The sequence below is a fragment of the Bos grunniens genome, chromosome 18 (genome assembly GCF_055505025.1).
Source record: "Bos grunniens cultivar Pamir isolate PY7600 chromosome 18, Bosgru_T2T1.0, whole genome shotgun sequence".
Lineage (NCBI taxonomy): Eukaryota > Metazoa > Chordata > Mammalia > Artiodactyla > Bovidae > Bos > Bos grunniens.
The window spans coordinates 44,990,755-45,279,112 of record NC_141182.1 but is presented as its reverse complement, the minus strand read 5'-3'; the positions used below and the strand labels follow the sequence as shown (position 1 = coordinate 45,279,112).

General features: G+C 42.7%; 4 protein-coding genes, 1 long non-coding RNA gene, 1 other non-coding gene and 2 pseudogenes across 19 annotated transcripts in view; 2 read left to right on the top strand and 6 right to left on the bottom strand.

Annotated features, from left to right (window-relative positions):
- The window catches only part of LOC147353618 (secretoglobin family 2B member 2-like), a 6,077-nt gene extending 4,351 nt beyond the window's left edge, over positions 1–1,726 (bottom strand). Inside the window, exon 1 of the mRNA XM_086349635.1 lies at positions 1–1,726. This exon is cut by the window's left edge and continues 2,260 nt beyond it. The gene's annotated coding sequence lies outside the window, so the exon portion shown is untranslated.
- Positions 1,727–59,589: 57,863 nt separating this feature from the next.
- Positions 59,590–114,791, bottom strand: LOC147353616 (uncharacterized). 7 transcript variants are annotated; one of them, XR_015145770.1, is made up of 6 exons: positions 114,080–114,791; positions 113,300–113,503; positions 100,273–100,401; positions 90,211–90,384; positions 61,478–61,702; positions 59,590–61,400 (listed from the first exon to the last, which is right to left on the bottom strand). It is a non-coding gene; the product is annotated as an uncharacterized LOC147353616 (long non-coding RNA). The 7 variants fall into 7 exon arrangements; XR_015145769.1 differs by lacking the exons at positions 59,590–61,400; positions 61,478–61,702 and adding an exon at positions 83,451–87,831 and having other exon boundaries at positions 114,080–114,762; XR_015145771.1 differs by lacking the exons at positions 59,590–61,400; positions 61,478–61,702; positions 100,273–100,401 and adding an exon at positions 83,449–87,831 and having other exon boundaries at positions 114,080–114,755.
- Positions 67,208–69,424, bottom strand: LOC147353617 (major allergen I polypeptide chain 2-like). Its single transcript, XM_086351793.1, has 3 exons — positions 69,361–69,424; positions 68,658–68,839; positions 67,208–67,443 (listed from the first exon to the last, which is right to left on the bottom strand). The coding sequence occupies exons 1-3, from the start codon at positions 69,422–69,424 to the stop codon at positions 67,375–67,377; spliced, it is 315 nt and encodes a 104-aa protein (XP_086207919.1). The 3' UTR covers positions 67,208–67,374.
- A 28,150-nt stretch (positions 114,792–142,941) lies between the features above and the next one.
- On the top strand, positions 142,942–143,047 carry LOC147353615 (U6 spliceosomal RNA). The gene has a single exon (XR_015146752.1). It is a non-coding gene; the product is annotated as a U6 spliceosomal RNA (small nuclear RNA).
- Positions 143,048–161,388: 18,341 nt separating this feature from the next.
- On the bottom strand, positions 161,389–163,021 carry LOC147353614 (tumor susceptibility gene 101 protein pseudogene; annotated as a pseudogene). The gene has a single exon (XR_015145764.1). The product of XR_015145764.1 is annotated as a tumor susceptibility gene 101 protein pseudogene (transcript).
- Positions 163,022–168,563: 5,542 nt separating this feature from the next.
- On the bottom strand, positions 168,564–249,064 carry WTIP (WT1 interacting protein). Of its 6 annotated transcripts, XM_086351789.1 has the most exons (13): positions 247,378–248,216; positions 242,254–242,326; positions 241,421–241,522; positions 229,087–229,154; positions 228,867–228,929; positions 228,569–228,699; positions 227,736–227,787; positions 226,981–227,049; positions 184,033–223,551; positions 181,531–181,607; positions 178,722–178,896; positions 170,001–170,182; positions 168,564–168,801 (listed from the first exon to the last, which is right to left on the bottom strand). In XM_086351789.1, the coding sequence occupies exons 1-3, from the start codon at positions 248,042–248,044 to the stop codon at positions 241,444–241,446; spliced, it is 819 nt and encodes a 272-aa protein (XP_086207915.1). In that variant the 5' UTR covers positions 248,045–248,216; the 3' UTR covers positions 168,564–168,801; positions 170,001–170,182; positions 178,722–178,896; positions 181,531–181,607; positions 184,033–223,551; positions 226,981–227,049; positions 227,736–227,787; positions 228,569–228,699; positions 228,867–228,929; positions 229,087–229,154; positions 241,421–241,443. The 6 variants fall into 6 exon arrangements, with proteins under 6 accessions (XP_086207915.1, XP_086207912.1, XP_086207913.1 ...); XM_086351786.1 differs by lacking the exon at positions 242,254–242,326 and having other exon boundaries at positions 247,378–248,241; XM_086351787.1 differs by lacking the exons at positions 178,722–178,896; positions 242,254–242,326 and having other exon boundaries at positions 247,378–248,241.
- Positions 249,065–250,246: 1,182 nt separating this feature from the next.
- LOC147353612 (large ribosomal subunit protein eL30 pseudogene) lies at positions 250,247–250,714 on the top strand (annotated as a pseudogene).
- Positions 250,715–256,953: 6,239 nt separating this feature from the next.
- On the bottom strand, positions 256,954–287,588 carry UBA2 (ubiquitin like modifier activating enzyme 2). Of its 2 annotated transcripts, XR_015145759.1 has the most exons (18): positions 287,385–287,588; positions 285,441–285,524; positions 284,368–284,438; positions 283,062–283,126; positions 281,701–281,801; positions 278,762–278,883; positions 274,755–274,822; positions 274,166–274,287; positions 271,419–271,518; positions 270,344–270,510; positions 268,324–268,417; positions 268,106–268,218; positions 265,612–265,767; positions 263,936–264,032; positions 261,124–261,229; positions 259,503–259,639; positions 258,181–258,242; positions 256,954–257,816 (listed from the first exon to the last, which is right to left on the bottom strand). XR_015145759.1 is itself a non-coding variant. In XM_086351783.1 (17 exons), the coding sequence occupies exons 1-17, from the start codon at positions 287,520–287,522 to the stop codon at positions 257,635–257,637; spliced, it is 1,923 nt and encodes a 640-aa protein (XP_086207909.1). In that variant the 5' UTR covers positions 287,523–287,588; the 3' UTR covers positions 256,954–257,634. The 2 variants fall into 2 exon arrangements, 1 of the variants encoding a protein (XP_086207909.1); XM_086351783.1 differs by lacking the exon at positions 258,181–258,242.
- Positions 287,589–288,358: the final 770 nt, after the last annotated feature.

Here is a 288,358-nt window from a genome sequence, read left to right as displayed (position 1 = left end):
CTGCAATCACCATCTGTAGTGATTTTGGAGCCCCCAAAAATAAAGTCTGACACTGTTTCCACTGTTTCCCCATCTATTTCCCATGAAGTGATGGGACCAGTTTTCTGAATGTTGAGCTTTAAGCCAACTTTTTCACTCTCCACTTTCACTTTTATCAAGAGGCTTTTTAGTTCCTCTTCACTTTCTGCCATAAGGGTGGTGTCATCTGCATATCTGACATTACTGATATTTCTCCTAGCAATCTTTATTCCAGCTTGTGCTTCTTCCAGCCCAGTCTTTCTCATGATATACTCTGCATATAAGTTAAATAAGCAGGGTGACAATATACAGCCTTGACATACTCCTTTTCCTATTTGGAACCAGTCTGTTGTTCCATGTCCAGTTCTAACTGTTGCTTCCTGACCTGCATACAAATTTCTCAAGGGCAGGTCAGGTGGTCTTGTATTCCCATCTCTTTCAGAATTTTTCCACAGTTTATTGTGATCCACACAGTCAAAGGCTTTGGCATAGTCAATAAAGCAGAAACAGATGTTTTTCTGAAAAACTAGGCTAAAATAATGTGGGTGAAGAGACTATCATTCCTTACTGAAACATCCCTAATAATACAGACAGATTATCCCCTCAAGGATGGAGAACATACTGCCCTGCACTCCCTGAGCATGGGCTTGACATAGTAACTCATTTCCAAATAAAAGAAGAGGGAAGGAGAAGGGGAAAACAGTGAAGTTCTAACAAACACAGTGTTAATCAATAGTCAAAGCTGACACACTCAGTGGTAAGACACACCGCTGTCACGTGTACCCTGATGTAAGGAGACAGGAAGGGTGTTTCACCTCTGTGGTGTCTTCCTCAAAACCCAAAGTCTAAACCCCACTTTCTGCAATGCTCAGTTGCTTCAGTAGTGTCCCACTCTTTGTGACCCCATGGACTGTAGCCCATGAGGCTCCTGTGTCCATGGGTTTCTCCAGGCAAGAGAGAGCTGCTATTTCTTCCTCCACTCTACATTTGTCTGCTATACAACAGCAGACAAATTCAGCTTTGAGGTCCTTCTACCATCCCTAGCCAGTCCTCCTGGGACGGCCAAGGCCATGACAGACCCATAAGAGACCCTTAAAGCTTAGGCAGTCCAGGGCCCTTTAAGGAGGAGGTGAACACTCTCCCTCATGCTTTCCTTAAGCCTTGTGCAACAATGTATCTCACCCAAGAACTGGCCGTTCTTTAGGTCCAGAACCTATGAACAGGGAAATGTTCTTGGTTATGTTAATGATTATAAAGTCAATGTTAATTATTATAATTGTAACAAATCTTGTCTGGGAACCTGTTACTCAAGACTTGTACCCCTGATTACACAGCAACAGTATATCTCACCCAGAGAAGTTGTAGGGAACCATTCTCCCTCCCAGGACCCATGCTCTCTGGCCAATCTTGTGCTGAAGTTACCTCAGGATGTATTCCTTCAGAAAGGGTCTGGTGAAACTCTTACCACCTCGAGGTATTCTATTTATCTGTTCTCAGCAGCCAGTTGAGAAGTATGTAATGCCATGCTTAAACTAGTGAGTATGGGTACTCTTTCTACCCCCTTCTTATATCCACGTCAGAAGCTTTCTCTGTCCTGTCACTTTAAATAAAAATTTTTGCCGCACAAAGCTTTGAGTGACTGGGACTGTGTCTTTGGTCCTGGAGTCAAATCTTCTCCTTTGGAGACCAAGAACACATCACCGAATCCATACATGTAAGCTATTACCAGGAGAGAATGAGTGACTCAACAGAGCAGAGAACACTGGAGACATATGACAATTAATGCAGTGTGTGTAGGTTGTGGATTGAATTCTGAAACCCAAGACACATTAATGGACAACTTGGTGAAATCCCCATAATATGTGAGGTTAAGTTAGAAGTAATGCTCCGAAGTTGCTCGTCAGTTTTGACAAATATTTTCAATTCTTCTATAAATCAAAAATTATTCCAAATCAAAATTTTATTGAAAAACAACTTGACACAAGGAGTTCAACGTGGTACTCTATGACCACTTACAGGAATAGAATTGAGTGGGACATTGTGAAAGGTTCAAGAGTCAGGAGAAATGTGTATGTTTACAGCTGAGCCATTGTGTATGGCAGAAGCCAACATAATATTGTAAAGTAATTATGCTTCAATTAAAAATACATTTAAAAAAACAACTTGCATTAGGAAAGGGTTATATGTGCTGTATTCCATTGACTCTGACCACATCTTTGCCCTGAATTTGTCAAATGTCCCCACAATTCAGGGACGTCTCAGACAATCCTGTGGCACCCTCGGAAGGGAACTGGGCTAGATCCAGAGCAGCCACCTGTGTTACTCAGCACTCCAGCCCCTGGCTCTTCTCCTCACAGAGCTGCAGAGGGCATTGGGGGCAGTGTCTTCTGAAGGACAGTAGTCATGGGATGCATGGCAGGTGTCCCACCACATGAAAGTTCCGCCCCAAAAGAAAAGAGTCAGCATGTGCAGCCTGGGCCTTGGGGTGTTCACCTTCCTGCCCAGGAACCTCTTAGACACATCTACAGCCACCTGATCCCTTCTGGGGGTGAACTTCAGGGCACTGGCGCCCAGGCAGTAGGAGCCCTGGCAAGGAGGGGCTTCACGGTGGTCAGCTGATACTACAGCTCAGTACTTGGTGCATCTTTGCCAAGAGCAGTTACCGGATGTGAATCCTATTTGGCATAGGGTTCTGACTGTGCTCATACCTTGCATCCCAACTTCAGTTCAGGTCTTCAGTAAACCTGAAGTTCACTCAGAGAAAGAACAGCCAGGTTCCTCCAGCCAAAAGCTACTTGATTCTGGCTAACCAAACATTTTAAAACTTTATCTTATTTATTTAATTCTAGGCAATATTCATAAGCATATCTATAGCAAGTAGAACTAAAAATACTCTCATTTATCAACTACAGAGAAATGGAATCCTCCTGCAATTATTCTAACAAACATCGCACAACATCTACCCAATGTTGGACCCTCTCCTGGTCCTCAGGATGCAACAGCACAGCTCTCACTCTCTTGCTGCTCTTCATCACGTAAGAGGAAGTGAAAGACAGTGATCCCAAGGGAAAAAGCACTCTGGGGGAAGATGAAGCAGGGGGAGAAGACAGACAACCATGGGTGGGGGTGAGGGGGAGGATGGAGGCAGTAACCTTTGATATGAGGACTCAAGATATGAGGAAATTTTATGCCCTGCAATACTTGAAGACTCCTGATGATGAGGGAATGAATCAAGCAACCACTGGAGGAAGAGCCTCCCAGTTAAGGAGGGATCACACTAAGAGGCCCTGCAGCATGAGCACACCTGCTCTGGTCAAGAAGCAGACAGGAGGTATTCAGGGAGGAGAGAAAGATTGAGATAAGTTCACAGAGGCAGCAGCAGTGCAGAGCTGGTTGTGCAACTGCCCAGAGATAATGGCCTGGAAGGGGCCTGGCTTTTCATCAACTGGGAGCTCTATAGAGGAGATGGGGGAGAACAGTACAGAGACACTCAAGGGTAGAAAGGCTGTAGAAAATGGATGGACCTACAGACTGTCATAGTGAGTGAATTAAATCAGACAGAGAAGCAAAAATGTCTTATGACATCTAATATGTGGAATCAAAAAAAAGTGATACAAATGAACATATTTCCAAAACAGAAGACTGATGGACTTAGAGAATGATCATATTATTGCCACTGGGGAGGATGTCAGAGAGTTTGGGATGCTCATGTACATACTGCTATATTTAAAATGAATAAGGATCACACACGATGATCAACTCAAGTATATACAAGGGAGGCAGGGATATGTCTATACATGCAAATCAATCAATGTGATACATTATATTAACAAATTAAAAGATAAAAATCAAATGATGGCATCTGGTCCCATCACTTCATGGCCAATAAATGGGGAAACAATGGAAACCATGACAGACTTTATTTTGGGGGGCTCCAAAATCACTGCAGATGATGACAGCAGCCATGAAATTAAAAGACGCTTTTCTTTGGAAGAAAAGCTATGACCAACGTAGATAGCATATTAAAAAGTAGAGACATTACTTTGCTGACAAATGTCCATCTAGTCAAAGCTATGGCTTTTCCAGTAGTCATGCATGGATGTGAGAGTTGGACTATAAAGAAGGCTAAGCACCATAGAGTTGATGCTTTTGAACTGTGGTGTTGGAGAAGACTTGAGAGTCCCTTGGACTTCAAGGAGATCCAACCAGTCCATCCTAAAGGAAAATCAGTCCTGAATATTCACTAGATGGACTGATGCTAAAGTTGAAGCTCCAATACTTTGGTCACCTGATAAGAAGAACTGACTCACTGGAAAAGACCCTGATGCTGGTGAGAGAGTCATTTTCTAGGCAGGTTGATAAGAAGTCCAGGGGTTCCCAAGGAGAGGGGGGTCTGGAACTCTCAAGGAGGAAGAAAGGACAAACTTTTTTTTCCCTCTACACTCCTTAGGATTATATAACAGTAATGTATCCTGCTTGAGGACAGTCTCTGAAAAAAACCTTCTGGCTAATCCTGTTATCTTAAATGTAAATTATGGAAGTAGTCTAGTGATGTCTTTACAACCTCCAGACATTCTTTTGATTCACTGTAATAACTAATTGGAGAGTATATAACTCCATTGCTAACACTAGCAAGAGGGTACTCTTTCTGCCCCCTTCTGATGTCTATGTCAGAAGCTTTCTCTATCCCTTTTATACTTTAATAAAACTCTATTGCACAAAAGCTCTGAGTGATCAAGCCTTGTCTCTGGCCCTGGATTAAATTCTTCTCCTTCAGAGACCAAGAATCCCGGTGTCTTTTCATGGTTAAGCAACAACCTTTCACTGGGAAAGATTGAAGGCAAGAGGAGAACAGGACAACAGAGGGTGAGATAGTTGCAAGGCATCACCGACTCAATGGATATGAGTTTGAGCAAGCTCTGGGAGTTTGTAATGGACAGGGAAGCCAGGCATGCTGCAGTCCATGGGGTTGCAAAGAGCCGGACATGACTGAGCGACTGAACTGACTGACTGATAGATGTAGTAAAACTGTTCAACAAAATTCAGCACCCATTTATGATAGAAACGCTCCAGAAAATCAGCATACTATAATAAACAACAGGAGACATTGTTCTCAATGGTGAAAAACAGAAAACATTTCTTCTAAGATCAGAAACAAGACAAAAGTGCCCACTTTGACTGCTATTGTTCAACATAGTTTTGGATATTCTAGCCACAGCAATCTGAGAGGAAGCAAAAATAAAGGAATCCAAACTGGAAACAAGAAGGAAAACTTTCACTGTTTTGCAGATGACATGATACCATGCATAGAATATTCTGGAGATACCATCAAAATTTACTAGAGGTAATCAGTGAATTTAGTAAAGTTGAACAAAACAATCAATATGCAGGAATCCCTCAACTTCTGGTACACTAACAATCAATACTCAGAAAGATAAAGAATCAATTCCATTCACCATTGGTATAAAAAGAATAAAATACCCAGCAATAAACCTACCTAAGGAGACAAACAAGCTAAATAGAGAAAACTATAAGAAACTGATGAAAGAATCAAAGATGACATAAACAGATGAAGAGCTATAACATATTCTTGGAAGGGTAGAATCAGTATTGTGAAAATAGTAAACTATTTAAAGCAATCTACAAATTCAGTGCAATCCCTATCAAATTACCAATGGCATTTTTCACAGAACTAGAACAAAAAAATTCACAAATCATATGGAAACACAAAAGAATTATCATAGGCAAAGCAATCTTGAGAAAGAAGAATGGAGCTGGAGGAATCAACCGTCCCCATTTCAGACTATAGTGCAAAGCTACAGTCATCAAGACAGTATGGTACTAGCAGAAAACAGAAGTATAGACCAATGAAACAAGATAGAAAGCTGAGACATAAACCCACACACCTATGGGCAGCTTATCTTTGACAAAGGAGGCAAGACGGTACAATGGAAAAAACTCTCTTCAATAAGTGATGTTAGGGAAACTGGACAACTACATGTACTATAGAAGCATGAAATCAGAACACTTCTTAACACCATACACAAAGATAAAGTCAAAATGGATTAAAGACCTAAATGTAAGGCCAGAAATTATAAAACTCTTAGAGGAAAACACAGGCAGAAAGCTCTTTGACATAAATCATGGAAAGATCCTCAGTGACTCACCTCCTGCTGCTGCTGCTGCTGCTAAGTTGCTTCAGTCGTGTCCGACTCAGAATGAGGCAGGAGTAAGTAGGTGTATCAGGCAGAGAGACGAGCAAGGCTAACAGCTGGGGGTGACAATCTGCCAGGTGTATGGTGGCATGTAGCTAATTCGGGATTTCTGGAGGTGAAGTTAGAAATGGAGCTGGGCGGGTGATGAGACACACAGGCTGGACCAAGTTTTGTTAGGACTCTGGTAAGAAGCCGGCCCATGCCCGGGCAGTGCCGGCTGTCTCCACAAGATGGAGCTGGTGGTTCTTCTTTTTTTTTTTACCTTGCATGCTGCTAAATCACTTCAGTCTTGTCCGACTCTTTGCGACCCCATAGACGGCAGCCCACCAGACTCCCCCGTCCCTGGGATTCTCCAGGCAAGAACACTGGAGTGGGTTGCCATTTCCTTCTCCAATGCATGAAAGTGGAAAGTGAAAGTGAAGTCGCCCAGTCGTGTCTGACTCTTAGCGACCCCATGGACTGCAGCCTACCAGGCTCCTCCGTCCATGGGATTTTCCAGGCAAGAGTACTGGAGTGGGGTGCCATTGCCTTCTCCACATCTCCTACAGTAATTGAAATAAAAATAAACGAAAGGGACCTAGTTAAACTTAAAAGCTTTCGCACAGCAAAGAAAACCATAAGCAAGATGAAAAGACAACCCTTGGAATGGGAAAAACTAGTTGCAAATGAAGCAACCGACAAAGGATTAATCTTCAGAATATACAAGTAGCTCATGTACTCAACATCAGAAAAACAAACAACATAATAAAACATGGGCAGAGGGTCTAAAGAGACATTTCTTCAAAGAAAACATCACAAGGGATAACCAACACATGAAAAAATGCTCATTGCTTATTATTAGAGAATTGCAAAACAAAACTAAAATGAGGTATAATCTCACACCAGTCAAATGGACATCATCACAAATTCTACAAACAATAAATGCTGGAGAGTAAATAGAGAAAGGGGAACCCTCTTGCACTGTGGGTGGGAATGTAAATTGATACAGGCACTATGGAGAACAGAATGGAGATGCCTGAAAAAAAAAACAGGAATAAACTACAATACGACCCAAAAATCCTACTGTCAGGCACACACACTGAGGAAATCATAACTGAAAATGACACATGTACACCAATGCTCATTGCAGCACTATTTATAATACCTAGAACATGGAAGTCACCTAGATGTCCATCAACAAATGACTGGTTAAAGAAGTTGTTTATCTATATATAATGTAATAGTACTCAGCCATAGAAAGGAATTCATTTGAGTCAGTTCTAATGAGGTAGATAATCCTTGTTGTTGTTCTTCAGTCACTCGGTCATGTCTGACTCTTTGCGATCCCATGGACTGTATATGCCAGGCCTCCCGTCCTTCAATATCTCTAGGAGTTTGCTCAAACTCATGTCCATTGAATCGATGATGCCATCCAACCATCTCATCTTCTGTCATCTCCTTCTCCTTGGGCCCTCAATCTTTCTGAGCATCAGGCTCTTTTCCAATGAGTTGGCTCTTCATCAGGTGGCCAAAGTATTGGAGCTTCAGCTTCAAAATCAGTGCTTCCAATGAATATTCAGGGTTGATTTTCTTTAGGATGGACTGGTTTGATCTCCTTGCTGTCCAAGGGAGTCTCAAGAGTCTTCTCCAGCACCACAGTTTGAAACCATCAGTTCTTTGAGGATCAGCCTTCTTTTTGGACCAACTCTCAACTCTATACATGACTACTGGAAGAACCATAGCTTTCACAAGACAGACCTTTGTCAGAAAAGTGATGTCTCTGCTTTTTAAGATGCTGATCTAGTTTCATCAAAGCTTTTCTTCCAAGTAGCAAGCATCTTTTCTTCCAGTCACTGTCAACAGTGATATTGGAGCCCAGAAAATAAAATCTGTCATTGTTTCCATTGTTTCCCTGTCTATTTGCCATGAAGTGATGAGGCCAGATGTCATGATCTTAGTTTTTTGAATGCTAAGTTTTAAGCTAGCTTTTTCACTCTCTTCTTTTACTTCCATCAAGAGGCTCTTTAGTTCCTCTTTACTATCTGCCATAAGGGTGGTGTCATCTGCATATCTGAGGTTATTGCTATTTCACCCAGCAATCTTGATTCCAGCTTTTGATTAATTCAGCCTGGCTTCATACGATGTACTCGCATATAAGTTAAATAAGCTGAGTAACAATATGCAGCCTTGATGTATTCCTTTCCCAATTTTGAACCAGTCTCTTGTTGCATGCCTGGTTCTAACTGTTACTTCTTGACCTGCATACAGGTTTCTCAAGAAGCAGGTAAGGTGGTCTGGTATTCCCATCTCTTTAAGAATTTTCCACACTTTGTTGTGATCCACACAGTAAAAGGCTTCAGCATAGTCAATGAAGCAGATGTTTTTCTGGAGCTCTCTTGTTTTCCTATGATCCAGCAGATGTGGACAATTTGGTTTCTGGTTCCTCTGCCTTTTCTATATCCACAGTGTACATCTATCTGAAGTTCTCAGTTTACGTACTGTTGAAGCCTAGCTTGAAGGGTTTTCAGCATTACCTTACTAGCATGTGAAATGAGTACAAATTAACAGTAGTTTGAACACTCTTTGGCACTGCCCTTCTTTGGGATTGGAATGAAAACCAACCTCTTCCAGTCCTGCAGCCACTGCTCAATTTTCCAAATTTGCTGATGAATTCAGTGCAGCACTTTAATAGCATCATCTTTTAGGATATTAAATAGCTCAGCTAGAATTCCATCACTTCCACTAGCTTTGTTCATAGGAATGCTTCCTAAGGCCCACTTGACCTCACACTCCAGGATGTCTGGCTCTAGGTGACTGATCACACCACATCTAGGTAGTTATCTGGGTCATTAAGACCTTTTTTGTGGCTATCTGGGTCATTAAGACCTTTTCTGTACAGTTGTTGTCTGTATTTTGCTACCTCTTCTTAATATCTTCTGCTTCTGTTATGTCCATACCATTTCTGTCCTTCACTGTGCCCATCTTTGCATGAAATGTTTCCTTGGTATCTCTAATTTTCTTGAAGAGATCGCTAGTGTTTCCCAATCTATTGTTTTCCTCTGTTTCTTTGCTGTGTTCACTTAAGTCTTTCTTATCTCTCCTTGATATTCTTTGGAACTCTGCATTCAAATGGTTATATCTTTCCTTTTCACCTTCGCCTTTTGCTTCTATACATTTTCTGGCTATTTGTAAGGGCTCCTCAGACAATCATTTTGTCTGTTTGCATTTCTTTTTCTTAGGGACAGTTTTGATCACCACCTCTTGTACAGTGTTACCAACCTCTGTTCATAGTTCCTCATGCACTCATGGTATTCGATCAAGGGAAGAAGAGTTTTCATTCTTTCATAAATGGTTTGGGTTAATTTTAGGTACATGCAGATAAAAACAAAGTGTGAGCAAAGCTAGTATAACAATGTATAAAAATAGGTATTTTGTTTGAAAAAGTCAGCTTACTCTAGGAATACAAGAATGCAAACATAGTTTAGCATTACAAAAATATCTAATTCAATGCATAAATATAACCCAGTAGGACTCTAAGGCCTCTTCCCAGAACAGACCACTACTCACCATGCCTTCCACATAAAAGACTATAAAGGAAGAGGTAAACTGCATATAAAATATCAAAACATGGAAAAGAAATGGAAAACAACCAACATCCATTAAGCCTCTTATTACAATAGTAATAGAAGAAAACTTCATCAATTTAATAAAATGTATCAAAGATAACAAACAAGACCTAATCTAACATCACATTTAATGAAGGACAATGAAAAAATGTCTATTTTTTTCTATTTCTAGTCAACACTGGACTGAGAGCTCTCATAACTGCAATAAGGCAAGAAAAGATGAAAACAAAGTACACTTAGAAGGGAAGAAATCAAACTCTTCTCATTCACAGAAAACACTAAATACACAGACTAAATTATAATATACAGAGAACATTCTAAAGAATCTACAAAAACATCATTATGCATAAAAGTGAGTTGAACATATTTGCAAATTACAACTCAATATATAAAAATCAAGTGTATTTGACATACATGCAAAAACAACCAGAAATTGAAGTAAAATATCATCCCTAAGACCACCAAAAACATAAAAATAATGTGGTATGGAATTAATATATATAAGATATGCATAATGGAAACTGCTACTGCTGCTGCCTCTGCTAAGTCGATTCAGTCATGTCCGACTCTGTGCAACCGCTGTCCCTGGGACTCTCCAAGCAAGAACACTGGAGTGGGTTGCCATTTCCTTCTCCAATGCGTGACAGTGAAAAGTGAAAGTGAAGTCGCTTAGTCGTGTCCGACTAGTAGCGACCCCATGGACTGCAGCCTATCAGGCTCCTCCGCCCATGAGATTTTCTAGGCAAGAGTACTGGAGTGGCTTGCCATTGCCTTCTCCGATAATGGAAACTACAAAACATTATTTCTGAGGGAAATAAAAGGTCATAAAGAAATGGAGACATATACCATGCTTCTATATTGAAAGACTTGGCACTGTTAAAATTTCAACTATATTGATCTTTAGTTTCAAAGCAATCCTGATTCATATGCCAGCAGGAAGTTTGTAGAAATTGACAAACTGATTCTAAAATGTATATAGAGAGTAATGTCAGCAAGATGGTTTAGTAGGAGATCCCACTCTCTGTTCCCACAATGAAAACAATTGGACAGACAGATGTGGGTGAAACAGCTCTGACAGAGTCCACTTAAGAAGTTGCAGCAACACAGCAGTGCTGCAAGTACTGCAAGTAAGATGAGGCAAAGCTGTGCAGGAAACCAACAGCCAGCATAACCACTGCATGTGCCCACAGCTCCCCCAACAGAAGGTCCCACAGGTTTTAAGGTCTCAGATTCCTGGTGCTGAGTCCCTCTACCCTCCCTAACAGGAACCATGAGAACTAGTGCCTCCCTGGAACTCAGCACAGCCATCATGGATGCAGCAAAGCCAGTCCTGGTCCTGAAGCCAGGCATGTACCTGCCACCAGCTCTGACTCAGCAACTGAACTTGTGTGCTGTGATCAGTCCAAGATCCTAACACAGGCCCTGCTCTTGCCACGATGCATACACCACTGCCCTGTGCATTCACCTACAGTCCCACAGCTGAGCCTGTGTACATTCCTGGCACTAACAATCACCACTACCTGCCCTGTTTTCCTACTGCTGAACCCAGAGACACTGATGACAACCATTACAGCTATGCTTCCTACTAACAATGAAAACTCCATAAGGAAATTAATAAAAGATAAAATGCTTAGAATACAATGAATTACACAAGTGAAAGACTACTACACTGAAAACTAGAAAACACTGATGAAAAACATTAAAGAAGACACAAATAAGAAGACCAATACCCCACATTCATGAACTGGAAGCCTAATTGTGATGATAGCCATACAATCCCAAATGATATAAACAGTCAATGAAGTCCCTAATCTAAATCACAAGGCATTTTTTTTACAGAACTAGAAAAATGATCCTAAAAATCATATGCAGCCACAAAGGATTCTGAATATCCAAAACAATCTGGAGAATGAGAAACAAAGCTATAGGCACTGCACCACTTCATTTCAAAACATATTACAAAGCTGCAGTAATTGAAACAGTATGATACTTACATGTAGACGTATAGTCCACTGGAACAGATTAGAGAGCCCAGAAAACACACACACACACATACAGTCAAGTGATCTGTCAGAAGAGTACCAGACATACACAGTGGGGAAAGACAGTTTCTTCCATAAATGGTGTTGGGAACCACTGGATAGATAGATGAAAAATAATGAAACGTGACTTTCGTCTTATACTACAAACACAAAGCCACTCAAAGCAGATTAAAGACTGAAACATAACACCTAAAATTAAAATTACCAGAGGGAAACATAGGGGGAAAACATTATGACATGGGTTTTGGCAATGATTTCTTGGATATTCTACCCAAAGAACAGGCAACAAAAGCAAAAGTAGACAAGTGGGATTACATAAAACTAAAAGACTTCTGCATAGCAAAGGAAATCATCAACAGAATAAAGGGCCATATATTGAATGAAAAAATACTTTTGAACCACATATCTGATCAGAAGTTAATATGTAAAATATGCAAGTAATTCCTACACCCCCATGTTAAAAAAGGAAATATCTCAATTAAAAATATGCTAAGGATCTAAAGAAACAATTCTCCAAAGAAGATATAAAAATAAGCCAACAGGGATATAAAAGGTGCTTAATATCAATAACTGTAATGGAAATACAAAGGAAAACCACAGTTAGATATCACCTCAGAATTGTTATCAAGTTATTTTTTAAAAAAGACTAGTACTGGCATTTCTATTGAGAAACAAAGAATGTATGCTGGTGCAGCCATTATGGATAACAATATGAAGGGTCCTCAAAAATTGAAAAATGCAATGCCCATCTGATCTAGCAACCGACTTTTGAGTATTTACGTAGAAGAATGAAAATCAGGATCTCATCGTAGCATTATTCACAGGAGCAAAGACATGGGGGCAAGCTAAATATCCAGCAACAGATAAATGGATAAACAAATTGTGTTTTATACACACACACACACACACACACACATATGTATACACACGCACATATATACACAGGTTTCCCTGGGGTCTCAGGCCGAAGAATCTGCCAGCAATGCAGGAGACCTGGGTACAATCCCTGGGTGAGGAAGTTCCCCTGGAGAAGGGAATGGCAACCCACTCCAGTATTCTTGCCTGGAGAAGTACATGGAGAGATGAGCCTGGTGGGCTATAGTCCATGGGGTCACAAAGAGTCAAACACAACTAAGCGACTAACACACTCACATGAATGCACACACACACACACATGCACACACACACACATACATATAGACATATTACACAGGGTAATATTATTCAGTCTTTAAAAAGAAGAAAATCTTACTATATGCAACAACATGGATGAATCTTTAAGGACATTATTATAAGTAAAATTCACCGGTCACAGAAAGACAAATTCTGCATGATCTCACTTATATGAAGTAGTATCTAAAGTAGGTAAATCCAGGGATTCACTGGCAGTCCAATGATTAGGACTACGTGTTCCCATTGCTGAGGGCCTGGGTTCAATCCCTGGTGAAGAACTAAGATCCCACAAGCTGCAAGGCATGCTAAAAGGTTGTTTAAAAATATAAAGCATTTTCATTAAAAAAGAAAGAATATTTAAACCCATAGAAACAGAAAGTACACGTGTTCCCCATCCTGAACCCCCTTCCCACCTCCCTCCCCATACCATCCCTCTGGGTCGTCCCAGTGCACCAGCCCCAAGCTTCCTGTATCCTGCATCAAACCTGGACTGGAGATTCGTTTCTTACATGTTGATGTATGGCAAAACCAGTACAATATTGTAAAGTAAAATAATAATAAGAAAGAAAGAAATAGAAAGTAGAACGCTGGTTACCAAGAACTGAAGCTAGTCAGAAAGTGGGAATTTCTGTTGACAGGTTTATTCAATGTGAAAATTGAAAATTCTAAAGCACTAATGTATAATACACTTCTGACAGCTAACAATAGCTTAAAAGTCTTGAGAATGTAGATTTCCTGAGAGAAATGTTAGGGCAGTAGGGACTCCGACACAACAGGTATAAACTAGGATTGTCCCATTTACTGGAAAATAAATAAGCTCCATTTTCCTTCCTTCTTTGGGAATGGTGTTTGTAATTCTTCTACCTGGTATACTAATGTGTCTGAGTTTTCTATAAGTGTGGTTTCCTAGTTAGGTTCACTAAGTTAATAACAATACATGAACCAACTATGCCAACTTGGTATATATCACTTTGTGACCATCTGTGACTGCTGTGTGGATCACAACAAACTGTTGTTCCCATCTCTTTCAGAAGTCTCCACAGTTTACTGTGATCCATACAGTCAAAGGGTTAGGCATAGTCAATACAGCAGAAATAGACGTTTTTCTGGAACTCTCTTGCTTTTTCCATGATCCAGCGGATGTTGGCAATTTGATCTCTGGTTCCTCTGCCTTTTCTAAAACCAGCTTGAACATTTGGAAGTTCACAGTTCACATATTGCTGAAGCCTGGCTTGGAGAATTTTGAGCATTTCTTTACTAGCGTGTGAAATGAGTGCAATTGTGCAGTAGTTTGAGCGTTCTTTGGCATTGCCTTTCTTTGGGATTGGAATGAAAACTGACCTTTTCCAGTCCTGTGGCCACTGATGAGTTTTCCAAATGTGCTGGCATATTGAATGCAGCACTTTCACAGCATCATCTTTCAGGATTTGAAATAGTTCAACTGGAATTCCATCACCTCCACTAGCTTTGTTCGCAGTGATGCTTCCTAAGGCCCACTTGACATCAAATTGCAAGATGTCTGGCTCTAAGTAAGTGATCACACCATCATAATTATCTGGGCCGTGAAGATCTTTTTTGTGCAGTTCTTCCATGTATTCTTGCCACCTCATCTTAATATCTTCTGCTTCTGTTAAGTCCATACCATTTCTGTCCTTTATGGAGCCCATCTTTGCATGAAATATTCTCTTGGTATGTCTAATTTTCTTGAAGAGGTCTCTAGTCTTTCCCATTCTGTTGTTTTCCTCTATTTCTTTGCATGGATCACTGAGGAAGGCTTTCTTATCTCTCCTTTCTATTCTTTGGAACTCTGCATTCAATGGGTATATCTTTCCTTTTCTCCATTGCTTTTCACTTCTCTTCTTTTCACAGCTATTTGTAAGGCCTCCTCAGACAGCCATTTTGCTTTTTTGAATTACTTTCTCTTGGGGATGGTTGATCCCTGTCTCCTGTACAATGCCACGAACCTCTGTCCATACTTCATCAGGCACTCTGTCTATGAAATCTAGTTCCTTAAATCTATTTCTAACTTCCACTCTATAATCATAAGGGACTTGATTTAGGTCATACCTGATAGGTCTGGAAAAGGTCAGTTTTCATTCCAATCCCAAAGAAAGGCAATGCCAAAGAATGCTCAAACTACCGCACTCAAACTATTGCACTCATGTCACACGCTAGTAAAGTAATGCTCAAAATTCTCCAAGCCAGTCTTCAGCATTACATGAACCGTGAACTTCCAGATGTTCAAGCTGGTTTTAGAAAAGGCAGAGGAACCAGAGATCAAATTGCCAATATCTGCTGGATAATCGAAAAAGCAAGAGAGTTCCAGAAAAACATCTATTTCTTCTTTATTGACTATGCCAAAGCCTTTGACTCTGTGGATCACAATAAACTGTGGAAAATTCCGAAAGAGATGGGAATACCAGACCACCTGACCTGCCTCTTGAGAAATCTGTATGCAGGTCAGGAAGCAACAGTTAGAACTGGACATGGAACAACAGACTGGTTCCAAACAGGAAAAGGAGTACGTCAAGGCTGTATATTGTCACCCTGCTTATTTAACTTCTATGCAGAGAACATCATGAGAAACGCTGGGCTGGAGGAAGCACAAGCTGGAATCAAGATTGCAGGGAGAAATATTAATAACCTCAGATATGCAGATGACACCATCCTTATGGCAGAAAGTGAAGAAGAACTAAAGAGCCTCTTGATGAAAGTGAAAGAGGAGAGTGAAAAAATTGGCTTAAAGCTCAACATTCAGAAAACGAAGATCATGGCATCTGGTCCCATCACTTCATGGGAAATAGATGGGGAAACAGTGGAAACAATGTCAGACTTTATTTTTCTGGGCTCCAATATCACTGCAGATGGTGATTGCAGCCATGAAATTAAAAGATGCTTATTCCTTGGAAGGAAAGTTATGACCAACCTAGATAGCATATTCAAAAGCAGAGACATTATTTTGCCAACAAAGGTCCGTCTAGTCAAGGCTATGGTTTTTCCAGTGGTCATGTATGGGTGTGAGAGTTGGACTGTGAAGAAAGCTGAGTGCTGAAGAATTGATGGTTTTGGACTGTGGTGTTGGCGAAGACTCTTGAGATTCCCTTGGACTGCAAGGAGATTCAACCAATCCATTCTAAAGGAGATCAGTCCTGGGTGTTCATTGGAATGACTGATGCTAAAGCTGAAACTCCCATACTTTGGCCACCTCGTGCAAAGAGCTGACTCATTGGAAAAGACTCTGATGCTGGTAGGAATTGGGAGCAGGAGGAGAAGGGGATGACAGAGGATGAGATGGCTGGATGGCATCACCGACTCAATGGATGTGAGTTTGAGTGAGTTCTGGGAGTTGGTGATGGACAGGGAGGCCTGGCGTGCTGCAATTCATGGGGTCACAAAGAGTCGGACACGACTGAGCAACTGAACTGAACTGAACTGAAAAGTCTAGTGGTTTTCCCCACTTTCTTCAATTTCAGTCTGAATTTGGCAATAAGGAGTTCATGATCTGGGCCACAGTCAGCTCCCAGTCTTCTTTCTTTTCAAATATAAATTTATTTATTTTAATTGGAGGATAATTACTTTACAATGTTGTATTGGTTTTGCCATACATCAACATGAATCCACCACAGGTGTACACGTGTTCCTCATCCTGAACCCCCCTCCCACCTCCTTCCCCATACCATCCCTCTGGGTCATCCCAGTTCACCAGCCCCGAGCATCCTGTATCATGCATCAAGCCTGGACTGGCGATTCATTTCACATTTAATATTATACATGTTTCAATGCCATTCTCCCAAATCATTCCACCATCACCATCTCCCACAGAGTCCAAAAGACTGTTCTATACATCTGTGTCTCTTTTGCTGTCTCGCATATAGGGTTATCATTATCATCTTTCTAAATTCCATATATATGCATTAGTACACTGTATTGGTGTTTTTCTTTCTGGCTTACTTCACTCTGTATAATAGGCACCAGTTTCATCCACCTCGTTAGAACTGATTTAAATGTATTCTTTTTAATGGCTAATACTCCATTGTGTATATGTACCACAGCTTTCTTATCCATTTGTCTCCTGATGGACATCTGGGTTGCTTCCATGTCCTGGCTATTATAAACAGTGCTGCGATGAACACTGGGGTATACGTGTCTCTTTCAACTCTGGTTTTCTCAGTATGTATGCCCAGCAGTGGGATTGCTGGGTCGTATGACAGTTGTATTTCCGGTTTTTTAAGGAAACTCCACACTGTTCTCCATAATGGCTGTACTAGTTTGCATTCCCACCAACAGTGTAAGAGGGTTCCCTTTTCTCCACACCCTCTCCAGCATTTATTGCTTGTAGACTTTTGGATAGCAGCCATTCTGACTGGCGTGAAATGGTACCTCATTGTGCTTTTGATTTGCATTTCTCTGATAAAGAGTGATGTTGAGCATCTTTTCATATGTTTGTTAGCCATCTGTATGTCTTCTTTGGAGAAATGTCTGTTTAGTTCTTTGGCACATTTTTTGATTGGGTCATTTATTTTTCTGGAATTGAGCTGTAGGAATTGCTTGTATATTTTTGAGATTAATTCTTTGTCAGTTGCTTCATTTGCTATTATTTTCTCCCATTCTGAAGGCTGTCTTTTCACCTTGCTAATAGTTTCCTTTGTTGTGCAGAACCTTTCCATTTTCATTAGGTCCCATTTATTTTTGCTTTTATTTCCAATATTCTGGGGGGTGGGTCATAAAGGATCCTGCTGTGATTTATGTTGGAGAGTGTTTTGCCTATGTTCACCTCTAGGAGTTTTATAGTTTCTGGTCTTATATTTAGATCTTTAATCCATTTTGAGTTTATTTTTGTGTATGGTATTAGAAAGTGTTCTAGTTTCATTCTTTTACAAGTGGTTGACCAGTTTTCCCAGCACCACTTGTTAAAGAGATTATCTTTTCTCCATTGTGTATTCTTGGCTCTTTTGTCAAAGATAAGGTGTCCATAGGTGCATGGATTTATCTCTGGGCTTTCTATTTCATTCCATTGATCTATATTTCTGTCTTTGTGCCAGTACCAGTGATACTGTCTTGATGACTGTGGCTTTGTAGTAGAGCCTGAAGTCAGGCAGGTTGGTTCTTCCAGTTCCATTCTTCTTTCTCAAGATTGCTTTGGCTATTCGAGGTTTTTTGTATTTCCATACAAATTGTGTCTTGTTTTTGCTGACTGTATAGAGCTTCTCCATCTTTGGCTGCAAAGAATATAATCAATCTGATTTCGATGTTGACCATCTGGTGATGTCTATTTGTAGAGTCTTCTCTTGTGTTGTTTGAACAGGGTGTTTTCTATGAGCAGTGTGTTCTGTTGGCAAACTCTATTAGCCTTTGCCTGTACTCCAAGGCCAAATTTGCCTGTTTCTCCAGGTGTCCCTTGACTTCCTACTTTTGCATTCCAGTCCCCTATAATGAAAAGGACATCTTTTGGGGGGTGTTAGTTCTAGAAAGTCTATAGGTCTTCATAGAACTGTTCAACTTCAGCTTCTTCAGCATTACTGGTCAGGGCATAGACTTGGATTAAGTGATATTGAATAGTTTGCCTTGGAATCTAATAGACATCATTCTGTCATTTTTGAGATTGCATCCAAGTACTGCATTTCAGACTCTCTTGTTGACTATGATGGCTACTTCACTTCTTCTAAGGGATTCTTGCCCACAGTAGTATATATAATGGTCATCTGACTTAAATTCGCACAGGCGTGGCTGCTGCGTGGCACAGGAGTGGCAGCTGCATGGTGCAGGAGCAGCCCAGAGGAGCTACCCCACATCCAAGGTAAGGAGCAGTGGCTGTGCTTTTCTGGAGCAGCTGTGAAGATACACCACACATCGAAAGTAAAAGAAACCCAAGTAAGATGTTGGGAGCTAAAAGAGGGCATCAGAGGGCAGACCGACTGAAACCACAATCACAGACAACTAGCCAGTCTGATCACATGGACCACAGCCTTGTCTAACTCAATGAAACTAAGCCATGCTGCCCAAGACAGATGGGTCGTGGTGGACAGGTCTGAAAGAATGTGTTCCGCTGGAGAAGGGAATGACAAACCACTTCAGTATTCTTGCTTTGAGACCCCCATGCACAGTATGAAAAGGAAAAATGATAGGACACTGAAAGATGAACTCCCCAGGTTGGTAGGTGCCCAATATGCTACTGGAGATCAGTAGAGAAATAACTCCAGGAAGAATGAAGGGATGGATTCAAAGCAAAAACAATACCCAGTTTTGGATGATACTGGTGATGGAAGTAAGGTCTAATGCTGTAAAAAGCAATATTGCATAGGAACCTGGAATGTTAGGTCCATGAAACAAGGCAAATTGGAAATGGTCAAACAGGAGATGGCAAGAGTGAATGTTGACATTCTAGGAAACAACGAACTAAAATGGACTGAAAACTCATCAAAATGTATACTAAAAATGAGTTCATTTATTATACACGAATTCTTTCTGAATAAATTGTTTCAAAAAGACTCTATAGTCCCATTACCAAAAATAATCAAAACCCACAAAACAAAGAAAAAGTAACTGTTAACATCCAAAAAAATGTAAAGGAGGGCAAATGAAAATAAAAAGAAGAGCTATGTTAACGGTGCTTAAAATACCTTGTCAAATTTTATTTTAAAATATTATGTAATCGTGTCAACACACTACTATGTCTCTCTTTAATAACTGGAAGTGTCCTAGTAGGGGATGGGCCTTAAAGCTTCACTTCTGTGGTCAAAATGCATCGTTTGGAGGCTAAAGGTAGAATGGGAAATATTTTGGATCAAAAAATGGAGTAAGATGAGAATGCATATAAAAGTTAAAAGAGATGGTTGAAGAGAAATATGAAGTAAGCTGAGGTTGGGTGTCATAAATGTATAGAAGAGCCATTCAACCCAGTTATCTTACTTTCCCTAACAATGCTCCCAGCCCAACCAAAACAGTAGGACTCGTCATGAAATGAGGATGATTTAGCAAGTGTTGTGAGTGTACAAGTAACTCATGAGCATATATCTTCCAAGAGGATACAGGCTGGTTAGGGAGGTGGAATGATGTCAGTAAAGATAGGATCATGTGTAAACAGTATGGGTTCCAGGGAGAGCTGACATTCACCTGACTCCTTCCAGTGGATTTTTTCTGGTTTGCAAAATGGTGAATCTTGTACATTTTCCCCTAATAATTGCTGTTTTAAGTGTTCTAAGACTTTCTCCACCACTGTGGTCTCAGGTATCCTAGTTCCGTGCCTTCTGTGCCTGCCAAACCAATTGTTGACTCCTCAGCTACTTATATATATATATATATATATTTATTTATTTATTTTCGGCTGTGCTGGGTCTTAATTGCTGCATGGGCTTTTCTCTAGTTACTGCAAGTGGCAGGCTTCTCATTGCAGTAGCTTTTCTTCTTCAGAGCATGGGCTCTAGGGTATGTGGGCTTAGCACTTGGGCTCCCAAGCTCTAGAGCACAGGCTTAATAGCTGTGGCCTGTGGGTTAGTTGCTCTGCAGCATATGAGATCTTGCTGGAGCAGGGATCGAAACTGCAACTTCTGCATCGACAAGCAGATTATTTACCATTGAGCCACCAGGGAACCCCTCAGTTAAACTTTTAACAAGTGGAACATAAGAATCTTTCAAGGACTCTGCAATAGGCTTACATGTAGTTTTAATTTATCACTGCTTAATCTGCTAACTCCCTGAAGACCGCCTCTCCTATAAAGAAGATGTGGTACAAGGACTTTCTGGTCATCTAGTGAGTGGCTAAGAATCTGCTGTCCAATGCAGGGCACTAGGGTTTGATCCTTGATGGAGGAACTAAGATCCCACCTTCCATGAAGCAACTAAGCCAACATGCCACAATGAAGAGCCCTCATGTCACAGGAAAGATTTTGCATACCCAACAAAAATCCTGCATGCTGCAAGTAAGAACTGGCACAGCCAAATGAATAAATATTTCTTTCAAAATGAAAAAGATATGCTACATATACACTGAAACATAAAAGGAAAGATATACCCATATGAATGTGGAGTTCCAAAGAACAGCAAGGAGAAATAAGAAAGCCTTCCTAAGTGAACAAGGCAAAGAGACAGAGGAAAGCAACTGAATGGGAAAGACTAGAGATCTCTTCAAGAAAATTAGAGACACCAAGGGAATGTTTCCTGCAAACATGGGTACAATAAAATACTTCCACATGCACTAGATGGACTTAAAAAAGGCAGAGGACCCAGAGATCAAATTGCCAACATCCGGTGGATCACAGAAAAAGGAAGAGAATTCCAGAAAAACATCCATACATGATTACTGTCATAAGAAGGAACTAAACTGTGCCATTGGCAGAGACATGCATGGATCTAGAGACTGTCATACAGAGTGAAGTAAGGCAGAAAGAGAAAGACAAATATCATATATTAATGCATATATATGGAATCAAGAAAGATGGCACCTAAGAACCTGACTTCAGGGCAGCAATGGAGAGGGAAGTGTCTTGTAGACAAGTGTCTTGTCTCTTGGGGAAGGAGAGGTTGGGACAAATTGAGAGTCTAGCACTAAATCATATACATTATCATATGTAAAATTAGACATCCCGTGGAAATTTGCTATACAATGCAGAGCTCACATCTGGTGCTGTGCGACAATGTAGAAGAGTGGGATGGGGTGGGAAGTGGGAGGGAGGATCAAGGGGAAGGGGACATATGTATTCCTATGGCTGATTCATGTTGATATATTGCAGAAACTATTGTTAAGAAATTATCCTCCAAATAAAAGTAAAGTTTTTAAAGAGGCAGAAGAGAAAAACAAATACCATATAGTAACATATATATGTGGAATCTAGAAAAATGATATAGATGAACTTATTTGCAAAGCAAAATAGAGACTTAGAGAACAAATATGGACACCAAGGGGGGAAGGGCAACTCGGATGAATTGGGAGACTCGGACGGACATATACGCACTACTGATCAGTTCAGTTCAGTTACTCAGTTGTGTGAGACTCTTTGTGATCCCATGGACTGCAGCACACCAGGCCTCCCTGTCCATCACCAACTCCCAGAGTTCACCCAGACTCACCTCCATGGAGTCAATGATGCCATCCAGCCATCTCATCCTCTGTCATCCCCTTCTCCTCCTGCCTTCAATCTTTGCCAGCATCAGGGTCTTTTCAAATGAGTCAGCTCTTCGCATCAGGTGGCCAAAGTATTGGAGTTTCAGCTCCAACATCGGTTATTCCAATGAATATTCACAACTGATTTCCTTTAGGATGGACTGGTTGGATCTCCTTGCAGTCCAAGGGACTCTCAAGAGTCTTCTCCAACACCACAGTTCAAAAGCATCAATTCTTCTGCGCTCAGCTTTCTTCGCAGTCCAACTCTCACATCCATACATGACCACTGGAAAAACCGTAGCCTTGACTAGATGGATCTTTGTTGGCAAAGTAATGTCTCTGCTTTTTAATATGCTATCTAGGTTGGTCATAACTTTTCTTCCAAGGAGTAAGCATCTTTTAATTTCATGGCTGCAATCACCATTTACAGCGATTTTGGAGTCCAATACAATAAAGTCTGCCATTGTTTTCACTGTTTCTCTATCTATTTGCCATGAAGTGATGGGACCGGAGCCATGATCTTTGTTTTTTGAATGTTGAACTTTAAGCCAACTTTTTCACTCTCCTCTTTCACTTTCATCAAGAGGCTCTTTAGTTCTTCTTCACTTTCTGCCATAAGGATGGTGTCATCTGCATATCTGAGGTTATTGATATTTCTCCCAGCAATCTCGATTCCAGCTTGTGCTTCTTCCAGTCCAGCGTTTCTCATGATGTACTCTGCATATAAGGTAAATAAGCAGGGTGACAATATACAGCCTTGATGTACTCTTTTTCCTGTTTGGAACCAGTCTGTTGTTCCATGTCCAATTCTAACTGTTGCTTCCTCACCTGCATATAGGTTTCTCAAGAGGCAGGTCAGGTGGTCTGGTATTCCCATCTCTTTCAGAATTTTCCACAGTTTATTGTGATCCACACAGTCAAAGCAGAAATAGGTGTTTTTCTAGAACTCTCTTGCTTTTTCAATGATCCAGCAGATGTTGGCAATTTGATCTCTGGTTCCTCTGCCTTTTCTAAAACCAGCTGGAAGTTCATGGTTCATGTAATGCTGAAGCCTGGCTTGGAGAATTTTGAGCATTACTTTACTAGCATGTGAGATGAGTGCAATTGTGTGGTAGTTTCAGCATTCTTTGGCATTGCCTTTCTTTGGGATTGGAATGAAAACTGACCTTTGCCAGTCCTGCGGCCACTGCTGAGCTTTCCAAATTTGCTGGCATATTGAGTGCAGCACTTTCACAGCATCATCTTTCAGGATTTGAAATAGCTCAACTGGAATTCCATCACCTCCACTAGCTTTGTTTGTAGTGATGCTTTCTAAGGCCCACTTGACTTCACATTCCAGGATGTCTGGCTCTAGGTCAGTGATCACACCATTGTGATTATCTGGGTCGTGAAGCTCTTTTTTGTACAGTTCTTCTGTGTATTCTTGCCACATCTTCTTAATATCTTCTGCTTCTGTTAGGTCCATACCATTTCTGTCCTTTATCAAGCCCATCTTTGCGTGAAATGTTCCCTTGGTACCTTTAATTTTCTTGAAGAGATCTCTAGTCTTTCCCATTCTGTTGTTTTCCTCTATGTCTTTGCATTGATCGCTGAGGAAGGCTTTCTTATTTCTTTTGCTCTTCTTTGGAACTCATTCAGATGCTTATTATATCTTTCCTTTTCTCCTTTGCTTTTTGCTTCTCTTCTTTTCACAGCTATTTATAAGGCCTCCCCAGACAGACATTTTTCTTTTTTGCATTTCTTTTCCATGGGGATGGTCTTGATCCCTGTCTCCTGTACAATGTCACGAACCTCAGTCCATAGCTCATCAGTCACTCTATCTATCAGATCTAGTCCCTTAAATCTATTTCTCACTTCCACTGTATAATCATAAGGGATTTGATTTAATCCCTTTAAACATTAATGATTAATCAAATCATTAATGTTTACTTATTTATTATTTGGCTGTGCCACATCTTAATTGGAGTATGTGGGATCTTCCATCTTCACTGCATGTGTGGGATCTAGTTCCCTGATCAGAGATCCATCCTGGGTCCCTGCATTGGGAGCATGGAGTCCCGGTCACTGGGCCACCAGGGAAGCTCTTGATTGCAGTCGTTTAGTTCCAAATCTCTTACTGATCATAATACATTTGAGACTTGTTCACGTTGTTCCATGTGTCAACAGGTTCTATTTTTTAAAATATACATAGATATTCATCGCAGCTTTATTTATAACATTCCAAATTGAAAAGTAACTCTTATAGCCCTACTCGGAGAAGGCAACGGCAACCCACTACAGTACTCTTGCCTGGAAAATCCCATGGATGCGGGGCCTGGTGGGCTGCAGTCCATGGGGTCGCTAGGAGTCGGACACGACTGAGCAACTTCACTTTCACTTTTCACTTTCATGCAATGGAGAAGGAAATGGCAACCCACTCCAGTGTTCTTGCCTGGAGAATCCCAGGGACGGGGGAGCCTGGTGGGCTGCCATCTTTGGGGTCGCACAGAGTCAGACATGACTGAAGTGACTTAGCAGCATAGCCCTACTGTTTGGGTGGATAAACAAATTAAGCTATACCAATACAATGGAACATTGCTCATAGATAAGACAAATAAATTACTGATACATGCAATAATAAGGCATTTACATTGGTTTTTTGTTTCTTCCTTTAAATTGTTGCATAAATTCAATTGTAGGAATGTGGCGTGCTTTGTTTACCTATTCACCAGCTGAAGGACACTTAGGGAGTTTTCTAGTTTTGATAAATTTATCTGAAAAAAGGGGCCATAAGCATCATGGGCAGGTTTTAAAAGAAAACTAATTTTCATTTCTTTTGATTGTAAACCTAGGAAGGAGATTTCTGGATCATAAGATAACAGTTAAGATCAATTTCATAAGAATAAAATGTCTTTCAAAAAATGCTCTTGGTATTTTCATTGAGACTACATTAAGCAAATGGCTATTTGTAAGGCGAAATGACATTCTTATTCCACTGAAAATTCCCCTTGAAGTGTCCACTGATTTATTTAAATTTTGTGGATATTTACCCCCCAAGAAAATCTTAGAGCTTTCTTTAAAAAGTATACATTAGTTAAATGAATGCTTACTGAGGGTCAATTCTGGGCTTGCAATGTTTTAGTAATGGACTTGGAGATTTAAATATGAAACTTATAAAGTGAAGATGAAGTGGGATGATATCACTGAGAAAGTGAACATACATGAGAAACAGAAGAGATGAAAGAGAATGACCCTTGATATAGGATACAGCCTTGAGAACCTGAGAAGGATCTTCCAGTAAAACAGGAGAAAAATGAGAAACTGTGATGTCATGAAAGTCAAACTGAAAGAAAAACTGAAGGGTGGAGGAGAAATAAGCTGTGACAAATGAATAATTAAACATTAGAATTATGGCAATTAAATCATTACTCCACATAAATCCACAGGAAACAGCTCTGCAGATCCATTGTTTTAATGTTTGCTCATTTTCCTCAACAGTATTTTTAAAAAATCCATTCCCTCTTCAAGATTCAATAAACTGTTCTTATTGTATCTTAAACTATCTTTGACTCTATAAACGGGTTTTCTTTTCTCTCATAATGACCATCTATTTAATCCTTGACTACAACTGGATTATTTATGGAGACTAATACTTCTGTTGTAATACCTGGTAAGAACAATCCTCCTTACAGTTCCTATTGATCTCAATTTTTTTGGTTGACTTCAAGAATTCAGTTTTCTGGGTCAACATTAAGTTACCTTCATTAGAACAAGGATTAATTTAGACATATTTGGGAATAGCTTAAATTCTAGGATATCAATTCATCTCATAGAAAAATACAATTTAGTCCTTAATCTGTTCAATTTTTATTTTGTACTTTTCAACAACATTTTAGACATCTTTATTATGACTGGAAGACTTAACACTAAGTCTGGCAGAGCATCCAGCCCTTGGTATATGTTTTTGTTTTGTTTTATTTTAATTGGAGGCTAATTACTTTACAATATTGTGGTGGTTTTTGCCATATATTCACATGAATCAGCCATGGGTGTACATGTGTTCCCCATCCTGACACTCCCTCCCACCTCCCTTCCCATCCCCTCCCTCAGGGGCATTGCAGTGCACCAGACCTGAGTACCCTGCCTCATGCATCGAACCTGGACTGGAGATCTATTTCACATATGCCAATATACATGTTTCAATGCTATTCTCTCAAATCATCCCACCCTTGCCTTCTCCCACAAAGTCCAACACTCTGTTCTTTACATCTGTGTCTCTTTTGCTGTCTCCCATACAGGGTCATTGGTACCATCTTTCTAAATTCCATATATATGCATTAGTATACTGTATTGGTGTTTTTCTTTCTGACTTACTTCACTCTGTATAATAGACTCCAGTTTCATCCACCTCATTAGAGCTGATTCAAATGCATTCTTTTTAATAGCTCAGTAATACTCCATTGTGTATATGTACACAGCTTTCTTATCCATTCCTCTGCCGATGGACATCTAGGTTGCTTCCACGTCCTGGCTATTGTAAACAGTGCTGCTATGACACTGGGGTACACGCGTTTCTTTCAATTCTGGTTTCCTCGGTGTGTATGCCCAGCACTGGGATTGCTGGGTCATATGGCAGTTCTATGTCCAACTTTTTAAGGAATCTACACATTGTTCTCCATAGTGGCAGTACTAGTTTGCATTCCCACCAACAGTGTAAGAGGGTTCCTTTTTCTCCGCACACTCTCCAGCATTCAAGTTGTAGAAAGAGCGAAAGTGAATTTAAAGGCCTAAACTCAGGTAGCAGGTCAAAGAAGAGCCAGGACTCAAGGCCCTCACCGCTTACCCCAAATCCAAACTTCAGCTCCCAGAATGTGACCTGATTTCACCTGCTCGGCCAGAAGGTAGAGACATTTTACCAGTAGTGCCACTCTTTTTGTGGGTCATGCTAAGAGTAATCTGACAAAGGCCTAGATGCTAGGATAAAAGCTAGTCCTTTCTTTGTACCTTCACAAATGTCCTACTGGTAATGCAGCTGCCTATTTCATGCTCTTAGAACTAGGCTGGGGCATTCGGGACACTCAGTCATGTGGTACATCCTGTAATTCACACTTCACAGCATGAGATGTTTCCACAGAAACAACGTTCCCGCTGGGGTAGCTTCTTCCATCCACTCCCTTCCTCCTGGTCCAAGACTTCCTGGGGGTCCTGGTCCCCATGGCAGAACCCAGGAACAACAGTGTCCCTGAAAACAAAAGGTCTGGCTCCTCAAAAGTCACCCACCTAACTGCCGGGGTCCAGCCCCAGAGGATCCAGGGAATTCGAAGCGGGAACGGCATCGGCAATCAGGATACCATAGAATTAAAGATATAAAGAGTGGTTAAATAAGGATAGCTCAGTAGGAAAATTCAGTGGAGAAAAGAGGCTGAATAACTTGGTTTACGTGGAAAGCCAATAAAATTCCAGACAAGGAATCTGTGTCACCTACGTAGGCCAGAGACGTCCTCCTGTTCTCCCAAAGGACAGGAGACACTAAGGCCTCCCCGGTCAGATCATAGAAGCCCAGGCATAATTAGAAGGCTTGACGAGCCTCCACATTCCAGATGGGAATTCAGCCAGAAGGTGAGAGAAAGAACCACATGGGGAGACAAGTCTTTCCAGGAACTGATCCCATTCTTTATTTTCCAGGGTCTGCTTTCATACACAGAGATGTAATACAAAAGTTACATGGGGTCAGCAGTCCTGACTTTTATCAAAATCAGGTGCTTCATACAAATGTATACAAAGGTCTTAGGCGTGTTACATCATCTTCTGGCCAGGGGGCCTGCTAACAATTTATGACCCTCTCCTTGTGACAGTGGTCAGTCAACCAGAACACTTATTTCTCTAGGAGTGATTATTCTTAAAACAGACACCACCTTCCGAAGACACCAGAATGGTTACATTCTTATAGGGTGAGGGTGCAGTGGGTTTTAATTAAGGAAAGAATTTGCTTAGCCTAAGGTCTAACGTGATTAATATCAAAGGTTAATACTTATTTCTTCTATATATTCATTAATGTGTATAGGGGGCAAGGGATATGGAGATGTAGCAAACATTGGCTCAACAAATGAAAAACCCTTCACCAATAAAATTTTTAATCAGCCCACTATACTACACTAATAATTTCCTAACTTCTCAAAAGAATCTGTTTTTAGAAGGTTTAAAGCATCTCGTGCCTCTCACAGTTGGGAGGCTGTGAACAATCACATGTGGCCGGACAAGCCTGTCAGGCAGGCTAGAGAACCTTCAGAGGAGTTTGTAGGTTGAAACACTCCTGTCACGCCCAGGAATCATTATTAACTGGAGCTCTAAGTTAACTCCTTCTCCGAAAGAGGTGGTGGGGGACAGCCCCCCATAAAGTCAGAGGCATAGGTGAGAGCACAAAGTAGTAAAGTAGGCAGACTCTGGTTTTGGGGGTAGATGCTCGAGAATTTCCAGGGGAACTCCTGAGGCTCGATCCCGCCTTTGCGTATGTCAAGCCTCCTTCCTCATGACCTTTGCCATAGGCGGAGTTCCTCACGCTGGCTCCCAGCACCTAACAATTAGAAAATGGTGAATGCCACTGGGAGGAAGAGGGGACCTGTTACAAGCTTGCTCAGGGCATCTCCTGAGTCACTCATCAATAACTGAAAGGACACTTAAAGGGCTGGAGGCTCCGCCACCATGCTAAAGACCAGAGTGAGGTATGCTATCTGTGGCCACAAACAACAGCTTTATCCTTCCAGGCCTGTGATGGCAAGGGTTACCTATATCTTCTTTTGCTTAATCTTCATACACAGCCCCTATTTATCAGATGACAGAATGACTTGAGAAAGTTACAATAAACCTGCCCATGGTTCCATAGTTTGTCAGGACAGGACCTAAGTTTACCTCGTTCTGTCTGATCCCAGTCCCCATATCCCCACAGTAACCACATGGGTCACTCTCACCATCACCCAAGACCTCCTGCTTCACGTCCTCCCCACAGCAGACACTGGGCACACTGAGCAAAGCTGCAGTGATTTTATTAGAGTAAGCCTGACAGAGACCACATGGGTGGGACAGGTGTCAGGATTCCAGCTTCAGTTGAGAAGAACAGGGCAGCACATGGAGTGCAGACCAGGCATCACTGGCAAAGATTATTGCACCAAAGAGACCTCATTGAGAATTATTCCAAAAACACTGCTCAGCACCAAGGATACCTGATAGCCATTGCAATCGTTGTCAGAGATGATGGAACCCTGGCAGGGAGTAGGAGGAGGAGGGACAACAACTGAGCCCACAGCAGGGCTATCTTGTCTCCTGAGAATCACCTCACCCTCCGGGATTCAGACCCCTCCCCAGAAGAACCTCTTCTCACAGACCCACCATTGAAAGGGGGCTGCCATCAGGCACCAAGGGGAGGATGGCTCCCTAACAGCACAGGCAGAGGTGTCAGGAGGGAGACTAGCCACCAGCAACACCGGGAGGGAGAGGAGAAGACAAGGGTCAACAGGGCACAGCCAAGACTAGTCCTGAAGGCGGAGCAAGGTGCTGGAGCCTGGGTTTGGGTCACACCTCCTGCATCTGAGCCTCTTCTGTCAGGTGTGCTTGGTGGACTAATGTACATGCAGGAGTCATAAACAAACCCAATGCTCTGCTTGCTCCTATTAGTGCATGAAACTCTGCTCACAGAAAACCTCTGAGCCTCTTCTGTCAGGTGTGCTTGGTGGACTAATGTACATGCAGGAGTCATAAACAAACCCAATGCTCTGCTTGCTCCTATTAGTGCATGAAACTCTGCTCACAGAAAACCTCTGAGCCTCTTCTGTCAGGTGTGCTTGGTGGACTAATGTACATGCAGGAGTCATAAACAAACCCAATGCTCTGCTTGCTCCTATTAGTGCATGAAACTCTGCTCACAGAAAACCTCTCCTTTTGAACAATCAACAACTTGAGGAAAATGTGTTGATACAGACTCTCCAAAATCTCCACTATTGTTTGACAGGAACTATAAAGGAAAGATGGCTCTTCGGGAGATACACTGCTAGCCCAGGTGAGCAGTCACAAGTACCCAGAAGCCTCCTCAGGAGCCTCAGGCACCAAAACACCACAGTGGAAATTCAGGCTTGTAAACACAGAGACCATGTCAGTGGAAATGGGACTCTGAGCCAGAGCAATGGTCCACAGAGTGGGAACAAGAGGAGGTGATGAAACCTTACAAAGCCAGGGAGTCCCATGCTGGAAAGAGACTCGAAAGCCAGGGGCTCCTTTTCAATATTCCTAAAGTAGAACTGACGCAACTCCTACATATGTGTGAGCTGAAAGCTTCCTTTCCTGCCAAGCATTAAAATTCTACTGCTCCAATGCTAGTTCCACTGAGGAAAAAAACAATCACCTGTCCCACCACACTTGACCTCGCAACCCTATTTTGTGTGTGAGTTGATTCGCATGCTGTGGGCATATTTGGCAACAACACAGGCTGGATGTGTACATGGACTGCACTCGCATATTACAGGTGCTGCAGGGTGGAGCAAAGGTTTATGTGCTTCTTTGCTTATAGCTCTTGTCTGTCACATATCCCATGACTGCATGATCTATTCCCATGTGGCATACCACACTATGCATGTGAATGGACAAGGCAGAGTCAGGGTCAGGAGAGAAAATTACCACAATTTGTGCGATATGCAGCTTGGCATTAAATCTCATTGAAGCAATCTTGGATTTTTTCCAAAGCCTGCCTTCATCAGTAGCATCAACCAAATCCAATGTTGAGTTCAACAATGTTTCATTTCCAACTAACACCAGAAAGCAGAGCATAAAAGGCAGGGCAGGCTTCTACTGAAGGAAAGACAAAAAACATCTTGTCAAAAGAATAACCAGAGTAGGAGGTTCCTGTTTGCACCAATTGATAGAAACTAACATATTCAAAGCTTCCAGACTCACCTCCCACAGAGACCCTGCCTCTCCCAGGACTGCTAACATCCCAGACTTAAAATCTCCTCAGCAGAGGTAGCAACAAGCGGGGCGAGGCCTGGAGACCCCTCTGGCCTTGACCACCATCCCCGGGCATATCAGCCTTCTTCCTCCCTCCCAATGAGCACCAATACCCCCAACAAAATATTCCCCAGGGTTTGCACAGCTAATGATCCTTCCAGCTCTACACCACTCTCTCCATTAAAGACTGAAAGCCCCAGGGAATTTGTGAAGGACTCCTGGACACTGATCTGCCACCCGCCCTCGGATCTGCCCCTAGAAGTAGCTAGGACAGGACTGTGGAGGATGCAGTGAGATGGCATGGGGCAAGGATCAGGAGGACCATCTGGACCCTCCATGCTACCCTCAATTGTCTTGAAGGTCAGCTCTCTGGTCATCAGCAGGGCCAGCACAAGCAGTGCTCCCTTCATCATGGCGGTAGCTGGCCTGCGCTGCTCAGGGCAGAGTTTCTGCTGCTTTATAGACCACTAGCTCCCCAAGCAGAGCCCACATCCCCCCCAGGAGGACCACAGGCCTGTGGCCAGTAACCTGGAACAGGTGGCTCCCTTGGACCTTAGGGTGTTTACTTGGAAGCCCATCCTGCTCTGAGAACAGTGCTCAGGGAGAACTTGTGATAGCATCTTTGCCAAAGTTCAAGTGGAGCTGACATTTCTAAGTGACTCCATTTGGAGCCAAGTGCTCTGTTGTCCCAGCCCCAACCATCACCTGTTTTCCTGGTCATCCTTCCCCCTATCCTGGCTCTGATGGAACAATCTCCCAAACAAAGCAGATGGAATCACAGGAGGGCCAAAGACAGGTGTACACCATTCTCAGGTAGAAAAAAGGTCATCCAGAATCCTCCCTTTTATCCAAAGCTCAAGTCCTGGGGATAAGAATGGGGAGTTGAGTCCATACTGATACAAACAAATGATTAAGTAAATAAATGAGGACTTCCCTGGTGGTCCAGTAGTTAAGAATCTGCCCTCCAATGCAGCAGTAATTGGTTCAAACCCTGGTCAGGGAACTAAGCCCCCACGTGCGCTGGGGCAACTAAAAACCTTCCTGCTGCAACTAGAGAGAACGTGCTCTGCAAAGAGAAGGCCCATACACCACACAAAGACCCAGCCCATTTAAACAAAACTAAACTAAAATAATGTGGGTGAAGAGACTATAGTTCCTTACTGGAACATCCCTAATAACAGAGCTAGATTATGCCCTCAAGAATGGAGAACATACTGCCCTGCACTCCCTGAGCATGGGCTTGACTTAGTAACTCATCTCCAAAGAAAAGAGGAGGGGAGGAGAAGGGGGAAATAGTGCACGTCTAACAAACACAGTGTTAATCAATAGTCAAAGCTGACACACTCAGTGGTAAGACACACCGCTGTCACGTGTACCCTGATGTAAGGAGACAGGAAGGGTGTTTCACCTCTGTGGTGTCTTCCTCAAAACCCAAAGTCTAAACCCCACTTTCTGCAATGCTCAGTTGCTTCAGTCGTGTCCCACTCTTTGTGACCCCATGGACTGTAGCCCATGAGGCTCCTGTGTCCATGGGTTTCTCTAGGCAAGAGAGAGCTGCTATTTCTTCCTCCACTCTACATTTGTCTGCTATACAACAGCAGACAAATTCAGCTTTGAGGTCCTTCTACCATCCCTAGCCAGATCTCTTGGGACGGCCAAGGCCATGACAGACCCACAAGAGACCCTTAAAGCTTAGGCAGTCCAGGGCCCTAAGCAGTCCAGGGCCCTTTAAGGAGGAGGTGAACACTCTCCCTCATGCTTTCCTTAAGCCTTGTGCAACAATGTATCTCACCCAAGAACTGGCCGTTCTTTATGTCCAGAACCTGTGAACAGGGAAATGTTCTTCTGACCCTCTACCTTGAAGATTATAATTGTAACAAAGCTTGCCAGGGAACCTGTTACTCAAGATGTACCCCTGATTACACAGCAACTGTATATCTCACCCAGAGAAGTTGTAGGGAACCATTCTCCCTCGCAGGACCCGTGCTCTCTGGCCAATCTTGTGCTGAAGTTATCTCAGGATGTATGCCTTCAGAAAGGGTCTGGTGGAACTCTTACACCCTTCAGGTATTCTATTTATCTGTTCTCACCAGCCAGTTGAGAAATATATAATGCCATGCTTAAAATAGTGAAGGTGGGTACTCTTTCTACCCCCTTCTTATGTCCATGTCAGAAGCATTCTCTGTCCTGTCATTTTAAATAAAAATCTTTGCTGCACAAAGCTTTGAGTGACTGAAACTGTGTCTTTGGTCCTGGAGTCAACTCTTCTTCGGAGACCACGAACTCAGCACCAAACACCATATGTGTAGGCTATTACAAGGAGAGAATGAGGGACTCCACAGAGCAGAGGACACTGGAGACACACGACAATTAATTCAGTGTATGTAGGTTGTGGGTTGAATTCTGAAATCCAAAAAGCATCTAATGGACAACCTGGTGAAATAAAAATAATATGTGAGGTTAAGTTAGAAATAATGCTCCAAAGTTGCTTATCAGTTTTGACAAATATTTTCAACTCTTCCATTAATCTAAAATTATTCCAAAGTAAAATTTTATTGAAAAACAACTTGACACAAGTTCAAAGTGGTACTCTATGACAACTTACAGGAGTGTAATTGGGTGGGACATGGGGGGGGGTTCAAGAGGCAAGAGACATATGTATGCTTACAGCTGAATCATCTTGTATGGCAAAAGCCAACATAATATTGTAAAGTAACTATCCTCCAATTAAAAATACATTTTAAAAAACAACTGGCATTAGGAAAGGGCTACACATGCTGTATTCCATTGACTCTGACCATGTCTTCACCCTGAAGTCACCAAATGTCCCCACAATCCGGGGACGTCTCAGAGGATCCTGTGGCACCCTTGGAAGGACACTGGGCTGGATCCCTAGCAGCTACCTATAACTCAGCACTCCAAGCCCTGACTCATCTCCTCACAGGCTGCAGAGGGCATTGGGGGCAGTGTCTTCTGAAGGACAGGAGGCATGGGATACATGGACAGGGGTCCCACCACACAGAAGTCCTGCCGCCGAAGACAAAGAGCCAGCATGTGCAGCCTGGGCCTTGGGGTGTTCACCTTCCTGACCAGGAACCTTTGAGACACATCTGCAGCTACCTGAGCCCCTCATGGGGTGACCTTCAGGGCAGTGGCACCCAGGCAACAGGAGCCATGGCGAGGAAGGGCTCCATGGAGGTCAGCTGACACTGCAGCTCAGTACTCGGTGCCTCTTTGCCAAGAGCAGTTACTGGATGTGAATCCTATTTGGTATAGGGTTCTGACTGTGGTCACACCTTGTGTCTCAACTTCATATCAGGTCTCCAGTAAACCTGAAGGTAACTCAGAGAAAGAACAGCCAGGTGCCTCCAGCCAAAAGCTACTTGATTCTGATCAAATATTTTAAATGTTTACCTTATTTATTTAATCCCAGGCAATATTCATAAGCACATCTATAGTAAATAGAACTAAAAATATTATTGTTTATTGACTCCATGGAAATGGAATATTCCTGCCATTATTCTAACAAACACTGTGCAACATCTACCGAATGCTGGGCCCTCTCCAATCCTGGGGATGCTGCAGCACACAGCACAGCTCTCGCTCTCCTGCAGCTCTTCATCACCTAAGAGGGAGTGAAAGACAGTGACCCCATTGGAAGAGGCACTCTGGGTGAAAATGAAGCAGGGGAAGAAGACAGAGGGCCTTGGGGGGAAGATGGAGGCAGAATGCTTTGATAGGAGTTCTCAAGTATCTGGGGAAATCTTCCCTGTGATACTCAAAGACACCTGAGGATGAGGGAATGAATCATGCAGCCACTGGAGGAAGAACCTTCCAGGCTGGGAGGGGTCCATGTGCAGAGTCCCTGCTGCAGGAGCACACTTGGTCAAGTCAAGAAGCAGACAGGAGGCACTGAGGGAGGAGAGAAAGGCAGGGATAAGTTCACAGAGGCAGCAGCAGTGCAGGCGTGATTGTGCAACTGGCCCAGAGATTGTGGCCTAGAAGGGGCTTGGCTTTTCCTCAAGTGGAGAAGGAAAGGAAATAGTGGAAACAATACAGAGACACTCAAGAGTAGAAAGAGGCTGCAGAAAATGGATGGACCTAGAGACTGTCATACTGAGTGATATAACTTAGAGTAACAAAAACATAACATGTCTTACATGAGGAATCTGAAAAGACATGATACAAATGACCTTATTTGCAAAACAGAAACTCACAGATTTAGAGAACAAACTATTGTTGCTGGGGATAAGGATAGGGGGAAAGGATATTAGAAGTTTTGAATGAACAGGTGCACCCTACTATATTTAGAACAGATAACCAAAAAGGTCCAGCTGCATAAGCGCAGGGAACTCTACTCAATAATATGTGGAAGCCTGAATAAAATTCTTCAGCCAGTTAGGACTGCACACTACAACAGTGATAGTAACAACTAGCAGAATAATTTCAATAGCCAAAAAAAATTTATGCATAATCTTATTTTTCATAAAAGAATAAGAAGTTCAAACAGGTATTATTCAAGAATAGCCATTTCTTTTGCATGTGAGTCACCAAAAATGAACGGTCTTAAAACTTGCTAGAAATTCTTGGAGGCTTTTGAAATAATAATTCAACCTACCTAAGAACTGTAAAAATATACCTTCATTTTGTTTCTCTTTCATGGCTTATTTTGGATTGATATTCTCAGCTGTCAGTAAAGTGTCTTTTACTTCAGCACTGTTATTTTATTTCTTCATGTACATGAGTGCTTGTAAAGTCCACACTTGAAGGTATTGTACTCCTTCCCAAGATAAACTGCTATAAATCTGTAGATTCTTTAAGGTTCACATTTACCTCAGGAAACTCACTCTAGTATGGTGGGTTTTTTGTTTGTTTGTTTGTTTTGCATTCAATTCCCAATTGGTAAATATTTCCTTACACTGATAAGCTAGTACCTAATTCACAGTTTGCTAAATGAGCTATAGATAAGGTAGCTAAATTTTGGAAAGAAAGGCAGAAAGCAGACAGGCCCGGTAAGCTCTGAATTAGTAATGAGGTCACTATTCCTCAGAGAACAATAAGAGAATCTCAAGAGGGAGGGAAGTATTTTGGCTCAAGTTAGAAAGGGTGGGGCCATGTACATATCATGTTTCACAGGGACAGTGTCTGTTTTACAAGCAATTTCAGCAGAATGTTACTCTGTTTTCCACCACACTCCGTCTACCTCAGAGTCTGCCAACATTTTTGTAAAATTTTTGCTGAGGAATTTAGTCACGAAATACAGCTACTACTTTCCATTGCAAGCATTGCCAAGGGAAGAGAAGTTCATATTTCGATATGATTGGTACTTAGCATAACTGAAAGTTAATAGTGTTTATCAAATATCAAAATATGCAGTAAAGAAACTGAAAACATTCAAAATTCATTAAGCCTTTCAGTACAGTAGCAATAGAAGAAAATTTCCTCAAACTACTAAAAGACACCAAAAATAACAAGGCAGACTTTAGCTAACATTGCATTTAAAGAAGAGACTGAGTTTTTCCCCCTATGATTAAGGATAAGGCAAAGAGGCCTATGCTTTCTATTTCTATTGGACTGGAAGCTCTCAAAACTACAATAAGTCAAGAAAAAATAAACACAAAGTATAGTTGGAAGAGAAGAATTCAAATTCTCTTCTTTCAGAGAAAACATTAAATATACAGAGTAAAATATAATATACAGAGAAAATCCTATGAATCTACAAAAACACGATTATGCATATAAGTCAGTTGAATATATTTCCAAAATAAAAGTCAATGTATAAAAATCAAGATTATTTGACATACTGGAAACAAACAATTGGAAACTGAAGTACAATATCATGCATAATGGAGTTTCCCTGGTGGCTCAGATGGTAAAGAATCTGCCTGCAATGTAGGAGACCCAGGTTCAATCCCTGGGTTGGGAAGATCCCCTGGAGAAGGGAATGGTTACCCACTCCACTATTCTTGCATAGAGAAGTCTATGGAGACAGGATTCTGGTGGAGTACAGCCCATGGGGTCGCAAAGAGTTGGACACAACTGAGTGACTAACACTTTCATTCATCATCCAGAACAGCACCAAAAACATGTTGTGGTACAGAATTAATAAAATACATGCAAGATCTGTATGATGAAAACTACAAAACATTAATTTCTGAGAGAAATAAAATTCATAAATAAATGGAGACATACACCATGATTCTATATTGAAAGATGTAATATTGCTAAGATTTCAATTCTATTGATCTTCAGTTTCAATGAAATCCTGATTCATATGCCAGTGGGAAGTTTGTAGAAAGTGACAAACTGATTCTAAAATGTATAAAGAGTAATGTCAGCAAGATGGTTTAGTAGGAGATCCCACTCTCTACCCTCATAATGAAAACAACAGTTGGACAGACAGATGTGAATGAAATAGCTCTGACAGAGTTCAGGGGTCCACTTAAGAATCTGCAGCAACAAAGTAGTGCAAAGTAAGATGAGGGAAAGCTGTGCAGGAAACCAACAGCCAGCACAACCACTGCATGTGCCCACAACTCTCAGCACAGAAGGTCCCACAGGTTTTTATGTCTCAGACTCCCGATGCTGAGTCCCTCCACCCTCCCTAAACAGGAGCCATTACAGTTAGTGCCTCCTTGAAACTCAGCACAGCCATCATGGATGCTGCAAAGTTAGTCCCGGTCCTGAAGTCAGGCATGTACATGGCACCAGCTCTGACCTCAGCAACTGAACTTGCACCTGAGATCAGACCCAGATCCTCCACGGGGCCCACCCTCACCACAATGCATACATCACTGCCCCTATGCATTCACCTACAGCCCCATAGCTGAGCATATGCACACTCCTGGCACTAGCAATCACCAGTGCCTGCCCTAGTCCCTTATTGCTGTACCCAGAGGACCACAACAGTTATGTTTCCATACACTAACAATGAAAACTTCAAAGGGAAATTAAGAAAAGATAAAACACTTAAGAATAGACTGAATCACAGAGGGGAAAGACTTATACACGGAAAACTACAAAACATTAATGGAAAACATTAAAGAAGACATGATAGGTAGAACAATACCCAACATTCATGGATTGAAAGATTAATATTGTTAAGATATTCATACCATGGAAAATGATATAAACAGTCAATGCAGTCCCTATCTAAATTCCAAGGCATTTTTTGGTGTTCTAGAAAAATGATCCTAAAAATCATATGCAACCATCGAGGACTCTGGATAGCCTAAACTTGAGGGGAAAAAAAACAAAGCTGGAGGCAGCACACCTCTTCATCTCAAAACATATTACAAAGTTGCAGTAATTAAAACAGTATGATACCAACATTTGGACATATAGACCAGTGGATCAGAATAAACAGCCAAGGAAACACACACACACACACACACACACACACACACACACACACACACATAGAGTCAACTGATCTTGGACAGGGTGCCAGGAATACACAATGGGGGAAGATGGTATCTTCAATACATGGTGCTGAGAACCACTGGATATATAAGTGAAAAAGAATAAAATTTGACTCATTGGAAAAGACTCTGATGCTGGGAGGGACTGGGGGCAGGAAGAGAAGGGGACGACAGAGGATGAGATGGCTGGATGGCATCACTGACTCGATGGACGTGAGTCTGGGTGAACTCCGGGAGTTGGTGATGGACACGGAGGCCTGGCGTGCTGCGATTCATGGGGTCGCAAAGAGTTGGACACGACTGAGCGACTGAACTGAACTGAACACACAAAAAACAATTCAAAATAAATTACAGACTGAAATATATGCCTGAAACTTTATTACTAGAGGGAAACATGAGGGGAAAACTGTATGACATGGGTTTTGGCAATAATTTCTTGAATATTACACCCAAAGCAAGGCAACAAAAGCAAAAGTAGACAAGTGAAAATGATGTAAAGAAAAAGCTTCTACATAGCAAAGGAAATCATCAACACTGTGAAAAGGCCACATACATAAAGGGAAAATATTTTCAAACCACATATTTGAAAAGAAGTTAATATTCAAAATACAGAAGGAATTCCTACATCTCCATATAAAAACACAAATATCCCAATTAAAACTGAGCATTGAATCTGAACAGATAATCTCCAGAGAAAATACACTAATGGTGAAGAGGGAAAGTGAAAGTTGCTCAGTCATCCAACTTTTGGGACCCCATGAACTGGTGTAGCTTGCCAGGCTCCTCTGTCCATGAAATTCTCTAAGCAAGAATACTGGTGTGGGTTGATATTCTCTTCTCCAGGGGATCTTCCCAACCCAGGGATTGAAGCCAGGCCTCCTGCATTGTAGGCAGATTCTTTACAGTCTGAGCCAACAAGGAAATCCAAGAGGTATTTGGATTTCCAAAAGGTGCTCAATATAAATAATTATGAGGAAAATACAAAGAAAAACCACACTGAGATATTACCTCCTACTTATTGTGAAGGCCATTTAAAAAAAAGACAAGTACTGGCATGGACTTTGAGAAATTGAGAATGTATTCTGTCACAGTTAGTATGGATCACAGTACTGAGGGTCCACAAAAATTGAAAAATAAAATTTTCATATGATCCACCATCTCACTTCTGAGTATTTATCTATTTAAAAGAATTAAGAGGAAAATAATAGAATTGGAAAGACTAGAGATCTCTTCATGAATATTGAATATACCAAGGGAACATTTAATGAAAGATGGGCATAATAAAGGACAAAAATGGCAAGGACCTTACAGAAGCAGAAGATATTAAGAAGAGGTGGCAAGAATACACAGAAGAGTTATACATAAAAGGTCTTAATGACCCAGACAACCATGATGGTGCAGTCACTCACCTAGAGTCAGACATCCTAGAGTTTGAAGTCAAGAAGGCCTTAGGATGTATTACCTACAAACAAAGCTAGTGGAGGTGATGGAATTCCAGCTGAGCTATTCAGATCCTAAAAGATGATGGTGTTAAAGTGCTGTGTTCAATATGTCAGCAAATTTGGAAAACTCAGCAGTGGCCACAGGACTGGAAAAGGTCAGTTTTTATTCCAATCCCAGAGAAGGGCAATGCCAAAGAATATTCAAACTACCATACAATTGGGCTCATTTCACATTCTAGCAAGGTAATGTTCAAATCCTTCATGTACGGCTTCAGCAGTACATGAACCTAGGACTTCAAGATGTTCTGGATTTAGAGGCAGATGAACCAGAGATCAAATTGCCACTATCCACTGGATCATAGAAAAAGCAAGGAAATTCCAGAAAAACATCAACTTCTGCTGCATTGACTAAAGCCTTTGACTGTGTGGATCACAATAAAGTGTGGAAAATCCTTAAAGAGATGGGAAATCAAGATCACCTTACCTGCCTCCTGAGAAACCTGCATGCAGATCAAGAAGCAACAGTTAGAATCAGACATGAAACAACAGACTGGTTTAAAATTGGGAGAGGAGTACATCACGTCTGTATATTGTCACCCTGCTTATTTAACTTATATTCAGAGTACATCATGTGAAATTCTGGGTTGGATGAATCACAAGCTGGAATCAATATTGCCAAGAGAAATACCAACAACCTCAGATATGCAGATGATACCACTCTAGTGGCAGAAAGCAAAGAGGAACTAAACAGCCTCTTGGTGAGGATGAAAGAGGAAAGTGAAAAGGCTGGCTTAAAACTCAACATTCTAAAAACTAAGATCATGGCATCTGGTCGGACATGACTAAGCAACTGAAAAAATGAACGAAAAGAATTAAAATCAAGATCTCAAAAGATATAGCACTATGCAGTTCATTGTAGCATTATTCACAATAGCCAAGACATGGGGGTAAGCCAAATATCCATCAACAGATATAAAAAGAAAATGTGATATAGACACATATACACACACATATACAGTGCAGTGTTATTCAGTCTTTAAAAAGAAGTAAATCTTACTATATACAACATAGATGAACTTTAAAGACACTGAAAGTGAAAGTGTTAGTCGCTCAGTTATGTCCAACTCTTTGCGACCCCATGAACTGTAGGCTGCCAGTCTCCTCTGTCCATGGGATTCTCCAGGCAAGAATACTGGAGTGGGTTTCCATTCCCTTCTCCAGGGCATTGAACCCAGGTCTCCGGCATTGAACCCAGGTCTCCTGCATTGTAGGCAGTTTCTTTACCATCTGAGCCACCAGGGAAGCCCCAAGGACATTATTGCAAAACAAATAAGCCAGTCACAGAAAGACAAATTCTGCACAATCCCACTTACATGAGATAGTATCTTGAGTAGATATACCAGGAAATTCCCTGGCAGTTCAGAGGTCAGGACTCAATCTCTCATTGCCGAGGGCCTGGGTTCAATCCCTGGTCAAGATCTCACAGGTTGCATGGCATGGCAAAAAAATAAAATTTTCAAGAAAACACATTTTTTACTTTAAAAAAAAATATACATATATATATATAAAGTTTGAAATCCACAGAAACAGAGAGAAGAATGGTGGTTACCAAGGACTGAGAGTAGTTGGGAAATGAAAATTTTGTTGACAGGTTATGCAATGTGGAAAATATAAAGCTGCTAGAGAACTACTGTACAATTCTTAACTACTTCTAGTTAACAATACTTAGATTTATTAAGAATATAGATTCCCTGGGGGAAATGTTTGGGCAGCTGGGACTGTGACACAACAGGTATAAACTGGGACTGTCTCTCTTAGAGGAAAATTAAAAGTTTCATTTTCTTTGCCCCTTTGGGGATGGTGTTTGTAATTCTGCCACTCAGTAAACTAGTGTGTCTGAGTTTTCTAAAGATGTGGTTTCCTAGTTTTGATTTCACTTAGCTAATAACAAAACATGAGCCCAGGATGCTGGAGTGATAGCTGTGGCTGTGTGTTCACTGGTCCATTTCTTTTGCCACTGAAAGAAATGTAATTCTGGCTGATTGATGAGGCTGTCTTGGTTATTTAGTTAAAAAAACAGAGTTGAGAAAGCCAGGGAACAAGTGAACTAGCACATGCCATGTGGTCAGTAAATATTTCAATAAAGAAGTCATTGATTAGAGGTGTTCTGGAAGGCCAACAATTTCCTCAGGTCTTTTTTCCTGATAACAACAGTGACCTCAGAGGAACTTCCATGGCTGTGTGTTTAAGATTCGTATTAACATATATATACTTATTATAAATCTAAATAAAGAATCAAAAAGAAAAAATATAGATTTCATGTGTTTTCCATTACCATAAAAATAATAATATAATTCTGAAAAAATATGTAGAAATTTCTACCAACATGTAACAAATTTTGGTATATCCATATGATGCAATACTATTTAGCAAAAGAACTGAACTACTGCTGCCCACAACAACATAACTCAACAAAAAACTAGGTATAAATGAGTGTATCTTGCATGATTTCATTTATTTGGGTAAAATGATGGAAATGTTTAATATCTTGATTATATGTGTTTATCAGTGTAAAATATTTCAAAACTCATCAATGTGCATACTAAAATTGAGTGAAAATTTTGTACATGCACTCTTTTGAGATAAATAGTTTTGAAGAGACTCAATACTCCTATTACCAAAAAGAAAAAGAAAAACAAATACACACAGGAAAACCCCACAAAACAAAAGAAAGTAACTCAAACATTCCAATAATGTAAACGAGGGCAAATCAGAATAGAAAGAATACATATTTTAACTGTGCTTAAAGTATTTGTCAAATTTTACTTTAAAAACAGATGACCATGTCAATATACACTATGTTCCTTTCTAGTAACTGCAGTTTAGTTCAGTTCAGTTCAGTTGCTCAGTCACGTCCAACTCTTTGTGACCCCATGGACTGCAGTACGTCAGGCTCCCTGTCCATCACCAACTCTCGGAGTTTACTCAAACTCATGTTCATTGAGTCAATGATGCCATCCAACCATCTCATCCTCATTTGTCCCCATCTCCTCCCACCTTCAATCTTTCACAGCATTAGGGTCTTTTCAAATGAGTCAGTTCTTCGCATCAGGTGGCCAAAGTATTGGAGTTTCAGCTTCAGCATCAGTATTTCCAATGAATATTCAGGACTGATTTACTTTAGGATTGACTGGTTGGATCTCCTTGCAGTCCATGGGACTCTCAAGAGTCTTCTCCAAAACCACAGTTCAAAAACATCAATTCTTCTGCACTCAGCTTTCTTTATAGTCCAACTCTCACATCCATACATGACTACTAGAAAAACCATAGCTTTGACTAGATGGACCATTGTGGGCAAAGTAACATCTCTGATTTTTAATATGCTGTCTAGGTTGGTCATAACTTTTCTTCCAAGGAGTAAGTGTCTTTTAATTTCATGGCTGCAGTCACCATCTGCAGTGATTTTGGAGCCCAAAAAAGTAAAGTCTGCCACTGTTTCCATTGTTTCCCCATCTATTTGCCATGAAGTGATGGGACCAGATGTCATGATCTTAGTTTCCTGAATGTTGAGTTAAGCCAACTTTTTCACTCTCCTCTTTCACTTTCATCAACAGGCTCTTTAGTTCTTTGCTTTCTGCCATAATCGTGGTGTCATCTGCATATCTGAGGTCCTTAATATTTCTCCTGACAATCTTGATTCCAGCTTATGCTTCCTCCAGCCCAGCATTTCTCATGATGTACTCTGCATATAAGTTAAATAAGCAAGGTGACAATAGACAGCCTTGACGTACTCCTTTTCCTATTTGGAACCAGTCTGTTGTTCCATGTCCAGTTCTAACTGTTGCTTCCTGACCTGCATACAGGTTTCTCAAGAGACAGGTCAGGTGCTCTGGTATTCCCATTTCTTTTGGAATTTCCCACAGTTTACTGTGATCCACACAGTCAAAGGCTTTGGCATAGTCAATAAAGTAGAAATAGATGATTTTCTGGAACTCTCTTGCTTTTTCGATGATACAACGGATGTTGGCAAATTGGTCTCTGGTTCCTCTGCCTTTTCTAAAACCAGCTTGAACAACTGGAAGTTCATGGTTCACGTATTGGTGAAGCCTGGCTTGGAGAATTTTTAGCATTACTTTACTAGCATCTGAGATGGGTGCAATTGTGTGGTAGTTTGAGCATTCTTTGGCATTGCCTTTCTTTGGGATTGGAATGAAAACTGACCTTTTCCAGTCCTGTGGCCACTGCTGAGTTTTCCGAATTTGCTGGCGTATTGAGTGCAGCACTTTCACAGCATCATCTTTAAGGAAAAACCAGACAAAGATGCCACAAAAAAAGAAAACTACAGGCCAATATCACTGATGAACATAGATGCAAAAATCCTTAACAAAATTCTAGCAAACAGAATCCAACAACGTATTAAAAATATCATACATCATGACCAAGTGGGCTTTATCCCAGGGATGCAAGGATTCTTCAATATTCACAAAGCAATCAATGTGATACAACACATTAAGAAATTGAAAGATAAAAAACTATATCATTATCTCAATAGATGCAGAGAAAGACTTTGACAAAATTCAACTTCCATTTATGATTAAAAAAAAAAAACCCTCCAGAAAGCAGGAATAGAAGGAATATACCTCAACATAATAAAAGCCATATATGATAAACCCACAGCAAACATTACCCTCAACCATGAAAAATTGAAAGTATTTCCCCTAAAGTTGGAACAAGACAAGGGTGCCCACTCTCAACACTACTATCCAACATAGTTTTGGAAGTTTTAGCCACAGCAATCAGAGCAAAAAAAGAACTAAAAGGAATCCAGATTGGAAAAGAAGAAGTAAAACTCTCACTGTTTGCAAATGACATGATCTTCTACATTGAAAACCCTAAAGACTCCATCAGAAAATTACTAGAGCTAATCAACAAATACAGTACAGTTGCAGGATATAAAATTCACACCCAGAAATCCCTTACATTCCTATACACTAACAATGAGGAAACAGAAAGAGAAATTAAGGAAAGAATTCCATTCACCATTGCATAGAAAATAAAATACTCAAAACCAATACAATATTGTAAAGTTTTAAAATAAAATAAAATTTTAAAAAAAGAAAGGAAAATAAAATACTCAGGAATAAATCTACCTAAAGAAACAAAAGACCTATATATAGAAAACTATAAAACACTGATGATAGAAATCAAAGAGAACACAAAATAGATAGAGAAATATACCATGTTCATGGATTTGAAGAATCAATATAGTGAAAATGAGTATACTACCCAAAGCAATCTACAGATTCAATACAATCCCTATCAAGCTACCAACAGTATTTTTCAGAGAACTAGAACAAATAATTTCACAATATGTATGGAAATACAAAAGATCTACAATAGCCAAAGCAATCTTGAGAAACTATGGACACCTTATCTTTGACAAAGGAGGCAAGACTATACAAAGGATTAAAGACAATCTCTTCAACAAGTGGTGCTGGGAAAACTGGTCAACCACTTATAAAATAATGAAACTAGAACACTTTTTAACACCATACACAAATATAAACTCGAAATGGATTAAAGATCTAAACGTAAGACCAGAAACTATAAAACTCCTAGAGGAGAACATAGGCAAAACACTCTCTGACATACATCACAGCAGGATCCTCTATGACCCACCTCCCAGAATATTGGAAATAAAAGCAAAAATAAACAAATGGGACCTAATTAAACTTACAAGCTTCTGCACAACAAAGGAAACTATAAGCAAGGTGAAAAGACAGCCTTCAGAAGGGGAGAAAATAATAGTAAATGAAGCAACTGACAAACAATTAATCTCAAAAATATACAAGCAACTTCTACAGCTCAATTCCAGAAAAGTAAATGACCCAATCAAAAAATGGGCCAAAGAACTAAATAGACGTGTCTCCAAAGACAACATACACACGGCTGACAAACACATGAAAAGATGCTCAACATCACTCATTATCAGAGAAATGCAAATCAAAACCACTATGAGGTACCATTTCACGCCAGTCAGAATGGCTGCGATCCAAAAGTCTACAAGCAATAAATCTTGAAAGGATGTGGAGAAAAGGGAACCCTCTTACACTGTTGGTGGGAATGCAAACTAGTACAGCCACTATGGAGAACAGTGTGGAGATTCCTTAAAAAACTGGAAATAGAACTGCCTTATGACCCAGCAATCCCACTGCTGGGCATGCACACTGACGAAACCAGAATTGAAAGAGACAGGTGTACCCCAATGTTCATTGCAGCACTGTTTATAATAGCCAGGACATGGAAGCAACCTAGATGTCCATCAGCAGATGAATGGATAAGAAAGCTGTGGTACATATACACAATGGAGTATTACTCAGCCATTAAAAAGAATACATTTGAATCAGTTCTAATGAGGTGGATGAAACTGGAGCCTATTATACTGAGTGAAGTAAGCCAGAAAGAAAAACACCAATACAGTATACTAACACATATATATGGAAATTAGAACGATGGTAACAATAACCCTGTGTACGAGACAGCAAAAGAGACACTGATGTATAGAACAGTCTTTTGGACTCTGTGGGAGAGGGAGAGGGTGGGATGATTTGGGAGAATGGCATTGAAACATGTATAATATCATATATGAAATGAGTCGCCAGTCCAGGTTTGATGCACGATACTGGATGCTTGGGGCTGGTGCACTGGGATGACCCAGAGGGATGGTACGGGGAGGAGGGAGGGAGGAGGGTTCAGGATGGGGAATACATGTTTACCTGTGGTGGATGCATGTTGATATATGGCAAAACGAATACAAGATTGTAAAGTTAAAAAATAAAATAAAATATTTAAAAAAAAAATGGAACTGGAGGAATCAACCTGCCTGACTTCAGACTATACTACAAAGCTACAGTCATCAAGACAGTATGCTACTGGCCCAAAGACAGAAATATAGATCAATGGAAAAAAACAGAAAGCCCAGAGATAAATCCCCGCACCTATGGACACCTTATCTTTGACAAGAAAGGCCAGAATATACAATGGAGAAAAGACAATCTCTTTAACAAGTGGTGCTGGGAAAACTGGTCAACCACTTGTAAAAGAATGAAACTAGAACACTTTCTAACACCATACACAAAAATAAACTCAAAATGGATTAAAGATCTAAATATAAGACCAAAAACTATAAAACTCCTAGAGGAGAACATAGGCAAAACACTCCCCGACATACATCACAGCAGGATCCTCTAAGACCCACCTCCTAGAATAATGAAATAAAAGCAAAAATAATGAGACCTGAGGAGGAGCTAAGATGGCGGAGGAGTAGAAAGGGGAGAACACTTTCTCCCCCACAAATTCACCAAAAGAACATTTAAATGCCGAGTAAATTCCACAAAACAACTTCTGAAAGCCAGCAGAGGACATCAGGCACCCAGAAAAGCAACCCAAGTCTTCGAAAGGAGATTTTTAATTTTAGCTTTTTAGTATTTATTATCAATTTTGTACCTATAGTTTTGTTTTTGTTTTTATATAATTTCTGTGACCCTTTTTTATTTTTTCTTTTTCTCTGTTTCTTTCTCTTCTTCTTTTAAATAACATTGTATATCTGAAATTCCAAACTCTATTCTAGATTTTTAATTTATACTTTTTGGTATTTGTTATCAATTTTGTACCTGTATTTTTTTTTTTTTATAATTTATGCGACCTTGTTTGTTCTTCTTTGTTTTTTTTTCTCTCTCTTTCTTTTTCTTCTTCTTTTTTTAACATTGTATTTTTGAAATTCCAAACTCTACTCTAGATTTTTAACTTTTGCTTTTTGGTATTAGTTATCAATTTTGTACCTATATTTTCTTTATAATTTTCGCGACCTTGTTTGTTTTTGTTTATTCGTTTTTTCTCTCTTTCTTTTCCTTCTTCTTTTCTTTAACATCGTATTTTTGAAATTCCAAACTCTACTCTAGATTTTTAATTTTTGCTTTTATGTATTTGTTACCAATTTTGTACCTTTAAGAACCCAATCTTCAGTACCCATTTTTCACTAGGGAGCGAGATTACTGGCTTAACTGCTCTCTCTCCCTTTGGACTCTCCTTTTTCTCCACTAGGTCGCCTGTGTCTCCTCCCTAACCCCTCTCTACTCTACCCAACTCTGTGAATTTCTGTGTGTTCCAGAGAGTGGAGAACACTTAGGGAACTGATTACTGGCTGGATCTGTCTCCCTCCTTTTCATTCCCCTATTTATCCTCCTGGCCACCTATGCCACCTTCTTCCTTCTTCTCTTCTCTGTGTAACTCTGTGAACAACTCTGGGCGGTCCAGTTGTGGAGTGCACATAAGGAAGAGATTACTGAATAGCCCACTCTCTCCTCTATTGACTCACCTCATCTCATTCGGGTCACCTCTAACTCCCTCCTCACTCTTCTCTTCTCCATATAACGCTGTAAACCTCTCTGGGCGAAACAAGTTTCAGGGCAAGACATACCAAGCAAATTCTCCAGCAGCAAGGAACACAGCCCTGAGCTCCAAGATACAGGCAGCCCAAAGTCACCCCAAAACCATAGACATCCCATAACTCATTACTGGACATTTCATTGCACTCCAGAGAGAAGAAGTACAGCTCCACTCACCAGAACACCAACACAAGCTTCCCTAACCAAGAAACCTTGACAAGCCACCTGTACAAACCCACACAGAGCGAGCAAACGCCACAATAAAGAGAACTCCACAAACTGCCAGAATACAGAAAGGACACCCCAAACTCAGCAATTTAAACAAGATGAAGAGACAGAGGAATACCCAGCAGATAAAGGAACAGGATAAAAGCCCACCAAACCAAACAAAAGAGGAAGAGATAGGGAATCTACCTGTTAAAGAATTCCAAATAATGATAGTGAAGTTGATCCAAAATCTTGAAATCAAAATGGAATCAGAGATAAATAGCTTGGAGACTAAGATTGAGAAGATGCAAGAAAAGTTTAACAAGGATTTAGAAGAAATAAAAGACAGTCAATATAAAATGAATAGTGCAATAAATGAAATTAAAAACACTCTGGAGGCAACAAATAGCAGAATAACAGAGGCAGAAGATAGGATTAGTGAATTAGAAGATAGAATGGTAGAAATAAATGAATCAGAGAGGATAAAAGAAAAACGAATTAAAAGAAATGAGGACAATCTCAGAGACCTCCAGGACAATATTAAACGCTACAACATTCGAATCATAGGGGTCCCAGAAGAAGAAGACAAAAAGAAAGACCATGAGAAAATACTTGAGGAGATAATAGTTGAAAACTTCCCTAAAATGGGGAAGGAAATAATCACCCAAGTCCAAGAAACCCAGAGAGTCCCAAACAGGATAAACCCAAGGCAAAACACCCCAAGACACATATTAATCAAATTAACAAAGATCAAACACAAAGAACAAATATTAAAAGCCACAAGGGAAAAACAACAAATAACACACAAGGGAATTCCCATTAGGATAACAGCTGATCTTTCAACAGAAACTCTTCAGGCCAGGAAGAAAATAACCTACAGCCCAGATTATTGTACCCAGCAAGGATCTCATTCAAATATGAAGGAGAAATCAAAAGCTTCTCAGACAAGCAAAAGCTGAGAGAATTCAGCACCACCAAACCAGCTCTCCAACAAATACTAAAGGATATTCTCTAGACAGGAAACACAAAAACGGTGTATAAACTCGAACCCAAAACAATAAAGTAAATGGCAATGGGATCATAGTTATCAGTAATTACCTTAAATGTAAATGGGTTGAATGCCCCAACCAAAAGACAAAGACTGGCTGAATGGATACAAAAACAAGACCCCTACGTATGTTGTCTACAAGAGACCCACCTCAAAACAGGGGACACATACAGACTGAAAGTGAAGGGCTGGAAAAAGATTTTCCATGCAAATAGGGACCAAAAGAAAGCAGGAGTAGCAATACTTATATCAGATAAAATAGATTTTAAAATAAAAGCTGTGAAAAGAGACAAAGATGGTCACTACCTAATGATCAAAGGATCAATCCAAGAAGAAGATATAACAATTATAAATATATATGCACCCAACACGGGAGCACCGCAATATGTAAGACAAATCCTAACAAGTATGAAAGGAGAAATTAACAATAACACAATAATAGTGGGAGACTTTAATACCCCACTCACACCTATGGATAGATCAACTAAACAGAAAATTAACAAGGAAACACAAACGTTAAATGATACAATAGACCAGTTAGACCTAATTGATATCTATAGGACATTTCATCCCCAAACAATGAATTACACCTTTTTCTCAAGCGCACATGGAACCTTCTCCAGGATAGATCACATCCTGGGCCATAAATCTAGCCTTGGTAAATTCAAAAAAATAAAAATCATCCCAAGCATCTTTTCTGACCACAATGCAGTAAGATTAGATCTCAATTACAGGAGAAAAACTATTAAAAATTCCAACATATGGAGGCTGAACAACACCCTGCTGAATAACCAACAAGTCACTGAAGAAATCAAAAAAGAAATCAAAATTTGCATAGAAACTAATGAAAATGGAAACACAACAACTCAAAACCTGCGGGACACTTTAAAAGCAGTCCTAAGGGGAAAGTTCATAGCAATACAGGCATACCTAAAGAAACAAGAAAAAAGTCAAATAAATAACCTAACTCTACACCTAAAGCAACTAGAAAAGGAAGAAATGAAGAACCCCAGGCTTAGTAGAAGGAAAGAAATCTTAAAAATTAGGGCAGAAATAAATGCAAAAGAAACAAAAGAGACCATAGCAAAAATCAACAAAGCCAAAAGCTGGTTCTTTGAAAGCATAAATAAAATTGACAAACCATTAGCTAGACTCATCAAGAAACAAAGGGAGAAAAATCAAATCAATAAAATTAGAAATGAAAATGGAGAGATCACAACAGACAACACAGAAATACAAAGGATAATAAGAGACTACTATCAACAATTATATGCCAATAAAATGGACAACGTGGAAGAAATGGACAAATTCTTAGAAAAGTACAACTTTCCAAAACTCGACCAGGAAGAAATAGAAAATCTTAACAGACCCATCACAAGCACGGAAATTGAAACTGTAATCAAAAATCTTCCAGCAAACAAAAGCCCAGGTCCAGAAGGCTTCACAGCTGAATTCTACCAAAAATCTAGAGAAGAGCTAACACCTATCCTGCTCAAACTCTTCCAGAAAATTGCAGAGGAAGGTAAACTTCCAAACTCAGTCTATGAGGCCACCATCACCCTAATACCAAAACCTGACAAAGATCCCACAAAAAAAGAAAACTACAGGCCAATATCACTGATGAACATAGATGCAAAAATCCTTAACAAAATTCTAGCAATCAGAATCCAACAACACATTAAAAAGATCATACACCATGACCAAGTGGGCTTTATCCCAGGGATGCAAGGATTCTTCAATATCCGCAAATCAATCAATGTCATACACCACATTAACAAATTGAAAAACAAAAACCATATGATTATCTCAATAGATGCAGAGAAAGCCTTTGACAAAATTCAACATCCATTTATGATAAGAACTCTCCAGAAAGCAGGAATGGAAGGAACATACCTCAACATAATAAAAGCTATATATGACAAACCCACAGCAAACATTATCCTCAATGGTGAAAAATTGAAAGCATTTCCTCTAAAGTCAGGAACAAGACAAGGGTGCCCACTTTCACCATTACTATTCAACATAGTTTTGGAAGTTTTGGCCACAGCAATCAGAGCAGAAAAAGAAATAAAAGGAATCCAAATTGGAAAAGAAGAAGTAAAACTCTCACTGTTTGCAGATGTCATGATCCTTTACATAGAAAACCCTAAAGACTCCACCAGAAAATTACTAGAACTAATCAATGATTATAGTAAAGTTGCAGGATATAAAATCAACACACAGAAATCCCTTGCATTCCTATACACTAATAATGAGAAAACTGAAAGAGAAATTAAGGAAACAATTCCATTCACCATTGCAACGGAAAGAATAAAATACTTAGGAATATATCTACCTAAAGAAACTAAAGACCTATATTCAGAAAACTATAAAACACTGGTGAAAGAAATCAAAGAGGACACTAATAGATGGAGAAATATACCATGTTCATGGATTGGAAGAATCAATATAGTGAAAATGAGTATACTACCCAAAGCAATTTATAGATTCAATGCAATCCCTATCAAGCTACCAACGGTATTCTTCACAGAGCTAGAACAAATAATTTCACAATTTGTATGGAAATACAAAAAACCTCGAATAGCCAAAGCTATCTTGAGAAAGAAGAATGGAACTGGAGGAATCAACCTACCTGACTTCAGGCTCTACTACAAAGCCACAGTTATCAAGACAGTATGGTACTGGCACAAAGACAGAAATATTGATCAATGGAACAAAATAGAAAGCCCAGAGATAAATCCACTCACATATGGACACCTTATCTTTGACAAAGGAGGCAAGAATATATAATGGATTAAAGACAATCTCTTTAACAAGTGGTGCTGGGAAAACTGGTCAACCACTTGTAAAAGAATGAAACTAGAACACTTTCTAACACCTTTCACAAAAATAAACTCAAAATGGATTAAAGATCTAAACGTAAGACCAGAAACTATAAAACTCCTAGAGGAGAACATAGGCAAAACACTCTCTGACATACATCACAGCAGGATCCTCTATGACCCACCTCCCAGAATATTGGAAATAAAAGCAAAAATAAACAAATGGGACCTAATTAAACTTAAAAGCTTCTGCACAACAAAGGAAACTATTAGCAAGGTGAAAAGGCAGCCTTCAGAATGGGAGAAAATAATAGCAAATGAAGCAAAGGACAAACAAGTAATCTCAAAAATATACAAGCAACTCCTACAGCTCAACTCCAGAAAAATAAACGACCCAATCAAAAAATGGGCCAAAGAACTAAATAGACATTTCTCCAAAGAAGACATACAGATGGCTAACAAACACATGAAAAGATGTTCAACATCACTCATTATCAGAGAAATGCAAATCAAAACCACTATGAGGTATCATTTCACACCAGTCAGAATGGCTGTGATCCAAAAGTCTACAAGCAATAAATGCTGGAGAGGGTGTGGAGAAAAGGGAACTCTCTTACACTGTTGGTGGGAATGCAAACTAGTACAGCCACTATGGAGAACAGTGTGGAGATTCCTTAAAAAACTGGAAATAGAACTGCCTTATGATCCAGCAATCCCACTGCTGGGCATACACACTGACGAAACCAGAAGGGAAAGAGACACTTGTACCCCAATGTTCATCGCAGCACTGTTTACAGTAGCCAGGACATGGAAGCAACCTAGATGTCCATCAGCAGATGAATGGATAAGAAAGCTGTGGTACATATACACAATGGAGTATTACTCAGCCATTAAAAAGAATACATTTGAATCAGTTCTAATGAGATGGATGAAACTGGAACCTATTATACAGAGTGAAGTAAGCCAGAAAGAAAAACACCAACACAGTATACTAACGCATATATATGGAATTTAGAAAGATGGTAACAATAACCGTGTGTAGGAGACAGCAAAAGAGACACCGATGTATAGATCAGTCTTATGGACTCTGTGGGAGAGGGAGAGGGTGGGGAGATTTGGGAGAATAGCATTGAAACATGTATAATATCATGTATGAAATGAGTCGCCAGTCCAGGTTCAATGCACGGTACTGGATGCTTGGGGCTGGTGCACTGGGACGACCCAGAAGGAGGGTAGGGGAGGGAGGAGGGAGGAGGGTTCAGGATGGGGAACGCGGGTATACCTGTGGCGGATTCATTTCGATATTTGGCAAAACTAATACAATATTGTAAAGTTTAAAAATAAAATAAAATTTAAAACCTGTTTTAGAAAAAAAAAATAATGAGACCTAATTAAACATAAAATCTTTTGCACATCAAAGGAAACTATAAGCAAGGTGAAATGACAGCCTTCAGAATGGGAGAAAATAATAGCAAATGAAACAATTGACAAAGAATTAGTCTCAAAAATATACAAGCAGCTCCTGCAGCTCAATTCCACAAAAATAAATGACCCAATTAAAGAAAAACAAATGGGCCAAAGAACTAAACAGACATTTCTCCAAAGATGACATACACACGGCTGACAAACACATGAAAAGATGCTCAACATCACTCATTATCAGAGAAATGCAAATCAAAACCACTATCAGGTACCATCTCACGCCAGTCAGAATGGCTGCGACCAAAAGTCTACAAGCAATAAATCTGGAGAGGGTGTGGAGAAAAGGGAACCCTCTTACACTGTTGGTGGGAATGCAAACTAGTACAGCCACTATGGAGAACAGTGTGGAGATTCCTTAAAAAACTGGAAATAGAACTGCCTTATGACCCAGCAATCCCACTGCTGGGCATGCACACCGAGGAAACCAAAACTGAAAGAGACAGGTGTACCCCATTGTTCATTGCAGCACTGTTTATAATAGCCAGGACATGGAAGCAACCTAGATGTCCATCAGCAGATGAATGGATAAGAAAGCTGTGGTACATATACACGATAGAATATTACTCAGCCATTAAAAAGAAAGAATTTGAATCAGTTCTAAAGAGATGGATGAATCCGGAGCCTATTATACAGAGTGAAGTAAGTCAGAAAGAAAAACACCAATACAGTATATTAATGCATATATATGGAATTTAGAAAGATGGTAATGATGACACTGTATGCGAGACAGCAAAAGAGACAGATGTATAGAACAGTCTTTTGGACTCTGTGGGAGAAGGCAAGGTGGGATGATGTGAGAGAATATCATTGAAACATGTATATTAGCATATGCGAAATAGCTCACCAGTCCAGGTTCGATGCATGAGACAGGGCCCTCAGGGCTGGTGCACTGGGATGATCCTGAGGGATTGGATGGGGAGGGAGGTGGGAGAGGGGTTTAGGATGGGGGACACATGTACACCTATGGCTGATTCATGTCCATGTATGGCAAAAAAAACCCATTACAAATTGTAAAATAATTAGCCTCCAATTAAAATAATTAATTAAAAAAAATCAAACTAGAAAAAAAAATGTTAATTTTTTTACCATTGAAATAAAGATCAAATCTGACCCAGCAGTTGTTAAAAAAAAAAAAAGAAGAAGAAGAAGATGTGGTACATATAAACAACAGAAAAGGAACAAACTGTGCCACTTGTGAGAGACTGCCTAGGGACAGTCATAAGGAGTGAAGGAAGGCAGAAAGAGAAAAACAAATATCATATAGTAACACATAAATGTGGAACCAAGAAAGATGGTTTGGTATAGATGATCTTCTTTGCAAATCAGAAACAGAGACACAGACATAGAAAATAAAGATATATATAAGAAGGAGAGGGTAGGATGAAGGAAATTTAGATTCATATATATACACTATTGACAATGTATAAAAATAGATAACTAATGAGAACCTACTATATAGCACAGGGAACTCTACTCAGTGCTCTTTGGTGACCTAAATGGGAAGAAAATCCAAAATAAAATGGGTACCTGATTCACTTTGCTGTACAGCAGAAACATAACACTGTATGCTGCTGCTGCTGCTGCTGCTGCTGCTGCTGCTAAGTCGCTTCAGTCGTGTCCAACTCTGTGCGACCCCATAGATGGCAGCCCACCAGGCTCCCCCGTCCCTGGGATTCTCCAGGCAAGAACACTGGAGTGGGTTGCCATTTCCTTCTCCAATGCATGAAAGTGAAAAGTGAAAGTGAAGTTGCTCAGTCGTGTCCGACTCTTAGCGACCCCATGGACTGCAGCCTACCAGGCTCCTCCGTCCATGGGATTTTCCAGGCAAGAGTACTGGAGTGGGGTGCCATTGCCTTCTCCGTAACACTGTATCCCAACTATAATCCAATAAAGTAAAAAAAAAAAAAGAAGAAGAACACCCTCTCCTGGCACTGCTAAGGAGTTCTCTTGGTGCCCAGGAGGCTGGTTAATATCTCATCCAGGAAACCCCACTTGGCTTTGGCGGTACACCCAATCTAGGTATTGCCAGAGGATTGCCCTTTTACCTTCCAAGGAGCTCTGTAAGAGTCCTTTGCTTTGGCCCATGTCCCTTAGGTCCCTTCAGCCAGAGCCATCCTTAAAACAAGTAGGGCAGAAAGCAACACAAGCAGCAGCGCTGGCCACCCAGTGTACTGAGGCCAGCATCCCCGCTGACCTACTCCACGCCCTCAGCTGGGGGCTCACACACTGCAGCTTCTGCTCCCTGGGAGTCCTCCTGCCAGTCAGCTCTAGGCAGGAGACAGGACTCCCACCAGTAATTTCAGTATCTACATACTGAGAGTCTTTTCACTGTGTCCCATGTTATCTCTTACACACTCTTCCATATTTTATTACACTTTATGTCTCTGTTTTATCAAGTTATTGTTCTTTGAGCTAAATTAAAACTTACTAATTTTATCAACAGCTGTAATTTCTGCTTTTGAATGTATTATTTGAATACTTTAGTCCAAGAAAATCCATTGTGAATGTATTAAATCTCTCTATATAAGGGATGTGTGTGTGCTCAGTTGTGTCTGACTCTTTGCGACCTTATGGACTTGTAGCCCACCAGGCTCCTCTGTCCATGGGATTCTCCAGGTAGGATAGTGATAGAGAAATAGAAAGATCTCCTCAGACTGACAATCATCCATGTTCTCCCTTCCCTGGTACAGTTTGAGATTTCCACCTTGCACCACATCAATCCGTCCTGCAGGCCTTCCTCTCGTATTTCCTATAGTGTAGGTATGATGGTGATGAATCCTTTAAGCTTCTGCATATGTGAAAAAGTGTTTCTTTTTCCTTTATTTTTAAAAAATAGTTTCATCAGGTGGAGAATTAGAGATTCACAGTATTTTTTTCTTTTAATACTTTCAATACTTGGTAAACTGCATTGTTTTCTAAGAGAAGTACGCTGCTGTTCTCTCTGTTCCTGTTTCTCTGGCTGCTTTGAAGATTTCCATTTTATCACCACACTTAAGAAATCTGATTACAATGAGCTAACTGAATTTTTTTTTTTTCATTTTTCTTATGCTTAAAGTTAACTAAGTAGTATAGATCTATCGGAGAAGGCAATGGCACCCCACTCCAGTACTCTTGCCTAGAAAATCCCATGGACGGAGGAGCCTGGAAGCCTGCAGTCCATGGGGTCGCTGAGGGTCAGACATGACGACTTCACTTTCACTTTTCACTTTCATACATTGGAGAAGGAAATGGCAACCCATTCCAGTGTTCTTGCCTGGAGAATCCCAGGGACGGGGGAGCCCGGTAGGCTGCCGTCTATGGGCTCGCACAGAGTCGGACACGACTGAAGTGACTTAGCATGGATCTATAGGTTTATATTTTTCATCAAATATGGGAAGATTTTGGCCCCTACTCCCTAAGAGATTCCAATTAATCATGTATTACCCCTCCCCCAGGTTGTCTCACAGCTCACTGATCCTCTTATCATTACTCAATTTTTTCTGGTTTTTATTTTGGATAGTTTCTGTCATTGTCTATTTCAAACTTACTAATATTTTCTTCTATGGTGCCTAACCCATTGTTAATTCCATCTAGTGGAGTATATTTTTTAACCTATTCAAGTCTTTTTAAAAATATATCTATGTTTCAAGTTTACATGTCCAAGTGGTCCTCTCATTTCTTAAACATCTGGAATACAATTTTAATAACTTTTAATATTTTGTCTATCAACTGTATCATGTTTGTGTTTTCTGGGTTTGTTTATATTGAGTTCTTCAATTATTTATATTGATTCTATTCTTCAATTCTCCAATTGTTTGTATTGATGTCTTTGTTCCTTGAGTCATTTATATTGATTATTTCTGATCACAGTTCATATTTTTCTGCTGCTTTGCATGCTGCTAGCTAGTTTTTTGATGCCATATATTCTAAAATTTAACATTTAGGTACTAGGTACCTCTGTAATACTATAGATATTCCTGAGCTTTTATCTTTTACTTTGAAATAGGCTGATCCATTTGAAGCTTCTTTTAAGCCTTGTTTAGCTGGTACATAAGAATCCACATGAAAAGGCAAATTTTATACCACTGCTAAGATCCAAGCTGAAACTCCAGTACTTTGGCCACCTCATGCGAAGAGTTGATTCATTAGAAAAGACCCTGATGCTGGGAGGGATTGGGGGCAGGAGGAGAAGGGGACGACAGAGGATGAGATGGCTGGATGGCATCACTGACTCGATGGACGTGAGTCTCAGTGAATTCCGGGAGTTGTGATGGACAGGGAGGCCTGGCGTGCTGCAATTCATGGGGTCCCAAAGAGTTGGACACGACTGAGCGACTGATCTGATCTGAAGATCCCTTCCTTAATCAAATACTTGATTCCCCATGAATAACCTAGATATTCCTCTAAGACTGTTAGAAATACAAACTATTTTCAGACCTGTACAAATTCTCAGTATTGTTTCCTCTGCTCCTTTCAGATTATTCCCTCACTTTGGGCAGTTTTCTCATATACACACAGTGAGCAATATGCAGTGAAGTCTTTAGGACTTCTTGCAGAATCCTGGAATTGTTTTTCTGTGGAACTCTCTCCACTTCAGTATTCTGCTCTGCAAATGTGACCACACTGGCCACCGTGGACTGAAGTTCAATTTCTGAATATCATTCTTTCCTATATTTTGTCCAGTTTTAGTTGTTCCAGGTGGAAGTATAAATCCATTTCCTGCCCAGAACCACTAATATTTTTATTTTGTTTTGTCTGAATGCCTTAGCATATTCCATTGACTACAAATTTGGAAGGGCATTGTTTTATTATAAATTCTCCATTGGAGTAGGCAAAGAACATTGTGGAACCCGAATTAAAAGAGTATGTATGGGGCTAGGTGGAGAGGGGATGGAGAAGAGACAGATAGACTAGATAGATAGATAGGTGAGATACTTTCTCAATGGAGAATATTTCTTTAGTGATTAAAATTTCTTTGCCATATAGATTAGGTCTGAGAGTGTTAGAAAATCAATAAGCCATCCCTCTGGGTCGTCTCAGTGCACCAGCAGGAGGGAGGAGGGTTCAGGATGGGGAACATGTGTATACCTGTGGCGGATTCATGTTGATATATGGCAAAACAATACAATATTGTAAAGTTAAAGAATAAAATAAAATATAGATGCATAAAACTAAAAAAAAAATAATAATAAAATTTAAAAAATAGAAAATCAATAAGCCAGAAAGCTTGGTAAACATACAGCATATTAAGAGAGAAATCAGGGAAAGGAGATCAACAATGCAGAGGGCAGGTGGAGTGGTACACGTTATAATTTAAACAGGATGACCAAAGACATCAATGAAATAACATTTGAGTGATGTCCTGAAAAAGGTGTATGTGGTGCATTTTGCCATGCAGTAACATTTTAATTTTTATGCATTCAAAATTATCAATCGGGTTTCATTTCATCTTTAGAAAGGTCTTCTCTACTCTGTTAAAAAAAAGAAAAAAAAAAGCGTTCCATAACATTTTCTAAGAATTTGATGACATTTTCTATCCCAGTCTTTGAAAGTGTAAACCTTTAACTTATCTGAAATTAATTTTGGAGAAAGCTATGGAGACACAGATGCAACAGTTTTATTTCCCCAAATATTCAATTAGTTTATTCAGCACCAAAATTTCATGTATGAAACAATGCAAATTTCCTGCTTTGCAAGTTATCTTTTTCATAAAATCCATGATGACTAGGATCTATCTCTGGTTTTCCTTTAATAGCTCATTTATCTCCCCATGATATGAGTGTGCATGTTTAGGCATCTCCTCAGCTTACTACTAATTACTTAACATTTTTTTCACACGTATGTTTCCTGATTTTTCCAAATATAATACAGTAAATGGAATATAAATAAACCATATGATTGTAATCTTTAATGTTCATTTTAATTTTTATTTATTATTTGACTGAGCTGAGTATTAGTTGGGGCACAGAGGATCTTCGATTTTCGCTGCCACATGCGGGATTCAGTTCCCTGATCAGGGATCCAACCTCGGCCCCTGCATTGGGAGCTCAGGGTCCCAGCCACTGGACCACCAGGGAAGCGTAATCTTTAAGTTCCAAATCTGTAACTTATCAGAATACATTTGAGATTCCTCCAGGTTGTTGCATGTGGCAACAGGTTCTTTTTGAAATACACAGAGAGAGAGAGAGAGAGATACTCATGTGTGTGCTGTGCCTAGTCGCTCAGTCATGTCCGACTCTGTGTGACCCTGTGGACTACTGCCCACCAGGCTCCTCTGTCCACGGGATTCTCCAGGCAAGAATACTGGAGTGGGTTGCCATGCCCTCCTCCAGGGGATCTTCCCAACCCAGGGATCAACTTAGGTCTCCCACACTGCAGGCAGAATCTTTTCTGTCTGAGTTACCAGGTCATAGCAGGTTTATTTGTAACACCTCAAACTTGAAAAGCAACCGCAGTAGCCCTAACTCTGTGGGTAGATAAACAAATTAACATATATCAATTCAGTGAAGTATTACTTATCAATAAAGAAAATAAACTATTGATACATGCAACAATATGGCATTTGCAAGGGGTTTTTTCCTGCTTCTTCCTTTTAATTGCTGAGTAGATTCAATTGTAGGAACGTGGCATGCTTTGTTTATCTATTCACTAGTTGAAGGACACTTGGTAGTTTTCCAGATTTGATAAAGTGAATAAAGTTGCAATAAATAGCAGTGGGCAAGTTTTTATGTGAACATAAATTTTCATTCCTTTCAAGTGTAAACTTAGGAAGGAGATTTTTGGATCATATGATAATGGTTAAGATCCCTTTTATAAGAATAAAATACCTTTCAAAAAATGCTCTTGTTATTTTCATTGTTCAATTCAGTTCAGTTCAGTCACTCAGTCGTGACCAACTCTTTGCCACCCCATGAACCGCAGCACGCCAGGCCTCCCTGTCCATCACCAACTCCCGGAGTCCACCCAAACCCATGTCCATTGAGTCGGTGATGCCATCCAACCATCTCATCCTGTCGTCCCCTTCTCCTGCCTTCAACCTTTCCCAGCATCAGGGTCTTTTCCAGTGAGTCAGCTCTCTGCATCAGGTGGCCAAAGTATTGGAGTTTCAGCTTCAGCATCAGTCCTTCTAATGAACACCCAGGACTGATCTCCTTTAGGATGCACTGGTTGGATCTCCTTTCAGTCTAAGGGACTCTCAAGAGTCTTCTCCAACACCACAGTTCAAAAGCATCAATTCTTCTGCACTCAGCTTTCTTTATAGTCCAACTCTCACATCCATACATGACCACTGGAAAAACCATAGCCTTGACTAGACGGACCTTTGTTGGCAAAGTAATGTCTCTGCTTTTTAACATGCTGTCTAGGTTGGTCATAGTTTTCATTCCAAGGAGTAAGTGTCTTTTAGTTTCATGGCTGCAATCAGCACCTGCAGTGATTTTGGAGCAGAAATAAAGTCAGAAAAATAAAGTCAGCACTGTTTCCACTGTTTCCCCACCTACTTACCATGAAGTGATGGGACTAGATGCCATGATCTTAGTTTTCTGAATGTTGAGCTTTAACCAACTTTTTCATTCTCCTCTTTCACTTTCATCGAGAGGTGCTTTAGTTCTTCTTCACTTTCTGCCATAAGGGTGGTGTCATCTGCATATCTGAGATTATTGATCTTTCTCCCGGCAATCTTGATTCCAGCTTGTGCTTCCTCCAGCCCAGCGTTTCTCATGATGTACTCTGCATATGAGTTAAATAAGCAATATACAGTTAAATAAGACAATATACAGCCTTGACATACTCCTTTTCCTATTTGGAATCAGTATGTTGTTCCATGTCCAGTTCTAACAGTTGCTTCCTGACCTGCATACAGGTTTCTCAAGAGGCAGGTCAGGTGGTCTGGTATTCCCATCTCTTTCAGAATTTTCCACCGTTTATTGTGATCCACACAGTCAAAGGCTTTGGCATAGTCAGAGTGCTTGATGAACTATGGACAGAGGTTCATGACATTGTACAGGAGACAGGAATCAAGACCATCCACAAGAAAAAGAAATGCAAAAAAGCAAAATGATTGTCTGAGGAGGCCTTACAAATAGCTTTGAAAAGAAGGGAAGCAAAAAGGAAAGTATACCCATTTGAATGCCGAGTTCCAAAGAATAGCAAGGAGAGATATGAAAGACTTCCTCAGCAATCAATGCAAAGAAATAGAGGAAAACAATAGAATGGGAAAGACTAGAGATCTCGTCAAGAAAACTTTCACTGAGATTACATTAAACTAACTGCTAATTTTAAGGGGAAATGATATTTTTATTCCATTGAAAATTTCCCTTGAAGAGCCTATTGATTTATTTAAATTTTGTGGGTATTTGTCCCTCAAGAAAACTTTAGAGCTTTTTTAAAAAAAGGATTCATTAATTTAACAAATGTTTTGTGGCGGTCAATTCTGTGCTTTGTAATGTTTTAGTAATGGGCTTGAAGATTTAAATTTGAAACTTATAAAGTGAAGATGAAGCTACATGTTATCACTGAGAAAGTGAGTATATATAAGAAAGAGAAGAGATACAAAGAGAATGATCCTTGCTATAGGATACAACCTTGAGAACCTGAGGATCTTCCAGTAAAGCAGGAGAAAAATAAGAAACTGGGCTGTCATTGGCAACATCATTTTTTAAAAAATCCATTTCTTCATCAAAAATCAAAAACCTGTTATTCTCTTACAATGACCATGTATTAATTCCTCTACTAAAACTAGACTACTGATGGAGACTAATACTTCTGTTGTAGTACCTGGAGAGAACAATCCTCCATATAGTTCCTATTTATCTCGGTTTTTTTTTTTTTTTTTTTTTTTGGTTGAGCTCAAGAATTTAGTTTTCAGGGTAAACATTAAGATAATCTTCATTAGAATAAAGGTTAATTGAGACATATCTGGGAATATTTGACATTTCTACAGGTCAGTTTATTTCATACAAGAATACGATTTACCATTAATCTGTTCAATTTTTACTGTGCACTTTTCAACAAAATTTTAGACCTCTTTAGTATGACCTGAACAGTTAATACTAACTCTAGCAGAGCATACATAACTTGACACACATACAATCAAGGTTTAGAAAGAGTGAATCAGTGAATTTAAAGGCCTAAATTCAGGTAGCAGGTTAAAGAAAAGCCAGGACACAATGCTCTTACCACTTAGCCCCAAGTCCCAAGTTTAGCTCCCAGTATGTGACCTTTAGTCAGAATTTGGCAATAAGGAGTTCAAGATATGAGCCACAGTCAGCTTCTGGTCTTGTTTTTGCTGACTGTATAGAGCTTCTCCATCTTTGGCTGCAAAGAATATAATCAATCTGATTTCAGTGTTGCCCATCTGGAGATATCCATGTGTAGTCTTCTCTTGTGTGGTTGGAAGAGGGTATTTGCTATGACCAGTGCATTCTCTTGGCCAAACTCTATTAGTCTTTGCCCTGCTTCATTCTGTACTCCAAGGCCAAATTTTCCTGTTACTCCAGGTATTTCTTGACTTCCTACTTTTGCATTCCAGTCCCCTATAATGAAAAGGACATCTTTTTTGGGTGTTAGTTCTAGAAAGTCTTGTAGGTCTTCATAGAACTGTTCAAATTCAGTTTCTTCAGTGTTATTGGTAGGGTCATAGACTTGGATTACCGTGATATTGAATGGTTTGCCTTGGAAACAAACAGAGATCATCCTGTCATTTTTGAGATTGCATCCAAGTACTGCATTTCAGACTCTTTTGTTGACCATGATGGCTACTCCATTTCTTCTGAGGGATTCTTGCCCACAGTAGTAGATATAATGGTCATATGAATTAAATTCACCCATTCCAGTCCATCTTAGTTCGCTGATTCCTAGAATGTCGATGCTCACTCTTGCCATCTCCTGTTTGACCACTTCCAATTTGCCTTGATTCATGGACCTAACATTCCAGGTTCCCATGCAATATTGCTCTTTACAGCATTGAACCTTGCTTCTATCACCAGTACCATCCACAACTGGGTATTGTTTTTGCTTTGGCTCCATCCCTTCATTCGTTCTGGAGTTATTTCTCCACTGATCTCCAGTAGTATACTGGGCACCTACCGACCTGGGGAGTTCATCTTTCAATGTCCTATCTTTTGTCCCTTTCATACTGTTCATGGAATTCTCAAGGCAAGAATACTGAAGTGGTTTGCCATTCCCTTCTCCAGTGTACCACATTCTGTCAGACCTCTCCACCGTGACCCAACCTTCTTATTGTCAAATTCAGACTTAAATTGAAGAAAGTGGGGAAAACCAATAGACCATTCAGGTATGACCTAAATCAAATCCCTTATGACTATACAGTGGAAGTGACAAATAGATTCAAGTGACTAGATCTGATAGAGTGTCTGATGAACTAACTATGGATGGAGGTTCATGACATTGTACAGGAGACAGGACTCAAGATCATCCATAAGAAAAAGAAATGCAAAAAAGCAAAATGGCTGCCTGAGGAGGTCTTACAAATAGCTGTGTAAAGAAGGGAAGTGAAAAGCAAAGGAGAAAAGGAAAGATATACCCATTTGAATGCAGAGTTCCAAAGAATAGCAAGGAGAGATAAGAAAGCCTTCCTCAGCAATCAATGCAAAGAAATAGAAGAAAACAATAGAATGGGAAAGACTAGAGATATCTTCAAAAAAACTAGAGATACCAAGGGACCATTTCATGCAAAGATGGGCTCAGTATATGACAGAAATGGTAAGGACCTAACAGAAGCAGAAGATATTAAGAAGAAGTGGCAAGAATACACAGAAGAACTGTACAAAAAAGAGCTTCACGACCAAGATAATTACGATGGTGTGATCACTCACCTAGAGCCAGACATCCTGGAATGTGAAGTCAAGTGGGCCTTAGAAAGCATCACTACAAACAAAGCTAGTGGAGGTGATGGAATTCCAGTTGAGCTATTTCAAATCCTGAAAGATGATGCTGTGAAAGTGCTGCACTCAATATGCTAGCAAATTTGGAAAACTCAGCAGTTGCCGCAGGACTGGCAAAGGTCAGTTTTCATTCCAATCCCAAAGAAAGGCAATGCCAAAGAATGCTCAAACTACCGCACAATTGCACTCATCTCACATGCTAGTAAAGTAATGCTCAAAATTCTCCAAGCCAGGCTTCAGCATTACATGAACCGTGAACTTCCAGATGTTCAAGCTGGTTTTAGAAAAGGCAGAGGAACCAGAGATCAAATTGCCAACATCCACTTGATCATCAAAAAAGCAAGAGTTCCAGAAAAACATCTATTTCTGCTTTCTTGACTATGCCAAAGCCTTTGACTGTGTGGATCACAATAAACAGTGGAAAATTCTGAAAGAGATGGGAATACCAGACCACCTGACCTGCCTCTTGAGAAACCTATATGCAGGTCAGGAAGCAACTGTTAGAACTGGGCATGGAACAATAGACTGGCTCCAAATAGGAAAAGGAGTATGTCAAGACTGTATATTGTCACCCTGCTTGTTTAACTTATCTGCAGAGTACATCATGAAAAACACTGGGCTGGAAGAAGCACAAGCTGGAATCAAGATTGCCGGGAGAAATACCAGTAACCTCAGATATGCAGATGACATCACACTTATGGCAGAAAGTGAGGAAGAACTAAAGCGCCTCTTCATGAAAGTGAAAGAGGAGAGTGAAGAAGTTAGCTTAAAGCTCAACATTCAGAAAACTAAGATCATGGCATCTGGTCCCAACACTGCATAGCAAGTAGGTGGGAAAACAGTGGCTGACTTTATTTCTGGGGGCTCCAAAATCACTGCAGATGGTGATTGCAGCCATGAAACTAAAAGACACTTACTCCTCAGAAGGAAAGTTATGACCAATCTAGATAGCATATTCAAAAGCAGAGACATTACTTTGCCAACAAAGGTCTGTCTAGTCAAGGCTATGATTTTTCCATTGGTCATGTATGGATGTGAGAGTTGGACTATAAAGAAAGCTGAGCGTAGAAGAATTGATGCTTTTGAACTGTGGTGTTGGAGAAGACTCTTGAGAGTCCCTTGGACTGCAAGGAGATCCAACCAGTGCATCCTAAAGGAGATCAGTCCTGGGTGTTCATTGGAAAGACTGATGTTGAAGCTGAAACTCCAATACTTTGGCCACCTGATGTGAAGAACTGACTTATTTGAAAAGACCCTGACGCTGGGAAAGATTGAGGGCAGGAGGAGAAGGGGACGACAGAGGATGAGATGATTGGATGGCATCACCAACTCAATGAATATGGGTTTGGGTGGACTCCGGGAGTTGGTGATGGACATGGAGACCTGATGTGCTGCGGTTCATGGGGTTGCAAAGAGTCGGTCATGACCGAGCGACTGAACTGAACTGAACTGAACTGATGTGACTTTATGCCTGCCTGGCCACAAGGTTGAGACATTTTACCAGTTTTGCCACTCCTTTTGTGGGCCATTCTGACAGTAGTCTGACAATACCCTAGACCCTGGGAAACAGGGATAAAACCTAGTCCTATCCTTCCAAGTCTTCTATGGTAAGGTGAAATATGCATTTCATAATTTCTGAAGTAGGCTGGAGGGTTCAGGACACTTGCCCGTGTGGCAATTCTGCAATTTTCACTTCACAGCATGAGGTGTTTCCATAGAAACAACATTCCCACTGGGGTAGCTTCTTCTATCCACTCCCTTCCTCCTGGTCTAAGACTTAATGGGGGTACTGGTCCCTGTGGAAGAACCCAAAGACAGCAGAGGTACTTAGTGTTCCTAAGAAAAGGTCTGGCTCCTCAAGCCACCCACCTAAGAAGCAGAAAATGGTGAATGCCACTAGGACAAAGAGGGGACCTCTGATAAGCCTGCTAAGGTCATCTCCTGAGTCTCCTGTCAATAACCCGAGGGACATTTAAAGGACTGGAGGCTCTGCCACTGTGCTAAAGGACAGACTGGGAGATAAGCTATCTGTGGCCACAAAAAACAATTTCATCCTTTCAAGATAATGAAGTCGGGGTTACATATCTGCTATTTTGCTTAATCTTCACACATAATCCCTGTTTAGCAGATAACAAAATGACGAGAAATTTACAACAAACTTGCCCATGCTCCTACAGCTTGCCAGTGACAGGGCCTAGGTTTACACTTTTGCTATTTGACCCCAGTCCCCATGCTCTCAATGACAACATGGGCCACTTCTCCCCACCATCATCCAAGACCTCCTGCCTCACATTCTCCCCTCAGCACACAGACACTGGTAACACTGAGCAAAGCTGCAGTTATTTTATTAGAGTCAACCTGATAAAGGCCATATCAGCGGGGAAAGGTGTCTAGATTCCAACTTCAGTTGAGAAGGAAAAAGGGCAGGAAGATCCAGTGCAGATGAGGCATCACTTGCAAAGACTATGTCAACAAAGAGAGCATACTGAGTATGGCTCAGAAAATGGAATTCACCACCGAGGACACTGAACGTTTGATGCAATCCGTACTCAAGTTGATGGAAGCCTGGAAGGGAGTAGGAGGAGAGGGACAGGATCTGAGCACACAGCCAGGCTATCCTGTCTCCCCAGGATCATGTCACCCTTCACCCTCAGGGATTCAGCCCCATCCCCAGTAAGAACCTCTGTCCACAGACCCACCATTGAAGGGGGCTGCCATCAGGCACCAGGGGGAAGGTGGCTCCCTAAGAGCCCAGGCACAGGTGTCAGGATGGAGACAGAGTCACCAGCCACACCAGGGAGAGGAGGAGATGACAAGGGTTAGCAGGGCACAGCCAGGGTTGGTCCTGATGGAGGAGCAAAGTGCTGGTATCTAGGTTTGGGTCACATATTCTCCACCTGATCCTCTTCTGTCAGATGTGCTGGGTGGACGAAATATACATGCAGGTATTGTAAACAACCCCATGTGCCCTGTGACCTCCTATTAGTGCATGAAACTTTGGTTCTTGAAAATCTCTCATTTTGAACAATTAACAATTTGAGAAAAATAAGCTGAGAGACTATTCACAATCTCCAATACTGTGTGACAAGAACAAGAAAGAAGAGCTAGGCCATTAGGAGATACATCGCTAGCCCAAGTGAGCAGCCGCAGGTACCTAGAAGCCTCCTCAGGAGTCTCAGGCACCAAAACACCACAGTGGAAAATCTGGCTTGTAGACACAGAGACCATGTCAGTGGAAATGGGGGTCTGAGCCAGAGCAATGGCCAATTGAGTGGGCACAAGATGAAGTGAATTGGCGATAAGTCATAAACCTTACAAACCCAGAGAATCTCATCCTGGAAAGAGACTCTTAAGGCAGGGGCTCCTTTTCAATATTCCTTAAATAGAGCTGACATGACTCCTACACATGTGTATATTAAATGGTTGGTTTCCTGCCAAAGATTAAAATTCTAGTCCTCCAATGCTAGCATCTCTCACACTAGAAAAAAAAAATCACACAAGTCAACACACTTGGCATATTACATTGATATCAGTCCCCTACTCGGTGTGAGTTAATTGGCATGATATGAACAGGTTTGGTAGCGGGATGCTGGATGTGCAGGTGGATTGTGCTTGCATATTATAGGTGATGCACACTGGAGCAAAGGTTTTATTGTGCTTCTTTGTTCATAGGTCTTCTCTGTCTCATATCCCATGACAGCATGATCTATTACCATGTGGCACATTACACTATGCCGCCTGTGAATTCTCAGGGCGGGGGTTAAGGAGGGGTAAATTACCATGAGTAGCAGATCCAAAACCTTGTCATCAAATCCCGCCTCATCGTAGCAATCCTGGATTTTTCCTAGAGCTGCTTTTTCCTCATCGGTAGCAGCAACAAAATCAAGTGTTGTATTCAACAAGGTTTTGCTTCCAAGGATCAGTGTGCCAAACACTCCATAAAAAACAGGGCAGGCTTCCGCTGAAGGCACAACAGAAAACACCTCATCAACAGGATCACCACGTCAGAAGGTTCCTGTTTTCCCACCACTTGACAGGAACTCACACATCCAAAACTTCCAAACTCACTTCCCCCAGAGACTTGCCCTCTCCCTGGACTGCTTACATCCCAGACAGAAAAACTTCTCTATGAGGCACTCCCAGCAGAGGGAGCAGCAAGAGGGGCTGGGTCTGGAGACCCCTCTACCCTTGACCACTGCCCTCAAGATCATCAGCCTGCTTCTCTTTTTCCATTAAGCAACACTAACCTGAAGGAACTATCCCCAAGGGTGTGCATGGCTAATGACCCTTCCTGCTCCACACCATCCCCTCTACAAAGAATGAAAGCCTAAGGCAGTCTGTGCAGGACTCCTGGGCACTGATCAAACAGCTGCCCTCTGAATCTGACCCTAGAAGCAGCTCGGACAGGACTGGGGAAGATGCAGTGAAACGGCATCGGGCAAGGATTAGAAGGGCCCCTCGGTCCCTCCTTCCTACCCTCACTTGTCTGGAAGATCAGCTCTCTGGTCACCATCAAGGCCAGCACAAGCAGTGCTCCCTTCATCATGGCGGCGGCTGGAGTGTGCTGCTCAGGACAGGGTATCTATTGCTTTATACACCACTAGCTCCCCAAGCCCAGCCCACATCCCTCCCAGGAGGACCACAGACCTGTGGCCAGACACCTGGCACAGGTGGCTCCCTGGGGCCTCGGGGTGTTTACAGTGGGAAGCATTTCCTGCTCTGAGAGCAGAGCTCATGGAGAAAATGTGGAAGTACCTTTGCCAAAGATCAAGTTGAGTTGACATTTCCAAGCGATTCCATTTGGAGCCAAGTGCTCTGTTGTCCCAGCCCCAACCATCATTCGTTTTCCTAGCAACCTTCCCCCAACCTATCCTGGCCCTGAGGTCAGCACTCTCCCAAACTAGCAGATAGAATCACAGGAGGGCCAAGGACAGATCTACACTACTCTCAGGAAGAAAAAAGGTCATTGAGAATCCTTCCTTTTCCCCCCAGGTTTAAGTTCTGGAGATAAGAGTGTGGAGCTGGGCCTTACTGAAGCCCAAATATCTAAACAGCTGAGGACTGGTGGACAGCAGCCTTGGGCTCCAAATCATTCCAACCTGAGAACTCGCAGGACTTGAGGCCATGTGAGTTTCATCAGGCACTGGTAATTCTGTAGTTTTGGATCACACCACCAGCTTTCCTCAGGCCGTTAAGGGAACAAGCTCCTGAGCAGCCTTGCCCCTTCTCCTGGCTTTCCTTCCTCCTCCACAGTGAGCCCGGTCTCGGGATGTGCTTGCATTGTGCAGTCTATCCAGGAACATCAGGGAGAAGCTGTGGGGTTTGGGGCTCTGCTCCTGGGGCATAGACTCTGAGGTCTACAGCCCTAAAGGACACTGGGGACGGGAGTTCTAAGGCCTAGAGAGCTGAGTCCACCAGAGGTGGCACTCTGTGTGTGAAACCTCTCTCAAAAGTCAAACTCAACCTTTCAGGCTAGGAAAGCAGTTTGTTGGCTCAAACGAGATGAGATGGTCCTTAAAAACTCTTGAAGGAAGTCTGAGAAAGCTCCCAACAGCCAAACTGGAAACAGTTTGAGAAACAAAATAAATAACAGAGTATTAGATGATAACTCAAAGCATAAATTAATACCTCTGAGTCCATACTGACATATGAATGATCAAATAAACAGAGACTCTCCTGGTGGTCCAGTGGTTAAGAACCCACCATTCAAGGGAGTGGACACTGGTTCAAGCCCTGGTCAGGGAACTAAGAATCCACATGCCCTGGGACAACTAAAACCTTCACACACCAACTAGAGAGAACATGCTCAGCAAACAGAAGGTCCTTGTGCCAAAACGTAGAACCAACACAGCAAGACAAAGACCCAGCACCCCTAAACTAACCTGAAGTGATGTGGGAGAGGAGACAACCATTCCTTACAGAAACATCCCAAATAACAGACAGAAATCATCCGCTCCAGGAGGGTTAACTGACAGCCCTTCCCCGCCCAAGTGTGGGCTAGACAGAGTAGCTTATTTTCAAAGAGAAGAGGTGGGGAGGGGGAAAACAGTGCAGAAACCTGGCAAACGCAACGTAATCAACTAATCAAGGCTGATATCCCCAGTGGGAAGACACACAGCTGTCATGTGTACCCCGAGTGAGGAAACAGGAAGGGCAATTCACCTGTGTGGTGTCTTCCTCAAAACCCAAAGTCTGAACCACACTCGACATTATGAGTACAGCAGCCAAAGTAAGCTTTTGGCAGTCCTTAAGCATCCCTGATCAATCCTCCTCAAGACTGTGAAGGCCACGACAGACCAGGAGAGAATGAGTAATCCACAGAGCAGAAGACACTGGAGACACATGACAATGAATGCAGCATGTGTAGGTTATGGACTGGATGCTGGGACCCAAAGAGACATTAATGGACAACCTGGTAAACTACAAATAGCAGGTGAGGTTTAGTTAGTAGTAATGCTCCAGTGTTGTTTCTCACTGTGAGAAATACTTGCAACTTTTAAAATTTTATTTTAAAAACAACATGCATTAGAAAAAAGCTATATGTGCTGCATTCCTCCATTGACCTTGCCCAGCTCTTCACCATGATGTCACCAAAAGTCCCCATGATCCAGAGATGTCTCAGAGGAACCTGTAGCACCCTCAGAAGGGCACTGGGCTTGATCCATTGCAGCCACCTCTGTTACTCACCACCCCAGGCCCTGACTCCTCTCCTCACAGAGCTGCAGAGGGCACTGGGGGCAGTGTCTTCAGAAGGATAGGAGGCATGGGATGCATGGGCAGGGGTCCCACCACATGGAAGTCCTGTCGCCAAAGACAAAGAGCCAGCATGTGCAGCCTGGGCCTTGGGGTGTTCACCTTCTTGCCCAGGAACCTCTGAGACACATCTGCAGCCCCCTGAGCCCCTTGTGGGGTAACCTTCAGAGGGGTGGCCCCCAGGCAAAGGAGACATGGCAAGGATGGGCTCCACTAGGCCAACTGTCACTGCAGCTCACTACTTAGTGCCTCTTTGCCAAGAGCAGTTACTGGATGTGAATCCTATATGCCATACGGTTCCGACTGCTGTCACACACCTTGCAACCCAACTTCAGATCAGGTTTTCAGCAAACCAGACTCCACCACAGGTGGCTCAGAGAAATGTCAGCCAGGTGCCTCAAGTGAGAAAATACCTGATTCTGATTTACCAAGTGTTTTAAACCTTTACCTTATTTATTTAATCCCAGGCAATGTTCATAAGCACATCTATAGTAAATAGAACTAAAAATATTATTGTTTATTGACTCCAGAGAAATGGAATATTTCTGCTATTATTCTAACAAACATTGTGCAACATCCACCGAATGCTGGGCCCTCTCCTAGTCCTGGAGATGCAGCAGCACACAGCATAGCTCTCGCTCTCCTGCAGCTCTTCATCACCTAAGAGGGAGGGAAAGACAGTGACCCCAAGGGAAAAGGCACTGTGGGTGAAGATGAAGCAGGGGAAGAAGACAGAGGGCTGTCAGGGGAAGATGGAGGCAGGACACTTTGATAGGCAGGCTCAATAGTGTGGGGAAATTTGTGCCCTATGATACTTGAAGACACCTGAAGATGAGGAAATGAATCTTGCAGCCACTAGAGGAAGAGCCTTCCAGGCCAGGAAGGCGCCATGTTCAGAGTCCCTGTTGCAGGAGCACACTTAGGTCAAGAAGCAGACAGGAGGCACTGAGGGAGGAGAGAAAGCAGGGATAAGTTCACAGAGGCAGCAACAGTGCAGGGCTGGTTGTGCAACTGGCCCAGAGATTGGGCCTAGAAGGGGCCTCACTTTTCCTCAAGTGGGAGCTCTGGAGAGGAGATAGTGGGAACAGCACACTCAAGAGTACAAAGAGGCTTCTAAAATGGATTGACCTAGAGACTGCCATAAGTAAGTGAAGTAAGTCAGACAGAGAAGCAGAAACATCCTATGACATCTTTTTATATGTGGAATCTAAAAAGACACAATATATAAATGAACTAATTTAGAAAACAGGAACTGACTCACAGATTTAGAGAATGACCTATGGTTGACCAGGGCAAGGATGGGGAGAAGAGATAGAAAGTTCAGGATGAACAGGTCCACACTGCTGTATTTACAATGGACAACCAACAAGGAACAACTGTATAGCACAGGGAAATCTGCTAAATGTTTTGTAAGTGCCTAGATGAGAGGGGAGTTTGTGAAAGAATGGATACATGTGTATATATAGCTGAGGCCCTTTGTTGTCCAGCAGAAACTATCATAAAATTGTTAATGGGCTAGACTCTATAGAAAAGGAAAAGTCAAAGAAAAAAAAAAAACAAGCTGCAGAAAATATTCTGTGTAGAATGAGGTCCTATCAAAGTTACCAGGTGGCAGGCATAGGTCAAGAGAAAACTAGAAACTTTTTTTTTAAACTTTACAATATTGTATTAGTTTTGCCAAATATCAAAATGAATCCACCACAGGTATACATGTGTTCCCCATCCTGAACCCTCCTCCCTCCCCATCCCATCCCTCTGGGTCGTCCCAGTGCACCAGCCCCAAGCATCCAGTATCGTGCATCAAACCTGGACTGGCAACTCGTTTCATACATGATATTATACATGTTTCAATGCCATTCTCCCAAATCTTCCCACCCTCTCCCTCTCCAACAGAGTCCATAAGACTGTTCTATACATCAGTGTCTCTTTTGCTGTCTCATACACAGGGTTATTGTTACCATCTTTCTAAATTCCATATATATGCATAGTATACTGTATTGGTGTTTTTCTTTCTGGCTTACTTCACTCTGTATAACAGGCTCCAGTTTGATCCACCTCATTAGAACTGATTCAAATGTATTCTTTTTAATGGCTGAGTAATACTCCATTGTGTATATGTACCACAGCTCTCTTATCCATTCATCTGCTGATGGACATCTAGGTTGCTTCCATGTCCTGGCTATTATAAACAGTGCTTCGATGAACATTGGGGTACACGTGTCTCTTTCCCTTCTGGTTTCCTCAGTGTGTATGCCCAGCAGTGGGATTGCTGGATCATAAGGCAGTTCTATTTCCAGTTTTTTAAGGAATCTCCACACTGTTCTCCATAGTGGCTGTACTAGTTTGCATTCCCAACAACAGTGTAAGAGGGTTCCCTTTTCTCCACACCCTCTACAGCATTTATTGTTTGTAGACTTTTGGATTGCAGCCATTCTGACTGGCATGAAATGGTACCTCATAGTGGTGTTGATTTGCATTTCTCTGATAATGAGTGATGTTGAGCCATCTGTTTGTTAGCCATCTGTTTGTTAGCCATCTGTATGTCTTCTTTGGAGAAATGTCTATTTAATTCTTTGGCCCATTTTTTGATTGAGTCGTTTATTTTTCTGGAGTTGAGCTGTAGGAGTTGCTTGTATATTTTTGAGATTAGTTGTTTGTCCGTTGCTTCATTTGCTATTATTTTCTCCCATTCTGAAGGCTGCCTTTTCACCTTGCTAATAGTTTCCTTTGTTGTGCAGAAGCTTTTAAGTTTAATTAGGTCCCATTTGTTTATTTTTGCTTTTATTTCCAATATTCTGGGAGGTGGGTCATAGAGGATCCTGCTGTGATGTATGTCAGAGAGTGGAAAACTAGAAACTTCTGGGCCAGCACATATAAGAGACTTCAGAGCTCCAGAAATGGATTCCGGTAAGTGGCCTAACATAAGCTACTGACAAGATCAAGGACACAGTGGTAACAGCAGGGCAGGGCAAGAGCCACCAGAGAGCCTCACCGGGGGCTCAAGGCTTGAGCTCTTGCCTGCCTGGCACTTTCTCCCTGTGAGACCATTCCTAAGCATGGAGCTTCCTGAAAACCCATAAAGTCCACACCAGCCTGTCTTCAAGGTCATGTGTTGTTCTAGGAAGCTGTCATTGGCCATTACTCAGGAGGCCTGGTTGGGGAGCATTTTTGCCCTTTTTCGTCAACCAGGGGATTTTCGGTTGTTAATATTCCTGAGTCAGCTGCCCCTCCCACAGACACCTCAGGGGGCAGGAGGCTGAGCCAGTGCCCTCTGTGGACTCAAGGACTAGCATCTTGCCAACACACACAGCTCCTCCTATGCAGCCCCGGGCAACTTCAGGCTGTGGCCTGGCAGAATCTCCTGAAAAAAGGAAGCATGCAACACAGGACCCCTGGGGTGAGGACAAGCACAGGCATAAGAGGGCTCCAGGAGCGTAGGGAGCACCTGCCACCGGCACCATGACATGGGCTGGAGCTCTCCTGCTGCTCTGCGCTCCCCAAGGGTTCTGACACCTTCCCAGGGCAGGATTGAGCATGTCGGGAGTGGGAAGGGAATAGGGTGTTCTGATGAGTGCCTTATAGGGAGGGTCCCCATATCTTTCTGTTTCAGAGTTTGATGACCTCTGTCCAGCCTTGAGGGACACTGTTGACCTGTACATATCGGGAAGCCATGAGGCCTATGTTGAACAAGTTGAAAAGTATAACCAAAACTCTGATGTACTGGAAACTGCCAATACACTAAAGAGCTGTACTGATGAGAAGTTGACACCACAGGATAAGCAGGATACTCTCAATGTGCTGGTGGGTCAGGCTGTGTGTGGATGTGCCTGTGGGGCCTGTATGTGGGCAAGGCTGTCAGGGGTCTGCTCAGGGCATTGGGAAGTGGGGGGCATTATTTCCTCTCCACCCTGGCCCTTCCCCAGGAACCTGGGAGCAAAAAGATCCTCATGAATGAGGAGGTAGAGAGGATGTGGCCGATACCCACAGTGTGGGAAAGGATCCTGCAGGAAAACTCAGTCCAGCCCTGGAGTTCTTGAGCTGGCCCTGACTGCTCAGCTCTGCCTGGTCACAGGCCTGGGACCCTCCAGGCCCTCCTGACTCTGTGGCACCACCTGCCTTTGAAGTTAGGGCCTCAGCTCTGGCCTCCCTGACTCCCGCCTCTCCAGCACAGGAACTTGACTCTGCTGCAATCCATTCACATTGAGTCCTTCCCTTCTCCAAACATCAGTTCTTTCCTTTAGTCCCTTAACCCTACTAAACCCCACATTTCTCCTTGTTCCCTGGACATCAAATGGCCATTCCTGCCACACATCCCCCAAGAGGCAGCTGCTTCCAAACTGCCCTCCTGCCCTCCCCAGGCCTGAGATGCTCAGAGTCAAGAGTCAGGATCAGTCCTCTCTCTGCTGCCCTAGAGGTGGTGGGAATAAGCTGCTGTTTCAGTTCTAAGCATCCAAGGGCCAGAGGGAGGAAGCAGACAGGGATCATCCCAGGAGTCACTCCAGAGCTCTGTCAGGTGGTCCTCAGCAGTGTCCCCCATTCTATCCCAGAAGACTGCCCTCAGGCCTCCAGGGAAACCCCACAATCTCTGTTCTATTGAAGGAAAACTCCCTGGGGCATATCCACCTTTACCTGCTCACATCCAGAAGCCTCCCTCCAAAAAAGCCTGCAGGCCCCTCCCCTGTGCAGCTTCACATCTCATCCAACCCTGAGGCCCCACAAGATTTCTGCACCTCCTCTTACATAATAAAATATACTCAAGTTCTCTCTGCTGATGAAGCTGTTCCTTCCAAGAACCCAAGGAAGCCACTCGCCTGATAGCTAAGTAGTGTTAATAACCTGCCACATCCAGGTGTCTGATTATAGAGGATTCCAGCAATAAAAAGCCTTGCAATTCACAGTAAAGTGCTTACTCACTGGAGATTTGGCTTTGATTGTTTGTGTGGGGGTGGGGGGACACGGCCGCAGTGGAAACCACCAGTGTGCCTTCCCACTGCAGCTGGATTTCAGTGCTGTCAGAGGCTTCTCCACAAATTCAGTACATGAGGGTAGGGTTGGTGATCATTATATCAGTCAGAGTGTCTGATCACTTAGGTCATGAGCATCACTGAGGGGGTAGGAGTAATCATCCTTGTCTTACAAGGGAGAATCTGAGGCTCGGAGGAGGTAAAGCATCTGCTGAAGAGACACAGCTTCCCCCACTCGTCCATGCTGGGGAGACGAGCTCAGCTAACTCACCCTGTGACTGTGCACATATTACAGTCCTTCTTTGGGCTTCTGGTTCCTATTTACAAAATCTAGCTACCTCCAGTCTCCAAGGCTGAGGTGAGACCAAAGGAAAATAATGAGTGAGAAGGGGCCCCTATACTAAACGCCTGACATGAGAGGAAGAACAACAGGTCAAGGTCCACACGCTAAACTCCGTCACTCCTTAGGCCTGTTTATCCCAAATCCAAACCCCAAGTTGTGGACTCAGTTGCTTCCACATAAACACACTAAGTTGGGTCTCAAACTCAGAGTGGACATCCAGGGGCCTGGGGCTTCTTACTCCTCCTGTTTCTCTGCTGCCTGCACATGAAACTGGCCCCATGCTCACACTGTCTCATTCCTCTTCACCTGACCTTCCTAAGAGCTTCTTCCCACCCGACAGCTCCCCTCCAGAAAAGAGTCTGCTAGGCTTATCCCACAGGACTGGGTCTAGGTCAGGGAATCTCTAAGGTCCTCACGGTGAGGAGGCTTAGGACAGGTCCTGAAGGTGATCCAGAGCTGCTGCTTCTCCCTGTGGAGGGGGCCCTGAGGCACATGGGGGAGGTCTCCTTGCCCAGAGTGACACCGGTCCCTTGCCTCTGCCCACCACTCCACCCCTACCAGGGTCTGGCTAGGGGCTCTTCTAAGATGGAGACCTGCCTCTGTGGGAGCTAAGGTGAGCAGGTGTGAGCAGGTTCTGGGGCAGGGACCCTTCTCATTAGCTGACACAGGATGTATATTCCATCCCACCTCCACCCAACTGATATAAAAGCTCCAGGCCTTCTGAAAGGACATTTGCCCTCAGATGAGTTAGCTGCTTCTTACAATGTCTTCAATATAGACTCACCCTGCTCTGCAGTGACCATACAGGTGTGACAGGGACCCATCCAAAGATGCAGCAGAAATGGGTGAAGGGGAGTTGGTCCTCCTGGGAGGGACAGTCTGTCTTCTGGCTCTTGCTCAGCTGCACAGAGCTCCCTGGGGCTGCTGGGGAGACACCTCCATATTGCCCACTGCTCCCTCCCCTCTCCCTGCCTTCCTCCAAATTACAGCACCTCCGCTGGATCATAGAAAAAGCAAGAGAGTTCCAGAAAAACATCTATTTCTGCTTTATTGACTATGCCAAAGCCTTTGACTCTGTGGATCACAATAAACTGTGGAAAATTCTGAAAGAGATGGGAATACCAGACCACCTGATCTGCCTCTTGAGAAATTTGTATGCAGGTCAGGCAGCAACAGTTAGAACTGGACATGGAACAACAGACTGGTTCCAAATAGGAAAAGGAGTTCGTCAAGGCTGTATATTGTCACCCTGCTTATTTAACTTATATGCAGAGTACATCATGAGAAACGCTGGACTGGAAGAAACACAAGCTGGAATCAAGATTGCTGGGAGAAATATCAATAACCTCAGATATGCAGATAACACCACCCTTATGGCAGAAAGTGAAGAGGAACTCAAAAGCCTCTTGATGAAAGTGAAAGTGGAGAGTGAAAAAGTTGGCTTAAAGCTCAACATTCAGAAAACAAAGATCATGGCATCCGGTCCCACCACTTCATGGGAAATAGATGGGGAAACAGTGGAAACAGTGTCAGACTTTATTTTTCTGGGCTCCAAAATCACTACAGATGGTGACTGCAGCCATGAAATTAAAAGACGTTTATTCCTTGGAAGGAAAGTTATGACCAACCTGGATAGCATATTCAAAAGCAGAGACATTACTTTGCCAACAAAGGTTCGTCTAGTCAAGGCTATGGTTTTTCCTGTGGTCATGTATGGATGTGAGAGTTGGACTGTGAAGAAGGCTGAGCGCCGAAGAATTGATGCTTTTGAACTGTGGTGTTGGAGAAGACTCTTGAGAGTCCCTTGGACTGCAAGGAGATCCAGCCAGTCCATTCTGAAGGAGATCAGCCCTGGGATTTCTTTGGAAGGAATGATGCTAAAGCTGAAACTCCAGTACTTTGGCCACTTCATGTGAAGAGCTGACTCATTGGAAAAGACTCTGATGCTGGGAGGGATTGGGGGCAGGAGGAGAAGGGGATGACAGAGGACGAGATGGCTGGATGGCATCACTGACTCGATGGATGTGAGTCTGAATGAACTCCGGGAGTTGGTGATGGACAAGGAGGCCTGGTGTGCTGCGATTCATGGGGTCACAAAGAGTCGGACACGACTGAGCGACTGATCTGATCTATCTAATCTGGGGTTAGTAGAAAAGGCAGCATCTTATTTCTCCCAAATCCTTTTCTGTCTGATATTGAAACCTCAGAGAGGTGGGAAGGTAAATGTCAAAAACTTGTGGCATTTGATCTCTGATTCTCACATGAATCTCCCTCTGAGATCATAGAAGCCCCACCTCGCTGCCACCTAAGCCAACCTGAGTTCACCTGCAGCTGTGGGATAATCCCCCACTGCAGACACTCCCCTCTTCAAACATCTGCATCTCCCCTACCTGCTTGGTGGATTTCTCCAGCACCTGGGATCTTGCTGAACCACCGGCAGGCTCAGTTGAAAGTGTGGGGATTCATGCCCACAGGGCAACCCTCAGACACTACAGACCCCAGCTTCCTTGACTGCTGGTGGGTCTCCTCAGAGGTGAGCTCCACACTCTCTCTCAAGGCACCCAATGGCGTAGGGCCCCACCTGCCCACTTCCTTGGCCTTTCTCACTTTGGTGTTCACTGTCCTTAGTTTCTCTCTTAAGCACCTGATATCAGCTCCCTAATTACCTACCTGCCCCCAAGTTCCTATGTATGGGTCTCCTTTGTTGGGAACACAAAGTCTTCTAGTGTCCTATGTCCATCTGCCTGATCAGGAAGGACAAGAATTCAAGAGGAGGATGCTCAGTGAAGGCAGCAGGAGGAAGGCAGAGGGATACCATAGTTGACGCTTCAGAGGCATCGCCACCCTACACAGAGAACAGGAACCTGGGTTGGGGAGGAAGGTGCTCTCGACCATTTATTTCTCTATGGACCTGGCACTGAGGGATTCAAACTGTCCTGACAGTGTGCTGAGGGTGCACCCTGATCCCAGCCCATAGGAATCCATGGAGGAGTCCAGGCAGAAGCACACATTGCCCCACTGATCAAGTCCTGGTGCCAGATACTCAGAGAGAGATGGGAGCAAGCTCTGGGTGCCAGGACAGAGGCAACAGGATTGAGATAAGTCTCCAACAAGGAAAATTCCAAAACTGAGCAATACGAGACAACAATAATGCAATAAAAAGCTGCATGGATACATGCGCTGCTTCATTGTTACCATTTAACCTGTTAATTTCTATTCAATTTCTTTTTCAAAATATTGTGTAACACTGACAACTCTTCTAAAGCTATGACATACCTACCCTCATCCTTAGGCTAGCCATGCTCATGGACTCAGAATACAGGATACCCATCCAGGGCTTGAAAACCAGGCACCTGAAGGGGTTCACATAGTAGGGTCAGATGTTCTATGTGCCCCAAGAGGGTACCCAAGGAAGGCACACAGTTCAGCGGATCCTGAGGGGTGTTCAGCACAGGAAAGAGTTGACAGAAACACAACTTCTACTCTGAAGGCTACCATAGAAAACACATGGATGTATTTGTCATGTCCATTCCCAGATTACTGAGATAACTGCAAGCTCACTACTTGGATAGACAAACAGGCCTCACTTGTAAAGCCTGAAGAGCTGCACACAGGCCCATGTATGTGGGCAGCCGGGGCACAGAAACCAGCATGGTCAACACAGCACAGCCAGGTGAAGAGGCCCTGCTGATGACAGCAGGACAAGCCCAGATTCACATCATCACTGCTTCCACCACAAAGCCAGCTCTGAGCAGACACACAGGACTGATCCAGACTCAGGAGCATCTTCCACACTAAATCCATGTGGGGAGAGCCCATCCTACACTGTTTCAGGTGAGGTGTGGAAGGAAGAATAAGAAAATCACAGTAATGCCTACATGGCTTTGGTCTAGTTGTCCAGGAGAAAAAAATTAAAGCAATGCCCAAGATTATTGAGGCAAGTCAGAACTAAGAGCAACCCTAATGGGACTTCTGTGCTGGTCCAGGTTAATAATCCACCTTCAAATGGGACACAGGTTGATCCCTGGTCTGCGAACTTGATGATATACACCATGGGGCCAATAAAACCTATTTGCCACACTAGAGAGAAGCCTGTGGGCCACAATGAAACCCCACAAGCTGCCACAGCAAAGATCCCGCATGCCACAACCCAAAGAGCTAAAAATAAATACATAGATAATTAGACAGATTTTTTAAGGGGGGGGGAGGGGAGAGAAACCCTGAAAAAGGCCAAAGGGAGTAAGTCAATGCAGGATGCAGACTGGTGATCAAAGTCTAGGTAGACTTTGCACAACAGTGTGATATGGTGCACAGATGCGTGGTGTGAAATGTGCTCACTGCATAAGCACGGGCCTAGAAAATATTCTACCTCTAAACTGACTGCTTTGGAGTAGAAAATAAAATGTCAAAAATAAATTTCTCTTTCTCCTCTCCTTCTCAGAATGCCATGAGGAAAGAAAGACAGTAGTGGGATTTAGGAGTATGACCCCACAATAACAGAGAAAACAGTATAAACTTACCCCCAGATGATGGAATATAACACATCCTCAGAGCAGAGAAAGCACAGAAAGACGTGGTGACTCCAGGCAGAGAAAGACATGGATCATAAATCAGACAGAACCCATTTTTCCTACACAATTCCAAAAAGCGCTGGGCTTCAGAGGCACTGGGAAGTGCAGTTGTTATTGGTGTTCAGTCACTCAGGCTTCCCTGTCCTTCACCATCTCCCAGAGCTTGCTCAAACTCATGTCCATTGAGTCAGTGACACCATCCAACGATCTCGTCCTCTGTCATCCCCTTCTCCTCCTGCCTTCAATCTTTCCCAGTATCAGGGTCTTTTCTAAACAGTATAAACTTATCCCCAGATGATGGAGTATAGCACATTCTCAGAGCAAAAAAAGCACAGAAAGACATGGTGACTCTAGGCAGAGAAAGACATGTGTAATAAACCAGAGCCCATTTTTCCTACGTAATTCCAAAGAGTTTTAGGCTTCAGAGGCACTGGGCAGTGTAGTGGGTAACGGTAAATAAAGTTGCACAGCTGAAAAGAGGCATTAGTGTGAAACTTCTATGTGGAATCATTGAATTCTCTAATCTCACTTCCCCGCCTCTTTCATTCACAGAACATTTGCACTCAGGTCTACATCCCCCAAGAGGAAGTAAGAGAACCAGTGCGATGTAATAGTTAAGAATAGGGACCCTGGAGTTACACTTCATGGTTCAAAACTGATTTCATTTGAAATATAAGTAATTTGAATGGCATCACTGCAATCTAGAAGATAACACAGAAGTGCCTTCAAATTTTTAAAGCAAGTTTAGAATTTCATCCCTAGGAACTTCAAATATGTAAGAATCCAAAAAATTCACCTTTCTTGTATGAGTAAGCAGACCCAGGCCAAGTTCAGTAACATGTAGAGACTAAAAGAAAAAATGAGTGATCATCTTTCCTGGTGAAGAAAAAAAAAAGTTTTATAATACTAAACAGCTATTTGTGATTATTTTTAAAAAGCTGGACAAAATGGGAATAAAAGAGGTCTTTGTAAGCATGATAGTCATTTAAAAACAAAACACACAAAAACAACATATTTGATGGTGAAATGTTACAAGCACTGCATTTAAAATAAGAAACAGGGTAATGATGTTTGAATCACTACTTCTACTAAACACTGTACTATATTTACTAAGTAATACAGTAAGACAAGAGAGTCTGCTATCAGTGAAGTAGAAAATAGCTTAAGAATTAAGAATATCAAACTTCCCTGGTATTCCAGGGGTTGGGAGTCTCCCTGCCAATGCACGGAGATTCAGGGGTGATCCCTGGGCTGCAAAAATTCCACATACTGTGGACAACTAAGCTCGTGTGCCACAACAACTGATCCCAAACTCCAGAGCCCACAAGCCACAGCTAATGGCCCATGCGCCACAACTACTGAAGCCCACACACCCTACAACTGACATAAAAATTAATGGTGAAAGATTGAATGCCTTCCTCTGAAAATTAAGAAGGGAAAGATGTCCACTTTCATGATTTTTCTGGAACATTTTACTAGCAGTTCTGACCAGTGAAGCAAAAGAGTAAGAAAGAAATACACACTGAAAAGGAGGAGGTGAAAGTGTATGTAAAATATCAAAACACATAGAAAAGAAATTGAAAAAAATCAACATTCATTAAGCCTTTCAGTACAACAGTAGTAAAAGAAAACTTCCTCAATCTAATAAAAAGCATCAAAAATAACCAGGAAGACTTCAGCTAACACTGCATTTAATGATCAAAGACTGAATTTTTCCTCTTAAGATTAAGGATAAGGCAAAAAGACCTATCCTTTCTATTTCTACACAACATTGGACTGTAAGCTCTTGGAGGTGCAATAAGGCAAGAAAAATTAAAAATGAAGTACAGTTGGAAGGGAAGAAATCAAACTCTCTTCATTCATAGAAAACATTAAATATACAGAGTAAATTATAATATACAGAGAAAATCCAAAGGAATCTACAAAAACACCATTATGCATATAAGTGAGCTGAACATATTTGAAAAATACAAGTCAATATATAAAAATCAAGTATTGGATTCTATAAAAAATATATTCCAATACTTAATTCCAATATATAAAAATCAACAATTGGAAATTAAAATAAAATATCTTCCATAATGGTTTCCCAGGTGGCTCAGCAGTAAAGAATTTGCCTGCCAGTGCAGAGATACTGGAGAGACCAGTCCCATCCCTGGGTCTGGGAGATCCCCTGGAGGAAAACAGCAACCCACTCCAGTATTCTTCCTGGAGAATTCCATGGGCAGAGGAGCCTGGTAAGCTACAGTCCATAGGGTCCCAAAGAGCTAGATACCACTTAGTGACTAAAACAACATCATCCATAATACATATAAAAACATAAAATATTGTGGTTCAGTTCAGTTCAGTCACTCAGTCGTGTCCAACTTTTTGTGATCCCATGGACCACAGCACACCAGGCCTCCCTGTCCATCGCCAGCTCTTGGAGTTTAGTCAAACTCATGTCCATTGAGTTGGTGAGGCCATCCAACCATCTCATCCTCTCTCGTCCCCTTCTCCTCCTGCCCCCAATCCCTCCCAGCATCAGGGTCTTTTCAAATGAGTCAGTTCTTTGAATCAGGTGGCCAAAGTACTGGAGTTTCAGCTTCAGCATCAGTCCTTCCAATGAATATCCAGGATTGATTTCCTTTTGGATGGACTGGTTGGATCTCCTTGCAGTCCAAGGAACTCTCAAGAGTCTTCTCCAACACCACAGTTCAGAAGCATCAATTCTTCTGCACTCAGCTTTCTTTATAGTCCAACTCTCACATCCATACACGACTACTGGAAAAACCATAGCCTTGACTAGACGGACCTTTGTTGGCAAAGTAATGTCTCTGCTTTTTAATATGCTGTCTAGGCTGGTCATAACTTTTCTTCCAAAGTAGGGAATTAGTAAAATATGTTTAAGATGTGTAAAATGGAAACTATAAAATATTAATTTCTCAGAGAAATAAAAGTCATAAATAAATGGAGACATATACCATGATTCTATATTGAAGGGCTTAATATTATTAAAATTTCAATTCTATTGATCTTCAGTTTCAACACAATCCTGATTCAAATGCCAGCAAGAAGTTTGTGCAAAGTAACAAACTGATTCTAAAATGTATATAGAGAATAATGTAAGCAAGATGGTTTCATAGGAGATCCCACTCTCTATCCCCACAATGAAAACAGCAATTGGACAGACAGATGTGAGTAAAATAGCTCAAGAGTTCAAGAGTCCACTTAAGAAGCTACATCAACACAGCAGTGCAAAGTAAGATGAGGGAAAGCTGTGCAGGAAACCAACAGCCAGCACAACCACTGAATCTGCCCACAGCTCTTGCCACAGAGGGTCCCACAGGTTTAAAGTTCTCAGACTCCTGGTGCTGAGTCCTTCCACCCTCCCAAACAGGAGCCATGACAGCTAGTGCCTCCCTAGAACTCAGCACAGCTATCATAGATGCAGCAAAGCTAGTCCTGGTCCTGAAGCCAGGCATGCACATGCCACCAGCTCTGACCTCAGCAACTGAATTTGTGCCTGTGGTCATCCACAGATTCTAACAACAAGCCCTGACCTTGCCATGATGCATACACCACTGCCCTGTGCATTCACCTACAGCCCCACAGCTGAGCCTGTGTATACTCCTGGCACTAGTGATTATCACTACCTTCCCTATTTTCCTATTGCTGAACCCAGAGACACTGCTGAGAACCATTACAGTTATGTTTCTATACACTAACAATAAAAACCCCAAAGGGAAATTAAGGAAAGATAAAATACAGGAATAGAATGAATCACAGAAGGGAAAGAGTTATACAGTAAGAACTGCAAAACATTGATTAAAAACTTAAAAAAGACACAAATAAGTAGAACTATAACTCACTTTCATGAATTGGAAGACTAATACTGTTAAAATATTCATACTATGGAAAATGATATAAACAGTCAACACAGTTCCTATCTAAATCCTATTAGGATTTAGGTACATTTTTTTTTTTTTTTACAGAACTAGAAAAAATGATCCTAAAAATCATATGCAATCACAAAGAACCCTGAACAGCCAAAACAATCTTGAGAAAATAAAAACAAAGCTGGAGACACCACATCTCCTCATTTCAAAACATATTACAAAGCTGCAGTAATTAAAACATTATGATACTGACAAGCAGCATATAGACCAGTGGCAAAGAATAGAACCCAGAAAACACACACACACGTATGTGTGTGTGCGCACACACACACACACACGAGTCAACTGATCTTGAACAAGGATGCCAGGAATGCACAATGGGGAAAAATGATCTCTTCCATAAATGGTGCTGTGAACCACTGCATATATAGATGAAAAACAATGAAATTTGATATTTATCTTAAACCACACACACAAAACAATTCAAAATAGAGTAAAGATTGAAACACAATGCCTGAAACTGTAAAATTATTAGAAGGAAACATAGGAGGACAACTGTATGATGTCGGTTTTGGCAATGATTTCTTGGATATTAGACCTAATGCACAGGCAACAAAAGCAAAAGTAGACAAGCGGGACAACATAAAACAAAAAGCTTCTGTATAGCAAAGGAAACCATAAATAGAGTGACAGTGTCACATATAAAATGGGAAAATATCTTCAAACCACATATCTGATAAGAAATATACAAAATATAAAAGGAATTCCTATGCCTCCATACCAAAAAAAAAAACAGTATCACAATTAAAAATAAGCATTGGACCTGAACAGACAATTCTCCAAAGAAGATATAAAAATGGCAAACAGGTATATAAAATGTGCTCAATATCAATAATTATCAGGTAAATACAAAATAAAACCACACTAAGATATCACCTCATACCTACTATGAAGGCCATTTCTTAAAAAAGACATGTACTGGCATGAATGTTGAGAAATTGAGAACATATGCTGGTACAGCCATTATGGATAACAGCATGGAGGGTACCCCAAAATTGAAAAATACAATTGCCATATGATCCAGTGCTCCACTTCTGGGTATTTATCTAAAAGAATTAAACTCAAGATCTCAAATAAATATTGCACTCCCAGGTTCACTGTAGCATTATTCACAAAGGCCAAGACATGGGAATAAGCCAAATATCCATCAATAGATATGTAGGTTAAGAAAATGAGATAAATACACATATATATACACAGTGGAATATCATTCAGTCTTTTAAAAGAAGGAAATTTACTATATACAACATGGATGAACCTTATGGGTATTTTTGCTACTGAAATAAGCCAGTCACGGAAAGATGAAAACTGCAGTCCCACTTACATCAGGTAGTATCTAAAGTAGTTAAGCCCAGGAATTCCCTGGCGGTCTTTATCGAGAGATAGTTAGGACTCCATCTCTCCTTTCCAAGGGCCCAGGTTCAATTCTTAACTAATTTCTTAGTTACCTGTTGGGGAACTAAGATCTCACAAGCTGCATGGTATGGGCAAGTAATAAAAAAAAAAAAAATTTTTTTTAAAGCATTTATTACTAAAAAAAATTTAACTATTTAAATCCACAGAAAGCGGAATGGCAGTTACCAAGGGCTGAAAGTAGTTGGAAAATGGATATTTCTATGCGAAACTGCTAGAGAACTACTGTACAATAGTGTGCTTCTAGTTAACAATACTTAAAAAGTCATTAGAAATGTAGATTTCCTGGGGAAAATGTTAGGGCAACTGGGACACTGACACAACAGCTATAAACTGTGATTGTCCCGCTCAGAGGAAAATAAAGGAGTTTCATTTTTCTTTGCCCCTTTGGGATACTGCTTATAATTTTGCTGCCTGGCATACTACTGTGTCTGTGTTTTCTAAAGCGTGGTTTCCTAGGTGAGAGTTCACTTAGCTAATGACAGTACTTGAGCCCAGGATGCCAGCATGATGCCTGCAGCTGTGTCTCCCTTTTGCCATTGAAAGAAATTTAATCCGCCTGATTGAGTAGGCTGTCTTCGTTGTTTAGTCATAAGCATCAGTTCAGTTCAGTTCAGTCGCTCAGTCGTGTCCGACTCTTCGCTCCCATGAATCTCAGCACGCCAGGCCTCCCTGTCCATCACCAACTCCCGGAGTTCACTCAGATTCACGTCCATCGAGTCAATGATGCCATTCAGCCATCTCATCCTCTGTTGTCCCCTTCTCCTCTTGCCCCCAATCCCTCCCAGCATCAGAGTCTTTTCCAATGAGTCAACTCTTCACATGAGGTGGCCAAAGTACTGGAGTTTCAGCTTCAGCATCATTTCCTCCAAAGAAATCCCAGGGCTGATCTCTTTCAGAATGGACTGGTTGGATCTCCTTGCAGTCCAAGGGACTCTCAAGAGTCTTCTCCAACACCACAGTTCATAGAGCTGAGCAAGTCAGAGGACAAAAGACTGAACACATACTATATGGTCAATAGACATTTTAATAAAGGAGCCATTGTTGGAGGTATTCTTGAAAGCCACCAACTTCCTCCAATCTATTTTCCTTGTAACAGCAGTGACCTCAGCGGTGCTTCTATGACTGTGTGTTTATGATTCATATAAGCATATATATATTTAATAAAAATCTAAATAAAGAACCAAAAAGTAGGGTGCAGTCCTAAGATGGCAGAGGAATAGGACAGGGAGATCACTTTCTCCCCAACAAATTCATCAAAAGATTATTTGAACTGAGCAAATACCACAAAACAACTTCTGAATGCTGGCGGAGAACACCAGGACACCAGGCACCCAGAAAGGCAGCCCGTTGTTGTGAAAAGGAGGTAGGACAAAATACAAAAGATAAAAAGAGAGACAAAAGAGTTAGGGATGGATACCCATCCTGGGGAGGGAGTCTTAAAAGAGGAGTTTCCAAACACCAGGAAACCCTCTCACTGGCGGGTCTGTGGAGAGTTTTGGAATCTCAGAGGGCAACATATCTGGGAGGAAAATAAATAAATAAATAAAACCCACAGATTATGCACCTAATGGCAACTCCCAGCGGAGAAGTAACCCAGACGCTCACGTCCATCACCAGCAAGCAGGGACTGAACAGGGAGGGGCAGGCAGAATTACTTAGGGTAAGGACCGCGCCTGGATGTCCTGAGGGCAATCTGAGGGAGCTAAAGTGATATAGCAACCCAAACCGTGGGATAGCCAGAGAGGGGGGAAAAAAAATTGAGAAAAGAGAGAGAGAGAGAGAGAGAGAGAGAGAGAACTTTCCCCCGAAAAGCTCTAACCTAAGACACTGCCAGCCCGCTCACAAAACAAAGGACTGAGAAAATACCAGAGGAGAGTTAGCCAGCTGCGGACTGGCCCATCTCCCGCTGGAGGCAGGGAGACAGGCTGCAGCAGCCAGGCCTGCAAAGGGGCAAACTCGGCCCCAGAGACAGCATCCCCTACCAAACTGCGAAGAGGCTTCCATTTGCTAATCAACTCCTCCTGGGTCCTGGATGGTTGACAGCCACGGGGAGGGTCACAGCCAGAGATTAGCTCTCCAGAGGAGACACACGGCACACCCGCTGTGCACCCAGGAAACCAAGCGGCTGGGACCAGGGAGGTGATAAGATGCACTGTACCTGGGGAGAGTGCACTCGCCAAACACCTGGTCGCCTGAGCTGCTCAGACGTGGGAAGGGCACAAAACGCAGGCCCAACAGAGTCTGTGCCTTTGTGGAGTACCCAGGAACCTGAACAGCATAGATCTGGGAAGTACATGCAAGCCAGGGACCTCTTTAAACAGTTCCCCAGGAAAGCAACCTGGAGCCTGAGCAGTGTAGACCAAGAAAGCACACAAGCTGTGAGAGGGGGCAAACCCAGTGTGGCTGAGACACTATGAGCACTCCCCACACATGCCAGTGATATTTGTTTGCAGTGTTCCTCCCTCCCCGCAGCACAGTTGAACAAGTGAGCTGAAATAAATGACCACCTTCACCCCCTTGTGTCAGGGCAGAGGTTAGATACTGAAGAGACTTGCAAACAGAGGAAGCCAAAATAAACAAAGAAAAGGAAACGGCTTCTCTGGTGGCTCAGAGGGTAAAGCGTCTGCCTGCAATGCAGGAGACCTGGGTTCAATCCCTGGGTCAGGAAGATCCCCTGGAGAAGGAAATGGCAACCCACTCCAGTACTCTTGCCTGGAAAATCCCATGGACAGAGAAGCCTGGTAGACTACAGTCCATGGGATCGCAAAGAGTCGGACACGACTGAGCGACTTCACTTTCACGTTCACTTGGAACAACAGGTGTTACAGATTAAAACCTTGTAGTTAGCACTGGCTACATTGGAAGGGACCTATAGACCTTGAGAAGAAGTATAAGGTGGAACAAGGAACTATCTGAAACTGAACTGACCACATACTGCCCTCAACAGCTCCAGAGAAATTCCTAGATATATTTTACTATTATCATTTTTTAATTTTTTAAATGTTTTTTATTTTTAAGTTCTTTATTACTCCTTTAATTTTCATTTTTAAAACCTACTATTACCTGAGGAAAAAAGACCTTATTTTTAAAGCAAATTTCATATTTTTATATAACTTTTGCAATTTTTTTTAATATTGTATTTTTGAGAGTCTAACCACTACTCTAGATTCTTAATCTTTGCTTTTTGGTATTTGTTATCAATTCTGTACCTTTAAGAATCCAATCTTCAGTACCAATTTTTACTTAGGAGTGTGATTACTGGCTTGATTGCCCTATCCCCTTTGACTCAGCTTTTTCTCCCCCAGATCACCTCTATCTCCTCCCTCCCCCTTCTCTTCTCTACTTACCGCTGTGAATCTTTTTGGGTGTTCTGGGCCATGGAGAAAACTTAGGGAACTGATCACAGGCTAGACTGGTCTCTCTCCTTTTGACTCCCCCTCCTCTCCTCCGGGTCACCTCTATCTCCTTCCTTCCTCTTCTCTTCTCTATGGAACTCCGTGAACCCCTCTGAGTGTTTCAGACTGTGGAGAGAAAATAGGGAAATGATTACTGGCTAGACTGCTCTCTCCCCTTTTGACTCCTCCCCTTCTCTTCCTGGTCACCTCTATCTCCCTCCTCCCTCTTCTCTTCTCCATGTAACTCTGTGAACCTCTCTGGGTGTCTCTCACTGTGGAGAATCTTTTCACCATTAACCAAGATGTTTTATCATCGGTGCTGTATGGATGGAGAAGTTTTGAGGCTTTTATAAGAAAAAGACTGAAAGCCAGAGGCAGGAGGCCTAAATCCAAAACTTGAGAACACCAGAAAACTCCTGACTCCAAGGACCACTAATTGACAAAAGTTTATCCAAAAGCCTCCATAAGCTCCACCCAAGAGCCAACAAGTTCCAGAGCAAGACATACCAAGCTAATTCTCCAACAAAGCAGGAACATAACCCTGAACACAAAAATGCAGGTGGCCAACAGTCACACCAAACCCATAGACACCTCAAAACTCACTACTGGACACTTTATTGCACTCCAGAGAGAAGAGATCCAGGTCCACCCACCAGAACACTGGTACAAGCTTCCCTAACCAGGAAACCTTGACAAGCCACTCATCCAAGCACACCCATATGGAGGAACCTCCACAATAAAGAGGAACCACAAACCTCCAGCATTCAGAAAGGGCACCCCAAACACAGCAACCTAAACAAGATGAAAAGGCAGAGAAATATCCAGCAGGTAAAGGAACATTATAAAAGTCCACCAAACCAAACAAAAGAGGAGGAGATAGGGAGTCTAACTGAAAAAGAATTCACAATAATGATAGTAAAAATGATCCAAAAATTTGAAAACAAAATGGAGTTACAGATAAATAGTCTGGAGACAGGATTCAGAAGATGCAAGAAAAGTTTAACAAGGATCTAGAAGATTTAAAAAAGAGTCAATCAATAATGAATAATGCAATAAATGAGATGAAAAGCTCTCTAGAGGGAACCAACAGTAGAATAGCCCATGCAGAAGATAGGATAAGTGAGATGGAATATAGAATGGTGGAAATAAATGAAGCAGAGAGGAAAAAAGAAAAAAGAATTAAAATAAATGAGGAAAACCTCAGAGACCTCTGGGACAATGTGAAACACCCCAACATTTGAATCCTAGGAGTCCCAGAAGAAAAAGACAAAAAGAAAGGCCATGAGAAAATACTTGAGGAGATAATAGTTGAAAACTTCCCTAAAATGGGGAAGGAAATAGCCACCCAAGTCCAAGAAACCCAGAGAGTCCCAAACAGGATAAATCCAAGGCGAAACACCCCAAGACACATATTAATCAAATTAATGAATATCAAACACAAAGAACAAATATTAAAAGCAGCAAGGGGAAAATAACAAATAACCCACAAGGGGATCCCCATAAGGATAACAGCTGATCTATCAATAAGAAACTCTTCAAACCAGAAGGGAATGCAGGACATACTTAAAGTGCTGAAAGAGAAAAGCCTACAACCCAGATTACTATACCCAGCAAGGATCTCACTCAAATATGACAGAGAAATCAAAAGCTTTATAGACAAACAAAAGCTCAGAGAATTCAGCACAACCAAACCAGCATTTCAACAAATGCTAAAGGATCTTCTCTAGACAGGAATCACAGAAAAGGTGTATAAACTCGAAACCAAAACAATAAAGTAAATGGCAATGGGATCATACTTATCAATAATTACCTTAAATTTAAATGGGTTGAATGCCCCAACCAAAAGACAAAGACTGGCTGAACGGATACAAAAACAAAACCCCTATATATGCTATCTACAAGAGACCCACCTCAAACATAGAGACACATACAGATTGAAAGTGAAGGGCTGGAAAAAGATATTTCACGCAAATGGAGACCAAAAGAAAGCAGGAGTAGCAATACTCATATCAGATATAATAGACTTTGAAATAAAGCCCGTGAAAAGAGACAAAAAAGGACATCACATAATGATCAAAGGATCAATCCAAGAAGAAGATATAATAATTATAGATATATATGCACCCAACATAGGAGCACCACAATACATAAGGCAAACGCTAACAAGTATGAAAGGGGAAATTACAGTAACACAATAATAGTTTGAGACTTTAATACTCCACTCACACCTATGGATAGATCAACTAAACAGAAAATTAGCAAGGAAACACAAACTTTAAATGATACAATGGACTGGTGCTGCTGCTGCTGCTAAGGCACATCAGTCGTGTCCGACTCTGTGCGACCCCATAGATGGCGGCCTACCAGGCTCCTCTGTCCCTGGGATTCTCCAGGCAAGAACACTGGAGGGGGTTGCCATTTAAATCTAATTGATATCTATAGGACATTTTACCCTAAAACAATGAATTTCACTTTTTTCTCAAGTGCACATGAACCTTTTCTGGGGTACATCACATCCTGGGCCATTAATCTAGCCTTGGTAAATTCAAAAGAAAATTGAAATCATCTCAAGCATCTTTTCTGATCACATGTGGTAAGATTAGATGTCAACTACAGGAAAAAAAAAAAAAAAACTTTTAAAAATACAAACATATGCAGGCTAAACAACACACTTTTGAATAACCAACAAATCACAGAAGAAACCAAGATATGCATAGAAACAAATGAAAATGAAAACACAACAACCCAAAACCTATGGGGTTCAGTAAAAGCAGTGCTAAGGGGAAGGTTCATAGCAATACAAGCTCACCTCAAGAAACAGGAGAGAAATCAAACAGGTAACCTAACTCTACGCCTAAAGCAACTAGAACAGAAAGAAATGAAAAACTCCAGGGTTAGTAGAAGGAAAGAAATCACAAAAAATAGGGCAGAAATAAATGCAAAATAAACAAAAGAGAACATACCAAAAATCAACAAAGCTAAAAGCTAGTTCTATGAAAAGATAAATAAAATAGACAAACCATTAGCCAGACTCATCAAGAAACAAAGGGAGAAGAATCAAATCAAGAAAATTAGAAATGAAAATGGAGAAATCACAACGGAAAACACAGAAACACAAAGGATCATAAGAGACTACTATCAGCAACTATATCTAAATAAAATGGACAACTTGGAAGAAATGGACAAATTCTTAGAAAAGTATAACTTTCCAAAACTGAACCAGGAAGAAAAAGAAAATCTTAACAGACCCATCACAAGCACAGAAATCAAAATCATAATATGAAATCTTCCAACAAACAAAAGCCCAAGACCAGATGGCTTCACAGCTGAATTCTACCAAAAATTTAGAAAAGAGCTAACACCTATTCTACTCAAACTCTTCCAAAAAATTGCAGAGGAAGATAAACTTCCAAACTCATTCTATGAGGCCACCATCACCCTAATACCAAAACCACACAAAGATGCCACAAAAAAAGAAAACTACAGGCCAATATCACTGATGAACATAGATGCAAAAATCCTTAACAAAATTCTAGCAAACAGAATCCAACAACATATTAAAAATATCATACATCATGACCAAGTGAGCTTTATCCCAGGGATGCAAGGATTCTTCAATATTCACAAAGCAATCAATGTGATACAACACATTAACAAATTAAAAGATAAAATCCACATGATTATATCAATAGATGCAGAGAAAGCCTTTGACAAAATTCAATATCCATTTGCAATAAAAACCCTCCAGAAAGCAGGAATAGAAGGAACATACCTCAACATAATAAAAGCCATATATGATAAACCCACAGCAAACATTATCCTCAATGGTGAAAAACTGAAAGCATTTCCCCTAAAGTCAGGAACAAGAGAAGGATGGCCACTCTCACCACTGCTATTCAACATAGTTTTGGAAGTTTGACCACATCAATCAGAGCAGAAAAAGAAATAAAATGAATCCAGATTGGAAAAGAAGAAGTAAAACTCTCACTGTTTGCAAATGACATGATCCTCTACATAGAAAACCCTAAAGACTCTACCAGAAAATTACTAGAGCTAATCAATGAATATAGTAAAGTTGCAGGATATAAAATCAACACACAGAAATCCCTTGCATTCCTATACAGTAACAATGAGAAAACAGAAAGAGAAATTAAGGAAAGAATTCCATTCACCATTGCAACGAAAAGAGTAAAATACTTAGGAATATATCTACCTAAAGAAACAGAAGACCTATATATAGAAAACTATAGAACACTGATGAAAGAAATCAAAGATGACACAAATAGATGCAGAAATATACCATGTTCATGGATTGCAAGAATCAATATAGTGAAAATGAGTATACTACCCAAAGCAATCTATAGATTCAATGCAATCCCTATTAAGCTATCAATGGTATTTTTCAGAAAATTAGAACAAATAATTTCACAATTTGTATGGAATTACAAAAACCCTTGAATAGCCAAAGCAATCTTGAGAAAGAAGAATGGAACTGGAGGAATCAACCTGCCTGACTTCAGGCTCTACTACAAAGCCACAGTCATCAAGACAGTATGGTACTGGCACAAAGACAGAAATATGGATCAATGGAACAAAATAGAAGCCCAGAGATAAATCCACGCACCTATGGATACCTTATCTTTGACAAAGGAGGCAAGAATACACAATGGAGCAAAGACAATCTCTTTAACAAGTGGTGCTGGGAAAACTGGTCAACCACTTGTAAAAGGATGAGACTTGAACACTTTCTAACACCATACACAAAAATAAACTCAAAATCAATTAAAGATCTAAATAGAAGACCAGAAACTATAAAACTCCTAGAAAAAAACATAGGCAACTCTCTCTCACATAAATCACAGAAGGATTCTCTATGACCCATCTCCTAGAGTAATGGAAATACAAGCAAAAATAAACAAATGGGACCTAATTAAACTTAAAAGCTTTTGCACCATGGGAAAAAAAAAAAAAAACTATAACCAAGGTGAAAAGACAGCCTTCTGAATGGGAGAAAATAATAGCAAACGAAGCAACTGACAAAGAATTAATCTCAAAAATATACAAGCAACTCCTGAAGCTCAATTCCAGAAAACTAAGCGACCCAATCAAAACATGGGCCAAAGAACTAAACAGACATTTCTCCAAAGAAGAGATACAAATGGCTAACAAACATGAAAAAATGCTCAACATCACTCATTATCAGAGAAATGCAAATCAAAACCACAATTAGGTACCATCTCACACCCCTCAGAGTGGCTGCTATCAAAGTCTATGAACAATAAATGTTGGAGAGGGTGCTGAGAAAAAGGAACCCTCTTACACTGTTGGTGGGAATGAAAACTAGTACAGCCACTATGGAGAACAGTGTGGAGATTCCTTAAAAAACTGGAAATAGAACTGCCATACGACCCAGCAATCCTAGTGCTGGGCATACAGACTGAGGAAACCAGAAATGAAAGAAACACATGTACTCCAATGTTCATCGCAGCACTGTTTACAATAGCTAGGACATGGAAACATCTAGATGTCCATCGGCAGACGAATGGATGAGAAAGCTATGGTACATATACACAATGGAATATTACTCAGCCATTAAAAAGAATGCATTTGAATCCGTTCTAATGAAGTGGATGAAACTGGAGTCTATTATACAGAGTGAAGTAAGTCCGAAAGAAAAACACCAATACAGTAATTAACACATATACATGGAATTTAGAAAGATGGTAACCACAGACTGGTTCCAAATAGGAAAAGGAGTATGTCAAGGCTGTATATTGTCACTCTGCTTATTTAACTTATCTGCAGAGTACATCATGAGAAATGCTGGGCTGGAAGAAGCCCAGGCTGGAATCAAGATTGCCAGGAGAAATATCGATAACCTCAGATATGCAGATGATACTACCCTTATGGCAGAAAGTGAAGAGGAACCCAAAAGCCTCTTGATGAAAGGGAAAGAGGAGAGTGAAAAAGTTGGCTTAAAGCTCAACATTCAGAAAACGAAGATCATGGCATCTGGTCCCATCACTTCATGGGAAATAGATGGGGAAACAGTGGAAACAGTGTCAGACTTTATTTTTGGGGGGCTCCAAAATCACGGCAGATGGTGACTGCAGGCATGAAATTAAAAGACGCTTACTCCTTAGATCACAAAGAGTCAGATACGACTGAGCGACTTCACTTTCTTTACTCCTTGGAAGGAAAGTTATGACCAACCTAGATAGCATATTCAAAAGCAGAGACATTACTTTGCCAACAAAGGTCCGTCTAGTCAAGGCTGCGGTTTTTCCAGTGGTCATGTATGGATGTGAGAGTTGGACTGTGAAGAAAGCTGAGTTCTGAAGAATTGATGCTTTTGAACTGTGGTGTTGGAGAAGACTCTTGAGAGTCCCTTGGACTGCAAGGAGATCCAACCAGTCCATTCTAAAGGAGATCAGTCCTGAGTGTTCTTTAGAAAGAGTAATGCTAAAGCTGAAAGTCCAGTACTTTGGCCACCTCATGCGAAGAGTTGACTCATTGGAAAAGACTCTGACGCTGAGAGGGATTGGGGGCAGGAGGAGAAGGGGACAACAGAGGATGAGATGCCTGGATGGCATCACCAACTAGATGGACGTGAGTTTGAGTGAACTCCGAGAGTTGGTGATGGACAGGGAAGCCTGGCGTGCTGCAATTCATGGGGTCGCAAAGAGTCAGACACGACTGAGCAACTGAACTGAACTGAATGATGACCCTATATACGAGACAGCAAAAGAGACACAGAAGTAAAGAACAGACTGTTGGACTCTGTGGGACAAGGTGAGGGTGGAATGATTTGAGAGAATAGCATTGAAACATTTATATTATCATATATGAAATAGATCACCAGTCCACGTTCGATGCATGAGGCAGAGTGCTCAGGGCTGGTGTACTGGGAGGACCCTGAGGGATGGGATGGGGAGGGAGGTGGGAGGAAGGATCAGGATGGGGAACACATGTACACCCATGGCTGATTCATGTGAATGTATGACAAAAATCACAATATTGTAAAGTAATTAGCCTTCAATTAATTTTTAAGCAAAAAAAATATAGATTTCATGTGGTTTTCCATTATAATAAAATTAATAATATAATTCCGGAAAAGTAACAAATTTGTATCAACATGTAGTTGGATTAACAAACCTTGTGCTGCATGCTGTGCTCAGTCACTTCGGTCATGTCTAACTCTTTGCAACCTATGGACTGTAGCCCACCTGGCTCCTCTTTCCATGGGATTCTCCAGACAAGAATACTGGAGTAGCTTGCTGTGCCCTCTGCCAGGGGATCTTCCCAACCCAGGAATCAAACCCATATCTCTGGCATCTCCTGCATTGCAGGCAGGTTCTTTATCCACTGAGCCACCTGGCAAGCCCCAACAAACCTTGGTATATCAATATGATGAAATACTATTTGGCAAAAAACCTGAACTATTGTTGCCCACAACATAATTCAACAAAAGGACTAGGTACAAAAGAGCTTATCTTTCATAATTCAATTTATATGGGTAAAATAATGGAAATGTTTACTATCTTGACTTTTGTGTTTATCATGTAAAAATTTTTCTAAACTCATCAAACTGTATACTGAAACTGATTACATTTCTGTAAAAATGGGTAGAAGACTTGAACAGACATTTCTCCAAAGAGGACATATACATGGCCAATAGGCACCTAAAAAGATGTTCAACATCACTAGTTATCAAAGAAATGCAAATCAAAACTACAATGAGATATCACCACACACTGATCAGAATGGCTATCATTAAAAAATCCACGAACAACAAATGCTGGAGAGGGTGTGGAGAAAAGCGAACCTTCCTATATTGTTAGTGGGAATGTAAATTGGTACAGCCACTATGGAGAACAATATGGAGGTTCTTTTAAAAACTAAAAATAGAGCTACTATATGATGCTGCAATCCGACTCCCGGGCATATATCCAGAGAAAAATATGGTCTGAAAAAATACATGTATCCCAATGTTCATTTCAGCACTGTTTTCAATAGCCAAGACATGGAAGCAACTAAATGTCCATTGACAGAGGAATGGATAAAGAAGGTGTGGTACATAGATACAATGGGATATTACTCAGTCATTAAAAAGAATGGAATAATGCCATTTGCAGCAACATTGATGGATCTAGAGAGCTCCATACTGGGTGAAGTAAGTCAAACAAAGAAGAAGAAATACCTTATGACATCCTTTATGTGTGGAATCTAAAAAGAAATGATACAAATGAACTTACTTACAAAATAGAAAGAGACTCACAGACTTAGAAAACAAATTTATGGTTGCCAGGGGGAAGGGATAATGGGAGTTTGGGAAGGTCATGTACACACTGCTATATTTAAAATGGATAACAAGAACCTATTGTATAGAACAGGGAACTCTATTCAGTGTTATGTTCCAGCTTGTATGGGACCCCTCCAATCTGGGGGAGAATGGATATGGTTGAGTGAAAAGAAATGATTGAGCAGAAATGTGCAGTAAAGCTGAGATTAGGCATCATGAAAATATAGAGAAGTCATTCAGTTCTGTTGTCTGATATTCCCTAACAATGCTCCCAGCTCAATGAACATGTAGGACTTGTCATGAAATGAGGATGTTCCAAGAAAGTGTTGTGAGTGCACAAGGAATAGGTACTCATGAGCACATGGCTTCCCAAAGAATATAGTCTAAATGAGGTGAATAATATCAGGAAAGATAGGATCATGTATAAACAGGAATGGGTTCCAGGGAGAGCTGACATTCAAGTGGTTCACTCCAGTATATTTGTTTTGGTACTAAAATACTCCTATATATTTGCATAATAATTGCTGTTCCAAGAGTTCCAACAGTCTCACCACTACTGCAGTCTCAGGGATCCTAATTTCATGCCTTCAGTGCCTGCCAAACTAACTGTTTGACTCCTCAACTAAACTCTTGACAAGTGGAACGCTGGGGTGCTTCCAGGACTCTGTAACAGCTGACTGTAGATCTAGCTTATCACTAATTGAAATGGTAAGTCCCTTTAGACGCTCTCTACTGTAAAGAAGACATAGTACATATATACAACAAAATATTACTCAGCCATAAAAAATGAACAAAATTGTGCCATTTATAGAGATGTGGATGGATCTAGAGACTCTCATACAGAGTGAGGTAAGGCAGAAAGACAAGAACAAATATCATATAGTAACACAAGTATGTGGAATCTAAAAAAAAAATGGTTTGGTATAGATTCCACATGTATGTGGAATCTAAAAAAAATGGTTTGGTATAGTAATAAAGAGGCAGAGCTGGAGAAAGAGGCAGCTGCCCAGCACTGGAGCGAGTGGCTGTGAGAAGATAGCCCATGCCCAGGGCTAAAGGAGGAGCCCAAGCAAGACGGTAGGAGGGCCGAATTCATTGGGGTTTAGAATCAAACCCCATTCCTGCCAGAGATGCTCAGAGGGCTCAAACAAACCTTGTGCACACCAGGACCCAGGGACCCCACAGAGACTGTGACAGAACTGTTTGAGCATCTCTTGTAGAGGTACGGGTCAGCAGTGGACTGCCACAGGGACAGGGACTCTGGGTGCAGCAGACTTGGGTATGGCATAAGCCCTCTTGGAGGAGGTCGCCATTAACCCCATCATAGAGCTGCCAGAATTTACATAGGACTGGGGAATAGACTCTTGGAGGGCACAAAAGGAACCTTCTGTGCACCAGGACCCAGGATAAAGGAGCAGTGATCCCACAAGAGACTGACCCAGACATGCCTGTGAGTGTCCAGGACCCTCTAGTGGAGGCGTGGGTCAGTGGTGGCCTGCTGCAGGGTTGGGGGCACTGAGTGTAGCAGTACATGTATAGGATCTTTTGAAGGAGGTTTATCTTTATTACCTCCATTATCCACTATCTCTACATACCATTATCTTCATTAACTCCACCATAGTTTGGCTCCAGGTGAATAGCAGGGGGGTTTCAGTGTGTCTGCCCTCTGTGGCTGTCTCGCAACACTTGCCGTCTTAATTGGATTCTCTTACCTTGGATGTGGGGTATCTCTTCACGGCTGCTCCAGCAAAGCGCAGCCGCTGTCCTTACTTTGGACGAGGGGAATCTCCTTACCACCGCCCTTCCTGACCTTGAACGTGGAGTGGCTGCTCTCGGCCCTCCTGAAACCATAATCACAGAAAACTAGTCATTCTAATCACATGGACCACAGCCTTGTCTAACTCAATGAAACTAAGCCATGCCCATGGAGCCACCCAAGACGGGTGGGTCATGGTGGAGAGGTCTAACAGAATGTGGTCCACTGGAGAAGGGAATGGCAAACCACTTCAGTATTCTTGCCTTGAGAACCCCATGAACAGTATGAAAAGGCAAAATGATAGGATACTGAAAGAGGAACTCCCCAGGTCGGTAGGTACCCAATATGCTACTGGAGATCAGTGGAGAAATAACTCCAGAAAGAATGGAGCCAAAGCAAAAGCAATACCCAGTTGTGGATGTGACTGGTGATAGAAACAAGGTCCGATGCTGTAAAGAGCAATGTTGCATAGGAACCTGGAATGTTAGGTCCATGAATCAAGGCAAATTGGAAGTGGTGAAACAGGAGATGGCAAGAGTGAACGTTAACATTCTAGGAATCAGCGAGCTAAAATGGACTGGAATGGGTGAATTTAACTCAGGTGATCATTATACCTACTACTGTGGGCAGGAATCCCTTAGAAGAAATGGAGTAGCCATCATGGTCAACAAAAGTCTGAAATGCAGTACTTGGATGCAATCTCAAAACAGAATGATCTCTGTGCATTTCCAAGGCAAACCATTCAATATCACAGTGATCCAAGTCTATGCCCTGACCAGTAATGCTGAAGAAGCTGAATTTGATTGGTTCTATGAAGACCTACAAGATCTTTTAGAACTAACACGCAAAAAAAAAAAAAAAAAAAAGATGTCCTTTTCATTATAGGGGACTGGAATGCAAAAGTAGGAAGCCAAGAAACACCTGGAGTAACAGGCAAATTTGGCCTTGGAATACAGAATGAAGCAGGGCAAAGACTAATAGAGTTTTGCCAAGAAAATGCACTGGTCAGTGGTTAAGACTTCACCTTCCAATGCAGGGGGTGCGAGTTTGATCCCTGCTTAGGTAGCCAAGATCCCACATGCCTCCTGGCCAAAAGAACAGAACATGAAACAACAGAAGCAAAATTGTAACAAATTCAATAAAAGCTTTAAAAAAAAAAGAAAATGCACTGGTCATAACAAACATCCTCTTCCAACAACACAAGAGAAGACTCTACACATGGACATCACCAGATGGTCAACACCGAAATCAGATTGATTATATTCTTTGCAGCCAAAGATGGAGAAGCTCTATACAGTCAGCAAAAACAAGACCAGGAGCTGACTGTGGCTCAGATCATGAACTCCTTATTGCCAAATTCAGACTGAAATTGAAGAAAGTAGGGAAACCACTAGACCATTCATGTATGACCTAAATCAAATCGCTTATGATTATACAGTGGAAGTGAGAAATAGATTTAAGGGACTAGACTGATAGATAGAATGCCTGATGAACTATGGAATGAGGTTTGTGACATTGTACAGGAGACAGGGATCAAGACCATCCCCATGGAAAAGAAATGAAAAAAAGCAAAATGGCTGTCTGGGGAGGCCTTACAAATAGCTGTGAAAAGAAGAGAAGCAAAAAGCAAAGGAGAAAAGGAAAGATAAGCACCTGAGTGCAGAGTTCCAAAGAATAGCAAGGAGAGATAAGAAAGCCTTCCTCAGCGATCAATGCAAAGAAATAGAGGAAAACAATAGAATGGGAAAGACTAGAGATCTCTTCAAGAAAATTAGGAATACCAAGGGGACATTTCATGCAAAGATGGGCTCGATAAAGGACAGAAATGGTATGGACCTAACAGAAGCAGAAGATATTAAGAAGAGCTGGCAAGAATACACAGAACTGTACAAAAAAAAAAAATCTTCATGACCAAGATAATCATGATGGTGTGATCACTCACCTAGAGCCAGACATCCTGGCATGTGAAGTCAAGTGGGCCTTAGGAAGCATCACTACTATCAAAGCTAGTGGAGGTGATGGAATTCCATTTGAGCTATTTCAAATCCTGAAAGATGATGCTGTGAAAGTGCAGCACTCAATATGTCAGCAAATTTGGAAAACTCAGCAGTGGCCACAGGACTGGAAAGTCAGTTTTCATTCCAATCCTAATGAAAGGCAATGCCAAAGAATGCTCAAACTACCACACAATTGCACTCATCTCACATGGTAGTAAAGTAATGCTCAAAATTCTCCAAGCCAGCCTTCAGCAATACGTGAACCGTGAACTTTCTGATGTTCAAAATGGTTTTAGAAAAGGCAGAGGAACCAGAGATCAAATTGCCAACATCCGCTGGACCATTGAAAAAGCAGGAGAGCTCCAGAAAAACACCTATTTCTGCTTTATTGACTATGCCAAAGCCTTTGACTGTGTGGATCACAATAAACTGTGGAAAATTCTGAAAGAAATTGGAATACCACACCACCTGACCAGCCTCTTGAGAAACCTGTATGCAGGTCAGGAAGCAACAGTTAGAACTGGACATGGAACAACAGACTGGTTCCAAATAGGAAAAGGAGTACGTCAAGGCTGTATATTGTCACCCTGCTTATTTAACTTATCTGCAGAGTACATCATGAGAAATGCTGGGCTGGAAGAAGCCCATGCTGGAATAAAGATTGCCGGCTAAATATCAATAACCTCAGACATGCAGATGATACCACCCTTATGGCAGAAAGTGAAGAGGAACTCAAAAGCCTCTTGATGAAAGGGAAAGAAGAGAGTGAAAAAGTTAGCTTAAAGCTCAACATTCAGAAAACTAAGATCATGGCATCTGGTCCCATCACTTCATGGGAAATAGATGGGGCAACAGTGGAAACAGTGTCAGACTTTATTTTGGGGGGCTCCAAAATCACTACAGATGGTGATTGCAGCCATGAAATTAAAAGACGCTTACTCCTTGGATCACAAAGAGTCGGACACGACTGAGTGACTTCACTTTCTTTACTCCTTGGAAAGAAAGTTATGACCAACCTAGATAGCATATTGAAAAGCAGAGACACTACTTTGCCAACAAGGTCCGTCTAGTCAAGGCTATGGTTTATCCAGTGGCCATGTATGGATGTGAGAGTTGGACTGTGAAGAAAGCTGAGTGCCGAAGAATTGATGCTTTTGAACTGTGGTGTTGGAGAAGACTCTTGAGAGTCCCCTGGACTGCAAGGAGATCCAACCAGTCCATTCTAAAGAAGATCAGTCCTGGGTGCTCTTTGGAAGGAGTGATGCTAAAGCTGAAAGTCCAGTACTTTGGCCACCTCATGCGAAGAGTTGACTCATTGGAAAAGACTCTGATGCTAGGAGGGATTGGGGGCAGGAGGAGAGGGGGATGACAGAGGATGAGATGTCTGGATGGCATCACCAACGCAATGGACGTGAATTTGAGTGAACTCCAGGAGTTGGTGATGGACAGGGAGGCCTGGCATGCTGCAATTCATGGGGACGCAAAGAGTCAGACATGACTGAAGCGACTGAACTGAACTGAAATAGCAGGGTAGGAACACAGCTCCATTCATGAATAGAAAATTGGATTAAAGATTTACTGAGGCCCCGCCCATCAGAACAAGACCAAGTTTCCCCCTCAGTCAGTCTGTCCCATCAGGAAGTTTCCATAAGCCTCTTATCCTTCTCAATCAGAGGGCAGACAGACTGTAAGTCACAATCACAGAAAACTAACCAATCTGATCACATGGACCACAGCCTTGTATAACTCAATGAGACCATGAGCCATGCTGTGTAGAGCCACCCAACAGGATGGGTCATAGTGGAGAGTTCTGACAAGACATAGTCCACTGGAGAAGGGAATGGCAAACCATTTCAGTATTATTGCCTTGAGTGAACAGTATGAAAAGGCAAAAAGAGAGGACAATGAAAAATGAACTCCCCAGGTCAGTGGATGCCCAATATGCTACTGGAGATCAGTGGAGAAATAACTCCAGAAAGAATGAAGAAATGGAGCCAAAGCAAAAACAACACCCAGTTGTGGATGTGACTCGTGATGGAAGCAAGGTCCGATGCTGTAAAGAGCAATATTGCATAGGAACCTGGAATGTTAGGTCCATGAATCAAGGCAAATTGGAAGTGGTCATACAGGAGATGGCAAGAGTGAATGTCAAGATTTTTGGAATCAGCGAACTGAATTGGACTGGAATGTGTGAATTTAACTCAGATGACCATTATATCTACTATTGTGGGCAAGAATCCCTTAGAAGAAATGGAGTAGCCATCATAGTCAACAAAAGAGGAAAAATGCAGTACTTGGATGCAATCTCAAAAACAACAGAATGATCTCTGTGCATTTCCAAGGCAAGTCATTCAATATCACAGTAATCCAAGTCTATGCCCTGACCAGTAATGCTGAAGAAGCTGAACAGTTCTATGAAGACCTACAAGACCTTCTAGAACTAACACGCAAAAAAGATGTCCTTTTCATTATAGGGGACTAGAATGTAAAAGTAGGGAGCCAAGAAACACCTGGAGTAACAGGCAAATTTGGCTTTGGAGTACAAAACAAAGCAGGGCTAAAGCTAATACAGTTTTGCCAAGAGAACGCACTGGTCATAGCAAACACCCTCTTCCAACAACACAAGAGAAGACTCTACACATGGACATCACCAGTTCGTCAACACCAAAATCAGATTGATTATATTCTTTGCACCCAAAGATGGAAAGCTATATACAGTCAGCAAAAACAAAACTGAGAGCTGGCTGTGGCTCAGATCATGAACTCCTTATGGACAAATTCAGACTTAAACTGAAGATAGTAAGGAAAATCACTAGACCATTCAGGTATGACCTAAATCAAATCCCTTACGATTTACAGTGGAAGTAAGAAAAAGATTTAAGGGACTAGATCTGATACACAGAGTGCCTGAAGAACTATGGATGGAGGTTCATGACACTGTACAGGAGACAGGGATCAAGATCATCCCCAAGAAAAATAAATGCAAAAAAGCAAAATGGCTGTCTGAGGAGGCCTTACAAATAGCTGTGAAAAGAAGAGGAGGAAAAGGCAAAAGAGAAAAGGGAAAATATACCCATTTGAGTGCAGAGTTTCAAAGAATAGCAAAGAGACATAAGAAAGCCTTCCTCAGTGGTCAATGCAAAGAAATAGAGGAAAACAACAGAATGGGAAAGACTAGAGATCTCTTCAAGAAAATTAGAGATACCAAGGGAATATTTCATGCAAAGATGGGCACAATAAAGGACAGAAATGGTACAGACCTAACAGAAGCAGAAGATATTAAGAAGAAGTGGCAAGAATACACAGAAGAACTATACAAAAAAAGATCTTCACAACCCAAATAACCATGATGGTGTGATCACTGGACCAGAGCCAGATATCCTTGAATGGGAAGTCAAGTGGGCCTTAGGAAGCATCACTACTATCAAAGCTAGTGGAGGTGATGGAATTCCAGTTGAGCTATTTCAAATCCTAACAGATGATTCTGTGAAAGTGCTGCACTCAATATGTCTGCAAACTTGGAACACTCAGCAGTGGCCACAGGACTGGAAAAGGTCAGTTTTCATTCCAACCCCGAAGAAAGGCAATGCCAAAGAATGCTCAAACTACCGCACAATTGCACTCATCTCACATGTTAGTGTTGTAGCTATGCGTTCCCAGCCAATGCACAAAATGTTGTAGCCACGTGTTCTGGGAAACAAACTCACTCAGAAGGACAATGCAGATAGTGGAGTGCAGTTTATTATACAGGCGGGCCCAAGGCAGAGTCTCCTCTTAGCCAAGGACCCCAACCGGTTTTTGCGAAAACATTATATACCCTAAGTGTACATGCTCAAACCCACCTCCCCAAATTCTCTGAAACTAATCTGAGCAAAGGAAAAGAAAGATACAATCAAAGTTAAACTGTGATTCATATGCCTTAAACCCATGATTTGTATGACTTAAGCCTAGGTAGTTAACAGTGGACTATATCAAACGGCCTGCAGTCATACCCCCAAAAGTATAGTAGAATTTATGATTCTATTTGGTTACACAGATAATTGGGGTATTCTTTTAGGCAACAGAGAGTCTAGGTATGAGCCCTGGGGCTCTTTCATGTGTGTGTGTTGGGGGGTGGGGGGTGGGGGGGAGTCTGGTTTTCAAGTTGGTATGTCGTTTCCATAGATACTGGGCATATAGCTCAGTGTCCACAGTCTGGCCCAAGATGAAGTCTTGCTTTCAAGATGGAGCCTGTTCTGTCTGTTTCCGCCTTCATTCCTCTCTCTTGATGCTCTTAACTCATAGTATGAGCACCACTCCTAGGGATATATTGCACCCTGGCTCTCCGACCACCAATTTGGGACAACAACACCAACCTTTGGTTACAAAGTTCATAATACATTGTAAAATGCAGGGTCCACAAAGCAGAACTATCAAGGCAACTGTAACAATGGTAAATATAGTTTTCTGCCAATCACCCTTCACCCAAGATAGGACCGAAGTCCAGAAAGGAATGTTTTCACTTGACATTGCTTTTACCTGGTTTTTCATGTCATCTAAAACAGCTGATACATTGCCAGATAAATCAGGAATATATACACAACATTCAACCTTAATTATAACACAGGTCCCTCCTTGAGCAGCTGTGAGCATGTCCAAAGTCACTCTATTTTGAATTGCCGCTTTTCTCATTTGGATTTGTTCTTCATTTAAGGCTTGGAAATGGCAACCCACTCCAGTATTTTTGCCTAGAGAATCCCATGGACAGAGGAGCTGGCGGGCTACAGTCCATGGGGTCGCAAAAAGTCAGACACGACTGAGGGATTAATACAATACTAATACTAAGGCTTGGATGGCTTTAGCACCATCTAGGAGGGCCTGTTTTGTGAAATTAGTCAAGGCCTCTACTTTAATCATAATATCTGTTGTCCCTGTAGAAGGTACGAATAAGGCAGCAACATACTCATACCATTGAAACACAGACCTTGTCCAACTAGCATGTAAATAAGGTAGATTTACCAGGGCTTGTTGTACATTAGGCTTTATGCTGCCATGGGCAAAAGTGAATCCCAGTGTGCAGTGGCCTACCCATCTGATTGGTAGCCAAGGCCAAAGGTTAGGCCCACAAAGCCATTGGGTTCCATTGGGTGCCATCCAGCAGATTCCAGGGTTATATTTCCAATCAGATCCTGGCCAATGGATGGACTGGTTGGGCTGGTATGTGACCTCAAATGTTCATTTACATTGTTTGGTGGATAGGTACCCCATATATTTTAGTTCTTTTGAGTCTAATGGATGGTGACCAAACTCTACCCTTTGTTCTTTTTGTTCCCAGCATATAGTGGTGGGAGTAATTAATTGACCCTTTTCTGGGTCATCCAGAAATATTCATCCCAGACTTGGTAGAATTGTTCAACATAACTCCCTTGCCGGTCAGGGAGCTTTTTTCCTTTTGTTCTTTAAATATGAGGTATAGGCTTTTGTTACTCCTGTGAAACTGGTGTTTACATCAAATGTAACCCCATGACCCAAGTCTATTGACTGTAGATCTGGCTTACACCAAGAGAGCAGGGACAGATTATGATGGACAAGAGAAAGCAAAGTCTCTTTTTGTCATTCCAGAAAAGAGCAGAATGGTTTAAAATCTCCTTGGCGGAGTAGTGACACCCACCAAGGAAGTCCATCCATCACAGACAGAGGCATAGCCCCACATACCCAGCAGTTGGAGGTGGTGTGGAAGTCCACATAGGAATGTGCCCATGAGATGAAAACATAGTCCTGAGTTGAAATGGAAGTTAAATTCAAAATCACGTTGATGAGCCCAAGCAGCAGGAGTTGATTATGCAGCTTCATCCTGAAGGGGCTTGTCTGGGATCTTCTTTTCCTTCTTCTTCTTAAGGATGATCTTAGTATCTCAAGGGTCAGTGGGGTCCCTCTTCACAGTCCACTCAGCAGTTTCTGGGTCTGCGTGATATGTTCTCTTCATCCTCAAATGGTGGATCCAGGGAGTGATACCTGCAACTTTAACTGCTGTAGGGGTGGTTAGAACAACAGTATATGGACCCTTCCAATGTGGGGCCAATGAGTCGTTTCCAGTCCTTGACCCACAACTGATTCCCAGGCACAAATTCGTGAATGTTTTCCCCAAGGGGGAACAGCACCCTTTCTTGTGCAAATTTAGTTACCTGATTTATTACCTTACCCAGTTATTCCATCTGCTGTGAAATCTCATCTCCCCTTACCTGAGGCAAATTTGTTGACACCTGTTTTATTATGGGAGGGGGCAGCCATGGGACTGTGGGGTCATCCTGAGTCTGACCAGAGCCGTCAGAAATAAGCCCACCCAGGAGCAGTCAGCCTCTATGATCCACTTGGAGAGTGTCTCTTTGAGTGTCCAGTTGGCTCCTTCCACCATCCCAGAACTCTGGGGCCTATATGCTGTATGTAATTTCCACTTGATGTTTAAAGTTTTGCTTACTTTTTATACTAAATCGGCTATGAAAGCTGGGCCACTGTCCAATCCAATGCTAGTAGGAAATCCAAATCTGGGAACTTCTCCCTAAGCAGGCACCGGGCTACTTTTGATGCTTTTTCAGTCCAGGTAGGAGAAGCTTCTACCCATCACGAGAACATACATATCATGACCAGCAGGTAATGGTACTGTCGGTGAGGTTTCATTTCAGTGAAGTCCACTTCGAGGTGTTCAAAGGGCAGCGTGCCTTTTAGCTGAATCCATGGAGGTTCCTATCTGTGCTGAGAGTCAGCATTGACCTGTGAGCAGGCAATGCAGTTCTGAGATTTTGTCCTGCATAGGGAAGAGAGGTGGGGAACCAAGAAATATTTTCAAATTAGCTCTTCCTGTTTATTATGGCCTAGATGGGTCGCTAGGTGTGTTTGGCTTACCAGAGTGGGTGCCAGCTCCTCGGTACCAATAATTTGCCACTTGGCAATTCCCACCATCCCTTTTCAGTCTTGATGGCCCCTTCCGCTTTGGCTAGTTGGTTTTGGGCTTCAGTGTATTTTGGAGGGTCCAGTGTTAGCTCAGGCAGCTCCGCCAATATGCGAGCTTTAATAGGGGCTTCATTTGTCACCCCCAAGCCCTCAGCTGCTTCTTTAGTGGTCTTATCTGCCAGTCTTTTCCCCAAGCCTGGGGGGTATCCTCTTTTTGACGTCCTCAGTAGTGTATGACTGCAACCCTTTCTGGTTCCCAGGCAGCATCTAATAGGGTCTTAATTTCTTCCTTATTTTTACTATCTTTTTCACTAGCTGTCAAAAGACCTTTCTCCTTATACAGAGCCCTGTGTACATGTAGTGTGGCAAAAGCATACCTGGAGTCTGTGTAAATGTTTGTCTTCTTACCTTTTGACAGCTGGAGGCCTGGATTAGAGCATATAGTTCGGCCTGTTGAGCGGACCAGTGTGATGGCAGAGAGTTAGCCTCAACGATGGTTTCTTCCATGACTACTGCATATCCCAACAGTCATTGTCCTTGTTTCACCAGGCTGGGGCCATTGGTGTACAGGACCAGATCTGGGTCTGGGATTGGCTGGTCTCTCAAGTCAGGTCTGCTGGCGTATTTCCTTGCAATCATGTGACAGCCCACCTTCTCCCAAAGGAAGGAGAGTGGCTGGATTCAGGGCCTGACAAGGCTCAATAGTAACATGGGGGTTCTCACATAATAGTCCCTTGTATTGACTAATCTGGGATGTCGACAGCCATTTATGGGGTTCCCCTCACAGGAGAGTGTTGACTTCATGCGGGACTTTTACATCTTGGCCCAAAGTCACCTTGGTTGCCTCCTGGACCAGTAAGACAACTACAACAACCGTCCATAAGCATCCCAGCTACCCAGTGGCAACACTGTCCAGCAGTTTCGGGAGATAGGCCACGAGTCAGTCCCATGTCCCCATAGTCTGGGATAACACTCCCATAGCCACCTTGTCCTTTTCAGTCACGTAAAGAGTTAATGGCTTAGCCAAGTTCTGGCAGGCCCAAGGCAGTGCTGACGTAATTGTACTGGGTTTCAGTTCTATTACAAGTGATCTCACCATCGTGATTATCTTGATCATGAAGATCTTTTTTGTACAGTTCTTCTGTGTATTCTTGCCACCTTTTCTTAATATCTTCTGCTTCTGTTAGATACATACGATTTTTGTCCTTTATCAAGCCCATCTTTGCATGAAATATTCCCTTGGTATCTCTAATTTTCTTGAAGAGATCTCTAGTCTTTCCCATTCTGTTGTTTTCCTCTATTTCTTTGCATTGATCGCTGAGGAAGGCTTTCTTATCTCTCCTTGCTATTCTTTGGAACTCTGCATTCAGATGCTTATATCTTTCTTTTTCTCCTTTGCTTTTCACTTGTCTTCTTTTCACAGCTATTTGTAAGGCCTCCCCAGACAGCCATTTTGCTTTTTTTCATTACTTTTCCATGGGGATGGTCTTGATCCCTGTCTCCTGTACAATGTCACGAAGCTCATCCATAGTTCATCAGGCACTCTATGGAATGTGAAGTCAAGTGGGCCTTGGAAAGCATCACTATGAACAAAGCTAGTGGAGGTGATGGAAATCCAGCTGAGCTATTTCAAATCCTGAAAGATGATGCTAGGAAAGTGCTGCACTCAATATGCCAGCAAATTTGGAAAACAGCAGTGGCCACAGGACTGGAAAAGGTCAGTTTTCATTCCAATCCCAAAGAAAAGCAATGCCAAAGAATGCTCAAACTACCGCACAATTGCACTCACCTCACACGATAGTAAAGTAATGCTCAAAATTCTCCAAGCCAGGCTTCAGCAGTACGTGAACCATGAACTTCCTGATGTTCAAGCTGGTTTAAGAACAGGCAGAGGAACGAGAGATCAAATTGCCAACATCTGCTGGACCATTGAAAAAGCAGGAGAGCTCCAGAAAAACACCTATTTCTGCTTTATTGACTATGCCAAAGCCTTTGACTGTGTGGATCACAATAAACTGTGGAAAATTCTGAAAGAAATTGGAATACCACACCACCTGACCAGCCTCTTGAGAAACCTGTATGCAGGTCAGGAAGCAACAGTTAGAACTGGACATGGAACAACAGACTGGTTCCAAATAGGAAAAGGAGTATGTCGAGGCTGTATATTGTCACCCTGTTTATTTAACTTTTATGCAGAGTTCATGAGAAACGCTGGGCTGGAAGAAGCACAAGCTGGAATCAAGATTGCCAGGAGAAATATCAGTAACCTCAGATATGCAGATGACACCACCCTTATGGCAGAAAGTGAAAGGGAACTAAAAAGCCTCTTGATGAAAGTGAAAGAGGAGAGTGAAAAAGTTGGTTAAAGCTCAACATTCAGAGAACTAAGATCATGGCATCCGGTCCCATCCCTTCATGGGAAATAGATGGGGAAACAGTGGAAAGTGTCAGATTTTACTTTGGGGGGCTCCAAAATCACTGCAGATGGTGACTGCAGCCATGAAATTAACAGGCTCTTACTCCTTGGAAGGAAAGTTATGACCAACCTAGATAGCATATTCAAAAGCAGAGACATTACTCTGCCAACAAAGGACCGTCTAGTCAAGGCTGCGGTTTTTCCAGTGGTCATGTATGGATGTGAGAGTTGGACTGTGAAGAAAGCTGAGTGCCGAAGAATTGATGCTTTTGAACTGTGGTGTTGGAGAAGACTCTTGAGAGTCCCTTGGACTGCAAGGAAATCCAACCAGTCCATTCTAAAGAAGATCAATCCCGGGTGTTCTTTAGAAGGAGTGATACTAAAGCTGAAACTCCAGTACTTTGGCCACCTCATGCGAAGAGTTGACTCACTGGAAAAGACTCTGATGCTGGGAGGAATTGGGGGCAGGAGAAGGGGACGACAGAGGATGAGATGGCTGGATGGCATCACCAACTCAATGGATGTGAGTTTGAGTGAACTCCAGGAGTTGGTGATGGACAGGGAAGCCTGGTGTGCTGCAATTCATGGGGTCGCAAAGAGTCGAACAGGACTGAGTGACTAAACTGAACTGAACCAGTGGGACTTGTTTTGCAAGCCTGGGGGGTGTTGTCTTCCACCCAGACCTCAGGGAATTGTCGAGTTAACTCTCTCTCTCGACTGTGTAGCCTGTCCAGGTTTCCCTTCTGGGAGATCGTGCAACCTCCATTCATCTTGAGGGGTTACCAAGAGGAAGAGTAAATAGGCGGTTGAGCCCACTGGAAGAATAGGTCTTTCATGGGGGGGAAGGCCACTTGTGCCCCCAATTTAGACAGCAAGTCTCTTCCCAACAAAGGTACTGGGCATTCAGGGATGTATAAAAATTTATGAGTCACTTGGTGTCCCCCATCTGACATTTTTGAGACACAAAGGCTGCATTTACCCCATCTGAGACCCAGCAGCCTCTGGATCTATTGGTGTATAAAGTCTGTAGGCCTCCCACAGTCTTTCATAGAACTCAGAGGGTGATTTTGTTTTCCTTTGAATCACTTCGGAGGGTTTTGCCATACTCATAGATTTTTCAGGCCCCCCTCTTAAGGCCTTGTAAAATAGCCACCCGATATCCCTCCAGGTGGCCCCTCCCTTCCTCTGTGTTACAGTCCAATTGAGCCTCTCATCAGGGGTGGCTAGTTCTGCCCACTGCTGCCTGTTTGCAGTACCCTCAGGTACCATTTCTCTTAACCATTTTCTGGCCTCACTTAGGATCCTGTGTCTTTCCTCAGTGCTGCAAAGGGAAACTAGTAATTAGATTATGTCATCCCATGTAGGGTGGTGGGTTCGATAAATAGTCTCCATTAGCCTAATCATGGCTTGTGGCTCCCCCAAGGATGGTGGAGTGTCTCTGTAAGTTTAATATATCCGTAGAGAAAAATGGCTGGTAATGCTACAGGGGGCTGATGGTAGTGACCACATGCGCTCTGAACCGGAGGCTGTTGTAGCTCTCTGAGGGGCATCTGTAGTGGAGTTCTTTCCCCCTGTTCCTTGGTGGAGTGCAGCCTTTGTCTAATTCCTGTGTTTTCTTTCCCCTTTCCATCAGTACTCACCTGGAGAGGTGGATACAATCTAGGAGGTCCAGCTGAGGTGGAATTCTGGGGGTGTTGACCAGAGGTCTCCATTGCTGGGATCAGAGCCTGCTGAAACGGCGGCTCTACAATCTCCGGGAGAGCTGGCAAAGAGCAGCGGTGGCTGCAGGAACTTCACTTTGCCCTGGATCGGGCATTAAGGCAGCCTCTGATCCTGGTGGAGCACTGGGAAGCAGATGCGTCATTATCCAGTATGGGGGAGGGGTCAGGTCATCCCCATCCAAATCCTGTAGAATTTCTTTTTTTATCATCAGTCAATCTTTGTGCTATTAATATTTCTCCCTTTCCCTTCGGGATACAGAAGCCTATCCAAGTAGGAGGGTGTTGAGCTAACCCTAGCCATGAGTCAATATATGGATATTGATTTGGGTGTCCTGGCTCTCCTGTGACTACTGTATAGACTGCTTTCACTAATTTTAAGTTCATGGTATCCTCTGGTGGCCATCCTACTCCCATAGGGGGCCATTTGACCTCACAAAGTATGTGGAGGCAGTTAGGCATGATGTTCACCCCGTAGTCTCCTCCAAATCCCTTCTTTAAATTTTTAATCATGCACTCCAATACAGTTGCCTTAGATTCACTGCCCCCCATCTTGCTTACCTTCTCAGACCTTCTTAAACTTTTCCTTTTCTTTCTGTCTACGAAGTTCTCAGTACCCTATGTACTTCTGATATTTCCACTCAATGAAACACTTAAATCGCCATTCCACCTCCTTCCTAATCAGGGTGAGAAGAGCCTTACCTGCCAGATCCCAGAGTGAGAAGGGGGATCAGCATGTCTTCACCTGCTAGTCAGCATGGCCAAACCAGAACACCATGTAATCCAAGACTGTTTCTCCCTTAACTTAAAGTCCGTTCTGCCTTCGTGGGCTTGATCAGGTGCGGATGAAAACACAGATGGGTTAAATATCCCACATCCCAGGCCATCTCAGGAAAAGCCAATTCGTACTCATTTATGTATCCTGCTCCTTCTAGCCTGACAATTCCGAGGGGGTCAAGAATTTCACAGCAGATGGGACACCTCCTTGGGGAGGGCAGAATATGAGCACCCAAAGACCAAGTTTCTTCTCCTAAAAATCCCCTGGCGATTGCTTGGTAATAATTTTCCCCAAGATGGTATGGACATCACCTCCTAAATGACCTTCACAAATTTCCTTCCTAAGCCTTAACGCACTCATCAATTTGTATACCAAGCAAACGCTGCCACCTGCCTATTCCAGGCTCATGTGGGTCTTTCTAGTCCCTTCCAGCAGGATGATCAGGCCCCCTCTTCCACCCTGCCGGGTAGGTTCCTCCTCACCTGAGCACTCAGTTCCCCTGCTGCTGTCCACTACCTGCTAAAGTGAAAATTCCTGGCATTGAGAAGCAGAATCCTTCCAGAAGGGCAAGGCATCTTCCCCCCCATCCCCCACCTTTAGAAGATTCAAGCTGCAAGGCCTCAGAGTAGTCCCAAATGGGACTTGTCTCCTCAAAGTGAGGAGTTTTCCCGGCCAATGCACCAAATGTTGTAGCCACGCGTTCTGGGAAACACTCACTCAGAAGGACAATGCAGATAGTGGAGTACAGTTTATTACACCGGCGGGCCCAAGGCAGAGTCTCCTCTTAGTCAAGAACCCTGACTGGTTTTTGTGAAAACCTTATATAACTTAAGTGTACGTGCTCAGACCCACCTCCCCAAATTCTCTGAAAGTAGTCTGAACAAAAGAAAAGAAAGATCCAATCAAAGTTAACCCGTGATTCATATGCCTTAAGCCTAGGTAGTTAACAGTGGACAATTATCAATAGGTCTGTGGTCATACCCTAATAAACATAATAGAATTTATTATTCTATTTGGTTACACAGATAATTAGGGTATTCTTGTAGGTGAGAGTCTAGGTATGAGCCCTGGGGCTCTTCCATGGAGGGTGGAGGTGGGGTTCTGGTTTTCCAGATGGTATGTCATTTCCATAGATACTGGGCATATAGCTCAAAGTCCACAGTCTGGCCCAAGATGGAGTCCAGCTTTCAAGATGGAGCCTGTTCTGTCTGTTTCCTCCTTCACTAGTAAAATAATGCTCAAAATTCTCCAAGCCAGACTTCAACAATACATGAACCACGAACTTCCAGATGTTAAAGCTGGATTTAGAAAAGGCAGAAGAACCAGAGATCAAATTGCCAACATCCATTGGATCACTGAAAAAGCAAAAGAATTCCAGAAAAACATCTATTTCTGCTTTATTGACTATGCCATTGACTCTGTGGATCACCACAAATGTGGAAAATTCTGAAAGAAATGAGAATACCAGACCACCTGACCTGCCTCTTGAGAAATCTGTATGCAGGTCAGGAAGCAACAGTTAGAACTGGACATGGAACAACAGAGTGGTTCCAAATTGGGAAAGGAGTATGTCAAGACTGTATATTGTCAATATTGTCACTCTGCTTATTTAACTTATATGCAGAATACATCATGAGAAATGTTGGGCTGGATGAAGCACAGCTGGAATCAAGATTGCCAGGAGAAATATCAATAACCTCAGATATGCAGATGATACCACCCTTATGGCAGAAAGTGAAAAAGAACTGAAGAGCCTCTTGATGAAAGTCAAAGAGGAGAGTGAAAAAGTTGGCTTAAAGCTCAACATTCAGAAAACTAAGATCATGGCATCCAGTCCCATCACTTCATGGCAAATAGATAGGGTAACAGTAAAAACAGTGGCAGACTTTATTTTTTCGGGCTCCAAAATCACTGCAGATGGTGACTGCAGCCATGAAATTAGAAGACCCTTACTCCTTGGAAGAAAAGTTATGACCAACCTAGACAGCATATTAAAAAGCAGAGACATTACTTTGCCAACAAAGGTCCATCTTATCAAGGCTATGGTTTTTCCAGTAGTCATGTATGGATGTGAGAATTGGACCATAAAGAAACCTGAGGTCCGAAGAACTTATGCTTTTGAACTGTGGTGTTGGAGAAGACTCTTGAGAGTCTTGGACTGCAAGGAGATCCAACCAGTCCATCCTAAAGATCAACCCTGAATATTCATTGGAAGACTGATGTTGAAGCTGAAACTCCAATTCTTTGGCCACCTGATTTGAAGAATCATTTGACAAGACTCTCATGGCGGGAAAGATTCAAGGTGGGAGGAGAAGGGGACAACAGAGGATGAGATGGTTGGATAATGAGAGAGTAATAGGCAGGAAGGCCAGGGGTCTCCAAACGGATGAAATAGGCTGCAAGGGTCAGACATTTTTTATCTCTTAAGCGGCAGGAGGAAATAAACTAGTGTTAGATTTTTTCCCCCTTCTATATACAAAATTTTAAAAAGGTTTCTCTTAAAATTATGTGTTGCCATAACGGACACCTCGTTCCATATGAACTTAACTTTTCTCAAACCTTGAGCTAACTGATGCATTTTTCTTATGGAAATGTTTGTCTTAAGCTATGTTAATGTACTAGGCATTTACCCTAGACTCTATCTTCAAGTCGGTTCCGCCTAAAGGCTCAGATTTAGGCTCAGAACCAACGTGACAAACCAGTATGTTATACTCATACATTGTTCTCCTAATCTATGTTAATGAAACTATATATTTGTATGGAAATCTGCCTTTCTTCAAGATTCACGTCAATTCGTTTTACGGCCTGGGATGACTCACCTGGTGCCATTCTCTGAGTTTTGAGACATTTCTTTCTTTAATTAGCAGACTGCTAGTAGCTATATAACATTCAGCTAAAGACTAGCAGGAGGGTACTCTTTCTGCCCCTTTCTGATGTCTATGTCAGAAGCTTTCTCTATCTCTTTTGTACTGTAATAAAACTTTATTACACAAAAGCTCTGAGCAATCAAGCCTCGTCTCTGGCCCCGGATTGAATTCTTTTCCTCTGGAGGCCAAGAATCCTGGTGTCTTTTGTGGTTTAGCAACAACCTTTCAATGGCATAACCAATTCAATGGACATGAATTTGAGTAAACTCCAGCAGTTGGTGATGGACAGGGAGGCCTGGCGTGCTGCAGTCCATAGAGTCTCAAAGAGTCGGACACAACTGAGTGACTGAACTGAACTGAACTAAATTGAATAAAGACACAGACTCTATGAGAACAAATGTATATGCACCAAGGCAGGGTGGGATGAATTGGGAGATTCGTTGACATAAATACACTATTGATACTATGTATACAATGGATAACTAGTGAGAACCTACTGGGTAGCACAGGGAACTCTACTCAAGGGTCTGTTGTGACCTAATGTGAAGGAAATTAAAAAACATAGGCGATACATGTAAACAGATCCCTGATTCACTTTGCTGTATAGCAGAAACTAACACAGCATTGTAAAGCAACTATACCTCAGTAAATAAAAAAGGACACTCTCTCCTGTCACTGCTAAGGATTCTCTTGATGCCCAGGAGGCTGGCTAATATCCCACCCAAGCAACCCCATGTGGCTTTGCTGGCACATCCCAATCTAGGTATTGCCAGAGGATTGCCCTTTTATCTTGCAAGGATCTCTCTGAGGGTCCTTTGCTTTGGCCCATGTCTCTCAGGTCCCTCCAGCCAGAGCCATCCTTGAGACAAGTAGGGCAGAAAGCAACACAAGCAGCAGCGCTGGCCGCCCAGTGTACTGAGGCCAGCATCCCCGCTGACCTACTCCACACCCACAGCTGGGGGCTCACACACTGCAGCTTCTGCTCCCTGGGAGTCCTCCTGCCAGTCAGCTCTAGGCAGGAGACAGGACTCCCACCAGGAATTTCAGTATCTACTTACAGAGGGTCTTTTCACTGGGTCACATATTACATCTTACACACTTTTCCTTTTTTTTTTTTTTTTTTACATTTTTTGTCTCTCTGCTTTTATATGGTATTTTATTTTACCTAAATTGCATTTATTAATTTTCCTAACAGCTGTACCTAACCTGCTCTTGAATGAATGTAGTATTTGAAAACTTTAAGAAAATCCACTGTGAAAGTATTGAAGGAGGAAACAGAACAGGCTCCATCTTGAAAGCAGGACTCCATCTTGGGCCAGACTGTGGACTTTGAGCTATATGCCCAGTGTCTATGAAAACGACATACCAACTGGAAAACCAGACCTACCACCCCCCACCCCGCCATGGAAGAGCCCCACGGCTCACACCTAGACTCTCTGTCGCCTACAAGAATACCCTAATTATCTGTATAACCAAATAGAATCATAAATTCTATTATGTTTATTGGGGTATGACCACAGACCTATTGATAATTGTCCACTGCTAACTACCTAGGCTTAAGGCATATGAATCACGGGTTAACTTTGATTGGATCTTTCTTTTCCTTTGTTCAGACTACTTTCAGAGAATTTGGGGAGGTGGGTTTGAGCACATTCACTTAGTGTATACAAGGTTTTCACAAAAACTGGTCGGGGTCCTTAGCTAAGAGGAAACTCTGCCTTGGGTCTGCCAGTGTAATAAACTGCACTCCACTATCTGCATTGTCCTTCTGAGTGAGTTTGTTTCCCAGAACACGTGGCTACAACAGTATAAAATTCCCTCTAAGATACAGATAGAGAGGTATGGATACATATTCTCAGACTGACAATTCTCCTTGCACTCCTTTCCCCTAGTACAGTTTTAGATTTCCATCTTGTACCACATCTGTCCCACCTGCAGGCATTCCTATACTGCAGGTATGCTGGTGATGAATCCTTTAAGCTTTTATATATGTGAAAAAGTTTCTTTTTCCTTTATTTCTTAAAGATCATTTCATCAGCCGGAGAATTAGAGATTCACAATATTTTTTCTTTTAATACCTTCAATACTTCACTAAACTGCATTGTTTGCCAAGAGCAGTGTGCTGTCATTCTTATCCTTATTCCTCTGTTCCTCTTACTACTTTGAAGATTTCCTCTTTATCACGTTTAAGAAATCTGATTACAATGTGCTCAGTACAGTTTTCTTCGTGTTTCTTGTGCTTAAAGTTAACTAAGTGTTGTATAACTACAGGTTCATGATTTTCATCAAATATGGGAAGGGTCTGGATCCCATTGTTAGTTAATGGTTAATAACCATTAATTAATGGTTCTTCATTATTCCTTAAGAGATTCCATTAATTATGTATTACCCCTCCCCCAGGTTGTCTCATAGCTCACTGATCTGCTTTTAATCATTTATCTGTTTTCATTTCATTTCATTTTCATTTTTAGTTTCAGTCATTGTCTACTTCAAACTCACCAATGTTTTCTTTAACAGTGCCTAGTCATTGTTAATTCCAGCCAGTGGAACATATTTTTTAACTATTCAAGTTTAATTTGGGTTTTCTAAATATATCTATGATTCCAGCTTACATGTCTAAGTGGTCCTCTCCCTTCTTAAACATTTGGAATAGTTTTACTAACATTAACATTTTGTCTATCAACTGGATCATGTATGTATTTTCTGGGTTTTATATTGTTTTTTTATATTGATTTCTTCAGTTTATATTGATTCTATTCCTCAATTGTTTATATTGCTATCTTTGTTTATACTGATTACTTCTGATAACAGTTAATATTTTTCTGCTGCTTTGTATGGCTGATAGTTTTTGAATGTCAAATATTCTAAAATATAAATTTTTAGGTGTAAAAAATTTATACCTAATTTATACCTCTGTAGTTCTATAGATATTCCTGAGCTTCGTTTCTTTTATTTGGAAATAAGTTGATTCATTTGAAGCTTCTTTTAAGCATTATTAAGATGGCATAATGTGGCTCAGTGGTAAAGAAATCTACCTGCAATGCAGGAGATATGGGTTTGATCCGTGGGTCAGGAAGATCCCCTATAGAATGAAACGGGAACGACTCCAGTATTCTTGCCTGGAAAATCCCATGGAAAGAAGAGTCTGGCAGGCTGAAATCCATAGGGTCACAAAGAGTTAGTGACTAAACAATAACAACAAAATGATACAAAAGCATCCATATGAAAAGGCAAATTTTATAACCACTGCTAAGATACCTTTCTGAATAAACTACTTGACTTCCCACAAATAACCACATATTCCTCTAAGGCTGTTAGAAATACAAACCATTTCCAGATCTGTGTAAATTTCAGAGATTGTTTCCTCTGTTCCTTTCAGATCATTATTTCCTCACTTTGGGCAGTTTTCTTACATGCATACACTGGGCAGTATATAGCGAAGACTTGATGGGGACTTTTTTGCAGAACCCTGGAGTCCTATTTCTGTGCAACTCTTTCCTCTCCAGTATTCTGCCCTGCAAATGTAACCACACTGGCCACCTGGGACTCCCAACTCTTTCTCATGAACTCGGAGAGACTGCTCTTTTCCCTTCTCGAACTCCTACCTCCCGCTGTGCCATCTGGGTACTCTGTCCAGGTAGTGAAGTGGGACAATCATAGAGCACACCTTCATTTCCCCTTCCCCAGAGACCACTCTCCTGTGCTACCTGAAGTTCAATTTTTAAATATCATTCTTTGCTATATTTTATCGAGTTTTAGTTGTTCCAGGTGGAAGGGTAAGCCCATTTCCTGCCCAGAACACAGTAACATTGTTTTCTGTCTTAATAGTTTAGGATATTCCATTGACTACAATTTGGGCAAGGCATTGCTTTTAATATAAATGCCACACTGAAGTACACAAAGAACATTATGGAACATGGATTAAGAGTGTCTCTGGTAAATTTCCCTGGTAGTACAGTGGTTAAGAAACTACCTGCCAATGCAAGGGACATGTGATGGATCCCTGGTCTGGGAAGATTCCACATGTCTTGGAAGAACTAAGCCCAGGTGCCACAACTACTAAGCCTGCATGCCACAACTATTGAAGCCTGCATGTTTTAGGGCCCACAAGCCACAATGACGGAGCCCACATGCTGCAACCACTTAAGTCCTTGTGCCTAGAGTCTGTGCTCTGCAGTGAGAAGCCCCTGTAACACAACAAAGAGTAGCCTCTGCTTGCCACAGCAGAGAAAGCTCACACGCAACATTGAAGACCCACTGCAGACAAAAATAAATATACAAGCAAACAAACAAAGAGTATGTGTGGGACTTGGGGGAGACGGGATAAAAGACAAGTAATTTCCAAATATAGAATATTTCTTTAATGACTAAAATTTCATCTATCTAACTTACATATGCAGAGAAGGTAATGGCACCCCACTCCAGTACTCTTGCCTGGAAAATCCTATGGACAGAGGAGCCTGGTAGGCTGCAGTCCATGGGGTCGCTGAGGGTCGGACATGACTGAGCGACTTCACTTTCACTTTTCACTTTCATGCATTGGAGAAGGAAATGGCAACCCACTCCAGTGTTCTTGCCTGGAGAATCCCAGGGACGGGGGAGCCTGGTGGGCTGCTGTCTATGGGGTCGCACAGAGTCGGACACGACTGAAGTGACTTAGCAGTAGCAGCAACTTACATATGATAGTGGTAGAAAAACAAAGGAAAAGCTTGGTAAATATATAGCACATTAAAAGAGAAACTGAGGGAAAGAGACAGGAAATGCAGAGGACGGGGGGAGGAAGAGATGTGTTGGAATTCAAACAGAATGAGTGAAGACTCAATGAAATAACATTTGAGTGATGTCTTAAAAAAAGTGTATGTGGTGCATTTTGCCATGCAGTAATATTTTATTTTTTATGCAGTCAAAATGATCATTCTGGTTTTCTTTCATCTTTAGAAAGGCCTTCTTTACCCTGAAGTTAAAACAGATTCTCTCATAATTATTTTCTAAGAATTTTATGATATTTTCTATCCCAGTCTTTGTGTAAACCTTTAACTTATCTGCAATTACTACTGAAGGCAGCTGTGAGACACAGATGCAACATTTTTATTTCCACAAATGTTCAATTAGTTTATTCAGCACCATTTCATCTATGAAGTCGAGCAGGTTTCCTGATTGGGAAATTACCTTTATCATAAAATGATTTAGATCTATTTCTGGCATTCCTTTAATAGCTGATTTATCTGCCCATGATAAAAGTGTGCGTGTTTCAGCATCTCCTGGGTTTCCTGCCCCTAATTACTCAATGTATTTTTCACAGCTATTCTTGCTTAGTTTTCCAAATATGATGCAATAAACAGCATATAAATAAACTATATGATTGCAGTCTTTAAGTTCCAATTCTTTCACTCATCATAATATGCTTGAGAATCACCCATGTTGCTGCATGTGCCAATGGTTCTTTCATTTTCATTGCTAAAGTAGAATTCAATTGTAGAAGTGTAACATACTTTGTTTTACCTTCAGTACTTGAAGGACACGTAGGTAGTTTCCCAGTTTTGATAGACTTATCTGAACAAAGCTGTTATAAACATTGGTGGGCAGGTTTTAATGTGAATGCAAATTCTCATTTCTTTGGGGTATAAACCTAGAAAAAGGATTTCTAGATCATATGACAACTGTAAGATCAATTTTATAAAAATAAAATACCTTTCTAAAAAAATCCTGGGACTTCTCTGGTGATCCAGTACTTAATACTCCAATTCTGCATGACATGAGGTGAGACCAAAAAATAAATAAATAAATGACACACAAAGACAAACAAAGACTCTCATATAAAACACTTTAAAAAAAAATCCTGTTGTTATTTTACTGGGATTACATTAAACTAACTGCTATTTGTTTGTTCCTTTTGGCCACATGGCATGCAGGATCTTATTTTCCCCACCAGGCATTGACTATGTGCTCCCCTATAGTGGAAGCTTGAAGTCTGAAACACTAGACCATCAGGGAAGTTCCAAATTAACTGCTATTCATAAAGAAAAACAACATTACTATTTTGTCAAAAATTTCCTTTGAATAGCTTCTTCATTTATTTAAATTCATGATAATTTTATAACCTTAAAAAAACATTAATTAAACAAATATTAAGTGAGGGTCAATTCGGTCCTTTTCAATGTTTTAGTACTGGGGCTGGAGATTTAAATCTGAAAGTTATAAATGAAGTTAAAATGAAGATGGATAATATCACTAACCATGAACATATATACAGAAGGAAAGACATACAGAGAGAATGGTCCTTGGCATAGGAATCAACCAGGAAGGCCTGAGAAGGATCTTCCAGTAAAGCCAGAGAAAAACAAGAAACTATGATGTCATGACAGTCAAACTGAAAGAGTGGAGAGACAGAGGAGAAATGAGTTGAGACAAATGAATAATTAAACATTAGAACTATAGCAATTAAATGATTCAGTTCAGTTCAGTCGCTCAGTCGTGTCCAACTCTTTGCGATCCCATGAATTGCAGCATGCCAGGCCTCCCTGTCCATCACCATCTCCTGGAGTTCACTCAAACTCACGTCCATCGAGTTGGTGATGCCATCCAGCCATCTCATCCTCTGTTGTCCCCTTTTCCTCCTGCCCCCAGTCCCTCCCAGCATCAGAGTCTTTTCCAATGAGTCAACTCTTCACATGTGGTGGCCAAAGTACTGGAGTTTCAGCTTTAGCACCATTCCTTCCAAAGAACACCCAGGGCTGATCTCCTTTAGAATGGACTGGTTGGATCTCCTTGCAGTCCAAGGGACTCTCAAGAGTCTTCTCCAACGCCACAGTTCAAAAGCATCAATTCTTTGGTGCTCAACTTTCTTCACAGTCCAACTCTCGCATCCAAACATGACCACTGGAAAAACCATAGCCTTGACTAGACGGACCTTTGTTGGCAAAGTAATATCTCTGCTTTTCAATACGCTATCTAGGTTGGTCATAAACTTTCTTCCAAGGAGTAAGCATCTTTTAATTAGGAAAAGGCTTGGCAGATCCATCTAGACTCTTAATGTTTGGTCATTTTTCTCAATGCTATTTTTTAAAAAATCTACTCCTTTTTCATGATTCAATGAACTGTTATTGTTATATTTTAAACTATCTTTGACTTTATCTATGGCTTTTCTCTTCTGTCACAATGACCATGTATTTATTCCTCCACTAAAACTCGACCTTCTGTGGAGTCTAATACTTATGTTGTAATCCCTGGTGACAATGATCCTCCTTATAGTTCCTCTTTATTTCAATTTTCTTGGTGGATCTTAAGAATTTAGTTTGGGGGGAGGGTAAACTTTAAGTCAATCCTCATTAGAATAAAGATTTATTTATTCAGGGAGTGGACGGAGTTTCAGGAAGGAAGAGACATATGTATATTTATGGCTGATTAACATTGCTGTATGGCTGAAACCAACACATACTGTAAAACAATTATTTTCTCATTTAAGAAAAACAAGATTTATTTGGATGGATTTGGGAATACTTGACATTTTTAAAATGTCAATTCATCTCATACAAACATATGATTTAGCCCTTCAGTTCAGTTCAGTTGCTCAGTCGTGTCCGACTCTTTGCGACCCCATGAATTGCAACACGCCAGGCCTCCCTGTGAATCTATCCAATTTTATTTGTACTTTCAAACAAAAGTTGAGACCTCTATAGTATGACCTGAACACTTAACACTAAGTCTGGTAGAGCATGCAGAACATGGTAGACTTAAAACCTAGATGTAGAGATAGCAAATGGATGAATTTAAATCCTTAAGCCAGAAGGTCAAAGAAGGGCCAAGACTCAAGGTCCTGGCCACTTAACTCCAAGTCCCAAGTTTAGCCTTTAGTATGTGATCATATTACACTTTCCTGACCAGAAGGTAGATTTTACCAGTTCTGCCACTTTTTCCATGGGTCACGCTGACTGTAGTCTGACATTGTCCGAGAACCTAAGAAAAGGGGATATAACCTAGTCCCTTCCATGTAGTTTCACAAGCCTCCTATGGTAATGCAACAACCCATTTCACACCTTTACAAGTAAGCTGGAGGGTTCCAGACACATGCTCAAGTGGCACATCCTGCAGTTCACACTTCACAGCATGAGCTGTTTCCACAGAAAAAACATTCCCACTGGGGTAGCTTCTACTGTTCACTCCCTTCCTCCTGGTCTAAGACATCATGGTCCCTCTGGCAGGACCAAGAACAGCAGTGGTACTCAGTGTCCCTGAAGAAATGTCAGGATCCTCAGAAGTCATCCACTTAAGAAGCAGAAAATGGTGAATGCCACTGGGAGAAGACAGGACCTGTGATGAGCCTGCTCAGGTCATCACCTGTCAATAACCAGAGGGGCATTTAAAGGCATAGACGCTCTGCCACTGTGGGAAAGGCCAGAGCGGGATATAAGTTATCTGTGTCCACAAACAATTTTATCCTGCCAGGTTGGTAAAGTCCAGAGTTACCTATAAGTTATTGGCTTAATCTTGACACACAATCCCCTTAGCAGATGACTTAAGAAAGTTACAACAAACTTTCCCAAGTTCCCACAGCTTGCCAGGGACAGGGACTAGTTTTCCCCTTGTCTTATCCAGACCCCATGCTCTCAGTGACCATATGTGTCACTTCTCCTCACCATCACGCAAAACCTCCTGCCTCACATCCTCCCCAGAGCACACAGACACTGGGCACACTGAGCATGATGCAGTTATTTTATTAGAGTCAGCCTGATAGAGACCATACCAGGTGGAACAGATGTCTGAATTCCAGCTTCAGTTGAGGAGAACAGGGCAGGAAGCTTGAGCACAGACCAGGCATCCCTGGCTAAGATTAGCTCACTAAAGAGGGCAGACTGGAAATGAATCCTCTAATAACATTCACCAACGTGGACACTCTATAGCCAGTGCAATCCTTACTGAAGATCACGAGAATCTGGAAGGACATAGCAGGAGAGACAGGATCTGAGCCCACAGCCAGGCTATCCTGTCTCCCCAGGATCACCTCAAACCTCACCCTCAGGGATTCAGCCCCATCTCCAGCAAGAACCTCTGCCCACAGACCCACCACTGGAGAGGGGGCTGCCATTAGGCAGCAGGAGGAGGATGGTTCCCTAACAGCCCAGGCACAGGTGTCAGGAGGGAAATAGAGCCACTGGCCACACCAGGGAGGAGAGGAGATGGAGGGTCAGAAGGGCACAGTTGGGACTGGTCCTGACAGAGGAGCAAGGTGCTGGAGTCTGGGTTTGGGTCACATATTCTGCACCTGAGCCTCTTCTGCCAGGTGTGCTGGGTGCACAGAATGTGCATGCAGGTATAAACTAGCCCTGGTGCCCTGTGTGCTTCTGTTAGTACTAGAAACTTTGGTTCTTGGAAATCCTCTCATTTTGAACAATCAACAATTAGGGAAAATGTACTAAGACAGACTATTTAAGATCTCCAATATTGTATCAAGAAAAACAAAAAAGATGGTTCTTCGAGAGATACATTTCTAGCCCAGGTGAGCAGCTGCAGATACCTAAAGGGTACCTCAGGCATCAAAATACCACAGTGGAAATTCTGGCTTGTAGGCAGAATTTGAGGCCATGTCGGTGGAAATGGGGCTCTGAGCCAGCGTGGGAACAAGAGGAGGTGATGTGACCACAGGCCAGAAACCTTACAAAGCCAGGGAGTCCCATGCTGAAAAGAGACTCTAAAGGCAGGAGCTCCTTTTCAGTATTCCTAAAGTAGAACTGACATGAATCCTACAGTTAGGTGAGCTGAATGCTGTATTTCCTGCCAAAGATTAAAATGCTAGTTCCTTCAATGCTAGTTCCTCTCATGGAGGGAAAAAAATCACATGACAATACATTTGGCATATTGCATTGATATTAGTTCTCTATTCTGTGTGAGTTAATGGACATGACATGGACATATTCTGTAAACAGAGGCCGGAAGTAGAGGTGGACTGAGCTTGCATATTACAGGTACTGCAGGTTGGAGCAAAGGTTTATATGCTTCTTTGTTTAGAGCTCTTCTCTGTCACATATCCCATGACTGCATGATAGATTACCATGTGGCATATTGAACAATGCTGCATGTGAGTTCTCAGAGTGGGTGTGGGTAAAAGGTAAATTACCTTAAATTTCAGATGATTAACCCTGTTAATGAAGCAATCCTGGATTTTTCCAAAGGCTGCTTTTTCCTCATCTGTAGCATTGACTGAATCAAAGGTTTCATTTAATGCTGCCCTTGGTAATACAAAGTTCACCATGATCTGCATTTCATAAAAAACAGGGCAGGCTTCCACTGAAGGCAAGACAGAAAAACCACATCAAAGGTTAACCAGAGTAGATTTTCCCAGCACTTGATAGGAACTCACACGTCCAAAGCTTCCAGACTTACCTCCCACAGAGACACGCCCTCTCCCAGGACTGCTTACATCCCAAACAGAAATCCTTCCCTGTGAGGCAATCCCAGCAGAGGGAGTAGCATGAGGGGCTTTGCCTGGAGACCCCTCTGCCCTTGACCACTGCCCCAGGCATATTAGCCTGCTTCCCTCTTTCCAATGAACACGAGTATCCACAATAACATCCCAGGGTGTGCACAGTTAATGACCCTTCCAGCTCTACACAACCTGCTCCATTCAAAGACTGAAAGCCTCAAGGAGTTTGTGCAGGACTCCTGGGCACTGATCTGCCAGCTGCCCTCTGAATCTGCCCCTCGAAGCAGCTTGGACAGGACAGGGAAGGATACAGTGAAACAACATGGGGCAAGGATCATGAGGGTCATCTGGACCCTCCTTCCTACCCTCACACATCTCAAAGGCCAGCTCTCTGGTCACCAGCAAGGCCAGCACAAGCAGTGCTCCCTTAATTGTGGCAATAGCTGGAGTGATCTGCTCAGGGCAGGGTTTCTGTCACTTTATAAACAACTAGCTCCCTGAGCTCAGCTCATGGCGCTCCCTAGAGTTCCACAGGTCTGTGGCCAGGCTCCTGGCACAGGTGGCTCCTTAGGCCCCTTGGGGTGTTTATAGTGGAAGACCTTCCTACTCTGAGAGCAGAGCCCCTGGAGAACATATGGATGTATTTTTGCCAAAGACCAAGTGGAACTGACATTTCTAAGTAATTCCATTTGGAGCCAAATGCTCTGTTTTCTGGGCCCCAACCATCATCTGTTTTCTGGGTCATCCTTTCCCCAAAACTATCCTGGCTCTGAGGGCAGCACTCTCCCAAACTGAGCAGATGGACTCACAGGAAGGCCAAGGACAGGTCTACACCCCTATCAGGTAGAAGAAAGGTCATCCAGAATCCTTCCTTTTTCCCCAAGTTTAAGTCATGGAGATAAGAATTGAGCACTGGACCTTACTGCGACCCCCATATATCTTAATGACTGCAGTCTCTAGACGGGGCCCTGAGGACTGGTGGACATCAGTCTTGGACTTCAAATCATCCCAGCAAGGAACTCACAGGACTTGAGGCCACGTGGGTTTTCTCAGGAGGCTATAATGCTGTACTTTCAATCATGCCACCAGAGCTCATCAGGCCCACACGGGAGCAAGTTCCTAGGCATATACTGACTCCCACGGGCTCCAGCCTTGCCCTGTCTGCTAGTTTCATCCTCCTCCATCAGTGAACCAGCCTTAAGAGGGGCTTGCACTGCACAGTCTATCCAGAAACATCAATGAGCAGCTGTGGGGTTGTGGGTTTTGTCTCCTGCTTCAGAAACTCAAGGTCCACAGGCCTACTGTCCACTGTGGATGGAAGTTCTAAGGCCTAGGATGCTGGGTCCACCAGAGATGGTACGTGATGTGTGAAAACTCACTCAAGAGCTAAACTCAACCTTCCACACTAGGAAAGCAGTTTGTTGGCACAAACAAGATAAGATGGGCCTTAAATTCAAAGGAGAAAGCCTAAGAAGATCCCACTGGTCAAACTGGAAACAATTCGACATACAAAATGAATAACAGAGCACTAGATGATAAGATAACCCAAAGTGTAAACTAATCCATGTGAGTCCATATTGATATAAATAAATGATCAAATAAATACAGACTTCCCTAGTGGTCTAGTGGTTAAGAATCCACCTTCCAAAACAGTGGACACAAATTCAATCATTGATCAGGGAAATAAGATCCTACATGACCTGGGGCAAATAAAACCCTCAAACACCAACTAGAGAGAACATTCTCTGCAAAGAGGGCCAACACAACATAGAGCCAACATGGCAAAATAAAACCCAGAAAACTTAAACAAAAATAATATGAGAGAAGAGACAACCATTCCTTACAGAAATACCCCAAATAACACATGTAGATTATCCCCTCCAGGAGGGGGAGTTTACTACCCTGACCCCTGTGAGCTTCCCTGATAGCTCAGTTGGTAAAGAATCCGCCTGCAATGCAGGAGACCCTAGTTCCATTCCTGGGTCGGGAAGATCCGCTGGAGAAGGGATAGGCTACCCACTCCAGTATTCTTGGGCTTCCCTTGTAGCTCAGCTGGTAAAGAATCCACCTGCAATGCAGGAGATCTGGGTTCGATCCCTGAGTTGGGAAGATTCCCCTGGAGAAGAGAAAGGCTACCCACTCCAATATTCTGACCTAGAGAATTCCATGGACTGTACAGTCCAAGGGTTCCAAAGAGTCGGATACGACTGAGCAACTTTCACTTTCACTTTCATTCTGAGTATGGGCTAGACTTAGTAACTCTTTTGCCAAAGAAAAGAGGGGAAGAGAAAAACAGTGCAGAAACCTGGCAAACACAACATGATCAAGTACTTAAGACTGACATTGTTGTTCAGTTGCTCAGTCATGTCTGACTCTTTGTGACACCATAGACTGCAGCATGCCAGGCTTGCCCTTCACCATCTCCAGAAGCTTGTTCAAACGCATGTCGATTCAGTCAGTGACATACCCACTGCTAAGACATACTGTTCTCACTTGTTCCCTGATGTAAGGGGACAGGAAGGGCGCTTCACCTCTGTGGTGTCTTCCTCAAAATACAAAGCCTGAAGGTCACTCGACATTATGAGAATAGCAGCAGACAAACTCAGCCTGGGGGCCTTCGACAATCCCTGGCCAGTCTTCCTCAAGACTGCCAAAGCCATGACAGACCAGGAGAGAATGAGTAATCCACAGAGCAGAGGACACTGGGGACACAGGACAATGAATGCAATGAGAGTAGGTTGTGGACTGGATCCTGAAATGCAAGAGACATTAATGGACAACCTGGTGAAATCCAAATAAAGTGTGAGGTTAAGTTAGTAGTAATGTTCAAATTACTACTAAAGGCAAAGGAGAAAAGGAAAGATATAAGCATCTGAATGCAGAGTTCCAAAGAATAGCAAGGAGAGATAAGAAAGCCTGCCACAGTGATCAATGCAAAGAAATAGAGGAAAACAACAGAACAGGAAACACTAGAGATCTCTTTGAGAAAATTAGAGATACTAAGGGAACAATTCATGCAAAGACGGGCACAATAAAGGACAGAAATGGTATAGACCTAACAGAAGCAGAAGATATTAAGAAGAGGCGGCAAGAATACATAGAAGAACTATACAAAAAAGATCTTCACAACCCAAATAACCATGATGGTGTGATCACTGGACTAGAGCCAGACATCCTTGAAAGCAAAGTCAAGTCGGCCTTAGGAAGCATCACTATGAACAAAGCTAGTAGAGGTGATGGAATTCCAGTTGAGCAACAGAACTGAACTGAACTGAATGTTCAGATGTTGTTTTTCAGTGTTGACAAATATTTGCAACTATTCTATACATCTAAAATTATTCCAAATTAAAATTTTATATAAAAAACTTGACATAGATCAATGAGGTACTGTGTGACAAACTAGAAATGTGGGATGGGGTTGGGGCCATTCAAGAGAGAGAGGACACATGTATACCAATGGTTAAGTCATGTTGTTCTATCACAGAAGTTAACACAATATTGTAAACTAATTCTATTCCAACTAAAAATACATTAAAAGAAAAACCCACATAAGGAAAGGGCTATATCTCCTGCATTCCACCAATGACCTTGCCCAGCTCTTCTCCCTGATGTCACCAAATGTCCCCATGATTCAGGGACATTTCAGAGGAACCAGTGGCACCCTTGGAAGTGCACTGGTACTCAGCACTCCAAGCCCTGGCTCCTGTCCTCACACAGCTGCAGAGGGCATTGGGGGCAGCATCTTCAGAAGAACAGGAGACATGGGATCCATGGGAAGCGGTCCCACCACTTAGAGGTCCTGCTCCCGCAGACAAAGAGCCAGCATGTGTAGCCTGGACAATGTGGTATTCACCTTACTTCCCAGGAACCTCTGAGGCACATCTGCAGCCACCTGAGGCCTCGTGGGGTGACCTTCAGAGATATGACCCCCAGGCAGCAGGAGCCATGGCTAGGAGCAGCTCCACTAGGCCAGTTCTCACTACAGCTCAGTACCTGGTGCCTCTTTGCCAAGAGCAGTTACCGGATATGAATCCTATTTGGCACAGAGTTCTAACTATGATCACACCTGTGTTCCAACTCAGCTCTGGCCTTCAGCAAACCTTAATATGCCACAGGTGACTCAGAGAAAGGCCAGCCAGGTTCCTCCAGTGAAAACTCTTTGCTTCTGAATTATCCAATATTTTAAACCTTTACCTTATTCACTTAATTCCAGGCAATATTCATAAGCACATATATAGCAAAAAGAAGTTAAAATATTCTTGTTTATCAACTCCAGGGAAATGGAATATTCCTGCCATTATTCTAACAAACACTGTGCAACATCTACCGAATGCTGGGCCCTCTCCTAGTCCTGGGATGCAGCAGCACACAGCACAGCTCTCACTCTCCTGCAGCTCTTCATCACCTAAGAGGGAGTGAAAGACAGTGACCCCATGGGAAGAGGTGCTCTGGGAGAAGATGAAGTGGGGGAGAAGACAGAGGGCCATGGGGGAAGGAGCAGAGGGCAGCATGCTTTGAAATAAGGGCTCAAGATATGGGGAAATCTGTGCCCTGTGATACTTTAAGACACCTTCAAGTATATTTAAGTATCACCTTGAGGATGAGGGAATGAATCATGCAACTACTGGAGGAGGGCACCACACTGAGAGGCCCTGCAGCATAAGCAAAGTTGATCTAGTCAAGAAGCAGATAGGAGGCACTGAGGGAGGAAAGGCAGGGATAAGTCCACAGAGGCAGCAGCAGTGCAGGGCTGGTTGTGCAACTGGCCTACAGATTGCTAGAAAGGGCTTGGCTTTTCTTCTGGAGAGGTGATGTTGGGAACAGAACAGAGACACTCAAGAGTAGAAAGAGACTGCAGAAAATGGATGGACATAGAGATTGTCATACTGAGTGAAGTAAGTCAGACAGAGAAGCAGAAATACCTCATAACATCTGTTATACAGGGAATCGGAAAAGACATGATACAAAGGAATTAATTTACAAAACAGAAACAAACTCACAGACTTAAGAGAATTAAACTTTGCTTGCCTGGGTTGGATAGGAGGCAAGGATAGTCAAGCAGTTTCAGATGGACAGATGCACACTGTTAAATTTAAAATAGATTATCAACAAGGACCAACTGTATAGCACAAGAAACTCTACTTAATGTTATGTGGCAGCCTAGTTTGAGAAGGCAATGGCAACCCACTCCAGTACTCTCGCCTGGAAAATCCCAGGGACGAAGGAGCCTTGTAGGCTACAGTCCATGGGGTCACTAAGAGTCAGACATGACTGAGTGACTTCACTTTCACTTTTCCTTTCATGCGCTGGAGAAGGAAATGGCAACCCACTCCAGTGTTCTTGTCTGGAGAATCCCAGGGACAGGGGAGCCGAGTGGGCTGCCGTCTCTGGGGTCGCACAGAGTCGGACACAACTGAAGCAACTTAGCAGCAGCAGCAGCAGATGGGAGGGGAGTTTTGGAAAGAATGGATGCATGTACATATGTGTGTGTATACATACATATATATATATATATATTTATGGCTAAGTGCCTTTGTTGTTGACCTGAAACTATCATAACATTGTTAATTGGTTATACTCCAATACAAAAGAAAAAAATTAAAAGAAAAAAGAAAGAGGGACTTCGCTGGTGGTCCAGGGGTTAAGAATCCACCTTGCAACACAAGGGACATGGGTTCAATCCCTGGTCAGGGAACTAAGATCCCACATGCAGCAGAGCAACTCAGCCTGCAGGTATAACTACTGAGCCCATGCTACACAACTAGAGAATCCATGCACCACAACGAAAGACCTCACATGATGAAAGGAAGATCCTATGAGACACAACTAAGACTCAACACAGGCAAATAATAAACAAATAAATATTTTTAAAAGAGATTGCAGAAAATATTTCTGTGTAGAATGAGGTGCTATCAAAGTCACCAGTTGGCAGTTCTTGATCAAGAAAAAAATAGAAATTTCTAGGCCAGCAATAGATGACATTTCAGGGCTCCAGACAGGGATTGCTGGAAGCGGCCCAACAAAGGCCACTGACCAAGATCAAGGACACAGTGATAACAGCAGGGCAGGAGCCACCAGAGACCCTGACCAGGGGCTCAGGGCTTGTGCTTTGCCCTGCCTGGAACTTACTCCCTGTGAGACCATTCACTAAGCACTGAACTTCCTGAACACCCATAAAGTCCACACCAGCCTCTCTTCAAGGTCACAGTTGTTCTGATAGCCTGTCACAGGCCAGCATTCAGGAGGCCTGATCTGGGAGCACTTTTGCACTTTTTGGTGCAACTGGGGATTTTCAGTTGTTAAGCTTCCTGAGTCAGCTACCCCTCCCACAGAGCCCTACAGTGGGGAGGAGGCTGAGCCAGTACCCTCTGTGGACTCAAGGACTAGCATCTTGCCAACACACACAGCTCCTCCTGTGCAGTCCCGGGCACCTTTACCACTGTGGCCTGGCATATCTCCTGAAAAAAGGAAGCATGTGAGACAGTCCCCTTTGGTGAGGACAAGCACAGGCATAAAAGGGCTCCAGGTGAGCAGGGAGCACCTGCCACCGGCACCATGACGCGGGCTGGAGCTCTCCTGCTGCTCTGCACTGCCTTGCTCCTCATTGGGGGCAGAAATGAGTGGCTGCGACCTGGGCTCCCCAAGGGTTCTGACACCTCCCCAGGGCAGCACTGAGCCTCTCGGGAGCAGGAAGGGAATAGAGTGTTCTGATGAGTGTCTTTCAGGGAGTTTCCCCTTATCTTTCTGTTTCAGAGTGTGATAACATCTGCCCAGCCTTGAGGGACAGCATCAAACTGTTCATATCAGGAAGCCATGAGGCCTATATTGAACACGTTGAAAAGTATAACAAAACCACTGATGTACTGGAAACCGCCGATACCCTAAAGAGCTGTACTGATAAGAGTTTGACAGCCGAGGATAAGCAGGATGCTTCTCAGTGCTCTGGTGGATCAGGCTGTGTGTGAATGTGCCTGTGGGGCCTGTGTGGGGGTGGGGGTGTCAGGGGCCTGCTCAGGGCACTGGGAAGTCGGGGGATCATATCCTCTCCACCCTGGCCCTTCCCTGGGAACCTGGGAGCAAAAAGATCCTCATGAATGAGGAGGTAGAGAGGATGTGGCTGACATCCACAGTGTGAGAAAGGATCCTGCAGGAAAACTCAGTCCAGCCCTGGAGCTCTTGAGCTGGCCCTGACTGCTCAGCTCTGCCTGGTCAAAGGCCTGGGACCCTCCAGGCCCTCCTGACTCTGTGGTGCCACCTGCTTTGGAGTTAGGCTCTCAGGGCTGGCCTTCCTGACTCCAGCCTCTCCAGCACACGAACCTGAATCTGCTGCAATCCATTAGCATTGAGTCCTTCCCTTCTCCAAACATCAGTTCTTTCCCTTACTGCCTGAAACCCTTCTCTATTCCACCTAAACCCCACATTTCTCCTTGTTCCCTGGACCCCAAAGGGACATTTATGCCTCACATGCCCTAACAGGAAGCTGTTTCCAAAAGCTGCCTTCCTGCCCTCCCCAAGCCTGGGATGCCCAGAGTCGAGGATCAGGGTCAATCCTCTAGAAATAGACAGCAGCCCCAGCTCACCATAAAGAGAGAAAGCCCATGGTCTGTGATGAAGACCCAGTACAGTCCAAAAAACAAGTATGAACCATCAAAATTAGGATCTTTAAAAAATCAAAACAGTTGAGAAACCTGTATCACTTTCCAAGAAAAGAAATAAGACACAAATTACAATAAAGTAAAGAAGAGATGTCTTTATTGGTTCCACATACATAAAAATAAGGAGAATATATTATGAACAAATTATGCCAATTAAATGGATGGCTTAGATGAAATGGACAACTTTCTTAAAGATAAAAATTATAAAAAGTGACTCAATGCAAAAGGAAAGATAAATTTTAATTAAACCATCACAAATAAAACATTCTAGGCCCATAGATTTATAGTGGTGAATGTCATAAAATATTAAAGAAATAAAAACAATCCTCTATAAATGCTTTTAAAAATGAATGACAAACAAACCTTCCTCACTCATCTGTTGAGGCCAATATTATCTTCATCATATTTTCAGGAAAAAGATATTACAAGAAAAGTAGAAACTCATACCCTTTATAAACATACTCACAAAAAATTAACACAACATTAGGGATTCAAATCCAGCAACATATAAAAGTGGCACATAAAGACAGAGTACTATTTATCCAGGGAATACATGATTCATTTAATATTCAAAGTCAACCAATGTAATCCACCATATTAACAGAATAAGGGAGAAGAGTCTTATGATCATCTCAATTGAAGCTGAAAATATGTTTGACATAGTCAAAATATTCATAATAAAACATATCCATAAACTAAGATAAAAAGAAAGTTCTTCGGCATTATGAGCTGCACCTACAAAACCACCTACAACTGACATAATAATGCAGGGGACACAGGTGGGATCCCTGGTCCAGGAGGACTCCACATGCCATGGACAACTAAGCTCGTGTGCCACAACTACTGATCCCAAACTCCAGAGCCCACAAGCCACAGCTAATGGCCCATGCACCACAACTACTGAAGCCCACGCACCCTACAACTGACATAAAAATTAATGGTGAAAGGTTGAATGCCTTCCCTCTAAAATTGAGACAAACGCTAAGATGCCCACTTTCATGAATTTTCTGGAAGTGGCAGTACTGACCAACGAAGCAAAAGAATAAAAAAGAAACACACAGGTGGAGGTAAAAGTGTACAAAAAACATCAAAACAGGCAGAAAAGAAACTGATGGGCAGATGAATGGATAAGGAACTTATGGCACATATACAAAATGGAATATTACTCAGCTATAAAAAGGAACACATTTAAATCAGTTCTAATGAGATGGATAAATCTGAAGCCTATTATACAGAGTGAAGTAAGTCAGAAAGAGAAAGACAAATACTGTATGCTGCTGCTGCTAGTCGCTTCAGTCATGTCCGACTCTGTGCAACCCCAGAGACGTAATGCATATATATGGAATTTAGAAAGATGGTACCAACAATCCTACATGCAGGGCAGCAAAGGAGACACAAACACAAAGAACAGACTTTTGGACCCAGTGGGAGAAGGGGAGAGAACAGCATCAAAATATACACATTACCATATGTAAAATAGATGACCACTGCAAGTTTGATGCATGAAGCGAGGCACACAAAGCTGGTTCTCTGGGACAACCTAGAGAGATAGGATGGGGATGGGGAAGGGGGAGGGAAAGGGGTTCAGGATGGGGGGGACACATGTATACCTAAGGCTGATTCATGTTGATGTATTGCAAAAAAAATACAATATTATTAAGTAATTATCCTCCAGTTAAAATAAATATATTAATTAAAAAATAAACATCATTAAGCCTTTCAGTACAACAGTAATAAAATAAAACTTCCTCAATCTAATAAAAGGCATAAAAAATAACAAGGAAGATTTCAGCTAACATGGCATTTAATGAACAAAGACCAGATTTTTCCCCCAAGATTAATAATAAGCAAAGATACTAACGCATATTTATAGAATTTAGAAAGATGGTAATGATAACCCTATATACAAGACAGCAAAAGAGACACAGATGTATAGAACAGTCTTTTGGGAGAGGGCGAGGGTGGGATGATTTGGGAGAATGGCATTGAAACATGTATATTATCATAGGTGAAATGAATTGCCAGTCCAGGTTCGATGCATGAGACAGGGTGCTCGGGGCTGGTGCACTGGGATGACCCAGAGGGATGGAATGGGGAGGGAGGTGGGAGGGGGGTTCAGGATGGGGAACACATGTACACCTGTGGCAGATTCATGTCAATGTATGGCAAAACCACTACAGTATTGTAAAGTAATTAGCCTCCAATTAAAATAAATAAATTTATATTTAAAAAAAGAATAAGCAAAGAGGCCTGTTTTTCTATTTCTGTTCAACATTGGACTGGAAACTCTCACAACTGAAAAACAGCAAGAAAAAATGAAAGCAAAGTACAGTTGGAAGGGAAGAAATCAAACTCTCTTCATTCACAGAAAATATTAAATATACAGAGCAAATTATAATATACAGAGAAAATCCTAAAAATCTACAAAACATAATTATCTATATAAGTGATTTGAACATATTGCAAAATACAAGTTAAGTGTACAAGCAAATACAAAAAATCAAAATACAAGCAAAATAAAAATTAAACATATTTGGAGAACAAGATGGCGGAGGAGTATGTGGATGTGGAGTACATCTCTCTCCACAGATACACCAGGAATACACCTTCAGACACAGAAGTGCTTGCAGATGCACCAGCTGAGAGCAGACAGGAGTACCTTAACCACTGGGAAAGAATATACAGAACCACACAAAACTTGGTAGGATGAAGGAACTAGAGGGAAAAGGTCTTTGGGAGATACGTGCTAGCTCCGGTGGGTAGCCACAGGTAGCTAGAAGCCTCCTCAGGAGCCTCAGGCACCAAAACACCACAAGGGAATTTCTGGCTTGTAAGCACTGAGACCATGTCTGTGGAAATGGAGCTCTGAGCCAGAGTAATGGCATCAAAGTGTGATAAAAAGGAGGTGATATGACCACAGGCCATAAATCTTACAAAGCCAGGGAGTCCTTTCCTGAGAAGAGACTCTAAAAACAGGGGCTTTTTTCCATATTCCTTAAATAGAACTGACATGACTCCTAGAGGCGTGGGAGCTAGGAAATGCTGCCTTTCCTGCCAAAGATTAAAATTCTACTCCTCCAATGCTAGCTCCTCTCACTAAAAGAGCAATCACATAGGTCAACACACTTGGCCTACTGCACTGATGCCAGTCCCCTAATGTGTGCAAGCTGACTAGCATGATACGGGTATATTCGGTAGCAGAAGAGGCTGGATGTGCAGGCGGACTGCGCTTGCATATTACAGGTGCTGTAGGGTGGAGCAAAGGTTTATGTGCTTCTTTGTTTATAGCTCTTGTCTGTCACATATCCCATGACTTCATGATCTATTACCATGTGGCATACTGCACCATGCATGGGAGTGGGCAAGGCGGAGTGGGGATCAGGAAAGTAATAATTACCAAGAATTTCAGAACCAAAAACTTGAAAATAAGTCCCAGCTCACTGTAGCAATCCTAGATTTTTCCTATGGCAGCTTTTACTGAATCAGTAGCACTGACCATACCCAGGAACAGGTCCAACAGTGTCTTGTTTCCAAAGGACATTGTGCTAAATAAACACTTCATAAAACACAGGGCAGGCTTCTGCTAAAGGCAGAGACAGAAAACACCTTGTCAAAAGAATCACCAGGTCAGAAGGTTCCTGTTTCCCACTGCTTGATAGGAACTCACACATCCAAAGCTTCCAGACTCACATCCCACAGAGACCCGCCCTCTCCCAGGACTGCTTATATCCCAGACAGAAAACCTTCCCCATGAAGCACTCCCAGTAGGGAGAGTAGCAAGAAGGGTGAGGCCTGGAGACCCCTCTGCCCTTGACCACCATCCCCAGGTATATCAGCCTGCTTCCTCCTTTCCAATGAGCACCACTACACCCTATCCCTCAAACTATCCCTCAAGGTGTGCACAGCTAATGACCCTTCCAACTCCACACCACCCACTCCATTCAAAGACTGAAAGCCTCAGGAGTTTCTACAGGACTCCTGGGCACTGATCTGCCACCTGCCCTATGAATCTGCCCCTTGAAGCAGCTTGGACAGGACTGGGAAGGATGCAGTGAGACAGCATGGGGCAAGGATCAGGAGGGCCAACTGGACCCTCCTTCCTACCCTCACACATCTCAAAGGTGAGCTCTGTAGTTACCATCAAGGCCAGCACAAGCAGTGCTCCCTTCATGGAGGCAGCAGACTGAGTGCTCTGCTCAGAGCAGGGTTTCTGCCGCTTCATGAACCACTAGCTCCCTGACCCCAGCCCTACATCCCTCCTGGGAGCTCCACAGGCCTGTCTGCACAGGTGGTTCTCTCAGCCCTTCGTGTGTTTACTACGGGAAGCCCTTCCTACACTGAGAGCAGAGCTACTGGAGAACTTGTGGTAGTATCTTTTCCAAAAACCAAGTGGAGTTGACATTTCCAAGTAACTCCATTTGGAGCCAAGTGCTCTGTTGTCCCAGCCCCAACTGGGACTCCTGTTTCCCTGGTAATCCTTCCCCCAACTTATCCTGGCTCCAAGGTCAGCACTCTCCCAGACTGAGCAGATAGAATCACAGGAGGGCCAAGGACAGGTCTATACCACTACCAGGTAGAAAAAAGGTCATCTAGAATCCTTCCTTTTCCCCCAAGTTTAAGTCTGGAGATAAGAATGCAGCACTGGGCATTCCTGTAGCCCCCAAAAATCTTAACATCTGCAGTCTCCAGACTGGACCCCGGGCACTAATGCACAGCAGCCTTGGACTCCAAATCATTCCGACCTGGGAACTCTCAGGAATTGAGGCCATGTGGATTTTCTCAGGTGCTGCTAATTCTGTAACAATGGATCACACCACCTGCTTTTCTCAAACCCTTAAGGAAGCAAGTTTCTGGTACATTCTTGACACCCAGTGTCTCCAGTCTTGGCATTTTTCTTGGTTATTTCACCCTCCTCCATAAGTTAGCCTATTCTCAAGAAGTGTTTGGACTGTATTCTATCCAGAAACTCAGAGAGAAGCTGTGAAGTTGTGGTGTTTGCCTCCTGCGTCAGAGACTCTGAGGTCCACAGCTCTAGAGGACACTGGAGATAGGAGGTCTAAGGCCCAGAGGGCTGGACCCACCAGAGGTGCCACTCTGTGTGTGAAAACTCTCTCAAGAGCCAAAGTCAACCTTCCACACTAGGAAAACAGTTTGTTGACACAAACAAGATAAGATGGACCTTGAAAACTCTAGGAGGAAGTTTAAGAAAGCTCCCAGTTGCCAAATTGGAAACAGTTTGAAGACAAAATAAATAACAGAGAATTAGATGATAACCAAAAGTATAAAGTAATATGTATGAGTCCATACTCATATAAATAAATGACTAAAGAAACAAATGTGGGAGAAGAAACACCCATTCCTTAAAGAAACATCCTGAATAACACAGATAGATTATCCCTGCAAGGAGAGGGAAATTACTGCCATGATCACCTGATTGTGGGCTAGCCTTAGTAACTTATTTCCAAAGAGAAGAGGAGGGGAAGGAGAAAACAGTGCAGAAACTGGACAAACATAATCAACTAATCAAGGCTCATATTCCCATTGGTAAGACTCTCTGCTGTCATGTGTACCCTGAGGTAATGGGACAGGAAGGGTGATTCACCTCTGTGGTGTTTTCCTCAAGACCAAAAGTCTTAAACCCACTCTACATTATGAGAACAGCAGCAGCCATATTCAGCTTGGAGGGCCTTCTACCATCCCTGGCCAGTGCTCCTCAGGACTGCCAAGGCCATAACAGACCAGGAGAGAATGAGAAACTCCACAGAGCAGAGGACTCGGGGGACACATGACAGTGAGTGCAGCGTGTATAGGTTGTGGATTAGATCCTGGAACCCAAAGTGACATTAATGGACAACCTGGTTAAAACCAAATACAGTGTGAGGTATATTTATTCATAATCATCTAATATTGTTTCTCAGTTTTGAGAAATATTTGTAACTTTTCAATAAATCAAAAATTATCCCAAATTAAAATTTTATTTTATAGACAGCTTGCATAAGAAAAGGGCTACATGTGCTGCATTCCTCCATTGAATCGGACCAGCTCTTCACCCTGATGTCACTAAATGTCCCCACAGTCTGGGGACGTCTCAGAGGATCCTGTGGCACCCTTGGAAGGGCACTGGGCTGGATCCATAGCAGCCACCTGTGTTACTCAGCACTCCAGGCCCTGGCTCCTCTCCTCACAGTGCTGCAGAGGGCACTGGGGGCAGTGTCTTCTGAAGAACAGGAGGCATGAGGTCCATGGGCAGGGGTCTCACCACACGGAAGTCCTGCCGCCATAGACAAAGAGGCAGCATGTGCAGCCTGGGCCTTGTGGTGTTCACCTTCCTGCCCAGGAACCTCTGAGACACATCTGCAGTCACCTGAGCCCCTCGTGGGGTGACCTTCAGAAAGGTGGCCCCCAGGTAGCAGGAGCCATGATGAGAAGAGGCTCCATGGAGGTCAGCTGACACTGCAGCTCAGTACTTGGTGCCTCTTTGCCAAAAGCAGTTACCGGATGTGAATCCTATTTGGCAAGGGGTCTGACTGTGGTCATGCCTTGTGTCCCAACTCAGTTCTGGCCCTCAGCAAACCTTATTTCACTACAGGTGACCCAGAGGAAATTCAGCCAGATGCCTCCAGAGAAAAACTACCTGATTCTGCTAGCCAGAAAGTCATAAAGAGATGGAAGCAAGCTTTGGCTGCCAAGACAGAAATAACAGGACAGGGCCAAGCCCCAAAGGAAAGGCCCTAGATCCAGCAATAGCAGAAGTCATTAATGCAATGAAGAGTTCATGGATAAATGCACTGCTTTAGTGTTACCATAGTAACCAGGAAGTTTCTTCGCAATTTCTTCTTACAAAATAATGTATAACACTGACTACTATTTCAAAGGTATAATACATTTATAATCATCCTTAAGCTGTCCAGGCTCATGGAATCAGAACACAGGATACCCAGCTAGGGCTTCAAACACAGGCTTCTGAAGGGGTCCACATGGAATGGGACCCCTTTTACGTGCCCCAAGGGGGTAACCCCAGAAAGCTCAGGACTCAGAAGATCCTGAGGAGTGCTCAAAAGACAAAAGTGTTGACAGAAACACAGCTTACACTCTGAAAGAAAGCATAGAAAACACACACATGGATTTATCATGCCATTCCCAGATTACTGAGGTAACTGCAAACTCACTACTTTGGATAGACAAATATGCCCCACTTGTAAAACCTGCAAAACTGCACACAACCCCCTGTATCTGGGCACCCGGGGCACAGAAACTAGCATGGTCAACACAACACAGCCAGGTGAAGAGGCCCTGCTGATGATAGCAGGGCAAAGGCAAGCCCAGATAGCAGGACATCACCACTGCCTCCACCACAAAGGCAGCTCTGAGCAGACACACAGGACTGGCCCAGATTCAGGAGCATCTTCCACACTCAATCCATGAGGAAACAGCCCATCCTACATTCTTTCAGGAGAGGCACAGAAGGAATAATAATAAATCAGAGAAATACCAAAATGATTTTGGCCTAGCTGTTCAAGGGAAAATATTAGAGCAAAGCCCTAAAAGACTTCTGAGGAAGCCCAGAACTAAGAGCAACCCTGATGAGACTTCCCTGGTGGTCCAATGGTGAAGAATCCATCTTCCAATGCAGGAGACACTGGTTGGATCTCTGGTTGGGAAATTAAGATGCCACATGTCATAATGTAACTAAAACTCATGTGCCACAACTAAAGAGAAGACTGAGCGCTGCAACAAAAGATCCCACATGCTGCCACTACAAAGATCTTGTGTACCACAACTAACCCCCAGCGGAGCTGAGCATAAATAAATAAATAGATTTAAAGACGAGGGAGATGGTGACGGTGCTTGCTTCAGCAGCACATATACTAAAACTGCAACAACACAGAGAGGATAGCATGGCCCCTGCACAAGAATGACATCCAAATTTGTGAAGCATTCAATATTTTCTCATGTGTATAATAGACAACTAGCAAGAAGCTGCTATATAGCACAGAGAGCCCAACCTAGCTCTCTGTGACAATCTAGAGGGTTGGCGTTCAGGAGGAGAGATTCAAGAGGGAGATGATATATATGTATGTATATGTGTATATATATATATATGTATATATATATATATATATATATATAATTATGACTGATTCACATTGATGTACAGCAGAGACCACTGCAACACTGTAAATCAATTATCTTCCAATAGAAGAAAACAAAATTAAATTTAAAAAAAAGAAGAGATACAGAGATCCTGCCAATGGCCAGGGAGGACAAGTCAAGGCAGGATTTAGGCTGATCATCAAATCCAGGGAGACTGCACAATGGTATGATACGGTGCACAGCTGTGTGGCTGCAATACAGGCTTACAAACATTCTATTCCTGAACTGTCTGATTGCTTTGAAGTGGAAAATAAAATGTGAAAAATAAATTTTCCTCTCCCTCGCAATATGCCGTGAAAAAGATAGTAATGGAATTTAAAACTATGACCCCATATGGACAAAGGGAATAATATGGGGTTATCACCAGATGATGAAATAGAACACATTTTCAGAGAAGAGAAAGCACAGAAAGACATAGTGACTATGGGCAGAGAAAGCCATATCTAACAAATAAAGCAGAGTCCATTTTTCCTACATAATTCTAAAGAGCTCTGGGCTACAAAGACACTGGGCACTGCAGTGGGTAAGTGTAAGTACAGCTGCGGATCTGAAAAGAGATAACTGATGTGAAATTTCTACATGAAATCACTGAAATCTCTAACCCTCTGCCCCACCTCTTTCATTTACAGAATACCTGCATTCAGGTAAACATCCTCCAAGAAGGAAGCTGGAGAGTCAGCATGATGTAATGGTTAAGATCAGGGACCCTAGAGCTACACTTCATGGTTCCAAATTGTTTGCATTCAAAACATAAGCATTTCCAACGGCACCACTATAAGCTAGAACATAACAGAAAAGCATCTTCAAATTTCTAAAGCAAATTTAGAATTCCATCCCTAGGAAGGTAGCAATCCAAATATGTAAGAACCAAATTAATTGTCCTTTGCATCTTCTCTCAGGGACATATAAGAGGGTATACCTCACTAACATGAAAGAACAGACCAAGAAAGGAGAAGACATCTGAATTCCCAAGATGAACTGGAGGGAAATTCTAGGACAACCACTACACTGGGTTTGGAAAGTCATCAGTCCAGAATGAAGTCCAGAAGAAGGGGCAGCTCCAGGTGATATCGCTCTAGAGAGGGAAAAGGTAGATCAGTAGATTGTTTTAGTGTCTGATCAAGGGAAGAAGAGTTTTCATTTTTTCATAAAGGATTTGGGTTAATTCAGATACTTGCAGATAATAAGAAAGTATGAGCAAGGCTAATAGAACAATGTATGCTATGCTATGCTAAGTCACTTCAGTCATGTCCGACTCTGTGCGACCCCATAGATGGCAGCCCACCAGGCTCCCCCATCCCTGGGATTCTCCAGGCAAGAACACTGGAGTGGGTTGCCATTTCCTTCTCCAATGCATGAAAGTGAAAAGTCAAAGTGAAGTCGCTCAGTCATGTCTGACTCTTAGCCACCCCATGGACTGCAGCCTACCAGGCTCCTCGGTCCATGGGATTTTCCAGGCAAGAGTACTGGAGTGGGGTGTCATTGCCTTCTCCGAATATAACAATGTATAAAAATATATTTTTTGTTTCAAAAAGTTAGTTTATTCTAAGAATGGAAGAATGCAAATATAGCTTAGCATTATAAATACACACACTTCACTGCATAAATACAACCAAGGAGGACTCTAAGGTATCTTCCCAGAACAGACACCATGTCCTCCACATGCCTCTTGTCTGTAGAAAAACTTTCATCCCCTAGGCCTTTGCTGAAATCCAAAGAGTACGTTTAATCAGAGATGTGAGAAAATGCAGGCAGGGAGAAAAACAATCAAGTAAGACAATATAATAATAATTTTTCCATAAAACAAAGTCAAGGACCTTTACTTGCTCTTCAAGAGATATAATTTCTGAGCTATGTCCTTCAAACTGTTTTGCAGATACCAAATTCCCCATCAGGTGGAAGAAGTTAACTCCACGTTTCCCATAAGCATGTAGACTCTAGACTTTTGGAACCAATAGGTTGATGATACTGCCTCCTGATTACCTCAGCACCAACCAATCACAAGAATGTCCACCAGCTGATCACACATCCCACAAACTCCCCTCCCTCACCCTCTGAGTGAAACCCAGGGTTTCAGTCTCTGAAACCCTGTGGGGAGTTCAGGCCTCCGAATGCTACCTGGACTCTTTGCTTGGTGCCCTTCGATAAACACTGTACTTTTCATCACCACAACCCAATGTCAATAGATTGGCTTTACAGTGCATGGGCAAGCAGACTCAGGCCAAGTTCAATATACGGAGACTAAAGAAGAACAGTTGACTGATAACTGGTGGAGAAAAAAAGATTTAATACTAAGCAATTACTTGTGATTTAAAAACATACTTAACAAATTGGAATAAAAGAGGTCTTCATAAGCAAGATAAAGTACATATATTACCAAAAAAACACCATATTTGATGCTTTAATGTTATAGCAGTCCATTTAAAATAAGAAACAAGATAATAATGCTTCAATCACTGCTTCTTCTAAACACTCTTGTATTATATTTACTAACCAATTCAATAAGACAAGAAAGTCTGATATCAGTGAAATAGGAAACTGATTAAGAATCAAGAATATCAAACTTCCCTGGTAGTCCAGGGGTTGGAAGTTTGCCTGCCAATGCAGGGGATACAGGTGCGATCCCTGGTATGGGAAGATTACACAAGCCTCAGACAACTAAGCTAATGAGCCACAAGTACTGATCCTAAACTCCAGAGCCCACAAACCACAACTACTGAGCTCACTCACTGCAAGTATAAAACACACACCAAAGAGCCTGTGCTCCACAACAAGAGAACCAACCACAATGAAAAGTTCATGTAAAGAAATAGACAGTACTTGCTGCTCACCACAGAAAGAGAAAGTGATGAAGACATCATGCAGTACAAAAAAAAAAAAAAGAATATCAACAAACATCAAAATGAGGGTCTTTAAAAATATTTAAAAACTTGATAAACCTTGCATGCGTGCTAAGTCAATTCAGTCGTGTCTGACTTTTGTGATCCTATAAACTGTAGCCTGCCAGGCTCCTCTGTCCACTGGATTCTCCAGGCAAGAATACTGCAATGGGCTGCCATGCCCTCCTTCAGGGGATCTTTCTGACCAAGGGATTGAACCCACATCTCTTACATGTCCTGCACTGGCAGGCGGGTTCTTTACCACTAGTGCAATCTGGGAAGCCCACATATCAAAAGAAAAATAAAAGAAATACAATACAAATTACCATAATAAATAAAAGAAGGAATATCTTCATAGAGTCCACATACATGAAAATAAGAACATACTATAAACAAATTATGGCAATTAATTTGATGGCTCAGATGAAATGGACAACTTTATTAAAGACAATAATTTCAAACAGTGATTCGATGCAAAAGAGAAAAGATAAACTTTAATTAAACCATCATACATAGAAGTTCTGGGCCAAAGAGTTATACTAGTGAATGTTATAAAATACTCAAGAAGCAATAACAATCCTATATAGATGCTATAAGAAAATGAATGACAAGCAAACCTTCCCAACTCAACTCTTGAGGTCAATATTATCCTCATCATAGTTTCAGGAAAAAATATTACAAGAAAACTATAGAATCATACCCTTCATAAACATACACCCACAAAAAATTAACAACATTAGCAAATCAAATCGAGCAACACATGAAAATAGTACATAAAGACAAAGTGGTGTTTACTCAGAGAATACAGGATTTGTTTAAAAATGCAAAGTCAATCAAGGTAATCCACCATATTAACAGAATAATGGAGAAGAGTCATATAATTACCTCAAATGAAGCAGAAAAGATGTTTTAAAAAATTAAAACATTCATAATAAAACATATGCATAACAAAAGAACTATATACAGAAAATTATAAGACAATAATGAAAGAAATCAAAGATGACATAAACAGATGGAGAGATATTCCATGCTGCTGGGTAGGAAGAATCAATATTGTGAAAATGACTATACTACCAAATGCAATCTACAGATTAAATGTGACCCCTATCAAATTATCAATGGCATTTTTCACAGAACTAGAAAAAAAAAAAACTTCACAATTCATATGGAAATACAAAAGACCCCACATAAACAAAGCAGTCTTGAGAAATAAGAATGGAGCTGGAGGAATCAACCTTCCTGACTTCAGACTAAGTGCACTACAAAGCTACACTCATCAAGACAGTACAGTGCTGACACAAAAACAGAAATATAGACCAATAGAACAAGATAGAGAGCCCAGAGATAAACCTACACACCTACAGCTACCTTATTTTTGACAAAGGAGGCAAAATTACACAATGGGGAAAAGACAGCCTCTTCAAAAAGTGGTGCTGGGAAAACTGGACAGCTATGTGCAAAAGAATGAAATTAGAACACTTTCTAATGCCATAGACAAAGATAAACTCAAAATGGATTATAACACTAAATGTAAAATCAGAAATTATAAAACTCTTACAGGAAAACATAGGCAGAACTCTCATGACATAAATCAAAGCAAGATCTTCTATGACCCACCTCCTAGAGTAATGGAAATAAGAACAAAAATAAACCAGTTGGTGTACACGTGTACATCCATGGCAGATGCATGTTGATGTATGGCAAAACCAATACAATATTGTAAAGTAAAAAAAATAAAAATAATTAAAAAAATAAAAATAAATAAATAAATAAACCAGCGGGACCTAATTAAACTTAAAAGTTTTGCACAGCATAAGAAACTACAAACAAGGTGAAAAGACAACCCTCAAAATGGGAGAAAATAATAGCAAAGGAAACAACTGACAAAAAATTAATTCCCAAAATATAAAACCAGCTCATACAACTCTATATTAGAAAAACAAACAACCCAGTCAAAAAGTGGGGAAAAGACCTAAACAGACATTTCTCCAAAGAAGACATACAGATGGTGAACAAACACATGAAAAGATGCTCAACATCACAGAAATGCAAATCAAAACTACAATGAGATACCACCTCACACTAGTCAGAATGGCCATCATCAAAAAGTCTATAAACAGTAAATGCTGGAGAGGGTGTGAAGAAAAGGAAAACGTCTTGCATTTAAAGAGGTTTATATAAACCTCATTATAAATTGATACAAACTGATATAAATTTATATATAAATTGATACAACCACTATGGAAGATGGTATGGAGATTCCTTAAAAAACTAGGAATAAAACCACCATATGACCCAGCAATCCCACTACCAGGCATATACCCTGAGGAAACCAAAACTGAAAAAGACACATCTACTCCAATGTTCATTGTAGCACTATTAACAACAGCTAGAACATGAAAGCAACCTAGATGTCCTTTCGACAGATGAATGGATAAAGAAGCTATGGTACACATATACAATGGAATACTACTTAGCCATAAAAAGGAATGCATTTGAGTCATTTCTAATGATGTGGATGAACCTAGAGCCTATTATACAGAGTGAAGTAAGTCAGAAAAAGAAATATAAATATCATACACTGATGCATATATATGGAATCCAGAAGACAGAATTTATTTTCAGGGAAGCAATGGAGAAAGAGATATAGAAAACAGACCTAAGGATACAGGAAGAGGGGAGGAGGGAAAGGGTGAGATGTATGGAGAGAGTAACATGGAAAATTATAATACCATATGTAAAATAGATAGCCAATGGGAATTTGCTGTATGACTCAGGGAACTCAAAAAGGGGCTCTATGACAATCTAGAAGGGTGGGGTAGGGAGAGAGAGATGAAAGGGAGGTTCAGGAGAGAGGGGACACGGGTGTACCTATGGCTGATTCTTACTGATGTATGACAGGAAACCACAAAATTATGTAAAGCAAATATCCTTCAATAAAACAAAGAAAAAATTAAAAATCCATAAAATAAGATGAAAAGGCACCTTCTTCAACATTATGAGTTGGACCTACAAAATCACCTACAACTGACTTAATAATTAATTATGAAAGAGTGAATCCTTTCCTCTTAAAATCGAGAAGGCAAAGATGCCCACCTTCATGATTTTTCTGGAACATTTTACTGGCAGTTCTGACTAGTGAAGCAAAAGAATAAAAAAGAAATACAGACTAAAAAGAAGGTAAAACTGTACATAACAAAAAGAAATTGAAAAAAATTCAACATCCATTAACCCTTTCAGTACAACATATAGCAGAAAACTTCCTGAATCTAATAAAAGGCATCAAAAATAACACAGCGACAGCTAACATTGTATTTAACAAACAAAGACTGAATTTTTCCCCTTAAGATTAAGGAGAAGGCAAAGAGGCCTGTTTCTATTTCTATTAAACATTTGACTGCAAGCTCTCACAACTGTAATAAGGGAAGAAAAAATGAAAACAAAGTACAATTGGAAGGGAAGAAATCAACTCTCTTCATTCATAGAAAATATTAATATGCAGTGTAAATTATAATATACAGAAAAAATTTCAAAGAACCTACAAAAACACCATTATGCATATAAGTGAGCTGAATATACTTGTAAAATACAAGTCAACATAAACAAAAGTCAACATAAACATAAAAAGTATTTTACATATAAGCAACAAATAATCGGAAATTGAAGTAAAATACCATCCATAATAGCACCAGAAACATAAAATATTGTGGTATGAATTAATAAAATATGTGCAAGATCTACACAATGGAAACTACAAAACATCAATTTCTGAGAGAAATAAAGTAATAAATAATTGGAGATATATACCATGATTTTATATTGAAGGACTTAATACTGTTAAGATTTCAATTCTATTGATCTTCAGTTTCAATGCAATCCTGATTCGTATGCCAGCAGGAAGTTTGTAGAAAGTTACAAACTGATTCTAAAATGTATATAGTCAGCAAAATGGTTTAGTAGGAGATCCCACTCTCTATCCCCACAAGGAAAACAACTGGACAGACAGATGTGAATCAAACAGCTCTGATAGACTTCATGAGTTCACTTAAGAAGCTGCAGCAACATACTCAGTTCAGTTCAGTTGCTCAGTCATGTCCGACTCTTTGCAACCCCATGAATTGCAGCAAGCCAGGCCTCCCTGTCCATCACCAACCCCCGGAGTTCACTCAGACTCACGTCCATCGAGTCAGTGATGCCATCCAGCCATCTCATCTTCTGTCATCCCCTTCACCTCATGCCCCCAATCCCTCCCTGGAACAGGGTCTTTTCCAATGAGTCAACTCTTCGCATGAGGTGGCCAAAGTATTGGAGTTTCAGCCTTAGCATCAGTCCTTCCAATGAACACCCAGGACTGATCTCCTTTAGGGTGGACTGGTTGGATCTCTTTGCAGTCCAAGGGAATCTCAAGAGTCTTCTCCAACACCACAGTTCAAAAGCATCAATTCTTTGGCGCTCAGCTTTCTTCACAGTCCAACTCTCACATCCATACATGATCACTGGAAAAAACATAGCCTTGACTAGACGGACCTTTGTTGGCAAAGTAATGTCTCTGCTTTTCAATATGCTGTCTAGGTTGGTTATAACTTTTCTTCCAAGGAGCAAGCGTCTTTTAATTTCATAGCTGCAATCACCATCTGCAGTGATTTTGGAGCCTAAGAAAATAAAGTTTGTCACTGTTTCCATTGTTTCCCCATCTATTTGTCATGAAGTGATGGGACTGGATGCCATGATCTTTGTTTTCTGAATGTTGAGTTTTAAGCCAACTTTTTCACTCTCCTCTTTCACATTCATCAAGAGGCTCTTTAGTTCTTCTTCACTTTCTGCCATAAGAGTAGTGTCATCTGCATATCTGAGGTTACTGGTATTTCTCCCAGCAATCTTGATTCCAGCTTGTGCTTCTTCCTGACCAGCATTTCTCATGATGTACCCTGCATATAAGTTAAATAAACAGGGTGACAATATACAGCCTTGACGTACTCCTTTCCTGATTTGGAACCACTCTGTTGTTCCATGTCCAGTTCTAACTGTTGCTTCCTGACCTGCATACAGATTTCTCAAGAGGCAGGTCAGGTGGTCTGGTATTCCCATCACTCAGAATTTTCCACAGTTTATTGTGGTCCACACAGTCAAAGGCTTTGGCATAGTCAATAAAGCAGAAATAGATGTTTTTCTGGAACTCTCTTGCTTTTTCTATGATCCAGCAGATGTTGGCAATTTGACCTCTGGTTCCTCTGTCTTTTCTAAATCCAGCTTGAATATCTGGAAGTTCAAGTTTCATGTATTGTTGAAGTCTGGCTTGGAGAATTTTGAGCATTACTTTACTAGCGTGTGAGATGACTGCAATTGTGCGGTAATTTGAGCATTCTTTGGCATTGCCTTTCTTTGGGATTGGAATGAAAACTGGCCTTTTCCACTCCTGTGGCCACTGCTGAGTTTTTCAAATTTGCTGGCATATTGAGTGCAGCACTTTCCTAGCATCATCTTTCAGGATTTGAAATAGCTCAACTGCAATTCCATTACCTCCACTAGCTTTGTTCGTAGCAATGCTTCCAAAGGCCCACTTGACTTCACATTCCAGAATGTCTGGTTCTAGGTTGGTGATCACGACCATCTGGGTCATGAAGATCTTTTTTGCATAGTCCATCTGTGTATTCTTGCCACCTCTTCTTAATATTTTCTGCTTCTCTTAGGTCCATACCATTTCTGTCTTTTATTGAGCCCATCTCTGCATGAAATGTTCCCTTGGTAGCTCTAATTTTCTTGAAGAGACCTCTAGTCATTCCCATTCTATTTTTTTCCTCTATTTCTTTGCATTGACTGCTGAGGAAGGCTTTCTGATCTCTCCTTGTTATTCTTTGGAACTCTGCATTCAAATGGGTATATCTTTCCTTTTCTCCTTTGCCTTTTGCTTCTCTTCCTTTCTCACCTGTTTGTAAGAACGCCTCAGACAACCATTTTGCCTTTTTGCATTTCTTTTCTTTGGGGATGGTCTTGATCATTGCCTCCTGTACGTCTCCAACGATGTCTGTAGTTCTTCAGGAAGAACTATCTGATCTAATCCCTTGAATCTATTTGTCATTTCCACTGCATAATCATAAGGGATTTGATTTAGGTCATAACTGAATGGCCTAGTGACCAGTGCATTCTCTTGGCAAATCTCTGTTAGGCTTTGCCCTGCTTCATTTTGTACTCCAAGGACAAACTTGTCTGTTACTCCACATATCTCTTGACTTCCTACTTTTGCATTCCAGTCCCCTATGATGAAAAGGGCACCTTTTTTGCTGTTGGTTTTAGAATGTCTTGTAGGTCATCAGAGACCATTCACCTTCACCTTCTCTGGCATTAGTGGTTGGGGTGTAGACTTGGATTACTGTGATATTGAATGAGTTGACTTGGAAATGAACAGAGAAAACAGTATGATGCTGACATGCAGATATATAGACCACTGGAACAGAATAGAGAGCCCAGAAAGCCTGCGAGTGCACACACACACATATATAGTCAACTGATCTTGGACAAGATTGCCAGGAATACACAATGGGGAAAGATGGTGTTGAAAACCACTGGATAGACAGATGAAAAACAATGAAATTTGACTTTTATTTTATACCACAAACACAAAACAGCTCAAAGTAAAGACAAACATAATGCCTATAACTAAAATTACTAGAAGGAAACATAGGGGGAAAACATTATGACATGGGTTTTGGCCATGATTTCTTGGATATTACACCCAAGCACAAGCAACAAAAGTATACAAGTAGGACTACATAACACTGAAAAGCTTCTTCATAGCAAAGAAAATTATCAACGGACTGAAAAGACCATATATAGAATGAGAAAATATTTTCAAACCACATATTTGATCACAAGTTAATATCTAAAATATGTAAGGATTTCCTACACCCTCATGTAAAAAACAAATACCCCAATTAAAAACAAACAAAGGACCTAAACAGAAAATTCTCCAAAGAAGATATAAAAATAGGCTGATAGGTACATGAAAGGCACTTAATATCAATCACTGTCATGGAAATACAAAGGAAAAACCATAGAGAGACATCACCTCATACCTGGTATGAAAGCCATCTCAAAAAAACACAAGTACTGGCATGGGTATTTGTGGGCATGGGTACATGAGATACATGAGGACAAGATGGTTAGATAGCATCACCAATTCAACAGACATGAACTTGGGCAAACTCTGGGAGACAGAGAGGGACAGGGAGGCCCAGTGTGCTGCAGTCCACGGGCTCACAAAGAGTCGGACACGACTTAGCAACTGAACAACAACTGGCAAGGGTATTGAGAAGCTGAAAATGTATGCCAGCAGAGCCATTATGGATAATAGTATGGAGGGTCCTCAAAAATTGAAAAATACAATTGCCATATGATCCAGCAACCCAACTTCTGGGTATTTATCCAAAAGAATGAAAATCAGGATCTCAAAGAGATATTTTTACTCTCATGTTCACTGTGACATTATTCACATGAGCCAAGACATGGGATAAGCCAGATATTCATCAACAGATATATAGATAAAGAAAATGTGCTATGCGCACACACACACAGTGGAATATTATTCAGTCTTTGAAAAGAAGGAAATCTTACTATATGCAACAACATGGATGAATCTTTAAGGACATTATTCCAAGTGAAATGTGTCACTCACAGAAAGACAAATTCTGTATGATCCCCTTAAATGAGGTAGTATCTAAAGTAGTTAAACCTGGGGTTTCACTCCCAGTCCAGTGGTTAGGACTCCATGCTCTCATTGCAGAGGGTCTGGGTTCAATTCCTGGTGGAGAACTAAGATCCCACCAGCTGCATGAGCTGCATGCTGTGGTCAAAAGATTTTGAAAAATTAAGCGTTTTTTATTTTTAAAAAGTGGGGTGGGGGGGGTGTTAAACTCTTTGAAGCAGAAAGTAGAATGGTGGTTACCAAGAACTGAAGGTAGCTGGAAAATGGGAATTTCTGTTGACAAGTTTATTCAATATGCAAAATGAAAAATTCTAGAAAACTAATGTACAATATTGTGCTTACAGCTAATAATATTTTAAAAGTCAGCTAACAATATTTTAAAAGTCATTAAGAATATAGATTTCCTGAGAGAAAAGTAAGGGCAGTTGAGACTCTGGCACAACAGGTGTAAACTGGGATTGTCCCACTTAGAGGAAAATAAAGAAGCTTCATACTCCTTGCCCTTTTGGGGATGACGTTTGTAATTTTCCTACTTGGTATACTAGTGTGTCTGAGTTTTCTAAAGGTGTGGTTTCCAAGGTTTGAATTCACTTAGCTAATGATATTACATGAGCCAAGAATACCTGCTTGGTATCTGTGCTGTGTGACTGTCTATTTCATTTGCCATTGAAAGAAATTTAAATCTGCCTGATTCATCAGGCTATTTTGGTCATTTAGTTATGAAGACAGAGGTGAGCAAGCCCAGAGACAAAAGACCTAGCACATGCTATGTGGTCAATAAATATTTCAATAAAGGAGTCATTGTTGGAGGTGTTCTTGAAAGTCGCCAAGTTCCTCAGGCCTGTTTCCCGTGTAATAATAGTGATCTCAGAGGATCTTCCATGGCTGTGTGTTTAAGATTCATATTAACATATATATATTTAATAGAAATCTAAATAAAGAATTAAAAAGAAAAAAAGTATAGATTTCATGTGGCTTTCCATTATAATCAAAATAAGCATATTCTTCTGAAAAAAGAAATGTCTACAATATGTAGTTGGATTAACGAATTTCACTATATTAATGAAATATTACTTTGCAAAAAAAATTTAACTACTGCTGCCCACAACATAAATCAACAAAAGGACTAGACAGAAAAGATGGTATCTTGCATGACTCTATTTATATGGACAAAATAATGGAAATGTTTAATATCTTGAATATATGTATTTATCTGCATAAAACAATTTCACAACTCATCAAAATGTATGCTAAAATTAACTGCATTTATTATACGTGAATTTTTTGTGAATAAATTATTTTTAAAAGATTTGAGTCCTATTATCAAAGACAAAACCCACAAAACAAAAAGAAATAACTGCAAACTCTCCAAAAATGTAAAGGAGGGCAAATCAGAATAAAAAGAATAGCTACTTTTAACTGTGCTTAAAATACCTTACTTTTTTCTAATTTTATTTAAAAATATATGACCATGTCAACACATTACTATGTCCCTTTCTAGTAACTAAAGGTGTGCCAGGAAGGTGAGGGGCCCCAAAGCTTCCACCTCTTTGGTCAAAATGTATCTGTTTGGAGGCTAAAGGAAGAATGGGAAATATTGGGGACCAAAAAAATGGAGTTAAATGAGAATAAATATTAAAGTTAAAAGAGATGATTGAGAAGAAATGTGAAGTAAGCTGAGATTAGGTGTCATGAACATGTAGAGGAGCCATTCAACCCAGTTGTCTGAGTTTCCCTAACTATGTTCCTAGCTCAACTGAAATATTTCATCCTCATGAAATGAAGAAGTTCCAAGAAAGTGTTATAAGTGTATAAGGAACAGGTACTCATGAGCATATGGCTTCCCAAAGAATACAGTCTAGATAGGGAGATGAATGTCAGCAAAGACAGGATCATGTATAAACAGGAATAGGTTCCAGGGAGAGCTGACATTCAGCTGGTTCCTTTCAGCATGTATGTTTTGGTTTGCAAAATGCTGAGTCTGGTACATTTTTGACTAATAATTGCGGTTCTAAGTGTTCCAAGAGTCTCACCACCACCACCATCTCAGGTATCCTAGTTCTATGCCTTCTGTGACTTCAACTGTTGACTACTCAACTAAACTTTTTTTTTTACTATATTTTATTTATTTTTGGCTGTGCTGGTTCTTCATTGCTGCATGGGTTTTCTGTAGTTGTGGCAAGTGGGGGCTACTCTGCATTGCTGTGCACTAGCTTCTCTTGTTCCAGAGCACAAACTCTAGGGTATGGGCTTCAGTAGATGCACCTCCCAGGCTCTGGAACACAGGCTTGACAGCAGTGGCACACAGACTTAGCTGTTCTAGGGCATGTGGGATCTTCACAGATCACTGATTCAACCCATGTCTCCTGTATTGGTAGGCAGATTCTTTACCACTGAGCCACCAGGAAAGCCCTCAGCTAAACTTTTAACAAGTAAAACCTAGGGGGTGGTTTCAAGGACTCTGAAATAGCTGACTGTAGTTTTATCACTACTTGGTCTGCTAAGTCCCTTAAAACAACTTCTCCTATAAAGAGGATGTGATATAGGGACTTTCCTGGTAGTCCAGTGAATTGTTAAGAATCTGCCTTCCAAAGCAGGGCACTTGGGTTCAATCCCTGATGAGGGAACAATGAACCCATCCACCGCAGGACAACTAAGTCTCTGCAACACAACGAAAAGCCCTCACACCACAGGAAAGATTCTGCATGCCCCAATAAAAATCCTGCATGTAACAACTAAGAAATGACACAGCCAAACAAATATTTTTTAAAAAAAGAAGATGCAATACATATATAAAATGGAATGTTACACAGCCATAAAAAGGACCAAAACTATGCCATTTGCGGAGATGTGGATGGATCTATAGAATGTCATACAGGGTGAGGTAAGGCGGAAAGAGAAAAATTAATACTGTACATTAACATACATGTGGAATCTAGAAAAATGGTTTAGTATAGATGATCTTCTTTACAAAGCAGAAATAGACACACTGACATAGAGAATAAATATATACATACTAATTAATGCAGGGGGGAGGGACGAATTAGAAGATTTAGATTGACATATATACACTATTGATACTATGTATAAAATGGATAACTATACATTTTAGTGGATAATGAGAACCTACTATAGCACAAAGAACTCTATTCACTCTGCATGAGCGTGCCAACTTGCTTTAGTTGTGCCCGACTCTGTGGACTGTAGCCCACCAGGTTCCTCTGCCCATGGGATTCTCAAGGCAAGAATACTGGAATGAGTGGCCATCCCCTTCTCTAGGGGATCTTCCTGACCCAGGGATTGAACCAGGATCTCTTGAATTGGTAGGTGTGTTCTTTACCATTAGCATCACATGGGAAGCCCACTCAAAACTCTGTGGGGACCTAAATGGGAAGGAAATTCAAAATGGGGGGAGGGGGGGATATGTGTAAACATACAGCTGATTCACTTTGCTGTACATTTTCTAGATACAGCAGAAACTAACACAACATTGTAAAGTAACTATAATCCAATGAAGGAGAAAAAAAAAAAAAGACACCCTCTCCTGGCACGCTAAGGAGTTCTCTTGATGCCCGAGAGCCTGGCTAATATTTCTCCCAGGCAACTCCATGCAGCTTTACTGGCACATCCCAATCTAGGTATTGCCAGAGGATTGCCCTTTTACCTTCCTAGGAGCTCTCTGAGGGTCCTTTGTTTTGGCCCATGTCTCTTACGTCCCTCCAGCCAGAGCCATCCTTGAGACAAGTAGGGCAGAAAGCAATACAAGCAGCAGCGCTGGCCACCCAGTGTACTGAGGCCAGCATCCCCGCTGACGTACTCCATGCCCACAGCTGGGGGCTCACACACTGCAGCTTCTGCTCCCTGGGAGTCCTCCTGCCAGTCAGCTCTAGGCAGGAGACAGGACTCCTACCAGTAATTTCAGTATCTACATACTGAGAGTCTTTTCACTGTGTCCCATATTATCTCTTATACACTTTTCCACATTTTATGAAATTTTTTGTCTGTTTTAATTTGGATGTTTACTAAATTGCTGTTTACTAATTTTCTCAACAGCTGTACCTAATCTACTCTTAAATTTAGAAAAAGTATTTGAATACTTTAGTCCAAGAAAATCCACTGTGAATGTATTAAATCTCTCCATATTAGGGATGGAGATAGAGAAACAGATCTCCTCAGACTGACAATCCTCCATGCTCTCTCTCCCCTGGTATAGTTTTAGATTTGCACCCTGCACCTCATCCGCCCTTCCTCAGGCCTTCTTCTAACATCTCCTGTAGTGAAGGCATGCTGCTAATGAATCCTTTAAGGTTTTGCATATGTGAAAAAGTGTTTCTTCTTACTTTTTTATAAAAGATGGTTTCACCAGGTGGAGAATCAGAGAGTCACAATATCTTTTCTTTTAATACTTTCAGTACTTCAAAATTTCATTGCTTCCTAAGAGTAGTGTTCTGTCGTTCTTCTCTGTTCATCTGTTTCTCTGGCTGCTTTGAAATTTTCTTCATCACCACATTTAAGAAATCTGATTACAATGTGCCAAGTGTAGTTTTCTTCATGTTTCTCATGCTTAAATTTAACTAAGTGTTGTAGATCTGTAGGTTTCATGGTTTTCATCAAATACAGAAATATTTTGGCCATTATTCCCTAAGAGAGTTCATTAATCACATATTATCCCTCCCACGGGTTGTCTCACAGCTCACTGATCTTCTCATCATTTTTCGATTTTTTTTCTGTTTTTCATTTTGGATAGTTTCTGGCATTGTTTCTATTTCCAACTCACTAATATTGTCTTGCATCTAATTCAGGCTTCCTGGATGGCTCAGTGGGTAAACAATCCATCTTCAGTGCAGAAGACACAGTAGATGCAGGAAGATCCCCTGGAGAAGGAAATGGCAACCCACTCCAGTATTCTTGCCTGGGAAATCCCATGGACAGAGGAACCCGGCAGGCTACAGTCCAAAGGGTCACAAGAATTGCAAAGAGCTGGATACAACTGAGCGACTAAGCACACACACAGTGCCTAATCCACAGTAATTCTATCCAACAGAATACTTTTTTCTATTCAAGTTTGTTTTTCTAAATATACCTATGCTTCCAGCTTCCATGTGTGAGTGGTCCTCTCACCTCTTAAATATTTGGAACACAAAATTTTAATAACTTTTAAAATTTGGTTTACAAACTGTATCATGTTTGTGCTTTCTGGGTTTGTTTACATTGATTTCTTCTTCAATTGTTTATATTGATGCTATTGTTTTCTTTTTTTATTTAGTTATTTTAATTGGAGGCTAATTACTTTACAATATTGTGGTGGATTTTTCCATACACTGACATGAATCAGCCATGGGTGTACCTGTGTCCCGCATCCCAAATCCCCCTCCTACCTCCCTCTCCATCCCATCCCTCTGGGTTGTCCCAGTGCACCAGCTTTGAGTGCCCTGTTTCGTGCATCGAACTTGGACTGATCATCTGTTTCACATATGGTAATATACATGTTTCAATGCTATTCTCTCAAATCATCCCACCCTCCCAGAGTCCAGAAGTCTGTTCTTTATCTCTCTCTCTTTTGCTATCTTGCATATAGGGTCATCACTACCATCTTTCTAAATTCCATATATATGCATTAATATACTGGTGGTTTTCTTTCTGACTGACTTACTTTACACTGTATAATAGGTTCCAGTTTCACCCACCTCATTAGAACTGATTCAAATGCATTCTTTTTAATAGCTCAGTAATATTCCATTGTGTATATGTACCACAGCTTTCTTATCCATTCGCCTGCCAGTGGACATCTAGGTTGCTTCCATGTCCTAGCTATTGTAAACAGTGCTGCAATGAATACTAGGGTACACATGTCTCTTGCAATTCTGGTTTCCTCGGTGTGTATGCCCAGCAGTGGGATTGCTGGGTCATATAGCAGTTCTATTTCCAGTTTTTTAAGGAATCTCCACACCGTTCTCCATAGTGGCTGTACTAGTTTGCATTCCCACCAACAGTGTAAGAGGGTTCCCTTTTCTCCACACCCTCTCCAGCATTTATTGTTGGTAGACTTTTTGATAGCAGCCATTCTGAGGGGCGTGAGATGGTACCTCATAGTGGTTTTGATTTGCATTTCTTGATAATGAGTGATGTTGAACATCTTTTCATGTGTTTGTTAGCCATCTATATGTCTTCTTTGGAGAAATATCTGTTCTTTGGCCCATTTTTTGATTGGGTCATTTATTTTTCTGGTATTGAACAGCATGAGCTGCTTGTATATTTTTTAGATTAATTCTTTGTCAGTTACTTCGTTTGCTATTATTTTCTCCCATTCTGAAGGCTGTCTTTTCACCTTGCTTATAGTTTCCTTCATTGTGCAAAAGCTTTTAAGTTTAATTAGGTCCCATTTGTTTATTTTTGCTTTTATTTTCATTACTCTGGGAGGTGGGGCATAGAAGATCTTGCTGTGATTTATGTCAGAGAGTGTTTTGCCTGTTTTCCTCCAGGAGTTTTATAGTTTCTGGTCTTATATTTAGGCCTTTAATCCATTTTGAGTTTATTTTTGTGTATGGTGTTAGAAAGTGTTCTAGTTTCATTCTTTTACAAGTGGTTGACCAGTTTTCCCAGCACCACTTGTTAAAGAGATTGTCTTTGCTCCATTGTATATTTTTCCCTCCTTTGTCAAAGATAAGGCGTCCAGATGTGTGTGGATTTATCTCTGGGCTTTCTATTTTATTCCATTGGTCTATATTTCTGTCTTTGTGCCAGTACCATACTATCTTGATGACTGTAGATTTGTAGTATAGGTCTGCAGTCAGGCAGGTTGATTCCTCCATTTCCATTCTTCTTTCTCAAGATTGCTTTGGCTATTTGAGGTTTTTTGTATTTCCATACAAACTGTGAAATTATTTGTTCTAGTTGTGTGAAAAATACTGTTGGTAGCTTGATAGGGATTGCATTGAATCTGTAGATTGCTTTGGGTAGTATATTCATTTTCACTATATTGATTCTTCCAATCCATGAACATGGTATATTTCTCCATCTATTTGTGTCATCTTTGATTTCTTTCATCAGTGTTTTCTAGTTTTCTATATATAGGTCTTTTATTTCTTTACATAGATTTATCCCTAGGTATTTTATTATTTTTTTGCAATGGTGAATGGGATTGTGTCCTTAATTTCTCTGTTTTCTCATTGTTAGTGTATAGGAATGAAAGGGATTTCTGTGTATTAAATTTATATCCTGCAACTTTACTATATTCATTGATTAGCTCTAATAATTTTCTGGTGGTGTATTTAGTTTTCTATGTATAGGACTATGTCATCTGCAAACAGTGAGTTTTACTTCTTCTTTTCCAGTCTGGATTTCTTTTATTTCTTTTTCTTCTCTGACTGCTGTGGCTAAAATTTCCAAAACTATGTTGATAGTAGTGGTGAGAGTGGAGACTCTTGTCTTGTTCCTGACTTTAGGTGAAATGCTTTCAATTTTTCACCACTGAGGATAATGTTTGCTGTGGGTTTATCATATATGGCTTTTATTAGGTCAAGGTATGTTCATTCTATGCCTGCTTTTTGGAGAGGTTGTTTTTTTTTTATGCAACAAATTTTATTTAGCATAGTCAGTCCCAACATTCAGCACAAAAAGAGTTTACAGAGGATACAAAGTGCATTAATAAAAGCCAGTCTTTACCAAAAGAAAATAGAAAATATATTATTGACTCAAAATATTTTACACTTGAATGATAAACTGCAAAAACTTATTTTGGGCATCTACTTATATAAGAGAAAGGAAGAGAAGAAAAGAATACTTTAGAAGAGTTCAATCTCCATATGGTATCAGAGAAGTCAGTAGAAGTCACCGAGACCAGCAGTCTTTCTTGCTTTCTGCATTAGTGCCCTCAGCTGGAACTGATTATGGGACAGAAGATGTACATGCTTCAGGAAGACATCTAGATCTATTACTCCCTGCCTCAAGGCTTCTCCCAGGTAAAAAACAGTGTCTTCAATAGCATTTTCCTCTGCATACAGATTTAGGATCTGTTTGTATAGTGGGGCTGTGGGAATGATAACTTCATCAATATCATTGTTTTCAGATTGATTTTCCATTTTCTCCAGAGCAGAACTGAGTTCTTCATCCTTCTTTCTCAAAAGTTCTATGTTTTTATCAACCTCAGCTACTTCTTGATCTTAACGGTTAACCATCTCTTCGAGTTTCTGGTGACTTTTTTCAGGTCTTCCTCTGTTCGTTACAAGGCATTGAGTTCTGCCTGGGCACAATCCATTTCCTCCTTCATCCGACATCTCAGTTTGTCACTGACCGCTGAGATGAGAGAGGCTCGGATAGTGTCCTCGCTGACTGTGCCACCCCTACTGGGACCAACAGCGGTCACAGGAGGCTGGGAAGGGTACTGGGAACTTGTTGTGGCAGGATACTGACCACCAGGTGGGTAAGGACAGCCTGTGTAACCACTGGGATTGGGAGGGTACCCAGATGGGTATGCAGAAATCCTACTTGGCATGCCTGGCATGTAGGAATTATTTGGTTGCCCTGTTGCCTGATATGGTGGATAGGATGCTGAAACAATAGGATGAGAGAAGACTGGAGGTTCATCTCCAAACACCACAATTATGACCTGAATAAGCCCCAAAAGTCTGACTGGGGTGCTCCCATTCATGTAGATTAGGAAGATATATCTTCCCATTAGCATCCACGTGCTTTCCTATTTTAATAGTCATTGAGCTAGTAGGCTTAACGAAACAGATAGGGGGATTATATGGATATGTGTCCAACAGCCACAGGCAGATTGAAATATTGTATGTATGACCTCTATAACCCACAGAAATTGTTCCAGTAAGGTTCATTAGTTCCCTGGAACTGCCATCATTAAAAACATATGAATCCAATACAGGTTTGAAATCTTTGTATAGAGTAATAACGTTAACAGTTTCACGTACAGTTAGGTCTCTGTATTTGTACTTGGACACCATTTTCTTGAGCTGGCTCTCTGACTTCACCATGGTGGCCGCCTCACGACTCTGGTCCCTGCAGGCAGAGGGTCAGCCGCTCTGGGGCTGCCCCAGGCCACCCCACACAACTGCACATGGATGAGCCAGCCCCTCAGCCCCCTGGAGAGTTTTTATCATAAATGGATGTTGAATTTTGCCAAAGGCTTTCTCTGCATCTATTGAGAAAATCATATGGTTTTTCTCTTTCAATTTATTAATGTGGTATATCACATTGATTGATTTGTAAATATTGAAGTATATTGATTCTATTCTTTAATTCTGTTTTTCAATTGTTCTTTGGCCCATTTTTTGATTGGGTCATTTATTTTTCTGGTATTGAACTGCATGAGCTGCTTGTATATTAATTCTTTGTCAGTTACTTCTCCAAAGAAGACATATAGATGGCTAACAAACACATGAAAAGATGCTCAACATCACTCATTATCAGAGAAATGCAAATCAAAACCACTATGAGGTACCATCTCACGCCCCTCAGAATGGCTGCTATCAAAAAGTCTACCAACAATAAATGCTGGAGAGGGTGTGGAGAAAAGGGAACCCTCTTACACTGTTGGTGGGAATGCAAACTAGTACAGCCACTATGGAGAACAGTGTGGAGATTCCTTAAAAAAACTGGAAATAGAACTGCTATATGACCCAGCAATCCCATTGCTGGGCATACACACCGAGGAAACCAGAATTGCAAGAGACATGTGTACCCTAGTATTCATTGCAGCACTGTTTATAATAGCCAGGACATGGAAGCAACCTAGATGTCCATTGGCAGGCGAATGGATAAGAAAGCTGTGGTACATATACACAATGGAATATTACTGAGCTATTAAAAAGAATGCACTTGAATCAGTTCTAATGAGGTGGGTGAAACTGGAACCTATTATACAGAGTAAAGTAAGTCAGTCAGAAAGACTGTTCTGTTCTTCAAGTCTTCAATTGTTTATATTGATATCTTTGTTTTTATTGATTCATTTATATTGACTACTTCTGATCATAGTTCATACTTTTCTGCTTTGCTTGCTTGCTAATTCTTCAATGAGAAATATTCTAAAACTTAAAATTTTAGGTGTTAGGTACCTCTGTAGTTCTACAGATACTCTTGAACTTCGTTTCTTTTATTTTGAAATAGATTGATCCATTTGAAGCTTCCTTTAAGCACTGTTCAGTTCAGTTCAGTTCAGTCACTCAGTCGTGCCTGACTCTTTTCAACCCCATGAATCACAGCACGCCAGGCCTCCCTGTCCATCACCAACTCCCAGAGTTCACCCAGACTCACGTCCATGGAGTCAATGATGCCATCCAGCCATCTCATCCTCTGTCGTCCTCTTCTCCTCCTGCCCCCAATCCCTCCCAGCATCAGAGTCTTTTCCAATGAGTCAACTCTTTGCATGAGGTGGCCAAAGTACTGGAGTTTCAGCTTTAGCATCATTCCTTCCAAAGAAATCTCAGGGCTGATATCCTTGCAGTCCAAGGGACTCTCAAGAGTCTTCTCCAACACTACAGTTCAAAAGCATCAATTCTTTGGCGCTCAGCCTTCTTCACAGTCCAACTCTCGCATCCATATGTGACCACAAGAAAAACCATAGCCTTGACTAGACGAACCTTTGGTGGCAGAGTAATGTCCCTGCTTTTCAATATGCAATCTAGGTTGGTCATAACTTTCCTTCCAAGGAGTCAGCGTCTTTTAATTTCATGGCTGCAGTCACCATCTACAGTGATTTTGGAGCCCAGAAAAATAAAGGCTGACACTGTTTCCACTGTTTCCCCATCTATTTCCCATGAAGGGATGGGACCGGATGCCATGATCTTCATTTTCTGAATGCTGAGCTTTTAAGCCAACTTTTTCATTCTCCACTTTCACTTTCATCAAGAGGCTTTTTAGTTCCTATTCACTTTCTGGCATAATAGTAGTGTCATCTGCATATCTGAGGTTATTGATATTTCTCCTGGCAATCTTGATTCCAGCTTTTGCTTCTTCCAGCCCAGCGTTTCTCATGATGTTCTCTGCCTATAAGTTAAATAGGCAGGGTGACAATATACAGCCTTGACGTACTCCTTTTCCTGTTTGGAACCAGTCTGTTGTTCCATGTCCAGTTCTAACTGTTGCTTCCTGACCTGCATACAGATTTCTCAAGAGGCAGGTCAGGTGGTCTGGTATTCCCATCTCTTTCAGAATTTTCCACAGTTTATTGTGATCCACAGAGTCAAAGGCTTTGGCATAGTCAATAAAGCAGAAATAGATGTTTTTCTGGAACTCTCTTGCTTTTTCCATGATCCAGCAGATGTTGGCAATTTGATCTCTGGTTCCCCTGCCTTTTCTAAAACCAGCTTGAACATCAGGAAGTTCACCATTCACATATTGCTTAAGCCTGGCTTGGAGAATTTTAAGCATTACTTTATTAGCATGTGAGATGACTGCAATTGTGTGGTAGTCTGAGCATTCTTTGGCATTGCCTTTCTTTGGGATTGGAATGAAAACTGATCTTTTCCAGTCCTATGGCCACTGCTGAGTTTTCCAAATTTGCTGGCATACTGAGTGCAGCACTTTCACAGCATCATCTTTCAGGATTTGAAATAGCTCAAATGGAATTCCATCACCTCCACTAGCTTTGTTCGTAGTGATGTTTTCTAAGGTCCACTTGACTTCACATTCCAGGATGTCTGGCTCTAGGTGAGTGATCACACCATCGTGATTATCTGGGTTGTGAAGATCTTTTTTGTACAGTTCTTCCATGTATTCTTGCCACCTCATCTTAATATATTCTGCTTCTGTTAGGTCCATACCATTTCTGTCCTTTATTGAGCCCATCTTTGCATGAAATGTTCCCTTGGTATCTCTAATTTTCTTGCAGAGATCTCTAGTCTTTCCCATTCTGTTGTTTTCCTCTATGTCTTTGCATTGATCGCTGAGGAAGGCTTTCTTATCTCTTCTTGCTATTCTTTGGAACTCTGCATTCAGATGCTTATATCTTTCCTTTTCTCCTTTGCTTTTCGCTTCTCTTCTTTTCACGCTATTTGTAAGGCCTCCCCAGACAGCCATTTTGCTTTTTTGCATTTCTTTTCCATGGGGATGGTCTTGATCCCTGTCTCCTGTACAATGTCACAAACCTCATTCCATAGTTCATCAGGCATTCTATCTATCAGTCTAGTCCCTTAAATCTATTTCTCACTTCCACTGTATAATCATAAGCGATTTGATTTAGGTCATACATGAATGGTCTAGTGGTTTCCCTACTTTCTTCAATTTCAGTCTGAATTTGGCAATAAGGAGTTCATGATCTGAGCCACAGTCAGCTCCTGGTCTTGTTTTTGCTGACTGTATAGAGCTTCTCCATCTTTGGCTGCAAAGAATATAATCAATCTGATTTCGGTGTTGACCATCTGGTGATGTCCATGTGTAGAGTCTTCTCTTGTGTTGTTGGAAGAGGATGTTTGTTATGACCAGTGCATTTTCTTTTTTTTTTTAAAGCTTTTATTGAATTTGTTACAATTTTGCTTCTGTTGTTTCATGTTCTGTTCTTTTGGCCAGGAGGCATGTGGGATCTTGGCTACCTAAGCAGGGATCAAACTCGCACCCCCTGCATTGGAAGGTGAAGTCTTAACCACTGACCAGTGCATTTTCTTGGCAAAACTCTATTAGTCTTTGCCCTGCTTCATTCTGTATTCCAAGGCCAAATTTGCCTGTTACTCCAGGTGTTTCTTGGCTTCCTACTTTTGCATTCCAGTCCCCTATAATGAAAAGGACATTCTTTTTTGGGTGTTAGTTCTAAAAGATCTTGTAGGTCTTCATAGAACCATTCAGCTTCAGCTTCTTCAGCATTCCTGGTTGGGGCATAGACTTGGATTACTGTGATACTGAATGGTTTGCCTTGGAAACGAACAGAGATCATTCTGCGATGGTGCAGGAATGGCTGAGAGAAGCTACCCCTGTCGTTTTTGAGATTGCATCCAAGTACTGCATTTCGGACTCTTTTGTTGACCATGATGGTTACTCCATTTCTTCTAAGGGATTCCTGCCCGCAGTAGTAAATACAATGGTCATCTGAATTAAATTCACACATTCCAGTCCATTTTAGTTTGCTGATTCCTAGAATGTCGACGTTCACTCTTGCCATCTCTTTTTTGACCACTTCCAATTTGCCTTGATTCATGGACCTAACATTCCAGGTTCCTATGCAATATTGCTCTTTACAGCATCATTCCTTGCTTCTATCACCAGTCACATCCACAACTGGGTATTGTTTTTGCTTTGGCTCCATCCCTTCATTCGTTCTGGAGTTATTTCTCCACTGGTCTCCAGTAGCATATTGGGCACCTACTGACCTGGGGAGTTCCTCTTTCAGTATCCTATCATTTTGCCTTTTCATACTGTTCATGGGGTTCTCAAGGCAAGAATACTGAAGTGGTTTGCCATTCCCTTCTCCAGTGGACCACATTCTGTCAGACCTCTCCACCATGACCCGCCTGTCTTGGGTGGCCCCAGGAGCATGGCTTAGTTTCGTTGAGTTAGACAAGGCTGTGGTCCTAGTGTGATTAGATTGACTAGTTTTCTGTGATTATGGTTTCAGTGTGTCTGCCCTCTGATGCCCTCTTGCAACACCTACCATCTTACTTCCGTATCTCTTACCTTGGACGTTGGATATCTCTTCACAGCTGCTCCAGCAAAGTGAAGCCGCTGCTCCTTACCTTGGACGAGGAGTATCTCCTCACCGACGCCCCTCCTGACCTTGAACGTGTAATAGCTCCTCTAGGCCCTCCTGCGCCCGCGCAGCCACCGCTCCTTGGATGTGGGGTTGCTCCTCCCAGCCGCCGCCCCTGGCCTCAGGTGTGGGGTAGCTCCTCCCAGCCACCGCCCCTGGCCTCGGACGTGGGGTAGCTCCTCTTGGCTGCTCCTGCGCTGTCGCAGCCTGGCACTCTTGGCCATCACCCCTGACCTCGGACGCGGGGTAGCTCCTCCCGGCTGCCCCCCCTGACCTTGGATGTGGGGTAGCTCCTCTCGGCCATTCCTGCGCCGTCCCAGCCTGGCACTCTTGGCCACTGCCCCTGACCTCGGACGTGGGGTAGCTCCTCTCGGCCATTCCTGCACCGTGGCAGCCTGGCACTCTCAGCCACTGCCCCTGACCTCGGACGTGGGGTACTCCTCTTGGCCGCTGCCCCTCAGGCATGGGGTCCTCCCGACTTCTGCCCCTGACCTCAGACGTGGGGTAGCTTCTCTCAGCCATTCCTGCACCATCGCAGCCTGGCACTCTCGGCCACTGCCCCTGACCTCAGACGTGGGGTACTCCTCTTGGCCGCTGCCCCTCAGGCATGGGGTCCTCCCGACTTCTGCCCCTGACCTCGGATGTGGGGTAGCTCCCCTCGGCTGCTCCTGCGCTGTCACAACCTGGCACTCTCGGCCGTCGCCCCTGACCTCGGACACTGGGTAGTTCCTCCCTGCTGCCGCCCCTCACCTCGGACGTGGGGTAACTCCTCTTGGCTGCCGCCCCTCAGGCATGGGGTCCTCCCGGGTTCTGCCCCTGACCTCGGAAGTGGGGTAGCTCCTCTCAGTCGCGCTATGTGCGCCAGTTGCAGCCGCCCACGCTATGTGCCACACAAACTTGTCCACAGTCCCAGGTTTATCCTCGTTCTGTCTGACCCTGGTCCCCATGCTCTCAATGACCACTTCTCCTCACCATCTCCCAAGATCTCCTGCCTCACATCGTTCCCACAGCACACACACACTGGGCACACTGAGCAAAGCTGCAGTTATTTTATTAGAGTCAGCCTGACAGAGACCATATTATGTGAAACAGGTGTCTGGATTCCAGCTTTCGTTGAGAAGGAGAATAAAGGCAGGTAGATCAAGCGCCGACCAGGCATCCCTGGCAAAGATTATCTCGCCAAAGATGTCACACTGAGAATTAATCCTAAAACAGTATCCACCACTGAGGACAGTACATAGCCACTGCAATCCTCACTCAAGATGACGGAAATCTAGGAGGGAGGAGAAGGAGGAAAGACAGGACCTGAGCCCACAGCTTGGCTATTCTGTCTCCCCAGGATCACCTGACGCCTTACCCTCAGAGATTCAGCCCCATCCCCAGCAAGGACCTCTGCCCACAGACCCACTACTGGAGAGGGGGCTGCCAGCAGGCACCAGGGGGAGAATGGCTCCCTAATAGCCCAGGAACAGGTGTCAGGAGGGAGACAGAGTCACCAACCATGCCAGGGAGGGGAGGAGATAACAAGGGTCAGCAGGGCACAGCAGGGGCTGGTTCTGAGGAGGAGCAAGGTGCTAGAGTCTGGGTTTGGGTCACACCTCCGGCACCTGATCCTCTTCTGTCAGGTGTGCTGGGTGGACGGACTGTGCAGGCAGGTGTCGTAAACAACCCCATGTGCCCTGTGTGCTCATGTTAGTGCATGAAACTCTGTTCCTGGAAAACCTCTCATTTTAAAAAATCAACAACTTGAGGAAAATATGCTGAGATAGACTATTTAAAATCTCCAATACTTATGAAAAGAACAAAGAGGGGAAAAAAGAATACTTCAGGAGATACATTGCTAGCTCAGGTGAGCAGCCACAAAGACCTAGAAGTCTCCTCAGTAGTTTCAGGCACCAAAATACCACAGTGGAAAATCAGGCTTGTAGGCACTGAGACCATCTCGGTGGAAATGGGGTTCTGAGCCAGAGCAATGGCCATCAGAGTGGGGAAAAGATGAAGGGAAGTGGAGATAAGTCATAAACCTTACAAACCTAGAGAATCTCATCCTGGAAAGAGACTCTTACTGTAGGGGATCCTTTACAATATTCCTAAAAGGAAGCTGATATTACTCCCTCAGATGTGGGAGCTGAATGCTTCCTTTCCTGTCAAGAATAAAATTCTACTCCTCCAATGCTAGCTCCTCAAACTGAGGAAAAAAACAAGAGTTAACATACTTGGCGCCAGTCCCCTATTGTGTGCAAGCTGACTGGCGTAACACAGGCATATTCAGTAGCAGAAGAGGCTGGACATGCAGGTGGACTGTCCTTGCATATTACAGGTGCTGCAGGGTGGAGCAAAGGTTTATGTGCTTCTTTGTTTATAGCTCTTGTCTGCCACATATCCCATGACTGCATGATCTATTACCATGTGGCATAGTGCACTATGCATGTTAGTGGGCAGGGCAGGGTAGGGGTGAGGGGAGTAAATTACCATGCTTTTTATATTCAACAGTTTGTCATCAAATCCCGCCTCATTGAAGCAATCCTGGATTCTTCCTATAGCTTCATTTTCTGCATCAGTAGCACTGACCAAACTGAGCGTTGAGTTCAACAATGTTTTGCTTCCAAGGGCCATTGAGCTAAACGCTGCACTAAACATAGGGCAGGCTTTGGCTGAAGGCACAGACAGAAAACACTTCATCAAAAGAATAACCAGAGTAGGAGGTTCCTGTTTCCCACCACTTGATAGGAACTCACACATCCAAAGCTTCCAGACTCACTTCCCAAAGCTTCCAGACCCGCCCTCACCCAGGACTGCTTACATCCCAGACAGAAAACCTTCCCTATGAGGCACTCCCAGCAGAGGGAGCAGCAAGAGGGGCGAGGTCTGGAGACTCCTCTGCCCTTGCCCACCATCCCCAGGCATATCAGCCAGCTTCCACCCTTCCAGTGAGCACCACTACACCCAACAAACTATCCCCTACGGTGTGCACAGCTAATGACCCTTCCAACTCCACACCACCCCCTCCCTTCAAAGACTTAAAGCCTCAAGAAGTTTGTGCAGGACTCCTGGGTACCATCAGACAGCTGCCCTCAGAATCTGCCCCGAGAAGCGGCTTGGACAGGACTGGGAAGGATGCAGTGAGAAGGAACTGGGCAAGGATCTGGATCCTCCTTCCTACCCTCATGCGTCTCAAAGGTCAGCTCTCTGGTCACCAGCAAGGCCAGCACAAGCAGTGCTCCCTTCATCATGGTGGTGGCTGGAGTACTCTGCTAAGGGCAGGGTTTCTGTCACTTTATAAACAACTAGCTCCCTCAGCCCAGCCTATGCCCCTCCCAGGAGGAAGGGGCCTTGGCAAGGCTCCTGGCACAGGTGGCTCCCTAGGCCCTTGGGGTGTTTATGGTGGAAGCCCTTCCTACTCTGAGAGCAGAGCTCCTGGAGAAGATGTGGTAGCATCTTTGCCAAAGATCAAGTGGAGCTAACATTTCTAAGTGACTCCATTTGGAGCCAAGTGCGTTGATGTCCCAGCCCCAACCATCACCAGTTTTCCTGGTCATCCTTCCCCCAGCTCATCCTGGTTCCCAGGGGCAGCACTCTCCCAAACTGAGCAGTTGGAATCACAAGAGGGTCAAGGACAGGTCTACACCACTGTTGGGCAGAAAAAAGGTAATCCAGAATCCTTCCTTTTCCCCCCAAGTCCTGGAGATAAGAATGAAGAGCTGGGCCTTCCTGCAGCCTCTAAATATCTTAACAGCTTCAGTCTCTACACTGGGCCCTGAGTACTGATAGACAGTACCAGTACTGGAGCCTTGGGCTCCAAATCATTCCAACCTGGGAACTCATAACCTGAAGACATGTGGGTTTTCCCAGGCGCTGGTAATTCTGTAATATTGGATAACTCTACCAGCTTTCCTCTGGGCATTAAGAGAGCAAGTCCTGGCACGTTCTGGACCTCTAGTGGCTCCAGCTTTGCCCCTTCTCCTGGCTGTCCCACCCTCTTCCATCTGTGAACCTGGTCTCAAGAGGTGTTTGGATGGCAGTCTATCCAGAAACATCAGTGAGCAGCTGTGGGGTGCAGTTTGTCTCCTGTATCTGAGACTCTATGAGATTCACAGCCCTACAGGACACAGGGGATGGGAGCTCTAAGGCCCAGACTGCTGGGTCCACCAGAGGTGGAACTGCACATGTGAAAACCCTCAAGAGCCAAACTCAACCTTCCAGGCTAGGAAAGCAGTTTGTTGGTACAAACAAAATGAGATTGACCTTGAAAACTCTTGAAGGAAGTCTGAGAAGCTCCCAATGGCCAAACTGGCAACAGTTAGACAGACAAAATAAATCAGAGTATTAGACGCTAACCCAAAGTATAAATTAATACCTGTGAGTTCAACTGATATGAAGAAATGATTAAATAAATAAATAGGGATTTCCCTAGATGCCCTCCTGTGCAATGAAAGCTGGTTCAATCCCCGGTTAGGGAACTAAGATCCCACATGCCCTGGGGCAACTAGAAGCATCCCACTGCAACTAGAAAGCCTGTGCTCTGCAAAGAAAAAAATCCACAAGTCGCAACCAAGACCTAGCACACTTAAACCATTAATAAACTAAAATAAATGAAACTAAATAAATGTGGGAGAGGAGACAAAAATTCCATACAGAAACATCCTGAATATCACAGGTAGATTATCCCCTCTAGGAGGCAAACTTAACTGTTCTGCCCCCTCAAGTGTGGGCTTGACTTATTAACTCACCTCCAAAGGAAACAAGAGGGGAAGGGGAAAAACAGTGCAGAAACCAGACAAAAACAATATTAATCAACTAATCAAGGCTGATATTCCCACTGGTAAGGCACACAGCTGTCATGTGTACCCTGATGTGAGGTGACAGGAAAGGCACTTCACCTGTGTGGTGTCTTCCTCAAACCAGAAAGTCTGAACCCCATGGGATATTATGAGAACAGCAGCAGACAAACTCAGCTTGGAGGCCTCCTACCATCCCTGGCCAATCCTCCTCACGACTGTCAAGGCCATGACAGACTAGGAGAGAATGAGTAAGCCACAGAGCAGAGGACACTGGGGACACATGACAGTGAATGCAGTGAGTATAGGTTGTGGATTTCATCCTGAAATACAGGAGACATTAATGGACAACCCAGGTGAAATCCAAATAAAGTATGAGGTTAGTTAGTAATAATTTTCTAATGTTGTTTCTCAGTTTTGAGAAATACTTGCAACTTTTCAATAAATAAAAAGTTCTCCAATTAAAAATTAATTTAAAAAAAACCTTGCACAAGTAAAGGGCCACATCAGTGGCATTCCTCCATTGACCCTGACCAACTCTTCGTCCTGATGTCATCAAATATCCCCATGATCTGGGGACGTCTCAGAGGATCCTGTGGCACCCTCGGAAGGGCACTGGGCTGGATCCATAGCAGCCACCTGTGTTACTCAGCACTCCAGGCCCTGGCTCCTCTCCTCACAGAGTTGGGGAGGGCACTGGGGGCAGTGTCTTCTGAAGGACAGGAAGCATGGGATCCATGGGCAGGGGTCCCACATCATGGAAGTTCTGCCGCCACAGACAAAGAGCCAGCATGTGCAGCCTGGGCCTTGTGGTGTTCATCTTCCTGCCCAGGAACCTCTGAGGCACTTCTGCAACCAACTGAGCTGCAACCACGTGACCTTCAGAGGGATGGTCCTCTGGCAGCAGGAGCCATGGCGAGGAGGGGCTGCATGGAAGTGAGCTGACACTGCAGCTCAGTACTTGGTGACTCTTTGCCAAGAGTAGTTACCGGATGTGAATCCTATTTGGCATAGGGTTCTGAGTGTGGTCACACCTTTGTGTCCCAAATTCAGATCAGGCATTCAGGAAACCTTAATCTGCCACAGGTGACTCAGGCAAAGGCCAGTCAGATGCCTCCAGCAAAAAACTACTTGATTATGACTCATTGCACATTTTAAACCTTTACCATATGTAATTACTTCCAGGTAATATTCATAAAGCCATCTAGAGTAGGTAGAATTAAAGATATTCTTGCTTATCACCTCAAGAAATGGAATATTCCTGCCATTATTCTAACAAACACTGTGCAACATCTACCGAATGCTGGGCCCTCTCCAATCCTGGGGATGCTGCAGTACACAGCACAGCTCTCGCTCTCCTGCAGCTCTTCATCACCTAAGAGGGAGGGAAAGAGTGACCCCGTGGGAAGAGGCACTCTGGGAGAAGATGAAGCAGGGGGAGAAGACAGAGGGCTGTGGGGGGAGGATGGAGGCAGGACACTTTGATAGGCGGGCTCAAAAGTCTGGAGAAATCTGCCCTGTGATACTTGAAGACACCTGAGGATGAGGGAATGAATCATGCAGCCACTGGAGGAAGAGCCTTCCAGGCTGGGAGGACTCCACGTGCAGAGTCCCTGCTGCAGGAGCACACTTAGTCAGGTCAAGAAGCAGACAGGAGGCACTGAGGGAGGGGAGAAAGGCAGGGATAAGTTCACAGAGGCAGCAGCAGTGCGGGGCTGTTGTGCAACTGGCCCAGAGATTGTGGCCTAGAGTGGGCCTGGCTTTTCCTCAAGAGGAGATTGGGGGGAACAGTACAGAGACACTCAAGAGTAGAAAGAGTTGCAGAAAATGGATGTACCTAAAGACCATCATACTAAGTGAGGAATGTGAGACTAAGAAGCAGAAATATCTTACAATATCTTTTATATGAGGAATCTAAAAAGACATGATACAGATGGACTAACTTACAAAACAGAAACAGATTGACAGGGAATGAACTTATGGTTGCCTTGAGTAAGGATGAGGGGAAGTGATAATTAGGAATTTCAGCATAGACAGGTCCACAATGCTATATTTAAAATGGATTATCAATAAGGACCAATTGTACAGCACAGGGAACTTTGCTCAATGTTATGCGGCAGCCTGGATGGGGGGGCAGTTTGGGAAAGAATAGATACATGTATGTATTTTTATGGGTGAGTCTCTTTGTTGTCCACCTGAAACTACCATAAAACAGTTAATCCACTAAACTTCAATACAAAAGAAAAAGTTAAATTAAAAAAAAAAGACGTTGTAAAGAATAATCCTGTATATAATGATGTTCTATCAAAGTCACCAGTTGGCAGGACTGGTCAAGAGAAAACGAAATTTCTGGGCCAGCACATAGAAGAGCTTTCCAGGTTCCAGATACTTATTCAGGGAAGTAGCCCAACAAGGGCCACTGACAAGATCAAGGACACGGTGATAGCAGTAGGGCAGGAGCCACCAGAGACCCTGACCAGGGGCTCAGGGCTTTGCCTGGAATTTACTCCCTGTGAGACCATTTGCTAAGCACTGAGCTTCATGAGGACCCATAAGGTCCACACCAGCCTCTCTTCAAGGTCACAGTTGTTCTGACAGCCTGTCACTGCCCACCATTCAGGAGGCCTGATCTGGGAGCACTTTTTCACTTTTTGGTTAACCTGGGGATTTTCAGTTGTTAATATTCCTGAGTCAGCTGCCCCTCCCACAGAGCCCTCCAGTGGGGAGGAGGCTGAGCCAGTGCCCTCTGTGGACTCAAGGACTAGCATCTTGCCAACACACACAGCTCCTCCTGTGCAGCCCCGGGCACCTTTACACTATGGCCTGGCATATCTCCTGAAAAAAGGAAGCACGTGACACAGTCCCCTGGGGTGAGGACAAGCACAGGCATAAAAGGGCTCCAGGTGAGTAGCGAGCACCTGCCACCGGCACCATGACACGGGCTGGAGCTCTTCTGCTGCTCTGCGCTGCCTTGCTCTTCATTGTGGGCGTTAGTGAGTAGCTGTGATCTGGGCTCCCCAAGGGTTCTGACACCTTCCCAGGGCAGCAATAAGCATGTCAGAAAGGGAAGGGAACAGTGTGTTCTGGTAAGTATCTTTCAGGGAGTTTCCCCTTATCGTTCTGTTTCAGAGTGTGATGACATCTGCCCAGCCTTGAGGGACACTGTTGACCTGTTCCTATCAGGAAGCCATGAGGCCTATATTGAACAAGTTTAAAAGTATAACCAAAACTCTGATGTACTAGAAACCGCTGATACCCTGAAGAGCTGTGTTGATGAGAAGTTGACACCAGAGGATAAACAGGATACTCTCAGTGCTCTGGTGGGTCAGGCTGTCTGTGAATGTGCCTGTGGGACCTATGGCGGGGGCATGGGGGGGCAGAGAGGGATGTGTCAGGGGTCTGCTCAGGGCACTGGAAAGTGGGGGAGATCATTTCCTCTCCACCCTGGCCCTTCCCTGGGGACCTGGGAGCAGAAAGAACCTCATAAATGAGGAGGTAGAAAGGAAGAGGCCGACACCCACAGTGTGGGAAAGGATCCTGCAGGAAGACTCAATCCAGCCTGGAGTTCTTGAGCTGGCCCTGACTGCTCAGCTCTGCCTGGTCACAGGCCTGGGACCCTCCAGGCCCTCCTGACTCTGGGACACCACCTGCCTTTCGAGTTAGGCCCTCACCAGTGGCCTCCCTGACTTCAGCCTCTCCAGCACACGAACCTGAATCTGCTGCAGTCCATTCCCATTGAGTCCTTCCTCTCTCCAAACATCAGGTGCTTCAAGTCCCTACTCCATCTCACCTAAACCCCACATTTGTCTTTGTTTCCTGAATTCCAAAGGGCCATTATGCCACACATGCCCTAAGAGGAGGCTGCTTCCAAAAGCTGCCCTCCTGCTCTCCCCAGGCCTGGGATGCCCAGAGTCGAGGATCAGGGTGAATCCTTTCTCTGCTGCCCTAGAGGTGGTGGGACAAGCAGCTATTTAAGCTCTATGTCTCCAAGGGCCAAAGGGAAGAAGCAGACTGGGATCAACTCACCCCTGAAGACTTTCAGGAGTCACTCCAGAGCCCTGCCAGATGGTCCTCAGCAATGTTCCCCTTTCTATCACAAAAGACTGCCCTCAGCCCTTCAGGGAGACCCCACAACCTCTCTTCCGTTGGAGGAAGCCTCACTGGGATGTACCCACCCTTATTTGCTCACATCCAGAGGCCTCCCTCCAAACAAGCCACCAGGCCCCTGAGTTCAGTGCCATTAACTGTCATGTCCACCCGAGGCCTCACCAGGTTTCTGCACCTTCTTTTACAAAATAAGATATACTCAAGTTCTCTCTGCTGATGGAACTGTCCCTGCCAGGAACCCAAGGAAGCCTCTTGCCTGATCCCTAAGTCATGTCAGCAACCTGCCACATCCAGGTGTCTATTAAAGGATTCCAGCAATAAAAAGCCTTGCAATTCACAAGAGAGTGCTTACTCAATGGATATTGGGCTTTGGATGTGGGGGGAGGGAGGACGTGACCACAGTGGAGACCACCAGGGTGCCTTCCCACTGCAGCTGGATTTCAGTACTGATGCTTCTCCACAAATTCAGTACATGGGGGTAGGGTTGGTGATCATATATCAGTCAGAGTGTCTGATCACTTCTGTCACCAGGACCCAGGTCATGAGCGTCATCCACCAAATTTAGGCCTCCCAGCAACCTTGAGGGTTAGGATTAATCATGATCATCTTAAAGGGAAAATTTGAAGCTCAGAGCGGATGAAGCATCTGCTAAAAAAGACACAGCTTCCCCCACCCATCCACGCTGGGGAGACAAGCTGGGCTAACTCATCCTGTGACTGTGCACATATTCCAGCCCTTCTTTGGGCCTCTGGTTCCCATTAACAAAATCAAACTAACTCCATTCTCCAAGGCTGGAGTGAGACCAAAGTAAAATAATGGGTGAGAAAGAGCCCTGTCCTAAGCACCTGACAAGAGAGGAAGAACAAAGGGTCAAGGTTCACATGCTGAACTCCATCACTCCCTGGGCCTCAGTTTATCCTAAATCCAACCCACCAGTTGTTGACTCAGCTGCTTCCACATAAACACACTGAGTTGGGTCTCACACTCAGAGTGGACGTCCAGGGGCCTGGGGTTTCTTGCTCCTCCTGTTTCTCTGCTGCCTGCCCATGAACTGGGCCCCATGCTCACTTTGTCTGATTCTTCTTCACCTAACCCCACCCCATCTCTAAGAGCTCCTTCCCACCCAACAGCTCCCCTCCAGAAAAAGAGTCTGCTGGGCTTACCCCACAGGGCTGGATCTAGGACAGGGAATCTCTAAGGTCTTCATGGTGAGGAGGCTTAGGACAAGTCTCTAAGGTGATCCAGAGCAGCTGCTTCTCCCTGTGGAGGGGACCCTGGGCAACACGGGGGAGGTCTCCTTGCCCAGAGTGAAACCAGGCTCTTGTCTCTGCCCACCACTCCACCCCAGCTCTCCTAAGATGGAGACCTGCCTCTGCGGGAGCTAAGGTGAGGAGAGGGTGTGAGGAGGTCCTGGGGCAGGGACCCTTCTCCTCATCTGACCCAGGATGTGTATTCCACCCCACCCCCACCCAACTGACACAAAAGCTCCAGGCCTTCTGAAAGGACAGTTGCCACCCAGATGAGTTGAGTGCATCTTACAATATCTTGGATAAAGATGTAGCTTGCTCTGCAGTGAGTGTACAGGTTTGACGGGGACCCGTACAAGGATATGGCGAATACAAGTGAGGGGCAGTTGGTCCTCCTGAGACAGACACAAACCATCTCTTGGCTTGTGCTCAGCTGCAGAGAATTCCCTGAGGCTGCTGAGGAGACACCTCCGTACTGTCCACCTGCCCCCTCCCCTCTCCCTGCCTTCCTCTGATCCACAGCACCCTTATCTAATCTGGAGTTAGAAGAAAAGGCAGTATCTGATTTCTCCCAAATCCTTTTCTGTCTGACATTCCAGACTTCAGATGGGTGGGAAGGTAACTGTCAAAAACCTGTAGCTTTTGATCTCTGATTCTCACATGAATCTCCCTCTGAGATCATAGAAGCCCCATCTCGCTGCCACCTAGGCCAACCTGAGTTCACCTGCAGCTGTGGGATAATCCCCCACTGCAGATACTCCCCTTCTCAAACATCTGCAACTCCCCTACCTGCTTGGTGGATTTCTCCAGCACCTGGGAGCTTGCTGAACCACTCAGTGGAAAGTGTGGGGATTCAAGCCCACGGGGCAACCCTCAGACACTACAGACCCCAGCTTCCTTGACTGCTGGTGGGTCTCCTCAGAGGTGAGCTCCACACTCTCTCTCAAGGCACCCAATGGCCTAGGGCCCCACCTGCCCACTTCCTTGGCCTTTCTCACTTTGGTGTTCACTGTCCTTAGTTCCTCTCTTAAGCACCTGATATCACCTCCCTAATTACCTACCTGCCCCCAAGTTCCTGTGTATGGGTCTCCTTTGTTGGGAACACAAAGTCTTCTAGTGTCCTATGTCCATCTGCCTGATCAGGAAGGACAAGAATTCAAGAGGAGGATGCTCAGTGAAGGCAGCAGGAGGAAGGCAGAGGGATACCATAGTTGACGCTTCAGAGGCATCGCCACCCTACACAGAGAACAGGAACCTGGGTTGGGGAGGGAGGTGCTCTTTGTCCATATATTTCTCTATGGACCTTGCACTGAGATATTCCCAAACTGTCCTGACAAGGTGTTTTGAGGGTGCACCCCTATCCCAGCCCATAGGAATCCATGTGGGAATCCAGGCAAAAGCACACATTGCCCCACTGATTAAGTCCTGCTAAGTCACTTCAGTCGTGTCCGACTCTGTGTGACCCCATAGATGGCAGCCCACCAGGCTCCCCCGTCCCCGGGATTCTCCAGGCAAGAACACTGGAGTTGCCAGTGCTTCCTTCTCCAATGCATGAAAGTGAAAAGTGAAAGTGAAGTCACTCAGTCGTGTCCGACTCTTCGCAACCCCACGGACTGCAGCCCACCAGGCTCCTCCGCCCACGGGATTTTCCAGGCAAGAGTACTGGAGTGGGGTGCCATTGCCTTCTCCATGATTAAGTCCTGGGAGCCAGAAAATCAGAGAGAGATGGGAGCAAGCTCTGGGTGCCAGGATAGAAATAACAGGACTGAGACAAGCTCCTAACAAGGAAAAGCCCAAAATCAAGCAATAGTGGAGGACATGAATGCAATGAAGAGCTGCATGGATAAATGCACTGTTTAACTGTTACCATCTAACCTGGAAGTTTATATCCAATTCCTTTTTTAAATATTGTATAACACTTGACTACTCTTCTAAAGCTATGACATATCTACTCTCATCCTCAGGCTGGCCATGCTCATGGACTCAGAACACAGGATATCCTGCCAGGGCTTGAAATCCAGACATCTGAAGGGGTTCACATCTGGAAGGCTCAGATGTTCTATGTGCCCCAAGAGGGTACCTGAGGAAGGCACACAGCTCAGTAGATCCTTAGGGGTGCTCAGCACAGCAAAGAGTTGACAGAAATACAATTTCCACTGTGAAGGACACCATAGAAAACACACACATGGATGCATCCTGTCCATTCCCAGATGACTGAGCTAACTGCAAATTGACTACTTGCTAAGACAAATGGGCCCCACTTGTAAAGCCTACAGAGATGCACATAGCCCCATGTATTTGGGCAGCAGGGGCACAGAAACTGGCCTGGGCAACATATCACAGTCAGGTGAAGAGGCCCTGCTGATGATAGCAGGACAAGCCCAGATTCAAATTATCTGCTTCTACCACAAAGGCAGCTCTGAGAAGACACATCGGGCTGGCCCAGACTCGGGAGCATCTTCCACGCCCAATCCGTGAGGAGCTAGCCCATTCTGCACTGTTTCAGGAAAGGCATGGAAGGAATAATAATAAATCAGAGAGATACGTGAATCATTTTGGTCTAGTTGTCCAGGGATAAAAATCAGAGAAAAGCCCAAGATTACTGAGGAAGCCTCAAACTAAGAGAGATCCTGAGGAGAGGCCAGGAATAATAAATCAAGGCAGACTTCTCGCTGGTTAAATGTCCAGGGCAACTTTGCACAATGGTGCAATATGGTTCACAGCTGTGTGGTATGCAATACAGGCTTACAAAACATTCTACCTGCATACTGACTGAACGCTTCAATTTGGAAAAAATGTGAAAAATAAATATCTAGTTCCTCTTTCCGTCTCAAAACATGAAAAAGACAGTATTAGGAATTTTAAAATACAATTTTAAATATAAAAGTAAGAATTTAAAAGTATAATTCTAAGACAAAGAGAACAATATGGGGTTATCACCAGATGACTAAATTTAACACATCTTCAGAGAACAGAAAGCAGAGAAAGATGTGGTGAGTGCAGGCAGAGAAAATTGTATCTAACAAATCAGACAGAGCCAATTTTTCTTTAATTTCAAAGAGCTTTGTGCTTCGGAGGCATTGGGCAGTGCAGTGGATAAGTGTAAACAAAGTTGCAGAGCTGAAAAGAAGCCACGGGTGTGAAATTTCTATGTGGAATCACTGAAATCTCTAACCCTCTTCCCCACCTCTTTTATTCATAGAACACCTGCATCCTTCAAGAAACAAACTAGAGAGGCAACATGATGTAACGGTAAGATTAGGGACCCTGCAGGATTTCATGGTTCAAAAGTGGCTGTATTCAAAAGGTAAGTAATTTGAATGGCACAAATGTAAGCTAGGGGCTTCCCTGGTGGCTCAGCAGTAAAGAATCTGCCTGCCAAAGCAGGAGATACAGGTTCAATCCTGGAGAAGGAAACAGCAATGTACTCCTGTCCTCTTGCCTGGGAAATCCATGGACAGAGGAGCCTGGCAGGCTATAGACCATAGGGCTACAGTCAGATATGACTTAGTGACTAAACAACAACAATGAAGAGAAAAATAAAAAATCAATTATAAGAGAAACCCCATAAAGGCTATTAGCTGATATCTCTGCAGAAACCTTGCAGTCTGAAGGCAGTAGCGTGATACATTTAAAGTCCTGAAAGGGAGAAACCTACAACCTAAGATACTGTGCCCAGCAAGATTATTATTTAGAATAGAGGGAGAGATAAAGAATTTCTCAAACAAGCAAAAACTAAAAGAATTCAGCAATACTAAACTTACACTGAAACAATGACAAATTGTCTACAAATAGAAAAGAGGCTAGAATTTCCAGGAAATGGAAAATCACAACAGGAAAGGCAAATACACAGGACTGAAGATTACTTACACAAGCCAGTAAAATTCAGCACTTTCACTGCCATGGCCTGGCTTCAATCACTGGTTGGGGAAATAAGATCTCACAAGCTGCATGGCCAAAAAAAATAAAAAATAAAAAATTCATATAAGTGATTATAGCTATAATCTATAGTAAAAGGGTAAGCATGAACATGTAAAATAGAACATAAAAGACAAAAAATATGGGGAAGGGGAGAATAAAAATGTAGATCTTTTAGAGTATGTTTGACCTTATAGGACTATCAGTTTAAAGCAAGTGGATATAGCTATGGGTCAACACACTTGAATTCCATGGTAACTGCAAGTCAAAAACATACAACAGATTCACAAAAACCAAAAAGAACTCAAGCATATAACAGAAGATCATCATCAAATCACAAAAGGAAAAAGAAAAAAGGAGAAATGAACAAAGAAGAACTACAAAAACAACTGGAAACAGATTTAAAATGGAAATAAGTACACGTTCATCAATAACTGCTTTAAACATCAATGGTCTAAATGTTCCAATCAAAACACATAGAATGTCAGACTGAATTAAAAAACAAGAACCTATAATATGCTGTCTACAAGAGACTCAATGCAGGGGAAAGACACACAAGGACTTAAACTAAAGGAATGAAAAAGATACTTCATACAAATGAAACTGATGAGAAAACAAAGGTAGTGATACTCATAGTAGACAAAATAAATTTTAACGCAATGGCTATAAAAAAAAGACAAAGGACATTGTAGAATGATAAAGGGATCAATACAAGAACAGGATATTGTACTTGTTGCTGTATATGCACCCAGTATATGAGTACCTAAATATACAAAACAAACACTAACATAGATAAAAGCAACATAAATCCTAAATGACACAACAGACCAGTTTGACTTAATTGATATCTACAAGACACTATATCCAAATATGCCAAAGACGCCAAAGTATACATTCTCCTCAAGTATGGAACATTCTCTAGGTCAGACGACATACTAGTTCACAAAACTAGCCTCAACAAATTTTAAAGGATAGGAATTATGTCAGGCATCTTTTCTGACCACAACAGTTTGAAAACTGTGGCAGCTGTAACAGTTCTAAGACAGAAGTTCACAGTAATCAAGTTGTCCTAAACAAACAAGAAAAGTCTGAAGTAAACAACCTACCACCTAAAAGAATTAGACAAATAAGAACAAACAAAACCTAAAGTCAACATAAAGATGAAAATAATAAAGATCAGAGAGGAAACAAATAAAATAGAAATTTTTTAAAAAATAAAAAAGGTCAATAAAACCAAGAGTTGTTTTTTTGAAAAGATAAACAAAATCAACAAATCTCTAGCCAGGATCACCAAGAAGAAACGAGAATGGATCCAAATACACAAAATAAGGAATGAAAGAGAAAAAAAATACCTGATACCACAGAAATACAAAAAATCATGAGACTACTATACACCAACAAATTGGACAATCTAGAAGAAACGGACAAGTTTCTAGGAGCATACAGCCTGCCAAGAGTGAGTCAAGAAGAAACTGATAATTTGAACAGCTCACTCAGCAGAAGTAAAATAGAATCTGTAATTTTTTTAAAAAAAGAAGTCCTTGCATACAAAAGGCCAGGACTGGATGGGTTTGCTGGGGAAATCTACCAAACATTACAAAAATAACTTAGACTCATCCTTCTCCAACTATTCCAAAAAACTGAAGAGGAGGGAAATTTATCCAAATTCCAAATTTATCCTTTGAAGTCACCATCACTCTAATACCAAAACCAGACAAAGACACTACAGAAAAAGAAAATTACAGGCCAGTATCTTTGATGAATATAGATGTAAAAATCCTCAACAAAATATTAGCAAACTGAATCCAATGATACATTAAAAAAAAATCATATACCACAATCAAGTTTGATTCATTCTAGGATCACAAAGAAAGTCAGCATATGCAAATCAGGACTTCCTTGGTGGATAAGAAGATAGCAGATAAGAATCTGTCTGCCAATACAGGGGACCCGGGTTCAATTCCTGGTCTGGGAAGATTCCCCACATGCCACGGAGCAACTCTTTAGTTTAGAGCCTATGCACTCTAACTACTGAACTTGTGCCCTAGAGCCCAAAAGCCACGACTACTGAGCCTGTATCCCACAACAATTCACGCCTGCAAGCTCCAGAGCCTGTGAGCCACAACTACTGAGCCCATGTGCTGCAACTACTGAAACTCGCACACCTAGAGTCTGTGCTCTGCAACTACAGAAGCCACCACAATGAGAAGCCTGCACACTGCAACAAAGAGTAGCCCCCACTTGCTACAACTAAGAAAACCTGCATGCAGTAATGAAGATGCAGAACAGCCAAAAATAAACAAATAATTTTTTTAAAAGTCAACACATGCAAATCAATCAATATATCATAGTAACAAAAGGAAAGACAAAAATATTATAATCTTCGTAGACAGAAAGTATATGACAAAATTCAACATCCACTCACAATTTAAAAAAAAAAAAAAAAAAACTCACCAAAGTGGGTAAACAGTCAGACATGACTTAGCAACTAAACAACAAAAAGTGGGTATAAAGGTAACATGCTAAGTCACTTCAGTCGTGTCCGACTCTGTGCGACCCCACAGACGGCAGCCCACCAGGCTCCCCCGTCCCCGGGATTCTCCAGGCAAGAACACTGGAGTGGGTTGCCATTTCCTTCTCCAGTGCATGAAAGTGAAGTCGCTCAGTCATGTCCCACTCTTAGCAACCCCCTGTACTGCAGCCTACCAGGCTCCTCCGTCCATGGGATTTTCCAGGCAAGAGTACTGGAGTGGGGTGCCATTGCCTTCTCCAATAAAGGTAACATAGCCCAACAATAATAAAAACCATTTATAACAAATCAACACCCAACATAATAATCAATGTTGAAAAGCTGAAAGCATTCCCACTAAATTCAGGAACAAGACAAGAATGTCCAGTCTCACCACTTTAATTCAGCATAGTATTGGAAGTCTTAGCCACAGCAAACAGACAAGAAAAATAAATAAAAGGTGTACAAATTAGGTTGGTAGCTCAGTCAGTAAAGAATCTGCCTGCAATGTAGGAAACCTGGGTTCGATCCTTATCCTCTGGAGAAGGAAATGGCAACCCACTCCAGTATTCTCAGGGGGTTCCCAGGTGGCACAGTGGTCAAGAATCTGCCTGCCAATGCAGGAGACACAGGAGATGCAGTTTCAATTCCTGGGTTGGTTAAGATCCCCTGGAGGAAGAAATGGCAACCCACTCCAGTTATCCTTGCCTGAAAAACCCCATGGACAGAGGAGCCTGACGGGCTACAGTCCATGGCGTCACAAAGAATCAGACACGACTAAGCAACTAACACACATACACAGAGATCCTACAAAGGCAGTAAAGCAAGAGAAGAAATAATCTACGCAGACTGGAAAGGAAAAAACAAACAGGTATTAGATGTATTTATATAAGTCCAAAAGAATCTACAGATAAAATATTTTAATATAAAATTTAAAAATTTTGGCTGTGCTGGGTCTTCATTGTGATACGTGGGCTTTCTATAGTTGCAGAGCATGGGCTCTGGAGCTCATGCAGTCAGTAATTGCAGCATGTGGGCTTAGCTGCCCTGCGACATGTGGGACCTTAATTCCCTGACGAGGGATAGAACCCATGTCCCCTGCATTGGAAGGCAGATTCTTTTTTTTCTTTTATTTATTTTTAATTGGAGGATAATTGCTTTACAATATTGTGTTAATTTCTGCCATACATGAATCAGCCATAGTTATACATATGTCCCCTCCCTCCTAAACCTTTCTCCCACCTCCCACCCCATCCCACTCCTCTAGGTTGTCAGAGAAATTACCAGTTTGAGCTAAGAGTCATTCAGCAAATTCCCACTGGCTATTACATATGGTAATGTATGTTTCCACACTACTCTTTCCATTTGTCTTACCCTCTCCTTCCCCTACCGTGTCCACAAGTCTGTTTTCTATGTCTGCGTCTCCACTGCTGCCCTGCAAATAGGTTCATCGGTACTGTCTTTCTATATTCCATACATATGTGTTAATGTATGATATTTGTTTTTCTCTTTTTGACACTTTACTATGTGTAACAGGCTCTAGGTTCATCCAACTCATTAGAACTCACTCAAATATATTCCTTTTTATGGTTGCTGAGCGACTTCACTTTCACTTTTCACTTTCATGCATTGGAGAAGGAAATGGCAACCCACTCCAGTGTTCTTGCCTGGAGAATCCCAGGGACGGGGGAGCCTGATGGGCTGCCATCTATGGGGTCCCACAGAGTTGGACATGACTGAAGCGACTTAGCAGCAGCAGCAGCAGTATTCCATTGTATATATGTACCACAACTTCTTTATCCATTCATCTGTCAATGGACATCTAGGTTGCTTCCATGTCCTGGCTATGGTAAATAGTGCTGCAATGAACACTGGAGTACTTGTGTATTTTTCAGTTATGTTTTCCTCAGAATACATGCCTAGTAGTGGGGTTGCTGGGTCATTTGGTAGATTTATTCTTGGTTTTTTAACGGATCTCTATACTGTTCTCCATAGTGGCTGAATCAATTTACATTCCCACCAACACTGCAAGAGAGTTCCCTTCTCTCCACACCCTCTCCAGCATTTATTGTTTACAGATTTTTTTTGATGATAGACATTCTGACCAGAATGAGGTGATAGCTCATTGTAGTTTTGATTCGCATTTCTCTAATGAGCAATGTTGAGCATATTTTCATGTGTTTATTAGCCATCGGGATGTCTTCATTGGAGAAATGTCTGTTTAGGTATTCTGCCTGCTCACTTTTTTTTTTTTAACCTGGGGTACAAATTTTATTGTTGAAAAGATTTCTGAAAAGTTATTATAAATATCTGAATTAGAAATAATAAAAACGAGCTGAAAATCAAAACTAGCCTAAAATAAGAATATCAATTTGAGCAAGAAAAAGGTCATTCAGTTGTGTGACAGAAACAATTCAGTCATCCTTATGGGACTTTAGTAAAAGCTGCTTTTCAAAATTTACATCCAATGTTTTCCCTGTGTCTTATGAGGACAGAGAAAAGCTGATGGGGGCAGAGAGGATCAGTGAGGAGAGTGGCAGTGTTTTCTGCCCACTTTTTGACTGGGTTGTTTGTTTTTCTGATATTGAGCTGCATGAGCTGCTTGTGTATTCTGGAGATTAATCCTCTGTCAGTTGTTTCATTTGCTATTATTTTCCCCCATTCTGAAGGTTGTCTTTTCACCTTGTTTATAGTTTCCTTTGCTATGCAAAAGCTTTGGAGTTTAAGTCCCACTTATTTTTGTTTTTTGATCACTGTCTCCTGTATAATGTCATGAACCTCCATCCATAGTTCTTCAGGCACTCTATTAGATCTAATCCCTTGAATCTATTTGTCACTTCCACTGTATAATCGTAAGGGATTTGATTTAGGTCATACCTGAATAGTCTAGTGGTTTTTCCTACTTTCTTCAATTTAAATCTGAATTTGGCAATAAGGAGTTCATGATCTGAGCCACAGTCAGTTCCCGGTCTTGTTTTTGCTGACTGTATAGAACTTCTCCATCTTTGGCTACAAAGAATATAATCAATCTGATCAGTGTTGACCATCTGGTGATGTCCATGTGTAGAGTCTTCTCTTGTGCTGTTGGAAGAGGGTATTTGCTATGACGAGTGCATTCTCTTGGCAAAACTGGTAACTTTTACCCTGCTTCATTTTGTCCTCCAAGGCCAAATTTGCCTGTTACTCCAGGTATCTCTTGACTTCCTGCTTTTCCATTCCAGTCCCCTATGATGAAAAGGACAACTTTTCTGGGCGTTAGTTCTAGAAGGTCTCGTAGGTCTTCATAGAACCATTCAACTTCAGCTTCTTCAGCATCACTTGCTGGGGCATAGACTTGCATTACTGTGATGTTGAATGGTTTGCCTTGGAAACAAACCAAGATCATTCTGTCCTTTTTGAGACTGCACCCAATTGCACTGCATTTCGGACTCCTCTGATGACTATGAGGGGTACTCCATTTCTTCTAAAGGATTCTTGCCCACAGTAGTAGATATAATGGTCATTTGAATTAAATTCGCCCATCCAGTCCATTTTAGTTAAAACTCGACATTCAAAAAACAAAGTTCTTGGCACCCCGTCCTATCACTCCATGGCAAATAGATGGGGAAAGAGTGGAAACAGTGACAGACTTTATTTGGGGGGGCTCCAAAATCACTGCAGATGGTGACTGCAGCCATGTGATTAAAAGACGCTTGCTCCATGGAAGAAAAGCTATGACCAACCTAGATAGCATATTAAGAAGTAGAGACATTACTTTGCTGACAGAGGTCCATCTAGTCAAAGCTATGGTTTTTCCCAGTAGTCATGTATGGATGTGAGAGTTGGACTATAAAGAAAGCTGAACACTGAAGAATGGATGCTTTTGAACTGTGGTGTTGGAGAAGACTATTGAGAGTCCCTTGGACTGCAAAGAGATCAAATCAGTTAATCCTAAAGGAAATCAGTCCTGAATATTCATTGGAAGGACTGATGCTGAAGCTGAAACTCCAATACTTTGGCCACCTGATGTGAAGAACTGACTCACTGGAAAAGACCCTATGCTGGGCAAGATTGAAAGCAGGAGAAGAATGGGATGACAGAGGATGACATGGTTGGATGGCATCAGCGACTCAATGGACATGAGTTTGAGCAAGCTTTGGGAGTTGGTGATGGACAGGGAAGCCTGGCGTGCTGCAGTCCATGGGATGGCAAAGAGTTGGACATGACTGAGTGACTGAACTGCACTGATTTTTGTTTTTGGTTCCATTACTCTAGAAGGTGGGTCACAGAGGACCTTCCTATGATATATGTCAAAGAGTGTTCTGCCTAGGTTTTCCTCTAAGAGTTTTATAATTTCTGGTCTTACATTTAGGTCTTTAATCCATTTTGAGTTTATCTTTGTTAATGGTGTTAGGAAGTGTTCTAATTTCCTTCTTTTACACGTAGCAGTCCAGTTTTCCCAGCACCACTTATTGAAGAGACTATCTTTTCTCCAGTGTATATTCTTGCCTCCTTTGTCAAAGATAAGGCGCCCATAGGTGCATGGGTTTATCTCTGGGCTGTCTATCTTGTTCCATTGGTCTATATTTCTGTTTTGTAACAATACCATACTGTCTTGATGACTGTAGCTTTGTAGTAGTATAGTCTGAAGTCAAAGAAGGCAATGGCAACCCACTCCAGTACTCTTGCCTGGAAAACCCCATGGACGGAGGAGCCTGGTGGGCTGCAGTCCATGGGGTCGCTAAGAGTCAGACATGATTGAGCGACTTCACTTTCATGCACTGGAGAAGGAAATGGCAACCCACTCCAGTGTTCTTGCCTGGAGAATCCCAGGGGCGGCGGAGCCTGGTGGGCTGCCATCTATGGGGTCGCACAGAGTTGGACACGACTGAAGTGACTTAGCAGCAGCAGCAGCAGCAGCAGCAGCAGTCTGAAGTCAGGAAGATTGATTCCTCCAGCTCTGTTCTTCTTTCTCAAGATTGCTTTAGCTTTTTTGTTTCTACACAAATTGAATTTTTTTTTCTAGTTCTGTGAAAAATGGAAAGGCAGATTCTTAACCACTGTACCACAAGAGAAGTCCTAGAACTCTCAGTTTTGACAAAGACAGCACTTGAAAAGCAGTGGGAAAGTGATGAAATTTTCCTATTGGTACCAGGAAAATAAGATTTCTACATGAAAAAGTAATTGGACTTCTACCTCACAACCACACACAAAATTTAATACTATACGTATTATAGACCTCAATGGGAAAGGCAAAACAATTAAAGTCTTTAACAAACACACATACACACAACACGGACCTTAAAGGATAGCCATGATAAATTTAATTATATTAAATTTTAAACTTGGGTTTATTAAAATACCATTAAGAAAGTAAAAAAAGGTAATTCATTGTGTTGAGAAAGATATTTTCAACAAATAATCAACCAAATAATTCACTGTGTTGGGAAAGATATTTTCAACAAATAATCTCTTATCCAGAATATAAAAAGAAAACTGGTTCTAATTAGTCAATTAGAGGGGAGAAAGTAAGAAAATGGAATACATAAATGGAGAAAATGCTTCCACTGGTATTGCACAAAATTATCAATAAATGTATGAAGTGCTCAATACATCAGTAAAAGCAAATTGAAAGCACAATGAGATATCATTGCACATCTCCCTACCAGTGATATTCTCCCTCCCTTTCTGATATTCTGACTAATATCAGAAAGAGTTATAATACCAGCTATTTCTTGGTGCTATAGAGCAAGCAGGAATTAACACACTGCTACTAGGGATGTACACTGATGCAATAACTTTTCTATTTTAAAGTTAAAAATGTTTTTCTAGAAGATCACACAAAAGTTGGGAAGGGAAGGAAGAATGTTAACTCGCCTACATCAAAATCTGGGCTGAGAAGGGATAAAGAGCTGCTTACGGAAACTAGCAGCTGGAGCAAACCACAGAGATCAAGATAGTACCCAGCCAACAGACCAGCAGCCTGGATCAGCCAACTTTATGATCACTTGTGGAGTTCAGCAGGGACGACAGAGGTGCTGGCTCCAGCTTTTCTGGAAGGGAAAAGCTGAAGTTCACTCTTCAACAGGTTCCTGGTTGTCTTGTGCTCCTCTCAGTCACTGCCATAGAATTCTTCATGACCACACTCTGCCTGGTGTCCTCATCCAGGCAGGGTTTGAGCTGGGTGTGTAAAAGCCTTTGACACGACATCTCTTAAAGAAGGTATGCTTTGTGTGTTGAACTTGTATGTGTATGAGATTACACTCTTGGATCCCCTCAGGAGACTGAAGCAAGAAGCTGGAACAACAAAGTCCCTATTCTGCTGCTTCTTGCAAATGCTGCAGATAGAGTCAAAGACTGGCAAGACGGCTGAGGCCCAAACTTCAAAACAAACTGCTCCCAGGGTCAGCCTCTTCAGGGTTTCACCAGGGTCCCCATCCACCCCGCCCCCTTGGCAAGGGTGGGGGGGAGGGTCGCAGGGTTGGGGGATTGGATTCCTGTACTATTGTGCTCATTCCTTGGTCAGCAGGTGCCAGTCTCAGACTGAGGTCTCTGCCTGACCGTCTCTATCCAACTCCTGCCCCAGCATCCCTCAAAGTCCACATGACTCCCCACCCTGGGGGCCACAGAAAGGCAAAGGAAGTGAGCTGTGTGAGGAATGCATTGTTTGGGGACAAGGCTCTTTTGCATAGCCCAGCCTGGCCACAGGACCAACAGTCCCTGGCTGAAAAATCACACAGCTCCGTAAACAGAGTGTGCTCAGTCCCACGACCAGGCTCATGTGGGAGCCAGTCTGGCTGGAGAGGCAGGAAGCCTGGCTGAGGAAACCCAGAAATACCATTAGCACTGTTGGCTCAGCTGGAAGACCATCCAGTTCCCAAAATGACCTGGCTAAGAGGCAAGGAGATCAATGCCAGAACTCACACTATACTCCACTGCTAACTCCCATGCTCAGCATCAAGATTCAGGTTCTGCAGTAATCACAATGGACCCTACTGCAGTCAGTCTACCCCATATTTCCTCTGGCCCCTGCAGCCCTCCTTCTCTGCTCTGCTACAGTTGAGTAGAACTACGCACTACTCTGATGTGTTTCATTGTGTCATGTCCTGTTGTGTTTCACTGTGGTGTGAAAACTCCCTGTCCAGGTACCTCTAAGGTCTCAACTATGAGAAGCCCCCAGGCCCTACTTGGCCCTCAGGAAAGGCCTGTTTCCCCTATGCCTCTGTTCCCTGGCTCATTTTGCTTGGTCCTCACGCCGACCCCTCTGCTGCTCACCTACCATTGATCATCCCCCTATCTGAAGCTAGCTCACCATGGAGATCTCCCCAAGTGTTCCCTCCCCTCCATCCTCCAGCACAGACATCTCTAACAGCAACCAGGTGTCAGATTAACTCCTGACTCAATCCACCCCCAGGCCTCAGGGCCACCTTCTGCCCAGATACTTGGCATAGACAATGGTTTACACTTGCTCTTGAGTATCCTCACCTGGTGGCCTCTTTGCTATATCACATGCTGCCCCTCTGGTCCTGTGTTTGTTCTGGACCTCTCTTTGCTGCTGGGCACAGGCAGGAATAAAAACTCATCACCCTTCCCCTACAATCTCAGCTCTGACACCAGCTATGGTGGTACAGGGGAGACCAAGCTTTGTTTCTTTTCTTGGCATCCTCATTCCCCACCATACACTTTTACCTGGAGAAAGCTGGAGGGAATTTATAAAAGAAAACCTACCCTGTTACCCATCTACAGAGAGCTGCACCCCAAGCAGTGCTGGTATGCCTTTCCTAGCCCATCCTCATCACCGTATTCCCAGGTGTCCTCCCTCGGCCTAGAGACTTTCAGGGCCAACCCGCTGTGGTTCAGTCTCTCGACCCCAAACTTTACCTGAGTTCTCACTGCCGGTCTGAACTACACTTTCCAAACCCCTCAAAGCCCATTTCTTCTTTCTCTATAACTCAGGTTGCTATCAGCAAACTACCCTCTAGCTTCTTCTCAGAATGTTCCCTTCACTCTCTTTTGATAAGTAAACTTGCCATATTAAGGCAGGTATGTTTACACAAAGATGTGCATAATCAAAATAAGGAAGAAATACCTGTAACTATTACAGTCATTATTTCTGCAACTGCTCATGTGATCATCAGTTCAGTTTAATCGCTCAGTCATGTCTGACTCTTTGCGACCACATGGACTGCAGCACACAACTTCCCTGTCCATCACCAACTCCAGGAACTTGCTCAAAGTCATGTCCATCGAGTTGCTGATGCTATCCAACCATCTCATCCTCTGTAGTCCCCTTCTCCTCCACCTTCAATCTTGCCCAGCATCAGGGTCCTTTCCAATGAGTCAGTTCCTCACATCAGGTGACCAAAGTATTGGAGTTTCAGCTTCAGCATCAGTGGCCTGCCACAGGGGTAAGGGCTCTGGGTGCAGCAGACCTGGGTATGGCATAAGCCCTTTTAGAGGAGGTCGCCATTAACCCCACCATAGAGCCGCCAGAACTTCCACAGGACTGGGGAAACAGACTGTTGGAGGGCACAAACAGAACCTTGTGTGCACCAGGACCCAGGAGAAAGGAGCAGCGACCCCACAAGAGACTGACCCAGACTCTCCAGCGGAGGCGTGGGTCGGCAGTGCCCTGTTGCAGGGTCAGGGGCAATGAGTGAGGCAGTGCACGCACAGGACCTTTTGAAGGAGGTCACCATTATCTTCATTACCTCCACCATAGTTTGGCCTCAGGTCAAACAACAGGGAGGGAACACAGCCCCGCCCATCAACAGAAAATTGGATTAAAGATTTACTGAGCATGGCCCTACACACCAGAACAAGACCCAGTTTCCCCCTCAGTCAGTCTCTCCCATCAGGAAGCTTCCATAAGCCTCTTATCTTGATCCATCAGAGGGTAGACAGACTGAAAACCATAATCACAGAAAACTAACCAAACTGATCACGTGGACCACAGCTTTGTCTAACTCAATGTAACTATGAGCCATGCCTTGTAAGGCCACCCAAGATGGATGGGTCATGGTAGAGAGTTCTGACAAAACATGGCCCACTGGAGAAGGGAAGGACAAACCACTTCAATATTCTTGCCTTGAAAACCCCATGACAGCATGAAAAGGCAAAAAGATAGGACACTGAAACATGAACTCCCGAGGTTGGTACGTGCCCAGTATACTACGGGAGATCAGTGGAGAAATAACTCCAGAAACAATGAAGAGACAGAACCAAATCAAAAACAACAGTCAGTTGTAAATGTGACTGGTGATGGAAGTAAAGTCTGATGCTGTAAAGAGTAATACTGCATAGGAACCTGGAATGTTAGGTTCATGAATCAAAGCAAAATGTAAGTGATCAAACAAGAGATGGTAAGAGTGAACATTGACATTTTAGGAATCAGTGAACTAAAATGGGCTGGAATGGGTGAATTTAACTCAGATGACCATTGTATCTACTACTGTGGACAGGAATCCCTTAGAAGAAAAGGAGTAGCCATCATAAACAAGAGAGTCTGAAATGCAGTACTTGGATGCAATCTCAAAGACAACAGAGTGATCTCTGTTTGTTTCCAAGGCAAACCATGTGATCATAGCTAGTATTTATAATTCTGTTTTTAACTACATTTCCACTACCCTACTCCATATGCCTTTTGCTCTCAGAAAACACCTTGGCTTGTCATTCTTCTTTCCCTGCAGAGTGACACAGACTTTCATTTCTGAAGGGTCTGGGACATTAGTAGTTCTGTCTATAGTAGGGAGGTGTAGTTTTCCATTAATTTTACCACATATGTAAGGTACACCTAATACAATAATATACAATATAAGGGAGCACTAAGAGATGCCACAGGAGATCTCCTGTGTTCCAGACATACTTCTCCTCACTCTCGTTACATAATAGGAACAGACTTTTCCCTCTATAATTAAAACCAATCACCCCAGTCACCACAATAACCTCTTCTTGGCCTGGTCAGTGGGATCGGAGACCACATTGGCCAAGAAGCAGTCTCAAATTAGTTGTGTCCCCCAGTGAAAGTATTCCTCCATTGAGAACTAAAACTTCCAAATCCCAAAGTTTCAGGGACAGAAAGCAAAAAAAAAAGTGTTGCTATTGGATCACTGGGGGTAATAGAGAAGACAACCCTCAATTGTCAAGACTCATGAATCCAGGTTGTATGGGAAAAAACCTGCAAGAAGACCCAAGAAGTGGTGATATGCCTCCTCCAGCCAGGGGATGGGTTATTCAGACATTGATTGCTGACTTAGAGCACACACCGCATCCTGGAGGCCACTGCGCCAGCCCTACAAGGTGCTCTTACCCAGCCAGCACCATGTATGTCTGAGTCTTCAAAAGGCTATGCAAAATACTCTCAACTGCTTCTGGTTGAGGGGAAACATGGAAATCCCAGTAATGTCAATGAGCATGCAACAACTAGCACACTACATCTGCTGTAAAGTGAGTCCTTGGTCAGAGGGGATGCCGGCTAGGATACCACTGACGTCAAGTAAAGCACTTCCTAACCTAAGATGGTCTAAACCTTCATGCAACCGGTAGTCCCAGCAGTGGCCAGAGCAACAGGTGAGGCTGACATGATTCAAAGTGGCACACAAAGTGGACACAGTGAGGAAGGAGCAGGTGAGACCAATTGAGAGAGTAACACTGAAACATATATATTACCATATGTAAAACAGATAGCCAGTGAGAATTAGCTGTATGACTCAGGGAGCTCAAATCCAGGGCTCCGTGACAAACTAGAGGGGTGGGATAGGGTGGGAGGTGGGAGGGAGGTTCAAGAGAGAGGAGACATATGCATACCTACCACTGATTCTTGCTGATGTATGGCAGAAATCAACATAGTATAGTAAAGCAATTATCCTCCAATTAAAATTAAAAAATAAAGTGGCATATGAGAGATGTTTGGTACCCACCTTTTTCTCTTTCCTCTTTCTCCTCCCCAGATCATCTCATGGATATTATTAAGCTGAAACACTGTCTTTATGGTATGAACTCTCAAGTTTGTACCTTCAGTCTATGAGTTCCAAACTCCTAACTAACTGCCTACTTGAAATCTCCCACTGGATGTTTTCAATACTTCTGATCTATTAATAGTTTGTCCAAAGTCCAAAATGTAACTCCTAATTTCCCCCAAAATAACCTGTATCCTCCTAACCATGAGAAAGTCTTCTTCATCTCAATAAATAGTATCCCAGAACCTAGATTTCCCCCTTTCCCTTACCATTCACATCAAATCCACCAGATTTCCTATAAAATCTGTATCTAAAGCCTACCTTATCTCTATCATCTTCTCTCAGGATACTCCACCATGACCTTGGTGGAGAAATCTCTCCCCAGAGGAGGACAAGGCAATGCCCATCTGCATGACCTCCCCAATAACCACTTCAGTGCAGATGTGGGAACAAAAGTCAAGTGGTGAAGCCTGAGGACCAAGGGGGAAGATGTGAAAGTGGAGCCAGAGAGAGTAGTCAAGTCTTCTAAGGAGTTTTGCTGTGAAGGGAAATAAGGTCAGTACAATTGCCACCCCCACCCCAGGGGCGGGGAGGCATCAGCGTCCCACTCTGCTCTCAGGATCACTGAGACTGTTCCCAAAGTTAGCCCTCAGCCTTATCATCTCTACACAAAATACCCCAACACCCTCAATCACACCATCTCCCCCAAGTCAAGGCAGATTTTCCCCCCAGGGTCAGCATGACTCTTCCACACTAGGACTAGAGAACAGGCAAAGAAATGGAGGTGTGAAAGGGGAGCCTGACATAGCAGGGCACAGAGAGGAAGTTGTGAATGGAGGGATGAGGGTATCGTTTCTGAATGAGGAAATTTCCATGCCCTGGTCTAGCCTCAAGGATAATGGTTCCTGGCGGAGACCCACACAGCTCAGGAATAAGGCCAACACTCAGGCCCCACATCCAGGCTCAGACTGAGAACAGGACTGGGTAAAAAGAGGGAAGAAGCCTGGCTGGGAATTTGGAACACCTTATTCACTCTCTTGGCTCAACTCAGAGGTCATCAGGTTCTGTGGGATAAAAGGCAGGTAAGGCAAATGTCTCAAGCAGGGTGATGTCCCTGGCCTCCAGCCACTGCCACTCCTGCAGTGTCCCCAGCGCTGGGGTATAATCCTTCCCCTGGGCCAGGCACTGTCATAGAAAAGTGTTTTACCTGTCTGCGTCATCAAAGTGAAGTTATGTGTGTGGCTGTTAACTTCAGGCGTGTGCGGTGAGGTTCATGAGGCCATCACGAAGCCTGTGGTAGGGCAGGCATGTGACAGATGCCTGAGACACTGGAGGTACACCCCCTGCACAGCAGTCATGGACAAGCATGTATACTGGGTACGGGCTGATGGGGTGATGGGTGAGGGGTTGGACAAACAGGTGAGGGTGGCAGGTACAAAACACCACCCCTGAGCACTTCCTTCTGAGCTGCCAGAGTGTGTCAGGGCAACAATCACCCAGTTGGACAGTCCAGAGTGGCCTCACATCCTCAGGGAGTGCACCAGCCCTCTCTGCCCTGCAGAGTGACCCTCCTGCTTCGAAAGGACCCTCCAGATGTCACCACCCCCTCAGCTGAGGGAGGACAGTGCAGCAGAGTTCTCAGGGCCAGAGAAGGAAGGAAGATGGAAGGGGAAAAGCAGAGGTCCAGTTCCCTAGGCCCACATCTATCAGCTGCCATCATCCTTGTGTCTCTGTCTCTAGGAAGAAACTCTCCTAAAAGAGCACTCTGGCCTTAGGTCCAGTATTCCTGCCTGGAGAATCCCCATGGACAGAAGAGCCTGGCAGGATACAGTCCACGGGGGCACAAAGAGTCTGACACAACTGAGTGACTAAGCACAGCATACAGCAAGTCCTCAGACCTTGCTCTGTTACCCCAGCAGTCTGTTCATACTGCATTTCCCTTGAGCCTCCAGCCCATCCCACAGCCCCCACACCATGTCTCTCTCAGACACATGGAGCAGAGTCAGCTGGACACACCCTATCACAACCCCATAGTCATGTGCATATAATCACATGTACCCTGTCACACACACATGATCTCAAACACACTTGTAGACACACACACAAATTCTGAGACAGATGGGCTCTTTCACTCACATAGTCACACACACTCCAAGTCTCATATGTCCCCACAAACACACACTCCCATACTCCCAACAGAGGATTCAACACACACACACACAATTAAATTCTCACATCTCAAGTCTTATGTCTGTCACATGAGACCCATGCACTCTACCAGTCAGAAGCCCCCCACACACTAACACCTGTAGATACACACACCCCAACAAAATGTCCCTTTCATTCACTATACTCCCCTAGACACTTGGGGCATCAGTCTGCAATGCCCTTCCCTCTCCCATTCTTAGTGGCCTGAATTCCTTAGTGGCCCCTGAGACACTGGAGGCATGGGGAGAGGAATCCCCAAGCCTGGGCAACAGGACCCCCGAACCCACAATTCAGGCCCAACACCCGCTGCAGGTAGCTCAGGTCATGTTCCCAGCTAAGCCCCAGGACCAGGAATTTAAGGAACACACCACCCACAGGCAAGAGGAGTTTGCAGGTCCCCAGCTGGACCCTGCGACCTGCAGCCCTCATTGGAGGGGGCATACCCAGCTGCCGTGCTCCTCCCTCCCCTCAGAGGCCATCTAAAACTCTCACCAACCCATGGATGTCAAGAACAAATTTCTCATCAAGGGCACGGACAACTACATGCAGCCCACTGGTGAAAACAGCCCATGAAGCTGGGAGTCAGCACAGCCTCACAACTCCAGGACTGTGTGGCCAGCACAGCCCCTGTTTAACTCAAACAATCATCCATCTCTCATCAAGAAGTGTCAGAGTAGATGCATAGCTGCCCAGGATGGTGACCATGGGGTGCTAAGTCTCTTAGTCTTGCTTAGTCTTTCCTCTCTGATACCCCTATATTCCTTGCTTTCCTTCCTGTGAGATCCCTCTCATCAGCTTCCCAACCCTTCCCTCAGGTACACATCAATGACATGGGCTCCAACTAGAACCCTGGTTGCTGCCCAGGCTGCCTATCCAGACTGGCAAGTGTCCGCATTGGCCCCCGGGGCAGCCCCAGTCCTTCTCTGGCTGCTGCTCTGCTGCTGCTCCTTCCTTCCTGCAGGCTGTGCCAATTCAGGGCCAGGCCCAGTGAGTCACTGACCGCCCCCTCCCACCAAGACCTATACCTCTGCAGGGCAAGGCTGGCTGACACACTTTGCATGCCATTCATCAAACTTTGGCTTGTGTGTTTTAGTTAAAGTGGGAAGTGGTGGGTACTAACCTCAGAAGGAAAGGTGGGAGTGGCTAGCCTACTGTCAAGACAGGCATCTGGCAGCCTAATCTGCTGCCCCCACCCCCACCTCCCTCCTTCTGTAACTTGATCTTCTATCTCCATCTTCAGCATTGGCCCTGACATCTGGAATGGATAAAAGGCCACAATGGTGCAACTACAGGAAGCTAGGGAGAACCAGCAAGGCACTAACCCTTGAGTCCTATTCTGTAAGAGCAACGGTCATGATTCAGGTTCCTGAGCCACGCAAGACCAAGGATGCCCCTGCCTCTCTTTAAAGTCGTTATTTTTGGAACAATTAACATCTCAGAAAAAAAGCATTTAAATTAAATGTAATGTTTTCCTGTAATTTTTATATTAAACAAGTTGTCCTGAAATCATATGCATCCCAGAACTTCACACATCTATGCATTTCTTGTCAAATGTAGGTAGATGATAAACACAATGCATAAAACATTCTTGAATTTGGAGTAGGTTTCTTCTTATCTTATTTACCTTATTAAAGTGCAGCTCATGGGTTCATCATGAAATCAACAGCCAAAACCAGATTGACAGTGAAGGCAAAACTTGACCTGCCTCCACAGCCTTCCCATGCAAACCAGGAGAAAAGCAAACAAACCATCACCCCATTATTTTTTATCGTTCTGGAGTTCTAACCAATAAAACAGGGTCAGAAAAAGAAGTGAAGTAAGATCCAAACCATAAAGGATTAGTGATATCAAATAGTTTTCATAAATGACAAATATTAACTGCATTCTAGAAGGAATTACTAGGGATTAAAAGGATTAAAATTATTCCAAGAGTAATTTAAAATTGGAAAGTATTTCAAACCAAAATTCTTATACTTTTTTTTTCTCTTTTGAGACAGCATATTAAAAAGCAGAGACATCACTTTGCCAACAAAGGTCTGTCTAGCCAAGGCTATAGTTTTCCTAGTGGTCATGTATGGATGTGAGAGTTGGACTATAAAGAGAGCTGAGTGCCAAAGAATTGATGCTTTTGAATTATGGTGTTTGAGAAGACTCTTGAGAGTACCTTGGACTGCAAGGAGATCCAACCAGTTCATCCTAAAGGAGATCAGTCCTGGGTGTTCATTGGAAGGACTAATGTTGAAGCTGAAACTTCAATACTTTGGCCACCTGATGCAAAGAGCTGACTCATTTGAAAAGACCCTGATGTTGGGAAAGATTGAGGGCAGGAGGAGAAGGGGACAACAGAGGATGAGATGGTTGGATGGCCTCACCGACTCAATGGACATGGGTTTGGATGGACTCCGGGAGTTGGTGATGGACAGAGAGGCCTGGCATGCTGCGGTTCATGGAGTCGCAAAGAGTCAGACATGACTGAGTGACTAAACTGAACTGAACTGAATGTGATAAACTGATTTTGAAAGTTCTTCAAGAGTAAATGCTTAAGAGGACTTTCCAGGTGGCTCAGTGTTACATACAGAATCCTCCCCCTGTCAATGTGGGAGATGAAGGAAATGTGTGTTCAATCCCTGGGTCAGAAAGATCCCCTGGAGAAGGAAATGACAACCCATTCCAGTATTCCTGTCTGGGAAATCCCATGGACAGAGGAGCCTAGCAGGCTACAATCCATGAGGTCACAAAGAGTCAGACATGACTTAGTGACTAACCACCACCACCACCACTACCCAGGGATAAGTGAGGGTGCCAGGAAAACTACGGTTATTATCATACTGCTAATGGAAATGACAACAGGCACAAATGATCTGGCGGGTAAGATGGCAGTGTGTCTCAAAATCATCACAAATCTGAAAACTCTTCAAACTACCATTTCCACCTTTAGGACTTTATCCCAGAGAAATAATTAAGACTAGAAACAAACCTTAGGTTCCATATCATTTATCACTACTGATTTACAAAACAATGTTTTAAATGCCCAGTAGAAAAGCAGACAGTGTTTTTATAAGAAGTAAATTATTTAAATTTTCCTAATGGGCTGCATAAATTACATGTTACTTTGTACTGGGTGGGCCAAAAAGTTCATTCAGGTTTTTTTCACAAGCTGTTATGGAAAAACCCCAAGGAACTTTCTGACTAATCCGATAGGAAGACAATCATAAAGTGAGAATCCTATTTAATTGTTTTAAAAAGTATGCCAAGGTCCTTGCTTGGAAAAAGTTTGGGAACCACTGCCAGAGTGTCGATTTTATAGAAGCATTTCTCTAGATAATATGCCACTGTAGACTGGAAGTACAAGGGTATGTACTGGGGCAGTACATACTCCTATTCAGTCCAAATCTTCAGGACCCTCAGGAATTGTTAGTCCTGGAAGGCACAGTGATGGGGGGAGGGGTGGGTTTCACTTACTGTTTCCCAGGCTGAGCTTCTTGTCTCCACAGTGCCAGGCAACAACTCTCAGAGTCAATCATCCTGGATTCATCTCCAGGGTCCTGGCCACGCCAGGCCAATAGGAAGGCAGCCCAAAATGGAAGCATGTACATGCAAGGGCACCCATGGCAGCATGTCAACATACCACTAAAAGCAAAATCATATAGACTTCCAGTTACAGAGGATGGGCTGAACACCTTCATTCATGTTCTCTCTCACCAGTGACCAAACCAGATAAAGGAATACTAAAACTGACAACCTCACAAAGCAAAGACAATGCGAAGGTGTTCATTACAGGACTTGAAATTTCAACAAAATGACGAAGAAGAGTGGGAGGAGGATGTTGAAGGGAAAGCTTATTATTGTTTAGTCACTAACTGGTGTCTGACTCTGCGACTCCATAGATTGTAACCCAAGAGGCTCCTCTGTCCATGGGATCTCCCAGGCAAGAATACTGGAGTGGGTTGCCATTTCCTTCTCCAGGGGATCTTCCTGACCCAGTGACTGAACCCACATCTCCTGCATTGGCAGGCAGATTCTTTACCACTGAGCCACCAGGGAAGGCCTGGGAGAGCTTAGCATGACTCAAAAAAGATAAAGTGCTCCAAACATGGGGAAGGATAGGGACATAGCTGATCTACTCCCACAGACTGCCACAGGGGATGAGTGTGTTGTAAATGTGGGGTCTTTAAGGACCATTTCAACAAGGCTGCAAAAATTATACTCAAAGAGGCATATGAAATCAAAGGATTTATTAGTATTATACTCATAGGTCTCAGAGTGAGAACAGCATACCTCCTAGGGGGCCACATGGGAGGAGCACCAGGAGAACAGGTTCCACCAAGCATGACCGAGGACCAATGGATAAGTGCCATAACTGGGGGGTCAGGACAGAGTACACAAGCGAAAGGTGTGAGCAGATTTCAGTGATGCATTTGAATGTTTCTAGGTTACAGTCATGGAAGGGCAGGAAGGGAAACTTATGGAGTAGACCAGCTTTATCATTCTACAGTCTGCTTGTGACGATGCTGAGGCATCAGGGAAATATGAAATTTTAAAGTATTGTAACACAATGAACCCTGTTATGCCTCAGAATTAACTATACTAAACAGATGGATGAAAGTTATCACTTGGGTTGTGGAGATATTAAAAGTGAAGGGGACAGTTTGACTTAACCACCAAAGTCAAATTTGTTAAGGTGACAACCAGGAAGAGTTCTACTAAGCAAATGATAAGAATTTAGAATCATCACATACAAGGGAACCCACATAAGGTATCAGCAGGCCAGGAGAGACGGGAATGATGTATTTAAATTGATGGAAAGAAAAATAACCAACAAAATGGACAAATTCCTAGTAACACACAACCTACCAAAACTGAATTATGAAGAAAGAGAAAATATAAATAGCTAAGGAGATTGAATAAGTAATCAAAAATCTTTCAACACAGAAAATCCAAGGATCAGCTAGATTCATTGGTGAATTCTACCAAACATTTAAAGAATTAACACTAATCCTTCTCAGATTCTTCTCAAAAATTGAAGTGGAGGGAATGCTTCCAAAAACATTCTATAGGCCAACATTACCCTTATAAAGACACAAGAAAACTACAGGCCAATATCCCTGACATAGATGCAAAATTTTCAATAAAATATTAACAAGCCAAATTCAACAGTACATTAAGTGAATTATATGCCATAAACTGTGGCATTTATCTCTAGAATACAAGGATGATTCAATATAATGCAAATAATTTCCCCAATTAATAAAAGATAAAAATCATATGATCATCTCAAGAGATGCAGAAAAAGGATTTGATGAACTTCAACATCCTTTCATGATTAAAAACTCTCAACAAATTAAGTATACAGAAAGGGTACCTTATCATAATAAAGGTCATACATGACAAGCCCACAGTTAACATCAACTCAATGGTGGAAAAAAATGAAAGCTTTTCCACTAAGATGAGGAACACAACAAGTTGCTTAGACATACCACTCCTATTCAACACAGTACTGGAAATACTAACTAGAGCAATGAGGTCAGAAAAAAACATCCAATTTAGAAAGGAAGAAGTAAAACTGTCTCTCTTGGCAGTTTTGATATGATCTTATCTCTAGAAAATCCTTAAGACTCCACCAAAAAGCTGTTAGAACTAATCAATTCAGTACAGTTGCAAAGTAAACAACATACAAAATCAGTTGCATTTCTACATACTAACAATGACCTATCTGAAAACAAAAGCACACAATCCCATTTATAATAGCACTGAAAACACAATAATTAGGAATAAAATCTAACCAATGAAATGAAATACTATAAGCCATTGATGAAATAAATTGAAGATACAAATAAACAGATATTTTGTGTTCATGGGTCAGAAGAATTAATATTGTTAAAATTATCACCCAAATAAAAATATCACCCAAAGCTAACTATAAATTTAATCCCAATCCCTATCAAAATTCCAATGGCATTTCTCACAAAAACAGAAAAAGTAACCCTAAAATTCATATGGAGCCACAAAAGATCATGAAGAGCCAATGCAATCTTGAGAAAGAGGAAAAGAGTTGGAAGCATCTCACTTCCTGATTTCAAACTATACTACCAAGCTATAGCCACCAAAAACACTATGGTACTGACATAGAAACAGACACACAGACTCATAGAATAGAATCAAGAGCCCAGAAACAAACCTATGCACATAAGATCAACTAACATTTGGCAAAGAAGTCATGAATACTCAATGGGGAAAAGATAGATACTTCTATTATTATAGATGCTCTTAGAAAAACTGGATATTTATATGCAAAAGAATGAAATCAGACACCTATCGTATACCAGTCACAAAAATTAACTCAAAAGGGGTTAAAGACTTAAAGGTAAGGCCTAAAACTGTAAAACTTCCAGAAGAAAACATAAGATATTACAGAACACTTGATCTGTGGCATAGAAGAGAGAAAAGAGGTTAAGTAAAAATGCTGTAGTCCTGAATTTGAATTGGAAGTATCAGCATGATTGACACATGCAATCATGTGACTGTATATATAATATGGATTAGATGTAATATGGGAGAAATAGAAGTAAAAATGCTGTAATCTTAAATTGGGATAGGATGGAAATTATTACAACCACCGTTTTGAAAAATGATTTCACAATATCTAGAAAAGTGAAATATTACATATACCCTAGGATTCATTGGTATATATCCTACAGAAACTCTTGAATATGTGAAACAAGATAATAATGTATAATAACATGCATATATATGTTCTCTACAAAACAGAAACTACCCAAAATACCCACACTTAACAATATGATGGTTAAATCACTTATGTTGTCTTCATCAATGGAATATTACCCAGCAATCAAAACCAATGACTACACCAACATGTAATCCTGGATGAATCCCTAAAATGCAAGGTTGAGCAGAGGAAGTAAACACAGAAGATAACATTTAGATAAGTCAATTAATATAAAACCCCAAAGCATTCAATACTTAACAGTAAATTGTTTAAGGATACATAAATAGGTGGAAGAACTACACAGAGAAGTAAAGGAGGGAGCAACACATGATTTAGCATGAGAGGGTAACTAAAGGGGGTGTATTCAGAGCAGGGCACATGGACGGTGGTGCTGGTTATGTTTCATCTCTCCAGCTAGTGAGAGGGTAAGCAGCAGGAGGAAATAAACTGCAAGCGGCAAACGTTTTTTTTTTCTTTCTCTGCACAAAATTAAGAGAGGCTTCTTTTGATTCTGTGTTGACGGCATCTGGTTCTGCCTTGAGCTAACCAACACATGTTTCTTATGGAAATGTTTTTTTTAAGCTATGATGATGAAACTATGTATTTACCTTGGAATCTGCCTTTCTTCACAATGGTTCCTAACTTTTTCTTTTCTCAAAGCTTGGGCTGATAATGGCTCAACAAACCAGTATTCTGTCAATTGTTTGATGGCCAGGGGATGACACACCTTGTGCCATCCCACCTCAAAAATGCATAATGTGGGACAGGGGCCTGGTAAAACTCCCTCAGCTTTGAGGTGTCTCTCTTATCCAATTAATAGCTTTCTAACAGACATAAAACACTTTGCTAAAAACCAGCAAGCAGGCCCTCTTCCTGTCCCCTTCTGATGTCTATGTCAGAAGCTTTCACTATCTCTATTATACTTTAATAGAACTTTGCTACACAAAAAGTTCCAAGTAGCCAAGTCTTGTCTCTGATCCCAGATCAAAATCCTCTCCTCTGGAGGTCACAAATCCCACACACATAACACACAGTCACGTAACACACGGCTCACAGCAGCAAACTTCCATCCTGAGGGCTCATCTGAGATCTCCAAGACAAGGTAAGGACGCTTGGAGCTCTAGTTCTTTGCCCTCCTAGTAAACACATTTTCTGCTGTACTTTACTAACTCTACGGTGTGCCTATGTGTGTGAAAGCAGCATGAAAGAGACGTGGATTTAGCCACGAAGCAAGCATTGAGCCCTGCTCTGTGGTTTCATGGTGCCTTATAATGACTGAAGGCAGCCCCAAAAAGGGGAGCGTTGTCGGGGGTTTATATTGACTTGCCAATGCCAAGAGGCACCCAACGTTCCTGCGAGGGAAGCGGCCAGAAAAGGGTGAAGCATGTGGACCGAACATTCCTTTCTCGGTTACCTTTTCCTGGTCTTTTTGACCATTTTGTAACTGCCTGAGGAATTAGAAAGTGAAAGTGAAGTCGCTCAGTCGTGTCCGACTCCTTGCGACCCCATGGACTGTAGCCTGCCAGGCTCCTCTGTCCATGGATTTTCCAGGCAATAGTACTGGAGTGGATTGCCATTTCCTTCTCCAGGGGAATCTTCCTGACCCAGGGATCGAACCCAGGTCTCCTTCATTGTAGACAGACACTTTACCGCCTGAGCCACCAGGGAAGTCCTAATTAGAACTGCTAGCCAAACCTGTTGGATCACAGACTTTCAAGGGACTTGCAATCCACAATGTTGGTTGTTGTATCGCGCACTACAGACAAGAGCATGTTCAGTAGCTGGATGGAGCTCTATCTCCCAGAATGTCTCTCAGGCTAGAAGTTGCTCTCTTAGCTGCCTGCCTCAGAGGGTAGCAACCTGAAAGTGAGTCTTTATGACAGCTGTGTCTCTGATCTATATGGATAGTAGCACCGCTGGTGACCATGAGGTTTTTGAGGACATAGATCGGGAATCCCAGGATCTGGTCAGATTGGAAGTGCAATGGGCTTCTTCCTTTGGTAAAGCTAGCTCTTAGCGGGCCAGAGAAGGCTCGCTAGTGGCTTTGGAAGGATTGGCTTAATAGCTCGAGGACAAAAATCACTTTATCCTCGCTAGCTAGCCCTTGACCACCTCTTCTGTTATCACACATACTGGTGTAGTGACACTCAGAAGGGACACCTTTGATTTTATGTTCATCCTCTGGGATCATATGCAAAGGGCAGTCAGAAAGGCTGAGAAACAGCCACACAAGCTGTTGCCTCTCCATGAAGCACCCACCAGGAAAAATAACCCATCTATGACGGTTAATAATCCCTTTTCTTATCAAGAAATACAAAGAATCAAGGAAGAACTGGGAGACTATTTGGAGGACCCAGAAAAATATGTTAGAGCCTTAAGGGTGTTACTCTGCTTTATGATCTTACTTGGAAGGATGTGATGTATCAGTTCAGTTCAGTCACTCAGTCGTGTCTGACTCTCTGCAACCCCATGGACCACAGCACACCAGGCCTCCCTGTCCATTACCAAATCACAGAGTCCACCCAAACTCATGTCCCCTGAGTTGGTGATGTTATTCAACCATCTCATCCTCTGTTGTCCCCTTCTCCTCCTGCCCTCAATCTTTCCCAGCATCAGGGTCTTTTCAAATGAGTCAGTTCTTCGAGTCAGGTAGCCAAAGTATTGGAGTTTCAGCTTCAACATCAGTCCTTCCAATGAATACTCAGGACTGATCTCCTTTAGGATGGACTGGTTGGATCTCCTTGCAGTCCAAGGGACTCTCATGAGTCTTCTCCAACAACACAGTTCAAAAGCATCAATTCTTCAGAGTTCAGCTTTCTTTATAGTCCAAATCTCACATCCATACATGACTACTGGAAAAATCACAGCCTTAACTAGACAGACCTTTGTTGGCCAAGTAATGTCTCTGCTTTTTAATATGCTGTCTAGGTTGGTCATAACTTTCCTTCCAAGGAGTAAGCGTCTTTTAATTCCATGGCTGCACTCACCATCTGCAGTGATTTTGGAGCCCAAGAAAATAAAGTTTGTCACTGTTTCCATGGTTTCTCCATCTATTTGCCATGAAGTGATGGGACTGGATGCCATGATCTTAGTTTTCTGAATGTTGAGTTTTAAGTCAACTTTTTCACACTCCTCTTTCACTTTCATCAAAGAGGCTCTTTAGTTCTTCACTTTCTGCCATAAGGATGGTGTCATGGGCATATCTGAGGTTATTGATATTTTTCCTGGCAATCTTGATTCCAGCTTGTGCTTCATCCAGCCCAGCATTTCTCATGATGTCAAGAAGCAATAGTTAGAACTGGACATGGAACAACAGACTGGTTCCAAATAGGAAAAGGAGTACATCAAGGCTGTATATTGTCACCCTGCTTATTTAACTTATATGCAGAGTACATCAGGAGAAACGCTGGGCTGGAAGAAGCACAAGCTGGAATCAAGATTGCTGGGAGAAATATCAATAACCTCAGATATGCAGATAACACCAGCCTTATGGCAGAAAGTGAAGAAGAGCCTCTTGATGAAAGTGAAAGAGGACAGTGAAAAAGTTGGCTTAAAGCTCAACATTCAGAAAACTAAGATCATGGCATCCGGTCCCATCACTTCATGGCAAATAGATGGGGAAAGAGTGGCTGACTTTATTTTTCTGGGCTCGAAAATCACTGTGGATGGTGATTGCAGCCAAGAAGTTAAAAGATGCTTGCTCCTTGGAAGGGAAGTTATGACCAACCTAGATAGCGTATTAAAAAGCAGAGACATCACTTTGCCAACAAAGGTCCGTTTAGTCAAGGCTATGGTTTTTCCAGTAGTCATGTATGGATGTGAGAGTTGAAATATAAAGCTGAGCACCGAAGAATTAATGCTTTTGAACTGTGGTGTTGGAGAAGACTCATGAGAGTCCCTTGGACTGCAAGGAGATCTAATCAGTCCATCCTAACTAAAGATCAGTCCTGGGTGTTCATTGGTGGGACTGATGTTGAAGCTGAAACTCCAATACTTTAGCCACCTGATGCGAAGAGCTGACTCATTTGAGAAGACCCTGATGCTGGGAAAGATTGAGGGCAGGAGGAGAAGAGAACAACACAGGCTGAGATGGTTGGGTGGCATCACCGACACATGGACATTTGGGTGGATTCCGGGAGTTGGTGATGGACAGGGAGGCCTGGCGTGCTGTGGTTCATGAGAACCAGATTCATCATCTCCAGTTCCAGCAAATAACATCTGTGTCATCAAAAATTCCATTCGGCTGACTCTAAATCGGTAAAAGCAGTGCCTCCTTACTAAAGTGAATATGCAATCATTTAGTGGCATAGATGCAGCCACTCTTAAAAATAGAGTGAGCTGTCACACATAAGATAAGGTGAAAGTTACAGTCATCCACTAACGACCTTGAAGTGTTTTTTTGAACTCTCACACTTTGACCTGCAGATGCTGTAGCAGTCTCTCATTGATTGCTATATACACTTCTCTGAGGATCACCTGCTATCAAATTGTCATCTGCAGTCTTATGGCTTTGTGTTGGAGGTTTTACTGCCTTAACTTTCGATACTTATTTCTCTGTTATGGGAACCAGATCTTGGCTCTTTGGACACTCATAAAACAAGTCCTGAAATATCCACCGCCCCCCTCCTTTTTTTTTTTTTTTTTTTTTTTGTCTTATGTTGTAATCATTAGAACTGAAAAAATTGAAGAAAAAAAAAAAAGTCTTGTAATTTTCCAAATGTTAACACATTTACTTTAGCATTGAAGCCACTTTGTGAAACCTGAGATAAATGAATGTAAGGTATCTTTTCTGCTTTCCTCATTTGTGTAGATGTACTTTTTGTCTGTTCTGTTGATTTAAATTATTTTTTCTCAGATTGGCACACGAAATATTTAAATTTTATTTTTTTGTGCCTTTCTGTCCAAATGTTGCATAGTAGCAAAGAGTCAGACACGACTGAGTGACTGAATTGAACTGAACTCTGCATAAATAAACAGAGTGACAATATACAGCCTTGACATACTCCTTTTCCTATTTGGAACCAGTCTGTTGTTCCATGTCCAGTTCTAACTGTTGCTTCCTGACCTGCATACAGATTTCTCAAGAAGCAGGTCAGGAGGTCTTCTATTCCTATCTCTTTCAGAATTTTCCACAGTTTATTGTGATCCACGCAGTCATATCCTGGGGCAAACGCTAACTCCTGACTCAAAAAGTCCAGTTTTGAAGAAAGCTATCACCTATAGAGATGAATGGCTTGGTAATGAACCAGCAGGAAAGAGGGAGGACGAGATAGCCATCCTCCCTATTGGGAATCCGGCAGTCTCAACTAAAGAACCAGACTGGGACTATATCATGGCTAAAGGAAAATGGAATCAGAGTCATTTTGTCAGATGTATTCTTGAAGGACTCAGGCGAGTACATGCTAAGACTTTAAACTATGCCAAACTGGAAAATATAGAACAGGAAAAGAAGGAAGCACCCAGTAAATTTCTAGACAAACTGTGAGAAGCCCTTCACAGATTCACAGAGATTGATCCCAAAAGTGAAGAGTGAAGAATGATCTTAAAGGATAGATTTCTCACTCAGTTGGCTCCTAATATCCACTATAAGCTACTAAAACAGGCATATGAACCAAATCAGTCTTTAGATAATCTGTTACAACTGGCTTAGACAGTTTATTGTGGCAAGGAATATGAGAGGAAGGAAAGGCAGAGAAAGACCAAGGAACAGACTGAAGCCCTAATAATGGTGGTCAGAACCGTTCTGAGACAGCCTGAGAAAAGTACCCAGAGGGATCCAGGTGGAAAGGGAGATTTGTGATTACTGTGAAAAGAAGGGGCACCTCAAGTAGGATTGCCCTCAGGCTTCTAAGCTGCCCCCAGGTCCATGTCCGACCTGCAAAGGACCACACTGGAGGAGAGACTGCCCCCAGAGGCGTAGGACCCAGGGGTTGAACTCTCAAGACAATCAGGACTAAAGGTGCCCAGGGGTCCCCACACAAGCTCCCATTCTAATTACACCTGAGAAACCTCAGGTATTAATAACTGTGGTGGGGGGGGGGGGGGGCAATCAGTTGATTTTCTTTTGGACACCAGGGCAACTTACTCTGTGCTTACTGAAGCCCCTGGCCCACTTTCTCCCCAATCCACTACTGTAACTGCAATGTCTGGACAAGCCAAACGTTATTATTTCAGTTGTCCTCTAAGCTGCAACTAGGACTCTGTGCTGTTTTTACATGAGTTTCTGATTGTGCCAGAGTCTCCTCACCCTTTTTGGGGATGGATATACTGAGCAAGATCCATGCCTCTGTTTTCATGAATATGGAGCCCTCTCTTTCTCCCCATTAATTGAACAAAATATAAATCCTAGAGTGTGGGCTGATGGAAAAACTGTGGGTCGAGCACAAAATGCTGTTCCTGTCACTGTCAAGCTCAAAGACCCACACATTTTTCCACATCAAAAGCAGTATCCCCTAAAATCCGAGGTTAAGTAAGGGTTAAAAGATATCATTGAAAATTTAAAGGAGCAGGGGCTATTAATTCCCTGTAACAGTCCACGCAACACCCCTACTTTGGGTGTGAAAAAGTCAAATGATAAATGGTGACTAGTTCAAGATTTATGAATAATAAATGAGTCTGTGGTTCCTTTACACCCCATGGTGCCTAATCCTTATACTCTATTGTCTGAAATTCCTGAAGAGCTAAATATTTTTCAGTAATTCATTTAAAAGATGCCTTCAATTCTATACCATTAGCAGAGGAAAGTCAATTTTTATTTGCCTTTGAAGACCCTACCCAGCCAGCTTCTTGCCCCAGGGGTTCCATAACAGCCCTCACTGATTCAGACAGAGTTTTTCACGGGACCTACAAAACTTTAATAGCCCCGAGGCAGTGGGGCTACTGGTGTTACAATACGTAGATGATATTCTGCTCTGAGACAGAGGAAGCTTGCTTGCAAGCCTCAGAAGGCTTCTTAAACCTTTTGGCTGGCTGTGGTTATAAGGCCTCAAGGGGAAAGGCTCAGCTTTGTCAACAATCTGTTAAATATCTGGGCCTAATCATATCCAAAGGGACGAGGGCCATAGGCCCTGAGACAATTAAGCCTATACTAAATCATCCCCTACCTATGACTTTAAGACATCTAAGAAGATTTGGGGGCATCACAGGCTACTGCCGCATTTGGATTCTGGGTTATGGGGAACTTGCCCGGCCTTTATATAAACATAACTGAAACTCAACAAGCCCAAACCAACAAACTGGTTTGGTCTCTAGATACTCAAAAGGCTTTGAAGGCTCTACAAACTGCTCTCCTGCAAGTTCCTGCTTTGAGCTTGCCCACAGGATCAGAGTTTAATTTGTTTGTCAGTCATTGTTGTTGGAAGAACCAATAACTAAGTTTAAAGTTTGTGGCAGATTTCAGCTTTTCAACAGGCATCACAAGAACTCCAGGAGGTGACACATGACCCAGGCTTTGAGTCAAACAAGCCGTGGTTTAAGCCAGGAACCAAGGTCCTGATAAAGACATTGGGACCTGGGGGCCATCTCTTGAGGCCCTCTGGGAAGGCCCTAACCAGGTTATTCTTTCTTCCCCCACAACTGTCAAGGTGCCAGGAACTGATTCATGGGTGTACCACAAGAGTTAAAAGTGGCATCCTGACCCCTCAGGCTAAGCCAATCATTTTATCTTTATTCTCTATGCTTTTACTTTTTCACTTTTCAAATGGGCCTGATAATCTATATACGGGTCTGCTTCTGCTGACTCCAAAATCCTGATTCTGCTGTTTAACTCTCAAGATAATGCCTTCCTGTCCTGGGCTCATTCCTAAGCCATATTCCACAATCAGTCTAATTGATGGATCTGCAGAGCTTGCCCCTCCTCATCAGTGGAAGACTTCCTGTGGTGGGTGTCTCCACTTCAAGGAAAGGACTTTCTCCTAGTCTGCGACTACCTTCGACAACAACAATCATATGTGATGCCTCTTATTAATCTGATAACATCTAACAATCCTAAAATGGACCGGCGTTAACACTTTGCACCTTAACTACAGACATAATGTGACTTTTAATATCGATTGTTTTAACTTGGTTTAATGACGATTTTGGTGCACATAAGACAAATGGGTCTAGATCTGATGGATTTTTACCTGATATTTATAAAATACGGGATGAGGTCATATGGCTAACTCCTGAAAAGGGACGCCTAATGTCTAGTGCTCTCATATGCTGGGAACAAATAGAGACATCCCCAAAAGTTAGAACTATAATGATTGGAAACAACTGGGGTTTTTGCCTCAAGAAATATGCATGTAATCATTCCTGCGTTTTCCAACCCCTGTACAGGTCCTCCTTTTGCCTGGCCAGGCGCTGATTGAGACTGGCTCCCTGTCACACTGGTTTGCTCCAAATGAGACCTAATGGATACGTGGCTCTTAGCTATGGGCGTAGCTTCCCCCTGGCTGCATAGGGAGAAGCAACCTAGGTCTAGCTTTTATTCATGGCTTCATATTTTCAGAGCTTCCAGAGAAGCCTGCTAATTTGCCACACCTTAGAATTGTTGGACAAGGTCTGTATTTCATTGCTATGATTATTTGGCTGCAATATTCATTCCCTCTCTGGGAACTACAGACATTATGCTATGAGTTGATGCTCTAACTTTACTCAACAAGCCTTACAAGATCCTCAAAAAGCTATTTCAGCCCTTACTGCTGAACAACAGATTGGCCTCAGATATTCTAAGTCACACAAGGAGAAACTTGTGCCAATATTTACAATAAGCACTAATGTCACTCACTTTATTAAATACATGAACAAGATGATTCAGGCTATGCGTACTCTGAAGCTTCAGTTGCTTCACTTTGGGAGATGTTAACTAGTTGCCCACGGTGGACAACTATCTTAATTGTAGTAATTCTGATTGTTCTATTTTTGCTGTTTGCCCCCTGCATCTGCAACTGCATAGCTGGATTTTTTTCTAGCCGTATGAAGGCTTTTAAGTTACAAATGGTTGTCCAAACTCCTATGAGTGCCACAGCTTCCTCCAACTACTACTCGGGAACTCTGGATCAGAGACCCTCATTTGGAAGGTGAGGACAATATGGTGCCTCACCAATTTAGGGACGACGCCCCTTGTCAGCTCAGAAGCAGTTATGGAATGAGAATGTTGCCCCTTTCCCTAAGCAATATAATTCTTCTAAAAGAAAAGGGGGGAATGAGAGGGTAATAGGCAGGAAGGCCAGAGGTCCCCAAGCAGCAGGAGGAAATAAACCGCAAGTGGCAAATGTTTTTTTTCCTTCTCTATACCAAATTAAAAGAGGCTTCCGCCTGGTTCTTCCTTGAGCTAACCAATGTGTTTTTCTTATGGAAACGTTTTTCCTAAGCTGTGCTGATGAAACTATTTACCTTGGAATCTGCCTTTCTTCAAAATGCTTCCACCTGAGACTTTTTCTTTCTTCAAACCTTGGGCTGATAATGGCTCAACAAACCAGTATCCTGTCAATTGTTTGATGGCCAGGGGATGACACACCTTATGCCATCCCGCCTCAAAAATGCATATTGTGGGACGGGGGCCTGGTAAAACTCCCTCAGCTTTGAGGTGTCTCCCTTATTTGATTAACAGCTTTCTAACAGACATAAAGTGAAAGTAAAGTCGCTCAGTCGTGTCTGACTCTTTGCAACTCTGTGGACTGTAGCCCGCCCGGCTCCTCTGTCCATGGGATTCTCCAGGCAAGAATACTGGAGTGGGTTGCCATTTCCTTCTCCAGGGGATCTTCCCAACCCAGGGATCGAACCCGGGTCTCCTGCATTGCAGGCAGACGCTTTTGCTAAAAACTAGCAAGGGGGCACTCTTTCTGTCCCCTTCTGATGTCTATGTCAGAAGCTTTCCCTATCTCTATTATACTTTAACAGAAATTTGCTACACAAAAAACTCCAAGTAGTCAAGCCGGCAATGGCACCCCACTCCACTACTCTTGCCTGGAAAATCCCATGGACGGAGGAGCCTGGAAGGCTACAGTCCATGGGGTCGCTGAGGGTCAGACACAACTGAGCGACTTCACTTTCACTTTTCACTTTCACGCATTGGAGAAGGAAATGGCAACCCACTCCAGTGTTCTTGCCTGGGGAATCCCAGGGACGGGGGAGCCTGGTGGGCTGCCGTCTATGGGGTCGCACAGAGTCAGACACGACTGAAGTGACTTAGCAGCAGCAGCAGTCAAGCCTTGTCTCAGACTCTGAGACGAAATCCTCTCCTCCAGAGGTCACGAACCCTGACGAAACTCATGGCTCACAGCAGCAACCTTTCACTAGGAAACAGATCCACTGGCGCGTGTTCTTCTTTCCTTCAAATTGAACATGTTTTCTAGCTTCACTGTACATATATGTCTTGATATAAAATATTTAAAAGGAGAAGAAAAGGAAAGGGCTCTAGGTCTAGGGAGCATCTTTAGGGTGGGGACAGCATGAACAAGCTTTCAAGCCATGCTCCCTATGACCCTGGCAAGGAGGTGGCCAGGGGTGCTGCAAGCCAATGAGTTTCCGTTGGAGGAGGAGGAACTGAGCCCACACTTCCTCTTGATGAAGGGTGGGGGAGGGTCATACCCAGCCCTGAGCAGAGTTGGGAGACAACTGGAAAAGGCAAGCAGGTTCAGAGCAGCACTGTGGGGTGAGAGGAGGCCCAGCAGCAGAAAAAAGGAGGGGGAAAAGACTCAAAATGGCCACGTGACTCAGGGTGGGAAATAGTATCCAACACCATTTCATATCTCTAAGACAGAGCACAGCGGCCATTCGGTACTAGAACCTAGTACCAAGAGAGACATGTTACAGTACAAACTTTCAATCACATCATATGGTGACCAGACAAAGCTTATATGTTGTCATTTTCTCACATTACCCAACTGTGTAGCTTACACATTTCATTATCTCAGTGGAGATAAAAATTTCTATTTCGTATTTTGAGTACAGGAAGTTGAGAGAGATAAAATTCAGTGAAAACACACCAATCTCAATTCAACTGAGGCTTAAAAAAAAAATAAGCAAACTTAAACTGGACACTTTGAAGATAACAGTTTGAAAAGGAAGGCATGGGGTTACGAGTCAAAATTATGACATGGGCTGGTCACAATAAATGGCCTGTTGTAATTATACAAACTATCAAAGGATATTTTAAAACAAGAGTGGCTTTTCCTGTATTTTTCTTTTGTACTGTAAACATGTGCTGTTTGATATGACCTGAATTTAGAACATTTTTTGCAAACAAAACAAAAAACTTACATCTTTAAGGCAAGTATCTTCATGAGGAAAAAAATGAGTTCATTTATTATGAAACTGTGAGGATACCCAAGCAAGGCCCTACTTAACATTCAACAGTATGAACTTGAGAGTTTCCGCCCACTGTTCCTCAGAGCTGAACTGGGTTTGACAGAATTGGAGCCACCACCGCCTCCTCTGTCTTCCATCTTGCCCTCTCACATCCAGCCTGTAAGGAAGTCCTCTTTCTCAGCCTCTTCTGCGAACTGCTGCACACAGCCCAGGAAACCTGCTGTTCCAGATAAAACACAGACCCCAGACCAGTGTACCAGCAGCTCCTTACATTTGTCTGAGACTTCAGACTCCACAGGGAACATGCCAAAACCTCTAAAACTTCAAACCCATCCTATTGGCCAGGGCACTGGTAGCAACACCATCCAGCTCCCAGCAGCATTCAGCTTGTTTCATTCCCCAGGAATATAAGGCATCTGGTTTTCTACACCCTTCAGCTCATCATCGCCTTCCAGCTGTCATTGTTTAAGTTCAGTGTGTTCCCTCTGATACTGGGCTTCCCCTGTCTAGTCTCAGCTTCATCCTGAACACACTCAAGATATCCTGCCACTATCTTGAAGTTCTTTTCTTTCAGCTTCTAATCAGCCTTTCCTCCCCCAAGGCCAGTTCCTTTAGCTCCATGTGAAGTTGTTCACCAGCATCTTCATTCATTCGCTCTGAGATCTCCAAACAGCGTTTGCAGCTCTATCACTTGTCTTCAGGGAGATTGAGCTGAGTGTCCAGCTGGCCTAAAACAGAGTCTGTGCCTCGCTCACCCACTGATGATCCACAACTGTTTGCCCCCACAGGAAGTCAGAAAGCCTCCAGTGATTTTACTTTTTAGCTAATGTTCTCCCTGGGGCTGTGTCAGACACTTCCCAATCAGAGTGATGCTGTTGGCACTTTCCACAGACATCAACCAGGCTGGGAGATGAATGTGTGAAACACATCCTGATGGGGGTTGATAAATGGCTCCACTCTGAGTTAGTCCCTTCCTACTTCTCTCTTGGTTTGACCTGGCTGGGGGTAGTGATGGAGCAATAGATTCCTGGATGGTGAAACAGCCCAGTTTCAGGGGCTGGCTACAGTGCTGGCACACAAAGCTGGCCTGCATGGTGCCACTGGGCATCTCTAACTGTTCTATCCCTCAGGATCTGGAGCAAGACCTCCAGAACCACTCAGTCTTCAGCTACTTCCTGGTCTCCAGACAACAGTTATGCACTTTTCAGTTCAGTTCAGTTCGGTTGCTCAGTTGTGTCCGACTCTTTGTGATGAATTGCAGTACGCCAGGCCTCCCTGTCCATCACCAACTCCCAGAGTCCACCCAAACTCAAGTCCATCGAGTTGGTGATGCCATCCAGCCATCTCATCCTCTGTCGTCCCCTTCTCCTCCTGCCCTCAATCCCTCCCACCATCAGGGTCTTTTCCAATGAGTCAACTCTTCGCATGAGGTGGCCAAAGTATTGGAGTTTCAGCTTCAGCATCAGTCCTTCCAATAAACACCCAGGACTGATCTCCTTTAGGACAGACTGGTTGGATCTCCTTGCAGTCCAAGGGACTCTCAAGAGTCTCCTCCAACACTACAGTTCAAAAGCATCAATTCTTCGGCACTCAGCTTTCTTCACAGTCCAACTCTCACATCCATACATGACCAATGGAAAAACCATAGCCTTGACTAGATGGACCTTTATTGGCAAATGTCTCTGCTTTTTAATATGCTATGCACTTTTACTGAGTATTTATTACTCACCTGTTAGCATCCTGAGTGCTTTACAAGTACTGGCCCTTAACCAACATTCACCAGCACGTTAGGAGCTGGATGCTGGGCTCCTAGTGGACACAGCTGTGACCACTGCAGTCACAGACCCCACTCCCATGTGGACCAGGGTCCGGTGGGGAAGACAACCCTGGGAATGCCCACATGGAGTGTACGTGCTCTTAAGAGATGTGGGCAGGGAGCCTCAAACAGGCCTCAGCATCCTACAAGAACCCACCCTGACCCAACTCCTCCCGCTGCTGCACCTCTGCCCCATATACCTAGGGGAGCTCACTGCCTCCTTTTCCTTCCCTTTCTTCATCTCTAGGAGCTCAGATCTATGTCTCCCCCACTGCAGCTCTGAAACAGCGTTGTTCAAGGTCTGAACACCTTCAGCAGCCTCCTGACCTCCTCTCTCTGCCCTTTTCCCCCACGGCTTCTCTGATGCCACCTTCAACCACCCCTTCTCCATGCCCACCACATCACTAGCACCCCCTGCTCTATCCCCTTTGCTGAGGGAAAAATGAGCCCAGACCTCAGATTTGGGCCTCCTCTCCTTTCTGATCTCAGCCTCCTTCTACATGATCTCATCCACAACTTTAAACATCTCTATAAACGCATAGTTACAAAATGTGTATCTCCTGCCCTGACTTCATCTTCCCTGAGCTCCAAACTCCACCAGCTTGCTCCACACAGCAGATATCTCTAAAGAGTAAAACAGAATTTTCTCTTTACACTCCCACACAAGCCTGTCCTAAGCTTTAGGAAAATGGAAAACATATACCCAGCTGCTCAGTCCCAAAGCCAACAAGGTATTTTTTCTCCAATCAGATGAAGTATAATAAAGTCTTTAAATATTTTTTTAAAAAGGGAAGAAGAAAGGAGACGAAGGGAGGGTGGATCAGTTCACATGAGCTAAATGCAATCTTCCCGCTGACATGTTGCAGTGAGATACCCCGACCCCCACCCAGGGCTCCATGTTCTTCCCTTAGGACTTTCCTCATCCACATGAGAGGCTCCTAACCCCGCCAGAGACAGGGTCCCAGTCTGCATGGTACAAGCCTCGTGAGTTTGATCTCCTCCATCATGGACACAACCCTCTGCCTCTTTGAAGACTGCCCCCAGTTTGTCAACAAGACTCCCTTCATCTCCATGAAAGCTTGTTCCCACGCTGGAGGGAGCCCTTCTCACCAGGGTCAGTGATTTCCCCATTTCCAGGGTCAGAGGTGACTCAGGTGTGGCAGGGGACCAGAATGCGCATATGTGAAAGGAGAGAGCTGAGCCCAGCTGGGCAGGGAGACAAGGAGGGGTGGCTTGGAACAGGTTAAGCCTCAAAAGGCCCCACATGTCTGCAAGGATAGTAGCCTCTGGCTGAGACCCACACAGCTCAGGAACGTGGCCATACCAGACCACAGGCCAGGCAGAGCCCAGCTGAAGAGGCCTGGAAATCCTCTAGTACTATTGCTCAGACGGAAGAGGAAGTTCCCAAATCAATCGGGTTGAAGGAGGGTGGGTAAACATCGGGCCAGTGAAATGCCTCTTCCTGGGTTTGAGCCCCACCATTGGTGTCCACAAGGCCAACCGTGGATGGAGCACTGATGGCCCAGACACTGTCACAGAGGAGTGAGTCAGCTGGGTCACACAGGTGCCAGTGACAAGTGTGTGGCAGGTAACTTCAGGAAGATAAGGTAGAGTTTGTGGGACCGTCATGTAACCAGTGGGCAGCACAGGTGTGTGTGAGACATGAGCAGGTACACCTGCACAGCACAGGTGAAGGAGGGTGTGCACTAGCGTGGAATGTTGGGAACAACAGGTGAGCAAATAGTGACGGACAAATGTGTATGTGACAGGCACACCAACACCAGTGCTGAGTGCTTCCCATCTAAGTGCAAGATGTTTCAGGGCCATAGTCTCTGTGGCCCAGGGAGACCTGAGGGCCCTGGTGTCCCTGGGGAGACACCCAGGCCTGCTCTGCCCTCCGTGGTGACCCTCATTGCAGGACAGCAAAGGGCCCACCTGTGACACACTCCCCCAGGGTTAGAGAAGGAAGCCCAGCTGCGTCCTCAGGGCCAGAGCAGGAAGACGGTAGGGGGAAGCATCTGCCACTCCAGCTATGTTCCCCCAGTTCTCCAAGCTCCCAGACACTTCATGGGCTCGGTCTCCAGGAACTAGGGGCCTCATACACACTTGTAGCCTCAGACCAGTCTGCTACTTCAGGACACGGTGCCACACAGAATTACTCCTGGGATACCTGAGGAAGAGCCTCCTCCTGTGCACCCCAGGTCATGTGCACACTTCCATTTCAGAACCCCCAACCCAGGCCTGCTCCCAGAAGTCACTCAGTCCCGAGAGCATGCACACCCCTCTCCCAGCCAGGTACCCACACACCCACTTCAGGCACATGCAGGCCTGAAGTCCACACACCACACAGGGGCAGGTCCTCCAGAGCTGCTGGCTGGAAGGTCAACAATGTGGTTGCTGCCCCTACCCCGAGACCTGTCCTCAATCCCAACCCAAGGCCCTCCTGAAGCCCCCCAAGGCTGAGTCTACTCTCACCTTTTTGCCCTCCTCCCAGGGGGCATCAGCTATAGAAGACCAGCCTTAGGGATGGAGTTGAGGCAGTAGAAGGTGGTTGAGCACAGCCCCACTCATCACCCCACTCAACTGTGCATCACCGCCAGGATCTGCCCACTGACTCCAAGTCACTCCTCCTCCCACCTTGCACTCCAGACCTCTGCCACTGTGGATTCCTATGCCAGACCCTCCCAGGTCCCACAAATAATTACCCCAACTGCCTATTATTCCCTTCTAGGCCCCTCCAGAACAAGCCTACAGGAGGCACTCAAAAGTTTATCTACAGTTCAGCAAGATCTCATGTTTGTTTCCTGGCCAAAGAGAGGCAGGGAGCACTGACCAGGAGGAGTGAGCATCATTTCCTCCTATTCTGCCATGTAGGCACCCCATAGTCAAGACCCACCTCCAAGAGACCAGCCTAGCCCAACATCATGTACACACACACCACAGCCTTTGTCACTTAGAGAAGGTGAATCTATTTGTGGGCCAAGTCAGCCAAATATTTCCAAATCACCAGGCCCTGGGGGGGGGCCCTGCCTTGTGGGAAAAAGAACCTAGGTTCTGTTCACCTCGGTTAAATCAATCTCTCTCCCCCTCTGGCTCACTCCATTTCTCAATGTCTTTCTTAATCTTTCTCTCCACCATTCTCTCATCCTCTCAAAACAGTGAACCTCCCTCTCGAACTCTCACAATGTTCCTCTCTCACCATCTCGCTGTCACTCCCAAACATTCAATCTCTTTCACAATGTATTCTCAACATCTCTATCCCTCACAGTATCTAGTTCTCTGAGTGTCTCTCACAATCTCACGCCCCCTCTCTTATCTCCCTCCCAGTCTCCATGTCTTTCTCTCCTCTCCCTTCCTCCCCTTCTCACTCACCTCAACCAACCTCCCTACCTCTCTCTCACACACACACACAGCAGTGGACCTAGCACCCAAGAGTCTCCAGCCACAAAGGCACACCTGTGTGTGTACTTCCTAGGACACACACTTGATGTGCAGCATGTATAGTATTTGTGGAAACCTGTTTTTGTGCTTTTATTCCACCTGTGACTCCTTCATCTGGCAACTCAGGTTGTACTTGGTGCAAATCAGTGAGGGAGAAAGGTCCTAAATTGAGACTCTAAAGGTCAGGACAGGGTCTGGCTCAAGCTGCAGTAACCACAGGCCAGGAACTGTGAAGACAAGAATAAACAACTCAGACAGACCCTGGCCTGGAGAGTGTCTCCACCCTCTAGCAAGGAGATGTACCATCAAGAGAATTCTTATTCTCTCAGTACATGAAAGTTCAGCAGTTAACAAAAGCGACATTCTAAGGCAGCCTGGTTTGGCACCCTGCCTTATACGATCATGGGTGATCTACCTGCCTCAGAGTCTGACTCTCACACTGCTTCCTCAGTTCCACAGCCATCACGTCAGCATAACTCCTCACAATGAACTAGAAGACGTTTCTCCCTAAAAACAGCTTACAGACCAGGGCCCTAAATTCTGGGTGTTTGGTGAAATGTTAATACCTGGGAGGCTGGCTTATTTGTGTAGCTGAGATTGGAAGGTTCTGATCAGGAATTAAAGTTATGGGCAGGGAGTGGGTCCAGGCAGAGTGACCTGCATGTGCAAAGGCTCTGGGGCTAGAGGGATGGTGGCAGTCACCAGCGATGGGAAAAGCCAATACAGGGCTTCTGTATTTGGAGCCCAAAGAGAAAAAGCAGCCAGAGATGCATTCCCTTGGCTCTGACTTTTGATAAAGTCTGGCACATGAACTCGAAGAGGGCTCCATGCTGTGATGACTTGGTTCATCTGTGTGGGGGAGCATAGTAACCAGGATAGAGCAGATGAGGAAAGCAATGGTGGGGGTCACCTCCACAGCAGACACAAAGGAAGAGAGAAGATACAAGCTGCATTTGCAATAAGGAGAAACCCAGGGCAAAGCAGCTTTGACACTGGAAGCAGTCACAAAAAAGCTTTGCAATAATGGGCTACAAAGCAAAGCAGCCCAGCTCAGAAGGAAGAAAAAGCCAGAAACAGCCACCCGTCCCAGGAATTTACTCTCACCTGCCCCACTGGGATCAGCTCCTCCAAGAAGCCACTTTGATCCTTCTGAAGCCCCTTCCTCAGGAAGACACACGCTTTCCCCATCTCAGGACAACCTCTGTGTAACTCACCATGTACTTGCGCCCTCCGCCCACTAGGGGGCCTCCCGGCTCCAGTTTTCACACTAGCTGGACGCTGATGGCTGCCACTTCCCCTCCTACCTATCCCCATGGGCACTCCTGACAACCTTCACTTCCTACAGCCGGGCTCCCCCAGATGAATCATCCTACAAGAGATCCCACATCTCACACATGGATAAGAACACTAGTCAAGAGGAGGTGGTTCAGTTCTCATAGGAACAAGTGGACTTAAAGTATTCCATGAAAATCACTGTGATGGTTATCCTGATTAGGGGGGGTCTCTCAGCCGCAGGGGCCTGCCCGGGCCACCTACCAGTGCAAATCCAACACTAGGAATGAATAAGAAGTCCAGGCTTCCCAATGCTGATGTGTCTTTCAGAGGGAAAAAGAAAAATCTACATTTCCACATACCACATTTCATTAGGTCACCGCTTTCAAGACACTGACACAAACAAAACCCCACGCTAGTCAAAAGCCTGAGATTTCAGAGGAATTTATACAAAAACATAGTCAAACTACAATGCTTTTACCACTTGAACACTAGCTGTATGCTACACAAATTGACATTTTTGAGCTTGTGATTCTCCTAAGAAATAACAACCGTGGACCAAGGTTTTAAAAGAAAACTATATTCTTTTAAAGAAAATGAAAATATTCTCAAAAGAAAAACTTAATTTAAGTCAACTCATATGCTTTTTGTCGTGGAGCCTAATACACAGTGCTTTCCTGCAACAAGTGGGCAGGGCGCCCCCTCGCGGTCTCTCTTGACCGAGACCTGTGACTGGAATTCTGAGTGAGAAGGCGCTCTTTTCGCGAGGCTGAGGATGGGGAGGGTTTGGGAAGGAGCCCAGGGCGAGATGACGGCTGAAAACACCCATCGGAATCCGGGTGACCAAAACCCGCAGTGGCCAAAGGCAGGGGTCCTTCGCAGGCCCCATTCCCTGAGGGGGGTCATTCCTCACCCCCTCCAGTGACCCCACCCAAACAACGAACCCTTCCCACCCAACCAGCAGGCAAGGCGCTTAAGAGACAAATACACGTGCCCTTCCCCAAACCCCCGCCTGCCAAGCCACACCCAGCCCCGGGGTGCTCTAGAAGGGGATCCCAGACCCCTTCGCTTCAGGGAACCTGACTCCTGCCCCAAGGCCAGTCGGAGGACGGCGGCCGTGTATCCGGCACCCCTGCACGTGGTAATGGCAATCTTCAGCTACGCGACCCAGAGCCGGTCTGGGAGCCTCCCCCGCCACGAGGCTACCGGGCACAGGGGGTCCCGAAAGGGAAAGCCGCTGGTGGGGGGAAGGGCGGGAAGCAGGCAGGGCCCGGAAGAAAAAAAGCGGCTTGAGGAGGCACAGACGGTGAATAAATATTAATAGCTTCGCCGCGGGGCCGGCCCCTCGGACAGCAGCTCGGTGGCTGGTGGGGATCGGGGTAGGGTGGGAGCCCGCCGCCGCGCCCACCCTGACACAAAGCTCTGGCACTGACCTGGGTCGCGTGTCGCCAGCGCACACGCAAAAATGCGCCTACGCAAAAAAACACGCGCGAACGCAGAAAACACGCGCCTGCGCAGAAAAACATGCGCGCTTCAACGCAAAACTACGCACGCACGGGCACGCACGCAAAACCGCAGGCTCGTGCAAGCACAAACACGACCCCAGGGTCGGGCTCTCAGCCCCGGCTCAGAGCTCCGTGACATGCACAGCAGGTGAGGGAAGTGGCCCAGGCCGGAGGCGCCGCAGGTGGCATCGGCGACACAGCAGGTGGCCTTCCAGGGGGTAGCAGCGGCGTCCATCCTCCCCGCTGAGCTGCAGCCCGCAGTCCTAGGGAAGAACACAGCCCCGGCTCCAGGGTAAGCAAACGAGAGGTGCATCTGCGATCTGTAGGACCCTGCCCACCCTCCAGAGGACTTTGGCCTTTACTCTTTTGGGAGAGAGGCGGTCAGGAGCCCAGTGTTAGGACACCCCGACTTGGAGAACTTCTACACATCCAAAGGAGCGAGTCAGGAGGGAGGTAGTTGGACAGTAGCCTAGAGTCTGGGAGTCAGGGCTGGACAGTAAATGCGGGCATCAGCATAAAAATGTGACAGTTCTTACAAAGCCACGGGAGTTTCTCACAGGGAGTGCAGATAACTAGGAAAGAGAACAGCTGAGCTGTGGAAGCTCCAACTTTAAGACAGGAAAGAAGAGAACCAGAGCCCAGATTTCAGGGGAAAATAGAAGAGGCAAACCAAAAACAGCCCTGTTCTAAGGGCACAGTGAAGAGGGCGACTAGGAGAGGAGAGTCTAGGACAGTTACTCCAAGCTTAGGGCAGTGACAGCTGAGAATCATCTCCTGGATCCCCACATGGGGGTCATTGGTGACCTTGGGAAACAGGGAAGGTCAAATGGCTGACTTGAGTGGCCTTAAGAGATAATGGAACAGAACTGAAAACATCAAGTAAACAAGGAGTTTTGTTTTATGTCCCTTATCTTACCATTTTACCACTGCAGGATATATTATGGGCTAATTTTCTCTGTTTAACAAGCTACGTGATTCGTGTTTAAATAAATAACAGACAGGAAATGTAAAGGTCAGACACGGAAGATACTGTGCTGTGAGCTACAGTGAGGCACCAGGTGAACAACTTTTTCCTTCCTTTTGTCCCCTACCCCAAGGAGGCCCCTTTGGTCACACTCACTGCACTCAGGGCTGAACTCCAGCCTGGCAGGTTTGACACTTGTTACCCAAAGGCCCTGAGACTAATACCTGGCCCACCCCTAACAGATTACAAAGCTGGACTGCTGCCATGGAGCCTCATGTCCCAAACAGCTCAGATCCCAGATGTCCTCCATGGCCTGCCTGGCCACAGCCCCCTGACGGGGCCTGCTACTAACCACCACACACCAGAGAGACGGGACGAGAGGGGGGCCTGGAGACCCCAGTTCCCATCCAGGGGTCTCCCCAGAGGGACAGCAGCACCACATCTCCCAGCCGTGAGGCATTGGCTGTGATCTGCCCACAGCTTAACCTGCTCCTGGACTCTCAGTATCAAGCTTCCCCTAAGGACTGTCCTTAGCGATCCCAAGGGGACCTGGCAAGTCCCCAGACAGAAGAGCAGGATGCCATCCTACTGTTGCTAGAGGATCGGGGGCCCTCTGCAGGCCGTGCCTGCCCCCAGTCCACCTTCCTTGATCCTCCCATCAGGATTCCTATTTCCTTTGGGCCACTTGGCCCCACCAACACAACCTGGTTCCAAATGGACCCTAGATTCCTACAGAAGATTTCTCACGGACACACCTGCTCTTCCCTGGGACTCTGAAACCCAACTCTTGGTTTTCCTCCTACCTCTCTGGTCAGATCAGGTCACTCACTCTAGGCCTCCTGTGTGGCTGTATGCATCCCTGGAATGTTAGGAGCTCCTGGGGCTATCCTGAGCCCCAACTCCTTCCTGTACAGTTCTCCCTGGAAGACCACTTATTCCCCTGGCTTCAGTAGCCATGTACCTGACCATGATGGGACTGATGGGACTCTTGCTTCCGGCCCTGACAGTAGCAAGGACCGGAATTCCCATTCTGCCTTTAACAATGAAAAAGGCTGGGCAAAAAAATATGAAACAATGATTCTCAGACTCAGAACACCAAACAAGGCAGGCCAGTGATGGAAGGGAAACTAATAAAGTAGCCCCACAACTGCCCCAAGTTACTACACTACTTGGAAAGATTTTCCAGCGTACTCAAAGAGAGCCTATTGGCCTCCTTTAATTGAGAATTTGGGGAGGTAAATGCAACTAGAAACCACAGGACAGAGTATCAGAGAGGAAAGAGCTATATATGCCAATGACTCCCAACTCCTACCCCTGTACCAGAGTCTTCACACTCCAGCACATCCACCTGCTTCCTGGATATCTCCATGCAGATGTCTCTAGCTACCAAAAGCGAGAACATCTTATGCCTTCCTCTTCTCACCTTCACTCATTCTCCTGGGGTCCTCACTCTCACCTTCCAACCCCCAAATTCCCACATCCAGTCACTGACCAAATCCAGTCTCTTGTACTATCTAACCAACACTCCATCTACTTCCCAGAACCCAGGGTCACGACCTTCACTCCACCAGTGTCCTCAGGGAACCCCAGCCCCTTCCCCCTCCTTCTCCATTCATTCTCTGCATGGCAAGGTAAGTGCCCTTTCTAAATCCCAATGCCATCATGTCATCCCTTTTCGATCCTTCTCTACTGTCCTCAGGATAACTGCAGGCTCCTCAGGTCAAGTGACCTTTCATCATCCTGCCAACTTCTCCAGTGACACAAAACAACACACCTTCACACCTTAGCAATTCTGCTTCCATTCCCTGGAAATGCCCTTCTCCTTGCCTCCTTGGCTAGCTCTGATTTGTCTTTCAAATCTCAGCTTGAGTGTCACCTCCCCAAGAAAGTCTTCCTTGATTTTCCAAGGCATCCTAGGTCCTCTGAAAACTCCCCTTGATAGCAGTGATGACCCTGTTAAATACTGCCTGAGTACTTGTCTCTCTGGAGGGTACTGCTGCTGCTGCTGCTGCTAAGTCTGTGTCCGACTCTGAGCGAAGCGCCATGGACTGCAGCCTACCAGGCTCTGCTGTCCATGGGAGTCTCCAGGCAAGAGTACTGGAGTGGGGTGCCATTCCAGACTGTCTTTATTCTCTACATCCACAACACCCTGACACTGTACATCCTGAGGAAATAATTTGATTGACTGACTGAGAAATGGGCTGAGAGAGACTATATCCTGGGCGGGGGGACGGGGTAGGGGTCGGGGGGAGAGCGGTGCGGAGGGAGAGAGCTCACTAAGGGGAGGACAGGCATATGGGGTCGCTGGACATGACTGAGCGACTTCACTTTCACTTTTCACTTTCATGCATTGGAGAAGGAAATGGCAACCCACTCCAGCATTCTTGCCTGGACAATCCCAGGGACGGGGGAGCTTGGTGGGCTGCCGTCTATGGGGTCGCACAGAGTCGGACACAACTGAAGCGACTTAGCAGCAGCAGGCATCATGGGGTAGAACCATAAAAGAGGAAGTAGGGGATTTCCCTGGCGGTCCAGTGGCTAAGACTCTGTGATCCCAATGCAGGGGACCTGATCCCTGTTCAGGGAACTAGACATTGCTGCAACTAAGACCCAGTGCAGCCAAAGAAATATTAAAAAGAGGTAGGCCCGCAGAACACCTAGGGAGGATGAGGTCTATGTAGGAGGGGGGCTGCCCCAGCCACCAGCCCTCTGGGGGGCCCAGGCTCACCTCACAGTGGTAGCACTCCACGTGGTAATCTCTGTCCATGGACACCACACGGATGGTTGTCTCACAGCCCTGGAAGAAGAAACAGGGTATGAAGCGAACTGTTTGGTGGGCACATACCTACACGTGCTCCTGTCATGGGGGCTGTGCATTCACACCCGTGTGAGCACTGACACAGGTGCTTCCATGGGACCGGAACAGGCATCGGTTGGTGCACACAGATGGATGTGCGTGTGCTGGAGGCCTCCTCCCACACCTGCAGCTGACAGCATGCACACTTGCTGATGAGAGCCACCACATGGGCATCAGTTCTTTGGAGTCAGCAAAGACCAGTCCCGCTTCCCCAGACACAGTAGGCTGGGACGGAGCCAGCGTGTGAGGAAAACCCAGTGCCGAGAGCTGCACCCCCGAAGGCTGTTTCCTGCACAGACTGCACCCTTCTCTTCATCTGCTCCACCCACCATCTCAGCTGTGAGCTCACGAACTTGGGGGACAGTCCTGACATGGATGGGCAATGGAGTTGAGGGGGCAGGGGGGGCAGCTGAGAAGCAGGGGCCACCATGTCCCTCTAACTCATGCAGGAACACGTGTACCCTGTGTGCCCTGGGTGGTCCCCGTCCTGTACACATCTTCTGCCCAGAGGGCAATGAGGCAGGAGCACCTGCTTGTCCCTCCCACCGCAGCCCAAGACCTGGGGCCCATCCAGGCAGGACCAGCAGGGCCAGGCACCTGATCATCTCCAGGTGAGTGGTTCCTACCTGTGCAGGGAGGATAGGACGGGCACAGGAGGCACATTTTGGTGCAAAAACCCTGGAGAAATAAAGGAAACCAGAAGTGACCAGCTGAATGACTGGAGGTCAAGGGAACGAGGACAGGTCCACCCATAGTAGCCCATGATGTGGCCAAACAACAGGCCCCCTCTCCTTGTGTGGACAGAGTGAGGTAGGAGCATTCTCTGCCATGCTTTCTCAGCACTGGCCTTTTCTGTGGCTCCCCAATTCACCTCCACCCCATCACCTCCTCCAGATGGCTTCTCCCCTGGCCTCTTCCTCATGCTTCCTAAGTATTTGCCCCCTAATGTCCACGTTTGGGTCTCTCCTAGCTGAGACCCTGCAAAGCCTGGCTCCACACCAAGTACCAGGAACCAATGCCTAGCACCACCCCCATACAAGGCAACAGCACGGGACCAGAGGTCTGAGAGCGGAGCCTGGAGCCACAGCAAGGAAGAATGGATTGCCTAGTCACATGGGTACCAGACAAGCAGGAAAAAGACTCTGCAGAGACCCCAGGTTCCCATTCCAGGCAGAAAAGTCCTGGCCTGGTCATTGGAGCAGACAGACACAAGGTGGGGCATCTGAGAGTTCCCACCCCTAGGAGGAAGGGGCTGTAGGCAAAGGCAAGGGGAGGAGAGAACCGAGACAGATGGCTCCAGGCAGAGATCCGTGCCTCACCTCAACCACTGAGCACACAGTGGAGGCAGGAAGTGAACAGGCCAAGAATGGAGAACACAGACAGGCAGGCTGGAAAAATGCTCCCAGGGCGGGCAGAGGAACCACGGGAGTCACACTGCTCCACAGTGCCAGCTACTCACGTGTGATAATCTCTGACACAGTAGATGTTGTTCTCCACATCCACAGTGAAGGGCACCCCATCCAGGCACTCGTTGCATACCGAGCATCGGAAGCAGCCTGGGTGGTAGGACTTCCCAAGGGCCTGCAGAATCTGGGGGCAGGAGGCACTGAAGGGTCAGTGCAGGTGGAAGGCTCAGCACAGCCCCCAGAAGACACGCTGGCTCTGAGCCCCTGGCAGGTCTCCAACAGGTGAAAGGGTGGGGTCCTCAGACTCCACGCATGTCAGAGGGGCTCCAGGAGCCTGGGGGAGGTTCTCACCATCTCCATGATGAGGTGTCCACACACGCTACACTTGTCAGCCGTTTGCTGGAACCCGGAGTACTGGGAGGGGGACACAGGATCCAGGATGTTATATGACAAAGGGGCACTCACTGCCCAGCCAGCATCTGCTTCCTGGCCTCGGGTCTCCGTGAGACTCAGGAGGGTCCCCGCCCCTGCTCCCACCCACAGCACCAGCCAGGGCACAGCTTTCACTCACCAGGAAGTCCTCCTGGCAGTACACTTTCTCACCCACGTTGTAGAATGCCTTCCCACGAAGTCGTCTCCCTGCAAGGATGAGGGTAGAGAAGGGGGTCCCTGGACCACTGGAACCAGGGATGATGCCTCTGCTGCCATTTCTCAGCACCCTCCTCCAATAGATGAGAAATGGACTTCAGACAAATTTTTTAATTTCCCTCTAATGTTATGTTATTACCATTACACTAATTAATAGTTTTTAAAAATTAAGAATATGTTGTTGACAAAACTGTCACAAGAAGTTGTCATACAAATATATGAAGACCTGTTTAGCAAATGTAAATTGAAGTTCTGATAATTTTAAAAAACATCTGCTTTAAGTTCAGTTGAATTCAGAGCAGACTTCGCAGAATGAATTTCTTAATCTAAAAACATTAGAACTACAACTCTCACCAGGTAAAGGAGCCTAATATATATTTTAAAAAAAAGGTATCCTTTATTGCAAGGATGCCAGGATAGTTCAACATTCACAAATCAGTGTGATATATCATATTAACAAAATAAAGGATAAAAATCCTGTGATCATCTCAATAGATACAGAAAAAGCATCTGATGGAATTTAATATCCTTTCATAACAAGAACTCCCAATAAAATGGGTACAGAGGGAACATACCTCAACATAATAAAGGACATATATAAGAAGCCCATGCTAATGTCATATACAATGGTGAAAAGTAAAAAGTTTTTCTCTAGGATCAAAAACAAGACAAGGATGTCCACTTCTACCACTTTAATTCAACACATTATTGGAAGTCCTAGCCCGGGCAATTAGGCAAGAAAAAGAAAGAAAAGGCATCCAAATTGGAAAGGACAAAGTAAGACTATCACTATTTGCAGATGAAACATACAGAAAATCCTAAAGACTCCATCAAAAACTGTTAGAATAAATGAATTCAGTAAAGTTGCAGAATACAAAATCAATACATAACAATGTGTTGTTTGTGTTGCTTTAACTAATAATGAACTATCAGGAAGAGAAAATAAGAAAACAGTCCACTTATAATTGTATCAAAAAGAACAAAATATCTAGGAATAAATTTAACCAAGGAAGTAAAAGACCTGTATACTGAAAACTATAAGATATTAATAAAAGAAACTGAAGAAGACACAAACAAATGGAAAGATATTCTATGCTCATGGATTACAAGATCAGTATTATTAAAATGTCCATACTACCCAAAGCAATCTATCAATTCAATACAATCCCTGTCAAAATTCCAATGGTATTTTCCACAGAAATAGAACAAATAATCCTAAAACTTATATGGAAACACGAAAGATCCCAAATAGCCAAAGCAACCTTGAGAAAAAAGAACAGAGCTAGAAGTATCATGCTCCCTGATTTCAAAGTGTATTACAAAGCTGTAGTAATTAAAAAGTATGCTATTGGCATAAAAACAGACAGTGATCAATGAATCAGAATAGCAAGCCCAGAAATAAACACACATATATATAGTCGATCAATTTACAACAAAGGACCTCACGTCCGTTAGAATGGCTATTATCAATAAGACAAGAAATAATAAGTGTTGGTTAATATGTAGAAAAAAGGGAACTCTTATACACTGTTGGTGGGAATATAATGTAAATTGGTACAACCACTGTGGAAAACAATATGGAGGTTCCTCAAAAAATTAAAAATAGAACTAACATATGATCCAGCAATTCCCCTTCTGGGAATTTATCTAAAGAAAATGAAAACTAATTCAAAAAGCTATCTGCATCTCTATGTTCACTACAGCATTATTTATAATAAGTAAGATATGAACACTAAGTATCCACTGATGGATGCAACGGATAAAGAAATTGTCACACACACACACAATGGAATATCATTATTCAGCCATGACAAAGAATGAAAATGAAATCTTGTCATTTGCAACAACACGGGTGCACCTGGAAGGTATTATATACTAAGTGAGATTAAGTCAGACAAAGAAACACAAATACACTATGACCTCTCTTATACAGGGAATCTTTAAAACACACACACACACACACACACACACACACACACACACACACAAGAACATAGATACAGAGAAAAGTTTGGCTGTTCCAAGATGCAGGGGGTTAGGGATGAGAAAAATGAGTGATGTGGTATTTTTTTAGTTTAAATAAATTGAAAAAAAAAAAAAACTTTAAAAGAAAAAGGCACACTTGTCAAATCCAAACTACAGCCCCAGCAGACCTGCCAGCAGCTATGAGAGGCATTCCCATTAGTCAGGAGATGACAACCCCTAACCAGGAACAAGAGGGAACTTCCTCCCCCTGATGAAGCACATCCAGGAAAGCCCCACAGCTAACATCAGACGTTAACAGTTAATTTTTTTTCCACTTTTACCCTTAGGATTCAACAGTATACTAAAAGTGCTAGATAGTGAACTCTCCTTTTTGAATCTGAACTCTGGAGTTATAGTTCTGTGGTGTAGGGGAGGGGTTAGGGATTTTCTTTTTTGTCTGTTTTTGCATTAGGATGCTCTGGTCTGCCTTTTCTGACAGGGACATAAAGTGCTAGATGCTCTTGTTGACTTCCAGCAAATGGGATGGGGGAAACATAGCAGTTCTAGGTAAATTCCTTTATAATAATGGTTTGATTTTTTATTTCAAGAGAAGCTTCTTTTCCAACGGAGGCTTTTTCCTTTTTGCCCATTATCCTTATCATTTGCTATAGATGGCTTATTTTGCATTCCTGCTGATGATGTTGCAAGTCTGTTTCATCTAGTGAACTGAAAATTATTGCTTAAAAAAAAAAGTCTTTAAACACAGATGACAATTTTGTTATATAGAAAATCATAAGAAATATACAAAAAAACGTACTAAAACTAATCAGTATTTTTAGCAAAGTTGTGGTAAAGGTGGTCAGTATATGGAAACCAAAAATATTTTTATAATCTAGCAGCAAGTAATTGGAAAATAAACGTACAATTTTAAAAATACATTTATAATAGCATCTGAAGAAAAACCATAAAATACTAAGGAATACGTTTAATGAAAGATGTGTCTGATTTGACTCAGAAAAACCAAAGCTTGCTGGAAAAAACTGTAAAAGAGCTAATAAATAGATATACCACTGTTGGAAGACAGTTCTCCATTGGACCAATTCCATTCTTAACACATCTTTCAAACACAGGGCTGGCAGCTTTCATTCTGGATTATCTTTCCAAGGATATCTGTGGAGCAAACTGCTTAGAAGACAGAGACAGCATCTCCCTCTGAAGCAGAGGGCAAGTCTGTTTGCTGTGCAATCTATTAAAGATAATGGGCTTCTCTGGGAGAAGAATCTGACAGGTTTGCTGGCAGCCCATTATAAAATCCTGGGGATCCCTAAGCTCAGGGTTCCTCAGCCATGACATACAGACCCACTGCACATGCAGCGCACACCTGGTATCCACATCACCACTGTGGGACTAAGGAGAGCACACAGAACCAATGCAAACGTGACGCTCACACTGCCTGCAGTACCGTGAGTGTCTGCCCCAGGAGGGTCGTGTCCAGCCAGCACCCATGAAACACTGGCAGGCTAACTTGTCAGCTTGCACATGGGGAAAAATCTCAGACCCTGCACAGTTCCTGACAACCATCTTCATGCTTCAAATGTTCTCATTCTGATTCTGTCCCAATTGATCTGCACATTCAGTGCCACCCAATCAAGTTCCCAGCACTCTTTCTTTTGTGTAAACTGATTTCCAATGTCTTAATTTATACAGAAATACAGAGAACCTAGAATAGCCAAAATAATCTTGAAAAAGATCAACAAAACAAGACGACTAACATTATCTATTTTAAGATTTACAGAAGTCAAGACAGTGTAATATTCTGGTAAGGAGAGACAAAAAGATCAGTGGAACAGAATGGAGTCCAAAAACAGACCCATAAATATTTCAAGAAACATGCAAGTGGGAAAGCAAAAGTCTTTCCAGCACATAGTGCTGAAACAACCAGACAGTCATATGGAAAAAAAAAAAAGACTCAATTCCTTACCTCATACCACACAGAAGATGTAACAGTCATCAACCTAAACATAAAAATGAGAGACCTAAAACTTCTAGAAAAAAACAAAGGAGACTATCTTCATGACTTAAAGGGAGACAGAAAAATTTAAGTCACAAAAATAATAACCATAAAACAAACAAACAAAAAAACCCTGAAGAAAATATTCACAAAACATCTAAAAAGAAATTTTACCATACATATTCCTAGAACTAAACTAAACAATAAAAGACAACTCCCAATTTAAAAACTGAGCCAAAGAGGGACTTCCCTGGCAGCCCAGTGGTTGAAACGCCAAGCTTCTAGTGAAGGGGTTGCAGATTCAATCCCTGGGTGGGGAACTAAGATCCTATATGGTACACGGCAAGGCCAAAATTTTAAAAACAAAAAGGGAGTAAAAACAAAATTAAAAATTATTAAAAAAAAAAAAAAAAAAAAACAGGGCAAAAGACTTGAATAGACTTCACAAAAGAAGAAAAAAATGGCCAAGAAACAGGAAAAAAAGATGCTTAAACCTCATTAGTTCTCAGGGAAATATATATTAAAACCACAGTGAGCTACCACTTCACACCCATTAGAACGGCTAAAATTAAACAGACTAAAGTACCAGCTGTTGGCTAATATGTAGAATGACCCAACTCTCTTACATTTCGAGTAGGAGTTTAAAATGATACAGCCCCTTTGGAAAATAGTTTGGCAGTCTCTTATGAAATGAAACATACACTTAGCCTACGACCCAGAAATTCCATTCCCTGGAATTTACCCAAGAGAAATGAAAACATTTGTCCACAAATGACCTGTACTAGAATGTTCATAGCACAACCTAGTATCTACCAACAGTTAAATGGAAAAACAAAGTGTGGTATATATTCATACAACAGAATCTTAGTGACACAAAGGAGGGAACTCCTCATACATATAACAACATGGATTTAAAACAAAAATGCTCAGCAAAAATAGGGGGGGACCACTGTAAAAAAAGAAAGAAAATAGTACCTATTAACTGCATTTAAATGAAGTTCTAGAACAGACAAAACTAATGTATGGTGGTAGAAATTAGAACACTGGTTGAAAGGATGTGATGGGGGAATCATATGGAGATCAACTGGAGAAAAGGGAAGACAGAAGTTTCTTGCGGTTTTTTTTCCTGTATCTTTGTTAGGGGTGCAAGTTGTATAAATGTACATACTTATGCAAAATCTTTGAACTATATACTTAAGATCTGTTTGCTAAGCAATATGTAAATTGTACTCAATTAAAAATGAAAACAAAGATAAACCGAGTATATCTTGTGCCAAAGTAAAGAAGTGTTCAAAGAACAAAGTGGGTACATGTCAAAAGGACATAGGAGCCAGTGGGAAGGGACTTCTCTGGCCAAATTTGAGACGATTTGTGCATCAAAAGAATAATGATGGTACTGCAATACGTTATATGAATACAAATCCATAAGTAATAAAAATTCTCAGAAAATACATATTTGCCCCTGCTCATACATTTTCAAACATTCCTTAAGTTTTCTGGAAAACATCTTATAATTTAGAACTGTATCAACTTTATTGGGGAATTATTCCCTCATAAAATTTGTCCTGTTGGTTAAGTGGGGAAAAAAAATTCCCTAGGAGAATGCACCTTCAACACACACCTCAATGAATTCCTACAGACAGACTTCCACAATCACAAACTAGAAAACTCTGGTGGTCCAGTGTTTAAAATTGCACTTTCACTACCTAGGGCCCAAGTTCAATCCCTGGTGGGGTACTAAGATCCCAAAAGCAGAGAGGTGCAGCCAAAAAGGAAAAAAATAATGAAGCAAGAATAGGTGAGGAAAAGAATTTACAACACATATAACCAACAAAAAACTTTTACCCAAGATGCATAAAGAACTCCTAGAAATCATTAAGAAAAAGTCAAACAACCCAATTTAAAAATGGGCAAAAAGGGGCTTCCTTGGTTGCTGAGTGGTAAAGAATCCACTTCCCAATGCAGGAGACAGGGGTTTGACCCCTGGTCCAGGAAAATCCAACACAGCATGGAGCAATTAAGCCTGGGCACCGCAGCTACTGAGCCTGTGCTCTATAGCCCCAGAGCCGCAGCTGCTGAACCCACGTGTCCTAGAGCCTGTGCTCCGCAACAAGAGAAGCCACTGCAATGAGAAGCCACGCAGCACAGTGACAAGCAGCCTGCACTTGCCGCAACTAGAGAAAGCCCACGCAGCAGTGAAAACCCAGTACGGCCAGAAATTAATTAATTAATTGTTTATAAAATGGGTCAAAGACTCAACAGGTACTTTACACAGAAAGGCATTCAAATGACCGACAAATACATGAAAGAGTATATCAGTCATCAGTATTCATCAGAGAAATTCAAAGTAAAATCACATCAACGTATCACTCCAGGATGGCAGAAACCAACACAACTTTGAAAAGCAATCATCCTCCAAGTAAAAAATTAATTAAAAAAGAGAAAGATATCACTCTACCTCTACCAGAATGGCTAAAAAGACAATGCCAAGTGTTTGCAGGAATAAGGAAAAACTGGAATTCTCATATACTGCCCGTGGGATTATAAATGGGTTTGTATCCTGTGGTAACCACCCACACATACTAAAGCTACACACAGCTGACAAGAAAGTTCACTGATCTAGACTCCGGATTCTGGAAGACAGATCTGAAGAAATGAAACAACGCAGCAAAGGGAGAGGAGACATGGATAATATGAAGGAGTGGCTAAGAGAAAAGTAGAACAGAATGACAAAGACTAATATTTCTAATTTGAATTTTATAAGTAAATAATAGAAACAATGGGAAAGAAGGAAATTTTTGAAAACAGCTAAGACTGTTCTCATATTGACAGTTTTCAGATTCAGGAGTCAAAATGAATCCCAGACAAATAAAACTCATACCTATACCCATCAAACTATAAAAAGAACACTTTAAATTATCTGTACTTTTTTCCTAATTGATATGTCAAATATTTTAAATACTCTGGAAAATGATCCTTGGAAGTCATGATTGTGGCAGTATATGGTTTGTTTTCCCACATGCTTCACAGTCAGTCTTTTTTTAACAAATCCAGTTTTTTAACTCTAATGTAGCCAAATTTGTCAATCCCTTCTTCTTAAGTTTGGTGATTTTTGTAAGTGGGGAAAAAAAAAAAAAACTTTCTTAACCAAAATATTGATAGAGGTAATTTTCTATATTTATTTCTAAAATTATCATGTTTTTCTTTACACATTTTGGTATTTGATCCACTTGGGTTTAATTTCATTATTTTATATGGATAACCACTTTGCCCAGAACCATCTGCAATGCCATCTCTATCATCAATTAGGTTTTCACACAGACGTGGGTCTGTTTCTAAAGCCTCCACTCTGTTCCAGTGACCTATTTGTCCATCCTTGCCCCAGTACCACATGAAATTACTAACACAACTATTCAGTATACATTGACACCTGGTAGTAGAAGCTTGCCCAACTTACTCTCTGTCAAGATCATCTTGACTATTCTTAGCCTTTTGCTCTTGTATTTAAATTATAGAATTAGCCTGGCAAATTCATGAAAACCTGCTTAAGTGGAATTACAATGCATTGTAGATCAATTTTTAAAAACTGGCATTGAATATACCCATGTTCAATAGTACATGAATATGGATATATTCATAAATATTTACATGAATATGGTATATTAATTTTTCTCATCTTAGTGCAATGACTAGGACTTTCAGTACAATGCTGAACAGAAGATATGATTGCAGGCTTTGTCCTTTCCTCTTTTAACGGTCCATTTTTCTTATATTTCACCACTGAGTATGATATTTGCATAGATTTTTAGTAACCAACTCTCACCAGGTTGAGAAAGTTCCTTTTTATTTCTAACTTGCTAAAATCTGAATGTCAGGAATTTCCCTGGTGATCCAGTGGTTAAGAATCTGCCTTGCAACGCAGGGGACGTGGGTTCAATCCCTGATAGGGGAACTAAGATCTCACATGCCACAGAGCAACTAAGCCCTCGAACCACAACTACATAGTCCACGCACTGCCAACGAAAGATCCTGCTGCTGCAACTGAAACCTGAGACAGTCAAAATAAAACAAATATACAAACTTTTAAAAAAACTGAATGTCAGGGATTCCCAGGTGGCTCAGTGGTAAAGAATCCACCTGCCAATGCAGGAGACATGGGTTCTGTCCCTGATCCAGGAAGATCCCACACGCCAAGAAGCAATTAAGCCCGTGTACCACAACTATTAAGCCTGTGCTCTAGAGCCCAGGAGCCACAACTACTGAAGCCCATGTGCCCTAGAGCCTGTGCTCCACAGTAAGAGAAGCCTCCGCAACGAGAAGCCCACGCTGCAACTAGAGTAGCCCCCACTTGCCGCAAGGAGAGCAACCACGCAGCAGTGAAACCCAGCACAACCAAAAATAAATAAACAAAAATTATTTTTTAAAATGTGAATGTCAGATTTTACTGACCTCTTGCTCTACTCCTATTGAGACGATCATGAAGTTTTTCTTTAATTTGTTAATGAGGTGAGTTACATTAATGAGTTTTCTACTGTATACTGTATAACAATACTCAAGTATTCTTCAGATAAGCTCAACTTGGTCATAATATATTATCTTGATTCATACACTGCTGAATTTAATTCAAGAGGGGATAAAAAGGAGTAAATAAAATAAATAGTACAAGAAAAAATTCCCAGAACTGAAGGGCAAGTCTCCAGTCTAATGGGACTCTGTGTGTGCGCCCAGCACAACCAATGGCACAAAGCCTACACCAAACATAAATAAAGTATCCAAAGCTCAGTTGCTGCACTGCACAATTCCAAGGGCACCATTCCTGTTGCATCTACGTAAATGGCACTCCCTGGAACTGTGCAGTTCATGGCCCTTTCCAGAAGCTATTAGAGCCAGAGCAGTGACAGCCATCTTCCTGAGACTCTCAAAAGGAAAAAACAGATCACACACACAAAAATAAGACTCAGAATGGCATCAAAATTTAGGAGCCATGGCTTCTGGAAGATAAATCTACAACTTCAAAATGCTTAGGGAGGGACTTCCATGGTGGTCCAGCGGTGAAGACCCCACACTTCCACCGCAGGGGGCCATGGACTCCACTCCTGGTGGAGGAATTAAGATCCCACATGTCATGTGGTGCAGCCCAAAGGAAAAACAAAAACAAAAAAACATGCTGAACAAAATGCTTAGTGAAAATTATTTCCAGTTTGGAAGCCTATTCTTGGTCAACTATTAATTGTGAGGGTAGAATAAAGGCATTTTAGACACACCAGAATTTGGAAAATGTACCTCCCACATGCCCTTTTTTAGAGAACTAAAGCAAAACGCTGGACACTCTTTGGGTGGTTTCAGAGCTTCGAGTCTTCCCTACTTATCCAAGTTGTCTTCAGTATCCAGCCTTACCTCAGGCAGCTTGCTGTGTTTAAGGGAAACTTGAACTCACCCCCCTTATCCACGGGTGGGCCTGATTAGTATAAAGCTAATTCTTCTTCCCTTATATTGGTTCCCATACTCAGGCACGTAAAGTCAAATCACAGCACTCCCCCCAGCCACAGGGATTGGTTCAGGAATCCACGTGTGAGATGATCTGGCCAGGGACATGCAAGAAGATTGTTGCTAGGTGTTCTCTGGAAAAGAAGTGTCTCTACCCCAAAAACATGACCAGAAGAAATGCCCACTCTTTCTTCAGACCAGTGGTGTGGCAATGGAAGTCTCAAGCTGCCTCAGACATTTCATAAGAGAAGTTGCCCTAAGGATAAAGCCAAGCACGAGGGAAACCCAGACAAGCTTTTCTTAGGACCTGAGCCTCTAGATCCTTCCCAGCCTAAAGCCAGTCCTATCTCTGGGCTCCCAGTTCACTGAGTTAAGATACTGTAAAGTAAAAAAAAGAAAATCATACAAGCTTATTTTCAGATGCAGACACATCTTGATTACTCAAATGAAGGAGACACATAGAATATACCAAAGAATGGATAATTCTCAAGCCATTTATAAAGTAACACAATGATGGATAAAAATGATAAGACATGAACTCTTGGTTAATTAAAATTTTTGCTTAATAAAAAATAAAAAAAAAACCTGTTTTTTTTTTTTTTAAAAAAAAGAAATACTCTTAAGAGTTCAAGCCTCCTCAGCAGTTTCCCTGTTACCTGCAGCTGAAAGCTTTATGGAGACTGTGGATTCAATCCAAAGTGTATACATGGGAACATGAAGGAACAGAATGAACACTCCACAGGGGTTCAGAGGACTGCTGGCTCAGACTACAGAGAGGCCAGGGACTCCCAAGAGGGGAACTCAAAAGAATGCCTGCTACAATGGAACATCTGGGGTGGGTGGGGAAAGAACTGAAGATAAAAGCCAAGACAATGCAAGGAGAAAAAAAAGTTTAAAGGAGAAAAAAAAGTTTAAAGAAGAAAAAACTCCAGGAAAAGTAAATGACTACAGAACAAAGGAGATATAATCACAGTGTAATTCTTAGCTCTGCAGTAAATAACATTTATAAAGTCACATAATATAGTAATATAAACCTGGTTTATTGATAGCCTGGTGGGCTGCCGTCTATGGGGTCGCACAGAGTCGGACACAACTGAAGTGACTTAGCAGTAGCAGTAGCAGTATGATGACTATACTGAGAAGATGGGAAGAGAGAAGGGGGAACAGTCAGTATAAGAACACCCCCTATTCTGAGGGCTTCCCTGGTGGCTCAGTGGTAAAGAATCCACCTGCCAATGCAGGAGACACAGGTTCGATCTCTGATCCAGAAAGATCCCACATGCCACAGAGCAACTAAGCCTGTGCCCTAGAGCCTGGGAGTTGCTACTACTGAAGCCCACATGCCCTAGAGCTCAAGCTCCACAACAAGAGAAGTCATCGCCATGAGAAGTCTGCACACTGCAACTAGACAGCAGCCCCTGCTTGCTCAACTGGAGATAAGCCCATGCAGCAACAAAGACCCAGCACAGCCAAAACTAAAGAAACATATAAAATTATAAAAAAAGAATCTATTCCTCATTGACGACAGCAAACTCAAGTAAAACATGGTTAAAAAACCCAAGTAAATCATTTCTAAAACTGATACATCAAGAAACAGCAGTGTACACTGTTAGAACATGGAGGTTTCTACTAGAAGAAGTTGCTAAAAAATACCAAGTGAAAGATACCAGGGGTAGGAAGATAAGTGGTTTTTTGCTATTGCAAACATTGCTTCTCAGGACTATTTGACTTAAGACTAGGCACATATTACACTTTCATAATATAAAATACTAAAATGTTTTGTGTAAATAAATAAAAGGTGTCTGCTCAGGGGCAAAGTATGAAAGAACAATAAGAACATCAAGAATGTAGATTTATTAGGTTGGTTGGATTATAGTTACTTTTTATAACTTTGTTTAAGTTAAATGATGTTTATATTTTATACCATGTGTAAAATCAGGACAAAAATTAAACTTTAGGGAAAAAAATACTAGCCCCGTATATAGGCAGGCAGAAGGCACATCACTGGCTCCACAAGCCCCACCCAGGCAGCTAGGAGACATCAGTACACTGCTCAGGACTGAGGTTCCAAAGCCAAGGCTCAGGGACTTCCCCGGTGGTCCAGTGGTTAAGACTTCCCCTTCCACCACAGGAGATGTGGGTTCGATCCCTGGTTGGGAGCCAAGATCTCACATGCATTGCGGCCAAAAAAAACAAAACATAAAACAGAAGCAATATTGTAACAAATTCAATAAAGACTTTAAAAACTGTCCACATCAAAAAAAAAAAAATCTTAGGACGTTGCTGGTGGTCCAATGGTTAAGAATCTGCCTTCTAATGCAGAGGACTCAAGTTCGATCCCTGCTCTGGGAACTAAGATCCCACATGCCTTGGGGCAACTAAGCCCATGTGCTGCAACTTCTGAGCCTGCTGCTCTGGAGCCCACAAGGCGCAACAAAGAGAAGCGCACGCACCACATGCACCTCAGCAAAGAGCCCACCCACCACAACGAAGACCCCACACGCTACAACTGAGAACTGAAGCAGCAAAAAATAAACAGTTAAAAAAAAAAGACAAAAACAAGGGTTAGAGGGGCAGCTTTTCCCTATGACCAGCAAAAGGCTCTTCCCTGGCCCCACATATCCCCCTCCCAGGAGCCTAGGGCCCTCAAACAGACCAAGCCAGAAGGAAAGGCATCATGACTCAGCCTCCTCCACACTCCAGCCTGGGCCAGAGCTGGGTGATCCATCTGCCTGGAGCTTAGGCACAAGGGGGTTCACAGTGCAAGACGGATGGAAACAGAGATGTTACCTACCACAGGAGTTACAGGTGAAGCAATCAGTATGATACAGGCTCCCCATCGCCTGGCATGCCTGCCTTGCTCCATAGATGCCAAGCCCACACTTGATGCAAATGCCTATGGAAGAAGAGGCAGGAAAGAGCAGCGGTTAGCACCATGACTGTGGACTTGAACAGCTATGCATCTGACTCCCAGTCCCAGTGCTGCCCAGTCATATGATCTTGGGCAAGGGAAATTCCAGAGTCCTCCGTGGCTCCATTACTAGTGGCTAACATGGGGATAGTAAGGGTACCATCAGGGCTTCCCTGGTGGCTCAGATGGTAAAGAATCTGCCTGCAATCCAGGAGACCCAATCAATCCCTGGGTCTGGAAGATCCCCTGGAGAAGGGAATGGCTACCCACTCCAGCATTCTTGCCTGGAAAATTCCATGGACAGAGGAACCTAGCAGGCTACAGTCCATGGGGTCACATAGGGTCAGACATGGCTGAGCAACACACACACACACACACACACACACACACACACACACACACACACAAGGGTACCACTACTTAGGCTTTGCTGCTGTTGTCCGAGATTCATACAGTTTAGCAGCGCACCTGGCAAGTCACAGCTAAGTGACACTGTCTGTGCCATCAAAATTACAAGGACACATTTACGACTAGAAAGTTGTTCTAAGCCCCTTCATCTTGACCTGCTGTCAGACTGGGGGAAATTCCTTTCTGCTGTCTATGAACCAAAAAGAATGAAGAGCACACAGACACAAAAAGGGCAGAGCCCTGACCCTCCCAGCCACACCTCCCTCACTGAACGATAATGTCAGTTTAATCTCTTGTTCAGTCCACACCTGGATACTGATGCCCCACATAGTTTAGGTGCCAGAGATCCTGCGAGGCACCAAATTCCCGCCCCCAAGGAGCCTGTGGAGGGAGACAGACAACAACAGGTAAGTCACATCTCAGGTGGAAAAAAGTGCTTTGGAGGAAAAGAAGGCTGATTAAGAGTATGTCTGGGGGCACCTCCCTGGTGGTCCAGTGGTTGGGACTTCACCTTCCAGTGCGGGGGGGTGTGGATTCGATTCCTAGTGGGGGAGCTAAGATCCCACATGCTTTGCGCCAAAAAAGTAAACATAAACAAAAAATAAAACAGAAGCAACACTGTAAAAATTTAATAAAGACTTTGAAAATGGTCCACATTAAAAGAAAAAATATATATATATATCTAGGGACTTCCCTGACTGTCCAGTGGTTAAGACTGCACTTCTTATGCAGGGGGCACAGGTTTGATCCTCAGTCGATGAACTAAGATCCTACATGTCTCACAGTGTGGCCAAAACAAACAGGAATATGTCTGAGTGTGTGATTTTTAAAGTTTAAAGAGGGTGTCAGACAAGGCCCTAGTGATAAGGTGATATCTGAGCAAAGGTTTAAAGGAAAAACTGGAGGAAAGCTGCTCTGCAGGGAAAACTAGGTGGACTTGGGGACCACTCCAGTGTGGGTTGCTAAGCAGGCAAGGGAGGGATGGTAAAGAGAAGGGTGACCAGCAGTGCCAGGGCGAAGGCCAGCATGAGCTTCAGGGACTCTCTGGCCAGCCCACCTGGAGACCCGGAAGGAAGGTGGCCAACCCAGACACCAGAGCTTCTCTCTCAGACTCACCCAAGGTCTCCCAGGCCATAAAGGGCCTAAGATGGGCCCCCTGGATCCTAAGTCCTCTGGCAGTTTCAGGACACACTGCCCTCACCCCTCCCCCCCTGCTTTTCATCACATCTCTCTGCTTAACATTTAGCATGGTTGAGCCTCTCCCACCTCTTTCAGATGAAGAAACCTCCATCAGCATTTACAACTAGAAAGTTCTCCCTCTCCCTTCAGTCAAGAAAGCAAGCTCAGTCCACACCCCCTCATTTCCTAACGGTGAGCTCTATGGACTTCCTCTTCTGATCTTGCCAGCAGGGGCCTCCCCTCCTCTCAGGTCCCCAGGATATGACCTACACCTGCCTGGCTTTCTGGTTCTTCTCTCTTCCCAACTCTACTGGGCATTCCCTTGCTCCATCCTGGACCTCCCATGCCTAAGTCTCCCCAGGAAAGGGCCAGTCAGTGCAGATGCTCTCAAACCAGGCAGGAATGTAAAAGTAGCTATGAGGCCCCAGGTGAATGGAGGAGAGAGCCATGGCCGGGGGAGGTCACAGCCATTGGCTCCACTGACGGCTACCAGGTGGGAAGGCAGGGCCAGCCCTGCTAGAGAGTCTGATTTTTCCAGAAAAGCTAGAAATCTGGATTTATATATGAAAACTTTCCATGCAGAAATAAATCATCAACTTTCATGTTTTGAGAATTTGGAAGCCAAACACACCACGTCTGCAGGTCTCCACACGTGGCTTTACCCCGTCTTCCCGGGGAAGTCCCATCTGCTCCCAACTGCTCACTCCTGCCGAGGCTCCTGGCACTCTGCCCAGCCCAGATTCCTTTCCCGAGCCACCGATCCACCTCCCAGACCACCGCAGGCCCAGAACAGAGTTCTGGGTTCCTGGTCAGGAAACGGCACTTTTGTGTAGCCAGGTTTAGGGAAGTATCCAGATCTACCCTGTCTTTCTCACCTCCAACTCTGAATCCAGTTTCTGTGTTCCCTACTATAGACTTCATTCCCTCCCCTTGCTCCCACTGGTCTGATTCAGCATCATCAATTCTCATTCCACTTGCTGTTTCAACAGTCTCCTTATAGCATCCCATCCTGGCCCCCAATAATCCACCTCCAAAACTGCAGCCAGACTTATCTTTCTAAAGTGAAAATGACCCACCCTCACACCTTCATTCTTGTCAATCAACTCTGAAAACCTGACCTTGTTTTTGTCTAAGTTACCAAAATATACAATGAAAGGGACAGAAGTCAGCTGCCCCTGGAAAGCAGAACAGAAGGATGGGCAAGAGGAGAAATTATAATCTTATTATTATTTGCTTTTTGGTTCTGTTTTGATTTTTTTTATTAATATGAGCTTGCACCACTTTAATAAAAATACACTGAGGACAGAGGCAGGCTGTTCAGGGACTAAAAGAGGGAGCTGACCAAGGCTTAGGGTGATAGGCGGTACCCTGAAGAGGTTGAAGACCACGACTCTGTTGCCTGGTACAGCAACTGAAAAGGGGGCTGCAGCACTGATCAGAGCCAGGGTTCTACAGAGCAGAGATTAGAGGAATCAGAGGTCCTGGTGAGATGCAGGCTGCAGTCAGAACTGAAGACAGCTGAGCTGAGGCAGATCCAGGGTGTGGAGTAAACCCAGGATTTACCCTCAGGCAAATCCTGAAGCTGCTAGCTGGCTCATGACAGCAGAACCTGGTCAGAAGAGATGCTCATGAAATACAGAGAAGGGCCAAGAGGTGAGTGGGTTCTAGGGCCAAGAAAAAGGGATGGACAGAGAGGAATAAACACATTGAGGGTGACGTTTATCAGAGGTCACTTGAGCTATGCCACCTGCAGACTTCCTCTTGTAAAATGTTACATTATTTTCATACAAGTTGACATGTATGAAACTACCACATTTATAGCTCTAAAAGGTGGAATAAAGGCAGTAAGATACTAGCAGTTCAAGTAAATAGCTGCTCATATTTTTAAAAATCAGTAAAATGTAACCTAGATCTGACTTCTCTCAAAAAAAAAACACAGAAGAGCAGGACTTCCCCAGCAGTCTGGTAGTTAAGACTCAGTGCTTCCAATGCAGAGGGTGTGTGTTCAATCTTTGGTCAGGGAATTAAGATTCTTCCATGCCATGTGGTGCAAAAAAAACCCTATATCTATATCATCAGTCACCTCCCACTCCCATGTGACAGCAGTTCCCCTCAGAGAGGACGATCCATTAGCCCCTTCACTTCTCCCACTACCTGCCCAGGCCTGGCCACCTCAGTTTCACACAAAAACTCAGGAGTGATGTTCACTGCAGCACTGGACCTGGAAGCTACCTAGGACCTGGAAGCTACCTAGACGTCCATCGACAGATGAATGGATAGAGAACTGTGGTACATATATACAATGGAATATTACTCAGTCATAAAAAGGAATGGATTTGAGCTAGTTCCAGTGAGGCAGATGGACCTAGAGGCTGTTACACAGAGTGAAGTAAGTCAAAAGAGAAAAACAAGTATCATATATTAACGCATATATATGGAATCTAGAAAAACGGCACTGATGAACCTATTAGAAGGGCAGGAATAGAGACACAGACACAGAGCACAGACCTATGGACCCAGCCGGGGAAGGAGAGGGTAGAACAAATTGAGAGAGTAGCACCAAAACATGTACATTACTACACGTAGAACAAATAGATAATGGGAAGCTGCCGCATAACACAGGGAGCTCAATCTGGTGCTCTGTGACAACCTAGAGGGACGCAAAGGTGTGGGGGTGGGAAGGAGGTTCAGGAGGAAGGGGGCGTGTATACCTATGGCTGACTCACACTGTTGTAAGGCAAAAACCAACACAACACTGTAAAGCAATTATCCTCCAATTAAAAATAAAAAAGATATAATTAAGAAATTAAAAAGCTCAGTAGTACCTTCAGAAGCCCAGATAACACACCCCTGCCCAGGCCCTGCAGTGAATGAGGACAGGAAAAGGGGTAGCTTCTCCGGTAGAGAGTGCTGGAAACTTGTTCTCTTCAAAACGCACTCCGCTTCTGCTCCTAGCACCTACCTGGTATGACAGACAACAGCTTCCTAAGTCACCACCCTGCTCCCAGGCCGTCTGACAGCAGCTACGGGACCTACCCAACCACAAATTCGCACCATGATGCTCAAAGATCAACAGGTCCCCTCCCAAAGGCAGAACATCCCTGTGGGCTACACACTCCCTTGACCACCTGACCCCTCTTGGGCTGAAACCCTGGGAGCTTAATTGAACCGTCCACTTCCTTACTTGCTTCCTTCTGCCCACATTCTTCCTTCTGGCTGGAATGCTCCTACTGACTAGTCGTCTACAACCTCCTTCTCTCTCAAGATCCAGTTCAGGGCAGTCCGGAGCTGCCAGCTGGAATGAATACATTAAAGACAAACCCCAGGAGGGGCCTCATTCCCAGACATGATAACCACCACCCCCTCCAAAGCCAGGTGCCTGCTTATCAGTGAAGGAGGGACGGAAGCCCCTCCCCAAGCCTCTTCTCAGAACCTCAAGCCTAAGAGTCCCAAGAATTGTCCAAAGGATGGGATCAAAGGGCCAAGGTCAGTCTGGGCAAGGGAGGCTGTCAGAGATTGATGATCTTTGCAAATGATGTGAAGTAGGATTCCCTTGGGAAACATCCCATATACACAGCCTAGCCCAGTGTGACCAGATCAGTTCCCTCCCACTCAGGGAGGACTTCCCGTCCCTCGGCCTCTACCTCCAGCCGCTACCATTATCAAAGCCTCAGGTCAGGTGGGCTCTGGTGGTATCTGGCCGGCCGCCTCCCTCCCTGCCCTGTGCCTCTCTGCCCCGTTCAGAGACCGCGGGGCCCTAAAATAGCTTCGGCTGATCACAAAGCACCAAGTACGATGAGCTGAAGCCAAGTACCGAGGGTTAAGAAGAAATTATTCGAAAATAGCTTATTCTGCCTATTAACATGACTTTTTCTCTCAGGAGCAACGCATCCCCTAAAAGTGCCAGAACTCCGGGCCCGGAGACCCAGAGGCTAAGCCACTGTCCTGCACAAGCCCCAGACCTGGTGGTTCACACACACACTGTACACGCTAAGCCACTGTCCTACACAAGCCCCAGAACTGGTGGTTCACACATACATACACACACGCACACACACACACACACAGTCTGCGGGAACAAACGTCGCCGGCTCCCAGGCCCTCGGGAGGGAGACGCGCTTTTCGCATCCCGGCCCACCCCGCGCTCTCCTCTACCGAGCCGGCCGCCTACCCGGAGGCCGTCCTCGACCCCCGACGAGGAGAGCGGAGGCCCGGTGCCCAGGCGCGCGGGAGGCGCGGCCGAGCTCGCTCACCGAAGTAGTCCCGCGCCGTGCGCGCCTCCAGCGCCCGCTCCAGCTCTCGGGTCAGCGCCTCCAGCCGCCGCTCCGCCGCGCTCGGGCCGCCCTCCCGGCCCGGGGGCAGCTGGAGCGAAGGCAGAGCGAAAGGGGCCGGCCCGGCGGGCTCCGGGGAGCGAGCCGGCGCGGGGCAGGCACCGGGCAGGAGCAGGTCCGGGTAGGCGCCAGCCGAGCCGCGGGAGCCGAGGCTGGACACGCTGGAGCGGGCGCTGCCCACCGACGGCGGCCCGGGGCCCGCGCGCGGGTCCGAGCGGCCCGAGCGCGGGCTGCCGTGGCGCTGGTCGTAGCCGAGACTGATGCCGCTGGAGCGGGCGCTGCCGCTGCCGCCGCCGCCGTCGGAGCCAGCCAGGCTGGCCCGTGGGCTGCCCGCCGGCTGCGCGCTGAGCTCTGGGGCCGCCGCGCGCCGCGGGCCTCGCTCCCCGCGGCTCAGTCCGTCCACCCCGGCCTCGGGGCCGCCGCCGCCCTGCCCCCTGCGGCCCAACGCCTGGGCCGTCTCGTCTGCCGGCCCGGGCCGCGGCCCCCGCCGACCCCGGCCCGGAGAGTCGCCGCCCGGCTCCAGCTCCCGCAGGGCCAGCCCGGCCAGGAGCAGAGCCGCCTCGTCCGCGGCCGCCCGGGAGCGCTGCATGGCCCGGCCCGCCGGCCCCGGCGCGTCACCTCCGCCTCCGCTTCCCGCCGCCGCTCCGGCCGCGCCGCCGCATCGTCCGCCCGAAGCCCGGAGCCCGCCCCGGGACCCCTGGGCGCGGGGCGGGGCGGGGCCGGCGCCGGGCCCGGGGTCGCTCCGCCGGCCACGCGCGGTCCGGGGGCCGCGGCGCTACGCTCGGTGGCGCGCGCGGCGGAGGAATGTGCGCTCGGCGGCGCCGGGCCGCCTCCCCTCCTCCCCGCGGCCGTGCGGGGGGCGGAGGGACTCCTTTGTGGGGGCAGGAATGCGAGGAAGGAGACGGCGCTGCGGCCTCTGGAATGTGGGGGGAGTGGCGGCGGCGGAGCCGAGTTGTCCGCGCTTCGCCCGGAGCTCGGAGGGGCGCGGGGGCTGGGCTGGGCCGCCGGGCCGTGCGGCTTGGAGCTGGCCCTCGAGTGCAGGAGCGGCCAACTGTGTGTGGCGCCCGGTGAGGGCCCGGCCTCCGTCGTGCGCCCCGACCGTCGGGCCGCTGGAAAGGTCCCGTATTCCAGCAGGCTGAGCAAGAGGCGGCTCCCCCAGTCCAGGCCAGAGAAATATGAGCAGCTGACAGACGTTTCCCACATCCTCCCCCATCTTACTTTCCTGCGCCGCCACGGTTTCAAGCGCTGGGCCGGACAAGTTTGGCCTTGGGCAGAAGCACAGCACCCCCCCCACCCCAGGACACTGGAGACCACTGCGCGTCTCTGACATTTGCGCCGCAGCTTCTCGCCTGACTTGACCCCGAGACCCCAGCCCCTCCCAGGTCCATGCTGCTGCGCACTGGTTCCGCGGGTGTCCCCACCTGCGTGGTAGGGAAGGCGCCTTGTACTAGGAGTTGCGGCTGGATGGAGACTGGTCCCCAAACCTGGTCACTGGGCACAAGCGCCCAAGGCCAGACGAGGCCGGAAACAGGCCTCAGGCTAAGCCAGTGGGCGGGGAAGCCTCAGTTGTGACCCAAGGTTCAGTCACCAAGGGATGTGAAGAGTCCTTTCTCCAACACCTGCCTACAGGGGCTTAGGTGAGACACCAAGGAGATGCTACTTCTGAAAGCACATCCTGGGACCGGATGGGGCCTTTGTGGGGGAGTAGGGGGAGATGGTGGGGGAGGGGAAGGAAAGATGACTAGGGCTTTGTCCCCCAAAACACAAGCTACAAAGTAGTTGTCACACATTTGAAACAGCTTGTAGGGAAGAAAAGCAAACCATTTTCTATCAGGACCTGATGGATCCCAGAAAACAACCTTGAGTGAAAGAGTTCTCTTACTTCCAGGAGCTTCAATCTTCAAAGAATTCAAGGAAGGCAACTACAGTGCCTCGGGGAACAGGGAGCCTGGGTAGGGAAAGGTCCCGGTGCAGGCTGACCAGGGCATCTGGCCTCAACGTTGAGGAGGAGCTGGCTGTGGCCCATTCTCAGCTGGCAGGGGAGCAGTGTCTGACCCAGCTACTCCTCCCTCCTTCCACCTTTCAGAGCTGGGAGAATTCCAACCCCTACTCCCCAGGCTGGGTGGCAGGGAGGCACAGGTAGGGGCAAGCCCTTTGTGGGGAGCAAAAAATCCAGAGGCTCCTTCTGGTGAAAAATGATCTTCCACTCCACGAAAGGAAAATAAATTGTCAACAATAAGGTATCTATTCCATCTAGATCACATTATCTACCACCTAAAAATGGAAATATTGGCAAGACTATGGGGAAACGTGTGCATTTTACTGGTAATGAGTGTAAGCTGGTACCTCCTGTCAGAAAGAGCAATTTGGTGTTAACATCCTCACAAACAAAAACATTCTTGAAAGCAGTAATGCTCCAAGAATCTATTCCGGGCAAGTAATCCCAACGCAGATGACAGTGTAGGCACAACTGTTTATCATGTTATTTATGTAATCCATACAGTCCTAGAATCTCCAGCCTTTGGAGCTCAGAGGGAGCTCTCTGCCCTCCAATGTAACTTAAGTTCCACCCTTATCTGCCCACTTAAGAGCTTTCAATATTTAAATAATATATTGGCGTCCAGGGTCAGCTAAAGGGCTTTCTTAAATAGATAGACAGATGACAATAACCACGGACACACTGGAACAGAAACAACCTAAAATATGTTTGCTTTCTGGCAGTCGTGGCTTGGCAGCTGTTCTTGGCTGGGGGACATCCCACATCTAAGACAGGAAGCTGGTGGCAGCAAAGATGAAAAAGTTGCTGGAGTCAGTCCACTCTAGGCTCCTAATCATTATGAAAAGTGGAAAGTAGTGCTGGGGTACAAGCCAACTCTGAAAATGATCAGACAAGGCAGAACAAAAGCAGATATCCTCCACAATGTCTGCCCAGCCTTGAGGAAATCTGAAATAGAGATCTACACCTGTTGGCCAAAATTTGTGCCCATCACTACTGCAGTGGCAATAATATTGAATTGAGCAGAACGGGTAGAAAATATTACGGAGTTCCAACACTGGCTATCATTATTCTAAGTGATCATGTTTAGAAACATACCAAAACAGACTGGTGAAAAGTAAATCACACAAAATTATTCTTTAATAAAGTCGGCCAGAACCTGTTTAAATAAATATTCACTGTTCAACATTAAAGTACTTCCATGAAGTGGGAAACTCATTATTTTAAATACCTTTAAAATATTTAATACTGTGGGGAAGCCTACCATCATAGCACAAAGTGGATACAAAGTAGAACTTGAAACTGTACGCTCTCCTTTATACATTAACAAGTGTCCCAGACCCCATCTTCGTTTCCTCACTAAAGGTGTGTCTGATCTGTTAGCTGGCTCTTTCTGCCTGAGAAGTGAAGGGCCCCTGATTTATAGCATTTGCCAATAACACCATGGTCAATTTTATGTTTTTATTTAAAAATTTTTTTCCACTGCACTGCACAGAATGTGGGCTCTAATTTGCCAACCAGGGTTCTAACCCTCATCCTCTGCTGTATAAGTGAGGAGTCCATTAGACCACTAGGGAAGTCTTTCACTAGGGTCAATTTTATTTATTTTTTTAAATATTTATTTGTGGCTGCATTGGCTGTTGGCTGCCCTATGGCATGTAGGGATCTTAGTTTCCTGACCGGGGATCAAACCTGTGTCTCCTGCCTTCTAAGGCAGATTCTTAACCACTGGACCATGAGGGAAGTTCCCCCATGATCAACTTTAAACTGCCAATATGGTGTTGTTAAACAGAGTTGGAAAGAAATAGGTATAATCAGTTCTTGAAAGCTAGAATAGAGATGGCTCCAATGACTACTGCCTGCATCCCACTGCTGGGAAAGTTTCACAACAGAACTGCTGGGTCTCTGGTTCTATCATTCTTTCAAGTTAACTAGAATCTTCTGTCAAGACAAACCAACACTCAGAAGGCTAGAACAGGACATGTTCAATCTAGTCTCACACCAAATCCTGAGCCACCATCTTTGTTTCTAAGCCTGATCCTATCCAGACTGTCTACACTAACAGTGATTTTTTTTTTGTTAACAGATCCCATTGTCTCTCCTTGTAGTCTAGCTTCCATAAGACCCCCTTATCTGTCTGTAGTGTCTGTATTTTCTGGACCCCAAGGGCTTCCCTGGTGACTCAGATGGTAAAGAATCCTCCTGCAACGCGAGAGACTTGGTTCAGTCCCTAGGTTGGGAAGATCCCCTGGAGAAGGAAATGGCAACCCACTCCAGTATTTTTGCCTAGAGAATCCCCATGGACAGAGGAGCCTGGCAGGCTACAGTCCATGGGGTCACAAAGAGTCGGACACGACTGAGGGACTAAGAATGGCACAATTATGATCACAATTCAGGGGTTTTCTCAGTCTTGGGATACACTCAGATGTCAATCAAATGTGGACTAAGTAACTTGGGTTACGAGGGAAGGGGATGGCATGCAAACACCACGTCTAAGAATCGCTGAGATCCACATTCCTCTCCCTCCCCCGAGCTTGCAGCAGTCTACCTTTATAAAATAAGTTTTCCTGGGGAGAGCAGAATCTTTCACCTAAAGCACATATGGACCCTTCCCAGCTCAGCACCTGTGTGCCAATCCTATTAAAACACTGCACTAGACCCAACATGCATGTTCTGCTTAAGCCACTGTGAGGTTGTCCACTGGGAGTTGTGCCCAAAGGGATTTTTCCATCCCTCTTTTCTGAGGTTCAACTCTTCCTACCAGATTGAGTCTACCAACCTCCCTTGGTCCTAGACACCCTTTAGGCCTCTCTAGGGGCACAGACAGAGAAGGCAATTGCACCCCACTCCAGTACTCTTGCCTGCAAAATCCCACGGGCGGAGGAGCCTGGTAGGCTACAGTCCATGGGGTCGCAAAGAGTCGGACATGACTGAGCGACTTCACTTTCATGCATTGGAGAAGGAAATGGCAACCCACTCCAGTGTTCTTGCCTGGAGAACCCCCGAGATGGGCGAGGCTGGTGGGCTGCCATCTATGGAGTCCAACAGAGTCGGACACGACTTAGCAGCAGCAGCAGCAGCAGCAGGGGCACAGAAGTTTCAAAGCTTTGATAACTAGAGCCATGGACAGCTGGTTTCCCAATCTAAGAATTAGGGTTGGGTCCTTATCCTGCATTCAGGAATGGCAATTTATGCATTAACTTTACAGGGCAAAACCCCCAGTCAGTCTGCAGCTCCATGGGGAGGAGCTATTTGGGGGTGCTACAGCTTTTGGAATCACATTGAGCATGAGGTTAGTGTTGATGACTTGCAGTACTCCTAGCTGCCGCCACTGGGACCAACTGGAAAGCTTGCCAACCAAAGATGTGGGTTCTCAGATCCTCCTCCCACTACCTACTGCTACAGTAAGAAGTTACGTTTTTGTGTACACCAGCCCTTAGTGTCTTACAACTTTCAAAGACTTCTATCAGACCGGCAAATTTGGCAAGGTTTTCCAAATGAAGCATAGTGCAAAGTAGGGATGCGATATGTTTACTATCTGAAGCTCTGATACTTTGGCCACCTGATGTGAAGAGCAGACTCATTGTAAAAGACCCTGATGCTGGGAAAGATTGAAGGCAGAAAAGGACAGCAGAGGACAAGATGGTTGGATGGCATAACCGACTCAGTGGACATGAGTTTGAGCTGGTGAGGGACAGGGAAGCCTGGCGTGATGCAGTCCATGGGGTCGCAAAGAGTTGGACACAACTGAGTGACTGAACAATATGTTTATAAAATGAGTGAACGATGGTGTGCACAATGCCTACGTCTTCTGAGACTGATCTTCTGAGAAGGAACTCTCGAAGATTTCTAAAGTAAATCCTGAGGAACTTCTTGGAGCATTATATATTCTAATATTGATATAATCTTTCCTCAGTCTTTCCCTATGTAGTAAGTTATCATTTGTTGCAAGATTTAAAGTTTTTAAAACTGTTATAGGGAATCCCCTGGCAGTCCAATGGTGAGGACTCTGTGCTTTAACTGCTGAAGGTCTGGGTTCAGGCTATGGTTGGGGAACTAATAAGATGCCATAAGCTGCATGGTGTTGCCAAAACAAAAACAAAAAAAGCTTTTATGAGATACATTTAGCAAAACTTCCAAAAAATGTTACCAGGAAATAACTGTCTTCAGTAATATAAGCAAGTGCACAGTAGCCTCAGAAACCTGTAGTTCAACTCAGTTGCTTATTTAGTGAAGCAGTTCAAACATTTCTCAAATTTTTGGCTAGAACTTAAATTACATGCAGGAAAAACAAACGAAAAAAAAAAGTCCCTTCTGTATGCAGAATACAAATAATGTATTCCCAGCATGAAAGGGTCTATAAAAATACTTCACTAAATATATCTTGCAAGCCAGTCAAATGGATTCTGGTCCTTAGCTACACTACTTTACAAAGGAAATGGGAGATATTCACATCTGCAAGCCACAATGACTAGAAACACGTGCCAACGTTTCTTCTTCCCTGATTTCTCTGGGTTTTTAAGATTTGCTTTTTGTTTATTACAAGAGGTGTAAATTTGCCCATGATCCTGGGTCATAGGAAACAATGGGAACAATGATGGGGGAAAACAATGCAAACAGTGATAGACTATTTTGGACTCCAAAATCACTGCAGATGGTTGACTGCAGCCATGAAATTAAAAGACGCTTGTTCCTTGGAAGAAAAGCTATGACCCACGTAGACAGCATATTAAAAAGCAGACATTACTTTGCCAACAAAGGCCCACCTAGTCAAAGCTATGGTTTTTCCAATAATCATGTATGGATGTGAGAGTTGGACTATAAAGACAGTTGAGCACCAAAGAATTGATACTTTTGAACTCTGGTGTTGGAGAAGACTCTTGAGAGTCCCTTGGACTGCAAAGTCAAACCAGTCAATCCTAAAGGAAATCAACCCTGAATATTCACTGGAAGGTCTGATGCTGAAGCTGAAACTCCAATACTTTGGCCACCTGATGGAGAAGAACTGACTCACTGGAAAAGATCTTGATTCTGGGAAAGACTAAAGGCAGAAGGGCACAAGAGAGGATGAGACGGCTGGATGGCTGACTGAACTGGGTCATAGAGCAAGTCCACTTCAGACATATGTGCCACCAACAGGCGAGTTTCAGAAACATCGATCACGAACCAAGTGTGTTATGGCAGCTTCCAAGTGGACCACTAATCTACTGGAAGCAACTGGTTCTCTTGACTTCACTAGAGGATCAAATAAAAGAGACTTCTTCCTAAGTCACAGCCTAGCAATAAGGATGAGTAAAGCTGAGTTCATCAATGCCAACCCAGGAATTGCTGTAACACTTTCTCATTCCAACTGGCATTTTTAATAATCTTTATTACTTTTCTGATTCCAATCACAGGATATATACTCAGTACAAAACTTGAAAAAGTCACAGAGGCACTAAAGGAAAATACAAAATATATCTCCACTTTTATTATTAAAGTTCTCAGAGAAAAGTTAGATGACACAATAAACAATATATATAGGCTCCATTGAGATCCAATGTTGTTTTTCTTCCTGTATTTTGTATTTTGCTGAGCCATTTAGAAGTTGTAGTTATTGTGAGCTTCATCTCTAATCTCTCTCAAGAATAAGGACAATGGCCTACATAACTATAAGAACAATACCATAGCTAATAAAGTAAATCCATTATCACCCAATTTGTTCCATTTTCAAATTTCCAATTGTCACAAGAATCATTTATTTTACACTTGAGTTCTAGAATGTCACACATTCTATATTCATCCAATTATTTCCCCTTAATGTTTAACTTTAACTCATTTCTCTACTCCCTCTGCTTTCTGTTAGTTGGAAGTCTAGATGCTAAATTCAAGTTACCTCTTTGGGGTGGGGAGGGGCCTACGTGTTGGATCCTTCAAATCATCATCTCCTATCAGGAAGCACATACCAGGTTGTCCCATTAGTGATGCCAGGTTTGATCACTTGATTACAATGATGATAAATCAGTCTATTGTCAAGACAGAGAGCTTTTCATTTTTGCAAGTTTATATAGCAACATTTGAGCACTCCACTAAGATTCTGTTCCTTAGGAGCCTTTTGAGTTTTGCATCCACAGATGATCTTTGCCTGATCAGTTATTCTGTTAATGGTTCAGGCTCTCATTAAAATACCAAATCCTTTCATGGTACCTGCCAAGTACGCAGCATGACCTTTGGGACAATGGACTCTCTAGGTAGACTTGAGTCACCAGACTGCTCCCAATGAGGCTGGAATATGGTTTGTCAGACTGTTTCAGGCTGAAGCTTCTGGGGAAACATGCTTGTCAAGCCCACTTCCAGCTCCATAAACTGAGAAGACTCACGTGGGAAAACCATGAATACAAAGGCCAGATCTAAAGTACCTCCACACTCCAGGGACTGAGTTGCAATTTGGATCTTAGTCTAGTTAAACAAGACCACTGCGGTCAGGCCTGCTTTGCTGATAAACCCAGATTTTATAAAAACAGAAACTGCTGGAAAAGTAATAATAGAGTTGTTGCAAAACTGAAAACCGCTGGCCTGCCAAGAGAGAAACACATCTCTACAAATCACACTGGCATTTAATACCACTATACATTCACATAAGAAAATAAAACATAAACAAAATGCTAGAAATACACTGTTGATAACTGTGCTGAAAAAGGCAGGGTGGATGAGGTTTAAAGGGATGGAGAGCATTCCAAAATTCAGATTTTCTCGAGAACTCTTCAGATTTCAAAATTTCAAAACAGGAGATGACCATCAGTGACCAACCAGTTAACCAAAATTTGCTTCTGAAAGGGTATTTCAGGATATTCCATCTTTATCTGTAACACAGTTCTGTAATTTCAAAAAAATTTTTTTTCTGGAGGAAAATGAAACCTTCGTAAGCTGGATGGCAGAGTAAGAATTACACAACGGCAAACAACATAATGAATTACTAAGTTGAAATTTCATTGACTGTGGCCAAAAACACCAAGGCAGAGGTACAGAACGGGGAAATCAGCTTCATGGGTTTCTGTTATTTGAAAACTCCAGGCTCATCTGCAGGAGAACAGCCTAGGGGCCAAGGCGTTCGGAGGTTCAGGAGATATGAGTGTTGATCCGTCAGACTGGCCTGGCCACACGTGCTGGTCAGAGTTGGGCCCAGAAGGGTACATGCAAGAAGGGCCTTGGATGACCTGGGGACACCCAGAGTGGAGGAGACTTGCCATGTGGAATCTCAAATCCACGACTCCAAGGTACTGGGGCTGAGCAAAGATCACTTGAATGTTCTCAACAGAAGGCCCAAAGTTTACAATCATTTAAAAAGCAACATGCCTTTAAAAGCTGTCTTTTAAAAAGTACTCATCTGTGGTAAACAGTACTCATCTATGGTAATCCATTTCTGAGTTAATTTTCTAAAAGGAAAGAATATAGTATGCCTGCAGCAAATACAATGTATAAACCCAGTAAGGCAGCAGAAACATGAACTGTGCAGGCATGTATAACAAGTATGCAGATGTCATTTATTTGGTCCATAAGTACAGTATAGTTGTATTTGAGTTTTACAAAACATCAAATATAAATAACCTGAAACTGTAACAATACACAAAAATTGGCTTCTTACACAGACATACCAGGCAGTACAAGCTGAAAACTTGAGTAAATTAACAACTGTTTTACATTAATATACATAGTGCCAGTTAACATTTAAAAACAAGTTTCAATGCATAGCACTCGATACTTCTTTGAATCTGTTTCAGTCAGTTAAGAGTATGAAAATGGTTAGATCTAGGCTAAAAATAATTCTTCTTCTAACCAAAAATAAAGGCATAATATTTATAACCAGGTATCAACTTTACTAAACCACAATATTTTAAAACTGTTAAATGATACCGAAGGGTATTTACATTAAAAAGGCAACATGCACGGTGTTGTTTCATCTCATGGACTGGTTATGCACATACTTTGTTCAAAGGGTTTTAAAACTATATTCCTACTTTCAATACAGCATACTGCAATGTTTCTAATAGTTCTAGCAAAATGAATGCTTTCAAAGGGAGCAGAATCATCTTCAAGTCACTGGTGTCAATATTTTCCCTTTGGAACAAAGGACGTAACAAATAACCTGGTTCTGCCCAGAAGGCCTTAATGGAGTAAGAGGTTCCGTTCAGAGGCATTTCTGTTCAATCTAATGCTATAACCTCATCAAGCTCCTCTGCCTGCTCTATGCGTGACCTTTTCGCACTGACACTCTCTTTCTCATCTAGCTTCCTCTTGCGACTTCTTTCTTCTTCACTGATATCAGCATTATTTGAGGGACCTTCTTCATCCGAATCAACTATGAGCACATCATCTTGCTCTTGTGCTTATTTCAGAAAAAAAGGGGAAAAAAATGGTTAAAAGTGGGGGGCGACTAGAAGCTCACTACAATTTTATGTACATGAAAAACTACTCTTCTAACATACATCAAACTTCAGAATGACTACCCTCAGGGAACCCTTGCTTTATACATTACGTATTTCTGTACTGTTTCACTGTTTTGTTACAAGCACCTATTTCTTTCCTAATCAAAACAAAAAATTTTAACAAGCATTATATAATTCAGAGGAACTGTTACAGCTCCTTGTTTCTATTTCTCCAACAGAAAAGGGGAGGGTGCGTATCCTAATATTCGTAGCAGTGATAATAGTAATAAACAACAACAATAACAACATATACATAGCACTTACAATGTGCCAGGAACTGTTCTGAGCACTTTGCATATACAACTCATTTAATCATCACAACCACCCTATAAAGAAGATAACATTATTATCCATTTTCCAGAAGAGGAAACGGAGGTACAGAGACTTGCCCAAGGTCACACAGTAGTAGCAGAGGATGGGATCGATTAAAACCCATGAAGTGGGGCTCTACAGTGCATGCTCTTAACTTACACTATGGTTGGAATTGTGTCACCCACCCCCGACATTCCACTAAGTCAAAGGCACAGTACCTACCTTACTGCTAGTCTCCAAAACCTAGCCACATAGTGGAAAATAAATGCACGCTGCAAATTATGATTTTTGTAAACTACCAGTCCTTTCCTCAAAATAGGATGATGAACCTTTCTATTTTTCGGGGGGGAGGTGGGGGGTGGAGGGCAGGGGCGAAGGGTCATGAACCCATGGCCCACACACTCTAGACCAGCAGTCTGGACTTCAACCTTTTTGCCACCAGGAACCAACTTCATGGAAAACAATTTTTCCACGGATTGAGGGTGGGGAGATGGTTTGGAGATGACTCAAGTGCATTACATTTATTGTGCACTTTATTTCAAATCTAGTGCCACTGCTGATCTAACAGGATACTGGTTGATGGCCCAGAGGTTGGGCAACCCTGCTCTAGACGATCTCTAAATTCATTTTCACAATGCTCGGAGAACATCAGAACCAAAGAAGCACTGATATTCCAAAGAATACCAAAGACACAGGGTCAAAGAAATGAAAACAGAGAAGGAAAAAATGAGTAACTTTTGGTTTCCTGACACTAAAGAACCAAGAGGTGTGTGTGTGTGTTTGGGGGGGTGGGGGGTGGTGCAGGTAGTGAACATTCACACTGGAGTACAGTAAAGCACCAACACTGAAAACCCAGGAAAAACAGAGCTTCTGATACACTCTACCAAAGTCACTGGTTCTGAGAAAACTGAAATGCTGTACTTACCAAGCATCTGTTCACTCAAAATAGTCAGATGCACTGATTCACTGTCCGCAAAAACATGCATATAAAATCCCAAAGTAGTACTACTCAGAATGAACCATCTTTATGCACTAGTACACTGACATTTCCAGTTGTAAAAATAAAATGTATCTATTTTCTATAAAAATTTTACCCAGTCTTAAATATCTTCATGGGTTATACGTTCAAAGTTCCATTAAAACAATGCCGAACCAACACACACCTTTAGTAGTCCTGTGAGTAGTTCTATTTTATGGTCAATGTTCATAAGACAATCAGTTTGTTGTAAATAGTCCTGCTTGGTGGGTGACTGCTGGCTGGGGCTGTGACTCACCTGTGGATGTGGAAGGCTGAGCTCCATCGTCGCTGCCATTGGTTATGCTTTTGGCAGCATCTTCAGCTTGCTTGGGCCCCACTTTTTCTGGGGCATCACCAACAACTTCAAATTCAACATCCTTTCCTAGGTCTTCACTGTAAGAAGAATCACGTACTATAACACTGAACCACTGCTATGACTATTTACAAAAGCAAAGGCGCACCAAAGAGAAATTGTCCTCAAACCTCAAAATGTGTATACTACATACACACCTTTTATTTGGCTTCTGATTTTCAAAGAGTTAAAAAAAAAGACTACATCATAGATTTTTATGTATTGGAAGCTCAATTCAAATGGTCAATAACACTGTCCTTTCAATTCAGGGAAAAAAATTTTAACTTTTATACCTAATGCAGAAAACTTGAGTCAAAAATTGTGAGGCCTGGTGTAATTCTTAGGCATTTTTTCTTCAGCTATATGAAAAGATTCTATACATGCTCTTCTGATCATAACCAGAGTAATTTAGTGTTTGGGGGCAGAGTTACACAGCTTCTCGATTTTCCTCCATCTTCACAGGCAGCACTCTGCTTTTGTAATGAGTTCCCAAAAACATGTACAAAAATTTAACGCATGAAAGTCAAACAAAAGACTTACATATTATAAGGGGGGTTCTGTTCACAGAGAGCTAAAAGATATGATAAAAAAGACCCTAATTATGCCTCCTCTTTTAGACATCAACTGATATATTTCCATTTCATTGTACATGTCCTTCCACAACTGAACACAAGCACACCACTGACATCCAACTGGTGTGTAATTGGGGCCAGAGATCACCCCCCAGCAAGACCTATCTCTGACTCACCTGTCTCATTTTATACTATTATTAATAACTCACATTCAGTTTTTCCTGCCCTTTCCTGCTTTTTATAAACTAAGTATATATAATGTAATACTCTTGAACAATTATACAAGTTCCGTACATTTGGGTATAGATGGCAACACTGGCAAAACACATCTGTTAGATATAACCTGAAGAAATGAGCCAGGGTACAGCTTAGAGGTATCAATGAGCATGAACCAACCTTGTTCAACAGATAAGCACACCAATGGAGAACCATCTGTATTTACGCTATGCTACATATGTACAAATATCCTGTAATACAAGCAGTATGGATACTTTTTAAAATAAAGTGGGCAGGATATAAAATAAAGTAAAAAGAAAAAAAATGTGACTCAGGAATCTATATATGGTAATTTTTAATGCTCTCTTGTTACTGTTCCAGATCACAATGAAACATTTGTTTTAGGGGAGAGATATTTCTTCCTTCCAAATTTTCTATTCAGTTCAACTATGAAAAGGAATGTACCCCTGATTATAACTATTCACACACCTGCATTTCTACCCTCTCTAGGTCTTTCTGATCAGCTACTATTGATGAGTTACCCTCAAACATTTCTTTCTGGATTCTCAGATTTTTCTGTAGGTCAAACCTCAGGGAACTTAATGGCCAACTTGAGCATATATATGGTGCAGTTTCAAATGAAAAGTAGGATTTAAGGGTAAGAAAACATTTTCTCTCCAATTTTAAGTTTATATATTCAAATAACTTCTTACACTTAAAATATTAACAGTTCCTACCTATGAAGGATGTTGATCAATAAAGTGTAGTCCTGAAGGAAGTCATCTGCTTGAAGTCGGCTCCCATTTCTAATTCCAAATTCTGACAATTTCTTGTGATTATTAGCTAAAAAATTTTTAAAGAAATTTAGATGCTTTAGTTATATCTCCATGAAGCAGTCAACCTTAGTTTTTACAAGATAAACCCCCTGCTATAAGCTGAATTGTATCTCCCCAAAATTCACATGCTGAAATGTCTCAGAATGTGACTGTACTTGGAGACAGTACTTTTTTTTAAAGAGGCGTTAAGTTAAAATGAGGCTGTTGGGGTGGACCCTAATCCAATCTAACTGGTATCCTTAGAAGAAGCCAAGGACAGGGGCCTCAGGAGAAACCAAACCCGTCAACCACCCCTCCAACATCGTCGCTGGACCCTTTCATTAAGACTTCTAGCCTCTGGAACTAGGATAAAATGTATTATTTATGTCACTTCCCTGTGTGTTTGGGTGTGATGGCCCTAGTAATCTAGTTCACTAAAACATCAGGCACTTAGGAACTCAGCCCTGAAAACTCAACTACCAAAACTTCAAGGAAACTAAACTGAGAAGTTCTGAGAAACTTCTCCCTTTGAAACCAAATTAATATGGAATCCTACAGCAGTCAATGACAACTTTTAGAATTGTTCAAAATATACTATTTCTAAAAAGGCTATCCACAATATCAACCATCAGCCAATTTTACAATTCAGTTATTGAATTGTAAACTTTTATTTCAATAGTTTTTTCAACATAAATTTTCTGCATTTCTCAATGGACAGCCAGAGAGGTCCCCCAAAACTAATCACTCCGACTCAATTCTCTCTTCCATGTCATTTCTGCTAAATCTGAATAGCCCCAGGATGGAGCACATGATGCCAAGCATCCACTAGCACTCAGTAAGCCTTTGCTACATGGATTATAAATATTCCAGTGAAGAATAAACTCTCCAATCAAACTTTTGGTGTTACCATCTCCTCCTACCTATTCCAGGGCCTTCCTGCCTTTAACCATCCTTTCTCTCCTGCATGTTCAAATGCTCAAGTTTCATTTACAAAACCGCCTCCTCATTTAGCTCCCAATTTACACTGTCTCCTCACAACAGTCAGTCTGCTTTACTGAGAATTTGCTCTTGCCTACGGACTGTATAGAATCTGTATAGCCACAGTGCCTGGCACAAACAAAGTAAAATGTATTTTAAATTCTTAAATTTTGCTTATAATTTTAAAACTTATGTTGTTTTCTACATAATCCAATGGATTCCCTGGCAGCTCAGCTGGTAAAGAATCTACCTGCAATGCAGGAGATCCCAGTTTGATTCCTGGGTTGGAAAGATCCCCTGGAGGAGGGCAGGGCTCCCCATTCTAGTATTCTTGCCTAAAGAATCCATGGACAGAGGAGCATGGTGGGCTACAGTCCATGGGGTCACAAAGAGTCGGACATGACTGAGCAACTAAGCACAGCACAACTATCTTTTTCTTCTTCTTCTTCTTTTTACCTTTTCGGTCTACCTGGAATGTCTCTGCAGACCAGTTAATTCCTACCCAGACTTCCATTTCCAAGCTCTTTCACACTCACTCAAATTCCACAGCCCAACATGTTCAAAAGGGAAACAGTCTCTGAGCAATTCTATCCAGGTGAATTAGCATCACTTCTGAAGCCTGAGTCTTGGCAATAGTTCTGTCCAAGCCTAACAATGCTACTCTTCCTCACCAGTGCTCTACATTCAGACTCTGCAAATCTCAAAACTGTCATTTGCTTTTGCGTTAGTAAAAATCCCTCACTTCCCTCAGTTTTTTTCTAACTGGCTCCCCACCTCCACTGTCACATCCTTGCCTTACTCTTCTGCAGATTACACATTACGACCCTGCTTAAACCCTAGAGGGAGCAGGGAATCGGCGGGGGGAAAGATACACACACCCATATACTACACACATGACACACAAAATCCTCAAGCTGCACCACTGCTGCCAACCCCACAGCACCCTACCTTCCAGGAAACACAACAGCTGGTCATTCCTAAAGCCCTTTATAGTGCTTTATAAGTGCACGCCTTTGCAGATGCTGTTCATTCTGCCCAATTGCAGACTCTCCCCTCTCAGTTCTTCATCAAGAATTGGCCCAGGAGTCCTCTCTCCTGTGATATGCCCCCTTGCCCTGTTAACCTTCCCTTTACAAAACTTCATTCAAACTTTGTACACCTTCCCTCTACAGTATTTCTTAGATGACACTAAATCTACTTGTTGCTAATCTCTCATCTCCTTCTAGGCTGTGAAATAGCCAGGGACTATTATCTTATTTATCCTTGAATTACAAATATCTATGACTATTCCTATAATACAGCATTTCAAAGGCTCGGAATAAATGCTCTCTCACCCTCAACAGCGCATGTATTCTGTGGTAAAGGGTCACATTTAAGCCACTTAGATTCTAGACCAGTTTCCATTTTTAAGGTCCTAGCCTTTAAAAGAGCTGGCTAGAACTAATGGGAGGACATTTAGTCATTTTTTCTTTTTGGTGAAACCATATTTAACTAGAATTTTAATAAAAAACAGACTACTAGCCAGCCAAAGCACGACCTCCAATTACTTACGACCCAATATCCCCAAATTTCTGGGCAAGAAACTATAGCCAAAAAGAATCCTGACACTCTCCAACAAGACAGATGAGGTATGGGAACTTCAAAGTCCATTCAGATTGACCACTGTGATCCTCAGTACTGTAAACAGTAAATGGAAAAACTAACGTGCACCCCTTCACTCAGGGTGAGGGTGAGGGAACAAGGCAATGTATAATACCTTCTGTCTCTCCCTCTTCTGAAGATATTAGGATTGTTCCTTTTCCATCTTCAATTTGGACATCTGGTGCTACCATAGCAAATTTTTCTTTCACAATCTATAAGGAAAAAAATTCAAAATGTTAACATATGGAATTAAAGACCACAAATAGCCTAGACTTCTTATAAAGGCTCTTAACTCTCTCCTTCCACTGGAATTCACCCAATTACCTCATGCCCACGTTCTATCTGGAGAAGGCAATGGCACCCAACTCCAGTACTCTTGCCTGGAAAATCCCATGGATGGAGGAGCCTGGTAGGCTGCAGTCCATGGGGTCGCTAAGAGTCGGACACAACTGAGCGACTTCACTTTTACTTTTTACTTTCATGCATTGGAGAAGGAAATGGCAACCCACTCCAGTGTTCTTGCCTGGAGAATCCCAGGGACGGGGGAGCCGGGTGGGCTGTCATCTATGGGGTCACATAGAGTTGGTCACGATCGAAGCAACTTAACTGCAGCAGCACGTTCTATCCCATGTTTGACCACTGATGAAGATCAGGTAACACTTCCTCCAGATGGGGACTAAGAACTCTTGGCTGGCTCTTGGTATTTTGTCCTTCCCAGCAGATTAGGTACTAAGCTAGACACTTGACATATTTTATCTTAGTCTCTATTACAACTCCATACTGGAAGATGTTTTATAGATGAAAAACTTCTCATCAATCTGATTCTCTGATAAATAGTTTTCCCCTTCCCAAGCTCCATCTCTTCCCAAGTTCCATATCCCCTTCGCAAATTCCAAGATGGATCAGGAGTGATTAATACTATTAAATCTTACCTGATCCTAAACAAACAAACCAGCCAAAAAACCAAACAACAGATAACTCTCTAAAGGTCCAATTACACTCCAAATATGTGGAATTACCTTTAGCTCAAGAATGAGTAGATACCAATTATAATCATTTCTTTCCTAAGAAAGAACAAGGGGCAACCACCCTCTGCTGGCCAACATATCAAGTTCAGCTCCTTCTCCATCCAAAACATAAGTTCAAATCAACCTGTCCAATGTAACCAGTTCTGGGAGAAAGGCCATTCATTCTCAAGCAGCCTTGAGGGCCACAAAGTGTAGTCCTTCATGTCGGGAGGCATATAAACATGAAACATCACAATGTACACAATCAGAGGAACTATGTGAAGTGATTTCCAAAGTGAGAAGTGACACCCATTCAGGTCACTTGCTCTTTCCTAATTTAAAAAAAAAAAATACTAGGAGGAACTGAAGGACCAGGCTATAGGACCAAACCATACCTTAACCGTCCATCTCTCACACCAAAGCTCTACAGGTGAATCCAGGTGTGCTAACAATGCATCGCCTCAGGGACTAGCTTAATACACCATTACTAGAAACCTAAGGAACACAGAATTTTCTTGTGAAGATACTATGCTACCTATCTGTGTGCCACCTGTGGTCCACATTCTAGCCAAATGTACCTATTCCTCTCTGGGATGTGAAACACACATTCTGGAACCACAGAGAGAAAAGTCAACAGGACACAGATGGCAAAGGAACGCACCTCAGTATTCAGGGTAATTATCTGGCTTTTAGTTTATCACAGTACACTGTAAAAGGCAAAAGGGGACTTGTTTTTTTCTTACAAAGAGTAACCCTGTGGAAGAGAACCAGGCTCTGCACTTACCTTATCTTGTAAGGTGAGAACCGTCACTTTATGAACATTCAGCCGCACAGTCACCTCTGGCTTGCTGGCACATACGTAACAGTTAGGATTGGGAGCATCCAGTGCACAAGGCACAAGAAGCTTCTTTCTTGGGTTTGGTTGTTTATTCAAAAAAATCTTTGGCGGAAAAAAAAAAAAAACCACAAGTAGAAATCAGGAATCTGAGTTATAATTTTATATACCATAGAACATTCACTTAAATATTCCCTTCCAGATGGCAAAGGATAAGGAAAATCAAGACCTTAAAAGGCTGACTTTTTCCCCAACCTTTTCAAATTAGCCACCTTGTAAATAAGGCTGAGCTTACTGAAATCTTGTTGTACTGAAAACTAGACTATTCTGCAAACTAACTTAGCATGAATAAGGGCCAAACCATACTTGTCTGTGGTATCATCATTGAATCAGTTTGGAGTGCCTTCCTAGTGGTTATTCTTATCAACTTTAAGTCAATTTCTAACAAGACCAGTGCACTAATTTCTCTAATGTTTGCACAGATACAAGGACCAAATTGAGCTGCATTTCTTTTCTAATTTTCTGATGACTGTGATATTAACATTCACATAACTAAAGGAAAAATAATGTATGTCTGGCACTATTACCATTTTCATAATACCCAAACCAAAAAAAAAAAATTACATGAACCAAGGGAAATAAAAAACAAACTGCACTGAAGTTACAACTGTCAAGAGAACACCGGACGCTAATACACAAATTCTTACTGTGGAACTACCATGTAGTATGGTATCTGTTAAGATGAATAATCTCTGAAGAAGAACCCTATCAATTCCCCCCAACTTAAAGAAGTAAATCCCTTGACAAGCATTAAGTGCTAGGCAGAGGCCTCCTATAGCCTCTCCCCACAATGAATATACACTTGTACTGCCAGGGCTGGAATAGGGGACAATGGTTGATCTTCACTGGGAGGGTAACTCCGCTAAGAGAAATCGACAGTAATAAAAACAACTGCTAACACTACTAATATTCAGGCTAACACTTCTTTTAACCTATCCTGAGATTCATTTATAAATGGGAACAAAGGAAGCCCAGACATATGGGTATCATTAGCTCAAGACAGGAACAGAGATGAGCAAGTAAAGAAATAAGAAAAATGTTACAGGACAAAGTAAGACACTTGTTCAGGCTGCTATAAAAAGATAAGACATAAAAAAATATAGTTCTCAGAAATTAAAAACATGATAGCCAAAATAATTTAAACAGCTGAACCAAGATGTCAGACTGGCATTATGATTCCACATTCCCTTACCCTGAAATTTCATGGAAACAATAAAAAGTATTTTAAGAATGCATTAATAATGACACTGAAAAGTTAAGAGTACCATCATAGACTAGACTAGGTTTTTTGCTTTTGTTTTTAAAAGACATTTCTGGAAGTAAACTGGTCCTTTTATTTTAACATTACTGCAAAAAGGAGAACCTAAAACAATAGCAAAATATTGGCTCCAATATTTTTAGGAAGTTTTTTAAATCCTCAGTGGTATGAAGGCAAAGTATCTTCAGACATGCAAATTCAATTCAGAAAGAAAACAGGAATCCAAAGGGAATATTCAAGTGGCTTTATTCTTAAAAGATAAACCCAGTCCAACCACTACTAATGCAGGAAACTCATGATAGGAGATGTTCACATAAAGGGGAGGATAAAAAAAGAGGAGAAAAATTTCTTCCTTGCAGAAATAGCAAGAAATCTCAACCTTGGTGCTTCGTGAGGGAAGAATATCTTCCTTTATAATTCATTACAGTAAGATAGGGTTCATGCAGATTTGCTGTCTGAATATATATGTGGGCTAAGAAACTAAAACTGAGAATGTGAAAGTGGTCTCAGGTTGGTAGAATCCCAGGCACCCAGATATAAACAAACACAAATCCTCTTTGAAGAAATACACCTTCAATGGGTCCTTAAAGAATTACCACAGATACAGTGTTAACAAATATAATTGTTTTAAAAAAAAATATATATATATATACACATATCACATAAGCAAACAAACACTATGAGAGAGATCTAACAGAAATGACATAAGCTCATCCATAAAGATTTCAGGCATTAAAACAACCAAAAATAACAAAGTTATAATAACATAAACTTTAAAATAAAAAGGGAGACTGACAAAAATGCCTGAAGAACAGAGTACTATAAAGTGACCAAACAGAATTTTAAAACCAAAATACTCTTAGAATTGGAAAGTGAAGAAAAGTTAATACAAAGGACCCACAGAATGAGTTGTAAGAATTCAGTAAAACTAGAAATGTTAGAGCAAACTAGCTTCTGCTTCCATTTTAGACAAAAATAAGAGAAGCAAATGTGTGTTCCTTTTTGTAACTTCCAGGAACCTTACTTAAACATGCAACTCACAAGGTAACTTGAACAATTACTTTTCCATTGTTTTAAACCAAATGTTATTGTTTTAATTTTAAAATTGCAAATAGAAACACTCACTGTTCTACACTGGTCTATTTTTCCTGATAAAATCTTCAATCCTTCCAATACTATCAACCCAGCAATCACTGCATTAGTAGTAGCGATAGCAGGAATAATGTTCCCTGCCATTGCTGGAAGAAAAAAAAAAAAAGTTTAGCTGTTAAAAAAACAAAAAACAAAAAACAAAAAAAGAAACTTAGAATTTAGAGGACACAACTGAAGTACAAACAACTTACATTTGATATCGAATCTGCTTTTCATATTCATACTGAAAATATGCATCCTGAGATTTGCAGCAGAGGTGACAAAATCCATTGCAGATGGGTCGTCCTGTCAATAATTTAAACAATTTAACAAATCTCCCCACAAATTTACTAATTTGGCTAGTACTGCTTTCAGAACAGCACTTCACAAGTTTCTAACACGTCATCTAGAACAAGAGATGGCCTCCAGGGAAAGGCTGGTCTGGATGAGAAGTGAACAAGGGCTTGCTTGGGATCATCAGCTCCAGGGATACAGGAATGTGGCCTGCCAAGAGCCAACAGGTTTTAGGAATTCACTCCTGCGTCCACAAATGCACTGGAGACAGAGAGTACACAGATCAGAACACCAATTCTATTTACTGATGGTGGCAAACCTTCCCTGGGTCCATATCGTCAATAAGCTTGTCTGATGAGTACAGAACTCAGGGATGAAGATACAGACTGGTTTAAGAAAGCTACTTCATTAAAGCCTCAGAAATACCTAGAATACCTCTTTTTGCTTGCTTTCTCCAAACTCCCTTCACAAACACTGCACTCCTATATTGGCTGATTCTTTTCAGATGTGGCAGGACAGAGTTTTCCCTTTACAATTGCCATTATTTCTAAGCATATATCCTACTCTAATTCGATTTCACCAAAGTTTCGTGCTTTGAACTGAGAAAAACTATCCTAGCCCATAATGCAGAAACGCCCAAGTATGAAAGAAAAAGCACTGATAGGATGTGGGTTCTTCACATACTTATCTGGCTGGCTGAGTAACCACAGGCAAATAAATCCCCGACCCCAAATTGCTTAATGTGTTAAATGGGGAAAATTATATAAACATCTTGTAAGGCTGTGGCGAGGATAAGAATGATTACTTAAGAGTACCCAAAACAGGGTCCATCAGGTACTTCCCCAGGCAGCTGGCTTATCACATCCATTAGTTACAGATCTTACTCACAGAGAGTAACAATTTGCAGTTCCAAGTTTTGTTATTGAGTCCCTGTATACAGATGAAAACCTACTACACCAGTTATAAAAATACAATGAAAAAAAGTTTTAATACTGATCCCTTACAGCACACAAAACTTAAAGACTAATGTTTGCAACTCTCCAAAATCTAAATTTACCAGCTTTATTTCAGATGTCTGATTCAACCCCCATTTCAAAATTTGCACATATAAAGCTATCTTGTGCTCAGTTGTGTCCAACTCTTTGCAACACCATGGACTGCAGCCCACCAGACTCTTCTGTCCAAGGGATTCTCCAGGCAAGAATACTGGAGTGGGTTGCCATTTCCTTCTCTAAAAGTTATCTTAGTTCTCTAAAACTGATCAAACTTTTCTCCTTACTTTGAAATTAATGGCAAATCTTTACCAAAATCTGAACATACAAACTTTAGCAGATTAATCACTTATAGTCACAGAAAGTATTGAGTACAATTAAAAACAAGTAAAATTAATTCACTAAATCCCAAAATGTAACATTTAACTGCAAGATCTATTAAATATTGTTTTAACTTGTAAAAATAAGTACATATCCTTATTGTACTGATAAGTCTCTCAGAACTCAAAGCATTATTAACTATTTCAATAGTAAGGCAATTTTATTACTTTCAAGGCCAAATAAGGCCCATGAGCTGTTGTCTCCAAAAGGGTATTATGACTTCTATTAATAAATCTCTATTACGTAAGAAGCTCTCTTAAAGCTATTTTCTTAAATCAGAGAAATATTTTACCACAGTAAAGTCACATTATTTTTCTAGTCAACAGTTACAAACTATGAACATATGAGAATCTAAAATGAGGTTTTATGATATTGCTTAAATTCACATACAGAAAATTCATAGTTCAATGTAGTAATTAGAGGTGAAAACATCAAAACAAAATCAATGTCCTCAAAATCTGGTAGAATAAAAACAATATCCCAACATTACTAGGTTCTGATATAGCTCAAGAACTAAAACACACATTTGATATACAAGTAACTGCCACACATTTTCGACACAAACCTTGTCCCATATGAGCTCAGCTCCATCCCCCTTTTCTGCTAAATGAACTCTCAAAGTCTCAATGCTCTTTGAAAAAAGACATGCATAGCTCTTGACATCTAGAACCTGCTGGTCTTTCAGACCTAACTGGGGTTCGTTTTGTTGATCTGATGCACTGGTTTCTTCTCCTGGAAAAGAAGTATTAGAAATTTACTCCTAACATCTTTCCTTTACTCAGTTTAACATTCAATGCCTGACAATAAAAAAATTATATGAAACAAATTTCATTAATTATCACTATGATACAATTATGCATACATTTGTAAGAAATTGGTCAATATTATGCAAAATTAAGCAAGAAAATGGTCAATATTGACATGGGAAAGGTGTGAGACTCTCAGAATTTCACAGATTACTGGAGGATTCAAGAATACAACATAGACAAGGTAATAAGCATTATGCCCAGAATACAGTATCAATAAGTGGAAGCTACCACAGCAATACTAGAACTGAGCCATAAAAGAAGTATTTGTTACTGTAGATAACTACAGGAAACTGCTTCAAACTGACACCCTAAATCTCCTGGGGCCTTTTAAATTTCAATATGCTAAACACTGCTGTGCAAAGCAAGTTGAGACACAATGTGTTGAAGAGAGGGGTAAGGAAGCAACCACTACTACATTAGTTTTTCCTCACTCAAAGCTACAAATATGTCCCAAAGTTTAAGGAACAACACTTTACATCCGGGAGAATATGAAATAATTAAATGTTAACTGATAAGGGACTAGGTTAAAAAAGACTGAGAACAGCAAGTCAGAGTATGTAAATAGTATGATTCCATTTACGTAAAGTAACCACACAACTGCCTGTGTCTCTGTGTAGTTATCACCAAGACAGCCTTAAAACGTTCGTAGTAATTATTTCTCCAGGTGATGAGGTATCCAGTGATTTTCCTTCTTCATACTTTTCTGAACTATTTCAATTTCTTAGCATGGGTGTACACCACTGTATACCAAGAAATAACAAGGCTATTTAAAGACTTCAGGTGAGAGAATTTCCAACTTAGGAATCCCAAAGAGAAAAATGTACCCTTCACCTTGACTTTGCACTTCAGCCCAATCCAATGGAACTGGAGGTTTCCTTTTCCGCCATAGTTTGTCCATCGTCAACAGATATCTGATATCATCTTTAAAAAGCTAAGACAGAAAGGAAGAAAGATAAATTCCACGAACCCTACTGTCCCTATCCTGATAAAAATATAACAAAATTACCCTGCTGACTTCACATTATAAAATCTGATTTAAAGATCTGAGGACATGCTATATAACAGTAGATTAACAATTCTCAAGGCGGGGGGTAGGGGGGAGGTGCACACCTAAAATCTTTGTGTAAAAAGAAATTTTACACACAACGCTTACACTTGAAACGGTTAAAATCAGAGATGCTGAGAAAAGCAGAGCAAGGGAGCTCTGAACTGTGCTGATTGACCCCGTCCTCCCAAATCACTTCCCCATACTGGCTCCTCAGATCAGCTGCAATCGCAATCATACCATTCAAGGGACTAAGTAACTACACACCAACTCCACAAGAAGTGAGCCTACAGGTACCAGTTAGCAACATCTTCAAGTTTGTGGGTACTTCCAATAAAGCATACACATTTTACAAGTGCTCAAACAGAAATTAAGAACCACCTGCAACACCTCTGAAATGTGCCTCCCCAGTCCCCCACAAAGAACCTCAAACACACAAAACAATTCCTATTTCAAAACTAAAACCAAAGATTACCACATATAGATTGAGACTATCACACGAATCACACTTTCTATGTGGTAGAATTTCAGATGATTTTAATAGTTTTACATTTTCCTTAGCTGTATTTCTTATTGATTTATTCCACACATTTTTTGTATAAACCAGATATGAATTTAGATATGGCTAAAAGTTAGAACTATTTCTATCAAAATACACTCAACTGAGTATCTATCAAACATCCTTAATCTTTGGAAAACCAGCCAAATATACAAATAATAGTACAATTTAGTGTGAAAATCACAGACCTCTGAGTACTGTTAAGTTATTCTGTTCTACCTGAGGAACAGGGACAGAGTTGGTAACATCTGAAATGCGTACAAAGGGAAGGAAATGAGGGGTCCTGTATGATTTGGGTAACAAATTTGGCTAGAGACATTTTATAGAGGAACCTTAGTGCTTGGCTGTAAAGCCTGCCAGGCAATGGGGAATTAGCATGGATTTCCAAACACCAGCTCCACAGCCTTTTCTGTTCAATTATTAAATACTAAGATCTTCACACTCTGTCTCGTTCTATAAACCTAACTCAACCAAATCTCTAAACTGGTTAACTACCCACAGAACCATGTGTCATCTCGCTCACGTTCCATAGAGGAAGTCTCAAAGTCTATCACCTTCCACACTCCCCCGATCCCTATGCACACATCTGTTTCCCCACCTACCTCAGAGATGGCACCACTATTCACCTGCTGCCCAGCAGGAAACCGGGAAGTATTCTTGGTTTCTCATGTTATACAAAGTTCAGTTTGTATAAAATGGATAATCCACACTCCAATGGGATTGCAGATGGGTTCTACTTCCAATTACTGCAGAAGGCACTGTCCCATACTGGTTACAAGAGGAACACCAGGTCCTACAAGAGTGCACTGCATATTTCCTATACCTTATACTGACCCTACAGACTACCCTTCAATGGATTCCCACTGTCTTGGTGTAATATCCTTATCATGACCTAGAAAATCCTGCCAGATAGAGTCTCAGCTTACCTTTACAGTCCTCCTTCCACTCTCCCTTTTAATGGGAATTATTTCAGTTCTTCAACCTGAGACTGACTTTCTACATGCTGCATTCTCATCCCCACCCTTACTCGTTGAAATCTGGAGTTGAAATGTCATTTCCTCTGGACAGCCTCTTCTGGACCCTCATTCCAGTCAGTAATAATGTTTAATAACAAGGAGGGTTAAGTCTACTTATTATTACAGGTTCCAATACATTTGAACTTAATCTCATTACACCCTGAACTCAAAACTGCTTGTTCAATGTTTGACTTCCCTTCTAGACTCTGAGTTCTCTCCCCTACAAAAAGCTGGGACCCTATTTTCTGTCTCCGTCACTGTTAAAGCTTCTGTACTTTAAGTGTGTGGCACACAGCAGATACTTAAAGTTACCTGTTGCACAACAGATTAGAGACATACTTCAGATTATTCTGGCGTTCAACTGCTCAAATTGGAATGGAAATAGGTATATAGACACTAGTTTAGAAAATACTGTCACTATCCATAACAGAGTTAAGCACATTTGATTTTAAGCATAATCAAAATCAGCAAAGGAATGTAAAGAAGAGAACAGGAGAAACCAAAGGTGAGTTATATAAAGAAAACCAGTGAAAGTGAGGGAAGGAAAGATAAGAGTGCATAAATAAGCCGCTGTTTTTATCTTCTATAAAGATGCTATACTGATTTAGTATTCATGTTAAAATTTCAAATCGGTTTATCCCAACTACATCACAATGAATTCACTAAGACAATGCTGTGTTCTCTGTGTGTACCCAGTGGTGTTCGACTCTTTGCAACCCCATGGACTGTAGCCCACCAGGCTCCTCTGTCCATGGGATTTCTCAGTCAATAATACTGGAGTGGGTTACCATTTCCTTCTCCCGGGGATCTTCCCAGTCCAGGGATCAAACTCATGTCTACTGCATTGGCAGGCAGATTCTTTACCACTGTGCCACCTGGGAAGCCCAATTAAATCACACACTAGCTTAAAACAGGGTAATAAAAATGGATCCACAGTTATAAAAACGGTAATCCTAACCTTGGTAAAAAGTTTAACTGGATCATATCCAGTTGATTTAGCCCATTCCTTGGTGGAAACACGTTTAATGTCACCATCTTCATTAGATGCTCTGGCTCTGGCTTCGGCTTCCATTGGTTCCCCTACAAAACAAACACTAGTTTATTTTCAACTGTAGTTCGTGTAGAATGAATCTCTCATCCACCTTTGAGGGGTGTGGTGGCATGGGGTCACTCATGGAAGCCACTAGCATGTGAAACATTCTGAATTCAAGGAGAAAGAATTAGAACATGCTCATCACCATTTTTTTCTACTTCAGTTTCTGAAGGCCACATGCAGAGTAGTTCAAGTACAGACCTGGGAACAACTCCTGCCCAGCTCTATTTACTAGATTTGTGAGATTTCTCTGCAGCATGTTTCTTCACAAGTAAAATGGCACGACTCATTTTTTAAAACATCATTTAAAGATGAAACAAGAACATAACACATTATCTAGCATATAACAGCAATTATTTCCCCCTCCCCCTGCCTTAAGCTACCAATATTAAATTAGCAAAATAAAGACAGTAGTCGTCAATAAAAAAATATATATCCCAACTAGTTTACTCACAGGAAGCTTCAGGGTCAGCTCTGTCAGGAGATACTTCTTGATCAGCATCTTCTTCTCCAAACAACTGGCTATAATTTAAGAATAGTAAATATTTATGTACACCAAAATATTCTGAACAAATGATACCTTTTCCAAGCTTCCTCAAATCTTCAGAAGCGATGAAAATTAAGTAATTGATAAATTATATTCCAGAAACCTCAAAGTATTTAAGCCATCTGTTTAAAACAGCTTGCATTCTCATTTGAACCACAACACAGAGAAGGCAAAATTTTAGTAGACCCAGATTCATTTCTGTCAGCTAGCTTCTGCAAATTCCTGTTAAAATTGTTGATCAATAGACAGGTGAGTGGCTTTACATTCCAACACAGACAGTATTTCACTTCTAGAATAACAGCTGTGAAGTATACCTGCAACTATATTAAACAAACAGTGACACACCTATTGTGTGTGAGGCACTGCTGAAGCTGCAGGAAACTCAGCAGGAAGACATTCTATCATAGTAGTATGCATATTTACCTATCTTTACCACTTAAGAGTCGTATGAAATAACGGGGAAGTATTAAGCTGAAACTCCCTCTTATTAATCAAGCTATCCTAAAAACTGTTTAATAACTTTTCAACCTTTCATTAAGTATAGGACTTACATTAAAATCCCAAAGATCCTGATACATTTTACAAGAAAATGGCAATCTGTTTCCAACACTGGTTGTACCCCCAAAATACACTCCCAAAATAGCATACATGAGTTCCTACGGATTAATTTCCTCTCCAGAAAACATTCTGCCAAACTAGCAAGTATAAAATATCAACAGTATGTTACTGTGGCTTTATTCTTGATTTTGCAAGTTAATCATACAGTTGAACATTATCTTTATTTGCTTATTGCCTAGATTTCCCTTTAAGTAAAAAAAGTGTCTACTAGTATTGTCAGGTTGTCCCTCTCTTATTACAGGAATATATTCCAGACCACAATTTTAGTTCCTTATGTTGCAGTTAGTTCATCCCATATAATAGCTTAATTGTGTATACATCATTGAACCTCTCTTGATGATGAAATACTAAATGAATTTGAATGTATCAATCCTTTTTTATAATTACTTTTATATCTTGAGAAATTGTTCTTTAATCCAAAAGATAAAGATTTTCTCCTGTATCAGAACAATTTAAAATTTTGCCTTTCACATCTGAATAATTAACCCACTTCGACTTAATTTCTATACATTATTAACTTACACATATTGTTTTAAGTAGAGAATATAATTTTTTCCACGCAATGGCACCCCACTCCAGCACTTCTGCCTGGAAAATCCCATGGATGGAGGAGCCTGGTGGGCTGCAGTCCATGGGGTCACTAAGAGTCGGACACAACTGGGCAACTTCACTTTCACTTTTCACTTTCATGCATTGGAGAGGGAAACGGCACCCCACTCAGTGTTCTTGCCTGGAGAATCCCAGGGACTGGGGAGCCTCGTGGGCTGCTGTCTCTGGGGTCGCACAGAGTCAGACACGACTGAAGCGACTTAGCAGCAGCAGCAGGCTTTAGTCTTCCATATAAATTTTATAATCAGATGAACAAGTTCCAATAAAATCCCTGATAAAATTTTAATCAGAACTGTACTGAATCATTAATACTTTATATACACAAACTAGAATAAATGTATATTTTGCTCTGTCAGCTAAGAAGGCCTAAAACAAATGGCATCCACATCTATGCCTAAGCAGTTGTATCCGGGCTTCTAATATCATTCTTCAATAAAAGAAACCAGGGTTCCTTGAAGAAATGTCTAATTCTAGGGCTGAAGCAGGAAATACACCAGATGAACCTGGAGCATCTTATAGTACCAGAAAGTAAGGAATTACTCCAAAAAAAAAACCCCACTACACTTTGATGGCTACATATCAAAGAGCACAAGGCCAATTGAAGAGCTCCCAATGGCCAAAGATGGAACAATCTGAGCAACAAAATTAAACAGTATATTAGATTATAGTGAAAGTCGCTCAGTCACATCTGACTCTTTGCCACGCCACGTACTATACTGTCCATGGAATTCTCCAGTCCACAATACTGGAGTGGGTAGCATTTCCCTTCTCCAGTGGATCTTCCCAACCCAGGAAATCGATTCGGAGTCTCCTACATTGCAGGTGGATTCTTTACCAATTGAGCTATCAGGGAGGAAAAACCCATTAGATTATAACTATAAAATACATTCAGTATCAATGCATCTACATGGATAACAAACACTACCTTAAGTGATCAAGGCCTACATTAATAGTCATAAATTATGTTGATAACATGTACCCCTCATATGAGGAGGAAAACAACACTGTCTCTCTGAGGTCTTCATTCCAATAACCTATAACCACACTAAGAAAAACATCAGACAAATTCCAGTAGTGGGGCATCCTACTAAATACCTGACTGCTGCTGCTGCTAAGTCGCTTCAGCCGTGTCCAACTCTGTGCGACCCCATAGATGGCAGCCCACCAGCCTCCCCCGTCCCTGGGATTCTCCAGGCAAGAACACTGGAGTGGGTTGCCATTTCCTTCTCCAATGCATGAAAGTGAAAAGTGAAAGTGAAGTCGCTCAGTCGTGTCCCACTCTTCGAGACCCCATGGACTGCAGCCTTCCAGGCTCCTCCTGACTAGTACTCTTCACTCTTCAAAATTAACAAGGTCCTCAAAAACAAGGAAAGTCTGAAAAACTGTCACAGCCTCCTTAAGGGGGATCTAAAGATATGATAAGTAATTATGTGGTATCCTGGAATAGATAAGAAACACTGGGTAAAAACTAAGGAGATTTAAATAATCTTTGGACTTCGGTTAATAAACAATGCATCAATACTGATCCATTGTTACCTACACATCATACATTAGTACCATAAGATGTTGACAACAGAGGAAACCTAGTGTGGGAACTTGCTACCTTCTCAATCCTTTTTTCTAAATTTGAAACTGTTCTAAAAACTAAAGTCTATTAAAAAGAAAAAAAAAAGTTTCCCAAATAAATAAAACCGGCAAGTGTATTTCTCATGAAATTTTGTCATTATATGTGTACTTTTCTGAGTGAGTATGTAATACCTTAATCAAAACATAAAACTGTTTGCTGCAGATTTCTAGAAGATATCAACTTGATAAAATTCTCTTCTTAGTTTACTAAGAAGATGAAAAGGTGTTCGCTAAATTTTACCAAACATTTTTCCTATATCTATAAAGATTATATAGTTTCTCTTTCTCAATGAAGTAAACGGCATTTATAAATCTTTCCAGTGTTACATCATGCTTGCATTCCTGGAATAAATACAACTGGGCATCCTTTTTGTTTTATATCATTTAGATTTTTTAAAATTTATTTTTGGCTGCGCTGGGTCCTCCAGTTGCGATGCGGTGGCTTCTCTTGCTGTGGGGCACAGGCACTAGGCTGCTCGGGCCTCAGCACTTGTGGTGCCCAGGCTTAGCCGCTCCACGGCATGTGGAGTATTCCTGGACCAGGGATCGAACGCATGTCCCCTGCATCGGTAGGTGGACTCTCAATCACTGGACCACCAGAGAAGTCCCCCTCTTTCCTTTTTATGATCAAACTTGCCAATTTATTTTTCACTCTTACCTCAATTACATCCTTCTTCTAATTTTTTTGACTTTATGTTGTTCTTTTTCCAACATAAGTTGGATCCTTTGCTGATTAATGTTCACCACTCTTCATCTATGTAAGCCTGTAACTTCTTTCAACTACCACATTCAACATATCCTACAAGTTCCACGTGTAGTATTTTCAGTATTATTACAAACTATTTTCAACCTCCATTATTTCTTGTTTAACCAATGAGTTACTTCTACGTATGTTTTAGTGTTTTCAAATACAAAGATTTGTACTCATTTAATTACATGCCTATTCCAGTCAGAGTAAGCTCCATCATTGTTAAGTACAATTTCTCCATGGTATTTAAATAAATAATTCCACTGTCCATCACCAGTACTAAAAATATGCCCAGAAATATATATACTCTTACTTGAACAAATATTTCGCCCAGACAATGCAATGAATAGGTTCTGAAGGTGTGTTACGAATTGTACAGCCAGGAAAAGTTCTCTGGGTTGGTTTGGGATGGCATTCGTAACACTCGGTCACACCCTGCAAAGTAAAGATGTGAGAAAAACATTTAACCAATGACAGTGGCTTCTCAATACTGTAATTCATTCTTTCATTTACATTCCAACTATCAAGAAAATTTTAAAATATTAGTGACTCCCAAAATCCTTACTTTACAGATAAGAAACTCTAACATAAAACCTAATTGAATCTACCAGTCACAGCTAAGACTAAGCCAGGACTCTTGATTCCTGGCCCAGTGAGGAGAAAACACAAGTTTACCTTGATCATAGTGAATAGAGAAACTACTGGAAAGACAAATAACAGCTTTCCAACCAATTATCTTCCAAAGTTGTAAAACTCTATTATTTAAATATTATTTATAGCTTTACCTTATAAGGTCCTAAAGATTAAGTGAATTTAAAGCATTTAATTTCTAGAGCTAACCAGATGCATGGAAAAAATCTTAGGTATTGCTAAACCAAATACTCTTCATTTCATTGCTAAAGGGTTATGTTTAAATCTATACTGTCGGAATGAAGTCTACAACACCTGTGATAATTTTTCAAAACTTCAAATGAATATTCTTCATTCTGGCAGTTCTCTATCTCAGTCTTAATACATACTAGTGTCTCAGTAATGGATCACGGTAATAAGCAATGTCTTCCTAATAATTGTTAAAGACCCCAAACCTGCAAATACTGTTTTAATAAAAATTGCAGCAGATCCAGGGTTTTCTCCATAATGCCATTTCTGGTGTTCTTCCAACATGCTTTCTTGAGGCCAGCCATATAGCAAGCAGTGCATCCCTCATAAATTAATATTTACAAGTCTTTGTAGAATGATATGAATTAAACTCCCAAAGAGTAATACTAAACACTAAAAACAACTGAAGCAGAGCCACAATTTTCGGTTTGGATAAATTGCCGAACAGACAAAAGTATCAAATTTCAAGTAGAGTATATAATTTCTTTTAGTTTTAAAACCTGCAAATGATTCTTCCAATGTATCTGTTTAATTTCTTAAAAGAAGTTAAGAGAAAAAAAATTTGAGCAGAAAATGAATAACAATACTAAGATTATAGAAAACTGAGTTATGAACATACAGGTACTTGTTCTTACTCTTTAGTTTTATCTAAATACCTGAAATACTTCACAAATAGACCAAAAAATTTTTTCAAAGTACTCTAGACTATAAATCTGGACTCTAGCCAAAACTAACTTTTTAGAAGCTGGTTTAGCATACATCAACATGTCATGTAGTCTCTTATGCTTGCCAACCTAAGGATTTTAAGACACAAGCTACATTTTAATACATGCAAGGATTTTACTACATAAGATCTTTGCCTGTACTCTTTCGTACCTTTATAGCATCCTAAGTTTTAGAGGAGCACAAAAAAAAATCCTTACATTCTGGAGGCTGACAAACCCATGTAATACATAGCCAAAGTTTACTTCTTCCCTCCTTAGATCAGATCAGTCGCTCAGTTGTGTCCGACTCTTTGCGACCCCATGAATCACAGCACACCAGGCCTCCCTGTCCATCACCAACTCCCGGAGTTCACTCAGACTCGCGTCCATCGAGTCAGTGATGCCATCCAGCCATCTCATCCTCTGTCGTCCCCTTCTCTCGCCCCCAATCCCTCCCAGCATCAGTCTTTACCAGTGAGTCAACTCTTCCCATGAGGTGGCCAAAGTACTGGAGTTTCAGCTTTAGCATCATTCCTTCCAAAGAAATCCCAGGGCTGATCTCCTTCAGAATGGACTGGTTGGATCTCCTTGCAGTCCAAGGGACTCTCGAGTCTTCTCCAACACCACACTTCAAAAGCATCAATTCTTCGGCGCTCAGCTTTCTTCACAGTCCAACTCTCACAACCATACATGACCACAGGAAAAACCATAGCCTTGACTAGACGGACCTTTGTTGGCAAAGTAATGTCTCTGCTTTTCAATATGCTATCTAGGTTGGTCATAACTTTCCTTCCAAGGAGTAAGTGTCTTTTAATTTCATAGCTGCAGCCACCATCTGCAGTGATTTTGGAGCCCAGAAAAATAAAGTCTGACACTGTTTCCATTGTTTCCCCATCTACTTCCCATGAAGGGATGGGACCGGATGCCACGATCTTCGTTTTCTGAATGCTGAGCTTTAAGCCAACTTTTTCACTCTCCACTTTCACTTTCATCAAGAGGCTTTTTAGTTCCTCTTCACTTTCTGCCATAAGGGTGGTGTCATCTGCATATCTGAGGTTATTGATATTTCTCCCGGCAATCTTGATTCCAGCTTGTGTTTCTTCCAGTCCAGCGTTTCTCATGATGTACTCTGCATAGAAGTTAAATAAACAGGATGACAGTATACAGCCTTGACGAACTCCTTTTCCTATTTGCAATCAGTCTGTTGTTCCATGTCCAGTTCTAACTGTTGCTTCCTGACCTGCATACAGATTTCTCAAGAGGCAGATCAGGTGGTCTGGGTATTTCCATCTCTTTCAGAATTTTCCACAGTTTATTGTGATCCACACAGTCAAAGGCTTTGGCATAGTCAATAAAGCAGAAATAGATGCTTTTCTGGAACTCTTGCTTTTTCCATGATCCAGCAGATATTGGCAATTTGATCTCTGGTTCCTCTGCCTTTTCTAAAACCAGCTTGAACATCAGGAAGTTCACGATTCACATATTGCTGAAGCCTGGCTTGGAGAATTTTGAGCATTACTTTACTAGCGTGTGAGATGAGTGCAATTGTGCGGTAGTTTGAGCATTCTTTGGCTCCTTAAGGTCCCAAATAAATATAAATAAGCATTCCCTCCTTAAGGTCCCAAATAAATATTTGGGGAGCAAAAATAAACAAAAAGATGTTCTTTACCTTTTTGATAGTGGTTACTTGCCCAAGATAACCAGCAGTTCCACTCTCAATAAGAGGGACATCAGCTGCTAGACACATTCTATTAACATGGTTGCGGGCAGCTGGAAGAAAAATACTAGTTAACAGGAGTTCATAGGAAAAAAAAAAAGATTACATAGTTACCTGTAATCAGAATCAAATTTACCCAAACCATTTTCTATTGTTTTTATTTCATGTACAATTCTCTTACAACTATAACCAGAATAATACAACTATTATAGACATTTAAGAGACAGGCAACAGTAAAATTTCTAACATAAGAAATTCGTATTATAAATTTACTATATGAGAAGCACCCCTATATACTACTTTTTAATACCAAAGTGCCATCTTCCTCTTCTACTGCTGTGGCTACCTTCTATTAAACTTGGCTAAAACATTGTTTTAATGTTTTTTTTTACAAGCCCTTAACTTGCTCTTATTCTACTAAAATTATCAGACAATACATGGAAGTGAACAGAGAATACGGAATATCAACTTGGAACTATTAAGGCAGTTTAAGATTGGGGGGGGGGCGGGAAACAAGATTAAGGGAACAAAGATGAGTCTGGTTAAAAGAGTTATCCTGCCTCTTTCTTATGCTACTTTGTATGTCTTTTCTTTTGATATTTCTGACCTGAAATTGTTACAAACTCACTTGACAGATGTACTTTTACATGTGGAAGTAATTACAGAAAAGGACTAAGTATTTTCATTCCACATTTCAGACACACAGATCTGTTAACAATAACTGGCTATACAGTATTTGATATATGAAATATCACCAACTTGTACAAGCTTAAATGGTGTAAAATGTGTACACGCAACAGGAGCCAGTCTGGTATCTCACAGCACCAGATATACCAAAACTAATTCAAGAGCCATGACTTCCATAACTTTGGCATCCTGCTGCCTTACTCTCAAATCAGTGGTTTTTAGCCCTAATTGCCCTTTAGATCATCTGGGGAACTATGAAAAAAATATGATCATTAGGTCGCACTTAGAGTCTGATTTAATTGGCCTTGGGTGAAATCTGGACCCTGATATTTCTTAGATCTCCACATAAAGAAAGGGAGTCACTGTGCTTAAGTGCTGGGGTAATGCGGAACAAACAAACATGCACACAACATTCGCAGCCATCCTCTTTAGTGATTTCAGCTTCCCCTATTTCACAGCAGTTCCAGTTAAAATTACAATCAAATGGCAATCTTTAAACCTGATCTTACTTCCCTTTAGCTCTTTTAAGATCTAACTTGTAAGGAAATATTTTAATTAACACTAATTGAATAAACAACCTTGTTACGGAAGAGAGGAAATACTTAAAATTATTAAAATAATCTCACCTCTGTTATCTAAAGCATTCATAACCAATATAAATTGTCGAAAAAATTCCACATTATAGTCAGGGCTACAAAGTAAAACAAAAAAAAGTCACCAAAACAACTGGCCTTATACATGAGCTTTACGGAATAAAACAGGGTACTAAAAAGCATATTAAACTAATAACAGTGCAAAAATAACTGGTATTAGGGGTCTCTACCATATATACATAAGTGTGACTATTCCCAAATACCATCAACAGATTTAAAAGAAATTATTTCCCCTTAATCCCTGTGAATAACTACACATCCTTTTTGGCCAGTTACCTTGGGCACTGAGCAGAAAACCCAAACTGGCACGACTTACAAGTCCCACCAGGCCTTCTTGGGGCAGCAAGTGCCTGGGAACATACAAAGAATACATTCCCAGGATCTGCCTAGCCTGTGGCTTCACCTCACATGGTCAAGATCAGCAGGGTTCAGGCCCCTAGGGTCCCTGCTTTTAGCAGCACTGGGAAAGCAACACAGGGTAAGAAGGTTGCAGGGCTATCAGCAAGCTTGTAGAGCAAACATCCAGAGAATTAAAAGGAACCTGGAGACATAAATTCCCTGAGAAAGCGTAAGGCTGTCTTTAATTCCAGGCCTCAAACAAGAACTCATTGTTTTTAATACCATTTATACTTGTTAGCCAGACAACAACTACAGATAAAGGATATTTTAGACACAGAGTTCCTTTGCCCCAACACCTCCAAAATTATGTATTTATTCTAAGTAGAGATCAGAGAATACTTCTGTACCATCAGATTTACTGCCCCATCACAATCCCCAATGTTATATTATAGAACTCAGCCCTAATAAACAAATTATTTGTGGGGGGAACCTTTTAAACTTAGAAAGGCTGTAGCTGAAGTCGACCGGAATGAGTAATATATTTAGAAAGGTCTGAATCATCATATATAATGATTTTTCATAGAATTATCTTTAAAACAGGAGTGTAAGTTCCTTTTAAGTTTTCATAAGTTATTTATGATTTATTGAAAGTATTAAAGTATCACTTCTTATTAAAGTATCTCACTTCTTATCTAAATCATTCAAACCATATGTGTCTGTGTATGAATATATACATATGTATATACAAATATACTGCTAAAACAATGCCACTTATCTTATGTGGGCATAACCTACTGCATTTTCATTATTCCAGAAAAACATTTTTTTAGAAAGGAGAATGACTTTGAGTTCATATATTTAGCTAATAAAAATATACTTTGAAGGTTTAATTAAAAATTCACAGCAAATGCAATTTTGTGACATAATAATCAGAGCATACTTCATAATGCTGTCATGGTAGGCTACGATATTAGCTTTCGGGTAAAACTGCAGGACACTCTCTTTGGCAACCTGGAAAAACAAAAAACACTAAATTACTAATGTACTAAATTACTATAACAATTCTAATTATATACAAAATCTATTTATGGCAGACAACTGCTACTTCACCTTATATAATATTTACATTAAAAATAAAATACAAAAATGTAACAGGAAAACTTCAACAAGATTAAGCTATATACACCTACTTATAAACTAACAGGACAGCTGCCTCCTCTCACACACACTTGTACATGAATGGCCAGCTTCAGCAAAAGTATTAAATGCTTTAACCAAGTATCATTCACCCATTCAACGACTATTTACTAAATATCTTCCATATATCAGAATTTGTATATGGCACTTGGTGAATAAAAGTGACATATATCAAATAACCATCTAGATAAACGTAACTACAAACTATGATAATGATACACAGAAAAAGCAGAGATTGTAATGAAAGGAAGATCTGATTTAGAGATTTAGGAAAGAACTAGAGAAAATGTGAAAAATGAAAACAGGAAAAGAGTGAAAGTTCACGCAAAAGGCTGAGAAAAAAGCAAAGGCAAAAGGTATTTCAAAACCTTGAATCAAGATGGAACATTCAAGGAACTAAAGAAAGGTCAGAATGGCAAGAACTCAGGGGACGCTGTCTTCTTTTAAAGTGAACAATGGCCTAAGTTGTAGCTTCACCTGCCCAAAATACAGAAGCCAACCTCTGGGGAACGTAGGACACAAGGCTCACTCTAAGTAAACACTCCGAAATTTAAGCAAGAAGGGGATACCATTTACAGGGTCAGGAAAAGCACTTATCTTCTCTGCAGACAAAAAAAGGAGAGCACAGCCTTCAGTCCTTTACTAGACAGATCTTTCTATTCTTCATAATCCCTCAGCTGAAAAAGAGACGGCTTCCCCCATATTCTCCCTCCTACTAGAAACCCCAAGTTAATCTAATGCCATAAATAGAAGATCCCCCAAGGGCAGAAATAATAATGAACAGATAAATAGAAACAATATGAGAAAAACAATTACCTGGGCCTTTGATCTTCCAACATGTTTCTTTTGAAACAAAAACTGCCTGTTGAGGTTGCTGACATCAATAGTATCCAGATCAATCTACAAATACAAAGACCAGAAAAATCACCAGTTTCCTGGTATGTTTGAGCAATAAATATCACTATTCTCTGCATCCATAACCCAAAACTTTTGGTATTTGCTACATTAGTGGAGAAAAGGCTCTTAATACCAAAGTGTTAAATTGATTAAATAATTTAATACATATTAAAAAAAAGGTTTAATTTCAAAGATAACATCCTCCCTCCCCTCAAAAAACTGATTCTTCATTTGCTTGTTTAATCATCCTGGCAAATATGTTAGGAAATTACTCAGATGGCACAGAATTATGTTGAAAATGCATTAAATTTTTTTCTTTTTTTCCTTTCAATTTCCATCACTTCTCTATAAATCTCATCAATTACTCTTTCAAATCCAATATAATAAACTGTGCCTTATTCTTTTTTTTAATGATATTTGACAAACAGATTTATTGAATTTTTACCACGTTCTTTAATTCAGAAGTCCTTACCCATCCACAATTTTATTTACAATTATTACCTTAGGCCTGTGGAGGGAACCTTCTACACAAGGTTAAGTGTCTCATGTTTTAAGTCTTACCTAATTGCTGTTTAGACGTTAAATACAAGGGAAGAATAAATAATTATAACTAAAACCACTTTCATTCCATTTCAATAAATTTATATGAAAGGTATTCAAATGTTCTGTATAACATCCATGGTTTTGGCTATAATTTGTGAAAATTACCAGTACATATAATCACATAACATTTTTTTATTCGTGCTTTCTAAATTACTACAAAAATCAAATAAAAAAAGATCAACATTTATTTCTCAGGTATCCCAACTCAATGTCTGTAACAAAATGAACCTTTTAAAGGAGTATCAGCTATGCCACATTTATATTTGGGATTTGTGATACAGAACTGAATGCAAAGACAAACCCTATAAAAACCAAAGGAAAATGCATAAATGCTTTTCCCTCGTCACTTATTTATTAGTTCAGTCGGTCATCTCTAATTCCATGTTTCCACTACACCTTAAAAAGTTATAAACTCACAACCAAATTGTAGGTTACAACTCCAAACCTCATAAGTTTACATAACAGAAATAACCTGACTCAAAATTGCAGTAGATTCTCGCCACTGCACACCAATGCAAAAGTTAAAATCCTAACCAATACCTTTAACGAAATAATCTATGGTAATAAAAATGATTGTCACGCAAATTGTCTGTACCCAGGAGAGAGCGTAAGCCCCAAAGGAGTCCTACCAGTTGCCTGGCGACCCAAAGTAAGTTACCAAACTGCATCTCACTTTTCCTCTTGTTAAAAATAAAATGGGATGAAAACAGCGTTTACAAAGCCTATGGTAGCACTGAAGATTAAATACGTTAAGGCGAGTAAAAACCTCAGGAGAGAGTCGGGCTCGAGACAAGCACTCAGTAGGTCCTGATTGTTATTACCGCGCCGTACTCTGCTCTGGATATTGAGTTAAGAGGGACTTTGAATTGAACACTCGCAACATCCTCAAGGGACTGGAAACAACCATCTCTTGCCTCCCGTTCAAACTGGGATACCGCTCTGAAGCGAAAGCACGAGGGCTCCTCCACTCCCCAGAGCCGCCACAAATTGGCGGGGCGTGTGGGGGTGGGATGGGGGGAGGCCCGCCGCAAGACGCCCGGAAGACCCGGGCCCTCGGCCTCAGCGTGCGGAGCGGGCCCGGCGTGCGGCAAGGCCCGCCCCGTCGCTGTGGAAGACCTCCCTCCCCGTGGACAGCCACGACCCTGGGGCCTCTGGGTCTGGCCCCGTGCTCGCAGCTCCAGTCCCGACTTCCGGGCCCCAAGCCCCCCGACCCCGGCTCCACGGCCCGCCATTCAGCCCGCGCGCACGCCTGGCCCTCACCAGGTCGATGTGGGAGAAGCCGGTGAGCACGAGGTTTTTGAGGAGCTCGCAGCCGATGCCTCCCGCCCCCACCACCAGGACCCGGCCCCCTGCCACGGCCTCAGCCAGTTCCCGGGGCAGCCCCCTCGACAGAGCCATGGCGGGACGACCACGAGCCGCGGCGGAGGCGGAGGCGGGAGAAGTGAGCCGCGGCCGGAAGCAGGTGGGGGAGGGGCGGCCCAGCTTCCGTTCCTGCGCACTTCGGCCGCCTATCGGCGCCGAGTGGGCGGAGCCCGAGGGTGTGGCCAGTCCGCCGGCCCCGGACAGGGCTGGGCTGTGAGCGAAGGGCTTCACACCTCCGTTAGTAGTGTTTCTCAGCGACGCGCACCGCCGGGTCTTCGGCCTAAGTAGCCTAAGGATGGTGTTTGGCCTGGGATTTGGAACTCCCGACCAAAACTTCTAACAGATTAGAAAACTGATGTCCCTCTATGTAAAGAGCTCTTACAAATTAACAAGAAAATGAATGTCACACAAAAAATATAGGCAATAGATGTGAAGGACACTCACGAAGTGAGTGGGCAATATGATCAATATTGAAATTTCATCAAAGACAGGCAAAATAGTTTTCAAACGCTTTTCACCCATTGAACGGCAAAAACAGTGTAACACTTTTGTTAGGCACTCCCACACACTGCAGGTATACTAAGGCAAAGCTTTCTAGAGAGTATTGTGGCAATTGATACAAAAAACCCCTAAAATTGTGCATAGCTTTTGATTCATTCTTTCCAATTCGAGGAATTTATCCAATGGCAATTATCACTGGTTAAAAAAAATAATTAAATTGGAATAGAGAGGCAGATGAAAAGAATGGACTTGTGGACTCAGCAGGTGAAGGGGAGGGTGGGATGAATTGAGAACATAGTATTGACATATACACACCACCATGTGTGAAATAGTGGAAAGCTGCTGTATAACACAAAGAGCTGGATGCATAC

Excerpts from the sequence above, each read along its gene's own strand:
- LOC147353617 (XM_086351793.1), bottom strand. The coding sequence starts at position 69,424 with ATGATGAAGGGAGCACTGCTTGTGCTGGCCTTGATGGTGACCAGAGAG. Across the intron at positions 68,840-69,360 it reads AGAGCTGATCTTCCAGACAA|CGGAAGCCTGCCCTGTTTTT; the intron begins GTGAGGGTAGGA and ends TTGTGCCTTCAG. Across the intron at positions 67,444-68,657 it reads TTTTGGATCTGCTACTCATG|GCTTCCATCAACTTGAGTAC; the intron begins GTAATTTACCCC and ends ACTCCCTTCCAG.
- WTIP (XM_086351786.1), bottom strand. The coding sequence starts at position 248,044 with ATGCAGCGCTCCCGGGCGGCCGCGGACGAGGCGGCTCTGCTCCTGGCC. Across the intron at positions 228,930-229,086 it reads ACTGCCAGGAGGACTTCCTG|TACTCCGGGTTCCAGCAAAC; the intron begins GTGAGTGAAAGC and ends TCCCCCTCCCAG. Across the intron at positions 228,700-228,866 it reads GACACCTCATCATGGAGATG|ATTCTGCAGGCCCTTGGGAA; the intron begins GTGAGAACCTCC and ends TCCTGCCCCCAG.
- UBA2 (XM_086351783.1), bottom strand. The coding sequence starts at position 287,522 with ATGGCTCTGTCGAGGGGGCTGCCCCGGGAACTGGCTGAGGCCGTGGCA. Across the intron at positions 278,884-281,700 it reads AAGTAACCACTATCAAAAAG|GGTGTGACCGAGTGTTACGA; the intron begins GTAAAGAACATC and ends TTTACTTTGCAG. Across the intron at positions 259,640-261,123 it reads TTGATCAACATCCTTCATAG|TGAAGACCTAGGAAAGGATG; the intron begins GTAGGAACTGTT and ends TTCTTCTTACAG.